We start from the raw sequence: 288,358 nt of genomic DNA, 5'->3' as shown, positions 1-288,358 counted from the left end.
AATTAAAGATGATGATGGAGCAGAGATGGAAACCTTTGGCACGGAAAGGTCTGCAGGGGGCAGCAGTTGCTCGCTGCAAGGATTCCTTTCCTTTGTGGGATTCAAGAGGGGGGCTTTAGGTCAGCAATTGACCCCATTCAGCCTGGGAAAGGGAGAGAGGGGGAGAAAAAGGGGTTGCCTTAGGAAGCAGCTGCTGAATCAGGCTTGGGCAGACTTGGGCCCTCCAGGTGTTTTGGACTTCAACTCCCACAATTCCTAACAGCCGGTAGGAATTGGGGGGGGGGGGGTGTCATCTCAATTTCTAAGCCGAAGAACCTGCATTGTCCGTAGGTCATGTGGCCAGCATAACTGCATGGAGTATTGTTACCTTCCCGCAGAAGCTGTACCTACTGATCTACTCACATATGCATATTTTCAAAATGCTAAGTTGGCAGAAGCTGGGGCTAGCAGCGGGAGCTCACCCCACTCCCCAGATTTGAACCACTCCCCAGATTTGGAGACCGTGACAGGGTTTGTATATCTGGGTGCAAAGATGAGTGCAGACGCAGACTGCAGCCAGGACACCAGAAGACACTGCCAGAAGGGACAGAGAGTTTCATCTATGCTGATGATCATGCCATTACCACTCAAGCAGGGAGCTTTGAGATGGTTGAACAGAAGCTCTCCAAAGCTCTAGGTGCCCTCACTGCCTATTATAGGGGAAACCAGTTGATCCCTAATCCATCTAAAACACACACGTGTGCCTTTCACTTTAAGAACAGACAAGCATCCCGAGCTCTGAGGATCATTACCTGGGAAGGAACCCCACTGGAGCATTGCAGCGCACCCACATACCTGGGAGTCACTCTGTACCGTGCTCTGACCTACAAGAAGCCCTGCCTGAATATCAAGCAAAAAGTGGGTGCTAGAAACAATATCATACGAAAGCTGACTGGCACAACCTGGGGATCACAACCAGACACAGTGAAGACATCTGCCCTTGCGCTGTGCTACTCTGCTGCTGAGTATGCATGCCCAGTGTGGAACACATCTCAACATGCTAAAACAGTGGATGTGGCTCTTAATGAGACATGCCGCATTATCACGGGGTGTCTGCGCCCTACACCACTGGAGAACTTACACTGTCTAGCAGGTATCGCACCACCTGACATCCGCCGGGAAGTAGCAGCCAATAGTGAAAGGACCAAGGCAGAGACATCTCCAGCTCATCCCCTGGTTGGGTATCAGCCAGCACGTCAACAACTTAAATCAAGAAATAGTTTTCTTAGATCTGCAGAGACACTCGCTGGAACACCCCAGCAAGCGAGAGTCCAAAAGTGGCAGGCTCAAACCCAGAACATCAACCAATGGCTGATACCAAATGAGAGACTCCCCCCTGGGCACAAAGAGGACTGGGAGACTTAGAAGGCGCTGAACAGACTGCGCTCTGGCACCACGAGATGCAGAGCCAACCTCAAGAAATGGGGCCACAAAGTGGAATCCTTGACGTGCGAGTGCGGAGAAGAGCAAACCACTGACCACCTGCTGCAATTCAACCTGAGCTCTGCCACATGCACCAGGGAGGACCTTCTTGTGGCAACACCAGAGGCACTCCAAGTGGCCAAATATGCAAGATACTCCACTTTGGCAGGAAAAACGAAATGCAAAGATACAGAATGGGGGACGATGCCTGGTTCGAGAGCAGTACGTGTGAAAAAGATCTTGGAGTCCTCGTGGACAACAAGTTAAACATGAGCCAGGAATGTGATGTGGCGGCAAAAAAAGCCAATGGGATTTTGGCCTGCATCAAGAGGAGCCTAGTGTCTAGATCTAGGGAAGTCATGCTACCCCTCTATTCTGCTTTGGTTAGACCACATCTGGAATATTGTGTCCAATTCTGGGCACCACAATTCAAGAGAGATATTGACAAGCTGGAATGTGTCCAGAGGAGGGCGACTAAAATGATCAAGGGTCTGGAGAACAAGCCCTATGAGGAGCGGCTTAGGGAACTGGGCATGTTTAGCCTGAAGAAGAGAAGGCTGAGAGGAGATATGATAGCCATGTATAAATATGTGAGAGGAAGCCACAGGGAGGAGGAGGAGGGAGCAAGCTTGTTTTCTGCTTCCCTGGAGACGAGGACGCAAGGGAACAATGGCTTCAAACTACAAGAGAGGAGATTCCATCTGAACATGAGGAAGAACTTCCTGACTGTGAGAGCCGTTCAGCAGTGGAACTCTCTGCCCCGGAGTGTGGTGGAGGCTCCTTCTTTGGAAGCTTTTAAGCAGAGGCTGGATGGCCATCTGTCAGGGGTGATTTGAATGCAATATTCCTGCTTCTTGGCAGAATGGGGTTGGACTGGATGGCCCAGGAGGTCTCTTCCAACTCTTTGATTCTATGATTCTATGACATTTAATCAGCTACCAAGTTTGCAAAATTTGTGGTTTTTTTGATCTGTTTGTTTGTTTTGTTCTGTTAGAAATGTAATACAATGTTCTGGTTGCGGATGACACGATAAATAAATAAATAGAAGACACTTCCTTCTTGGGAGGAGTGCAACGACCAATCTTGATAAGATAGTGAAGAGTAGAGACATCACACTGGCAACGAAGGTCTGCATAGTTCAAACATCACAAAGTTTGCACAAAGCCAGAGTGAGCCTTAGTTTTCCAGACCCTCCTCTGGGCACGTCCCAGCTTCTCCTTCTCGAATGGTGGGTCTCCGAAGCGGAACAAATGCCCAGCGTGGCAGGAAAGAACATTAGGCCGGTAATGACCCGAGTGTGGCTGTGTTGTTAGTCCAGGAGCGATGGGAGAGATAGAGCAGGTCGTGCCGCTTTCTGGGATGGAGGGAATGGCTTTGGAGCCTTGGCCAATCTCGCTTGCATCTCGGCCTCTCCGAGGGGTTTCGCCCCTTTCCCCCGTGGGGCACAGATCCGTCCGGGATAAAGAGGAAAGCCCGCCGTTGGCCAAAATTAGCCCTTAATGAGCAAGGCCTGATGTGGCGTGCACTCCGTCCCGATGGCTCTGTGGCAGGACTACATGCCCACTGGGGCATCCCCAATGACCTTGCGGCAGACGCGGCTTGAAGGTGCCAACGTCCTCTAAAGGGACCGATTAATTCCTTTATGAACCTCATTGGGGAGCATTAGGGTTCTGCAAATAAGGCTCCTCCTGCTTGGCAAAGGTGAGGTTTTGGTATAGTTTGGTGGACAGTGACCCCTCCCCAAAAAAGTGTGCTAGTGTGCATGGTCTCCTCTTCAGATCCCCAACTGCATACTTTTGGCATTGCATCTAAACTCTGTTTACACTAGGTTCTTGTGGGTTTTTTCGGGCTATAGAGCCATGTTCTAGAGGCATTTCTCCTGACGTTTCGCCTGCATCTATGGCAAGCATCCTCAGAGGTAATGAGGTCTGTTGGAACTAGGAAAAACATCCACAGCTAGCCCCAGCAAACAAAAGTCCTTTGTCTCACCCTGGTCATTCCACAGATATATAAACCTAGTTTTTCCTAGTTCCAATAGACCTCACTACCTCTGAGGATGCTTGCCATAGATGCAGGCGAAATGTCAGGAGAAATGCCTCTAGAACATGGCTCTATAGCCCGAAAAAACCCACAAGAACCTAGTGATTCCAGCCATGAAAGCCTTCGACAATACATTGAACATCTCTGTTTACACTATTTGGGCCACGACAAAACATCCATGTTCAGCCCAGTTGTGTAAGTGGAATCAAAGAATCCTAGAATCAAAGAGTTGGAAGAGACCTCCTGGGCCATCATCCAGTCCAACCCCATTCTGCCAAGAAGCAGGAATATTGCATTCAAATCAACCCTGACAGATGGCCATTCAGACTCTGTTTAAAAGCTTCCAAAGAAGGAGCCTCCACCACACTTCCTCCGGGGCAGAGAGTTCCACTGCTGAACGGCTCTCACAGTCAGGAAGGTCTTCCGCATGTTCAGATGGAATATCCTCTCTTGTAGTTTGAAGCCATTGTTCCCTTGCGTCCTAGTCTCCATGGAAGCAGAAAACAAGCTTGCTCCCTCCTCCCTGTGGCTTCCTCTCACATATGTATACATGGCTATCATATCTCCTCTCAGCCTTCTCTTCTTCAGGCTAAACATGCCCAGCTCCTTAAGCTGCTCCTCATAGGGCTTGTCCTCCAGACCCTTGATCATTTGAGTTGCCCTCCTCTGGACACATTCCAGCTTGTCAATATCTCTCTTCAATTGTGGTGCCCAGAATTGGACACAATATTCCAGATGTGGTCTAACCAAAGCGGAATAGAGCATGGGGAGCATGACTTCCCTAGATCTAGACACTAGGCTCCTCTTGATGCAGGCCAAAATCCCATTGGCTTTTTTTGCCATCACATCACATTGTTGGCTCATGTTTAACTTCCTCCCCATGAGGACTCCAAGATCTTTTTCACACGTACTGCTCTCAAGCCAGGCATCCCCCATTATATATCTTTGGATTTCGTTTTTCCTGCCAAAGTGGAGTATCTTGCATTTGTCACTGTTAAACTTCATTTTGTTAGTTTTGGCCCATCTTTCTAATCTATCAAGATTGTTTTGGAGTTGCACAAAGGGAGGCCTTGCACATCACATGGAGTGCTCCTCGGCTCCCATCTATCCTGCCATATCAAATCAAGATTACCTGCTTTGAACTGGATTATATTAGTCTACATCAGCATTTATCAACCTGGGGGTCGAGACCCCGGGGAGGGGGGTGGTTACAATGAAGTCGAACATGACCCCCCCCCCCCATAAAAGATAGTAACTTATAGTTTTGCTAAGAACAAGGACACCAGACTGGATAATAAGGGTTAAGCCTTGGTCAATTCAAATCTCCTTCCACTGAAACTTCAGCCAAAATTCCCTCATTGTTTCTGTATCTCAGCACTGGAAAAATCCAGATCTTGGCAGGCTTGCCAGACATCAACGTTTATTGCAGTCATTCAAAGACAATAGAAATGGCTGGCTTGCAGCCCCCCCCCCCCCCCCAAGGACTCGCTGGTCTCTTGGACATTTCATATCTCCATAATCCACTCAAGAATGCATTGTTTCCCTCTCGTCCCGCCTCCCTCTCTCCTGATTCGTCAGGATGCCAAGGTGGCAGAAGCCCAGTGATTGGCCCAGGTGCTCAGGAGGTGGACAAGCCTCCTCCCAGCTCTAGGGCGCCAGCCAATCACTGTCGAGCCGGCAGAGGGGCAGGGAGTGGGAAATTCAAACCTGACAACTCTGTTTCTGTATTTAAAAAAGGCTTTCATTTGTGTACATGTTATGCTCAGCTTGGCAAAATATTGCTGCTTTGCATCCTTTTCAGCTGAATCGCAATAAAATCATCTCGGTGGTGCTTCCTTCAACTTTGGTGAGATTTCTTTTGGGAACTTAGGAAAATCTTTGAAATTGTGGCTTCTCTTTGCTCACCATTGTAGCGAGCCCTCTTTGGTGGGTCCTTTAAAATTCCTCCTCCATTTCAATGAGGGGGTTTCAGAGGGGTCACCAAAGGCCACCAGAAAACATATATTTCTGATGGTCTTAGGAACTCTTTGAGCAGAGAAAGCTGAAGATCTCTGAGTTCTAGAGTTCAGCAACTACAACTCCCATATGACAAAATCAACCCCCCCCCCCAACCTCACCAGTATTCAAATTTGGGGGTATCGGGTATTTGTGACAAATTTGGTCCAGTGAATGAAAATCCATCCTGCATATCAAATCTATAAATCCCAGCAACTACAACTCCCAACAGATAGCCATCAATCCTCTGCTAGAAAAGGAGACTCTCCCAGACTCCTTTCCACCTTGAAGGTTTCCATATTGCAAGTTCATAGAGTATTACCCATCCCTCCCAATTTGGTCCCATCTGCAAATGTGATCAGCATGCCTTCCGTTCCGTCATCCAGGTCATTGATAAAGATGGTGAATAGTTTGGGTTCTTGCCTTTCCTATTTCAGCGTTTCTCAACCTGGGGTTCAGGACCCCTGGGTCAAGAGAGGGTATCTGAGAGGTCACCAAAGACCTTCAGAAAACACAGTATTTTCTGGTGGTCATGAGGGTACTGTGTAGGATTCTATCATTGATGGGGTTCAGAATCCTCTCTGATTGCAGGTGAACTATAAATCCCAGCAACCACAACTTCCAAATGTCAAGGTCTATTTTCCCCAAACTCCTCCAGTGTTCACATATGGGCATATTGAGTATTCATGCCAAGTTTGGTCCAGATCCATCCTTGTTTGAGTCCACAGTGCTCTCTGGATGTCGGTGAACGACAACTCTCAAATTCAAGGTCAATGCCCACCAAGCCCTTCCTGTATTTTCTGTTGGTCATGGGAGTTCTGTGTGCCAAGTTTGGTTCAATTCTATCCTTGGTGGCGTTCAGAATGCTCTTCGGTTGTAGGTGAACTATAAATCCCAGCAACCACAACTCCCAAATGTCAAAGTCTATTTTCCCCAAACTCCACCAGTGTTCACATTTGGGTATATTGAGTATTCGTGCCAAGTTTGGTCCAGATCCATCCTTGTTTGAGTCCACAGTGCTCTCTGGATGTCGGTGAACGACAACTCCCAAATTCAAGGTCAATGCCCACCAAGCCCTTCCTGTATTTTCTGTTGGTCATGGGAGTTCTGTGTGCCAAGTTTGGTTCAATTCTATCCTTGGTGGCGTTCAGAATGCTCTTCGGTTGTAGGTGAACTATAAATCCCAGCAACTCCAACCCCCAAATGTCAAAGTCTGTCTTCCCCAAACTCTGTGTGCCAAATTTGGTTCAATTCCATCCTTGGTGGAGTTCAGAATGCTCTTCGGTTGTAGGTGAACTATAAATCCCAACAACCACAACTCCCAAATGTCAAGGTCTATTTTCCCCAAACTCCACCAGTGTTCACATTTGGGCATACTGAGTATTCTTATAGAGTTTGGTCCAGATCTATCCTTGGTCCACAGTTCTCTCTGGATGTAGGTGAACTATAACTCCCAAACTCAAGGTCAATGCCCACCAAACTCTTCCTGTATTTTCTGTTGGTCATGGGAGTTCTGTGTGCCAAGTTTGGTTCAATTCCATCATTGGTGGAGTTCAGAATGCTCTTTGGTTGTAGGTGAACTATAAATCCCAGCAACCACAACTCCCAAATGTCAAGGTCTATTTCCCCCAAACTCCACCAGTGTTCACATTTGGGTATATTGAGTATTCGTGCCAAGTTTGGTCCAGACCCATCCTTGTTTGAGTCCACAGTGCTCTCTGGATGTCGGTGAACTACAACTCCAAAACTCAAGGTCAAAGCCCACCAAACCCTTCCAGTATTTTCTGTTAGTCGTGTGTGCCAAGTCTGGTTCAATTCCATCATTGGTGGAGTTCAGAATGCTCTTTGATTTTGGTGAACTATAAATCCCAGCAACTACAACTCCCAAATGTCAAAGTCTATTTTCCCCAAACTCTGTGTGCCAAGTTTGGTTCAATTCCATCCTTGGTGGAGTTCAGAATGCTCTTCGGTTGTAGGTGAACTATAAATCCCAACAACCACAACTCCCAAATGTCAAGGTCTATTTTCCCCAAACTCCACCAGTGTTCACATTTGGGCATATTGAGTATTCTTATAGAGTTTGGTCCAGATCTATCCTTGGTCCACAGTTCTCTCTGGATGTAGGTGAACTATAACTCCCAAACTCAAGGTCAATGCCCACCAAACTCTTCCTGTATTTTCTGTTGGTCATGGGAGTTCTGTGTGCCAAGTTTGGTTCAATTCCATCATTGGTGGAGTTCAGAATGCTCTTTGGTTGTAGGTGAACTATAAATCCCAGCAACCACAACTCCCAAATGTCAAGGTCTATTTCCCCCAAACTCCACCAGTGTTCACATTTGGGTATATTGAGTATTCGTGCCAAGTTTGGTCCAGACCCATCCTTGTTTGAGTCCACAGTGCTCTCTGGATGTCGGTGAACTACAACTCCAAAACTCAAGGTCAAAGCCCACCAAACCCTTCCAGTATTTTCTGTTAGTCGTGTGTGCCAAGTCTGGTTCAATTCCATCATTGGTGGAGTTCAGAATGCTCTTTGATTTTGGTGAACTATAAATCCCAGCAACTACAACTCCCAAATGTCAAAGTCTATTTTCCCCAAACTCTGTGTGCCAAGTTTGGTTCAATTCCATCCTTGGTGGAGTTCAGAATGCTCTTCGGTTGTAGGTGAACTATAAATCCCAACAACCACAACTCCCAAATGTCAAGGTCTATTTTCCCCAAACTCCACCAGTGTTCACATTTGGGCATATTGAGTATTCTTATAGAGTTTGGTCCAGATCTATCCTTGGTCCACAGTTCTCTCTGGATGTAGGTGAACTATAACTCCCAAACTCAAGGTCAATGCCCACCAAACCCTTCCTGTATTTTCTGTTGGTCATGGGAGTTCTGTGTGCCAAGTTTGGTTCAATTCCATCATTGGTGGAGTTCAGAATGCTCTTTGGTTGTAGGTGAACTATAAATCCCAGCAACTCCAACTCCCAAATGTCAAAGTCTACTTTCCCCAAACTTTGTGTGCCAAGTTTGGTTCAATTCCATCATTGGTGGGGTTCAGAATCCTCTTTGATTGCAAGTGAACTATAAATCCCAGCAATTACAACTCCCAAATGTCAAAGTCTATTTTCCCCAAACTCCTCCAGTGTTCACATTTGGGCATTTGAGTATTCATGCCAAGTTTGGTCCAGATCCATCCTTGTTTGAGTCCACAGTGCTCTCTGGATGTTGGTGAACTACAACTCCAAAATTCAAGGTAAAGGCCCACCAAACCCTTCCAGTAATTTCTGTTGCTCGTGCGAGTTCCGTGTTTCAAGTTTGGTTCAGTTCCATCATTGGTGGAGTCCAGAATGCTCTTTGGTTGTGGGTGAACTATAAATCCCAGCAACCACAACTCCCAAATGTCAAGGTCTATTTTCCTCAAACACCACCACTGTTCTGTGTGCCAGGTTTGGTTCAATTCCATCATTGGTGGAGTCCAGAATGCTCTTTGATTGTAGGTGAACTATAAATCCCAGCAACTATAACTCCCAAATATTTATTTATTTATTTATTTATTATTTCTCACATTTCTAGCCTGTCCTTCTCAACCCCTGAAAGGGGGGGGGGGGCTCAGGATGGCTATTAGGAATTGTGGGAGTTGGAGTCCAAAACACCTGGAGGGCCGAAGTTTGCTCATGCCTGCGTTACACAATCTGTTGTGAAGCCATATGCATTGCAACTTTGCATAAGGCAATTAGCATGTAGCTACCTATGGGCACCTTCTCCCCACACAGTTCAGGTGCCAGTGGCCATTGAAAGCCAGTTAAATCCATTTAAGGAGCATTGACCACAATGTATGTAAAACCATTATAGTTGGCGTGTGCCCCCTCCCCATTCAGCACTGAGCCTTGTCCGCCCAAGACCCCTTGGGATGGGGTCTCTGCACCCCAAGGGTAACAATGCTGCCCCTTTTCCTTGGGAAGGATGGGAGCTTCTCCTGCAAATAATTCCCTCTCCTCCGCACCCTTCCCCGCAAGCCCCTTCCTGGCCCCTTTGAGTGACAGGTCAAGCACCTCCTGCTGCGATAATCAGCAGCCCCCTCCCCACAATTGCCCAGAGGGGCAGAGGCCCACTCTCCCACAGACAATTGGGGCAGCGGGAGGGAGGGGGGCCTTCACCTCTATTAACCTAGCCCTGGCTCACTAATTGGTTGGTGTAATTGAAACAAGGGGAAGAGAGTTGGGGGGGGGGGAGAGGGAGGGGTGCAAGGACCCCCTCCCCAAAGTGGAAGGGAGGAAGACCAAGGGAAGGAGACACCACGCCTGCCTCCAGGACCAGGAGGGTCAATTGCAAGGGAGGATGTGCCAGGGGGCACATTCCTTATTTGCTCACTTGAAGGTTGCATTTGCATGCTGCCTTTCCTCCAGAGTGGGACCCAAAGCAGCTTCCAAAACGATTGGCTTGTTTTCCACTGTCCTGGAGACGGGACCTCAATGGAGGTCAATGGACCTCAATGGAGCTATGGGTTCAAATTCCACCTGAACGTTAGGAAGAACTTCCTGACCATAAGGAGAGCTGTTCAGCAGTGGAACTCTCTGCCTCAGAGTCCAGTGTTGGCTCCTTCCTTAAGGGCTTTTGAACAGAGGCTGGGTGGGCATCTGTTGGGGTGTTTTGATTGTGCTTTCTCTGCATGGCAGTGGCTTCGACTAGATGTGGTCTCTTCCAACTCTATGATTCTATTGAAAATGTAAAACAACAAAAACATTAAAAGCAACCGATTAAAACATAATATAATTGCTCCTTGCAGGCATTTGACATTTCTGTCACCTTTCCCAGGACCTCTTCCTGCTTGACCATCTCCTAACATTGCAATGTCCAGAACGGACACAGGGTTACGATTCTAGGTGAAGCCTGACCAAAGCAGATTCCTTCTCTCCTTTCCTATTTACATAAACCAAAGTCCTCTTCCATCAGTCACCAGCCAATCCCTCTCCAATGCCAGAAATACAGCTTAGTGGTGTTACATTGGAAAATATTGACCATTTCCGCTCCCTTGGCAGCCACCTCTCCACCAAAGTCAACATCGACACTGAAATACAACACCACCTGAGCTCTGCGAGTGCAGCATTCTTCCGAATAAAGCAGAGAGTGTTTGAGGACCGGGGCATCCGTTGTAGCAGACCTCTTGCCCCGTTTGGGCTTTCAGCCAAGGGCTTGGCTGCTGTTATGCGAGCGCGGCAGAATCAAGAGACGGACAACGTAGTTCATCCAAGAAAGCAGTTTACTGGTTCATGCAGCTGCAGAGGTCACCTCCAACGCAACGAGGCGCTTTGAGGAAGCGACCCCCCCTAGTGGGTCAAATGCCCTTTTATACAATCGAAAGCAGTGAAAGTTTCACTTCTCAAGAATCATATGCTTTCGGGGAAATCACATGATTCTCCTGTAGAGGCTGCACTCGGCACCCAACAACCTCTGCACACGGGGCCCCTTTACCTTCCTTATTTGGTAACTCATCCGTCTTACTCTTATTTCCATAATCATAAGCCTGCCTTACCGTAGGGAGACCAAGGTGCTTGTCTATAAAGCTATTGTCCTCCCAACCCTGCTATACCCTGCAAAACATAGACTGTCTACAGACATCAACATTAAGACAGAAATATAACACCGCCTGAGCTCTGCGAGTGCAGCATTGTTCCGAATGAAGCAGAGAGTGTTTGAGGACCGGGACATCCATACGGAGACCAAGGAGCTTGTTTATAAAGGTATTGTCCTCTCAACCCTCCTATACGCCTGCGAAACGTGGACTGTCTACAAACATCAACATTAAGACAGAAATACAACACCACCTGAGCTCTGCGAGTGCAGCATTTTTCCGAATGGAGCACAGACTGAGGACCGGGACATCCGTAGGGAGACCAAAGAGCTTGTTTATAAAGGTATTGCCCTCCCAACCCTGCTATACATCTGCGAAAGGTGGACTGTTTACAGACATCACATGCTACTCTTGGAACGATTCCATCAGCACTGCCTCTGGAAAATCTGGAAAATCTCTTGGGAAGACAGGCGGACAAATGTCAGTGTGCTGGAAGAAGAAGCAAAGACCAGCACCATTGAAGCGATGGTCCTCCGCCATCAGATCCGCTGGACTGAAGGCCACATCGTCTGAATGCCTGACCACCGTCTCCCAAAGCAGTTGCTCTACTCCGAACTCAAATGCTGGCATGCGCCTCAAATATTTTTTGGAAAGTGAGGAAGTGAAAAGTATTGTATCTGTCTTTGCATGCATAGATCTATCTGTCTGTCTATAGAGAGAGAGCTGCTACATATAGGACACAAGTGCAACACGAAATTGAGTTCTGTTTTATGATTTACAGCATATCTGGAAGGTAAGAAAAGGAGAAGAAAGGCAGAAGAAGGATGAAAAGCAATAAAGAAAGAAAGAAAAAGGAAGGAGAAAAAAGGAAGGAATAATATGGAAGGAAGGAAAGAAGAGAAAGGAAGGAAGGAAAGAGAGACACAGAATAAAGAAGGATGGAGGAAAGGAGGAAGGAAAGGAAAGCTTGAGAAAGGAAAGAAGGAAGAGAGGAAGGAAGCAAGGCCAAACCTCCAGCAGAGGGAACCCTTGGCCTTCCCTCCTGAAGACTGCTGCCTTTGCCTTTGCAAGCAGAGACTTGAGAGATGAGGAAAAAGATTGGTTTCTTTTCTAGCCAAGGAGAGAGGTGGTTCTTTCCAACTTGTCTTGTCAACCAAGTTACAGAACAAGCTGTATCTCCGGCAAGACATAACCATCCAAACAAAAATTAGAATACTGGGTTGTTGTAGGTTTTTTTCGGTCTATATGGCCATGTTCTAGAGGCATTTTCTCCTGACATTTCGCCTGCATCTATGGCAAGCATCCTCAGAGGTAGTGAGGTCTGTTGGAACTAAGAAAAAGGGTTTATATATCTGTGGAATGACCAGGGTGGGACAAAGGACTCTTGTCTGTTGGAGCTAGGTGTGAATGTTTCAACTGACCACCTTAGAATCATAGAATCAAAGAGTTGGAAGAGACCTCATGGGCCATCCAGTCCAACCCCATTCTGCTTCAAAGCTTCCAAAGAAGGAGCCTCCACCACACTCCGGGGCAGAGAGTTCCACTGCTGAACGGCTCTCACAGTCAGGAAGTTCTTCCTCATGTTCAGATGGAATCTCCTCTCTTGTAGTTTGAAGCCATTGTTCCCTTGCGTCCTAGTCTCCAAGGAAGCAGAAAACAAGCTTGCTCCCTCCTCCCTGTGGCTTCCTCTCACATATTTATACATGGCTGTCATATCTCCTCTCAGCCTTCTCTTCTTCAGGCTAAACGTGCCCAGTTCTCTAAGCCGCTCCTCACAGGGCTTGTTCTCCAGACCCTTGATCACCTTGATTAGTATTTGATTGCCTGGCAGTGCCTGGAGCAATCTTTTGTTGAAAGGCGATTAGATGTCCCTGATTGATTCCTCTCTGTTGTTTTGCTGTTGTAATTTTACCCCACCAGTATTCAGTGGCACACTGCCATGTAGGCAGTGTGCCAAGTTTGGTGCAGATCCATTATGGGCTGGGTTCAGAATGCTCTTTGATTGTAGGTGAACTATAAATCCCAGCAACTCCAACTCCCAAATGTCAAGGTCTATTTTCCCCAAAAATAGCCCCCGGTGGCGCAGTGGGTTAAAGCACTGAGCTGCTGAGCTTGTTGATCGAAAGGTCGCAGGTTCGATTCCGGGGAGCGGCATGAGCTTCCGCTGTCAGCCCTAGCTTCTGCCAACCTAGCAGTTCGAAAACATGCAAATGTGAGTAGATCAATAGGTACCGCTCCGGCGGGAAGGTAACGGCGCTCCATGCAGTCATGCCGGCCACATGACCTTGGAGGTGTCTACGGACAACGCTGGCTCTTCGGCTTAGAAATGGAGATGAGCACCACACCCCAGAGTCAGACATGACTGGACTTAATGTCAGGGGACTACCTTTACCTTTACCTATTTTCCCCAAACACCACCAGTGTTCACATTTGGGCATATTTGGTATTCGTGCCAAGTTTGGTTCACATCCATCATTGTTTGAGCCCTTAGTGCTCTCTGGGTGTAGGTGAACTACAACTCCAAGAGTCAAGGTCAATACCCACCAAATTCTTCTGGTATTTTCTGTTGGTTATGGGAGTTCTGTGTGCTAAGTTTGGCCCAATTCCATCATTGGTGGAGTTCAGAATGCTCTTTGATTGTAGGTGAACTATAAATCCCAACAACTGCAACTCCCAAATGACAAAAAATCAATGTTTTTGAGTGATGGTCACTCCTTGGCTCAGTAGGTATCTTGTGGCCAATCTTGGTGGCAATTCGTCCAGTGTTTTTTGAGTTATGTTAATCTCACAAACAAACATTATATTTTTATTTATATAGATGTTAATATTTTTAATAGTTTTTAAATGATTGTTATACTTTTTAATTGTTATGACTGTTGAGGCATCGAATTTTTGCCATGTGTAAACCGCTCCGAGTCACCTTTCGGGCTGAGAAAGGTGGTATATATATATATATATATATATAGTAAATAAATTAATAATAATAATAGTAATAATAATAAATATTAGTGGTGTAGTGTCCAATTTTTTTGTCAGTTTGTCCAGTGGGTTTTGGGTCAATCCCACAAACGAACATTACATTTTTATTTATATAGATAGTGATCCTACGTTGGTGGTGTACCAAGGAATGCATCACTACTTCTCACCTTCCGACCTTGCAGATACCCAGTTGCCAGCAAAACAACGGCAGCAGACACGAGACGGCAAGCGCTTTGGTTCCAGAGCAAGGTCTCCCTGGGAAGGACAAAGAGGAGCGATGGTGACATTTGGAAGCAGCTGCACACGTCTCTTGTTCTATTGGAATCCAAGCACTGATGTGGAGGAGGAGGATAGTGCGCCATCTGATCCGGGTGGCAGGTGCTCCTCTGTGGCATCGTCCATGTGGAGGAGGAGGAAGAGAATGACTGTGAAGGAGAGGATGCAGCTGCTGGGATAATGGCCCCATCCATGCCTTGTGGGTGGGATTAGGCAGGAGGGCTTTACTTAGGCCAGGAGCTCTCTGCTGGAATGCCACATGGAGGGGAAGTCATTTCAGGACCAGGACATTGGATCCCTCCCAGCAGAGCTCACAGACAAAGGGAGTAAACCTTTCTCCCAAGCCTGACAGAAACATTCTCATGAGAATCTGCCCTTTGCACCGAAGCCTCTCAAGGCATTCAAAGGCAGCAAGATAAAACAGTGTCCAAACGTAGCAATCAAAAGCAATGTCCAAAAAGCATGAAAATATAATCCAAGACAATGATTATCCAGACAGGGATCAACCAAGAAGCAAGAGCAGACCAGATGCTGCTAGTCACCTTGAAAGGCTAGAAAAATCCATGAAGACGAGACCACTTGAACAGGAATTCCATGAGGCTTGTGCTTGGTTTCCAAACGATGCCTGATCTGACAAGATTCTCTAAAGGCCAACCTTAAATCCCAAAAACTGGTTTTGTTTTCCTCCAGTCTTTGACCTTAACTGACGAATTCTTTTGGATCTACGTAAACATTGGGCCTCTTGTCGATTCTGGCTAATCTCCAGCCACCGACTCTGCTTATCTGACTCCTCATTAACTTTACCAGGTGTCGGACTGTTTCCCAAACTAAAATCTGGAGAGCTCACAAGCTGAGACCAGACCAGACGCTGCTAGTCACCTTGAAAGGCTAGAAAAATCCACGAAGACGAGACCACTTGAACAGGAATTCCATGAGGCTAGCACTTGGTTTCCAAACGATGCCTGATCTGACAAGATTCTCTAAAGGCCAACCTTAAATCCCAAAAACTGGTTTTGTTGTTCTCCAGTCTTTGACCTTAACTGAAGAATTCTTTTGGATCTACGTAAACATTGGGCCTCTTGTCGATTCTGGCTAATCTCCAGCCACCGACTCTGCTTATCTGACTCCTCATTAACTTTACCAGGTGTCGGACTGTTTCCCAAACTAAAATCTGGAGAGCTCACAAGCTGAGACCAGACCAGACGCTGCTAGTCACCTTGAAAGGCTAGAAAAATCCACGAAGACGAGACCACTTGAACAGGAATTCCATGAGGCTAGCACTTGGTTTCCAAACGATGCCTGATCTGACAAGATTCTCTAAAGGCCAACTTAAATCCCAAAAAACTGGTTTTGTTTTCCTCCAGTCTTTGCCCTTAACTGACGAATTCTTTTGGATCTACATAAACATTGGGCCTCTTGTCGATTCTGGCTAATCTCCAGCCACCGACTCTGCTTATCTGACTCCTCATTAACTTTACCAGGTGTCGGACTGTTTCCCAAACTAAAATCTGGAGAGCTCACAAGCTGAGACCAGACCAGACGCTGCTAGTCACCTTGAAAGGCTAGAAAAATCCACGAAGACGAGACCACTTGAACAGGAATTCCATGAGGCTAGCACTTGGTTTCCAAACGATGCCTGATCTGACAAGATTCTCTAAAGGCCAACTTAAATCCCAAAAAACTGGTTTTGTTTTCCTCCAGTCTTTGCCCTTAACTGACGAATTCTTTTGGATCTACATAAACATTGGGCCTCTTGTCGATTCTGGCTAATCTCCAGCCACCGACTCTGCTTATCTGACTCCTCATTAACTTTACCAGGTGTCGGACTGTTTCCCAAACTAAAATCTGGAGAGCTCACAAGCTGAGACCAGACCAGACGCTGCTAGTCACCTTGAAAGGCTGGAAAAATCCACGCAGACGAGACCACTTGAACAGGAATTCCATGAGGCTAGCACTTGGTTTCCAAACGATGCCTGATCTGACAAGATTCTCTAAAGGCCAACTTAAATCCCAAAAAACTGGTTTTGTTTTCCTCCAGTCTTTGCCCTTAACTGACGAATTCTTTTGGATCTACATAAACATTGGGCCTCTTGTCGATTCTGGCTAATCTCCAGCCACCGACTCTGCTTATCTGACTCCTCATTAACTTTACCAGGTGTCGGACTGTTTCCCAAACTAAAATCTGGAGAGCTCACAAGCTGAGACCAGACCAGACGCTGCTAGTCACCTTGAAAGGCTAGAAAAATCCACGAAGACGAGACCACTTGAACAGGAATTCCATGAGGCTAGCACTTGGTTTCCAAACGATGCCTGATCTGACAAGATTCTCTAAAGGCCAACTTAAATCCCAAAAAACTGGTTTTGTTTTCCTCCAGTCTTTGCCCTTAACTGACGAATTCTTTTGGATCTACATAAACATTGGGCCTCTTGTCGATTCTGGCTAATCTCCAGCCACCGACTCTGCTTATCTGACTCCTCATTAACTTTACCAGGTGTCGGACTGTTTCCCAAACTAAAATCTGGAGAGCTCACAAGCTGAGACCAGACCAGACGCTGCTAGTCACCTTGAAAGGCTAGAAAAATCCACGAAGACGAGACCACTTGAACAGGAATTCCATGAGGCTAGCACTTGGTTTCCAAACGATGCCTGATCTGACAAGATTCTCTAAAGGCCAACTTAAATCCCAAAAAACTGGTTTTGTTTTCCTCCAGTCTTTGCCCTTAACTGACGAATTCTTTTGGATCTACGTAAACATTGGGCCTCTTGTCGATTCTGGCTAATCTCCAGCCACCGACTCTGCTTATCTGACTCCTCATTAACTTTACCAGGTGTCGGACTGTTTTCCAAGCTAGAATCTGGAGAGCTCACAAGCTGAGACCAGACCAGACGCTGCTAGTAACCTTGAAAGGCTAGAAAAATCCATGAAGACGAGACCACTTGAACAGGAATTCCATGAGGCTTATACTTGGTTTCCAAACGATGCCTGATCTGACAAGATTCTCTAAAGGCCAACCTTAAATCCCAAAAACTGGTTTTGTTGTTCTCCAGTCTTTGACCTTAACTGAAGAATTCTTTTGGATCTACGTAAACATTGGGCCTCTTGTCGATTCTGGCTAATCTCCAGCCACCGACTCTGCTTATCTGACTCCTCATTAACTTTACCAGGTGTCGGACTGTTTCCCAAACTAAAATCTGGAGAGCTCACAAGCTGAGACCAGACCAGACGCTGCTAGTCACCTTGAAAGGCTAGAAAAATCCACGAAGACGAGACCACTTGAACAGGAATTCCATGAGGCTAGCACTTGGTTTCCAAACGATGCCTGATCTGACAAGATTCTCTAAAGGCCAACTTAAATCCCAAAAAACTGGTTTTGTTTTCCTCCAGTCTTTGCCCTTAACTGACGAATTCTTTTGGATCTACATAAACATTGGGCCTCTTGTCGATTCTGGCTAATCTCCAGCCACCGACTCTGCTTATCTGACTCCTCATTAACTTTACCAGGTGTCGGACTGTTTCCCAAACTAAAATCTGGAGAGCTCACAAGCTGAGACCAGACCAGACGCTGCTAGTCACCTTGAAAGGCTAGAAAAATCCACGAAGACGAGACCACTTGAACAGGAATTCCATGAGGCTAGCACTTGGTTTCCAAACGATGCCTGATCTGACAAGATTCTCTAAAGGCCAACTTAAATCCCAAAAAACTGGTTTTGTTTTCCTCCAGTCTTTGCCCTTAACTGACGAATTCTTTTGGATCTACATAAACATTGGGCCTCTTGTCGATTCTGGCTAATCTCCAGCCACCGACTCTGCTTATCTGACTCCTCATTAACTTTACCAGGTGTCGGACTGTTTCCCAAACTAAAATCTGGAGAGCTCACAAGCTGAGACCAGACCAGACGCTGCTAGTCACCTTGAAAGGCTGGAAAAATCCACGCAGACGAGACCACTTGAACAGGAATTCCATGAGGCTAGCACTTGGTTTCCAAACGATGCCTGATCTGACAAGATTCTCTAAAGGCCAACTTAAATCCCAAAAAACTGGTTTTGTTTTCCTCCAGTCTTTGCCCTTAACTGACGAATTCTTTTGGATCTACATAAACATTGGGCCTCTTGTCGATTCTGGCTAATCTCCAGCCACCGACTCTGCTTATCTGACTCCTCATTAACTTTACCAGGTGTCGGACTGTTTCCCAAACTAAAATCTGGAGAGCTCACAAGCTGAGACCAGACCAGACGCTGCTAGTCACCTTGAAAGGCTAGAAAAATCCACGAAGACGAGACCACTTGAACAGGAATTCCATGAGGCTAGCACTTGGTTTCCAAACGATGCCTGATCTGACAAGATTCTCTAAAGGCCAACTTAAATCCCAAAAAACTGGTTTTGTTTTCCTCCAGTCTTTGCCCTTAACTGACGAATTCTTTTGGATCTACATAAACATTGGGCCTCTTGTCGATTCTGGCTAATCTCCAGCCACCGACTCTGCTTATCTGACTCCTCATTAACTTTACCAGGTGTCGGACTGTTTCCCAAACTAAAATCTGGAGAGCTCACAAGCTGAGACCAGACCAGACGCTGCTAGTCACCTTGAAAGGCTAGAAAAATCCACGAAGACGAGACCACTTGAACAGGAATTCCATGAGGCTAACACTTGGTTTCCAAACGATGCCTGATCTGACAAGATTCTCTAAAGGCCAACTTAAATCCCAAAAAACTGGTTTTGTTTTCCTCCAGTCTTTGCCCTTAACTGACGAATTCTTTTGGATCTACATAAACATTGGGCCTCTTGTCGATTCTGGCTAATCTCCAGCCACCGACTCTGCTTATCTGACTCCTCATTAACTTTACCAGGTGTCGGACTGTTTCCCAAACTAAAATCTGGAGAGCTCACAAGCTGAGACCAGACCAGACGCTGCTAGTCACCTTGAAAGGCTAGAAAAATCCACGAAGACGAGACCACTTGAACAGGAATTCCATGAGGCTAGCACTTGGTTTCCAAACGATGCCTGATCTGACAAGATTCTCTAAAGGCCAACTTAAATCCCAAAAAACTGGTTTTGTTTTCCTCCAGTCTTTGCCCTTAACTGACGAATTCTTTTGGATCTACATAAACATTGGGCCTCTTGTCGATTCTGGCTAATCTCCAGCCACCGACTCTGCTTATCTGACTCCTCATTAACTTTACCAGGTGTCGGACTGTTTCCCAAACTAAAATCTGGAGAGCTCACAAGCTGAGACCAGACCAGACGCTGCTAGTCACCTTGAAAGGCTAGAAAAATCCACGAAGACGAGACCACTTGAACAGGAATTCCATGAGGCTAGCACTTGGTTTCCAAACGATGCCTGATCTGACAAGATTCTCTAAAGGCCAACTTAAATCCCAAAAAACTGGTTTTGTTTTCCTCCAGTCTTTGCCCTTAACTGACGAATTCTTTTGGATCTACATAAACATTGGGCCTCTTGTCGATTCTGGCTAATCTCCAGCCACCGACTCTGCTTATCTGACTCCTCATTAACTTTACCAGGTGTCGGACTGTTTCCCAAACTAAAATCTGGAGAGCTCACAAGCTGAGACCAGACCAGACGCTGCTAGTCACCTTGAAAGGCTAGAAAAATCCACGCAGACGAGACCACTTGAACAGGAATTCCATGAGGCTAGCACTTGGTTTCCAAACGATGCCTGATCTGACAAGATTCTCTAAAGGCCAACTTAAATCCCAAAAAACTGGTTTTGTTTTCCTCCAGTCTTTGCCCTTAACTGACGAATTCTTTTGGATCTACATAAACATTGGGCCTCTTGTCGATTCTGGCTAATCTCCAGCCACCGACTCTGCTTATCTGACTCCTCATTAACTTTACCAGGTGTCGGACTGTTTCCCAAACTAAAATCTGGAGAGCTCACAAGCTGAGACCAGACCAGACGCTGCTAGTCACCTTGAAAGGCTAGAAAAATCCACGAAGACGAGACCACTTGAACAGGAATTCCATGAGGCTAGCACTTGGTTTCCAAACGATGCCTGATCTGACAAGATTCTCTAAAGGCCAACTTAAATCCCAAAAAACTGGTTTTGTTTTCCTCCAGTCTTTGCCCTTAACTGACGAATTCTTTTGGATCTACATAAACATTGGGCCTCTTGTCGATTCTGGCTAATCTCCAGCCACCGACTCTGCTTATCTGACTCCTCATTAACTTTACCAGGTGTCGGACTGTTTCCCAAACTAAAATCTGGAGAGCTCACAAGCTGAGACCAGACCAGACGCTGCTAGTCACCTTGAAAGGCTAGAAAAATCCACGAAGACGAGACCACTTGAACAGGAATTCCATGAGGCTAGCACTTGGTTTCCAAACGATGCCTGATCTGACAAGATTCTCTAAAGGCCAACTTAAATCCCAAAAAACTGGTTTTGTTTTCCTCCAGTCTTTGCCCTTAACTGACGAATTCTTTTGGATCTACATAAACATTGGGCCTCTTGTCGATTCTGGCTAATCTCCAGCCACCGACTCTGCTTATCTGACTCCTCATTAACTTTACCAGGTGTCGGACTGTTTCCCAAACTAAAATCTGGAGAGCTCACAAGCTGAGACCAGACCAGACGCTGCTAGTCACCTTGAAAGGCTAGAAAAATCCACGAAGACGAGACCACTTGAACAGGAATTCCATGAGGCTAGCACTTGGTTTCCAAACGATGCCTGATCTGACAAGATTCTCTAAAGGCCAACTTAAATCCCAAAAAACTGGTTTTGTTTTCCTCCAGTCTTTGCCCTTAACTGACGAATTCTTTTGGATCTACATAAACATTGGGCCTCTTGTCGATTCTGGCTAATCTCCAGCCACCGACTCTGCTTATCTGACTCCTCATTAACTTTACCAGGTGTCGGACTGTTTCCCAAACTAAAATCTGGAGAGCTCACAAGCTGAGACCAGACCAGACACTGCTAGTCACCTTGAAAGGCTAGAAAAATCCACGAAGACGAGACCACTTGAACAGGAATTCCATGAGGCTAGCACTTGGTTTCCAAACGATGCCTGATCTGACAAGATTCTCTAAAGGCCAACTTAAATCCCAAAAAACTGGTTTTGTTTTCCTACAGTCTTTGCCCTTAACTGATGAATTCTTTTGGATCTACATAAACATTGGGCCTCTTGTCGATTCTGGCTAATCTCCAGCCACCGACTCTGCTTATCTGACTCCTCATTAACTTTACCAGGTGTCGGACTGTTTCCCAAACTAAAATCTGGAGAGCTCACAAGCTGAGACCAGACCAGACGCTGCTAGTCACCTTGAAAGGCTAGAAAAATCCACGAAGACGAGACCACTTGAACAGGAATTCCATGAGGCTAGCACTTGGTTTCCAAACGATGCCTGATCTGACAAGATTCTCTAAAGGCCAACTTAAATCCCAAAAAACTGGTTTTGTTTTCCTCCAGTCTTTGCCCTTAACTGACGAATTCTTTTGGATCTACATAAACATTGGGCCTCTTGTCGATTCTGGCTAATCTCCAGCCACCGACTCTGCTTATCTGACTCCTCATTAACTTTACCAGGTGTCGGACTGTTTCCCAAACTAAAATCTGGAGAGCTCACAAGCTGAGACCAGACCAGACGCTGCTAGTCACCTTGAAAGGCTAGAAAAATCCACGAAGACGAGACCACTTGAACAGGAATTCCATGAGGCTAGCACTTGGTTTCCAAACGATGCCTGATCTGACAAGATTCTCTAAAGGCCAACTTAAATCCCAAAAAACTGGTTTTGTTTTCCTCCAGTCTTTGCCCTTAACTGACGAATTCTTTTGGATCTACATAAACATTGGGCCTCTTGTCGATTCTGGCTAATCTCCAGCCACCGACTCTGCTTATCTGACTCCTCATTAACTTTACCAGGTGTCGGACTGTTTCCCAAACTAAAATCTGGAGAGCTCACAAGCTGAGACCAGACCAGACGCTGCTAGTCACCTTGAAAGGCTAGAAAAATCCACGAAGACGAGACCACTTGAACAGGAATTCCATGAGGCTAGCACTTGGTTTCCAAATGATGCCTGATCTGACAAGATTCTCTAAAGGCCAACTTAAATCCCAAAAAACTGGTTTTGTTTTCCTCCAGTCTTTGACCTTAACTGACAAATTCTTTTGGATCTACGTAGACATTGGGCCTCTTGTCGACTCTGGCTAATCTCCAGCCACCGACTCTGCTTATCTGACTCCTCATTAACTTTACCAGGTGTCAGACTGTTTTCCAAGCTAGAATCTGGAGAGCTCCCAGGCAGAGGGAGTAACCCTTCTTCCCAAGGCCTGACAGAAACATTCTCATGAGAATCTGTCTGAAGCCTCTCTATCAGTGTCTGCATGAAACTCATTGACCAAAGTGTCTCCATCTTGCACCTCAGAGTCAGGCCCAGCATTATCACGTGGTGTGAGTGCCCTACACCACTGGAGAAATTACACTGCTTAACCGGTATTGCACCACCTGACATCCGCCGGGAAGTAGCAGCCAATAGTGAAAGGACCAAGGCAGAGACATCTCCAGCTCATCCCTTGTTTGGGTATCAGCCAGCACGCCAATGACTTAAATCAAGAAATAGTTTTCTAAGATCTACAGCGACACTCGCTGGAACACCTCAGCAAGTGAGAGTCCAAAAGTGGCAGGCTCAAACCCAGAGCCTCAATCAATGGCTGTTACCCAGGGGCAGCTCAACCCATTACACAAAGTAAGCATTTGCAGTATAGTTGATTTTGCCCAGGGGTGCTCTTGAGGCGCTCTTGGGGAAAAATAGACCTTGACATATGCGAGTTGTAGTTACTGGAATGTATAGTTCACCTACAATCAAAGAGCATTCTGAACTCCACCAATGATGGAATTGAACCAAATATGGCACACAGAACTCCCACGACTAACAGAAAATATATATCAGTGATTGGTGGGGTGGGGTGGGGGGCAAAATACTGTTTGCTTACCATTGAAAATTACCTAGGGCCACCTCTGCTGTTACCCAATGAGAGACTCCCCCCTGGGCACACAGAGGACTGGGCGACTTGGAAGGCGCTGAACAGGTTGCGCTCTGGCACCACGAGATGCAGAGCCAACCTTAAGAAATGGAGCCACAAAGGGGAGTCCACGACATGCGAGTGTGGAGAAGAGCAAACCACTGACCACCTGCTGCAATGCAACCTGAGCTCTGCCACATGCACAATGGAGAATCTTCTTGCGGCAACACCAGAAGCACTCCAAGTGGCTAGATACTGGTCAAAGGACATTTAATCAACTACCAAGCTTCCAAACTCTGTGTCTTTTGTATGTTTGTTTGTTTGTTCTGTCAAAAATGTAATACAACTGTTCGGTTGCCTGACACGATAAATAAATAAATAAATAAATAAATAAATAAATAAAGCCCCAGCATCCCCCACATCAGAATCAACAGGAGACTGATTCCCCTCCTCATTACCCACATCAGACACAGAAACATCAGGAGACTGAAACACAATCACAGGTTCAAGCACAGGCTCAGCAAAAACATACTGGAGTGGGCCTGAACAGGAAATAGCCCCTCTGACTATAATCACACCACACGTTGAGTGAAGGAACAATCCTTTTTATTAAACCTTAACAAAAAAGCCAGTAGAAATAAATGCTAGATCTGATTTCAAAAAGCAATAAGGCATTCAAAGGCAGCAAGATAAAACAGTGTCCAAACGTAGCAATCAAAAGCAATGTCCAAAAAGCATGAGAATATAACACAAGGCAATGATTAACCCGACAGGAATCAACCAAGAAGCAAGAACAGACCAGACACTGCTAGTCACCTTGAAAGGCTAGAAAAATGCATGAAGACGAGACCACTTGAACAGGAATTCCATGAGGCTTATACTTGGTTTCCAAACGATGCCTGATCTGACAAGATTCTCTAAAGGCCAACCTTAAATCCCAAAAACTGGTTTTGTTTTCCTCCAGTCTTTGACCTTAAATGACGAATTCTTTCGGATCTACGTAAACATTGGGACTCTTCTCGATTCTGGCTAATCTCCAGCCACCGACTGCTTATCTGACTCCTCATTAACTTTACCAGGTGTCAGACTGTTTTCCAAACTAGAATCTGGAGAGCTCACAAGCGGAGGGAGTAAACCTTTCTCCCAAGGCCTGACAGGAACATTCTCATGAGAATCTGCCCTTTGCACCGAAGCCTCTCTGTGTGTGTCTGCATGAAATTCATTGACCAAAGTGTCTCCATCTTGCACCTCAGAGTCAGTCCCAGCATCCCCCACGTCAGAAGCAACAGGAGACCGATTTCCCTCCTCATTACCCACATCAGACACAGAAACATCAGGAGACTGAAACACAATCACAGGGTCAAGCACAGGCTGAGTCCCAACAGGCCCCCTCTTAAGGCCTTCTAGGCCTGCCGTGGAGGTCCTTAAGCAGAGGCTTAGAAGAATCATCCGTCGGGAGGAATTCAATTGTGTCTTCTTGCCTGGCAGAAAGGGGTTGGGTTGGATGATCCTTGGAGATCCCAGAACTAATATCCAGGCCAAATATGTGAGGGGAAGCTTGGACAACAAAGAGGACCAGAGATATTTAATTCCTCCTTCCTCCAAACATGTGGCTTTGCCTTTGACCAGAAACAATGAGGGAGCAACACTTAGAATCATAGAATTCTAGAGTTTGAAGAGACCTGGTGGGCCATAATCCAGTCCAACCCCATTCTGCCAAGAAGCAGGAAAACTGCATTCAAAGCACCCCTTTGAAGCACCCAGGGAGCACGACTTCCCTAGATGTAAATATGAGACTCCTCTTGATGCAGGCCAAAATCCCATTGGCTTTTTGAGCTGCTGCATGACATTCCTGGCTTATGTCCCCCTTCCTAACCATGAGGACTCCAAGATCTTTTCCGCACGTCCTGTTCTCTAGCCAGGCATCATTGTCCCCCTTTCTGTATCTTTGCATTTCCTTTTTCCTGCCAAAGTGGAGTCTCTTGCATTTGTCCCCGTTGAACTTCATTTTGTTAGTTTTGGCCCATCATCTCTCTCATCTGTCAAGATCGTTTTGAATCCTGCTCCTGTCCTCTGGACTATTGGCTATCCCTCCCAATTTGATGTCGTCTGCAAACTTGATGATCCTGCCTTCTCACCCTTCATCCAAGTCATTAATAAAGATCCTGAGCAGGACCGGGCCCGGGACAGAACCCTGCTGATAGCACTCCACTCGTCACTTCTTTCCAGGATGAAGAAGAAGCCGTGTGGAGAATCACTCTCTGCTTAAACAATTCCAGATCCACCCAACCGTCATTTTGCCTCACCCACATTGGACCAGTTTTCTTGCCAGGAGGTCATGAGGGACCCTGTTGAAGGAAGGAAGGCCTTCCTGAAATCCAGATACTCTCCATTCATCTACCCAGCTTGTAACTCTATCGAAAAAAAAGAGATCAGATGAGTCTGGCATGACTTGTTTTTGATAAATCCATGTTGACTATTAGCGATGACCGCATTTGTTTCTAAGTGTTTGCAGACCACTTCCTTGACAATCTTTTCCAGAATCTTGCCCGGTATCGACGTGAGGCTGACCGGACGGTAGTTGTTTGGGTCATCCTTGTTTCCCTTCTTGAAGATTGGGACCTCATTGGCCCTCCTCCAATCTGCTGGAACTTCTCCCGTTCTCCAAGAACTCTCAAAGATGGTTGCCAATGGTTCCGAAATGACTTTGCTCGTTCCTTCCATACTCTTGGGTGTCGTTGATCTGGCCCTGAAAGGGGACTTGAACTCATTGAGAGCGGCCAGGGATTCCTGGACGACTTGTTTCCCAATTTGGAGTTGGATGTCCTCTAATCCCTCACCCACTCCATCTTGCTGAGGTTGAAGATGACTTTCTTTTTGTGAGAAAACCGAGGCAAAGAAGACATTAAGTACTTCTGACTTTTCCATACCCTCTGTCAGCATTGCCCCATCTTCTCCTCGAAGAGGCTCTATCGCCTCCTTGTTCTTCCTTTTTTCTACCTACATAAGCAAAGAAGCCCTTTGTATTGTTTTTAATGCTCTCAGCAAGCCTGAGCTCCTTTTGGGTATTAGTCTTGCGAATTGTGGGAGCTAAAGTCCAAAACACCTGGAGGACCCAAGTTTGCTAATTTCTGCTACAAAGTCTAGATGTGCAATCTAAGGTAAAGGTAAAGTATTCCCCTGACATTAAGTCCAGTTGTGTCCGACTCTGGGGTATGGTGCTCATCTCCATTTCTAAGCCGAAGAACCAGCATTGTCCGTAGACACCTCCAAGGTCATGCCGCCAGCATGACTGCATGGAGCGCCGGTACCTTCCCGCCGGAGTGGTACCTATTGATGTGCATCTACACATGTTAAATTTAATGTAGTTTGACTCCACTTTTAACTGCTGTGGCTGAATACTATGGAATCTTGGGAGTTGTACATAGTTTGGCGAGTCTCTAGCATCCTTTGGCAGAGAACGCTCAAGACCTTGGAAAACTACATATCCCATTATTCTATCGCATTGATCCATGGCGACTGAAGTCAGGTCAAACCACATCCATTCTGCAGTGTAGATGCACCCTGAGGAGGGACAGGCCTTTCTTCCATGCTAGCTAAACAAATCCAAAGAGGAAGCTGAAGCTGAGCAAATCCTATCAGGGTGGGGAAGTGGTCCCCAAGAAGGCCCAGTCTCAAATGTTTCAACTCACTGCTTCCCATAAAAACATAGAGCAAGGAGGGACCCCCAGAGGTCATCTAGACCACCCCCATTCTGCCAATGCAGGGAGTCCATTGATAAAGTATCCAACGTAAACATTAGGAGGAACTCCCTAGTGGTAAGGCAATCCCATGGAGGTTTTTAAGCAGAGGTTGGATGGCCATCTATGGGGAGGGCTTAGATTGTGCCTTCTGGGTGGTCCTTGGGGGTTTCTTCCAACTCTAGGACGATACGATTATGTGAAATGGGTTGTTTTGCAGGGAGACCAATATTTTCCATGCCAGGGATGGGTGGGTGTTCATCCATCCCTGGACATGCCCCACGTCCATGCCCAAGCTGAGGCCCCACAGCCGACACCATGGCAGCCTTAAGAAACGAAGGAAGGAAGGAAACAAAGCCCTGAAAGTAGGGCAGCCCCTCCTCACCCCCCACCCCCACCCCCAGCCTCATGCCTTTGATGCGCCTTCCATTGCCGCAGTTTCATGTTTTGCTCGGGAGGCTCAAAGCCTGTCAAATCCGACACTCTCTCTGCAGAATCCAAGTGACAATTTGGAGCACAAGGCGAGGGAGGGAGGGGGGCGTGAAAATGGGGTGCATAATAAACCATTGAAACCACTTTAAGTGTGCAACTCTGAGCCCCTAATGATGCTGAGCTGCAAGTGGGAGCATTCCTCAACTCTGGCTTTGCTGTCTGACTGAAGCCCCTTCTACACTATTTATTTGTCGTGTCAGAGCAACCTGTCAATTATATAACATTTCTAACAGAACAAAGCAAACACACAGAAAAATACACAACTTGTGAGTTTGGTAGTTGGTTAAATGTCCTTTGACCAGTCTCTGTCCCCTTGGAGTGCCTCTGGTGTTGCCGCAAGAAGGTCCTCCATTGTGCATGTGGCAGGGCTCAGGTTGCATTGCAGCAGGTGGTCAGTGGTTTGCTCTTCTCCACACTCGAATGTCGTGGACTCCACTTTGTGGCCCCGTTTCATAAGGTTGGCTCTGCATCTCGTGGTGCCAGAGCGCAGTCTGTTCAGCGCCTTCCAAGTTGCCCCATCTTCTGTGTGCCCAGGGGGGAGTCTCTCATTTGGTCTCAGCCATTGGTTGAGGTTCTGTGTTTGAGCCTGCCACTTTTGGACTCTCTCTTGCTGAGGTGTTCCAGTGAGTGTCTCTGTAGATCTTAGAAAACTATTTCTAGATGTAAGTTGTTGACGTGCTGGCTGATACCCAAACAGGGGATGAGCTGGAGATGTCTCTGCCTTGGTCCTTTCACCATTGGCTGCTACTTCCCGGCGGATGTCAGGTGGTGCATCTACATGAAGCTGCTGGGGGAGATCATCGGGAGTTTCAGGGTACGGTGTCATCTGTACGCGGATGATGTCCAACTCTGTCACTCCTTTCCACCTGCTACTAAGGAGGCTGTCCAGGTCCTGAACCAGTGCTTGGCTGCTGTGACGGTCTGGATAAGGGCGAACAAATCGAAATTGAATCCAGACAAGACAGAGGTCCTCCTGGTCAGTCGAAAGGCCGAACAGGGCATAGGGTTACAGCCTGTGTTGGATGGGGTCGCACTCCCCCTGAAGACGCAGGTTCGCAGCTTGGGTGTGACCCTGGACTCATTGCTGAGCCTGGAACCCCAGGTTTCGGCGGTGACCAGGGGAGCATTTGCACAGCTAAAGCTTGTGCGCCAACTGCGCCCGTACCTTGGGAAGTCTGACTTGGCCACGGTAGTCCACGCTCTGGTTACATCCCGTTTAGACTACTGCAACGCTCTCTACGTGGGGTTGCCTTTGAAGACGGCTCGGAAGCTCCAACTAGTCCAGGGCTCAGCAGCCATGATTCTAACAGGAGCGGAGCGCAGGGAGCATACAACCCCCCTGATGCACCAACTCCACTGGCTACCGATTTGCTACCGGGCTGAATTCAAGGTGCTGGCATTGGCCTATAAAGCCCTAAACGGTTCCGGCCCAAGCTACCTATCTGACCGCATCTCTGCCTATGAACCCACCAGGAGTTTGAGATCTTCCGGGGAGACCCTGCTCTCAATCCCGCCTGCTTCTCAAGCACGGCTGGCGGGGACGAGAGATAGGGCCTTCTCGGTGGTGGCTCCTCGGCTGTGGAACGCCCTTCCCACGGACATTAGACTAGCTCCATCACTAATGGTATTCCACAAAAAAGTGAAAACCTGGTTGTTTGAGCAGGCGTTCGAATAGTCAGTTCAATGAGTGTAATGAACATAGGAATGGAACAATGGATGATGGATCTGGATCATATTTTTAGTGATGAGACGCTAGCGAATGGCTATTGGTGCTAATTGTATATTGTTGTTAATTGTATACTTTTCTATAATATGTTATGATGTTAACTGTTTTTTATACCGTGTTATGGTAGCATTGAATTTTTGCTGTTCTTGTTGTTAACCGCTGTGAGTCGCCTAAGGGCTGAGAACAGCGGTATGCAAATAAAGTAAATAAGTAAATAAATAAATAATTATGAGATGTTCTGGTCTGTATTGGTGGCCCAATACTTTTATGTATGTATATGTATGTATTTTATATTTTAACTTTATATTTGTAATTGGAATATTGTAGTTTTAAATATGCTGTAAACCGCAATGAGTCGCCGTATAGGCTGAGATATTAGCGGTATATAAGCGTACCAAATAAAATAAATAAATAAAATAAATACCAGCTTAGCAGTGTAATTTCTCCAGTGGTGCAGACACCCCGTGATAATGTGGCATGTGTCATTAAGAGTCACATCCATTGTGTTAGCATGGTGAGATGTGGGCATGCATACTCACCAACAGAGTAGCAAGCACAAAGGCAGATGTCTACACTGTGTCTGGTTGTGATCCCCAGGTTGTGCCAGTCAGCTTTCGTATGATATTATTTCTAGCATTCACTTTTTACTTGAAAGTCAAGCAATGCTTCTTTTAAGCCAGAGCACAGTCCAGAGTGACTCCCTGGTATTTGGGTGCGCTGCAATGCTCCAGTGGGATTCCTTCCCAGGTAGTCCATGGAGCTCAAGACGCTTGCCTGCTCTTAAGTTGAACAGTACATGTCTGTGTTTTAGATGGATTAGGAATCAGCTGGTTTTCCCTGTAACAGGTAGAAAGAGCTCCTAAAGCTTTGGAGAGCTTCTGCTCAACCATTTCAAAGCTCCTTGTTTGGGAGGTGATGACACCATCGTCAGCATAGATTAACCTGATTATTGTATTTGAATGGGATTCTATGAGGCCCCTTCTATGCTGCAATATACACTGTAGTATAGAACCCAGGTGCTTTGGACTACAACTTCCACAATTTCTAACAGCCGCAAGGCTGTTAGGAATTGTGGGAGTTAGAGTCCAAAAGATCTGAAGGCTCCAAATTTGGCCATGCCTGATCTACATAGAATCATAGAACCAAAGAGTTGGAAGAGACCTCATGGGCCATCCAGTCCAACCCCATTCTGCCAAGAAGCAGGAATATTGCATTCAAATCACCCCTGACAGATGGACATCCAGCCTCTGCTTAAAAGCTTCCAAAGAAGGAGCCTCCACCACACTCCCTCTGGGGCAGAGAGTTCCACTGCTGAACGGCTCTCACAGTCAGGAAGTTCTTCCTAATGTTCAGATGGAATCTCCTCTCTTGTAGTTTGAAGCCATTGTTCCCTTGCGTCCTAGTCTCCAGGGAAGCAGAAAACAAGCTTGCTCCCTCCTCCTCCCTGTGGCTTCCTCTCACATATTTATACATGGCTATCATGTCTCCTCTCAGCCTTCTCTTCTTCAGGCTAAACATGCCCAGTTCCCTAAGCCGTTCCTCATAGGGCTTGTTCTCCAGACCCTTGATCATTTTAGTCGCCCTCCTCTGGACACATTCCAGCTTGTCAATATCTCTCTTGAATTGTGGAGCCCAGAATTGGACACAATATTCCAGATGTGGTCTAACCAAAGCAGAATAGAGCATGGGGAGCATTACTTCCTTAGATCTAGACACTATGCTCCTCTTGATGCAGGCCAAAACCCCATTGGCTTTTTTTGCCGCTACATCACATTGTAGGCTCATGTTTAACTTGTTGTCCACGAGGACTCAGAGATCTTTTTCACACGTACTGCTCTCGAGCCAGGCGTCCCCCATTCTGTATCTTTGCATTTCGTTTTTCCTGCCAAAGTGGAGTATCTTGCATTTGTCACTGTTGAACTTCATTGTGTTAGTTTTGGCCCTTCATCTCTCTAACCTGTCAAGATCGTTTTGAGTCCTGCTCCTGTCCTCTGGAGTCTTGGCTCTCCCTCCCAATTTGGTGTCGTCTGCAAACTTGATGATCATGCCTTCTAGCCCTTCATCTAAGTCATTAATAAAGATGTTGAACAGCATCCTTTTTCAGAGCAGGTGGAAGGCCTTGTCAAACTCCACTCCCATGTTTCCGTAGCATTGAGCCAAGGCAGTTCAGGTGGTATCAAACCGCATCCATTTTGCAGTGCAGACACACCCCGAGATGCCCTGGTTACAACACTGTGGAAGAACCGCTTCCCACGCCTAGTTTCCCTCCTTGCACGTGCTCTGATTTCCAGCGCACACTCTTGCACCTTTTGTATCCTCCGGCGCACTAAATCGGTCCTCGTCGCTGTGCAAAGGGGACGGGGCAGCACAGGATGTGTGGGCAGGAGCGCACCAAGTACATCCCGTTCCACTCGCTCCCATTAAGGTGTATCATTACGCAAGACGACAGAAGGAGAGTCTGACTTTGAAGAGCACAAAAGGAGCACGGAACGTTATCTCGTCAGTGGTGCTCAAACATTGGTCCTCCAAAGCTTTTGGTTGTTTTTTTCAGGTTAGGGACTTTACTTACTTAGGCAATCCTTCGCTGTCTGAGGATGATGGTCCTCCAAGGTCAAAACGATCTTGACAGATTAGACCAGTGTTTCTCAACCTTCCTAATGCCGCGACCCCTTAATACAGTTCCTCATGTTGTGGTGACCCCCAACCATAACCCTAACATTATGAATTGCCATGTAAATAATGATCTGCAGGATGTATTTTGATTCACTGGAGCAAATTTTGCCCAAATTTGAATACTGGTGGGGTTGGCGGGGGGGATTGATTTTGCCATTTGGGAGTTGTAGTTTCTGGGATTTATAGTTAACCTGTAAACAAGGAGCATTCTGAACCCCACCAACAATGGAATTGAACCAAAGTTGTCATACACAACTCCCGTGAGCAACAGAAAATATTGGAAGGGTTTGGTGGGCATTGACCTTGAGTTTGGGAGTTGAAGTTCGCCTACATCCAGAGAGCACTCTAGAATCCAGGAATTATTGTTCTGGACCGAACTTGGCACGGATACTCCATATGCCCAAATGTGAACACTCGTGGGGTTTAGGGAAAATAGACCTTGAGATTTGGGAGTTGTACTTGCTGGGATTTATAGTTCACCTACAATCAAGGAGCGTTCTGAACCACAACAATGATAGAATTGTGCCAAACTTCCCACACGAGACCCCCATGGCCAAAAGAAAATACTGTGTTTTCTGATGGTCTTTGGCGACCCCTCTGACACCCCTTCGCGACCCCTCTAGGGGTCCCGGCCCCCAGGTTGAGAAACACTGGATTAGACAGATAAAGGGCCAAAACTAACAAAATGAAGTTCAACGGGGACAAATGCAAGATACTCCACTTTGGCAGGAAAAACGAAATGCAAAGAGACAGAATGGGGGACGATGCCTGGCTCGAGAGCAGTACATGTGAAAAGGATCTTGGAGTCCTCGTGGACAGGAAGGTGAACATGAGCCAGGAATGTGATGTGGCGGCAAAAAAAGCCAATGGGATTTTGGCCTGCATCAAGAGGAGCCTAGTGTCTAGATCTAGGGAAGTCATGCTCCCCATGCTCTATTCTGCCTTGGTTAGACCACTTTACCTGGAATATTGTGTCCAATTCTGGGCACCACAATTCAAGAGAGATTTTGACAAGCTGGAATGTGTCCAAAGGAGAGTGACTAAAATGATAAAAGGTCTGGAGAATAATGAGGAGCGGCTTAAGGAGCTGGGCATGTTTAGCCTGAAGAAGAGAAGGATGAGAGGAGATATGATGAGAGCCATGTATAAATATGTGAGAGGAAGCCACAGGGAGGAGGAGGGAGCAAGCTTGTTTTCTGCTTCCCTGGAGACTAGGACGCGGAACAATGGCTTCAAACTACAAGAGAGGAGATTCCATCTGAACATGAGGAAGAACTTCCTGACTGTGAGAGCCGTTCAGCAGTGGAACTCTCTGCCCCGGAGTGTGGTGGAGGCTCCTTCTTTGGAAGCTTTTAAACAGAGGCTGGATGGCCATCTGTCAGGGGTGATTTGAATGCAATATTCCTGCTTCTTGGCACAATGGGGTTGGACTGGATGATGGCCCAGGAGGTCTCTTCCAACTCCTTGATTCTATGATTCTTGAGCTGCATGTTCTCCCACAGTGAGGGCATTGGTTTTCAGGTGGAAGGTGGTCCCGGTCAGGGTTGGCTTGACGTGCCTTCCTCTTGGCACATTTCTCTCGTTCACCCTCCATTCGTGCCACTTCAAAATCTACAGCACTGGTGGTCACAACTGACCTCCAGCTGGAGCGCTCAAGGGCCAGGGCTTCCCAATTCTCAGTGTCTATGCCACAGTTTTCAAGGTTGGCTTTGAGCCCATCTTTCAATCTCTTTTCCTGTCCTCCAACATTCCATTTTCCGTTCTTGAGTTCAGAGTAGAGCAACTGCTTTGGGAGATGGTGATCAGGCGTTCGGACAATGTGGCCGGTCCAGCGGAGTTGATGGGGGAGGACCATCGCTTCAATGCTGGTGGTCTTTGCTTCTTCCAGCACACTGACGTTTGTCCGCTTGTCTTCCCAGTAGATTTGCAGGATTTTCCGGAGGCAGCGCTGATGGAATTGTCTACATAAGGACCCCCAAACGCAGAAGCATTGCCCAAACACGAATCAAGGAACATGAAAGGCACTGCAGACTCCTTCAACCAGAGAAGTCAGCCATAGCAGAGCACCTGAGGAACCAACCTGGACACAGCGTATTATTTGAGGTCCCAGAAATGCTGGACCACTCTCACAACCACCATGTCAGGCGACACAGAGAAGCCACCGAAATCCACAAGAAACATGTGGACAATTTCAATAGAAAGGAGGAAACCATGAATATGAACAAAATCTGGCTACCAGTATTAAAAAACTCTACAATCATAAAAGTAAATAAAGAACAACACTCAAAAACAGGGGAATTCTAGACAAGAAACAACCAGGATCAGACAACACCTCCCAAAAAAGGATTTCCCCAGGCAGTAGCCAGCTAGGCTTGGAAGCTGCAAGGCCAAAAAATGGGTTGTAGGTTTTTTCGGGCTATATGTCCATGGTCTAGAGGCATTCTCTCCTGACGTTTCGCCTGCATCTATGGCAAGCATCCTCAGAGGTAGTGAGGTCTGTTGGAACTACCTCTGAGGATGCTTGCCATAGATGCAGGCGAAACGTCAGGAGAGAATGCCTCTAGAACATGGCCATATAGCCCGAAAAAACCTACAACAACCCAGTGATCCCGGCTGTGAAAGCCTTCGACAATACAAGGCTAAAAATGCTAATCAAGGTGGCCAGTTGAAACATTCACACCTACCCCAAACAGACAAGAGTTTTTTCTCCCACCCCGGACATAATTCCACAGATATATATAAACCCCACTTGCTTAGTTTCCAACAGACCCCACGGCCTCTGAGGATGCTTGCCATAGATATGGGCAAAATGTCAGGAGAGAATGCTTCTGGAACATGGCCAGACAGCCCGGAAAACTCACAACAACCCAAAAGTGTGGGAATTGTGCAAGTTGGAGTCCAAAGCACATTCCATATATATATATATAGAGAGAGAGAGAGACATATATATATAATGTCTAGTGCAATGGGGGTAAGTTTGGATGACCTTTGAGGACCCCTTCCAACTTTAGGATTATCTGACAAGTCTCTGGATTTTTTTTAAAAAAATGGGCTAACTGGCTCTCTGTTGGGAGGGCTTTGATGGTGCCTTCTTTCCTTCCTGCCTGCCTGGCATAAGGGGTTGGAGTGGATGCCCTTTGGGGGACCCCTTCCAATTGTATAGACTTTTCTGAGGCCAAAAGGTGGCAGAGAGACCTCCTCCATTGCCTCTTTCTTAACAGGATGCTTGGCCATCAGTCAGGAGAAGTTGGATCGTGCCCCAAAGTATGATACAATGATTGGATGGCCTTTGGGGAACCCCCTTCTAACTTTAGGATTGATTAGGAGTGTGGTGGATTAGGAGTTTCTGGATTTTTTTTTAAAAAAAAACAAGCTTTGATAGTGCCTTCCTTCCTTCCTTCTTTCTTTCTTTCCTTTCTTTCGCTTCTCTACCTTCCTTATCTTTCTTTCTTTCTTTCCTTCCTTCCATTCATCCTTCCGCCCTCCATGCTTGGCAGAAAGGGGTGGACTAGGTGCCCTTTGGGGGACCCATTCCAACTCTTATAAGCTTATTTGGAGTAGGAAATTGGCAAAGGGACCCCCTCTATTGCCTCTTTCTTAATAGGACACTTATTAACCTGCCCAGGTGGCCATCAATCAAGAGGGGTCGGATTGTGCACCCACATTTGATACAATGGGGGTCAGATTAGATGATCTTTGAGGATACCCCTCCAACTTTAGTGGAGCTTGGTGGAATCCCTAGATTACAAAAAAAGGGCGAGGCTTTGATGGTACCTTCCTTCCTTCGATCTTTCCCTCTTTCCTTCTCTTTCTGTCTTTACTTCTTTATTTTCTTCCCCCTCTCTCTTTCCTTCCTTTTCTTTCCTCTCTCTTTCCTTCCTTCTTTTCTTCCCTCTCTTTCCTTCCTTCTCTTTCCCTATTTTCTTCCCTCTCTTTCCTTCTCCCTTCTCTTCCCCTCCTTCCTTCTCTCTTTCCTTTCTTCATTCTCTTCTTCCCTCTTTCCTTCCTTCTTTCTCTCTCTCAATCCTTTTTATTTCCTCCTCTCTCTTTCTTTCTTTCCTCTCTTCCGCCCTCCCTGCTTAGCAGAAAGGGGCTGTACTAGATGCCCTTTGGGGGACTCCTTCCCGACTCTTCGAGGTTGCTCTTTGTCCAGATGATGGCCAAGGGAGCCCCTTCTTTTCCCTCTCTCTTAATAGGACACTTATTATTACAGGTATTTAAAACAGGTGCTTGGCTTTGATTGTGCCTTCCTTCCATCTGTCTCTTTCCTTCATTCTTTCCTTCCTTCTCTTTTTTCCTTCCTTCTCACTTTTCTTCCTTTCTTTCCTCCCCTCTTTCCCTTTCCTTCCTTCTTTCCTCCCCCTTTTCCTTCTCTCTTTCCTTCCTTCCTTCTCTTTCCTTCCTCCCGTTTCCTTTCCTCCTCTTTCCTTCTTTCTTCTCCTTTTTTCATCTCTTTCCTTCCTCCCCTCTTTCCTTCTCTCTTTCTTTCCTCCCTTCTCTCTCTTTCCTTTTTCTCTTTCCTTCTCTTTCCTCCCTTTTCCTTCTCTTTCTTCCTTCCTTCTCTCTTTCCTTTCTTTCCTCCCCCTTTCCTTCTTTCTCTTTCTTTTCTTTCCCCCTTTTTTTTTTCTCTCTTTCCTTGCTTTCTTTCCTCCCCTCTTTCTTTCCTCCCTTTTATTTCTTCCCTTCTCTCCCTTTCCTTTTTTCTCTTTCCTTCCCTTTCCTCCCTCCTCTTTCCTTCCTTCCTTTCCTCCCTTTTCCTTGTCTCTTTCTACCTTGCATTCCTTCTCTCTCTTTCTTCCTTTCCTCCCCTTTTTCCTTCTCTCTTTCTTCCTTTCCTTCCTTCTCTCTTTCCTTTCTTTCTTTTCTCCCCTTTTCCTTGTCTTTTCTTCCTTTCCTTTCTTCCTTCTCTCTTTCCTTTCTTTCTCTCCTCTCCTTTTCCTTCTCTCTTTCTTCCTTTCCTTCTTTCTCTAACTTTCCTTCCTTTCTTTCCTCCCCTCTTTCCTTTTTTCTCTTTCCTTCTCTCTCTCTCTTTCTTTCTTTCCTCCCCTTTTCCTTTTTCCTTCCTTCCTTCCCTTTGCTTTTTTCCTTTCCTCCTCTCTTTCTCCCCTATCTTCTTCCTTCCGTAATGCACAAAAAGGGGCTAGACTAGATGCCCTTTGGTGGACCCTTTCCCATCTCTCCTAGGCTCCTCTTTCTTCAGCTGGCGGCAAAGGGAGCCCCTTCTTCTCCCTCTTATTATACTATTATTATTGGGGGGGGGGGGCTTCCTGTCCTTCCTCTTCCACCTTTCCCCCTCCCTCCCTCCCTCCCTTTCTTTCCTTCTTTCTCTTTCCTTTCTTTCCTCCCCCTTTGCCTTCTCTCTTTCTTCCTTTTCTTCCTTCCTTCCCTCACTTTCCTTCCTTTCTTTCTTTCCTCCCTTCTTTCCTTCTCTCTCTCTCCTTCCTTCCTTCCCCTTATTCCTCCTCTTTCCTTCCTTCCTTCCCTCACTTTCCTTCCTTTCTTTCTTTCCTCCCTTCTTTCCTTCTCTCTCTCTCCTTCCTTCCTTCCCCTTATTCCTCCCCTTTCCTTCCTTCCTTCCCTCACTTTCCTTCCTTCCTTTCTTTCCTCCCTTCTTTCCTTCTCTCTCTCTCCTTCCTTCCTTCCCCTTATTCCTTCCCTTTCCTTCCTTCCTTCCCTCACTTTCCTCCCTTCTCTTTCCTTCCCTCATTTTCCTTCCTTCCTTTCTTTCCTCTCTCCTTTCCTCCCTAATGCACAAAAAGGGCCCAGACTAAATGCCCTTTGGGGGACCCCTTTCCCATCTCTCCTCCTCTCCTCTTTCTCCAGGTGGCGGCAAAGGGAGCCCCTTCTTCTCCCTCTTACTATAATTATTATTATTGGGGGGGGGGGGTTCCTGTCCTCCTCCTTCTTCCTCCTTTCCCCCTCCCTTTCTTTCTCTTTCCTTTCTTTCTTTCCTCCCACTTTTCCTTCTCTCTTTCCTCCTTTCCTTCCTTCTCTAACTTTCCTTCCTTTCCTCCCTTTTCCTTCTCTCTCTCTTTCTTCTCTTTCTTTCTTTCCTCCCCATTTTCCTTCTCTCTTTCTTCCTTTCCTTCCCTTCCTTCTCGCTCTTTCCTTTTCCTTACCTCCCCCTTTCCTTCTCTCTTTCCTTTTCCTTTCCTCCTCTTTTTCCTTCTTTCTTCCTTTCCTTCCTTCTCTAACTTTCCTTCCTTTCCTCCCCTCTTTCCTTCTTTCTCTTTCTTTCCACTCCCCTTTCCTTCTTCCTTCCTTCACTTTCCTTCCTTCCCTTCTTTCCTTTCCTCCTCTCTTCTTCCTTCCCTAATGCACAGAAAAGGGTCCGACTAGATGCCCTTTGGGGGACCCCTTTCCCATCTCTCCTACTCTCCTCTTTCACCAGGTGGCGGCAAAGAGAGCCCCTTTCTTCTCCCTCTTATTACAATTAGTATTATTGGGGGGGGGGGGTCCCTTCCTCTCCTACTTCCTCTCCTTCCTCCTTTCCCCCTCCCTCCCTTTCAAGGCGGTTCCCCTTTATTTCGGGTCTGTCGCGGGGCGTCTGCGCGTTGCAGCTGCGGCGGGGCGAGGAGGAGCCTCCGCCTGGAAGAAGGGAAGGAAGGAAGGAAGGAGGAGAAAGAGGAGAAAGAGGAGGAAAAGGAGCCGCCCCTCCAAGCGGCGCAGGAGAGCTTGGGCTCCCCTTCCCTCCCATTTGCCGCATTATGAACCTGGGGCGGCGTGCCGAGGCGGGGGATGATGGGCTGTGTAGTCGGGGCCTCCTCCCCGCTAATTCTCCTTGGCTTCCAAGCCACGTGCAGGTGGGGGCCTTGGGGGCGAGGGGCCTGCGGGGCAAAGGCGGCTTGCCAGCCGGGGACGCCTTCGCTTTGCTCCAGCTGGGCAGGCAGAAGGTCCGCACCGCCGTCTCCACCGACCGCAGCGGCTGCCCGAGATGGGACGCCCCGCCCTGGGCTTTGGAGCTGCCGTCCGCGCCGGGCACGCAGTCCGAACTGCAGCCTCAGAATCAAAGCCAAAGCCAAGAAGAGCAAGGCAACGACGCCCTCTTGCTGCGGGTGACGGTACTGCAGCGCGCCCTGGTCGGGATGGACCGCTTCCTCGGCGCCGCCGCCCTGCCGCTAGGGGGCCTCCTCCGCACCGCGGGAAGGGAGCCGCACACACAGTGAGTCTAGGCATCTACTCTTAGGCAGGCTGCGGCCTACTCAGGACTGACTTCCTATTGCTTTGGACTCCAACTCCCACCATTCCTCACAGCCTCGGGGGGGGGGAGGAAGGGTCCTGAGGCTGTGAGGAATGCTGGGAGTTGGAGTCCAAAGCAAGAGGAAGGCCCAAGCCTCCATTAGAAGGCTTTCCCCCACTGCATATCCCAGTATCCACATCTCTATGGGGAAGAGAGGCTTCCTGAATCATTGTAGTGGGTTTTCCCCAGTGCATGGCCCAGTATCCACACCTCTATGGGGAAGAGAGGCTTCCTGAGTCATTGCAGAGTGTGTCTGGTTGCCTATGACTGCATGTCCCAGTATCCACAACTCTATGGGGAAGAGAGGCTTCCTGAGTCATTGCAGAGTGTACCTGGTTGCATAGAAGGATTCTCATGACTGCATGTGCCAGTATCCACAGCTGTATGGGGTAGAGAGGCTTCCTGAGTCATTGCAGAGTGTACCTGGCTGTATAGAAGTATTATCATGACTGCATGTCCCAGTATCCATGCAGTCATGGAAACCTGAGTCATTGCAAAGTGTACCTGCTTGCATATAAGGGTTCCTCCCACTGTATGTCTCAGTATCCACATCTCTATGGGGAAGAGAGGCCTCCTGAGTAATTGCAGAGTGTACCTAGCTGTATAGAAGTATTATCTGGGGAAGAGAGGCTTCCTGAGTCATTGCAGTGTGTACCTGGTTGCTTATGACTGCATGTCCCAGTATCCACATCTCTATGGGGAAGAGAGACTTCCTGAGTCATTGCAGAGTGTACCTAGCTGTATAGAAGTATTATCTGGGGAAGAGAGGCTTCCTGAGTCATTGCAGTGTGTACCTGGTTGCTTATGACTGCATGTCCCAGTATCCATGCAGTCATGGAAACCTCAGCCATTGCAGAGTGTACCTGGTTGCATAGAAGGATTACCATGACTGCATATCTCAGTATCCACACCTGTATGGGAAGAGAGTGCTCTTGAGTCATTGCAAAGGATACCTTGGCTGTATGGAAGGGTTTCCAGGACTGCATGTCCCAGTATCCATGCAGTCATGGAAACCTGAGCCATTGCAGAGTGTACCTGCTTGCATATAAGCGCTCCTCCCACTGTATGTCCCAGTATCCACATCCCTATGGGGAAGAGAGGCCTCCTGAGTCATTGCAGAGTGTACCTGGTTGCTTATGACTGCATGTCTCAGTATCCTCATCTCTATGGAGAAGAGAGGCCTCCTGAGTCATTGCAGAGTGTACCTAGGCGTATAGAAGGGTTTCCAAGGAAGGGTCCTGAGGCTGTGAGGAATGGTGGGAGTTGGAGTCCAAAGCAATAGGGAGGCCCGAGCCTGCATTAAAAGGCTTCCCCCCACTGCATGTCCCAGTATCCACATCCCTATGGGGAAGAGAGGCCTCCTGAGTCATTTGCACAGTGTACCTAGCTGTATAGAAGTATTATCTGGGGAAGAGAGGCTTCTTGAGTCATTGCAGAGTGCACCAGTGAGTTTCCCCCACTGCATGGCCCAGTATCCACATGATAAGAGCTTCCCCCACTGTATGGCCCAGTATCCACATTCCTATGGGGAAGAGAGGCTTCCTGAGTGCACCAGTGGGTTTTCCCCAGTGCATGGCCCAGTATCCACAGCTGTATGGGGAAGAGAGTGCCCTTGAGTCATTGCAAAGAATGCCTTGGCTGTATGGAAGGGTTTCCAGGACTGCTTGTCCCAGTATCCATGTCTCTATGGGGAAGAGAAGCTTCCTGAGTCATTGCAGAGTCACTGGGACAGTCATTGCATGTCCCAGTATCCATGCATTCATGGAAACCTGAGCCATTGCAGAGTGTACCTGGCTGTATAGAAGGATTCCCATGACTGCATATCTCAGTATCCACAGCTGTATGGGGAAGACAGGCCTCCTGAGTCATTGCAGAGTGTACCTAGCTGTATGGATGGGTTTCCATGACTGCATGTCCCAGTATCCATGCAGTCATGGAAACCAGAGCCATTGCAGAGTGTACCTGGTTGCATAGAAGGGTTCCTCCCACTCTATGTCCCAGTATTCACATATCTATGGGGAAGAGAGGCTTCCTGAGTCATTGCAGAGTGTACCTAGCTGTATAGAAGGATTCCTATGACAGTATGTGCCAGTATCCACAGCTGTATGGGGAAAAGAGGCTTCCTGAGTCATTGCAGTGTGTACTTGGTTGCTTATGACTGCATGTCCCAGTGTCCACAACTCTATGGGGAAGAGAGGCCTCCTGAGTCATTGCAGTGTGTAACTGGTTGCTTATGACTGCATGTCCCAGTATCCACGTCTCTATGGGGAAGAGAGTGCTCTTAAGTCATTGCAGAGCAGCCCCAGGAAACATAGACTGCATATCCCATCAAAAAATAGGCCTTCCCAGTCATTGCAAAGCGCCCCTGCTGCGTAGAAGGGTTTCCCCCACTGCATGTCCCAGTATCCACATTTCTATGGTGAAGAGAAGGATTCCCATGACTGCATGTCCCAGTATCCATGCAGTAATGGAAACCTGAGCTATTGCAGAGTGTACCTGGTTGCATAGAAGGGTTTTCCCCACTGTATGTCTCAGTATCCACAGCTGTATGGGGAAGAGATGCTTCCTGAGTCATTGCAGTGTGTACCTGGTTGCTTATGACTGCATGTCCCAGTATCCACCTCTCTATGGGGAAGACAGGCCTCCTGAGTCATTGCAGAATGTACCTGGTTGCATAGAAGGGTTTCCATGACTGCATATCTCAGTATCCACAGCTGTATGGGGAAGAGAGGCTTCCTGAGTCATTGCAGTGTGTACCTGGTTGCCTATGACTGCATGTCCCAGTATCCACAACTCTATGGGAAGAGAGGCCTCCTGAGTCATTGCAGAGTGTACCTAGCTGTATAGAAGTATTATCATGACTGCATGTCCCAGTATCCACCTCTCCAGGGGAAAGAGAGGCTTCCTGAGTCATTGCAGTGTGTACCTGGTTGTCTATGACTGCATGTCCCAGTATCTACAACTCTATGGGGAAGAGAGGCTTCCTGAGTCATTGCAGAGTGCACCTGGCTGTATAGAAGGATTCCCATGACTGCATGACCCATTATCCAGATCTCTATGGGGAAGAGGGGCCTCCTGAGTCATTGCAGAGTGTACCTGGCTGTATAGAAGGGTTTCCCCCACTGCATGTCTCAGTATCCACATCTCTATGGGGAAGAGGGGCCTCCTGAGTCATTGCAGAGTGCACCTGGCTGTATAGAAGGATTCCCATGACTGCATGTCCCAGTATCCACATCACTATGGGGAATAGAAGCCTCCCGAGTCATTGAAAAGAATGCCTTGGCTGCATAGAAGGGTTTCCCCTTCTGCATGTCCCAATATCCATGTCTCTATGGGGAAGAGAGTTGTCTTGAGTCATTGCAGAGCAGCCCCTGGCAACATAGACTGCATATCCCATCAGAAAATAGGCCTTCCCAGTCATTGCAAAGCACCCCTGCTGCGTAGAAGGGTTTCCCCCACTGCATGTCCCAGGATCCACAACTGTATGGGGAAGAAAGGCCTCCTGAATCATTGCAGAGTGTACCTGGTTGCATAGAGGGTTTCCTCCACTTCATGTCCCAGTATCCACATCTCTATGGGGGAAGGGAGGCTTCCTGAGTCATTGCAGAGTGCACCAGGGAGTTTCCCCCACTGCATGTCCCAGTATCCACGTCTCTATGGGGAAGAGAGGCCTCCTGAGTTATTGCAGAGTACGCCTGGTTGCATAAAAGGGTTCCTTCCACTGTATGTCCCAGTATCCACGTCTCTATGGGGAACAGAGGCCTCCTGAGTCATTGCAAAGCATGCCTTGGCTGCATGGAAGAGTTTACATGACTCCATGTCCCAGTATCCACACAAAAAATGAGAAAGAGAGCGCTCTTGAGTCATTGCAGAGCAGCCCCTGGCAATATAGACTGCATATCCTATCAGACACATCGTCCAGAAGAAAATAGGCCTCCTGAGTAATTGCAAAGCACCCCTGGCTGTATAGAAGGGTTTCCCCCACTGCATGTCCCAGTACCTACATCTCTATGGGGAAGAGAGGTTTCCAGAGTCATTGCAGAGTGCACCTAGCTGTATAGAAGGATTCTCATGACTGCATGTCCCAGTATTTACATCTCTATGGGGAAGAGATGCTTCCTGAGTCATTGCAGAGTGTACCTGGTTGTATAGAAGGGTTCCTCCTACTGCATGTCCCAGTATCCACCCCTGTAATGAGGAAGAGAGTGCTCTTGAGTCGTGCTGGGGAAAGGCTGGAAAGAAGGAGGGCAGATTTGGGGGGGGGGGGGGTCAGAGAGTAACCCCCCCCCCCGCCTAATTTGGTAGGATAGTCAATTGAGATTGTATGAAGATCCCAATCCTGAAAGCAGAGCCTCAAAGGGAGAACTGCAGAGTCATCCCCCTCTCTCCCCTGGCCAAAGTGGGGCGGAGGCAAGGTGAGGGGGGGGGGGGGGGCACTGCAGCATTTGCTGAGAGCAGACCTTTATTTCTTTTTTTTTGAGGTGGGGGGCTGCAAATAGCCTTTGGGTCAATGCCTGCGAGAAGGGGTCTCTTTGCTGCAAAAGAGGTCTTATTGCCCCAAAGCCTTATTGTTTGGAATTTGGAATATATTGTGCGTGTGTGTGTGTGTGTATGTTTTGATATATTGGGGGGGGGGGGCTCTGACTTGGCTGTAGTGCCCCTCAATGTAATCCGATCCAGAGCTGTTTTTGGGAAATGGGCTCTCTCTCATTTGAACCCAGAGGACTAATTTGGGGTTCCAAATGGGGAAAAGTCAATAGTAGGCCTGATTTTTTGGGGGATGAGGTGGGGTATCAACTCCCTTTCCCCCTCCTCTTTGGCAGTCCAGCCTCCTGCCATGCAAGAAAGTAGGATCAAAGCTCCCCCAACAGATGGCCAGATTGTTATTGGTAATCCTTGGACATGATTACCAATGCACCATTTGGGTCAGGATTTCCTTCTGTAAAGGGCTGGACTCCCAAAATGTGTGTGTGTGTGTGTGTGTTTTGCCCAGACTTCCTTTTCCTTCTCAGCAAGAGTTTTATTCTGGAACTTATTTATTTATTTACTAGCTGTACCTGCCACGCGTTGCTGTGGCCAACCTTCCCTCCCTCTTTCTCTCCTTCTTTCCTTCTTGCTCTCCTTCCTTCTTTCCCTCCCTACCTCCTTTTCTTCCCTTTTTTCTTTCCCTCTCTCCTTCCTTCCTTCCTTCCTTACTTCCTTCCTTCTCTACCTCTTTCCTTCCTTCCCCTCCTTCCTTCCTTCCCTCCCTCCCAACCTTCCCTTTTTTCTTTCCTTCTCTCCTTCCTTCCTTCCTTCCTTCCTTCCTTCCTTCCTTCCTTCCTTCTCTATCTCTTTCCTTCCCTCCCTCCCTCCCTCCCTCCCTCCCTCCCTCCCTCCTTCCTTCTCTACCTCTTTCCTTCCTTCCCTTTTTTCTTTCCTTCTATCTTTCCTTCCTTCCTTCCTTCCTTCCTTTTCTACCTCTTCCCTTCCTTCCTTCCACTCCTTCCTTCCTTCCTTCCTTCCTTCCTTCCTTCCTTCCTTCCTTCTCTGCCTCTTTCCTTCCTTCCCTTCCTTCCTTCCTTCCTTACTTCCTTCCTTCTCTACCTCTTTCCTTCCTTCCCCTCCTTCCTTCCTTCCCTCCCTCCCAACCTTCCCTTTTTCTTTCCTTCTCTCCTTCCTTCCTTCCTTCCTTCCTTCCTTCCTTCCTTCCTTCTCTATCTCTTTCCCTCCCTCCCTCCCTCCTTCCTTCTCTACCTCTTTCCTTCCTTCCCTTTTTTCTTTCCTTCTATCTTTCTTTCCTTCCTTCCTTCCTTTTCTACCTCTTCCCTTCCTTCCTTCCACTCCTTCCTTCCTTCCTTCCTTCCTTCCTGCCTGCCTGCCTGCCTGCCTGCCTGCCTTTCCTTTTTTCTTCCCTTCTATCCTTCCTTCCTTCCTCTGCTTCCTTCCTTCCTTCCCTTTTTTCTTTCCTTCTATCCTTCCTTCCTTTCTTCTCCACCTCTCTCCTTCCTTCCTTTTCCTTTCTCTCCTTTCTTCCTTCTCTACCTATTCCTGGACTGTAACTCCCAGCAGTCCTCCTGATTGATCTGTCTACCTATTATCGATCTAACCTATAAATCTTATCTATCTGGAGGATTGCTGGGAGTTGCAGTCCAGAAATAGGAAATAGGAAATATGTACGGATTGGGATGCTCTCAAAGGATTCCAAGGAGAAGGAAGCTCGCAGCTTGGAAGCAGTGCATTTGGAACATCATCCTCCCCTAAAAGGCCTGGTCTATGGGGATGGTAGGAGCTGTTGTTTTCACATATACGCCATATTGTCATTTAGGTTTTTTGGGTTTTTAAGTCCTTTGCGCTATTTTTTTGTAGTGGTTTATGAGTGATGGTCGTTCATCGGCCTGTAAGGAGTGTAGTATCTAAATTTCATGTCAATTCATCCAGTGGTTTTTCAGTTATGTTAATTCCACAAACAAACATTGCATGTTTATTTATATAGACTTAGTTTGAAACATGTATATTCCGCCCTTCTCACCCCGAAGGGGACTCAGGGCAGAGCACAACATACATATGGCAAGCATTCCATGCCGGGACATAAAATAACTATAAATATACACAAACATTAAAATCAGTTATATCTACTTTAATATCAGCTGTTTGCAATTAAGGGTATGCCGAAGTGCTCGGCTTGCTAACCAACGGGAAGTTCGAGGTCAACGTAATGCTTTCATGCTGGGAAAGCATATTTAACGATCTGCCTAAAGTCAACCCTTTGTCAGTGCAACTTTGCTTACACCCTGTTAACTTCTCTGGAATTGCCTGGGGAAATCTTTTGGCATTGGGACTTTGGTCTTGATCTTGGTTTCTGGGGACTTTGTCATGCTGCCATGGATTCTGATTTGACCAATGCTTGTGGATTATACTTCATGTTATTTGCCTCTGGACCTTGGAAACTTTGCCTTTGCATTTAAGATTCTGTTTTGGCTATTGAACTTTTGCAACCTTATTTCCATGTTTATGATGTTGCTTTTTCTTCAATAAACTACACAATCTACAGCCTTGGAGTGTGGTGTTGTTCTGAGCAAGGTGAATCTATCCTGAGTTGCGACAGCCTCCACCCAATCCTTTTAGTTTTCTAGGGAAACGTGTGCACCAGCTACGCCCATGCCTTGGGAAGTTTGACTTGGCCACGGCGGTCCACGCTCTGGTTACATCCCGAATAGACTACTGCAATGCACTCTACCTGGGGTTGCCTCTGAAGACTGCCCGGAAGCTTCAGTTAGTCCAACGATTGGCAGCCAGTTTGCTTACGGGAGCGGGGTACAGGGAGCGTGCAACTCCCTTGTCACAATATCTCCACTGGCTGCCAATCAGCTTCCGAGCGCAATTCAAAGTGCTGGTTCTAACCTACAAAACCCTACACGGTTCCGGCACAGTTTACCTGTCTGACCGCATCTCCTCCTATAAACCATCAAGGACATTAAGATCTTCCGGAGAGGCCCTGCTCTCACTCTCACCACCTTTGCAATCGCGCTTGGTGGGGACGAGGGATAGGGCCTTTTCTGTGGTGCCCCCCCCCCCCCGGCTATGGAACTCCCTACCTGGAGAGGTTAGGTCTGCCCCCTCCCTCTTGTCCTTCAGGAGGCTAGTGAAATCCTGGTTGTGGAATGAAGCATTCCCTGAATAATGGCTGAGATTGGTTACAGACCAAAGTGAGTGACCACATATGCGGACTGAGTTGAACGTGATTTTACCTTGGTGATTTGGTATATATGTATTTTATCTATATGTATTTTAATCTTGTATTGTTATACTAGCTGTCCCCTGCCACGCGTTCCTGTGGCCCACATGGGGGTTCTGTGTGGGAGGTTTGGCCCAATTCTATCGTTGGTGGGGTTCAGAATGCTCTGTTATTGTAGGTGAACTACAAATCCCAGCTACTACAACTCCCAAATGTCAAGATTCTATTTTCCCCAAACTCCACCAGTGTTCACATTTGGGCAAATTGAGTATTCGTATAGAGTTTGGTCCAGATCCATCATTGTTTGAGACCACAGTGATTTCTGGATGTAGGTGAACTACAACTCCCAAACCAAAGGACACTGCCCACCAAACCCTTCCAGCATTTTCTGTTAGTCAGGAGAGAACTGTGTGCCAAGTTTAGTTCAATTCCTTCGTTGGTGGGGTTCAGAATGCTCTTTGGTTGTAGGTGAACTATAAATCCCAGCAACTACAACTCCCAAATGACAAAATCAATTTTTTGGGGTGAAGGACATCCTGGCTCTGGAATCAGCCATTCACAGATTGATGGATGACTAAGAGTTAATGGACAATAGCAATTGGATTGAGTTGGATGATGTTTTTAACTTGACGAATTGATTTTTATATGTATTTTAGAACTTATTTATTGTGTATGTTGTTTTATGATATTTATTGTATAGCACTGATTTTTTGCTGTTAGCCAAAAGTCCCTCCACGGAGGTAGAGAAGAACGAGATACAAAAGTTTTAAATAAACAAATAAATAGGGAGAAACTGGGATGCTTTTGCTATGGTTAGTTCAATGTTAGGGTGTTTTCTCTCTGAAGCCCCATCTACACTGACCATTTAACGCAGTTTCAAACCAGCTTCAATCTGCAGTAGCCAAGCAAAACAAATCCTACAAAAAGGACACAAAAGAAATCCCTTAAAGTGTATCACATAGTTTGTGTTATCCCTATCCAGGCCTCAAACTAGTTTTAGGATTTCCTGTGGAATGACCTGCACGGTGCAACTACTTTCTTACTTTCAGTACCAGTTCGAAACTGCATTGACTAGTCAGTGTAGATGGACTTTGAATGAGGGACCTCCAATAAGTCAGTACAGGCCTTTCAAAGTCATAGTGGTTATGTTGCAACTCAGGGTAGTTTTCACCTTGCTCCAGACACCACCACACCAGAGATGTAGGTTTTGTAGTTTATTGAGAAAAAGGCAAAATCAAAACAGAGCATATGAAATGCATAAAATCCATAAGCAGGTCAAAGGCTTAAATGCAAAGACATTTAATGCAACGATCCAAAGGCAAGAAACATGAAGCATAATCCTTTAGCAATGGTCAAACAAGAATCCATAGAACACAGTTGAAAACAAGGCCCAAATCCCAGACTCAGGAAGCCAGAAGCGTGCTGCTAAAAGCCAAAGTTAATCCACAGAAGTTTGCATGAGAAGAACTACATTGGACTGACAGCCCCTGCTTGTCAGCTACAAGGCTAAATACCCTTTGCAGACATGAACACATTGCGTTGACCCTTGGCCTCCTTGGCTTCTCGCTTGCTGGCCAAGCGAGTGCTTCTCCGGAGCCTTAATTGCAGACGATCTTGCCTGCTCATTAATTCATTATCTTCAAGGCTATGTAACCCCTTATCTTGGTCCAGCTGGACCGGATCACTGTGGAAAGGCAAAGACGTCTCCACCTGGCCGTGTGGGAATTCACTCTCGTTATCAGTCTCACTAACATTCTTTTCCCCTGGGAACTGACTGACTGTTTCCCCTTCAGGAGCCCCACCGTCAGGCCTGACTGAAGCATGTACAGAAATCTGTAACCCATCATCCTCATCCTGTAGGAATTCTGGCTCACAGAGCTCAGCTTCAGACTCAGAGTCAAGCTGAGCCACAACAAGTTAAATGGATGGAGACTCCTTTGCTTTTTCCCCCTTCTGCTGTCCTGTTTTTGTCTTATTGTGTGTCCAAGGGTGCAACTGCATTGTCAAACGTATGCAGTTTGGCTCCACTTTATCTGCCATGCCTCAATAGTATGAGACCCTGGGAGTTGTAGCTTGACAAGGTCTTTAGTCTTTTCTGCCAAAGAGAGTTGGTGCCTTACCAAACTACAGCTTCCAAGGTCCCATAACATTGAGGCAGCCACTGTATTTCTCTTTTGCATTGGCTTTGCGGGCAGATGTGGCGGTTGCAATGTGCGGGCGACCGATGGAAAGAGGAAGCGCAACTCTTTCCTGACTTTCGAAAAAGTTTTTTCCGGAGCTGGTGGATCTTTCGGGCAGCAACTGTCAACTGCGGGGAAATGAGGAAACTCTTGTTTTTCGTTGAACTCGGGTTCTGTTTTCTTTGGAAGCCGCCTCATACTTCCCTCATGCATCCTGTGTGAATATATTTTGCAAATAGGTGCTTTGTTTTTACCGTTTGTCCATGAAAAGCCTCAGGGAGGTGGGGCACAACAGGCGTTCTGTGTCGGTTATTTATCATATCAGAAGCGAACTGTGGGTACCGTTGTAATGGCCATAGGTTTTGAAAATGCTGTGTGTTACTGTTATTGTTTATTTTTTGTTTATGTGATTTATATCAATTTTTTTTGTATTTGCTTTTGTTTATTGATGTACAAGATCAAAACGATCTTGACAGATTAGAGAGATGAATGGCCAAAACTAACAAAATGAAGTTCAACAGTGACAAATGCAAGAGACTCCACTTTGGCAGAAAAAATGAAATGCAAAGAGACAGAATGGGGGACAATGCCTGGCTCGAGAGCAGTACGTGTGAAAAAGATCTTGGAGTCCTCATGGACAACAAGTTAAACATGAGCCAGGAATGTGATGTGGCGGCAAAAAAAGCCAATGGGATTTTGGCCTGCATCCAGAGGAGCCTAGTGTCTAGATCCAGGGAAGACATGCTCCCCATGCTCTATTCTGCTTTGGTTAGACCACTTTACCTGGAATATTGTGTCCAATTCTGGGCACCACAATTCAAGAGAGATATTGACAAGCTGGAAAGTGTCCAGAGGAGGGCGACTAAAATGATCAAGGGTCTGGAGAACAAGCCCTATGAGGAGCGGCTTGGGGAGCTGGGCATGTTTAGCCTGAAGAAGAGAAGGCTGAGAGGAGACATGATAGCCATGTATAAATATGTGAGAGGAAGCCACAAGGAGGAGGAGGAGGGAGCAAGCTTGTTTTCTGCTTCCTTGGAGACTAGGACGCAAGGGAACAATGGCTTCAAACTACAAGAGAGGAGATTCCATCTGAACATGAGGAAGAACTTCCTGACTGTAAGAGCCGTTCAGCAGTGGAACTCTCTGCCCCGGAGTGTGGTGGAGGCTCCTTCTTTGGAAGCTTTTAAGCAGAGGCTGGATGGCCATCTGTCAGGGGTGATTTGAATGCAATATTCCTGCTTCTTGGCAGAATGGGGTTGGACTGGATGGCCCAGGAGGTCTCTTCCAACTCTAGGATTCTATGATTCTATGATGATGATGATGATGATGATGATGATGATGATGATGATGATAATATCTTCTGCCCCATGCAACCTCACTTCTTAGGGCAGTGGTTCTCAACCTTCTTAATGCCATGACCCCAAAATCCAGTCCCTCATGTGGTGGTGACCCTCAACCATAACATTGTTTTTGTTGCTACTTCATAACACTCATTTTACTATTGTTATAAATCATAATGTAAATATCAGATATGCAAGATGCATTTTCATTCACTGGGCACAAATACCCAATGCAGCCACATGTAAATGCTAGTGGGGTTGGGGGAGGATTGATTTTGTAATTTGGGAGTTGTAGTTGCTGGGATTTATAGTTGACCTATAACCAAAGAGCATTCTGAACTCCACCAGCGATGGATTTGAACCTAATTTGCCACACAGAACTCCCATGACTAACGGAAAACATTGGAAGGGTTTGGTGGATATTGACCTTGAGTTTGGGAGTTGTAGTTCACCTACATCCTGAGAGCACTGTGGACTCACGCAATGGTGGATCTGGACCAAACTTGGCACAAATACTCAATATGCGCAAATGTGAACACTGGTGGAGCCTGGGGAAAATAGACCTTGACTTTTGGGAGTTGTAGTTGCTGGGATTTATAGTTCATTACAATCAAAGAGCATTCTGAACTCCACCAGCGATGGATTTGAACCTAATTTGCCACACAGAACTCCCATGACCAATGGAAAACATTGGAAGGGTTTGGTGGGTATTGACCTTGAGTTTGGGAGTTGTAGTTCACCTATATCCAGAGAGCACTGTGGACTCACGCAATGGTGGATCTGGACCAAACTTGGCACAATACTCAATATGCGCAAATGTGAACGCTAGTGGAGCCTGGGGAAAATAGACCTTGACTTTTGGGAGTTGTAGTTGCTGGGATTTATAGTTCATTACAATCAAAGAACATTTTGAACTCCACCAGTGATAGAATTGGCTCAAACTTTGCACATGGAATCCCCATGACCATCAGAAAATACTGGGTTTTCTGATTGTTTTTGGTGACCCCTCTGACACCCCTTTGTGACCCCCTCAGGGGTCCCGACCCCCAGGTTGAGAAACACTGTGTTAGGGGCTTGCAAAGTGCCCCTCTCTCCAAACACCTGTCTTGTTTTCGTCTCTGTTTCCCTCCTCTCCATAAGTCAAGGTGTTTTTTTCTTCCTACTTTTATGAAGAGGCCACTTCCCAATTTGTATTTCAAAAGTAACACAATCTTGCAAACAACAACCCCAAGGATTCCACAGCATTAAGCCATGGTCTTTAAAGCAGGGTGCAACTGTGTTCTTTCCACCAGGTACGATGCACCCTGTGTCACTGTAAATACAGGTTGAGAGTGCTTTATGTGACACACTTAGGACCACATGACTTTTGAATGTCTTGGGATTTCACACCCTGGGTTTTGGCCTCCTCCTCCTCTGTTGTTGTTGTGCCAGCGGCTGCTGCCGCCTCTGCGCCTTCTTGACTCGGAGGGCCCCTTGGCCTTGCGGCGTCAGCTGTTTCCTTGGCAGGACTTGCGCAAAGGGAGAGGCAGCCCCACGTGCTCCAAATCTGCTGACCAGCAGCCAGCCTGGCCGCACCAGGTGGGAGCCTGCTTGCAAGCCTTGAGCTGTGCATGGCTGTGATTACTCAAAGTCAACGTAGATTCCTCAAAAACAAGTTATATCTTTTTTCAATAGAGGTACAAGCTTGGTAGATGCAGGCAATGCTGTGGATGGAGCAGATCTTGACTCCAGGAAGGCCTACGAAAGAGTCTCCCATGATGTTTGCAAGCCAGCTAGTCAAATGTGGGCTGGACAATGCTACTATTAGATGGATTTGCAATTGGTTAAGTGACCCTCTTCAGACATCAGAAGAGCGGCAAGACCAACAACAAGCCACGAGTGTAAAGACAAAGGTCCACCCAAAGGAAAAGTGTTCTTGCGAGATATCAAGGGAACCACTGACCGCATAGGAAAGCTGATGAGGAAACACAACATACCAACTATCTCCAGGCCCACCAAGAAAATCCAACCAATGCTCTGTTCAGCAAAGGACAAGAGGGATCCTCTCACTTCTGCAGGAGTCTACCATTGTGTACCATGCAGCTGTGGACAAGAAGTCTCCAGAGGGACCACCAAACGCAGCAGCCTTGCCCACACACGCATCAAGGAACATGAAAGGCCCTGCAAACTACTTCAGTCAGAGAAGTCAGCCATAGCAGAGCACCTGATGAACCAACCTGGACACAGCAGATTATTTGAGAACACAGAAATGCTGGACCACTCTCATAACCACCATGTCAGACTACATAGAGAAGCCACTGAAATCCACAAGCATGTGGACAATTTCAACAGAAAGGAGGAAACCATGAAAATGAACAACATCTGGCTTCCTGTATTAAACAACTCAAAAATTACAACAGCACAACAACAGAGAGGAAACAATCAGGGACATCTAATCACCTCTCAACAAAAGATTGCCCCAGGCACTGCTAGGCCATCAAATGCTAATCAAGGTGGTCAGTTGAAACATTCACACTTAGCTCTAGCAGACAAGAGTCCTTTGTCCCACCCTGGTCACTCCACAGATATATAAACCCTTGCTCCTAGTTCCAACAGACCTCACTACCTCTGAGGATGCTTGCCATAGATGCAGGTGAAACGTCAGGAGAGAATGCCTCTAGACCATGGCCATAGAGCCCGAAAAAACCTACAACAACCCCGCCAAACAAATTGTTGAATCCAGACCAGACGGAGGTCCTCCTGGTCAGTCGTAAGGCCGAAGAGGGTATAGGGTTACAGCCTGTGCTGGACGGGGTTACACTCCCTTTGAAGGCACAGGTTTGCAGTTTGGGAGTCTTCCTGGACTCATCGCTGAGCCTGGAACCTCAGGTCTTGGCAGTGGCCAGGGGAGCTTTTGCATAATTCAAACTCGTGCGTCAGTTGTGCTCATACTTTGAGAAGTCAGACTTGACCAGAGTGGTCCACATTCTCATCACATCCAGGATAGACTACTGCAACGCACTCTACGTGGTGCTGCCTTTGAAGACTGTTCAGAAGCTTTAAATAGTCCAATGAGAGCAGCCAGGTTAATAACTGAGGCGGCAGACAAGGAGCATACAACTCTTACGTTGTGACAGCTCCACTGGCTGCCTGTTCGTTACCGGGCACAATTCAAAGTGCTGGCTTTGGCCTATAAAGCCCTAAACGGCCCCAGCCCAGATTACCTGTCCAAACACATTTCCCTTTACGAACCACCACGAAGACTAAGATCTTCTGAAGAGGCCCTACTCTCGGTCTTGCCACCATCACAGGCGCATTTGGCATGGAGAGACAGGGCCTTCTTGGTGATTGCCCCCTGGCCATGGAACACCCTTCTTAGTAATGAAGGTTTTAGACTGAGGGCTTGCTGATCAAGTTTGCACATGAGACCAAATGAGGAGGGAGAGCTAATACTCCAGAAGACAGGAGCAGAATTCAAGATTTATTTATCGTGTCAGGAGTGAACCAAAACAGTTGTATTGCATTAGAAAACAGAAAAACTACCAGAGAAAACACAAAGTTTGCAGACTTGGTATTCTTTTAAATGTCTTTTGACCAGTATCTGGCCGTTTGGAGTGCCTCAAGGAGGTCCTCCCTTGTGCATGTGGTGGGACTCAGGTTGCATTGCAGCAGGTGGTCTGTGGTTTGCTCTTCTCCGCACTCGCATGTTGTCGATTCCACTTGTGGCCCCGTTTCTGAAGGTTGGCTCTGCATCTCGTGGGGCCAGAGCACAGTCTGTTAAGCGCCTTCCAAGTTGCCCAGTTTTCTGTGTGCCCAGGAGGGAGCCTCTCATTTGGTATTAGCCATGGATTGGGATTCTGGGTTTTAGCCTGCCACTTTTGGACTCTCGCTTGCTGAGGTGTTTCTCAAGTGTCTCTGTTGATCTTAGAAAACTATTTCTTGATTTAAGTCATTGACGTGCTGGTTGATACCCAAATGGGGTGGGCTGGAGATGTCACTGCCTTGGACCTTTCACTATTGGTTGCTACTTCCCAGCAGATGTCAGACAGTGTAATTTCTCCAGTGGTGTAGGTTGCAGACACCCCGTGATAATGCGGCATGTCTCATTAAGAGCCACATCCACTGTTTTAGCGTGGTGAGATGTGTTCCACACTGGGCATGTGTACTCAGCAGCAGAGTAGCATAGCGCAAGGGTCTTTTTCTGAATGCGCACAGACTACATTGTCATTGGCATATTAGAGTTCTATAACAGACATTGTGACCTTGGTTTTGGCTTTCAGCCTGCTGAGGTTAAATAGCTTGCCATCTGTCGGATAGATGATTTCCACTCCCATCAACAAGATGATGTAGCATAGCCATGAAGATGGAAAATAAGGCTGGGGCAACAACACATCCTTGTTTGACACCTGATTCTACCTTAAATGTGAGCCATTGCTGTCCAAGACTGTTGCCATCATGTCATCATGGAGGAGCCACAGGAAGAGCGCAGTGCAGTGGTTTGAGCATTGGACTACTTGGTTTCGGGCTGGGTGCTCGCTGTTCAGAGTTGCCATTAATTGTGCTGAGTTCCCTTGGCTTATTTGTCTGCCATGGAAAAGTGTTTGCAACACAAAGTCCTTTCCAAAATGACACCGGATCTAGGAGAACTTCTCCAGAGGTCTGGAGGTGACAATGTGAGGGGATGCAGCTGGGCATTGGCAGGTGGTTCTCCTGCATAACGCATCAGCCTCCTCCTGCGGACCCCCACCTTCTGGTGCACAGTATTCCTCCCATTGCATTGTTTTGGTCCCATATTTGACTCTTCTTCCAGGAGAGGACCTCCTTGGCTCTGTGTTATCAAAAGCCATTGTTCCAAACATTGCGCATTTGTGCAAACATGGTGCTGTTGGCTTGAGATAAGGATTGCCTTTTCTTGGCTTGGCTGCCCTGCAGCCTCGGGTTTCTTCTCGGGAGCATGAACACTCTCTGCTTGTTGGCAGGCGGATGGGTTTAAGCTCAGTGCATACAATGAGTTCTGTTGCCTTATTTATTTATTTATTTCGGTTGCTTATACCCTGCCCTTCTCACCCGGGGGTGGGGGGGGGTGGGGACTCAAGGCGGTTTATACAAGCAAGGCACAATTCGATGCCCGCATTACATGACAGCAAAGAACACAACATCAGTTAACGACAACAATTTAGCAATGACAACAATTAACAGAAACAGTAATTATTATCGTCGAAGGCTTTCATGGCTGGAATCACGAGGTTCTTGTAGAGGCATTTCTCCTGACATTTCGCCTGCATCTATGGCAAGCATCCTCAGAGGTAGTGAGGTCTGTTGGAATTAGGACAATGGGTTTATATATCTGTGGAATGGCTGGGGTGGGGCAAGGAGCTCTTCCCTGCTGCAGCTAGGTGTGAATGTTTCAACTGATCACCTTCATTAGCATTTGAAGGCCTGCCTGAGCCTGGGAAAATCTCTTGCTGGGAGGTGTTAATCTGTGCCTGGTTGTTTCCTCTCTGCTGTTTTGCTGTTGTAATTTTAGAGTTTTTTTAATACTGGTAGCCAGATTTTGTTCATTTTCATGGTCTCTTCCTTTCTGTTGAAATTGTCCACATGCTTGTGGATGTCAATGGCTTCTCTGTGTAGTCTGACATGGTGGTTGTTGGTGTGGTCCAGCATTTCTGTGTTCTCCAATAATATGCTGTGTCCAGGCTGGTTCATCAGGTGCTCTGCTATGGCTGACTTCTCTGGTTGAAGGAGTCTGCAGTGCCTTTCATGTTCCTTGATGCGTGTCTGGGCAATGCTGCTGCGTTTGGTGGTCCCTCTGTAGACTTGTCCACAGCTGCATGGGACACGATAGACTCCTGCAGAGGTGAGAGGATCCCTCTTGTCCTTTGCTGAACGGAGCATTGGTTGGATTTTCTTGGTGGGTCTGGAGATAGTTTGTATGTTGTGTTTCCTCCTCAGCTTCCCTCTGCGGTCAGTGGTTCCCTTGATGTATGGCAGGAACACTTTTCCTCTGGGTGGATCTTCATCTTGACTCTCGTGGCTTGTTCTCGGCTGTCTTGCAGCTCTTCTGATGTCTGAGGTGGAGTCTCCATCGGCCTGGAGAGCCCAGTTGAGGTGGTTCAGTCCATCTTGGAGGAGAAGGTGGGCTTCGCAGATTCTTTTTGCACGGTCTGCCAAGGCTTTGATGGTGCTTCTTTTTTGACTTGGGTGATGGTTGGAGTTTTTATGTAGATATCTATCTGTGTGTGTGGGTTTTCTGTAGACGGTGTGACCCAATAATTAATATCGGCAAAAACAACCATAAAACCAGTAAAAGCAAATAAAAACAATAAAAGCAATACAAACCTCATTGCTGGTCAGCGTTTCACAGTCTCATAGTTTAAGTTCCACTTTCCACTTTCCGCACATTGTCGGTCCTATCCATCTGGTTTCCATATCTAATTGTCAGGGTGCCCAAAGGTCCCATAGCCATGTCTTTACCTTCCGCCCTGATTTCCCCCGGGAGTGAGTTCCACAGGTGAGGGGCCACCACTGAGAAGGCCCTGCTCCTCGTCCCCACCAGCCTCACTTGTGACAGTGGTGGGGTCGAGAGCAGGGCCTCCCCAGATGATATCAAATTCCGGGATGGGACGTAGAGGGTGATATGTTCGGACAGATACGCTGGACCCGAACCGTAAAGGGTTTTGTAGGTCAAAACCAGCAACTTGAATTGTGCTTGTAACTGAATCGGCAGCCAGTGGAGCCTTACAGCAGTGGTTCTCAACCTTTCTAATGCCGTGACCCCTAAATACAGTTCCTCATGTTGTGGTGACCCCCAACCATATTTTTGTTGCTGCGTCATAATTGCTACTGTTATGAATTGTAATGCAAATAGCTGATATGCAGGATGTATTTTCATTGTTAAAAATTGAACATAATCAAAGTATAGTGATTAATGATAAAAACAATATGTTTGGGGGAGTATGGACAAAGGATGAAGGGATTTGAAGTACCTTCAACCGATTCAGCTCTGACTTCCACAGCCCAATGAGACCCCCATAAATTACAGGCCTGGACCAAACTTGGCACACAGAACACCTGGAATTCTGGGAGTTGAAGTCCAAAACACCTGGAGGGCCCAAGTTTAATGAAAAGCCTCCTATTTTGGAATCCTCGAACCTAGTATCCTCATTCCACCTGGAATTGCATCCTCTTCCCTTCCTCCCAAGGTCACTGCTTTAACTTTTTGCAGACTGGATTGTAACCGATCCCCTTTCTCCGTCCGCAGCAGAAAAAGAAACGCTGAGAGTCGTGGGAAGTGAATGTTTACTTTGAAGCGAGAAGCCTGGGATTATTCTGAATTAACCAATTTAGAATGGCCCCAAAGTTTCCAAAAGCACAACATGGGTTCATAGCTCTAAAAGGGAAGATGAGCGGACATCATGTGCTTCTAGGTTCTTGTGGGTTTCTAGGTTTCTTGTGGGTTTGTTCTGCCTGGCAAAAAACCCACAAGAACCTAGTGATTCCAGCCATGAAAGCCTTCGACAATCATGTGCTTCGTTTTGTAAATTACGTTTGTTTCCTGATCAAGCACGGTGTTCATTTTCCTCTGAAGCGAGGCTTTATAAATAAATAGTTAGGGGTGCAGTGCAAAACTTTTTACACTTCTGCCTTTGATGAGTTCCTTTAGTACGACTTGGATAGAGGAGGGTCTTCTTTAGAGGCTATTTATTTATTTGTCGTGTCAGGACAACCACTCAAATTATATTACATTTCTAACAGAACAAAACAAACAAACAAACAAACAGACAAAATACAAAATTTGTGAGTTTGGCCGTTGATTAAATGTCCCTGGACCAGTATCTGGCCCCTTGGAGTGCTTCTGGTGTTGCTGCAAGAAGGTCCTCCATGGTGCATGTGGCAGGGCTCAGGTTGCATTGCAGCAGGTGGTCAGTGGTTTGCTCCTCTCTGCACTCACATGTCGAGGATTCCACTTGGTGGCCCCATTTTTGAAGGTTGGCTTTGCATCTCGTGGTGCCAGAGTGCAGTCTGTTCAGCGCCTTCCAAGTCACCCAGTCCTCTGTGTGTCCAGGAGCGAGTCTCTCATTAGTATCACCCACGGATTGAGGTTCTGGGTTTGAGCCTGCCACTTTTGGACTCTCGCTTGCTGAGGTGTTCCTGCAAGTGTCTCTATAGATCTTAGAAAACTATTTATTGATTTAAATCATTGACGTGCTGGCTGATACCCAAGCAAGGGATGATCTGGAGATGTCTCTACCTTGGTCCTTTCACTATTGGCTGCTACTTCCCGGCGGATGTCAGATGGTGCAATACCGGCTAAGCAGTGTAATTTCTCCAGTGGTGTAGGGCGCAGACACCCCGTGATAATACGGCATGTCTCATTAAGAGCCACATCCACTGTTTTAGTGTGGTGAGATGTGTTCCACACTGGGCATGCATACTCAGCAGCAGAGTAGCACAGCGCAAAGGCAGATGTCTTCACTGTATCTGGTTGTGATCCCCAGGTTGTGCTTTCGTATGATATTGTTTCTAGCACCCACTTTTTGTGTGATATTCAGGCAGTGCTTCTTGTAGGTAAGAGCACGATCCAGAATGACTCCCAGGTATTTGGGTGCACTGCAGTGCTCCATTGGGATTCCTTCCCAGGTGATCCTCAGAGCTCGGGATGCTTGTCTGTTCTTGAGATGAAAGGCACATGTCTGTGTTATAGATGGGTTGGGGATCAGCTGGTTTTCCCTGTAATAGGCAGGAAGAGCACCTAGAGCTTTGGGGAGCTTCTGTTCAACCATCTCAAAGCTCCCTGCTTGAGCAGTAATGGCACGCTCATCAGCATAGATGAAGCTCTCTGTCCCTTCTGGCAGTGGCTGGTCATTTGTGTAGATGTTGAACATTGATTGAGCAAGCACGCTCCCCTGAGGCAGGCCGTTCTTCTGTTTCCGCCATCTGCTTCTCTGGCCCTGGAACTCAACAAAGAAGCTCCTGTTTTGTAGCAGGTTTCCTATGAGGCGGGTGAGGTGGTCGTCCTTTGGGATATTATACATTTTTCTCAGGAGGAGGCGGTGGTTCACAGTGTCATAGGCTGCTGACAGGTCTTTAGAGGCTGAGAGAGTATGACTTGCCATTGGCTTGAGTGGGGTTTTGAACCCTCGATGCACAAAAGAGTTTTCAGTTTGCAACTCAGAAAAAAAATATGACTTGACTTTCAATGCTGTCCTTTATGGTGAAATCACAAAGTTGGAAGGGGGAACTTTAAGATCGTCTGGGACTTTAAGATCATCCGGGGAGGCCCTGCTCTCGATCCCGCCTGCGTCACGAACACGTTTGGTGGGAACGAGAGACAGGGTCTTCTCAGTGATGGCCCCTCGGCTATGGAACACCCTTCCTTGGGACTTTAGATCAGCCCCCTCCCTCTTAACGTTTTGGAAAAGAGTTAAGACATGGTTGTTTGAGCAAGCGTTTGAAAATGCAAGGTAAAAGACATAGGAATTGATAGGCCAGGTGCTATCAATATACTACATGCCTTCGATGTTGATTGAGATTATTGTCATGGTTGGTCCTGAAAAGGACCGTTGGTTGTTTTGGTTGCTTGCTAGTATGCTGGTCGCTTCTGTGGCGAGAGAATCAGCCGTCTACGAAGACGTTGCCCAGGGGACTCCTGGATGTCTTGCAATCCTGCGAGGAAGCTTCCAGAGAAGCATCCCGAACTCTGAAGATCACCTGGGAAGGAATCCCACTGGAGCATTGCAGCACACCCACATACCTGGGAGTCACTCTGGACCGTGCTCTGACCTATAAGAAGCACTGCCTGAACATCAACCAAAAAGTGGGTGCTAGAAACAATATCATACGAAAGCTGACTGGCACAACCTGGGGATCACAACCAGATACAGTGAAGACATCTGCCCTTGCGCTGTGCTACTCTGCTGCTGAGTATGCATGCCCAGTGTGGAACACATCTCACCACGCTAAAACAGTGGATGTGGCTCTTAATGAGACATGCTGCATTATCACGGGGTGTCTGCGCCCTACACCACTGGAGAAATTATACTGCCTATGCCGGTATTGCACCACCTGACATCCGCCGGGAAGTGGCAGCCAGTAGTGAAAGGACCAAGGCAGGGACATCTCCAGCCCATCATCTGTTTGGACATCAGGAAGCACGCCAATGCCTTAAATCAAGAAACTGCTTTCTAAGATCTACAGAGATACTTGCAGGAACACCTCAGCAAGCGGGAGTCCAAAAGTGGCAGGCTCAAACCCAGAACCTCAACCCATGGCTGATACCAAATGAGAGACTCCCCCCTGGGCACACAGAAGACGGGGCGACTTGGAAGGCGCTGAACTGACTGCGCTCTGGCACCACGAGATGCGGAGCCAACCTCAAGAAATGGGGCCACAAAGTGGAGTCCACGACATGCGAGTGCGGAGAAGAGCAAACCACTGACCACCTGCTGCAATGCAACCTGAGCCCTGCTACATGCACCAGGGAGGACCTTCTTGCGGCAACACCAGAGGCACTCCAAGTGGCCAGATACTGGTCAAAGGACATTTAATCAACTACCAAACTCACAAATGTTGTATTTTGTCTGTTTGTTTGCTTTGTTCTGTTAGAAATGTAATATAATTGACTGGTTGATCTGACACAACAAACAAATAAATAAATAAATATACGAAATGTTCATCAAACAGTATTTTATTCTCGCTATGATTAGAAAACCTTTGCCATTTTTATTGAACAGTGTCTTTCCTGAGTCTTCCTGGACTTTTCTGCTTCCTTGGAGACTAGGACACAAGGGAACAATGGCTTCAAACTACAAGAGAGGAGATTCCATCTGAACATTAGGAAAAACTTCCTGACTGTGAGAGCCGTTCAGCAGTGGAACTCTCAGCCCCGGAGTGTGGTGGAGGCTCCTTCTTTGGAAGCTTTTAAGCAGAGGCTGGATGGCCATCTGTCAGGGGTGCTTTGAATGCAATATTCCTGCTTCTTGGCAGAATGGGGTTGGACTGGATGGCCCATGAGGTCTCTTCCAACTCTTTGATTCTATGATTCTATGATTCTATGATTCTATGGACTGTATACTTTCTGGACAGCTTTCTTTGGCCTGTTTGCAGAGCAACGCTGTGAGAGGAGGCGTTGGTCCTGGCCCAGCTAGCTGCACTGACTGGTCCCTTGACGCTCTTGTCCTGCGGCCAGATCTCTTGCTGCAGCTAAGGCATGCACATTTGTCTTGCGGCCAGGATTGTGCATGTGCTCCGTTTTGCATGCTCAGCGTTTTGCAAGCGCCGGAGGGGACGTGATGAATGCATGCGGCCTGCCTTGGCTCTGCAGAGCGCACGATGCAGGGGGTTGCATCATCTTCCCCGGAAGATGGAGAGCGAGAAAAGGGTGGATTTCTGAATGGCAATGACGTGACCTGCTCCGTGTTGCGCTTTTGCAGTTGCAATCCCTGCTGCTGTGGTTGCTAACATTTTATTGGAGCATTAGAAGGGGAATTGGAAGGAGAGGAGCAAAGCACTGGGGATTATAGATGATAGAAATGCAAGGAAGTCAGGTCTGCACAAGAGGCAAATGCACCTGCCTTATATTGGCAGTCTTTCCAGTATTTTATACAAAGAGTATGTGGCTCATATGGGAACGACTCTGTGCACATCAACGTAATAAAAGCATACCATTTCCCCACAGATTTTTTTGCATGGGTAAATTTTATTATTGTTCTTGGTTTCACAGGCTCTACATCAAGCATGGGCAATCTTGGGCCTTGCAGGTGTTTTGGACTCCAAATCCCACATTTCCTAAGAGCCTACCAGCAGCACTGCTGGTCACAGCTGACCTCCAGCTGGAGCGCTCAAGGGCCAGGGCTTCCCAGTTCTCAGTGTCTATGCCAGAGTTTTTGAGGTTGGCTTTGAGCCCATCTTTAAGTCTTTTTTCCTGTCCTCCAACATTCCGTTTTCCATTCTTAAGTTCAGAGTAGAGTAACTGCTTTGGGAGACGGTGGTCGGGCATCCGGACAATGTGGCCGGTCCAGCGGAGTTGATTTTATTTATTTTATTTATTGTGTCATCCGCAACAAGAACATTGTATTACATTTCTAACAGAACAAAACAAACAGATAAAAACAAAAACAAAGAAAAACACACATTTTGCAAACTTGGTAGCTGATTAAATGTCCTTTGACCAGTATGTGGCCACTTGGAGTGCCTCTGGTGTTGCCGCAAGACGGTCCTCCCTTGTGCATGTGGCAGGGCTCAGGTTGCATTGCAGCAGGTGGTCAGTGGTTTGCTCTTCTCCACACTCGCATGTCGAGGATTCCACTTTGTAGCCCCATTTCTGAAGGTTGGCTCTGCATCTCGTGGTGCCAGAGCGCAGTCTGTTCAGCGCCTTCCAAGTCGCCCAGTCTTCTGTGTGCCCAGGAGGGAGTCTCTCATTGGGTATCAGCCATGGATTGAGGTGCTGGGTTTGAGCCTGCCACTTTTGAGCTCTTGCTTGCTGAGGTGTTCCAGCGTGTGTCTCTGTAGATCTAAGAAAACTATTTCTTGATTTATGTCGTTGGCATGCTGGCTGATGCCCAAACAAGGGATGAGCTGGAGATGTCTCTGCCTTGGTCCTTTCACTATTGGCTGCTACTTCCCGGCGGATGTCATGTGGTGCAATACCGGCTAAGCAGTGTAATTTCTCCAGTGGTGTAGGGCGCAGACACCCCGTGATAATGTGGCATGTCTCATTAAGAGCCACATCCACTGTTTTAGTGTGGTGAGATGTGTTCCACACTGGGCATGCGTACTCAGCAGCAGAGTAGCACAGCGCAAGGGCAGATGTCTTCACTGTATCTGGTTGTGATCCCCAGGTTGTGCCAGTCAGCTTTCGTATGATATTGTTTTTAGCACCCACTTTTTGCTTGATGTTCAGGCAGTGCTTCTTGTAGGTCAGAGCACGGTCCAGAGGGGAGTTGATGGCGGAGGACCATTGCTTCGATGCTGGTGGTCTTCGATTCTCCCACCATGCTGACATTTGTCCGCCTGTCTTCCCAAGAGATTTGCAGGATTTTTCAGAGGCAACGCTGATGGAACCGTTCCAGGAGTTGCATGTGACGTCTGTAGACAGTCCACGTTTCGCAGGCGTATAGCAGGGTTGGGAAGACAATAGCTTTATAGACAAGCACCTTAGTATCCCTACGGTATCCCTCAAACACTTTCTGCTTCATTCAGAAAAATGCTGCACTTGCAGAGCTCAGGCAGTGTTGTATTTTGGTGTCGATGTTGACTTTGGTGGAGAGGTGGCTGCCAAGGGAGCGGAAATGGTCAACGTTTTCTAATGTTACACCATTAAGCTGTATCGCTGGATTGGAAAGGGGTTGGCTGGTGACTGCTGGAAGAGCACTTTGGTTTTCTCAATGTTCAGTGACAGGCCGAGCTTCTCGTATGCTTCTGCAAAGGTGTTTAGAGTGGCTTGTAGATCTTATTCTGAATGCGCACAGACGACCTTGTCATCAGCATACTGGATTTCTATAACAGATGTTGTTGTAACCTTGGTTTTGGCTTTCAGTCTGCTGAGGTTAAACAGCTTGCCATCTATCCGATAGTTGATTTCCAATCCGATGGGAAGCTTCCCATCAACAAGGTGAAGTATCCTAGCGATGAAGATGGAGAATAAAGTTGAGGCAATAACACATCCATGTTTGACACCTGATTCCACCTTAAATGGGTCACTTCGGGAGCCATTGCTGTCCAAGACTGTTGCCATCATGTCATCATGGAGGAGCCTCAGGATGTTCACAAATTTGTTTGGGCACCCAATTTTTTGGAGGATGGTTCAGAGAGCACTGCAATTCACTGTGTTGAATGCCTTTGCAAGGTCAAAATCAACCTCTGTACATCTCACAGAAGTGCTTAGATTGTCTTTGTGCATTGCAAAATAGGATCAGGCTGGATGATCTTTTGAGTTCCCTTTCAACTCTAGTGGAATATAGATTGCATGAGAGTTCACTGGAGCCTCCTTCCTTCTCTGGAGATTTTTATACAGGCTATCTGTCAGGAGTGCTTTCATGGTGTCTTCCTGCCTAGCAAAATAGGGTTACTGGGTTGTTGTAGGTTTTTTCAGGCTATATGGCCATGTTCTAGAGGCATTCTCTCCTGACGTTTCGCCTGCATCTATGGCAAGCATCCTCAGAGGTAGTGAGGTCTGTTGGAAATAGGAAAATGGGTTTATATATCTGTGGAATGACCAGGGTGGGGCAAAGGACTCTTGTCTGCTGGAGCTAGGTGTGAATATGTATTGTCGAAGGCTTTCATGGCTGGAATCACTAGGTTCTTGTGGGTTTTTTGGGCTATATGACCATGTTCTAGAAGCATTTCTCCTGACGTTTTGCCTGCATCTATGGCAAGCATCCTCAGAGGTCAACCTCTGAGGATGCTTGCAATAGATGCAGGTGAAACGTCAGGAGAAATGCCTCTAGAACATGGCCATATAGCCCGAAAAAACCCACAAGAACCTAGGTGTGAATGTTTCAACTGATCACCTTGATTAGCATTCCACAGATATATAAACCCTTTTTCCTAGTTCCAACAGACCTCACTACCTCTGAGGATGCTTGCCATAGATGCAGGTGAAACGTCAGGAGAAATGCCTCTAGAACATGGCCATATAGCCCGAAAAAACCCACAAGAACCTAGGTGTGAATGTTTCAACTGATCACCTTGATTAGCATTCCAGAGATATATAAACCCCTTTTCCTAGTTCCAACAGACCTCACTATCTCTGAGGATGCTTGCCATAGATGCAGGCGAAACGTCAGGAGAAATGCCTCTAGAACATGGCCATATAGCCCAAAAAACCCACAAGAACCTAGTGATTCCAGCCATGAAAGCCTTCGACAATACATATTCACACCTAGCTCCAGCAGACAAGAGTCCTTTGTCCCACCCTGGTCATTCCACAGATATATAAACCTATTTTCCTAGTTCCAACAGACCTCACTACCTCAGAGGATGCTTGCCATAGATGCAGGCGAAACGTCAGGAGAGAATGCCTCTAGACCATGGCCGTATAGCCTGAAAAAACCTACAACAACCCAGTGATTCTGGCCATGAAAGCCTTCGACAATACATTGAAATAGGGTTAGACCAGGCATGGGTAAATTTCAGCCCTCTAGGTGTTTTGGACTTCAACTCCCACAATTCCTGGCCTCATTCCCCTTCCTTTTTCCCTCTCAACCACTTAAGTGGAAAAGGAAAACGAAGGGACAAAAATATGCCTGCTTCCTCTCCATTGCACTTGTGCCACTGCAAAGCCCATGAGGCTGGCTGCTGTGTTGTGGCAGTTTTGTTTTGTCCAGGATCTGCTTTCCCAGCTCGTCTTTCTTGCAGTCTTCAGTCCCTGAGCTCCAAAGCCCGGCCATGTGAACTCCATGCCCGGGAGACCCACAAAGGCTTGGCTGTTCAGGGCTTAAGCCGGTGGGGGATGGACAACTGACCGCCCTGGCTCCGGTGGGAAGCGATTCTGGAGGCATGTGGGTCATGGGTGGGGGGTAAAAGAGGGCAGGGACTCCCACGGGGGAGGATTTGGCAAGGGATCCTGCCGCTGGGACGGGACGTCTCGCCTTGCGATGCCACGTGGGCCGTTAGAATCATAGAATCAAAGAGTTGGAAGAGACCTCATGGGCCATCCAGTCCAACCCCATTCTGCCAAGAAGCAGGAATATTGCATTCAAATCACCCCTGACAAATGGCCATCCAGCCTCTGCTTAAAAGCTTCCAAAGAAGGAGCCTCTACCACACTCCGGGGCAGAGAGTTCCACTGCTGAACGGCTCTCACAGTCAGGAAGTTCTTCCTCATGTTCAGGTGGAATCTCCTCTCTTGTAGTTTGAAGCCATTGTTCCCTTGCGTCCTAGTCTCCAAGGAAGCAGAAAACAAGCTTGCTCCCTCCTCCTCCCTGTGGCTTCCTCTCACATATTTATACATGGCTATCATATCTCCTCTCAGCCTTCTCTTCTTCAGGCTAAACATGCCCAGCTCCTTAAGCCACTCCTCATAGGGCTTGTTTTCCAGACCCTTGATCATTTTAGTCACCCTCCTCTGGACACATTCCAGCTTGTCAATATCTCTCTTGAATTGTGGTGCCCAGAATTGGACACAATATTCCAGATGTGGTCTAACCAAAGCAGAATAGAGCATGGGGCGCATGACTTCCCTAGATCTAGGCACTATGCTCCTATTGATGCAGGCCAAAATCCCATTGGCTTTTTTTGCCGCCACATCACATTGTTGGCTCATGTTTAACTTGTTGTCCACAAGGACTCCAAGATCTTTTTCACACGTACGGCTCTCGAGCCAGGCATTGTCCCCCATTCTGTATCTTTGCATTTCATTTTTTCTGCCAAAGTGGAGTATCTTGCATTTGTCACTGTTGAACTTCATTTTGTTAGTTTTGGCCCGTTGTGTGGCATCGTGCCACACCAGGACTTTCTTATTCCTCTGGCACTGGTCTTTGATCTGGCAATTTGGTTTGTAAACATGTTGTATTTCTACGCACTTGCGATTAGAGGTGCGGGCACGGTGTTTGTGTCCAAGAGGGTCCCTTTGGGAAAGGTTTGACCTGATCTTTGTCATTTTAGAGTAGTGGTTCCCAACCTGTTTTTGACCAGGGACCACTTGGACCAGGGACCACTCTCCAACATTAGTACCAAAAGGATTACGAAGGAGTTGATTTGGTTTGGTTATTTGGTGTGCTGATTCAGAAAACTCCATTGGATAGACCACATCAGCTCTGGTTTCTGATACAGAACATATGCCACCCAGTAGTCGCCATCTGCTCACCCACATAAAACCGTATTTAATAAGCCTCAGCACGAGGGTTTTGCAAGACTAGTTGCTCTCATTGCAACGTGTAGTAACAGTGAGGCCGCGGACCATATTTTAGTTCTTGTGGACCACTGGTGGTCCTCGGAACCACTGTCTTAGAGAGTGTTGTGCGATGCAGGATGTGAATGGAGGAGATCATAGAATCATAGAATCTTAGAGTTGGAAGAGACTACATGGGCCATCTAGTCCAACCTCCTGTCAGGCAGGAAAAGCACAATCAAAGCCTCCTTGACAGATGGCCATCCAGCCTCTGTTTCAAAGCCTCCAAAGAAGGAGCTTCCATCACGCACAGAGGCAGAGAGTTCCACTGCTGAACATCAATCATCCAGACATTTTTCTTTTCCACAATCGTGATGTCTGCTGTATTGTGTTCCAAAACTTTGTCAGTTTGCATTCGAAAGTCCCACGGTATTTTTGCGTGCTCATTTTCCACGACCTTTGCGGGTTTATGATCCCACCAATTCTTGACTCCTGTCAGGTGGTCCTTGTGACGTAAGTTCCAGTGAATCATTTGGGCCACAGAGTTGTGCTTTTGTTTGTAGTCCGTCTGTGCGATTTTCTTGCAACAGCTGAGGAGATGGTCCACGGTTTCATCCGCTTCCTTGCACAGTCTGCATTTTGGGTCTTCCGTTGATTTTTTGATCCTGGCCTTAATTGCATTGGTTCTGATGGCTTGCTCCTGGGCTGCAAGAACCAGGCCTTCTTCTGTCTCCTTCTTCAGGGTTCTATTTGTGGGCCATCACCAGGTCTTCTCCTTGTCAACTTTTCCTTCAATCTTCTCAAGGAACTGCCCATGTAAGGCTTTATTGTGCCAGCTGTCAGCTCTGGTTTGGAGTGCAGCTTTCTTGTACTGATTCTTTGTCTGCTGTGCTTTGAGAGGTTTCCAGTTATTGACTTCAATTAAAGCAGGTTCTTGGCTTTCCTTGACATATTCTGCCAGGGCATTGTGTTTTCCTTCTTTGACTGCTTGTTTGACTTGTAAAAGTCCTCTGCCATCAGACTTTATAGGCAGATAGATGATGATGATGATGATGATGATGAGTAGTGTCCAATCCTGGACACAGGATTGTTATTCCAGGTGAAGAGGTCTGGCCAAAGCAAAAGAGAGTGGGACTGACTTCTCTCCATCTAGAGATGCAAGCTAGAATCGCCTTGGCAGCGGTGCAGGAGTGGCCGTAATGATTTCAAAAACTTGCTCAGAGGATGTTGTCTTTCTTTTGCTTGGCCTGATGGAGGCTCGTATTGCGAGACTCTTTCATTCCTTCTCTCCTTCCTTCCTTCCTTCCTTCCTTCCTTCCTTCCTTCCTTCCTTCCTTCCTTCCCTCCCTCTTTCACTTTTTTATTTCCTTCTTCCTTCCTTCTCTACCTTTCCTTCTTTCCCTCTTTCTCTCCCTCCTTCTTTCCTTCCTTCCTTCTCTACCTTTCTTTCTTTCCTTCTCTCCTTCTTTCCTTCTTTCTCTCCCTCCTTCTCTCCTTCCTTCCTTCTCTACTTTTCTTTCCTTTTCTCCTTCTTTCTCTCCCCCCTTCTCTACTTCCTTCCTTCTCTACCTTTCTTTCTTTCCTTCTCTCCTTCTTTCCTTCTTTCTCTCCCTCCTTCTCCTTCCTTCCTTCTCTACCTTTCTTTCTTTCCTTCTCTCCTTCTTTCCCTCTTTCTCTCCCTCCTTCTCTCCTTCCTTCCTTCTCTACCTTTCTTTCTTTCTCTCCTTCTTTCCCTCTTTCTCTCCCTCCTTCTCCCCTTCCTCCCTTCTCTACCTTTCTTTCCTTCTCTCCTTCTTTCCCTCTTTTTCTCCCCGCTTCTCTCCTTCCTTCCTTCTCTACCTTTCTTTCCTTCTCTCCTTCTTTCTCTCCCACCTTCTCTCCTTCCTTCCTTCTCTAACTTTCTTTCGTTCCTTCTCTCCTTCTTTCCCTGTTTCTCTCCCTCCTTCTCCCCTTCCTTCCTTCCTTCCTTCCTTCCTTCCTTCCTTCCTTCCTTCCTTCCTTCCCCCTGTGTATGTGTTTTGTGTGTGCATATATGTGTGTATATATTTTTGTATATATTTGTGTGCATGTGTATATATCTATTCTGCCTTGGTTAGACCACACCTGGAATATTGTGTCCAATTCTGGGCACCACAATCCAAGAGAGATATTGACAAGCTGGAATGTGTCCAGAGGAGGGCGACTCAAATGATCAAGGGTCTGGAGAACAAGCCCTATGAGGAGCGGCTTAAGGAGCTGGGCATGTTCAGCCTGAAGAAGAGAAGGCTGAGAGGGGATATGATAGCCATGTATAAATATGTGAGAGGAAGCCACAGGGAGGAGGGAGCAAGCTTGTTTTCTGCTTCCCTGGAGACTAGGACGCGAAACAATGGCTTCAAACTACAAGAGAGGAGATTCCACCTGAACATGAGGAAGAACTTCCTGACTGTGAGAGCCGTTCAGCAGTGGAACTCTCTGCCCCGGAGTGTGGTGGAGGCTCCTTCTTTGGAAGCTTTGAAACAGAGGCTGGATGGCCATCTGTCAGGGGTGCTTTGAATGCAATATTCCTGCTTCTTGGCAGAATGGGGTTGGACTGGATGATGGCCCAGGAGGTCTCTTCCAACTCTTTGATTCTAGGATTCTATGATTCTATGATTCTATGTGTGTTTGTGTACATATGTGGTTTTGTGCATGCGTTGTAGTGTATTTTTTTGTTTTTTGTTTTTTTAAGTCCCTTCTGCTGTGTTTTTCAGTATTTTTATGAGTGGTGGGCACTTGTTGGCCTGAGAGGTGTGTTGTGTCCAAATTTGGTGTCAATTCATCCAGTGGTTTTTGAGTAATGTTAATCCCACAAATGAACATTACATTTTTATTTATATAGACTAGCCGTACCCTGCCACACTTTGCTGTGGCCCAGTCTGTGTATATCTGTGTGTGTGTGTGTATATATGCGTACTGTTTGTGTGTGTGTGTGTGTATATATATATACGTATAGGCGACTGGCTCCCTTCCTATCTAGGAACGACCTGGCTATGGTGATCCAGGCGACGGTCATCTCGAGGCTTGACTACTGTAACGCCCTCTACATTGGCCTTCCTTTGTCAGTGATCCGGAAACTGAAGCTGGTGCAAAATGTGGTGGCTTGTCTTCTCGCCTGGGTGCCGGCGAGGTGTCATATCACCCCAATTCTGCAACAGCTGCACTGGCTTCCAATTGAGTACCGGATCACTATCAAGGTGCTGGTACTAACCTTTAAGGCCTTATATGGTCTGGGGCCGGCGTACCTGAGGGCCCGCTTATCCCCCTACCAACCCCAGAGATTACTTCGGTCTGAAGACCAAAATTTGCTTGAAGTCCCCAACATCCGGACTTACCATCTCTCCTCTCCTAGGCAGAGAGCCTTCTCGATCGTGGCCCCTTATTTATGGAATGCCTTGCCAGTTGAAACCCGAACCATCCGAGAGCTACTTGCTTTTTGGAAAGCCTGTAAAACCTTTCTTTTCCGACAAGCTTTCGATGGGTGAATAACTTGGGACTATGTCTGTTCTAGTTTTTATTGTACTATTTTAAAGTTGGTTGTATTGTTTTAATCTGCTGTAAACCGCTCCGAGCCAAATTGGGAGTGGTGGTATACAAGTCATATATATATATGTGTGTGTGTGTGTGTGTGTGTGTGTGTGTGTATGTATGTTTGTGTGTATGTGTGTGTTTGTATATTTGTGGTTTTGCGCATGCGTTGTAATGTATTTTTTAAAGTCTCTTCTGCTGTATTTTTCAGTGTTTTTATGAGCGATGGTCACTCATTGGCCTGATCGGTGTCTTGTGTCCAAATTTGGTGTCAATATGTCCAGTGGTTTTTGAGTAATGTTAATCCCACAAACGAACATTACATCTATATATACACACAGACACATTATAATTGTAGTCTCAATTGGCTTCTGATACAATATATAAATATATAAATATAATATATTTATATAAATATATAAATTCTGAGAGTGCCTTGGACTGCGAGAAGATCCAACCAGTCCATCCTCCAGGAAAGAAAGCCCGGCTGCTCACTGGAGGGAAGGAGATGAGAGCCAAAGTGGAAGTCCTTTGGCCACATCATGAGGAGACAGCAAAGCCTAGAGAAGGGAATGATGCTGGGGAAAGTGGAAGGAAAAAGGAAGAGGGGCTGACCAAGTGCAAGGTGGATGGATGGCATCCTTGAAGGGACTGGACTGACCTTGAAGGAGCTGGGGGTGGTGACGGCCGACAGGGAGCTCTGGCGTGGGCTGGTCCGTGAGGTCACGAAGAGTCGGAGACGACTGAACGAATGAACAACAACAACAACACAATATATAAATAAAGCGGCATTATTGCAAAGCTTCCACACATGCATGTAATGTATGTGCATGGATTTCCCCCTTGCTTGTTCTGTCAGAATGGATCCGGTGCTGTGTGAGGTCATGGTGTGTTTGTGTCTATCTGCTGGTGGGTGACCGGTCGGTGCTCTTTCTTCTGCTGGACATCTGCTTTGTCCCTCCTCTGCCTCCGGTTCCGTCAGAGGCGCTTCCCACTGAGTTTCCACTGAGTTGGCAGATTGCACAAACAGCTGCTGAATCAGAGCGGCTGCAAAACAAGGGAGGAGGCGACGACGACGGTTGCAGGCGTCCGGTGCAGACCTTTTGCAGAAACCCCATTGGTTGCCCTTATTCCGAGGGACTTTGGCCCCTTTGGGAAGCAGCATGGATTGGGGGGCAAGGGGAGGCAATGGGAAGGAAGAGGGATCAGGACAGGCATGGGCCAATTTTGGCCCTCCCTCCAGGTGTTTTGGACTCCAACTCCCACAATTCCTAACAGCCGGTAGGCTGTTAGGAATTGTGGGAGTTGGAGTCCAAAACACCTGGAGGGAGGGCCAAAGTTGGCCCATGTCTTAGTCAGATTGCAGCACATCTTTGGCTCTGTTGACTTTGGCTCAATGTTAGAAGCTTATTTTTAGCAGGTGACTTAATGGGTAGAATTACACCCATTTGTTCCAGTGTCAATATGCTGTTGAGGATGAGACAACTTGTGTTTGGAGGCGCATTCCAAGTGGCCGATCCACTTGCGCTCGAGATTAGTGCAGCATCAATCTCAGTTGTCAGAGTTACTCAACCTTCGTGCTGAATGCAGGCGCACACAATGCCTGTGTGCCATTGGTCAGTGTGCGTGGCTGGCATCCATGGTGCAGTTTTTGCAATGCAGAATGCACAGGGGCAACGTGCATTTGCACATTACTTTGTGTGCTGTTTCATGTGGAGTGGTGCAATGAGGTAGTTGGATCACCAGGTCCTCACCTAGGACTGTTGTCTTTGCATTCCCTTGCTGGGCAATTTGCTCACTTCTTTGGTTTGGAGACCCTTACGTCTGTTAGTAAATCGTCATCTGAAGCTTTGAGGAATTTGGAGCTGAAGGAAAATATCAGGGGGAGCTGAATTGTCGAAGGCTTTCATGGCCGGAATCACTGGGTTGTTGTAGGGGTTTTTTCGGGCTATATGGCCATGTTCTAGAGGCATTCTCTCCCGACGTTTCGCCTGCATCTATGGCAAGCATCCTCACTGCCTCTGAGGATGCTTGCCATAGATGCAGGTGAAACGTCAGGAGAGAATGCCTCTAGAACATGGCCATATACAACAACTTTTCTTATGTTTGCATGATAGAACCAATCAGGAAATGACATTGATAACAGACTCCTCAGGTCTGCCACACTTTGAGCATTATTAGACTGAGTCTTTTATAGGAATATTCTGCTGATGTCATCCCAAAGTTGTAAATTAATGATAGACGTCGTCTATCCTGGCCCCATCTCAGTTTCCCAGCCAGATGTTGACTCTGCTTGATGGGTGTTGACAAACACAAGGCTTGTGTTGACTTTCTTCTTAACATTGTAAACATTTCTGGGTTGTTGTAAGTTTTTCTTGGGCTATATAGCCATGTTCTAGAGGCATTCTTTCCTGACGTTTCGCTTGCATCTATGGCAAGCATCCTCAGATTGTCCCACCCTGGTCATTCCACAGATATATAAACCCTTTTTCCTAGTTCCAACAGGCCTCACTACCTCTGAGGATGCTTGCCATAGATGCAGGCGAAATGTCAGGAGAGGCAACCATCCTCAGAGGTAGTGAGGTCTGTTGGAACTAGGAAAATGGGTTTCTATATCTGTGGAATGACCAGGGTGGGACAAAGGACTCTTGTTTGCTGGAGCCAGGTGTGAATGTTTCAACTGACCACCTTGATTAGCATTTGATGACCTGGCAGTTGTTTGGCGTGGCTTGCTGGTGCCTGGGGCAATCTTTTGTTTTCAATACTGGCTACCAGTATTTTAAAAAAACTCTAAAATTACAACAGCAAAACAACAGAGAGGAAACAATCAGGGACATCTAATCACCTCTCAACAAAAGATTGCCCCAGGCACTAACAGTGGTCAATGGGGGGGGGGGGTTCTTGTGGACTTTGAAGGGGAAGTTTGTGACTTGTGGAGGAATGATATGGGGAGGGGCAAAACTCCAATTTTGCAGGTCTTGGGCAAAGAGGTGTCACCACTTCATTGTTGGTGTTGTGGCTCAGCAAGCGGCAGAGGATTTTTCTGACATCTCTGAGGATGAGGGGTTTGATGGGCTTCAAAATGACCATTCTGTCAGTGCTAGGAAGGAATTGCAGGCGATTGAGGATGATTTTTTGCATTCCTGTGATAGTTCAAGTGAGACTAGTTATTTTGGGAAATGGCTGTTGATTGAAGGAGAGTTTTCCTGAGAAGCCAGATTAGGTTTGAGAACGGAGGGAGTGAAAAGTAGACTAATTAGACCAGGGGTCCTCAAACTAAGGCCTGGGGGCCAGATACGGTCCTCCGAGGACATTTACACGGCCCTCGCTCAGGGTCAACCTAAGACTGAAACAATTTGAAAGCACACAACAACAACAACAACAGTAACAATCCTATCTTATCAGCCAAAAGCAGGCCCACACTTCCTATTTAAATACTAATAAGTTGATATTTGTTAAAATTGTTCTTCATTTTAATTATTGTATTGTTTAAAGTGTTTTTGCACTACAAATAAGATATGTGCAATGTGCATAGGAATTCGTTCATGTTTTTTTTTTTTCAAATTATAATCTGGCCCTCCAACAGTTTGAGGGACTGTGACCTGGCCCTCTGTTTAAAAAGTTTAAGGACCCCTGAATTAGACGTTCTGAGAGAATCCATGAGAAGACCTTGAAGTCCAGGTGCGTTCGGCACGATCTCATGGCTACTTGGTGGGGTGTAAATTAAGTGGTGTTGGCTTTATGCCTTTCAGAGGAGACAACATTGCCATAAGGATGGCTTTCCTGTTTGGCTCTCAAATTCATGATTCAAGTTTCCTGTTCTGGTTCGTGCATTTGTTCCCTGAAGAGTTTGCCTTGGGAAAAGTTCCTGTTTTCTTGCTTATGGATTTATGTTTGCATGATTGCTGCAGATTTCGGCTCTTTGGACTTCATGCACTTTGTCATTTTTGGATTACTGCTATTTTGTATTCTTACTCTACTGCCCTTTTGGGAAATACCCTTTTCCCCTTTGTTCATGTTTTCTTTAATGAACTTTTGTAGATAGTACTACTGGACTCTGATGTGATGCTGGGTGACAAGGTGTTTCAGCGCTAGAGTGCAACAGTTGGAAGCTTGCAGCCAACCCTTCCCATTTGTGGGTTTCATTTTTGTGGATCTGATTATTAATGGGCCTGATTAATATATTTGCTCTGGGAATCCCTGTATTTTGCAGCACAGTGCTGTGATCAGCTTGAACCATAGACTTGCACTGGAGGGCTGAGAGATTGCTCAAGAGAATACTTTCTGGCATCTTGTGTATTTATCCTCCAGTGGAGGGACGTCTGTAGTAGTAGGAAATGAATGACCGGTATTCATAACGATGATGGGTTGATATTAGCCATTATAATACTTGTGAAAATTGGATTTTTTTGTTCTGTTTCCCCCCTGTTTAATTGTGCTGCCCTTACTTTCCTTCTCTTCTTCCTTCCTTCTCTCTTTCCTTCCTTCCCCCCTTTTCTTTCTCTTCTGCTCTTTTCTTCCTTCTCTCTTTCTTTCTTTTCTTTCCTCCCTCTTTCTCTACATCTTCCCCCATTTCTTCGCTCCCTCTTTCCTTCCTTCTTTCCCTTTTTTCTTTCCTTCTCTCCTTCCATCCTTCTCTAACTTTCCTTCCTTCCCACTTTTTCTTTCCCTCCCTATTTCTCTCCTTTCTTCCTTCTCTACCTCTTTCCTTCCTTCCCTCTCTCTTTGCTTCCATGCTTCCTTCCCCCTTTCCTTCTTTCTTTCCCTCCCTCCCTCACTCTTTCTTTCTTTCTTTCTTTCTCCCCTTCCCTCCCTCTTTCTCCCCTTCCTTCCTTCTTTACCTCCTTCCTTCCTCCTTCCTTCCTTCCTTCCTTCTCTCTGCTTCCATGCTTCCTCCTCCCTTTCCTTCTTTCTTTCCCTCCCTCCCTCCCTTTTTCTTTTCTTTTCTTTTCTTTTCTTTTCTTTTCTTTTCTTTCTTTCTTTCTTTCTTTCTTTCTTTCTTTCTTTCTTTCTCCCCTTCCCTCCCTCTTTCTCCCCTTCCTTCCTTCTCTACTTCCTTCCTTCCTTCCTTCCTTCTTTCCCTCCTTCCTTCTCTCTGCTTCCATGATTCCTCCTCCCTTTCCTTCTTTTTCTTTCCCTCTCTCTTTCTTTTCTTTTCTTTCTTTCTCCCCTTCCCTCCCTCTTTCTCCCCTTCCTTCCTTCTCTACCTCCTTCCTCCTTCCTTCCTTCCTTCCTTCCTTCCTTCCTTCCTTCCTTCCTTCTCTCTACTTCCATGCTTCCTCCTCCCTTTCCTTCTTTCTTTCCCCCCTCCCTTTTTTCTTTTCTTTTCTTTTTCTTTCTTTCTTTCTTTCTTTCTTTCTTTCTTTCTTTCTTTCTTTCTTTCTCCCCTTCCCTCCCTCTTTCTCCCCTTCCTTCCTTCTCTACCTCCTTCCTTCCTTCCTTCCTTCCTTCCTTCCTTCCTTCTCTCTGCTTCCATGCTTCCTCCTCCCTTTCCTTCTTTCTTTCTTTCCTTCCCGCTCCCTTTCTTTTCTTTTCTTTTCTTTCCTTTCCTTTCTTTCTCTCCCCTTCCCTCCCTCTTTCTTCCTTTTTTCTGTATTAGCTTTTCATCATTTAGCTTTTGGGTGCTTTTTAAGTTCCTTCTGCTGTGTGTTTCAGTGTTTTTGTGAGTGAAGGACATACATTGGGTTGTTAGGTGTCTTGTGTCCAAATTTAGTGTCAATTCCCCCAGTGGTTTTTGAGTTCTGTTAATCCCACAAACGAACATTACATTTTTTATTTATATAGATGTTTACATTCATGCTTTTGCTGATAGCCGGCTGACCCTTCTGTGGTGTCTTCCAGGTGGTACAAGCTGCACTCGAAGCCCGGGAAGAAGGAGAAGGAGCGCGGGGAGATTGAGCTGAGCCTGCAGTTTGCGCGCCACAGCCTGACCGCCAGCATGTTCGACCTCTCGGCCAAGGAGAAGCCGCGCTCGCCCTTCGGGAAGCTGAAGGACAAGATGAAGGGCCGGCACAAGTACGACCTGGAGTCGGCCTCCGCTGTAGTGCCCAGCAGCTATGGGGCCCTGGAGGATGAGGTCCTGGGCCTGGAGGGGGGCCGCAAGGGGCCGCGGCTGCCCAAGGCGGGCTTCTTCTTCAAGAGCAAGCTGCGCCGGTCCTCCCTGACCCGCTCCAACACCTCGCTGGGCTCCGACAGCACCATCTCCTCCGCCGGGAGCCTGGCGGGCAGTGCCGGGAATGAGGCCTTTGCCCCGTCACCCGCCCGACACGGCAGCCTCTCCATTGACCGCTCCGGTGAGAAGGGCTTCCAATATGGGTGGGAAGACAAGACGGCCAGTATACTCAATGGGGGGCGAGAGGGAGCCAATGACAAAGGGGGGTCCCCTCTAGCAGCCCCTGTTTACTGCAGTAAACAGTAACCTTGAACCCAAGGATTTGGCCCCAAAGAGCCATGCAAATGACCAGTAAAGAATAAGGTGTTTGCTCTTTGTTATGCAGAACACCATATATGCAGTCATGTGAACAGTTGCATTGACTCACACAATATTTATTTATTTATTTAAAAGTTTTGTATCCTGGCCTTCTCACCTCTCTTGAGGGACTCAGACCGGTTTCCAACCATAATATCACATACAATCAATAAAACATCATAATACATATTACAGTAAGACATTAAAACAGCAATTACATTCAATAACTATAATGGTCAGTCATCACATTAAAATCGTTGCTCATCATCCTCCATCCATATCTCAGGGTGTTGACTCACTCGTCGAATGCCTGTCTCCATAACCAAGTCTTCACCTGTTTCCTAAATGTCAGGATAGACGGGGCAGTTCTGATCTCCAGTGGGAGAGAGTTCCAGAGTCGAGGGGCCACCACCAAGAAGACCCTGTCCCTCGTCCCCACCAGACGCGCTTGCGAGGCTGGTGGGACTGAGAGCAGGGCCCCTCCAGACGATCTTAGTGGTCTTGATGGTTCGTAGGGGAGAATACGTTCGGAGAGGTAAACTGGGCCGGAGTCATTTAGGGCTTTATAGGTCAACACCAGCACTTTGAATTGTGCTCGGAAGCTAATTGGCAGCCAGTGGAGCTGGTGTAACAGCGGAGTGGTGTGCTCCCTGTACCCAGTGCCCGTTAGTAGTCTGGCTGCCAAGCGTTGGACTAGCTGCAGCTTCCGGGCAGTCTTTGAGAGAGATTCAATTGGTTCTGAGGTGTCCATGTGAAGGACCCTCTCCCATCAAACCGCTGGGGGAGATCATCCGGAGTTTCGGACTGAGGTGTCATCTCTACGCAGATGATGTCCAGATCTGTCACTCCTTCCCACCTGTTACTAAGGAGGCTGTCCAGACCTTGAACTGGTGCTTGGCTGCTGTGTCGGACTGGATGAGAGCTCACAAATTGAAACTGAATCCAGACAAGACAGAGGTCCTCCTGATCAGTCGCAAGGCTACAGCCTGTGCTGGACATTGTTACTCTCCCCTGACTCATCACTGAGTCTGGACTCATCACTGAGCCTGGAAACCCAGATTTTGTCGGTGGCCAGGGGAGCATTTACACAATTAAAACTTGTGCACCAGCTGTGCCCGTACCTTAGGAAGTCAGACTTGTCCACAGTAGTCCACACTCTGGTTACATCCTGAATACACTACTGCAATGTGTTCTACATGGGGTTGCCTTTGAAGACAGTTCAGAAGCTTCAGGTGGTCCAATGGGTAGCAGCCAGATTTCTCACCAGAGTCGTAAGGCCGAACAGGGCATAGGGTCACAGCCTGTGTTGGACGGGGTTACACAGCTTGGGAGTGATCCTGGACTCATCACTGAGCCTGGAACCTCAGGTTTCAGCGGTGACCAGGGGAGCATTTGCACAGTTAAAACTTGTGCACCAGTTGCGCCCGTACCTTGGGAAGTCGGATCTGGCCACAGTGGTCCACGCTCTTGTTACATCCCGAATAGATTACTGCAATTCACTCTACGTGGGGCTGCCTTTGAAGACTGTTCGGAAACTTCAATTAGTCCAGCGGGAGGCAGCCAGATTACTCACCGGAGCGTCATACAGGGAACATACTACCCCCCTGTTGTGTCAGCTCCACTGGCTGCCAATCCAGTTCCGAGCACAATTCAAAGTGCTGGTTTTGACCTACAAAACCCTATACGGTCCCGGCCCAGCGTATCTGTCCGAACGCATCTCCCTCTATGTCCTGCCTCGGAGCTTAAGATCTTCTGGGGAGGCCCTGCTCTCGGCCCCACCTCTATCACAAGTGAGGTTGGTGGGGACAAGGAGCAGGGCCTTCTCGGTGGTAGCCCCTCGCCTGTGGAACTCACTCCCCGGGGAAATTAGGTCATCGACATCTCTCTGTTATAAGGAAATTAAAAACGTGGATCTGGGACCAGGTTTTTGGGTAACCTGGCAGATAGATAAAGGATAATGACGACCAGAAGTAATAGGATTTGACAATGTGGAATGAATTTACGGACTCTGAGTTGGCAAACGTTGAGCATAAGATTGGTTTTACTGATTGTGTTGTATAATTGATTGTTTTAATTTATTGTCGAAGGCTTTCATGGCCGGAATCACTGGTTGTTGTAGGTTTTTTCGGGCTTTATGGCCATGGTCTAGACTCTAGAGACATTCTCTCCTGACGTTTCACCTGCATCTATGGCATTTCACCTGCATCTATGGCAAGTGAGGTCTGTTGGAACTAGGAAAATGGGTTTATACATCTGTGGCATGACCAGGGTGAGACAAAGGACTCTTCTCTGCTAGAGCTAGGTGTGAATGTTTCAACTGACCACCTTGATTAGCATACAATGGCATGACTGCGCCTGGGGCAATCTTTTGTTGAGAGGTGATTAGATGTCCTTGTTTGTTTTCTCTCTGTTGTTGTGCTGTTGTAATTTTAGAGTTTTTAAACAGTGGGAGCCAGATTTTGTTCATTTTCATGGTTTCCTCCTTTCTGTTGAAATTGTCCACATGCTTCTTGTGGATTTCAATCGCGTCTCTGTGTAGTCTGGCATGGTGGTTGTGAGAGTGGTCCAGCATTTCTGAGTCCTCAAATAATATGCTGTGTCCAGGTTGGTTCCTCAGGTGCTCTGCTATGGCTGACTTCTCTGGTTGAAGGAGTCTGCCGTGCCTTTCATGTTCCTTGATTCGTGTCTGGGCAATGTGTGTTTGTGCACCTCTCAACAAAAGATTGCGCCTGGCGCAGTCAGGCCATTGTATGCTAATCAAGGTGGTCAGTTGAAACATTCACACCTAGCTCCAGCAGAAAGAGTCCTTTGTCTCACCCTGGACATCATTCCATAGATATATAAACCCTTTTTCCTAGTTCCAACAGACCTCACTACCTCTGAGTTTGCTTGCCAAAGTGCAGGCGAAACGTCAGGAGAGAATGCCTCTAGACCATGGCCATACAGCCCGAAAAAACCTACAACAACCCAGATTGTTTTAATTGTTTATAATTGCTGTTATAGATGTTTTTATCTTATTGTCTGTGTTGGCATCAAATTGTGCCTTTTGTAAGCCGCCCTGAGTCTCCCCTCGGGGGTTGAGAAGGGCGGGGTAGAAATGCGCAAAATAAATAAATAAAATCAACCCAGAAGCAGAAATTCAAACTGTCTTGGTACGCTCCCTACACAAAAAACGTAAACATGTAACTGTTGCCGAAACTCCCAGGCTCAGCTAGCCTCTCAGATGTGGCCCAACCAATCAGCGTTGTGCTTTGCATTTTTCAGTTAGCACACTCACCAACTTTTACATACTCCAACAAAGGATGACAAAGACAAGGACAAACAGACTTTGAGTCCCCCCAGGGGTGAGAAAGGTGGGCCACAATTCCAAGATGACAAAGAGAGGAAAGGAAAAAGGGCTTTGTCAGAAAATTACCAATACAGACCAAACTTGGCACACAGAGCCTGCAAGACCCTCTCGACATCCTACTGCAGTTTGGAGGAGGATGAACCATGGATGATGGGACTTGCAGTACCATCACTCACATTCTGAGACCGCTGCACTCCCTTCCTAAGACCATTACAACTGCCAACAATGATGGATCAGGACCACAATTTACACAGAGATCCCACATGACCAACTCTACATCCTGGTGCGGTTTGGAAGTATTTGGCAATGGATGATGAGACTTGCAGTCACTTCACTCACCTCCTGAGACCACTGAGACCCTCGCCAATGACTGATCAAGACCAAACTTGGCACACAGAGTCCCCATGACCCACTCTACATCCTGGTGCACTTTCGAGGACGACAGACCATGGATGATGGGACTTCAAGTACCTCCACTCCCTTCCCAAGACTGCTGCAACCCTCATCTAATGTCTGATCAAGACCAAACTTGGCACACAGAGCCCCCATGACCCACTCTACATCCCGATGCTGTTTGGAGGAGGACGGATGATGGGACTTCAAGTACCTTCACTCACTTCCTGAAACCATAGCGACACTTCTCCAAATACCAAGAAAGACCAAACTTGGCACAGAGAGCCCCCTTGGCCAACTCAACATTCTGGTGAGGTTTGGGGGAGAACAGACTATGGATGATGGGACTTGCAGTACCTAAACTCACTTTCTGAGACCACTGTGACCCTCATCCAATGATTGATCAAGAACAAAACTTGGCACACAGAGCCCCTACGACCCACTCTCCATTCCGGTGCAATTTGGAGGAGGATGGACCACAGATGATGGGATTCGCAGTACCTTCACTAACTTCCTAAGACCACTGCGAGCCATATAAATAAAGACCAACCGTGAGATACAATTCCTTTCTCAAATAACCCGGGCAGCGCCGGGTCCCCAAGCTAGTAAATAAATAAATAAATAAGAGAGCTTTTATCCTAGAGATGTAACTATATTGAACTCCAAGGTTTTGCATTGATGTGGCATTGGGACTGTTCAGTGGTGGTTGGGGTGTGGAGGGATGGGTGTGTTGTTATGTGGTGAGTGCTGGGAAAAGCATTTAATTTTGTTGTACAATGTGCTATAACAATTAAAACTTGTGCACCAGTTGCGCCCGTACCTTGGGAAGTCTGATCTGGCCACAGTGGTCCACGCTCTTGTTACATCCCAAATAGACTACTGCAACGCACTCTACGTGGGGTTGCCCTTGAAGACTGTTAGGAAACTTCAACTGTTCCAGCGAGCGGCAGCCAGATTACTCACTGGAGCATCATTCAGGGAGCACCCCCCCCCCCCCTGCTGTGTCAGCTCCACTGGCTGCCGGTTCAGTTCCAAGCACAATTCAAGGTGCTGGTTTTGACCTACAAAACCCTATACGGTTCCGGTCCAGTGTATCTGTCCGAACGTATCTCCCTCTACGTCCCACCCCGGAGTTTAAGATCATCTGGGGAGGGCCTGCTCTCGACCCCACCACTGTCACAAGTGAGGCTGGTGGGGACGAGGAGCAGGGCCTTCTCGGTGGTGGCCCTTCACTTGTGGAACTCACTCCCGGGGGAAATTAGGGCATCAACATCCCTCCTCTCCTTCAGGAGGAAAGTAAAGACGTGGTTGTGGGACCAGGCCTTCGGGCAATCTGACAACTAGATAAGGACAATCAGACGATTAGGACTGACAAAGTGGAACTGGTATTTGAGATGGTGAACGCTGACCGTCAATGAGGAGTAATTGGGTTTGTATTGGTTTTATTGGTTTTATTGTTGTAATGCAGGAACAGTTGTTTAATTGTTAATTGCTGCTATTTGTTTACTACTGTTATATGATGCCGGCATCAGATTGTGCCTTTGTAAGCCTCCCTGAGTCCCCCTCGGGGTGCGAAGGACGGGGTAGAAGTAACCGAAATAAATAAATAAACAATAAAGTTGTTCTACTCTCTTCTGTCTGCCTTTCCCTCCAGTGAGAGACTTCCTGCCTTCACCCAAGCTGACCCACAAGCGGGCCTTCAGTGACGAGGCCTCCCAGGTGGCTCTGCTGCCCGAATCCAAATCGGTCCAGAGCCTGAAGCCTTCCGGGAAGGAGCCCATCTCACGCTCCTCGCTCTGCATCAACGGAAGCCATATCTACTGCGAGGAGCCGCTTCCCAAGCCTTCCTTCCTCTCCTCGCCCCCGGCTCCGGCCGTCCCGCAGAAGCCGCCGGACGAGGGACCGCGTGGACCAGACCCAGAGCTTCCCGCCTGGTCCAGTGCCAGAGGGCAGAAGGGCCCCCCCAAGGACCCCCCCAGGTTCATCCCTTCGCCGCCCATCTTGGCCGCTCAGGAGGAGGACAAGCTCTCGGTGAAGACCATCGCCCTCAACAAGCAGAGGGGTCGAGCCAAGAAGGAGGAGGCGCTGCGGGCGGAGGGCAGGCCGGTCCAGATGGCGGCCCCCTTGGTCTTCTCCTCGGACGTGGTCAGAGTCCGGCCGCAGGAGAGGGCTCCGAAGACGGAGCAGGAAGAAGAAGAGGAGAAGAAGAAGGCCAGGACCGGGTTCTTCCGCCGACGCAGCAGCAGCAAAGACAGCGGGATGGGGCACGCGGGTGTCTCGGCGGAAAGCGCGGAGCTCCCGGCCTCTCCGGGTCCGGCCGGCGGTCAAGAGCGGGGCCGGAGCAGCAGCGCCAGCGGATGGTTTGGCCGGCAGGACCCCAAGGATAAGAGACCCAGGTGAGAGAAGGTGGAGGGGTGGAGAAGGGGGTCTCTGGCCTCTCAAACATTTCCCGTTGCATTCACAAGGAGACCGAGCATGCCACAGAGCAGTACACAGTCTCTCAATCAGGCATGAGGAAACGTTGGCCCTCCAGGTGTTTTGGACTTCAACTCCCACAATACCTGGAGACCAGGACGCAATGGAGCAATAGATTCACGCTGCAGGAAAATATATTCCACCTAAACACTAGGAAGAACTGTTCGGCAAGGGAATAATACGCTGCTGGTTGAGTATCTGGCAGAGCCTCCTTCCTTGCAAGTTTTTGGTTGGATGGCTGTCTGTTGGGAGGGCTTGGCTTGTGTTTCCCTGCAAGATGGATTGGATGTCCTTGGAAGTTTTCCTGCAAAGGTTGGATGGGCATCTGTTGGGAGGGCTCGGCTTGTGTTTCCCTGCAAGATGGATTGGATGTCCTTGGAAGTTTTCCTGCAAAGGTTGGATGGGCATCTGTCAGGAGGGCTCGGCTTGTGTCTCCCTGCATGACAAGGAAAGGGTGCATTGGATGGCCTTGAAAGTTTTCCTGCAAAGGTTGGATGGCCATCTGTCAGGAGGGTTCGGCTTCTGTTTCCCTGCAAGACAGAATGGGGTAGATTGGATGGCCTTGGAAGTTTTCCTGCAAAGGTTGGATGGCCATCTCTTGGGAGGGCTCGGCTTGTGTTTCCCTGCAAGACAGAAAGGGGTGGATTGGATGGCCTTGGAAGTTTTCCTGCAAAGGTTGGGTGACCATCTGTTGGGAGGGCTCGGCTTGTGTTTCCCCGCAAAACAGAAGGGGTGGATTGGATGGCCTTGAACGTTTCCCACAAAGGTTGGATGGCCATCTGTTGGGAGGGCTCGGCTTGTGTTTCCCTGCAAGACAGAATAGGGTGGATTGGATGGCCTTGGAAGTTTTCCTGCAAAGGTTGGATGGCCATCTGTCGGGAGGGCTCGGCGTCTGTTTCCCTGCAAGACAGAATGGGGTGGATTGGATGGCCTTGGAAGTTTTCCCACAAAGGTTGGATGGCCATCTGTTGGGAGGGCTCGGCTTGTGTTTCCCTGCAAGGTGGATTGGATGTCCTTGGAAGTTTTCCTGCAAAGGTTGGATGGCCATCTGTTGGGAGGGCTCGGCTTGTGTTTCCCTGCAAGACAGAATGGGGTGGATTGGATGGCCTTGGAAGTTTCCCACAAAGGTTGGATGGCCATCTGTTGGGAGGGCTCGGCTTCTGTTTCCCTGCAAGATGGATTGAATATCCTTGGAAGTTTTCCTGCGAAGGTTGGATGGCCATCTCTCAGGAGGGCTCGGCTTCTGTTTCCCTGCAAGACAGAATGGCGTGGATTGGATGGTCTTGAAAGTTTTCCTGCAAAGGTTGGGTGGCCATCTGTTGGGAGGGCTCGGCTTGTGTTTCCCTGCAAGACAGAATGGGGTGGATTGGATGGCCTTGAAAGTTTCCTACAAAGGTTGAATGGCCACCTGTGGGGAGGGTTTGTCTTGTGTCTCCCTGCATGACAAGGAAGAGGTGGATTGGATGTCCTTGGAAGTTTTCCTGCAAAGGTTGGATGGCCATCTGTCGGGAGGGCTCAGCTTGTGTTTCCTTGCCAGACAGAATGGGGTGGATTGGAAGGCCTTGAAAGTTTCCCACAATGGTTGGATGGCTATCTGTTGGGAGGGCTCGGCTTGTGTTTCCCTGCAAGACAGAAGGGGGTGGATTGGATGGCCTTGGATGTTTTCCTGCAAAGGTTGGATGGCCATCTGTTGGGAGGGCTTGGCTTGTGTTTCCCTGCAAGACAGAAAGGGGTGGATTGGATGGCCTTGGAAGTTTTCCTGCAAAGGTTGGATGGCCATCTGTCAGGAAGGTTCCGCTTCTGTTTCCCTGCAAGGCAGAAGGGGGTGGATTGAATGGCCTTGGAAGTTTTCCCACAAAGGTTGGATGGCCATCTGTGGGGAGGGTTTGTCTTGTGTCTCCCTGCATGACAAGGAAGGGATGGATTGGATGGCCTTGGAAGTTTCCCGCAAAGGTTAGGTGGCCATCTGTTGGGAGGGCTCAGCTTGTGTTTCCCTGCAAGGCAGAAGGGGGTGGATTGGATGTCCTTGGAAGTTTTCCCACAAAGGTTGGATGGCCATCTGTGGGGAGAGTTTGTCTTGTGTATCCCCGCATGACAAGAGTGGATTGGATGGCCTTGGTAGTTTCCTGCAAAGGTTGGATGGCCATCTGTTGAGAGGGCTCGGCTTGTGTTTCCCTGCAAGACAGAATGGGGTGGATTGGATGGCCTTGAAAGTTTCCCGCAAAGGTTAGATGGCCATCTGTGGGGAGGGTTTGGTTTGTGTATCCCCGCATGACAAGAGTGGATTTGATGGCCTTGGTAGTTTCCTGCAAAGGTTGGATGGCCATCTGTCAGGAGGGCTCGGCTTGTGTTTCCCTGCAAGGTAGAAGGGGATGGATTGGATGGCCTTGGAAGTTTTCCCACAAAGGTTGGATGGCCATCTGTGGGGAGAGTTTGTCTTGTGTATCCCCGCATGACAAGAGTGGATTGGATGGCCTTGGTAGTTTCCTGCAAAGGTTGGATGGCCATCTGTGAGGAGGGCTCAGCTTGTGTTTCCCTGCAAGATGGATTGGATGTCCTTGGAAGTTTTCCTGCAAAGCTTGGGTGGCCATCTGTTGGGAGGGCTCGGCTTGCGTTCCCCCGCAAGACAGAAGGGGTGGATTGGATGGCCTTGAAAGTTTCCCGCAAAGGTTAGATGGCCATCTGTGGGGAGGGTTTGGTTTGTGTCTCCCTGCACGACAGAAGGAGGGGGTGGATTGGATGGCCTTTGAGGAGTCTGATGGAATCCCCTTCTCTGGATGTTTCCAAGCAGAGGCTGGATGTTCATCTGTTGGGAGTGCTTTGATTGTGTGTTCCTTTGCGGCAGAAGGGGGTTGGACTGATAACCCTTGGGGTTTCTTTTAAACAGAGGCTGGATGGCCATCTGTCGGGGGTGATTTGAATGCAATATTCCTGCTTCTTGGCAGAATGGGGTTGGACTGGATGGCCCAGGAGGTCTCGTCCAACTCTTTGATTCTAGGATTCTGTAGTTCTGTGAACGAAGTCGATTTCCTCTGGGCATGTGCAGAATGTACTTCCTTTGCTTTCAATGGGGATCTCAGCTGAGCATCTCATGATTGCATGCGGAGGGAGCCCGGGCTGAGCTTGTTTTGGTCTGCTCCTGACCCGCAGCCTGTGCTTCTTGCCAAGGAATGCTCCTCCGGCCGGCACAGAAATACCTGACCTGGCAAATGGGCCAGGAAGGGAGGAAGGCATGTCCGGAATCCGCCTCCAGACCCGCCTGTCCTGGCTGGCGCTGCGCATGGAAGGAGGGAGGGAGAGGCCGGCCAGAAGGACAGCTCCAAATCCCTCTGGTCCAAGGGTTACACAAAGCAACAATGCAACTGTGTTGTCGGAGGCACTCATGGCCGGAATCACCGGGTTCCAGGGCCAGAGAAGCAGATGGCGGAAACAGAAGAACGGCCTGCCTCAGGGAAGCGTGCTTGCTCCATCCATGTTCAACATCTACGCAAATGGCCAGCCACTGCCAGAAGGGACAGAGAGTTTCATCTATGCTGATGATCGTGCCATCACCACTCAAGGAAATCAGCTACAGAACAGGAACTTCTTTGTTGAGTTGCAGGGCCAGAGAAGCAGATGGCGGAAACAGAAGAACGGCCTGCCTCAGGGGAGCGTGCTTGCTCCATCCATGTTCAACATCTACACAAATGACCAGCCACTGCCAGAAGGGACAGAGAGATTCATCTATGCTGATGATCGTGCCATCACCACTCAAGGAAATCAGCTACCGAACAGGAGCTTTTTTTGTTGAGTTCCAGGGCCAGAGAAGCAGATGGCGGAAACAGAAGAACGGCCTGCCTCAGGGGAGCGTGCTTGCTCCATCCATGTTCAACATCTACACAAATGGCCAGCCACTGCCAGAAGGGACAGAGAGCTTCATCTATGCTGATGATCGTGCCATCACCACTCAAGGAGATCAGCTACCGAACAGGAGCTTTTTTGTTGAGTTCCAGGGCCAGAGAAGCAGATGGCGGAAACAGAAGAACGGCCTGCCTCAGGGAAGCGTGCTTGCTCCATCCATGTTCAACATCTACACAAATGACCAGCCACTGCCAGAAGGGACACAGAGCTTCATCTATGCTGATGATCGTGCCATCACCACTCAAGGAAATCAGCTACTGAACAGGAGCTTTTTTGTTGAGTTCCAGGGCCAGAGAAGCAGATGGCGGAAACAGAAGAACGGCCTGCCTCAGGGGAGCGTGCTTGCTCCATCCATGTTCAACATCTACACAAATGGCCAGCCACTGCCAGAAGGGACAGAGAGCTTCATCTATGCTGATGATCGTGCCATCACCACCCAAGCAGGGAGCTTTGAGATGGTTGAACAGAAAGTCTAGGTTCCCTTACTGCCTATTACAGGGAAAACCAGCTGATCCCTAATCCATCTAAAACACAGACATGCGCCTTTCACCTTAAGAACAGACAAGCATCCCGAGCTCTGAGGATTATTACCTGGGAAGGAATCCCACTGGAGCATTGCAGCACAACCAAATACCTGGGAGTCACTCTGGGCCGTGCTCTGACCTACAAGAAGCACTGCCTGAACATCAAGCAAAACGTGGGCGCTAGAAACAATATCATACGAAAGCTGACTGGCACAACCTGGGGATCACAACCAGACACAGTGAAGGCATCTGCCCTTGCGCTGTGCTACTCCGCTGCTGAGTACGCATGCCCAGTGTGGAACACATCTCACCTCGCTAATACAGTAGATGTGCCTCTTAGTGAGACATGCCGCATTATCATGGGGTGTCTGCGCCCTACACCACTGTGGAAATTACACTGTTTGGCTAGTATTGCACCACCTGACATCTGCCGGGAAGCAGCAGCCAATAGTGAAAGGACCAAGGCAGAGACATCTCCAGCTCATCCCCTGTTTGGGTATCAGCCAGCACGCCAATGACTTAAATCAAGAAGTAGTTTTCTAAGATCTACAGAGACACTCGCTGGAACACCCCAGCAAGCGAGAGTCCAAAAGTGGCAGGCTCAAACCTAGACCCTCAACCAATGGCTGATACCAGATGAGAGACTCCCTCCTGGGCACACAGAAGACGGGGCGACTTGGAAGGCGCTGAACAGACTGCACTCTGGCACCACGAGATGCAGAGCCAGCCTCAAGAAATGGGGCCACAAAGTGGAGTCCACGGCATGCGAGTGTGGAGAGGAGCAAACCACTGACCACCTGCTGCAATGCACCCTGAGCCCTGCCACATGCACAAGGGAGGACCTTCTTGCGGCAACTCCAGAGGCACTCCAAGTGGACAGATACTGGTCAAAGGACATCTAATCCACTACCAAGCTTGTAAATTCTGTGTCTTTTGTATGTTTGTTTGTTTGTTCTGTCAAAAATGTAATACAACTGTTTGGTTGCCTGACACAATAAATAAATACTGGGTTTCATTGTGGGCGGAATGGTCACCTTCCTGCTGCATTTTCTCCTGGCGTTTCGCCTGCACCTGTGGCAAGCATCCTCAGAAGTTCTGTCGGCAGTGAAGCAAGTGGAGTGTATATATACTCGTGGAATGTCCAGCGTGGGAGAAAGAAACTGTGTCTGCTTGAAACAAGTGTGAATGTTGCAATTACCAAGCTTGAATTAGCACTGAGTCGTCTCGAAGCTGCAAAGTCAATCAGTGAGGGTATTTGCATAGAGGTAGTCATAGACAAATGGGAAGTGTCTGATGTGTGATCAAATACAAAAGCCAGCAGAGTGATCTTGTTTGCTGTGTACTAATCTTGATATGTATCAAACAACAACAACAATAACAAACTGCAAAGACTCTGGCACAAGCCAGTCAAGGTGGTCCCAGTGGTGATTGGCACACTAGGTTAGGGAATCCTGAAGTGCAGTGCCTGAAGACCATGGCCTGCACTTCAACACAATCGGCGCTGACAAAATCCCCACCTGCCAGCTGCAAAAGGCCACCTTACTGAGATCTGCACACATCATTTGCCGATACATCACACAGTCCTAGACACTTGGGAAGTGTCCAACGTGTGATCCACTACAACAGCCAGCAGAGTGTCTGCTGTGGACTCATCTTGTTGTGTTTCAAATAATAACAACAACAACAACAATAATCCTAATAATAATACAACAGCCAGCAGAGTGACCTTGTCTGCTGTGGACTCATCTTGTTGTGCTTCAAATAATAATAATAATAATAATAATAATAATAATAATCTTTTATTTATAGAATCATAGAATCATAGAATCCAAGAGTTGGAAGAGACCTCCTGGGCCATCCAGTCCAACTCCATTCTGCCAAGAAGCAGGAATATTGCATTCAAATCACCCCCGACAGATGGCCATCCAGCCTCTGTTTCAAAGCTTCCAAAGAAGGAGCCTCCACCACACTCCGGGGCAGAGAGTTCCACTGCTGAACGGCTCTCACAGTCAGGAAGTTCTTCCTCATGTTCAGATGGAATCTCCTCTCTTGTAGTTTGAAGCGTCCTAGTCTCCAGGGAAGCAGAAAACAAGCTTGCTCCCTCCTCCCTGTGACTTCCTCTCACATATGGCTATCATATCTCCTCTCAGCCTTCCCTTCTGAAGGCTAAACATGCCCAGTTCCCTAAGCCGCTCCTCATGGGGCTTGTTCTCCAGACCCTTGATCATTTGAGTCGCCCTCCTCTGGACACATCCCAGCTTGTCAATATTTCTCTTGAATTGTGGTGCCCAGAATTGGACACAATATTCCAGGTAACGTGGTCTAACCAAAGCAGAATAGAGCATGGGGAGCAGGACTTCCTTAGATCTAGACACTAGGCTCCTCTTGATGCAGGCCAAAATCCCATTGGCTTTTTTTGCCGCCACATCACATTGTTGGCTCATGTTTAACTTGTTGTCCGCGAGGACTCAGAGATCTTTTTATACCCCGCCACCATTTCCCAAAGAGCCTCTGTTTACATGAGTATGAGCTATGTCATAGTTTGATCTTGTTTATTTGTGGGCAAACGGATGCTTCAGCATTTGGTGCCCACTTCCCATTGAAGGAGGTGCCCGTGGAATGTTAAATCTGCAATGCATGAAGTGCTTTAGAACTCTCCCTCTCTCTGTGTGTTTTTGGCTTTTGCTTGGCTGCCCTCCAACCACCTTGGCTGCTTTCGCCTGTTTTTCTGTCGGATTCAGAGAGTCCCCTTCTCCCTCTAGTGTCAGGCTCCCGGAAAGCAGCTTCAAGAGAATTCCAGGGAACCGTGTAGATAGAAAAAGAGTCATGCTGGCTGGGTTGTTGTAGGTTTTTTCGGGCTATATGGCCATGTTCTAGAAGCATTTTCTCCTGACTTTTGCCTGCATCTACGGCAAGCATCCTCAGAGGTAGTGAGGTCTGTTGGAACTAGGAAAAGGGGTTTATATATCTGTGGAATGACCAGGGTGGGACAAAGGATCCTTGTCTGCTGGAGCTAGGTGTGAATGTTTTAACTGACCACCTTGATTAGCATTTGATGATCTGGCGGTGCCTGGAGCAAACTTTTATTGAGAGGTGATTAGATGTCCTTGTTTGTTTCCTCTCTGTTGTTGTGCTGTTCTAATTTTGGAGTTTTCTAATACTGGTAGCCAGATTTTGTTCATGCTGGCTTTACACGCCTTTCCTGTGCTTCTAGAATCAGTCTCCTAGATTTGGAAGGGGTCCCCCAAGGGCCACCTAGTCCAACCGTAGTTCTCCAGCTGGAGCATCCACAAAAGCATGGACCTGTCCAGCCTCATTATGAAGATGGGAAAGGAAAGCAATCCTGTCTCTGCTCCCACTACTAACGTTCAACCTCTGGATGCCAGGGGACACCTCATTTGCACACTTTCCTGGGGAAATGCAGACTGGATGAACATCTGTTGGGAGGTCTTGGATTGTGTCTTCAGAAAGGATTAGACTGCGTGGCTCTTGAGGTCTCTTTAAACTCTGATTCTTTTCTACTATTTTTGGCATTGTTGTCATAGCATGCCATGCGTGACTGTGCCTTGTGCACATGCAGATAGCTTTGAGAGGATGGGGCCTACTTCACTTCCAAGATGCTTCTCTCCTGGATGTGTGGGCACATGGTTTGAGTTGAGGAGAGCATCCCAAGATGGAATGGACGCCTCTGTTTCCTTGTTTTCTGGCCTCATCGGAGGCCTTAGCAAAACATATCTGCTTGGAGAACAGTCACAGGGAGAGAGAGGCATTATGTGCTGTTGTTGTTGTTCAAGCCGCCCTATGTTGTTCAAGCCGCCCTATGAGGAGCGGCTTGAGGAGCTGGGCATGTTTAGCTGAGAGGAGATATGATAGCCATGTATAAATATGTGAGAGGAAGCCACAGGGAGGAGGAGGGAGCAAGCTTGTTTTCTGCTTCCTTGGAGACTAGGACGCAATGGAACCATGGCTTCAAACTACAAGAAAGGAGATTCCACCTGAACATGGGAAAGAACTTCCTGACTGTGAGAGCCGTTCAGCAGTGGAACTCTCTGCCCCGGAGTGTGGTGGAGGCTCCTTCTTTCGAAGCTTTTAAGCAGAGGCTGGATGGCCATCTGTCAGGGGTGATTTGAATGCAATATTCCTGCTTCTTGGCAGAACGGGGTTGGACTGGATGGCCCAGGAGGTCTCTTCCAACTCTTTGATTCTATGATTCTATGATTTGTTCAGTCGTTTCCGACTCTTTGTGACTTCATGGACCGGCCCACGCCAGAGCTCCCTGTTGGTTGGCTCCTTCAAGGTCAATCCAGTCCCTTCAAGGATGCCATCCATCCATCTTGCCCTTGGTCGGCCCCTCTTCCTTTTTTCCTTCCATTTTCCCCAGCATCATTCTCTTCTCTAAGCTTTCCTGTCTTCTCATGGTGTGGACAAAGGACTTCATCTTGGCCTCTCATCTCCTCCCCTCCAATGAGCAGTTGGGCTTTCTTTCCTGAAGTATGGACTGGTTGGATCTTCTGGTGGTCCAAGGCACTCTCAGAACTTTCCTCCAGCACCACAGTTCAAAAGCATCTCTCTTCCTTCGCTCAGCCTTCCCGAAGGTCCAGCTCTCACCTCCGTAGGTGACTACAGGGAATACCATGGCTTGGACTAGGCAATGGATCTTAGTTGCCAGTCTGATGTCTCTACTCTTTACTATTGTATCAAGATTGGTCCTTGCTCTCCTCCCAAGAAGTAAGCGTCATCCCGTCATCTCCTGCTGCCTTGTTGTTAGCAATGCTTCTTAAGGCCCATTCCACCTCACTCCTCAGGATGTCTGGTTCTAATTCACTTCTGATTTCCTGGCCTCAGTCTGCGTCTGCACTCATCTTCACACCTAGAAATACAAACCCTGTCACAGCCTCCACGTTTTCTCCCTCTATTTCCCAGTTGTCAATCATTCTTGTTGCCATAATCTTGGTTTTTTTGATGTTTAGCTGCAACCCGGCTTTTGCGCTTTCTTCTTTCTCCTTGATGAGAAGGCTCCTCAGCTCCTCCTCGCTTTCGGCCATCAGAGTGGTGTCATCTGCATATCTGAGGTTGTGAATGTTTCTTCCAGCCATTTCCACCCCAGCTTTGCATTCCTCAAGCCCCGCACATCCTCGCATGATGTGTTCTGCATGCACGTTAAAAAGGTTGGGTGAGAGGATGCAGCCTTGCCGGACACCTTTCCCAATCTTGAACCCAGTCTGTTGTTCCGTGGTCAGTCCTTCCTGTTTCTACTTGGTCCTTGTACAGATTCCTCAGGAGAGAGACCGGGGGCTTGGTCTGCCCATCCCACCAAGAACTTGCCACAAGTTATTACGATCCACACAGTCAAAGGCTTTAGAGTAGTCAATGAAGCAGAAGTAGATGTTTTTCTGAAACTCCCTGCCTTTCTCCATTCTCCAGCATCCGGATATTGGCAATCTGGTCTCTGGTTCCTCTGCCTTTTCTAAACCCAGCTTGAACATCTGGCAACTCTCTCTCCATGTCTTGCTGGAGTCTTCTTCCTTGCAGGATCTTGAGCATTCCCTTCCTGGCATGAGGAGAAATAAGGGCCACTGTACGGAAGTTGGAGCAGTCTTTCGCATTTCCCTTTTTTGGTATGCGGATATAAGTTGATTTTTTCCAGTCTGATGGCCATTCTTGTGTTTTCCATATTTGCCGGCATATGGCATGCATCACCTTGACAGCATCATCTTTCAAGACTTTAAACAGTTCAGCTGGGATCCCGTCGTCTCCTGCTGCCTTGTTGTTAGCAATGCTTCTTAAGGCCCATTCAACCTCACTCCTCAGGATGTCTGGTTCTAATTCACTCACCACACCATCAAAACTATCCTCGATATTATTATCCTACCTATACAGATCTTCTGTATAGTCTCGCCACCTTCTCTTCGCTAGACAGAGCTTATGTGCGAGTTATATGCTTGGCCCATATTCCCAAGTTTAGTATTTAGAAGTTGTTGGTGGGTCTCCCAAATTTTGGTTCTCCCAGGCGCTTCAGCCAGTTTGGTGCTGAACTGGGGATTCTGGGAGGTGAAGTTTCCACGATATAAAAAAAAATACGAAAAATGTTCTGTTTTTGGGTTGTTGTAAGTTTTTTCGGCCATGTTCTAGAAGCATTCTCTCCTGACATTTCTCCTGCATCTATGGCAAGCATCCTCAGAGGTTGTGAGGTCTGTTGGAACTAGGAGAATTGGGTTTATGTATCTGTGGATATATTTTCCTAGTTCCAAAAGACCTCACAACCTCTGAGGATGCTTGCCATAGATGCTGGCGAAACGTCAGGAGGGAATGCTTCTAGAATATGGCCATATAGCCCGAAAAACCTACAACAACCCAGTGATTCCAGCCATGAAAGCCTTTGACAATACAGTGTTCTGTTCCTGGATTGAAAATGTTATTTCTTATTTAATTGTGCCTTCCTTCCTTTGAAAGTAGCTGTTCCACTCCAGAAACTTTGTTTATTGTGCCTCAAACTATGTTGAATTGGTTGAGACTCTTCTTATTGGAAAACTAGAGCAAAATGTGCTGCACGATGTTCCTCGCGCAAATAGCATATTTTTTACAGTTTAGTAAACTTTTCCCATGTTCAATGTGTTTATGGCAGGAATCATTGGGTTGCTGTGAGTCTTCCGGGCTGTCTGGCCCTGTTCCAGAAGCATTCTCCCCTGATGTTTTGCCTACATTTATGGCAGGCATCTTCAGAGGTTGTGAGGTCTCTTGGAAACTAGGAAAATGGGGTTTATATATCCGTGGAATGATGTCCAGGGTCGAAAGAAGAACTCTTGTTTGTTGGAGGCAGGTGTGAATGTTGAAATTGATCACCTTGATTACCATTGTTTGTCTATATCTTTTGTATGTCTTTGGCATTGAATGTTTGCCATATATGTGTACATTGAAATCCGCCCTGAGTTCGCTGCAGGGTGAGAAGGGCGGAATATAAATACTGTAAATAAATAAATAAATAAATAATAAATTGAATAGCCTTGCAGCTTCAAGGCTTGGGTGCTTCCTGTCTGGGGGAATCCTTTGTTGGGAGGTGATTAGTAATTGTTTGGGTGCTGATTAGCTGGCCCTGATTGTTTCTTGTCTGGAATTCCCCTGTTTTTGAGTGTTGTTCTTTGTTCACTGTCCTGATTTTAGAGGTTTTTTTTTAATATTGGTTGCCAGATTTTGTTCATTTTCATGGTTTCCTCCTTTCTGTTGAAGTTGTTCACATTCTTGTGGGTTTCTGTGGCTTCTCTGTGTAGTCTGACATGATGGTTGTAAGTGTGGTTCAGTATTTATGTGTTCCCAAATAATATGCTATGTCCAGGTTGGGTCATCAGGTGCTCTGCTATGGCTGACTTCTCTGGTGAGGCTAATCAAGATGCTCCATCGCAGCATCAAGGTGGCCAATTGCAACATTCACATCTCCCTCTAGCGATCAAGAGTTTTTTCTCCCACCCTGGACATTATTCCACAGATATCTATCTATCTATCTATCTATCTATCTATCTAAGAAGGTTGAGAAACACTGATCGAATGCATCTCTCTGTTCTGAGAGTCCCATAGTATCTCTGTCTAGTCTGAAAGTCCAATGGAATATGTACAGTCTGAGAGCCTGAAAGAATACAGTTCCTACTGAAGCTTAAAACATAATGTTTTGAAATGGAGTCTGAGTCCTGAACAAGCCCAGATCTGATCCCATGCTCTGCAGCCCCTCCTACAGTGTAGAGTTAAGGAAAACTGCAAACCTTTTTAGGAAGTAGCAACGAAAATAATTTATGGTTGGGGGGTCACCACAACAGGAGGAACTGTATTAAGGGGTTGCGACATTCGGGAGTTTGAGAAACACTGATCTAATGCATCTCTCTGTTCTGAGAGTCCAATAGCATCTCGGTCTAGTCTGAAAGTCCAATGGAATCTGTATAGTCTGAGAGTCTGAAAGAATACAGTTCCTACTGGAGTCTAAAGCAAAATGTTTTAAAATGGAGTCTGAGTTCTGAACAAGCCCAGATCTGATCACATCCTCTGCAGCATAGAGTTAAGGAAAACTGCAAACCTTTTTAGGAAGTAGCAACAAAAATAATTTTATGGTTGGATGAGGGGGATCACCAAAACATGAGGAACTGTATTAAGGGGTCGTGGCATTCAGGAGGTTGAGAAACACTGTTTTGTTTGATGACCACCACCACCCCACTCCACCCCGCTTAAGAGTTTTTTTCTGTTTTCATTGCTTCTTCAAAGCTTTGGACGTCTCACAAATGCATTGTGTTTACTTTTATTTTTTTATAATAAATAAATATATAATGTATTTTTATAATTATATAATTATTTTATATAAATATTTATATTTATAATAATTGTAGTCTAAGCATTCGGGAGGTTGAGAAACACTGTTCTATGTGATGACTCCCCTGCTCAGTTTTGCCTCAAGAGTTTTCTCTGTTTTCATTGCTTCTGCAAAGCTTTGGACGTTTCACAAACACGTTGTGTTTACTTTTATTGTTTTGCTCTTGCTCACTTCAACTTGCGTGTGAGTGTGTATGTTTGAGAGTCCAATAGCATCTCTGTCTAGTCTGAAAGTCCAATGGTATCTGTATAGTCTGAGAGTCTGAAAGAATACGGTTCCCACTGAAGTCTAAAGCATAATGTTTTGAAATGGAGTCTGAGTTCTGAACAAGCCCAGATCTGATCATATGGTCCCCAGCCCCTCCTACAGCAGGAAAGGAAGGAAGTTAAGGAAAACTGCAAACCCTTTTAGGAAGTAGCAATGAAAATAATTTTATGGTTGGGGGTCACCAAAACATGAGGAACTGTATGAAGAGGTTGTGGCGTTAAGAAGGTGGCAAAACACTGATCTAATGCATCTCTCTTTTCTGAGAGTCCAATAGCATCTCTGTCTAGTCTGAAAGTCCAATGGAATCTGTACAGTCTGAGAGTCTGAAAGAATACAGTTCCTACTGGAGTCTAAAGCATAATGTTTTAAAATGGAGTCTGAGTTCTGAACAAGCCCAGATCTGATCCCATGCTCTGCAGCCCCTCCTACAGCATAGAGTTAAGGAAAACTACAAACCTTTTTTAGGAAGCAGCAACGAAAATAATTTTATGATTGGGGGGTCACCACAACAGGAGGAACTGTATTAAGGGGTTGCGACATTCGGGAGTTTGAGAAACACTGATTGAATGCATCTCTCTGTTCTGAGAGTCCAATAGCATCTCTGTCTAGTCTGAAAGTCCAATGGAATCTGTATAGTCTGAGAGTCTGAAAGAATACAGTTCCTACTGAAGTCTAAAACAATGTTTTGAAATGGAGTCTGAGTCCTGAACAAGCCCAGATCTGATCACGTGGTCTGCAGCCCCTCCTACAGCATAGAGTTAAGGAAAACTGCAAACCTTTTTAGGAAGTAGCAACGAAAGCAATGGCAAGCATCCTCACCTCTGAGGTTGTTTGGTCTTTTGGAACTAGAAAAATATATCCACAGATACATAAACCCAATTTTCCTAGTTCCAACTGATCTCACTACCTCTGAGGATGCTTGCCATAGATGCAGGCAAAATGTCAGGAGAGAATGCCTCTAGAACATGGCCATATAGCCCGAAAAAACCCACAAGAACTGAGTGATTCCAGCCATGAAAGCCTTCGACAATACATTGAAAATGTTATGGTTGGGGGTCACCACAACATGAGGAACTGTATGAAGAGGTTGTGGCATTAAGAAGGTGGCGAAACACTGATCTAATGCATCTCTCTGTTCTGAGAGTCCCATAGCATCTCTGTCTAGTCTGAAAGTCTACACTGAAAGTCCAATGGAATCTGTACAGTCTGAGAGTCTGAAAGCATACAGTTCCCACTGAAGTCTAAAACATAATGTTTTAAAATGGAGTCTGAGTTCTGAACAAGCCCAGATCTGCCCCCGCTTAAGAGTTTTTTTCTGTTTTCATTGCTTCTGCAAAGCTTTGGACGTCTCACAAACGCATTGTGTTTACTTTTTATTGTTTTGCTCTTGCTCCCTTCCACTTGCGTGCGAGTGTGTATGTGTATGTTTTCCAGGTGGGTTTGTGCAGGGCTGGGTCTGTTCCATTCACTCAGGCATGCATTGCAAAAGAGAGGGGCAGCCTATGGGGATTTTGTCTTTTTCCACAGCCTGAGATGACCGGAGACCCTTGACCCCTTGACCCTTGCATCCCTTTTTGGGGCTTCAGTGGCTGCCTCCTTTCCTCTCTTTGCATTCGAAGCTTTTGTTGTTTTGCAGTAGCCCCAGAAGGCCATCCTTTGGGGTACATGCCCACCCTTTGCTCCCACCCCATTCGGGGTGGGAGCAAAGGGTGGGCATGCACCCCAAGGGATGGCCTTCTGGGGCGAGTGCAAAGCCCCCCATTTCTTTAAGGACCCCCTTCTTTTCCTGGCAGCCCAAATACTAAACTCTGCTCCCCTGCTCCCTTTCTCTCCAGCTCCCATCCCGGCCTGCTTGCTGCTGCCACAGAGCCTCCTCCCTGTCACCCCGAAGATTGTGGCCCCTCTCCTTTCGGACCAGACCCCCAAAGGCCCGCCTCCGCAGCCCCCTCCTCAGAGTGGGACGACAGCTTCTTCGATGCCTTCGCCACCAGCCGCTTGAAGCCGGACATCGCCGGCACAGAGAGTCCTATTGCGCCGCTTCGGGCGGACTCTCCAAACACCAATGCGTCCCAGGTCCACGAAAAGGGAGATCCATTTCCGAAAGCTCCCGACTTGCTGGACTTCGGACCTGAAGAGAGGCGGCCGGACACTGACCGGTCCGGAGATGCGACTCTGACCCGCGACTTGGAAGCGCCTCCAAAGTGGACCGTAGAAGAGGAGACGCGACGAGAGATTGGGGAGGGTCTTGCAGGCATCAGGGGAACAGAGTGGACGGAGACCCCCGAGGGGATATCAAGTGGAGACCCTTCCCAAGGTCTGGGGAGCGGCTTTGAGAGTCAGTGGGTCACTCCTGCTGCCTCTGGACGCCACTCCGCAATGGTCAGTCTTTCAAGGGATGGTGCAGAAGATGATGCCCCTTCGAAGGGTCCGGAGAACAGCTTTGAGAGCCACTGGGCCACTCCTGCTGCTCCTGACTTCCCTTCCTCAGCCACAATTCTTCCAGGTGTGGAATTACCTGTGGGAGTTAGTGAGCCTGCAGTGGAGTCCTTCTCTACTTTGGGGAGCATCCAAGCTCCTAATGTTGGGATGCAGGAGACAAATGATGTGGAAAGGGAAGAAGAAGAGGGGACTCCGATCCCCGAGACCCAAGCCACGGCTCATGTGGTCCTCAGTGCCGGAGATGATGTCGAGGAGGAGAGAGAGGATGGAGAGGAGCGCGAGTGCAGGTGGGCAGAGACCCCACCTCCAAAGCCCCCCAGAAGGTTCACCCCACTCAGCCTCCAAGAAGAAGCAGGGGAAGCCATGTGGGGACAGACGGAGAGAGGTGAGAACGAGGCTGCTCTGTGCGAAGAAGCCAAACCATTGAGACCCCCTTCGGATGAAGAGAGACCCCCGACGGAAACGATTCTCTTGTCACCGAAAGCAATAATTGGAGCAGGTGCCAACGTCCGAGCCATAGGGAGACTCCAACTGGCCCCAGAACCTTCAGGTGTTAGCGAGACCCCCCAGGACGTCGTCTTGGGGGGTGCCAAGGCCGAACAGTTCAGGACCTGCTTGTTGGCGCTCTCTGCGGACGAATCGAGGTTGTCGGAGGAGACGGAGGATGCCGGTTGCCTTGAAGAACGTGATGGAGAGTGGGCTAGATCGTCCACTGGGATGACCAAAGCCACTGAGTCCCCAGAGCTGGCTAGAGTGGGATCGTTGCCATCAACGGAGTTGCCCTACCCTAGAGAGACAAGCGGACAGCGATCCCGAACTCTGAGCGCTTCGGCGTTCTTCTGGTCCGCCTTGGAGGAGCAGCGCGTGCCTCCCTCGCAGGACCATCGTTCGCAAACACCGCCTGATGGGCAAGGCTTCCCCATTGAGGAGGAAACGAGAGAAGAGCCTTCCGCTGTCGGGCCGAACGAGTGGGGTCATGTTGGCGCCATACCCATCCCTGCAAACGGTTCCGCCAACAAGTCGGAGTTCTCCTCAATCTGGTCCGACGACCACGTGCTGGATTTCAAGCGGGCCAACTTCTGGCAGGTGGAAAGGGGGGAGCGCAGCCCCGAAGTTGGGACCCCCGGCAACCCCTTTTCACCCCGTCCTCCTCTGCCTTCCCCCCAGAACAACCCCTTTGTGGAACGGGCCCCCGACGTGCTCCCGGACCCCACTGCCATCCTCCCGCTCTCCCACCAAGGAGGGCCCCTGTTCTCCGCCGTGGCCCCTGAGGAGGGTCCGGCGTTGACTCCATCCCCCATGTCACCCAACCTCGAGCCCCTGGCCTTCTCCACGCCGTTCCTACAGGGCGGCCTTGACCCCGGCGTCCCTTCTTCCATTGGAGGTCCGACTGCCACTCAGATCCCTCTGGCCATTTCCCAACCCAGTACTGAGCCGTCAGCTCCTTCCGTCCTGCCCGGAGAGACGTGGAGAGAAGAAGAAGGAGACGACAAAATGGTGCCCCTCCAGCAAAAGTCCAGGTGAGCATCACAAAAGGTGTGTGTGTGTATTTCCATGTGTGTGTGTCATTGCACAAGGGAACTTTTGGGTCGGAATGAGCTGACCGTCCTGGATCTCGAGCTCTGCATGCTTATCTCCAGGCATTGCATGGCCTTCCCTCCATTGCTTCTGCTTTTTGCCTTCACTTTGGTTTCATTTTCCATCCATTATATGGCTGTGAATAAACTTGCTCTTCTCTCCCCAGAACCGCCAGTTGGATATCTATATGTTCCAGGCATGGGCCAACTTTGGCCCTCCCTCCAGGTGTTTTGGACTTCAACTCCCACCATTCCTAACAGCCGATAGGCTGTTAGGAATGGTGGGAGTTGAAGTCCAAAACACCTGGAAGGAGGGCCAAAGTTGCCCCATGCCTGGAATTCTTCCATTCTAAGACTCAGGACGGCTAACCCCATGGCGCCCACATCAAAACGTAAATATACAATTAACAGCAATGTAATAATAACAACAATATAAAACAGTATAAACAATATAAAAACAGACAACAAATAGTCAGTGGTCACCGATTTAAATCAGTCTCCAAAGGCCTGATCCCATAGCCAGGATTTTACTTGTTTCAGAAGGTCAAGAGAGATGCCGCACATCTAATTTCGCTTGGGAGGGCCACCACAGAAAAGGCCCCGTCCCTTGTCCCCGCCAGACGCGATTGTGACAATGGGGGGACAATGAGCAGAGTGCCCTCAGATGGTCTTAGGGCCCTAGGTGGAACGTAGTGGGAGATACGTTCGGACAAGTAAACTGGGCCAGTGTTGCAACTCAGTGTAAGCTTCACCTTGCTTCCAAACACCACCACACAAGAGCTGTAGTTTTACAGTTTATTGAGGAAAAAATCCAAGTCAACATAAAGAATAAGCATCGCAAAGTTCCAAAGATTTAGGTTAAATGCAGAATATAGTCTCAAAGATCTTCAGGTAAAAACAAGAGGTACCACCTTATAGGCAAAGTTCAAACCAGAGTCCAAGGTACAAGCAATGAAACAATTGCCCCAGGAATCACAATGCAAGAAATTCCAGGCGTGCTGCTTTCCAGGCTAAGGGTATTCCATGAAGCTTTCAGGCTAATAAGCTACGTTGAACTGACGCTTTCTCTTAGTTTGCAAGAAGCCTAAATACCTTTCTAACATGAAAACATTATGCTCTCACCAACATGAAAGCATTGCAATGACCTTTCCCCGAGCTGGCTTCTCGTCTGCCGGCCAGGCGAGAACTCCGCCTGACCCGCAAATCAAGACGGGCTTGCCACGTCAGGTCACTGTCAAGGCTTTCTGCACTTTCAGTATCAGTGTGGGAAGGAGGCAAATGCCTCCCCACCTGTTCGCTATCTCCTTTGTTAAAATTCTTTTCTTCTGAGAACCGCTGACTCTGCACTGTCTGTGTCCTCAGAGAAAGACCCAGAGATCTGAGGCACAGAAAAAGAGCCAGGAATCTGAATCCCATCATCCTCATCATCAGAGAACATCTCAGCCACAACAGCTAGAACTGTTCAGGGCTTTATAGGCCAAAGCCAGCACTTTGAATGCTGCTGGAACATAGCCACACAGCCCGAAAACCACACAGCAACCCAACTTGTGGGTGGTTTGAAGCATTTGACCGTAGAATCCTTCTGCTTACAGTCTAGTGGAGTCTCCTTCTCTTTAAGCAAAGGCTGTATGGCCATCTGTCGGGAGGGTTCATATATTGTATCTTCTGGACTAGATGGCCCTTGGGATCTCTTCCAACTCCAGGATTCTGTGCTTCGACGGTTGTGTCGTCAGAAGGGAGTTGTGTCCCAGAACGGCTTCCACCCCTCCAGAGGAACCGTGGACATGATCTTCACTGCACGACAGCTCCAAGGAAAATGCAGGGAACAAAACCAACCTCTGTACATGGCATTCATCGACCTTGCAAAGGCATTCGACACAGTGAACCGCAGCGCTCTCTGGACCATCCTCCACAAAATTGGGTGCCCAAACAAATTTGTGAACATTCTCCTCCATGATGACATGATGGCAACAGTCTTGGATAGCAATGGCTCCCAAAGTGACCCATTTAAGGTGGAATCGGATGTCAAACAGGAATGATGTGTTATTGCCCCAACTCTATTCTCCATCTTCATCGCTATGATACTTCACCTTGTTGATGGGAAGCTTCCCACCAGAGTGGAAATCATCTATTTATTTTATCTATTTAACCTCAGCAGACTGAAAGCCAAAAGCAAGGTCACAACAACATCTGTTATAGAACTCCAGTATGCTGATGACAACGTCGTCTGTGCGCATTTAGAAGAAGATCTACAAGCCACTCTCAACACCTTCGCAGAAGCATACGAGAAGCTCGGCCTGTCAATGAACATCGAGAAAACCAAAGTGCTCTTCCATCAGTCACCAGCCAATCCCTTTCCAATGCCAGAGATACAGCTTAATGATGTAACATTAGAAAATGTGGACCATTTCCGCTCCCTTGGCTCCCTCCACAAAAGTCAACATTGACACCAAAATACAACACCGCCTGAGCTCTGCGAGTGCAGCATTTTTCTGAATGAAGCAGAGAGTGTTTGAGGACTGGGACATCCATAGGGAGACCAAGGTGCTTGTTTATAAAGCTATTGCCCTCCCAACCCTGCTCTATGCCTGAGAGACGTGGACTGTCTACAGACGTCACACGCAACTCCTGGAACGATTCCATCAGCGCGGCCTCCGGAAAATCCTGCAAATCTCTTGGGAAGACAAGCGGACAAACGTCAGCGTGCTGGAAGAAGCAAAGACCACCAGCATTGAAGCGATGCTCCTCCGCCATCAACTCCGATGGACCGGCCACGTCATCCGGATGCCCAACCACCATCTCCCAAAGCAGTTGCTCTACTCCGAACTCAAGAACGGAAAATGGAACGTTGGTGGACAGGAAAAGAGATTGAAATATGGGCTCAAAGCCAACCTTCAAAACTCTGGCATAGACACTGAGAACTGGGAAGCCCTGGCCCTTGAGCGTTCCAGCTAGAGGTCAGCTGTGACCAGCAGTGCTGCAGAATTTGAAGAGGCGCGAATGGAGGGTGAAAGGGAGAAACGTGCCAAGAGGAAGGCGCGTCAAGCCAACCCCAACTGGGACCACCTTCCGTCTGGAAACCGATGCCCTCACTTCGGGAGAAGATGCAGGTCAAGAAGAGTGCTCCACAGCCACCTACAGACCCACCCCCAGGACACTGACGTTGGAGGACCATCATCCTCGGATTACGAGGGATCGCCTAAGTAAGAAAGGTCTAGATGGCCTTTGGGGTCCCTCTTGACCACATAGAAAGGTTGTGGCCCTTGCTGCCGCTTCTTCTTCTTGCTGGACATTCGTTAGACTGATACTCTCTGTCTGTCTGTCCAACTATCCCACGACAGACCCACTTTTCGTTCACAGTGTTTAATTGCCAGCAGATGGTGCCCTTGCTGCACAGAACTCCAAAACTTGCTGTTGTGACAATACCAACGCCTGCTGTTTTCTAGACATTCAGTTTGATTTAATGCTTAGACCAAGCCTGGGCCAACTTGGGCTGTCCAGGTGTTTTGGACTTCAATTCCCGGTAGGCTGTTAGGAATTGTGGGAATTGAAGTCCAAAACACCTGGACAGCCCAAGTTGGCCCATGCCTGGTCTATCATCTACTCTTCTTCCAAGGACTCTCCTTCAGTAGAGGTAAATATAAGAGGAAGAAGAAGAGGAAGAAGAAGAAGAGGAAGAAGAAGAAGAGGAAGAAGAGGAAGAGGAAGAAGAAGAGGAAGAAGAAGAAGAGGAAGAAGAGGAGGAGGAGGAGGAGGAGGAGGAGGAGGAGGAGGAGGAGGAAGAAGAGGAAGAAGAAGAAGAAGAAATAATGTAATTTAAATGGAATACTGTGTCCAATTCTGGGCACCACAGTTGGAGGGAGATGTTGACAAGCTGGAATATGTCCGGAGGAGGGCAACTAAAATAATCGAGAACAAGTCCTATGAGGAGCAGCTTAAAGAGCTGGGCATGTTTAGCCTTTAGAAGAGAAAGCTGAGAGTAGACATGATAAAAGCCATTTATAAATATGTGAGAGGAAGTCACAGGGAGGAGCCCTGTGCCCTGGAGACTAGGACGCATTGGAACAATGGCTTCAAACTACAAGAGAGGAGATTCCATCTGAACATGAGGAAGAACTTCCTGACTGTGAGAGCCGTTCAGCAGTGGAACTCTCTGCCCCGGAGTGTGGTGGAGGCTCCTTCTTTGGAGGCTTTGAAACAGAGGCTGGATGGCCATCTGTCAGGGGTGATTTGTATGTATGTATTTTATCTTTTACAATTTAGCTGTAAATCGCCTGGAGCATTCTCGGATGGAGGGCAATTAATAAATAATTAAATGATGATGATGATGAATGCAATTTTCCCACTTCTTGGCAGAATGGGGTTGGACTGGATGGCCCACTAGGTCTCTTCCAACTCTAGGATTCTAATAATAATAATAATAATAATAATAATAATACTAATAATAATAACAACAACAACTGCTACTACTACTACTTAAGAACAAACCTACACAATCTATCTTGTTCGTAACGTGGGGATCTGCCTGAATGTAGTTAATTTTAATTAATTTCTCCAAAGGTAACTTATATCCAACCAATTGAAAATCCATCCAAATTGTGTCCATCTTGTTTATTGACCTCTGAGTGTCTGCTCAAAGTCACAAAAGCAAATAATGAAGAGTGGTCCCTCAGTCATCTCCAAATCCTGGAGCGGCTCTTATCTTTTATTGCAATTTACACTATTTACAGGAGCAGAATAAAATACGTCCGTTCTCTTAGCTGTACCTCGCTGGAAGCTGAAACCACATGGTAATCTGATTTCTGTGGAATGTAAACACGTTACCGGAACGCTCCCAACGTTACGCTCTAGGAATCAAGCACAGCTCTATGCATTGCTGCACCACACTGTTTAAAGTATTAAAATATTTAATTACCGTATATACTCGAGTATAAGCCGACCCGAATATAAGCTGAGGCACCTAATTTTACTACAAAAAACTGGGGAAATGGATTGACTCGAATATAAGCCAAGGGTGGGAAATGCAAAATAAAAATAGATGCCAATAAGTTGCCCAAGGGCTGAGAAAAGCGGTATATAAATTAAGTAAATAAATAAATAAAATTATATTAATTGAGGCATCAGTAGGTTAAATGTTTTTGAATATTTACATAAAACTGTAATTCAAGATAACACTGTCCAACTTTGATTAAACCATTATTCTAACCTTCTTCAATGTAAATAGGCTTACGTGTCCTCCAATAATAATAAAGTAAAATAATAATACTACTAATAATAGAGTAAAATAATGGAATGTAATAATAACAGTAATAATAGAGTAAAATAATAATAATAATAATAATAATAATAGAGTAAAATAATGGAATGTAATAATAACAGTAATAATAGAGTAAAATAATAATAATAATAATAATAATAATAATAGAGTAAAATAATGGAATGTAATAATAACAGTAATAATAGAGTAAAATAATAATAATAATAGAGTTAAAAAAAGGATTGTAATAATAACAGTAATAAACGGGATTGTGGCACAGCTGGCTGAGTGTCAGCTGCATTAAGATCACTCTGACCAAAAGGTCATGAGTTCGAAGCCAGCCCGGGTTGGATTGGATTTCCAACCAATTGTGTGTAGCCTGTTGTTGACCTTTGCAACCCGAAAGACAGTTGCATCTGTCAAGTAGGAAAATTAGGTACCACCTTAAATTGTGGGGAGGCTAAATTAACTGATTTATGAGGCCATAAAGAAGACTCCAGCAAAGCATTCCAGCGGGGAAGCATGCGGGGAATGCGGAAGTGCTTCATCAGCGTCGCAGATGGACGAGGAAAGCAACAGCTCCCCTGGTGGCCAGAAAAAGTTAAATAGCCTCTGTCTATGTCTGTAGATGTTTGTATGTCAAAAATTGGCATTGAATGTTTGCCATATATGTGTACACTGTACTCCGCCCTGAGTCCCCTGTGGGGTGAGGAAAAAGGCGGAATATAAAAGCTGCAAATAAATAAATAAATAATAGAGTGAAATAATAAATGTAATAATAACAATACAGTAAAATAATAAATGTAACAATAACAGTAATAAATAGAGTAAAATAATAAATGTGATAATAACAACAATAATAAAATAAGAAATGTAATAATAATAACAACAAAGTAAAATAAGACTCGTGTGCCAGCTGCGACCGTACCTCACAAAGGTGGATTTGGCCTTGGTCACCTCTAGATTGGACTACTGTAATGTGCTCCACGTGGGGCTGCCCTTGAAAACAGCTTGGAAATTCCAACTGGTTCAACGGGCGGCGGCCAGGATGTTAACTGGGGCTCCTTACAGAGAGAGGTCAACCCTCCTGTTTAAGGAGCTCCACTGGCTGCTGTTTACCTACCGAACCCAATTTAAGGTGCAGGTGCTTACCTACAAAGCCCTGAACTGTTTGGGACCAGCCTACCTGCGTGACCGCATCTCCGTTTATGAACCCACGCGCTCCCTTTGTTCATCCGGAGAAGCCCTGCTCGCGATCCCACCTGCGTCACAGGCGCGTTTGGTGAGGACAAGGGACAGGGCCTTCTCTGTGGTTGCCCCCTGACTTTGGAACACCCTCCACAAAGACATTAGACTAGAACCCACGTTGGCAGTCTTTAGGAAGAATTTGAAGACCTGGCTATTCCGATGTACCTTCCCAGAATAGGATAACCCCCAGCCCTACGTCCCAGAAGCACCTTATTAAATAGAGTTAAGGTTCTTGTGGGTTTTTTCGGGCTATATGGCCATGTTCTAGAGGCATTTCTCCTGACGTTTCGCCTGCATCTATGGCAAGCATCCTCAGAGGTAGTGAGGTCTGTTGGAAGTAGGAAAAATGGGTTTATATATCTGTGGAATGGCTGGGGTGGGGCAAAGGACTCTGGTCTGCTGCAGTTAGGTGTGAATGTTTAGCTGATCACCTTCATTAGCATTTGAAGGCCTGCCTGAGCCTGGGAAAATCTGTTGCTGGGAGGTGTTAATCTGTGCCTGGTTTTTTCCTCTCTGTTGTTTAGCTGTTATAATTTTAGAGTTTTTTAATACTGGTTTTTTAATACTCCAACCAGAGAAGTCAGCCATAGCAGAGCACCTGATGAACCAGCCTGGACACAGCATATTATTTGAGAACACAGAAATGCTGGACCACACCAACAACCACCATGTCAGGCTACACAGAGAAGCCGTTGAAATCCACAAGCATGTGGACAATTTCAACAGAAAGGAAGAGACCATGAAAATGAACAAAATCTGGCTACCAGTATTAAAAAACTCTAAAATTACAACAACAAAACAGCAGAGAGGAAACAACCAGGCACAGATTAACACCTCCCAGCAAGAGATTTTCCCAGGCTCAGGCAGGCCTTCAAATGCTAATGAAGGTTATCAGCTAAACATTCACACCTAGTTCCAGCAGAGAAGAGCTCTTTGCCCCACCCCAGCCATTCCACAGATATATAAACCCATTGTCCTAATTCCAACAGACCTCACAACCTCTGAGGATGCCTGCCATAGATGCAGGCGAAATGTCAGGAGAAATGCCTCTAGAACATGGCCATATAGCCCGAAAAAACCCACAAGAACCTAGTGATTCCAGCCATGAAAGCCTTCGACAATACAGAGTTAAGACTCTCTGCACATTGCACTTGGTCAGAAATCCAACATACCACCGCTCACACCCAGCACTTTTTAACCTGTACCCATCATTGGCCTGGCCCTGGTTTTATTGCGTAATAGTGTAATGTTTTTGCTATTGCTTATGTTTTTAATTTGCTTTGTATTGTATTGTTATTGTCTGTTGTTGTTGTGTTGAGGCCTTGGCCTTTGTAAGCCGCATGGAGTCCTTCGGGAGATGCTAGCGGGGTACAAATAAAGTTTAATAATAATAATAATAATAATAATAATAATAATAATAAATAAATAAAATAATGAGTAACATTGACTCGAGTATAAGCCGGGGGAGACTTTTTCAGCCTAAAAAAAGGACTGGAAAACTAGGCTTATACTCGAGTATATACAGTACATTTAAACCACCATATTCTAACCCATCTCACCTCCAATCTGTCACCTGGAATCCCTTTTGGGAAAAAGGAGGGAGATAAATCTCATGAATAATTAAATTGACCTTCCAATGAGAAGGCAGGCGCACCTGATACTGGACAGCCATCTGTCGGGAAGGCTTTGGTTGTGCCTTCCTGCCTGGCAGAGAGAAGGGGTTGGACTAGATGTCTTTCGGGAGACCCTTCCAGTTGTCTCATTCAGTGCGGCCTTTTCCTTCTTTGCAGCCCTCACCCAGTGAAGCCCATCAGCAGTACCTCTGGAGCAGTGGTCAGCAAGGAGGAGAAGCTGCAGCCAGCGGTCAAGGGGAACCCTGTCCGGAGCAGCAGCGCTGACCGGGAGAAGCTCCATCCCAGCAGCTCAAAGGAGGCCGTGCTTCCAGTCTTGCAGCTGGGAAAAACAGAAGCCGAAAAGGTAAGGAAGGAGAAGAAGGGTGGGAAAAGTGGGGTGAAGGCTGTGATTCCAGAAGGGACTCCCAGGGGCCATCTAGTCCACCCCTTCCCAAGGCAGGAATAGACAGCTAAGGTCCCATCCACACAGCTGTATAAAACCCACATTGAACTCGATTATAGGGCAGTGTGGACACCGTGGAGACTGCCTAGGAGTTTAATGGCGTCTCTTTCCTTCTTTGGAGGCTTTTAAACAGATGGCCATCCGTTGGGGGTGCTTTGATTGTGCATTTTAGCCCTGGCAGAAAGGAGTTGGACTGGATGGCCTTTGGGTGCACCTCCCAACTCTATAGAGAAATACAGACTGCCTAGGAATTTAATGGAATCTCTTGAGTGGCCATCTGTCGGGGGTGCTTTGATTGTGCTTTTCCTGCATGAATGCAGAAGGGGGTCAGACTAGATGGCCTTTGGGTGTACCTCCCAACTCTATAGAGAAATATAGACTGCCTAAGAGTTTAATGGAATCTCATGGAAGGCCATCTGTCGGGGGTGCTTTGATTGTGCCATTCCTGCATGAATGCAGAAGGGGGTCAGACTAGATGGCCTTTGGTTGCCCCTCCCCGCTCTATAGAGAAATATAGACTGCCTAGGAGTTTAATGGAGTCTCCTTCCTTTTTTGGAGGCTTTTAATGAGAGGCCAGATGGCCATCTGTTGGGAGTGCTTTGATGGTACTTTTCCTGCATGAATGCAGAAAGGGGTCAGACTAGATGGCTTTTGGAGGTCTCTTCCAACTCTATAGAGAAATATAGACTGCCTAAGTCTCCTTCCTTCTTTGGAGGCTTTTAATGAGAGGCCAGATGGCCATCTGTTGAGAGTGTTTTGATTGTGCTTTTCCTGCATGAATGCAGAAGGGGGTCAGACTAGATGGGTGCCCCTTCCAACTCTATAGAGAAAAATAGACTTCTTAGGAGTTAAATGGAGTCCTCTTCCTTCTTTGGAGGCCTTTAATCAGTGTTCAGATGGCCATCTGTCGGGAGTGTTTTGATTGTGCCTTTCCTTCATGAATGCAGAAGAGGGTCAGACTAGATAGACTTGTAGTTTAATGAAATCTCTTGGACGGCCATCTGTTGGGGGTACTTTGATTGTGCCTTTCCTGCATGAATGCAGAAGGGGGTCAGAGTTGATGGTCTTTGGGTGCACCTCCCAACTCTATAGAGAAATATAGACTTCCTAGGAGTTAAATGGAGTCTCCTTCCTTCTTTTGAGGCTTTTAAGCAGAAACAAGATAGCCATCTGTCGGAGGTGCTTTGATTGTGGTCAGATGGCCACCTGTTGGTAATGCTTTGATTGTGCCTTTTCTGCATGACTGCAGCATGGGGTCAGACTAGATGGCCTTTGGGTTCCCCTTCCAACTCTATAGATAAATATAGACTGTCTAGGAGTTTAATGGCGTCTCCTCCCTTCTTTGGAGGCTTTTAATGAGAGGCCAGATGGCCATCTGTTGGGAGTGCTTTGATGGTGCTTTTCCTGCATGAATGCAGAAGGGGGTCAGACTAGATGGCCTTTGGGTGACCCTCTCAACACTATAGAGAAATATAAACTGCCTGAGAGTTTAATGGAATCTCTTGGATGGCCATCCGTCGGGGGTGCTTTGATAGTGCTTTTCCTGCATGAATGCAGCAGGGGGTCAGACTAGATAGCCTTTGGGTGCACCTCCCAACTCTATAGAGAAATATAGGCTGCCTAAGAGTTTAATGGAGTCTCCTTCCTTCTTTGGAGGCTTTTAATGAGAGGCCAGATGTCCATCTGCTGGGGGTGCTTTTCCTGCATGAATGCAAAAGGGGGTCAGACTAGATGGCCTTTGGGTGTCCCTTCCAATTCTATAGAGAAATATAATCTTCCTAGGAGTTAAATGGAGTCTCCTTCCTTCTTTGGAGGCTTTTAATGAGAGACCAGATGTCCATCTGCCGGGGGTGCTTTGATGGTGCCTTTCCTTCATGAATGCAGAAGAGGGTCAGACTAGATAGCCTTTGGGTGTCCATTCCAACTCTATAGAGAAATATAGATTGCCTAGGAGTTTAATGGAATCTCTTGGATGGCCTTCTTTGGAGGCTTTTATTGGGAGGCCAGATGTCCATCTGCCAGGGATGCTTTGATGGTGCCTTTCCTTCATGAATGCAGAAGAGAGTCAGACTAGATGGCCTTTGGGTATCCCTCCCAACTCTATAAAGAAATATAGATTGCCTAAGAATTCAATGAAATCTCTTGGCTGGCCATTTGTCGGGGGTGCTTTGATCGTGCCATTCCTGCATGAATACAGAAGGGGGTCAGACTAGATAAGCCTTTGGGTGCCCCTCCCAACTCTAAAGAGAAATATAGACTGCATAGGAGTTAAATGGAGTCTTCTTCCTTCTTTGGAGGCCTTTAATCAGTGTTCAGATGGCCATCTGTCAGGATTGTTTTGATTGTGCCTTTCCTGCATGAATGGTCAGACTAGATAGCCTTTGGGTGTCCCTTCTAACTCTATAGAGAAATATAAACTGTCTAAGAGTTGGGAGGTGCACCCAAAGGCCATATAGCCATCAAGAGTTGGATGGCCATCTGTTGGGGGTGCTTTGATTGTGCTTTTCTTGCATGAATGCAGAACGGGGTCAGACTAGATGGCCTTTGGAGGTCTCTTCCAACTCTATAGAGAAAAACAGACTTCTTAGGAGTTAAATGGAGTTTCCTTCCTTCTTTGGAGGCTTTTAATGAGAGGCCAGATGGCCATCTGTTGGGAGTGCTTTGATTGTGCAGAAGGGGGTCAGACTAGATGGCCTTTGGAGGTCTCTTCCAACTCTACGATGCCATGCGCCTACCTTTCTCCCTCTCTGTTCTGCCTCCCAGGACCCCTCCTCGGACCCCGCGGCCCAGTACTACCACCTGACGCACGAGGAGCTGGTGCATCTGCTGCGCAAGCGGGAGGCCGAGCTGCGCAAGGAGAAGGCGCACGTCCGGGAGCTGGAGAACTACATCGACCGGCTGCTGGTGCGCATCATGGAGCAGTCCCCCACTTTGCTCCAGATCTCCCTCAGAGACCCCGCCAAGTAGCCGCCGCGCCCCCACCCTCTGACCAGACCCCCGCCTCCCCTTTGACCCTTCTCTCCCCACCACTCCTCGCTTGGACACTCTGCTGGACACTCTCCTCCGTGCAAGAGGGACGGAGCATTGGCTGCGTTGGGCCAACGTCGCACTGCACGCGGCCGGAGTCCGGTAGTCCACCTTTGAGGTCAAGCCAAGCCTCTTCCCTTGCGGTCACTTCCTCCATCCCCTTCCCCTTAGTCCAGGCATGGGCACACTTTGGCCTTCCCTCCAGGTGTTTTGGACTGCAACTCCCACAATTCCTAACAGCCGGTAGGCTGTTAGGAATTGTGGGAGTTGTAGTCCAAAACACCTGGAGGGAAGACCAAAGTGTGCCCATGCCTGCCTTATCCCAATGGTCAGTATTATGTTTGTATTCCAGCTGGTCAAGGACCTTTCCTTATCTTTCTGGCCCTTCATCTGAATCCTCCTTGGGACTCCGAAGCCCATCGTCCACTCTATTTTTCCCTCTCGTTAGATTGGAAGCAATGGAAGGACATTTCTTCCTGCTTCCCGGAGGGAGGATGTAGAGTCCAAGGAGGGCAGTGAAGTCAGTTGTATGGTCAGTTGTCCAACACCTAGTTAGTATGGTCAGTTGTCTGCAAAGGGTCACTTTCTGCAACCCATAGTAGGTGCGGAGTTGCAATTCCCATCAATTCATAGAATGGTCAGTTATCCAACACTAACTGCAAAGGGTCACTTTCTTCAACCCATAGGAGGTGCTGAGATGCATATCCCATTGACTCATAGTATGGTCAGTTGTCCAATACCCACTGCAAAGGGTCACTTTCTGCAACCCATAGGAAGTATGGAGTTGCATTTCCCATCAATTCATAGAATGGTCAGTTGTCCAACACCAACTGCAAAGGGTCACTTTCTGCAACCCATAGGAGGTGCTGAGTTGTAATGCCCATCGATTCATAGTTAGTATGGTCAGTTGTCCAACATCAACTGCAAAGGGTCACTTTCTGCAGTCCATATAGGAAGTGTTGAGTTGCAATTCCCATTGACTCATAGTATGGTCAGTTGTCCAACACCAACTGCAAAGGGTCACTTTCTGCAGCCCATAGGAAGTGTTGAGTTGCAATTCCCATCGATTCATAGTATGGTCAGTTGTCCAACACCAACTGCAAAGGGTCACTATCTGCATCCCGTAGGAAGTGCTGAGTTGCAATTCCCATCGATTCATAGTATGGTCAGTTGTCCAACACCAACTGCAAAGGGTCACTTTCCGCAACCCGTAGGAAGTGCTGAGTTGCAATTCCCATCGACTCATAGTATGGTCAGTTGTCCAACACCAACTGCAAAGGGTCACTATCTGCAACCCGTAGGAAGTGCTGAGTTGCATTTCCCTTTGACTCATAGTATGGTCAGTTGTCCATACTATGAGTCAATTGCATACTATGAGTCAATTGCAATTTCAATCGACTCATAGCTAGTATGGTCAGTTGTCCAACACCAACTGCAAAGGGTGACTTTCTGCAGTCCATAGGAGGTGCTGTGTTGCAATTCCCATCGATTCATAGTTAGTATGGTCAGTTGTCCAACACTAACTGCAAAGGGTCACTTTCTGCAGTCCACAGGAAGTGATGAGTTGCAATTCCCATTGACTCATAGTATGGTCTGTTGTCCAACACCAACTGCAAAGGGTCACTTTCTGCAGTCCATATAGGAAGTGTTGAGTTGCAATTCCCATTGACTCATAGTATGGTCAGTTGTCCAACACCAACTGCAAAGGGTCACTTTCTGCAGCCCATAGGAAGTGTTGAGTTGCAATTCCCATCGATTCATAGTATGGTCAGTTGTCCAACACCAACTGCAAAGGGTCACTATCTGCATCCCGTAGGAAGTGCTGAGTTGCAATTCCCATCGATTCATAGTATGGTCAGTTGTCCAACACCAACTGCAAAGGGTCACTTTCCGCAACCCGTAGGAAGTGCTGAGTTGCAATTCCCATCGACTCATAGTATGGTCAGTTGTCCAACACCAACTGCAAAGGGTCACTATCTGCAACCCGTAGGAAGTGCTGAGTTGCATTTCCCTTTGACTCATAGTATGGTCAGTTGTCCATACTATGAGTCAATTGCATACTATGAGTCAATTGCAATTTCAATCGACTCATAGCTAGTATGGTCAGTTGTCCAACACCAACTGCAAAGGGTGACTTTCTGCAGTCCATAGGAGGTGCTGTGTTGCAATTCCCATCGATTCATAGTTAGTATGGTCAGTTGTCCAACACTAACTGCAAAGGGTCACTTTCTGCAGTCCACAGGAAGTGATGAGTTGCAATTCCCATTGACTCATAGTATGGTCTGTTGTCCAACACCAACTGCAAAGGGTCACTTTCTGCAGTCCATATAGGAAGTGTTGAGTTGCAATTCCCATTGACTCATAGTATGGTCAGTTGTCCAACACCAACTGCAAAGGGTCACTTTCTGCAGCCCATAGGAAGTGTTGAGTTGCAATTCCCATCGATTCCATAGTATGGTCAGTTGTCCAACACCAACCGCAAAGGGTCACTTTTTGCAACCCATAGATGGAAAAGGGAAGAAGAAGAGTAGTTTTTGGCATGTGTAGGGGGTGGGTGGGTTGTTCTTCAGCCCTTTATGGGGGCAAAATCCACTGTGAGCGAGGAATTTGGCCGTTGTGTTGGCTTTGGATTCTCAGTTGGCTTTTTCTAGAATTTATAACAGGCCTGGGCCAACTTGGGCCCTCCAGGTGTTTTGGACTCCAACTCCCACAATTCCTAACAGCCTACCGGCTGTTAGGAATTGTGGGAGTTGGAGTCCAAAACACCTGGAGGGCCCAAGTTGGCCCAGGCCTGCACGAGTGTTTCCTTACCGATTGCCCTTCTTGTTCAGAGCCCAGTTGCATTGGTTGTTTACTACCTTGGGTTGTTTGTTTACTTCCGCCAAAGTCTTCCTCCTCCCCCCCCCCCCCACCTCCCTGTTGCCCTTGTTATGGGGTTTCAATTTGGGGAAGAGGTGCTCACTTGTATTACGAGTCTGATTGGAAGGTGGTTCATTAAAAAAAAGAAGAAGCTTGTTCTGTTTTAAGCACTTTAAATAAAAAAAAATATGGTTGAGTTTCTTGCTTACGAGATGTCGGCGTGCTTTTTGTACGCGTCGAAAGGTTAGCATCCTCAAATGAGAAGGTCAGTTTATTTATTTACGTATTAGATTTATCTCCTTCCTTTCTCCCAAACTAAATTCAAGGTGGAGGGTTGCCGAGACGGACACAGAAAGCCCAAAGTGGCTTTTCAATTACTTGGAGAGAAGTTACGTTTTAAGAAGTTAATTGAAATCTATATATATAAAAAGAGAAAGGGCGTTCAACAAGACAGCAAAATGCGAAAAAAACCTGACGAAAACTCACCAAATTTGCCGTGCACATACCTCAACCCACAAGGTATGCACAACACTCATCAAAATTCCAAACAACATTTCAACAAACTCACAATTACAAAAACCAACTGAGCATGCGCAGTGCCCAGGGGAGGAAGTACACACGCGATGCACTCTGGGAACTGTAGTTCTAGAACGCGGCCTACCCACTGACGCTGAAGCCCCGAAAGAAAGAAGAAAGGGAGAGAAGGAGGATGGGAAAGAACGGAGAAAGGAAGGAAAGGAAGGAAGGAAGGAAGGAAGGAAGGAAGGAAGGGAGTGAGGGAGGGAAGATGTATGAAGGAAAGAAGGAGAAGTTGAGAAGGTATATGAAAGAAGAAAGGTAGGAAAGAAAGAATACAGAGAGAGAAGGAAGATGGGAAAGAAGGGAGGAAGGAAGGAAGGAGGAAAGGAAAGAAAAAAAAGAAGAAAGGGAAGGGGAAGGGAAGGTATCAAAAGGAAGGAAGGGAGGGAGGGAGGGAGGGAAGATGTATGAAGGAAGGAAGGAGAAGTTGAGAAGGTATATGAAAGAAGAAAGGTAGGAAAGAAAGAATACAGAGAGAGAAGGAAGATGGGAAAGAAAGGAGGAAGGAAGGAAGGAAGGAAGGAGGAAAGGAAAGAAAAAAAGAAGAAAGGGAAGGGGAAGGGAAGGTGTCAAAAGGAAGGAAAGGAAGGAAGGAAGGAAGGAAGGAAGGAAGGGGAATTTGGGAAGGGGAAGAGAGGGAAGAAGAGAAAGGGGGGGAAGAAAAGAAAGAAAAGGAAGTCTGGAAGTCAAGAACGAAGGAAGGAAGGAAAGAGATAGAGAGGGAAGAAAGGAGAAAAAGAGGAAGGAAAAAAGGGAGGAGGAAGGAAAGAGGAAGAGAAGGAAGGAGGAGAGAAGGAAAGAAAAAAGGGAAGGGAGGAAAGACGGAGCAAAGGAAGAAGAGAAAGAAGGAGAGAAAGAGGGAGGGAAGGAAATAAAGAGAAGGAAGGATGGGAGCAAAAAGCTAAGGAAGGAAGTAAACAGGTAGAGAAGGAAGAAAAGAAAGAAGAAAAGGAAATGAAGGAAGGAGTGAAAGAAGGAGAGAAAGAGGGAGAGAAGGTTGGCCACAGCAATGCATGGCGGGTAAAGCTAGTTAACAATAAACAGGCAGTTTTCCCAAGTAATGGACAAGATAGATTCTATGTTCATGGCCAAAGTTGCTGGGTTGCTGTGAGTTTTCCGGAATATGTGGCCATGTGCCTGAAGCATTCTCTCCTGACGTTTTGCCTACATCTATGGCAGGTATCCTCAGAGAAGCCATTAAAATCCATAAGAAGCAGGTGGGCAATTTCAACAATATCCGTGGAATAACGTCCAGGGTGGGAGAAAGAATTCTTGTCTGTGAATGTTGCAATTGCTAGCTTGATTAACTGCATCACACTTTTGCGTTGATAAGACTCCTGAATCCCTTTCGCATGGACTCTTGCCAAGCCAGGTGTGTCACCATCCAATCCCTCTCCAATACCAGAAATACAGCTTAATGGCGTAACATTAGAAAATGTTGACCATTTCCACTCCCTTGGCAGCCACCTCTCCACCAAAGTCAACATTGACACCGAAATACAACACCGCCTGAGCTCTGCGAGTGCAACATTTTTTCCGAGTGAAGCAAAGAGTGTTTGAGGACCGGGATCTCCATAGGGAGACCAAGGGGCTTGTTTATAAAGCTATTCCCCTCCCAACCCTGCTATATCAGAGTGAGACCCTCCGGTCTGGCACAGTGGACTTGAGGTTTCCAAAACACACAGACTCAATTACCACACTGCAGTCTTCTTTAGTTTCAAAAACAACAAACTTTACTGACAGCATTTTCTACAAACGACTACATCTTGCAGATGAAAAATGGCGACTGAACAAGTACAGCATAAAACACACAAACAAAGAAAATCCGCCCTCCTGTCTTATCAATCTCCTAGCTGGTACTCTCCCTATTCTTCTCAGGGCAAAGGAAAAGTCTTATCTAACTTTTGCCAAGGTCTTTACTCTCTGGCCTATAAAAATAATAATCTACTACACGAATGAACAAAAATGAACATGACTGAAACCATCTTGAATTACATTATTAACACATTGAAAAACATACATATAATATTTGCAATTATCCTGACATGCTATACACCTGTGAGACGTGGACAGTCTACAGACATCAACATTAAGACAGAAATACAACACCGCCTGAGCTCTGCGAGTGCAGCATTTTTCCAAATGAAGCAGAGAGTGTTTGAGGACCGGGACATCTGTAGGGATACCAAGGGGCTTGTTTATAAAGCTACTATCCTCCCAACCCTGCTATATGCCTGCAAAATGTGGACTGTCTACAGACGTCAACACTGATACTGAAATACAACACCGCCTGAGCTCTGCGAGTGCAGCATTCTTCCGAATGAAGCAGAGAGTGTTTGAGGACATCTGTAGGGAGACCAAGGTGCTTGTTTATAAAGCCATTCCCCTCCCAACCCTGCTATATACCTGTGAGATGTGGACTGTCTACAGACGTCAACATTGACTCTGAAATACAACACTGCCTGAGCTCTGCGAGTGCAGCATTCTTCCAAATGAAGCAGAGAGTGTTTGAGGACCGGGACATTCATAGGGACACCAAGGTGCTTGTTTATAAAGCTATTCCCCTCCCAATCCTGCTCTACGCCTGCGCGACGTGGACTGTCTACAGACGTCACATGCAACTCCTGGAACGATTCCATCAGCGCTGCCTCTAAAAAATCCTGCAAATCTCTTGGGAAGACAAGCGGACAAACGTCAGCATGCTGGAAGAAGCAAGGACCACTAGCATTGAAGCGATGGTCCTCCGCCATCAACTCCACTGGACCAGCCACGTTGTCCAGATGCCTGACCACCGCCTCCCAAAGCAGTTCCTCTACTCTGAACTCAAGAACGGAAAACGGAATGTTGGTGGACAGGAAAAGAGATTGAAAGATGGGCTGAAAGCTAACCTTAAACACTCTGGCATATTTATTTATTTGTGACATTTATATGCCACCTTTCTCACTTTAAAGGGGACTCAGGGCGGCTTACGAGATATATATATACACACACACATCCACACACACACAATACATTATACCATGAGCACAGTACAATATCGGCGTTATACATCACTATATTGTACTATACAATTATATTTTAATACTAGCCATCCCCTGCCACACGTTGCTGTGGCCAGTCTGTGTATATGTGTTTTGTGTGTGTGTATATGTTTGTGTATATATGTGTGTTTGTGGTTTTGCGCATGTGTTGTAATGCATTTTTTGTTTGTTCTTCTGCTGTGTTTTATGAGTGATGGTCACTCGTTGGCCTGAGAGGTGTCCAAATTTGGTGTCAATTCGTCCTGTGGTTTTTGAGTTATGTTAATCCCACAAGCGAACATTACATTTTTATTTATATAGATTATTAGTAATATTGCATATAATATAAATAATAATAATAAATTATTATTATTATTCTGTGTTACATAATAACATTATAAATATTATATTATATTATAATTTAGCATAGCACAGGAGACAAGGTGGAACTGTCTCCTAGCCTCCCCTGTCTTCACTCTGGCTCAGAGTGGTGGTTGGCAGACACTGAGAACTGGGAAGCCCTTGAGTGCTCCAGCTGGAGGTCAGCTGTGACCACCAGTGCTGCAGAATTTGAAGAGGCACAAATGGAGGGCGAAAGAGAGAAATGTGCCAAGAGGAAGGCGCGTCAAGCCAACCCCAACTGAGACCGCCTTCCGTCTGGAAGCCAATGCCCTCACTGCGGGAGAAGATGTGGGTCAAGAGTAGGGTTCCACAGTCACCTACGGACTGACCACCAGGACACTGATCTTGGAAGGCAATCTTAGTCAACAAGGGATCGCCTAAGTAAGTAAGTACATAAACACCTCTCTCTCTTTGAAAAAGGAGCTTGCAATTGGTCTCAGGAGTGGCTCAAATGTTGCCATGAAGCACGCGCCTCAAAGGGTCAAGAATAGGGCTCCACAGTCACCTATGGTCACCTACGGACCCACCACCAGGACACTGCACTTGGAGGACCATCATCCTCAGACTACGAAGGATCGCCTAAGTAAGTAACTACGTAAGTTTGAAAAACCTCCAACTTTGAGGCTGAGTTCTTTGGAGAGAGAAGGCATTGTGGGATGAGATGCGTTGGGGCGAGGGTCCCTTGTTGCACCTGTGAAAACAGAGGAAGGGGCTCAGGACCTGCCATTCCCCAGACAAAGGGGGCATTTGCTGACCCACCTGTGGGCCTGCTTGTGTTGCAAACAGTGAGCAGACGTGTCAAGCCAAGAGCCCTCCAGCTGCACACCTTGGGGAGGGGTCCCATTCCAAGGACATTACCTGAATTTAGGATATTGTTTGGCTTCTGTTTTAAGTCTGGGCCCGGCGGCAGGTGAGGAACGGGCCTCTTTTCCTCTGTGTATCCTTTCATCCTCCTGGATTATACCTGCTGCCTGACCTTCACACCTGCTCAAAGGTGGGGCACCTCACCTGTACTGGCAGGAAAGCAGGCCGGAAGGGCCGTCCGTTCCCTTTCTTCCTGGGGATTTGTTTCCTTTTGGGATTGCACTTCAAGGGCAGGTCGCTTTGCAGCAAAGTTCGGGAGATTGCAGGTACTGTCGGACCCTTTTCGTGCAAGAAGTAATCCCACCACCTGGCCTCTTCATAGAATCAAAGAGTTGGAAGAGACCTCCTGGGCCATCCAGTCCAACCCCATTCTGTCAAAGCAGGAATATTGCATTCAAATCACCCCTGACAGATGGCCATCCGGCCTCTGTTTGAAAGCTTCCAAAGAAGGAGCCCCCACCACACTCCAGGACAGAGAGTTCCACTGCTGAACAGGTCTCACAGTCAGGAAGTTCTTAGAATCATAGAATCAATGAGTTGGAAGAGACCTCCTGGGCCATCCGGTCCAACCCCATTCTGCCAAGAAGCAGGAATATTGCATTCAAATCACCCCTGACAGATGGCCGTCCAGCCTCTGTTTAAAAGCTTCCAAAGAAGGAGCCCCCACCACACTCCAGGACAGAGAGTTCCACTGCTGAACAGGTCTCACAGTCAGGAAGTTCTTAGAATCATAGAATCAAAGAGTTGGAAGAGACCTCCTGGGCCATCCGGTCCAACCCCATTCTGCCAAGAAGCAGGAATATTGCATTCAAATCACCCCTGACAGATGGCCATCTAGCCTCTGTTTAAAAGCTTCCAAAGAAGGAGCCTCCACCACACTCCCTCCGGGGCAGAGAGTTCCACTGCTGAACGGCTCTCACAGTCAGGAAGTTCTTCCTCATGCTCAGATGGAATCTCCTTTCTTGTAGTTTGAAGCCATTCTTCCATTGCTTCCTCGTCTCCGAGGAAGCAGAAAACAAGCTTGCTCCCTCCTCCTCCCTGTGGCTTCCTCTCACATATTTATACATGGCTATCATATCTCCTCTCAGCCTTCTCTTCTTCAGGCTAAACATGCCCAGTTCCCTAAGCCGCTCCTCATAGGGCTTGTTCTCCAGACCCTTGATCATTTGAGTCGCCCTCCTCTGGACACATTCCAGCTTGTCAATATCTCTCTTGAATTGTGGTGCCCAGAGTTGGACACAATCTTCCAGGTGTGGTCTCACCAAGGTGGAATAGAGCATGGGGAGCATGACTTCCCTAGATCTAGACACTATGCTCCTATTGATGCAGGCCAAAATCCCATTGGGTTTTTTTTGCTGCCACATCACATTCCTGGCTCATGTTTAACTTGTTGTCCACGAGGACTCCAAGATCTTTTTCACACGTACTGCTCTCGAGCCAGGCATTGTCCCCCATTCTGTATCTTTGCATTTCATTTTTTCTGCCAAAGTGGAGTATCTTGCATTTGTCCCTGTTGAACTTCATTGTGTTAGTTTTGGCCCATTTCTCTCATCTGTCAAGATCCCTTTGAGTCCTGCTCCTGTCCTCTGGAGTCTTGGCTCTCCCTCCCAATTTGGTGTCGTCTGCAAACTTGATGATCCTGCCTTCTAGCCCTTCATCTAAGTCATTAATAAAGATGTTGAACAGGACCGGGCCCAGGACGGAACCCTGCTGATGGCACTCCACTCGTCACTTCTTTCCAGGATGAAGAGGAAGCATTGGGGAGAATCACTATATATATAATATTTAATAAATACCAGACAACAAATATATATAATACCTTTGTGTGTATATATATATAAAATACCTTTATATATATATATATATATATATATATATATATATATATAATATTTAATAAATACCAGACAACAATATATATATATATATATATATATATATATATATATAATATATATATACCTTTGTGTGTGTGTGTGTGTATATATATATATAATATTTAATAAATACCTGACTCTCTCTCTCTCTCTCTCTATATATATATATATATAAAATATCTTTGTGTATGTATATATATATAATACCTGGAACCCCCAGTGGCGCAGTGGGTTAAAGCACTGAGCTTCTGAGCTTGTTGATCGAAAGGTCGCAGGTTCCATTCCGGGGAGCGGCGTGAGCTTCCGCTGTCAGCCCTAGCTTCTGCCAACCTAGCAGTTTGAAAACATGCAAATGTGAGTAGATCAATAGGTACCGCTCTGGCAGGAAGGTAACGGCACTCCATGCAGTCATGCCCGTGGCCACATGACCTTGGAGGTGTCTACGGACAACGCTGGCTCTTCGGCTTAGAAATGGAGATGAGCACCACACCCCAGAGTCAGACATGACTGGACTTAATGTCAGGGGACTACCTTTAGCTTTACCTATATATAATACCTATATATATATATATATATATATATATATATATATATAATTTAATAAATACCAGACATATATATATATATAATACCTTTGTGTGTGTATATATATATATATATATATATAATATTTAATAAATACCAGACAACATATATATATATATATATAATACCTTTGTGTATGTATATATATATAATACCTATATATATATTTAATAAATACCAGGCAATATATATATATATATATATATATATATATGATACCTTTATATATATATATATATATATATATATAAATATATATAAATATATATAAATTTAATAAATACCAGACAAATATATATCTAATACCTTTGTGTATATATATATATATATTATATATATATATATAATATTTAATAAATACCAGACAACAAATATGTTGTTGTTGTTGTTGTTGTTCATTCGTTCAGTCGTCTCCGACTCTTCGTGACCTCATGGACCAGCCCACGCCAGAGCTCCCTGTCGGCCATCACCACCCCCAGCTCCTTCAAGGTCAGTCCCGTCCCTTCAAGGATGCCATCCATCCATCTTGCCCTTGGTCGGCCCCTCTTCCTTTTGCCTTCCACTTTCCCCAGCATAATTGTCTTCTCCAGGCTTTGCTGTCTCCTCATGATGTGGCATTCAAAGGACTTCCACTTTGTCTCTAGTATCTTTCCCTCCAGTGAGCAGTCGGGCTTTCTTTCCTGGAGGATGGACTGGTTGGATCTTCTCGCAGTCCAAGGCACTCTCAGCACTTTCCTCCAACACCACAGCTCAAAAGCATCGATCTTCCTTCGCTCAGCCTTCCCGAAGGTCCAGCTCTCACATCCGAAGGTGACTACAGGGAAGACCATGGCTTGGACTAGGCAATGGATCTTGGTTGCCAGTCTGATGTCTCTACTCTTTACTATTTTGTCGAGACTGGGCATTGCTCTCCTCCCAAGAAGGAAGCGTCTTCTGATTTCCTGGCCACAGTCTGCATCTGCAGTCATCTTTGCGCCTAGAAATACAAAGTCTGTCACGGCCTCCACGGTTTCTCCCTCTATTTCCCAGTTGTCAATCATTCTTGTTGCCATAATCTTGGTTTTTTTGACGTTTAGCTGCAACCCGGCTTTTGCGCTTTCTTCTTTCACCTTGATTGGAAGGCTCCTCAGCTCCTCCTCGCTTTCGGCCATCAGAGTGGTGTCATCTGCATATCTGAGGTTATTAATCTTTCTTCCAGCCATTTTCACCCCAGCTTTGCATTCATCAAGCCCCGCACATCCTCGCATGATGTGTTCTGCATACAAGTTAAAGAGGTTGGGTGAGAGGATGCAGCCTTGCCGTACGCCTTTCCCAATCTGGAACCCGTCTCCTGTTCCGTGGTCAGTTCTGACTGTGGCTCCTTGGTCCTTGTACAGATTCCTCAGGAGAGAGGGAAGGGGGCTTGAGATGCCCATCCCACCAAGAACTTGACACCATTTATGATGATCCACACAGTCAAAGGCTTTAGAAGAGTCAATGAAGCAGAAGTAGATGTTTTTCTGAAACTCCCTGCCTTTCTCCATTATCCAGCATCCGGATATTGGCAATCTGGTCTCTCGTTCCTCTGCCTTTTCTAAACCCGGCTTGAACATCTGGCAACTCTCGCTCCATGTATTGCTGGAGTCTTCCTTGCAGGATCTTGAGCATTACCTTCCTGGCATGATGAGAAATAAGGGCCACTGTACGGAAGTTTGACAACAAATATATATATATATATATAATACCTTTGTGTGTGTGTGTATATATATATATATATATAATACCTTTATATATATATATAAATAATACCTTTGTGTATATATATAATACCTTTATATATATATATATATATATATATATATAATTATTATTTAATAAATACCAGACAAATATATATATAATACCTTTGTGTGTATATATATATATATATATATACACACACACACACATATATATATATATATATATAATATTTAGTAAATACCAGACAACGAATATGTATATATGTAATACCTTTGTGTGTGTGAATACCTTTATATATATATAATACCTTTGTGTGTGTATATATATATATATATATAATATTTAATAAAAACCAGACAACATATATATATATTATTTAATAAGTACCAGAGAATATATATATATATATATATATAATACCTTTATGTGTGTGTATATATATATATAATATTTAATAAGTACCAGAGAACAAATATATATATATACTTTGTGTTTGTATATATATATATACATAATAAATACCATATTATATATATATTTAATAAATACAACACATATGACAGACACACACACATATCTATCTACCTACCTACCTACCTATCTATCTATCTATCTATCTATCTATCTATCTATCTATCTATCTATCTATCTATCTATCTATCTATCTATCTATCTATCTATCTATCTATCTATCTATCTATTTATCTATCTATCTATAGAACTACATTTCCCAGCTTCCCTCCGCCCCGCCCATAGATCTCTATGGGAGCGTGCCTTGGCCTGGAGACTACACTTCCCGTCGTGCCCCTCTCCCGGCTTCCGCCTCCCTCCCCGCAGGAGGAGAAAGACTACACCTCCCGGCGTGCCCCGCGGGGTCTGCGGTGGGGCCGGGCCAATGGGAGGCGGCGTCGGGGGCGGGGCGAGGGGCGAGTGGGCGTGGCCGGGATCCGGAGCGGAGAGCGAGCGACTGGCGGCGGGGATGGCGGAGGGCGCCGAGGAGGAGGGCCCGCCCTTCCAGCTGGGCCGGCCGCGCTTCGAGCAGGTGAGCCAGTACGAGGGAAGCGGGCAGGCCGCGCCGGGGACGGAGTCGCCTCCTCAGGGAGACCGCGTCGTTTGTCTCGGGAGGCCCCGCCTCCCCGGCGCCATCTCGGCCCCTCATTGGCCACGCAGGGTGTCACTCTCCCGTTTGAATTCCCGCCCTTGGGAAAGCGCTTCTGTGATTGGCTCCCGCTTCCTTGGACTCCTCCCTGGGGGCGGCGCTTCTGTTTTACTGTCACGAGTTCGAGCCCCGCTTCGGGCAGAAAGCGTGACTGTGGAACTCCCTGCCACTGCATTGGGACGACATTGTAAAAAAAGGAACAAATAATTAAATAATTATTAACCGGCAGGACTATCTTTAAACAGAAACATTAATTAATGTTTAAACAGAAACAATTAATTAAACAGAAACATTAATGCATATCTTTTGTCCAATCTGTATTATTATTATTATTATTATTATTATTATTATTATAGTATTTATTTATATCCTTCTTTATCTCTCCTGAAAGTCACTTAACACGAAAGCATCATTGGGTGGCTGTAAGTTTTCCGGGCTGCCTGGCCATGTTCCAAAAGTATTCTCTCCTGACATTTCGCCCACATCAGAGGTTGTGAGGTCTGTTGCAAACTAAGAAAATGGGGTTTGTATTGTCAAAGGCATTCGTGGCCAGAATCCACTGGGTTGCTGTGAGTTTTCCAGGCTGTCTGGCCATGTTCCAGAAGCATTCTCTCCTGACATTTCTCCCACATCTATGGCAGGCATCCTCAGAGGTTGGGAGGTCTGTTGCAAACTAGGAAAATGGGGTTTGCATTGTCAAAGGCTTTCGTGGCCAGAATCGCTGGGTTGCTGTGAGTTTCCCAGGCTGCCTGGCCATGTTCCAGAAGCATTCTCTCCTGACATATCTCCCACATCTATGGCAGGCATCCTCAGAGGTTGTGAGGTCTGTTGCAAACTAGGAAAATTGGGTTTGTATTGTCAAAGGCTTTCGTGGCCAGAATCACTGGGTTGCTGTGAGTTTCCCAGGCTGCCTGGCCATGTTCCGGAAGCATTCTCTCCTGACATTTCTCCCACATCTATGGCAGACACCCTAAGAAGTTGTGAGGTCTGTTGCAAACTATGAAAATGGGGTTTGTATTGTCAAAGGCTTTCGTGGCCAGAATCACTGGGCTGCTGTGAGTTTCCCAGGCTGCCTGGCCATGTTCCGGAAGCATTCTCTCCTGACACTTCGCCCACATCTATGGCAGGCACCTTCAGAGGTTGTGAGGTCTGTTGCAAAGTAGGAAAATAGGGCTTGTATTGTCAAAGGCTTTCGTGGCCAGAATCGCTGGTTTGCTGAGTTTCCCAGGCTGTCTGGTCACATTCCAGAAGCATTCTCTCCTGATATTTCACCCACATCTATGGCAGGCATCCTCAGAGGTTGTGAGGTCTGTTGCAAACTAGGAAAATGGGGTTTGTATTGTCAAAGGCTTTTGTGGCCAGAATCACTGGGTTGCTGTGACTTTCCCAGGCTGCCTGGCCATGTTCCAGAAGCATTCTCTCCTGACATTTCTCCCACATCTATGGCAGACATCCTCAGAGGTTGTGAGGTCTGTTGCAAACTAGGAAAATGGGGTTTGTGTTGAGAAAGGCTTTCGTGGCCAGAATCGCTGGTTTGCTGTGAGTTTCCCAGGCTGCCTGGCCATGTTCCAGAAGCACTCTCTCCTGACATTTCGCCCACATCAGAGGTTGTGAGGTCTGTTGCAAACTAGGAAAATGGGGTTTGGATTGTCAAAAGCTTTCGTGGCCAGAATCACTGGGTTGCTGTGAGTTTCCCAGGCTGTCTGGCCATGTTCCAGAAGCATTCTCTCCTGACATTTCTCCCACATCTATGGCAGGCATCCTCAGAAGTTGTGACCTCTGTTGGAAACTAGGAAAATGGGTTTATATATCTGTGGAATGATGTCCAGGGTGGGAATGTTGGCAGTTGACCACCTTGATTGAATGGCCTAACAGTTTCAAGGTCTGGCTTTTTACTGCCTGGGGGATCATTTGTTGAAGGATGGTTAGCTGTCCCTGATAGTTTCTTGTCTGGAGCTCCCCTGTTTTTGAAAGTTGTCCTTTATTTAAAGTTAGGATTTTAGAGTTTTTAAATACATTACAAAACTCCAAAAAAGTATTAAAAACTATTTAAAAACTCTAAAATCATAACAGGAAATAAAGATAGGGACGCTCCAGACAAGAAACAATCACCTCTCAACAAAGGATTCCCCCAGGCAGTAAGAAGCCAGACCTTGAAACTGCTAGGCCATTCAATGCTAATCAAGGCGATCCATTTCAACATTTACACCTCCCTCCAACAGGCAAGAGTTCTTTCTCCCAGCGTAGACATAATTCCACAAATATATAAACCCAAATTTACTTGTTTCCGACAGACTTCACAACCTGTGAGGATGCCTGCCATAGATGCAGGCGAAATGTCAGGAGAGAATGCTGCTGGAACATCGCCAGACAGCCCGGAAAACTTACAGAAACCCAGTGATTCTGGCCATGAAAGCTTTCAACAACACCTAAAAGCATTAGCATGCAATTTAAAATATACCATTATATTATTATTATTACTAGCCGTCCCTTGCCACGCGTTGCTGTGGCTTACATGGGGGTTCTGTGTGGGAGGTTTGGCCCAATTCCATTATTGGTGGGGTCCAGAATGCTCTGTGATTGTAGGTGAACTATAAATCCCAGCAACTACAACTCCCAAATGTCAACATTCTATTTTCCCCGAACTCCAGCAGTGTTCACATTTGGGCATATTGAGTATTCGTGAAGAGTTTGGTCCAGGTCCGTCATTGTTTGAGTCCACAGTGATCTCTGGATGCAGGTGAACTACAACTCCAAAACCAAAGGACACTGCCCACCAAACCCTTCCAGTGATTTCTGTCGGTCATGGGAGAACGGTGTGCCAAGTTTGGTTCAATTCCATCGTTGGTGGAGTTCAGAATGCTCATCGATTGTAGGCAAACTATAAATCCCAGCAACTACAACTCCCCAATGACAAAATCAATTTTTTTGAGTGAAGGACATACATTGGGTTGTTAGGTGTCTTGTGTCCAAATTTGGTGTCAATTCGTCCAGTGGTTTTTGAGTTCTGTTAATCCCACAAACGAACATTACATTTTTATTTATATAGATGATGATGATGATGATGATGATGATTATTATTATTATTATCAGGACAGTAAATAAAGAGCAACACTCAAAAAGCAGGGGAATTCCTGACAAGAATCAACCAGGGCCAGCTAACATCCTCCCAAGAAAGGATTGCCCCCCAGTCAGGAAGCAGCCAGGCTTTGTAGCTGCAAGGCCATTCAATGCTAATCAAGCTAATCATAATGGCTGGCATGAGTGCATGGAGCATTGTTACCTTCCCATCAAACCCATCTAGTCTTTTCTGTTGGTCATGAGAGTCCTGTGTGCCAAGTTTGGTTCAATTTCATCATTGGTCGAGTTCAGAATGCTCTTTGATTGTAGGCGAACTATAAATCCCAAGAACTTCAACTCCCAAATGACAAAAACATAAATTTTTGAGTGAAGGATATACATCGGGTTGTTAGGTGTATGCTGTCCAAATTTGGTGTCAATTCGCCCACTGGTTTTTGAGTCCTGTTAATCCCACAAACGAACATTACATTTTTATTTATATAGATTATTATTATTATTATTATTATTATTATTATTATTATGACAATTTATTTTTAATCATCCAACGCCATTATGTCCCACTCCTAAAACGTTCTAGCTCTATACATTCTGCAAAGGGCTTCCAATTATTTTGAAAACATTGTATTGTTTTACAACAGCAAAACAACAGAGGGGAAACAAACAGGCACATAAAATCACTCTCAACAAAAGATTCCCCCCGGGCACTTCCAAGCCATTGAATGCAAATCAAGGTGATCAGCTGAAACATTCACATCTAGCCCCAGCAGACAAAAGTCCTTTATCCCACCCTGGTCATTCCACAGATATATAAACCCGTTTTTCCTACTTCCAACAGACCTCACAACCTCTGAGGATGCTTGCCATAGATGCAGGCGAAACATCAGGAGAGAATGCCTCTAGAACATGGCCATATAGCCCGAAAAACCTACAACAACCCAGTGATTCCGGCCATGAAAGCCTTCGACAATACATTGTATTGTTTTATTTGTAAGGAGACAAGTTGTTTATCCAATTTTGCTGACTTTAGCAGTTTGGTCAACCATTTGTTTACAAATGGAATAATATTTCCTTTTCTGGGTCCGTCATAAAGTATTTGGGCCAGGTTCCGTCTTTGGAAGCAGCAGAAACTCAGAATTGCACTGTGTGTATGCATTCGATTTGGATAGATAGGAAGAGACCTCAAGGGCCATCCGGTCCAACCCCCTTCTTTCTGCCAGGCAAGAAGACACTATCAAAACTCCCCCGACAGATGACCTTTCAGCCTCTGCTTAGAGACCACCACCAAGACTAGGAATTCTCTCAATCTGGACACCTATTGATGCAGCCTAGAATCGCATGGGCTTTTTGAGCTGCCGCATCACACGGTTGTCTCACGTTGCTTGGCACATATCTAGACATGCGCAAAGCCCTTGTTTTGATCCGTCTCCTTTCGCTTTGCTGCCGCAGTCTCTGAAATCCAGGTTACTTGGCCTCTTGGGGAAGAGGAGACCTACTTACTCAGCTGCTACTGAAGTTTACGCTTACGAAATGGAAGCATCCATGTTCGGTTCAGCAAATGCATTTTGGTGCAACAGAACTATGCAAGGTTGCCCTACAATTCCCAACTTGCAAGGCTGGAGAGAGCCGGGCAAGGACAACAAAATGCAAGGCGCTTTCCAAATTAGTACTATTTATTTATCGTGTCAGAACAACCAGTCAAATTATATTACATTTCTAACAGAACAAAGCAAACAAGCAGATTACAAAATGTGTGAGTATGAGAGTTGATTAAATGTCCTTTGACCAGTATCTGGCCCCTTGGAGTGCCTCTGGTGTTGCCGCAAGAAGGTCCTCCCTTGTGCATCATGTGGCAGGGCTCAGGGTGCATTGCAGCAGGTGGTCAGTGGTTTGCTCCTCTCCACACTCGCATGTCATGGATTCCACTTTGTGGCCCCATTTCTGAAGGTTGGCTCTGCATCTCGTGGTGCCAGAGCGCAGTCTGTTCAGTGCCTTCCAAGTCGCCCAGTCCTCTGTGTGCCCAGGAGGGAGTCTCTCGTTTGGCATCAGCCATTGGTTGAGGTGCTGGGTTTGAGCCTGCCACTTTTGGACTCTCGCTTGCTGAGGTGTTCCAGCGAGTGTCTCTGTAGATCTTAGAAAACTATTTCTAGATTTAAGTCGTTGACGTGCTGGCTGATACCCAAACAGGGGATGAGCTGGAGATGTCTCTGCCTTGGTCCTTTCACTATTGGCTGCTACTTCCCGGTGGATGTCAGGTGGTGCAATACCGGCTAAGCAGTGTAATTTCTCCAGTGGTGTAGGGCGCAGGCACCCCGTGATAATGTGGCATGTCTCATTAAGAGCCACATCTACTGGTTTGGGGTGGTGAGATGTGTTCCACACTGGGCATGCATACTCAGCGGCAGAGTAGCATAGCGCAAGGGCAGATGTCTTCACTGTGTCTGGTTGTGATCCCCAGGTTGTGCCAGTCAGCTTTCGTATGATCTTGTTTCTAGCACCCACTTTTTGCTTGATGTTCAGGCAGTGCTTCTTGTAGGTCAGAGCACGGTCCAGAGTGACTCCCAGGTATTTGGGTGCGCTGCAATGCTCCAGTGGGATTCCTTCCCAGGTGATCTTCAGAGCTTGGGATGCTTGTCTGTTCTTGAGATGAAAGGCACATGTCTGTGTTTTGGATGGGTTGGGGATCAGCTGGTTTTCCCTGTCATAGGCAGTAAGAGCACCTAGAGCTTCGGAAAGCTTCTGTTCTACCATCTCAAAGCTCCCTGCTTGAGCGGTAATGGCACGATCATCAGCATAGATGAAACTCTCCGTCCCTTCTGGCAGTGGCTGGTCATTTGTGTAGATGTACTGAAATTAGTACTGAAAAGATCTAACTTTATGAAGGCCAAGTATTGTCAGGCTGGAGGAGTGACAGATTTCCTCTCTTCGGAAGGTGTATTTCCTCCTGAGAAGGTGAAGGACTGACCTTTGGAAAGAGAAAAAACAGTGCGCTCAGTGTGCAGTAAGACTAACTCTGGGAATGCATTGCAAAACTCCAGGATGCCATTGTGTGCATATGAACTCCTCGAATCTGGTTCCTGTGCTCCGAAGTCTCTTTCATTCATTTTACAAACAAACTAGTCCAATGCTATGCTACTCGTAGGTGGATCTGTCATTGGTTCCTCATAGGGCTTGTTCTCCCGACCCATGATCCTTTGAGTTGCCCTCTTCCTCTGGACACCACTGCGACCACCTTGACTGGCTTGTGCCAGAGCCTTTGCAGTTTGATCTTTAAATCCTCGTATCGTGTCAGCTTTTCCAGTTGTTTCTCTGCAATCCTGCTGTCACCTGAGATCGACATCGACGATGCATACTTTGTTTGTTAACACAATTGTGGGATCAGGAGTGTTGTGCTCCAGAACTCTGACTGAATTCAGAAGTCTCAGAGGAGTTTGGCGTGTTCATTCTTGCTTTTTCCAGCTTGTGATCCCACCAGTTCTTTGTCGCAGGCAGATGGTGTTTGTGGCACAAGTTCCAATGAATCACCTGAGCAAGGGTGTTGTGTCTCTGCTTGGAGTCTGTCTGCGTGAACGTGATCTTCTTGCAGCAGCTGAGGATGGGATCTATTGTTTCATCTGCTTCCTTGCAGAGTCTGCATTTGGGATCTGTTGTTGACTTTTCAATTCTGGCTTTGATTATTATTAGTAGTAGTATTTATTATTTATTTATTTTGGTCATTTCTACCCCACCTTTCTCACCCCCTAAGGGGGACTCAAGGCGGCTTACATCCGGCACAATTCGATGCCCACAATCAAAATAAAATGCAATAGCAATAACACAATAGATTAAAAACAGACAATTAATACAGTACAATATAACACAATACAATATCAACTGAAACCGCTCTATAGCCCGCGTTCATCGTGTTCTAAAATCCATCCGTAGTAGTAGTAGTTGTAGTAGAATTAGCTGGAAGGAATCATAGAATCAAAGAGTTGGAAGAGACCTCCTGGGCCATCCAGTCCAACCCCATTCTGCCAAGAAGCAGGAATATTGCATTCAAATCACCCCTGAGAGATGGCCATCCAGTCTCTGTTTAAAACCTTCCAAAGAGGGAGCCTCCATCACACTCAGGGGCAGAGAGTTCCACTGCTGAATGGCTCTCACAGCCAGGAAGTTCTTCCTCATGTTCAGATGGAATCTCCTCTCTTGAAGTTTGAAGCCATTGTTCCGCATCCTAGTCTCCAGGGAAGCAGAAAACAAGCTTGCTCCCTCCTCCTCCCTGTGGCTTCCTCTCACATATTTATACATGGCTATCATATCTCCTCTCAGCCTTCTCTTCTTCAGGCTAAACATGCCCAGCTCCTTAAGCCGCTCCTCATAGGGCTTGTTCTCCAGACCCTTGATCATTTTAGTCGCCCTCCTCTGGACACATTGCAGCTTGTCAATATCTCTCTTGAATTGTGGTGCCCAGAATTGGACACCATATTCCAGATGTGGTCTAACCAAAGCAGAATAGAGGGGTAGCATTACTTCCTTAGATCTAGACACACTGCTCCTCTTGATGCAGGCCAAAATCCCACTGGCTTTCTTTGCCACCACATCACATTCCTGGCTCATGTTTAACTTGTTGTCCACGAGGACTCCAAGATCTTTTTCACACGTACTGCTCTCGAGCCAGGCATCCCCCATTCTGTATCTTTGCATTTCATTTTTTCTGCCAAAGTGGAGTATCTTGCATTTATCACTGTTGAACTTCATTTTGTTAGTTTTGGCCCATGACTTCCCTAGATCTAGACACTATGCTCCTCTTGATGCAGGCCAAAATCCGATTGGCTTTGTTTGCCACCCACCACATCACAGAGGAAGAGGGCGACTAGAAGAATCAAAGGTTTGGAGACTACAAGTAATCCCTCTGTTGAGTGGTCCAAAGAGCTGGATCTGTCTATCCTGCAGAAGAGGAGGTTGAGAGAGGGAGACATGTGAGGAGCCGTGTATAAGGATGCCATAAGGAAGAGGGAATAAGGTTTCCTTTCAGCTGTGCTGGAGACTAGGACTCAATGGAGCCATGGGTTCAAATGACAGGAAAGAAAGGAGATTTCACTTGAATATTAGGAAGGAATTCCTGACTGTACAAGCCTGACCATATGAGCTGTTCAACAGTGGAACTCTCTGCTTTGTAGTCTGGTAGAAGCTTCTTCCATGGAAGTTTTTAAACAGAGGCTGGATGTGTCGTAGCGCAGCCAGCTGAGGAAGATGATGAGGGCTTTGGTGTAGTTGAGCCAGCTGAAGGTCATGATGCGTCTGCTGGTACGGCTGTACCAGGAGCTCCAACTTTATTTTCTTTCTGTTATCTGTTTGCAGTCATGGGGCAGGCCTCCTGTCCATCATAATTAGGCTTTGGTTCCGCCCCTTGTTCAGGGCTCTGGGAGGGAAAGGAGCCATTTTTTGGGCAGTCTCACACAAAGAAGCTAGACTATAGGACGTAGACCAGCTCGTCCTGTAGAAAAGCTTCTTTTCTGAAGAGCATCCAGGGAAAAGGAACATCCGGGGAAACAGAAACAGAAATTCCAGGGAAAAGGTCCCAAGGCTCTGGCTGAGAGCTCTCAGCCTCACAGCAGAGGGAAAACAGCCCTGAAGTTTCAAAGAATTCTCTGAGGGAGGACAGCACTACAGATCCACGGAACTCCAGCTGAAATATTTTCAAGCCTCGGCTGGTAGGTCTAGTCAATACCCAGTCGCATTTGGAATCGGTAGTAGGTCCCACACCGATGAGGCATAGATCGTAAACATCCTGGGAGAGGTTGTTGTTGTTCATTCGTTCAGTCGTCTCCGACTCTTCGTGACCTCCTGGACCAGCCCATGCCAGAGCTCCCTGTCGGCTGTCACCACCCCCAGCTCCTTCAAGGTCAGTCCAGTCACTTCAAGGATGCCATCCATCCATCTTGCCCTTGGTCAGCCCCTCTTCCTTGGGAGAGGTTAGATAGGGTTTTTCCTACAGAGAAAGTACAGTTAATTAAAGTCAGGTACCAGTCCATTGAGGACTAGACGAAGAAAGCCTTGAAGTGTTGTTTGAACCATTGAAGATTTGTTGTTTGTTCCATAATAAAGACTTTGTTGTATCATTAAAGACTCTAAAGACCACCACTTCAGAAAAATCCCTGAGAACCTCTCTTTGAGGCGCCCCTGGCTTCCCGCTGGGCTTAAAGTATAGAAAAGTACAGGTGCAAGCCAGGCCATGGGAAAGGGAGGCCGGGAGAGACTCCTCAAGGCCAACGGATTAATTAGGGAAAGAATAGCCCTCAGTTCTCAGATCAAGCAACGTAGCAAATAGAGCAAGAAGCTCCTGCCTTGTTCTTAGCTTCAAGCCAAATTTCCTAGTCAAGTTTTGCTACGAGTCTTGGGGATTTTACCATGGACTCAAGCTCATGTTTTGTTCTTTGTTTCTTGGACTATTCAAGCTGATGTTTTATTCCTCGTCTCTTGGGTTAATCAAGCTCATGATTGCTCCATGCTCCTTTGATTATTTATTTATCTATATAAATAAAAATGTAATGTTCGTTTGTGGGATTAACAGAACTCAAAAACCACTGGACACCTAACAACCCAATGTATGTCCTTCACTCAAAGAACTGATTTTGTCACTTGGGAGTTGTAGTTGCTGGGATTTATTGTTCACCTACAATCAAAAAGCATTCCGAACCCCACCAACGATGGAACTGAACCAAACTTGGCACACAGTTCTCCCATGACCAACAGAAAATACTGCAAGGATTTTGTGGGCAGTGTCCTTTGGTTTTGGAGTTGTAGTTCACCTACATCCAGAGATCACTGTGGACTCAAACAGTGATGGATCTGGACCAAACTCTACACGAAGACTCAATATGCCCAAATGTGAACACTGGTGGAGTTTGGGGAAAATAGAAATTTGACATTTGGGAGTTGTAGTTGCTGGGATTTATAGTTCACGTACAATCAAAGAACATTCTGAACTCCACCAAAATGGAATTATACCAAGCTTGGCACACATAACTCCCATGACCAACAAAAAATACTGGAAGGGTTTGGTGGGCAGTGTCCTTTCGTTTTGGAGTTGTAGTTCTCCTACATCCAGAGATCACTGTGGATTCAAACAATGATGGATCTGGACCAAACTCTACATGAAGACTCAATATGCCCAAATGTGAACACTGGTGGAGTTTGGGGAAAATAGAATCTTGACATTTGGGAGTTGTAGTTGCTGGGATTTGTAGTTCACCTACAATCACAGAGCATTCTGAACCCCACCAACGATGGGATTGAACCAAACTTGGCACACAGTTCTCCCATGACCAACAGAAAACACTGGAAGGGTTTGGTGGGCAGTGTCCTTTGGTTTTGGATTTGCAGTATTCCTGCTTCTTGGCAGAATGGGGTTGGACTGGATGGCCCATGAGGTCTCTTCCAACTCTTTGATTCTATGATTCTATGATGGTGCTTTTCCTGCATGGAAGAAGGGGGTTGGACTAGATGGCCCACGTGGTCTCTTCCCATTCTATGATTCTTTGCTTCTGAAAACAGCAAGGGCAAGAGAGAATCATAGAAGTTGGAAGAGACCTCCTGGGCCATCCAGTCCAGCCCCATTCTGCCAAGAAGCAGGAACATTGCATTCAAATCACCCCTGACAGATGGCCATCCAGCCTCTGCTTAAAAGCTTCCAAAGAAGGAGCCTCCACCACACTCCGGGGCAGAGAGTTCCACTGCTGAACGGCTCTCACAGTCAGGAAGTTCTTCCTCATGTTCAGATGGAATCTCCTCTGTTGTAGTTTGAAGCCATTGCTCCATTGCGTCCTAGTCTGCAAGGAAGCAGAAAACAAGCTTGCTCCCTCCTCCTCCCCGTGACTTTCTCTCACATATTTATACATGGCCCTCATCATATCTCCTCTCAGCCTTCTCTTCTTCAGGCTAAACATGCCCAGCACTTTAAGCCGCTCCTCATAGGGCTTGTTCTCCAGACCCTTGATCATTTGAGTCGCCCTCCTCTGGACACATTCCAGCTTGTCAATATCTCTCTTGAATTGTGGTGCCCAGAATTGGACACAATATTCCAGGTGTGGTCTAACCAAAGCGGAATAGAGCATGGGGAGCATTAGCAGCTTAGACCGTGGGTCAATCCTTGGCTTCTTCCAGACTGAAGCCATGGGGTGGATGTCTCCTTGCTCCGTTCTGCAGGAAGAAGTGGGGCTGCTGGGTGTTTGAGTCCATGCTTTTTGTGCCTCCTCGCGAATGGGGCCTCCCCAAGGTGTCCTTTCCGTGGGGGGCAATGGGGCCGCGCTGGAGTCCCGCCAAAGGTCAGGGGTGAGCTCCAGGTTTGGATCAATTGCTTCTCTTTCTCTGTATGTGTTTTGTTATAGGATTTCATGGCTTAGTGGGATCAATGCCTGGCCATCGCTGAACGGAAGGGAGTCAATTCCAATCAGGACCAGGGCAGCCTTGTTGACACTCTGGGCCTCCCGCTGTGTCAATATAATCAGGGCATAATAACGATTACGAAACGTCCTTCTGTATGGGATACGCCATGCCAAGCAGCCTCCTACCTCCTTCTGCATTGCAAGAAGAGCATTGTTTACACTTTCTGAGTACACCCGTGAGCAGGCGGAGGAGACATCCCGCTTTGCTCTTTTTTCCATTGACAACCAGAGACTTTTCTCTTCCACCAAGGATGGTCTTTGTATTGTCGAAGGCTTTCATGGCCGGAATCACTGGGTTGTTGTAGGTTTTTTCGGGCTGTATGGCCATGGTCTAGAGGCATTCTCTCCTGACGTTTCGCCTGCATCTATGGCAAGCATCCTCAGAGGTAGTGAGGATGGTATTCTTTGGGAGCATTGAACAGCGTGCCTTTCTTCCCACTGGCTTTTAATGGGTTGAGATTCTGGGTTGTGGTAGGTTCTCCAGGCTATATGGCCATGTTCTAGAAGCATTCTCTCCTGACGTTTCGCCTGCATCTATGGCAAGCATCCTCAGAGGTAGTGAGGATGGTCTTCTTTGGGAGCATTGAACAGCGTGCCTTTCTTCCCACTGGCTTTTAATGGGTTGAGATTCTGGGTTGTGGTAGGTTCTCCAGGCTATATGGCCATGTTCTAGAAGCATTCTCTCCTGACGTTTCGCCTGCATCTATGGCAAGCATCCTCAGAGGTAGTGAGGATGGTCTTCTTTGGGAGCATTGAACAGCGTGCCTTTCTTCCCACTGGGCACTGGCTTTTAATGGGTTGAGATTCTGGGTTGTGGTAGGTTCTCCAGGCTATATGGCCATGTTCTAGAAGCATTCTCTCCTGACGTTTCGCCTGCATCTATGGCAAGCATCCTCAGAGGGAGTGAGGATGGTCTTCTTTGGGAGCATTGAACAGCGTGCCTTTCTTCCCACTGGCTTTTAATGGGTTGAGATTCTGGGTTGTGGTAGGTTCTCCAGGCTATATGGCCATGTTCTAGAAGCATTCTCTCCTGACGTTTCGCCTGCATCTATGGCAAGCATCCTCAGAGGTAGTGAGGATGGTCTTCTTTGGGAGCATTGAACAGCGTGCCTTTCTTCCCACTGGGCACTGGCTTTTAATGGGTTGAGATTCTGGGTTGTGGTAGGTTCTCCAGGCTATATGGCCATGGTCTAGAGGCATTCTCTCCTGACGTTTCGCCTGCATCTATGGCAAGCATCCTCAGAGGGAGTGAGGATGGTCTTCTTTGGGAGCATTGAACAGCGTGCCTTTCTTCCCACTGGCTTTTAATGGGTTGAGATTCTGGGTTGTGGTAGGTTCTCCAGGCTATATGGCCATGTTCTAGAAGCATTCTCTCCTGATGTTTCGCCTGCATCTATGGCAAGCATCCTCAGAGGTAGTGAGGATGGTCTTCTTTGGGAGCATTGAACAGCGTGCCTTTCTTCCCACTGGGCACTGGCTTTTAATGGGTTGAGATTCTGGGTTGTGGTAGGTTCTCCAGGCTATATGGCCATGTTCTAGAAGCATTCTCTCCTGACGTTTCGCCTGCATCTATGGCAAGCATCCTCAGAGGGAGTGAGGATGGTCTTCTTTGGGAGCATTGAACAGCGTGCCTTTCTTCCCACTGGCTTTTAATGGGTTGAGATTCTGGGTTGTGGTAGGTTCTCCAGGCTATATGGCCATGTTCTAGAAGCATTCTCTCCTGACGTTTCGCCTGCATCTATGGCAAGCATCCTCAGAGGTAGTGAGGATGGTCTTCTTTGGGAGCATTGAACAGCGTGCCTTTCTTCCCACTGGGCACTGGCTTTTAATGGGTTGAGATTCTGGGTTGTGGTAGGTTCTCCAGGCTATATGGCCATGTTCTAGAAGCATTCTCTCCTGACGTTTCGCCTGCATCTATGGCAAGCATCCTCAGAGGGAGTGAGGATGGTCTTCTTTGGGAGCATTGAACAGCGTGCCTTTCTTCCCACTGGCTTTTAATGGGTTGAGATTCTGGGTTGTGGTAGGTTCTCCAGGCTATATGGCCATGTTCTAGAAGCATTCTCTCCTGACGTTTCGCCTGCATCTATGGCAAGCATCCTCAGAGGGAGTGAGGATGGTCTTCTTTGGGAGCATTGAACAGCGTGCCTTTCTTCCCACTGGCTTTTAATGGGTTGAGATTCTGGGTTGTGGTAGGTTCTCCAGGCTATATGGCCATGTTCTAGAAGCATTCTCTCCTGACGTTTCGCCTGCATCTATGGCAAGCATCCTCAGAGGTAGTGAGGATGGTCTTCTTTGGGAGCATTGAACAGCGTGCCTTTCTTCCCACTGGGCACTGGCTTTTAATGGGTTGAGATTCTGGGTTGTGGTAGGTTCTCCAGGCTATATGGCCATGGTCTAGAGGCATTCTCTCCTGACGTTTCGCCTGCATCTATGGCAAGCATCCTCAGAGGGAGTGAGGATGGTCTTCTTTGGGAGCATTGAACAGCGTGCCTTTCTTCCCACTGGCTTTTAATGGGTTGAGATTCTGGGTTGTGGTAGGTTCTCCAGGCTATATGGCCATGTTCTAGAAGCATTCTCTCCTGATGTTTCGCCTGCATCTATGGCAAGCATCCTCAGAGGTAGTGAGGATGGTCTTCTTTGGGAGCATTGAACAGCGTGCCTTTCTTCCCACTGGCTTTTAATGGGTTGAGATTCTGGGTTGTGGTAGGTTCTCCAGGCTATATGGCCATGGTCTAGAGGCATTCTCTCCTGACGTTTCGCCTGCATCTATGGCAAGCATCCTCAGAGGGAGTGAGGATGGTCTTCTTTGGGAGCATTGAACAGCGTGCCTTTCTTCCCACTGGCCTTTAATGGGTTGATATTCTGGGTTGTGGTAGGTTCCTCAGGCTATATGGCCATGTTCTAGAAGCATTCTCTCCTGACGTTTCGCCTGCATCTATGGCAGGCATCTTCATAAACTCAATAAACTCAGGGTTGTTGTAGGTTTTTTCGGGCTATATGGCCATGTTCTAGAGGCATTCTCTCCTGACGTTCCGCCTGCATCTATGGCAGGCATCCTCAGAGGTTGTGAGGTCTGTTGGAAATGAGGAAAATTGAGTTTATTTAATGTATTGTCGAAGGCTTCCATGGCCAGAATCACTGGGTTGTTGTAGGCTTTTTCGGACTATATGGCCATATTCTAGAGGCATTCTCTCCTGACGTTTCGCCTGCATCTATGGCAAGTATCTTCAGCGGTAGTGAGGTCTAATAGAAACGAGGATAATTGAGTTTATTGACTGTATTGTCGAAGGCTTTCATGGCTGGAATCACTGGATTGTTGTTGGTTTTTTCGGGCTATAGGGCCATGTTCTAGAGGCATTCTCCCCTGACGTTTCACCTGCATCTATGGCAAGCATCCTCAGAGGTAGTGAGGTCTGTGTCCCACCCTGGTCATTCCACAGATATATAAACCCATTTTCCTAGTTCCAACAGACCTCACTACCTCTGAGGATGCCTGCCACAGATGCAGGCGAAATGTCGGGAGAGAATGCCTCTAGAACAGTGGTTCTCAACCTTCCTAATGCCACGACCCCTTAATGCAGTTCCTCATGTTGTGGTGACCCCCAACCACAACATTATTTTTGTTGCGACTTCATAACTATAATTTTGCTAATGTTATGAGTCATAATGTAAATATCTGATATGTAGGATGTATTTTCATTCACTGGACCAAATTTGGCACAAATACTCAATACGCCCAAATTTGAATACTGGTGGGGTTGTGGGGATTGATTTTGCCATTTGGGAGTTGTAGTTGCTGGGATTTATGGTTCATTTAAATTAAAAGAGCATTCTGAACTCCACCAATGATGCAATTGAATCAGACTTAGCAGCGATGAAGCGAAGGAAGAGGGAACTAGAGAGTGTGTGGCGTTTGGATCCGAGCGAGCCAAATCGAGCACGGTTTGTGTCCTTCTTAAGGGTATATGCCGCGGCAATAAAGTCCGCAAAGAAATCTTTCTTTGCGGCCACTATTGCGTCTGCGAAGAACCGTCCGGCTGAACTGTTTCGAGTTGTACTGTGTTGTTGATACTGGTTGTTAACCGCTCTGAGTTGCCTGATGGCTGAGAAGAGCGGTATACAAGTGAAGTAAATAAATAATAAATAATAAAATGTCCAACAGAAAATACTGGAAGGGTTTGGTGGGCATTGACCTTGAGTTTGGGAGCTCTAGTTCACCTACATCCAGAGAGCACTGTGAACACAAACAATGATGTATCTGGACCAAACTTGGCATGAATACTCAATATGCCCAAATATGAACACTGGTGGAGTTTGGGGGAAATAGACCTTGACATTTGAGAGTGGCAGTTGCTGGAATGTATAGTTCACCTGCAATCAAAGAGCATTCTGAAGCCCACCAATGATAGAATTGGGCCAAACTTCCCACACAGAACCCCCATGACCAACAGAATATACTGTGTTTTCTGATGGTATTTGGTGACCCCTCTGACACCCCCTCGTGACCCCCCCCCGAGGGGTCCAGACCCCCAGGTTGAGAAACACTGTTCTAGAACATTGCCATATAGCCCGAAAAAACCTACAACAACCCAGTGATTCAGCCATGAAAGCCTTCGACAATACATTCAATAAACTCAATTTTCCTAGTTTCCAACAGACCTCACAACCTCTGAGGATGCCTGGCATAGATGCAGGCGGAACGTCAGGAGAGAATGCTTCTAGAACATGGCCAGACAACCCAAAAAACCTACAACAACCCAGAGATTCTGTGATGCACTCCAGAACAGGAAATGGCCCCTCTGACTATAAACACACCACACGTTGAGTGAAGGAACAATCCTGTTTATTAAAGCTTAGCAACAAAAAAAAGGCCAGTAAAAATAAATGCTTGTAAAGATTGACAAGATTCCAAAAAGCAATAAGGCATTTAAAGGTAGGAAGAGGACACAGTGTCCAAATGTAGCATTCAAAAGCAATTCAAACAAAAATTGTATTACATAGTGTGGTGGTGGTGGTGGTGGTGGTGGTGATGATGATATTGGACCTTAACTTCTGTAGATTTGATTATTAGCATGTTTGCAGTCAGAAATTCAATGGGATTTTTAGGACCGGGCTGTGGCATAGCTAGTTAGTATCCAGCTGCATTAAATCACTACTGACCGAGAGGTCATCAATTCGAAGCCAACCCGGTTTGTAGTGAGCTCCCGACCATTAATAGTCTAGCTTGTTGCTGACCTATGCAGCCCAAAAGACAGTTGCATCTGTCAAGTAGGAAATTTAGGTACCACTTTATGCAGGGAGGCTAATTTAACTAATTTACAATGCCATAAAACCTTCTAGCAGCGTGCACAAAAATGAGGAAGTACTCCATCAAAGGACCCGGTGTCACAATTGGACGGTGAAGCTGCAGCTGCCCCTGTGGTGGGAATTGAGCATATACTCGTGAAGCTGGAAAAAGTTGGAATTGTTGGGGTTCAGCCTGCGTGTGAACCTGAACCTGATTCTCTGATTCCTGAACCTGATTCTCTGATTGTCTTTCCTGATGCTACTGAAAATGTATTTCTCCTTGAGGGTAATGAAAATGATTCTGAGGTCAGTGGCTTGGAAAGTGAAACTACACATTCTGATGAGAATGTTGCAGAGCCAAGCGGTGATAACTCTCCAGAGGAGATAGCACCTGACTTCCTTAATGAGGATAGAAAAGGACAGATTTGGAAAAACAGGAGTGAATCTCAGAGTCTGCGAAAGTCAAGTAGATTAAGGGAGAAGGAAACACAGGCTTCAAAGCCTGGAGGTGTGTCACGAAACAGTTGCAGAGCCAAGTAGTGATAGCTCTTCAGAGGAGTTAACACTTGGCTTCCTTAATTAGGATAGAAAAGGACAGATTTGGAAAAACAGGAGTGAATCGCAGAGTCTGCGAAGGTCAAGCAGATTAAGGGAAAAGGAAGCACAGACTTCAAAGCCTGGAGGCGTGTCATGAAACAGTTGCAGAGCCAAGTGGTGATAGCTCTTCAGAGGAGTTAACACCTGGCTTCCTTAATGAGGATAGGAAAGGACAGATTTGGAAAAACAGGAGTGAATCGCAGAGTCTGCGAAGGTCAAGCAGATTAAGGGAGAAGGAAACACAGGCTTCAAAGCCTGGAGGCGTGTCACGAAACAGTTGCAGAGCCAAGTGGTGATAGCTCTTCAGAGGAGTTAACACCTGGCTTCCTTAATGAGGATAGGAAAGGACAGATTTGGAAAAACAGGAGTGAATCGCAGTGTCTGCGAAGGTCAAGCAGATTAAGGGAGAAGGAAACACAGGCTTCAAAGCCTGGAGGCGTGTCATGAAACAGTTGCAGAGCCAAGTGGTGATAGCTCTTCAGAGGAGTTAACACCTGGCTTCCTTAATGAGGATAGGAAAGGACAGATTTGGAAAAACAGGAGTGAATCGCAGAGTCTGCGAAGGTCAAGCAGATTAAAGGAAGGTGAGGCACAGGCTTCAAAGCCTGGAGGCGTGTCACGAAACAGTTTCTTCAGTTTTAAGTGCCTCTCGCCAGGTTGTCTCGTTAGATCAGGCATCGTTTAGACTGAGACATTACCTTGGCAGAGTTCCCTGTTTCTTGTGGCCTACATCCCAAGAGGCTTCTAGTGCTCCAAGTACAGTTAGTAATTTGCTAACAGGTTCCAGGTTTTTACAGTGTTGCTTTTGGAATTTTGACCTAGTTCATGGATATTCCTGACTGCTGAATTTTACTGTGGCTTTTTGACTTTGCATTTTCCTCTATTTTATAACCATTTTTCAACAATAAAAAGGGATTGTTTTTTCCCACAGTCAAGTGTGGTGGATTGTTATCTTATGGCAGCGTTTCTCAACCTGGGGGTCGGGACCCCTGAGGGGGTCATGGGGGGGTGTCAAAGGGGTCACCAAAGAGCATCAGATAACATAGTATTTTCTGTTGGTCATTGGGATTCTGTGTGGGAAGTTTGATCCAATTCTCTTGTTGGTTGAGTTCAGAATGCTCTTTGATTGTTGGTGAACTATAAATCCCAACAACTACAACTCCCAAATGTCAAGGTCTATTTCCCCAGACTCCACCGGTGTTCACATTTGGGCATATTGAGTATTCGTGCCAAGTTTGGTTCAGATCCATCGTTGCGTGAATCCACAGCACTCCTCTGTATATAGGTGAACTACAACTCCCAAACTCAAGGTCAATGCCCACCAAACCCTTCCAGTGTTTTCTGTTGGTATTGGGAGCTTTGTGTGCCAAGTTCGGTTCAAATCCATCTCTGGTGGAGTTCAGAATGCTCCTTGATTATAGGTGAACTATAAATCCCAGCAACAACAACTCCCAAATTACAAAATCAATCCTCCCCCAACCCCACTAGCATTCACATTTGGGCATATTGGGTATTTCATAGAATCATAGAATCATAGAATCAAAGAGTTGGAAGAGACCTCATGGGCCATCCAGTCCAGCCCCATTCTGCCAAGAAGCAGGAATATTGCATTCAAATCACCCCTGACAGATGGCCATCCAGCCTCTGTTTAAAAGCTTCCAAAGAAGGAGCCTCCACCACACTCCCTCCGGGGCAGAGAGTTCCACTGCTGAACGGCTCTCACAGTCAGGAAGTTCTTCCCAATGTTCAGATGGAATCTCCTCTCTTGTAGTTTGTGTTCAATATGGTTCAGTGAATGAAAATACATCCTGCATATCGGATATTTACATTACGATTTATAACAGTAGTAAAATGACAGCTACCAAGTAGCAACGAAAACAATAGTATGGTTGGGGGTCACCACAACATAAGGAACTGTATTAAGGGGTCACGGCATTAGCAAGGTTGAGAACCACTGTCTTATGGTCTCGTTTCTTGCTCTGGGTTGCGACAGGAATGTTAATTTCCACCTGAACATGAGGAAGAGCTTCCTGGCTGTTCAGCAGTGGAACTCTCTGCCTCAGGGTGTGGTGGAAGCTCCTTCCTTGGAGGCTTCTCAGCAGAGGCTGGATGGCCATCTCTCGGGGGTGCTTTCATGGTGCTTCCCCTGCACTGCATAGAATCATAGAATCATAGAATCAAAGAGTTGGAAGAGACCTCATGGGCCATCCAGTCCAACCCCATTCTGCCAAGAAGCAGGAATATTGCATTCCAAGCACCCCTGACAAATGGCCATCCAGCCTCTGCTTAAAAGCTTCCAAAGAAGGAGCCTCCACCACACTCCGGGGCAGAGAGTTCCACTGCTGAACGGCTCTCACAGTCAGGAAGTTCTTCCTCATGTTCAGATGGAATCTCCTCTCTTGTAGTTTGAAGCCATTGTTCCATTGCATCCTAGTCTCCATGGAAGCAGAAAGGAAGCTTGCTCCCTCCTCCTCCCTGTGGCTTCCTCTCACATATTTATACATGGCTATCATATCTCCTCTCAGCCTTCTCTTCTTCAGGCTAAACATGCCCAGCAGAAGGGGGTTGGACTAGATAGCCCATGTGGTATCTTCTAACTCTATTGTTCTATGATGCTACGTGTCCGGCTGCATGCGTGGCTGATGGGTTTGGGCCTTTTTCTCCTTGAATGTTTGCCATTTTTCGTTTTCGTTTCGTTTTCGTTCTGGGGAGAGAGGGCGAGTTAAAAATAAAGCTTATTTATTATTTGCTCCACAGACATCATTTTACGGGCGATTACGGCACTTCCTGGACATCATTGACCCGCGCACCCTCTTCGTCACAAAGGTGAGGCACCTGCAGGAGGAACACCTCCTCCTCTTCTTATCTTCTTCTTAGGCGATCCCTCGTTGGACGAGTAAGATGGTCTTCCTTGATTACTATTTTTGTGGGTTTGTAGGTGGCTGTGGAGCCCTACTCTTGATCTGCATCTTCTCCCACAGTGAGGGCATTGGTTTCCAGGTGGAAGGCGGTCCCAGTTGGGGACCTTCTGGCACGTTTCTCTCTTTCACCCTCCACTTGTGCCTCTTCAAATTCTGCAGCACTGCTGGTCACAGCTGACCTCCAGCTGGAGCGCTCAAGGACCAGGGCTTCCCAGTTCTTAGTGTCAATGCCAGAGATTTTAAGGTTGGCTTTGAGCCCATCTTTCAATCTCTTTTCCTGCCCACCAACATTCCGTTTTCCGTTCTTGAGTTCAGAGTAGAGCAACTGCTTTGGGAGACGGTGGTCAGGCATCCGGACAACGTGGCCGGTCCAGTGGAGTGGATGGCGGAGGACCATCGCTTCAATGCTGGTGGTCTTTGCTTCTTCCAGCACGCTGACGTTTGTCCGCTTGTCTTCCCAAGAGATTTGCAGGATTTTCCGGAGGCAGCGCTGATGGAATCGTTCCAGGAGTTGCATGTGACGTCTGTAGACAGTCCACGTTTCGCAGGCATAGAGCAGGGTTGGGAGGACAATAGCTTTATAGACAAGCACCTTGGTATCCCTACGGATGTCCCAGTCCTCAAACACTCTCTGCTTCATTTGGAAAAATGCTGCGCTCGCAGAGCTCAGGTGGTGTTGTATTTCAGTGTCAATGTTGACATCTGTAGACAGTCCACGTCTCACAGGCATAAAGCAGGGTTTGGAGGACAATAGCTTTATAGACAAGCACCTTGGTATCCCTATGGATGTCCCGGTCCTCAGACACTCTCTGCTTCATTTGGAAAAATGCTGCGCTCGCAGAGCTCAGGTGGTGTTGTATTTCAGTGTCAATGTTGACATCTGTAGACAGTCCACGTCTCACAGGCATAAAGCAGGGTTGGGAGGACAATAGCTTTATAGACAAGCCCCTTGGTCTCCCTACGGATGTCCTGGTCCTCAAACACTCTCTGCTTCATTTGGAAAAATGCTGTGCTCGCAGAGCTCAGGTGGTGTTGTATTTCAGTGTCAATGTTGACATCTGTAGACAGTCCACGTCTCACAGGCATAAAGCAGGGTTTGGAGGACAATAGCTTTATAGACAAGCCCCTTGGTCTCCCTACGGATGTCCCGGTCCTCAAACACTCTCTGCTTCATTCGGGAAAATGCTGCACTCGCAGAGCTCAGGCGGTGTTGTATTTCGGTGTCAATGTTGACTTTGGTGGAGAGGTGACTGCCAAGGGAGCGGAAATGGTCAACATTTTCTTATACCTTCTTGGAAACCTGGGTTTGTTTTCAATAAAATTGTAGGATCCTAGAATCGGAAGAGTCTCCAAGGGCCATCCAGTCCAACCCCTTCTTTCTGTCATGCAGGAAGACACAATCCGATCCCTCCCAACAGATGGCCATCCAACCTCTGATTGAAAAACCCTCAGAGAAAGCTGGATGGCCACCTGTGGGGAGGGTTTGGATTGTGTCTCCCTGTAGCAGAATGGGACTGGACTGGATGGCCCTTGGGGTCTCTTCTGAGTCTATAATTCGGTGATCCCAAGGATAAAAACATCCCAAAGGATTAAAAAAAAACAATCTACAAACAGTTTGGAGATAGGTAAACATCAATTTCTCCACCGAATGCCATGCAGAACAGCCATGGCTTTGGAAAGTAACTTCTCTGAAGGAATTTCAAGTGGGCAATCGCTTTAAAGCTTTGCAAAGAAATTTAATTTAATTCCTAGTCGTGGCTGCTCCGTTTATACAATTGTTTTGCATGTATTTATTTATCGTGTCAGGAGCAAGCAGACAGTTGTGTTACATTTTTAACAAAACAAACAAACAGACAAAACACAAAGTTTGCAAGCTTGGTAGTTGATGAAATGTCCTTTGACTAGTAGCTGACCACTTGGAGTGCCTCTGGTGTTGCTGCAAGAAGGTCCTCCCTTGTGCATGCAGGTTGCATTGCTGCAGGTGGTCAGTGGTTTGCTCTTCTCCCCACTCGCATGTCGTGGATTCCACTTTGTGGCCCCATTTCTTGAGGTTGGCTCTGCATCTCGTGGTGCCCGAGCGCAGTCTGTTCAGCGCCTTCCAAGTCGCCCCGTCTTCTGTGTGCCCAGGGGGGAGTCTCTCTTTTGGTATCAGCCATGGGTTGAGGTTCTGGGTTTGAGCCTGCCACTTTTGGACTCTCGCTTGCTGGTGTGTTCAAGCGAGTGTCTCTGTAGATCTTAGAAAACTATTTTTTTATTTAAGTCCTTGACATGCTGGCTGATACCCAAACAGGGGTTGCACTGGAGATGTCTCTGCCTTGGTCCTTTCACTATTGGCTGCTACTTCCCGGCGGATGTCAGGTGGTGCAGTACCGGCTAAGCAGTGTAATTTCTCCCGTGGTGTAGGGCACAGACACCCTGTGATAATGCGACATGTCTCATTAAGAGCCCCATCCACTGTTTTAGCGTGGTGAGATGTGTTCCACACTGGGCATGTGTACTCAGCAGCAGAGTAGCACAGCGCAAGGGCAGATGTCTTCACTGTGTCTGGTTGTGATCCCCAGGTTGTGCCAGTAAGCTTTCGTATGATATTGTTTCTAGCACCTACTTTTTGCTTGATGTTCAGCAGTGCTTCTTGTAGGTCAGAGTACGGTCCAGAGTGACTCCCAGGTATTTGGGTGCGCTGCAATGTTCCAGTGGGATTCCTTCCCAGGTAATGATCCTCAGAGCTCGGGATGCTTCTCTGTTCTTGAGATGAAAAGCACATGTCTGTGTTTTAGATGGGTTGGGGATCAGCTGGTTTTCCCTGTAGTAGGCAGTAAGAGCACCTAGAGCTTCGGAGAGCTTCTGTTCTACCATCTCAAAGCTCCCTGCTTGAGTGGTGATGGCATGATCGTCAGCATAGATGGAGCTCTCTGTCCCTTCTGGCAGTGGCTGGTTACTTGTGTAGATGTTGAACATTGATTGAGCAAGCATGGTTCCCTGAAGCAGGCCGTTCTTCTGTTTCCGCCATCTGCTTCTCTGGCCCTGGAACTCAACAAAAAAAGCTCCTGTTCGGTAGCTGATTTCCTTGAGTGGTGATGGCACGATCATCAGCATAGATGAAACTCTCTGTCCCTTCTGGCAGTGGCTGGTCATGTGTGTAGATGTTGAACATGGATGGAGCAAGCACGCTCCCCTGAGGCAGGCCGTTCTTCTGTTTCCGCCATCTGCTTCTCTGGCCCTGGAACTCAACAAAAAAGCTCCTGTTTTGTAGCAGGTTTCCTATGAGGCGGGTGAGGTGGTCGTCCTTTGGGATATTAGACAGTTTTGCATGTGAAAAATATTGTATATGAATTTGATTTGGTTTTGGGGGGAAATCTTCCCAACATCCTTTGTGTGTCCAGGGATGCACCTGCAGGTGTTTGCCCAGGTTCGGACTCTGCAACAGGGTTTTATTTTCCCCCTGTATGTCATTCTCACCTGTTTTCTGGCTCTTGGTGCAACTTACTTTGCATAAACCCTGCCAAATCTGCCCTTTGGTCTTGGAAGAGATGACAGTGAAAGCGTTCTTTGCTGTTCCTTTCTGCGATGGACCGGCCTCCCACGTTGTCTCCGGACGCTTTTGTGGGAAGGCTTGAGAGCCCACTCAAGAGGCTGGACCGCTGCCCGTTTGGCTGCGTTCGCAATGGATGGCCTTAATTTGAGTTCACGGAGACGGTGGAAGGGTCCCGGGGAGCCGCTTTGGCCGCCCGCCCGCCTGCAAGGACTGCAGCAAATGAAGCTGCTGCTCGCAAGCCATAAAACCAGAGATGATGACACGGTTGATCAAACACAAGCTCTGGTCGGATCGGAAATCAATTTCCGAGAGCGTGAGCTGCCAGAAGGAGCCATTAGAAAGACAGAGGAGAGCATGGCCTGGCCAGAGAGCCCTGGAAACTGTCCAAAAAGGTGGATTAGTTCACAGAAGATCACTTCTCCTCCTTTTCCTTCTCTTTTTATCTCTTTTCCTTTCCCCTCCTTCTCTTCCTCCTCCTTCTTTTCCTTCTCCATCTTCTCCTTCCCCTCCTTCTCCTCTTTCTCCCTCTTCCCCTTCTTCTTGTCTTCTTCCTCCTTCTCCTCCATCTTCTCCTCCTTGTCCCCCTTTTCCTTTTATTTTTCTCTTCATTCTGCTTTTCCTTCTTCCCTTTCCCCTCCTTTTCTTTCTCCTTCTCCTCCTTCCCCTTCTTCTTGTCCTCCCCTTCTCCTCCTTTTCCTTCTCTTTTTATCTCTTTCCCCTCCTTCTCCTCCTTCTCCTTTTCCTTTTCCTTCTCCATCTTCTCCTTCCCCTCCTTCTCCTCTTTCTCCCTCTTTCCCTTCTTCTTGTCTTCTTCCTCCTTCTCCTCCATCTTCTCCTCCTTGTCCTACTTTTCCTTCTATTTTTTCTCTTCATTCTGCTTTTCCTTCTTCCCCTTCTCCTCCTTTTCTTTTTCCTTCTCCTCCTTCCCCTTCTTCCCCTTCTTCTTGTCCTCCCCTTCTCCTCCTACTCTCTTTCTTTCTTTATCTTCTCCTTCTTCTTGTCTTCCTCCTCCTTTTCCCTCTCATTATTCTCCTTCTTCCCCCCCTCCTCCTCCTACTTCTCCTTTTTTCTTCTCCTCCTTCCTCCTTCCTTCACTTTGTTTTTGTCTTTTTCCTTCTCTTTCTTCTTCTCCTCCATCTTCTCATTCTCCTCCTTGTCTTCCTCCTTCTCCTTCCCCCTCCTCCTCCTCCTTTTCCTTCGCCATCTTCTCCTTCCATTCCACCTTCCCCTTCTTCTTGTCCTCCACCACCACCTCCTCCTCCTCCTCCTTCTTGTCCTCCTCCTCCTTTTCTTCTTCCTCTTTCTTCTTCTTGTATTCTTCCTTCTTTTCCTTTTTGTTCTCCTTCCCCTCCTTCCCTTCTTTCTCCCTCTTCCCCTTCTTCTTGTCCTCTTCCTCCTCCTTTTTCAATCTTCTCCTCCTCGTCCTCCTTTTCCTTCTATTTTTCTTTTCATTCTGCTTTTCCTTCTTCCCCTTATCCTCTTTTTCTTTTTCCTTCTCCTCCTTCCCCTTCTTCCCCTTCTTCTTGTCCTCCCCTTCTCCTCCTCCTATTCTCTTTCCTTCTCGACCTTCTCCTTCTTATTGTCTTCCTCCTCCTCCTTTTCCCTCTTATTATTCTCCTTCTTCTTTTTCCTTCTTCCTCTTCTCCTCCTTTTCCTTTTTCTTCTCCAACTTCTCCTTCTTGTCCTTGTTGTCTTCCTTCTCCTTTCCCTTCTCCCCTTTCTCCTCCTTTTCCTTTTCCATCTTCTCCTTTCCCCCTTCCCTTCCTTCCCTTTGTTCTTGTCCTTTTCCTTCTCTTTCTTCTCCTCCTCCTTCTTGTCCTCCTCCTCCTCCTCCTTCTTGTATCCCTCCTTTTCCTTCTCCATCTTCTTCTCATTCTCCTCCTTATCTTCCTCCTTCCCCTTCCCCCTTCCCCTCCTCCTCCTCCTTTTCCTTTGCCATCTTCTCCTTCTGGTCCTTCTTCCTCTTCTTCTTGTCCTCCTCCTCCTCCTCTTCCTCTTTCTTCTCGTCCTCCTCCTCCTTCTCTTCTTCCTCTTTTTTCTTCTTGTATTCTTTTGCCTTTTGCCTTTTCATTTCCCTTCTCCATCTTCTCCTTCCCCTTCTTCTCGTCTTCCTCCTTCTCTTCTTCCTCTTTCTTCTTCTTGTATTCTTCCTCCTTTCCCTTTTCCTACTCCATCTTCTCCTTCTGCTTCTTCTTGTCCCCCTCCTTCTTTTTGTTCTCCATCTTCTCCTTCTTCATCTCCTCCTCCTGGTGCTTTGGACTCCAACTCCTACAATTTCTAACAACCTACCGGCTCTTAGGAATTGTGGGCGTTGAAGTCCAAAACACCTGGAGGGAGGGCCAAAGTTGACCCATGCCTGATTTATACCCTGCATTTCTCTCATAAACGAGATCCAAAAGTGGCTCACAATCCTAAAAACAATACAATTTAAAACCTTTTAGCGTTAAATTAGAATTAAACATAGAATTGTTCAAAACCTCTACAGTGGAGTCTCGCTTATCCAACATAAATGGGCCCGCAGAATGTTGGATAAACAAAAATGTTGGATAATAAGGAGGGATTAAAGAAAAGCCTGTTTAAATGTCAAATTGCATGATGATTTTACAAATTAAGCACCAAAACAATCACGTTTCACAACAAATCGACAGAAAAAGCAGTTCAATACATGGTAAGGTTATGTCGTAGTTATTGTATTTACTAATTTAGCACCAAAACATCGCAATATATTGAAACAGCTGTGGATGCGGGCAGGTGGCAGACTGCGTTGGATAATACAGAATGTTGGATGAGCTAAGGTTGGATAAGCAAGACTCTACTTCAGTTGGAATCACCTAAAAAGCCCTTTGAATAGCAGTAATACTTGGCATTTCCCTTTTTCCAAGGAAAATCTTGTCCTGGCCACTGTGGTGAATCGAGTGTTTGTTTATTTATCTTAATGCAATTTGATATATATCTTGCCTTTCTCCTGACATGAGACCTTTCATAGAATCCTAGAATCAAAGAGTTGGAAGAGACCTCCTGGGCCATCCAGTCCAACCCCATTCTGCCAAGAAGCAGGAATATTGTATTCAAAGCACCCCTGGCAGATGGCCATCCAGCCTCTGTTTAAAAGCCTCCAAAGGAGGAGCCTCCACCCCACTCCGGGGCAGAGAGTTCCACTGCTGAACAGCTCTCACAGTCAGGAAGTTCATCCTAGAGTTGGAAGAAACCTCCTGGACCATCCAGTCCAACCCCATTCTGCCAAGAAGCAGGAATATTGCATTCAAATCACCCTGACAGATGGCCATCCAGCCTCTGTTTCAAAGCCTCCAAAGGAGGAGCCTCCACCCCACTCCGGGGCAGAGAGTTCCACTGCTGAACGGCTCTAACAGTCAGGAAGTTCATCCTAGAGTTGGAAGAAACCTCCTGGACCATCCAGTCCAACCCCATTCTGCCAAGAAGCAGGAAAATCACATTCAAATCACCCCTGACAGATGGCCATCCAGCCTCTGTTTAAAAGCTTCCAAAGAAGGAGCCTCCACCACACTCCGGGGCAGAGAGTTCCACTGCTGAACGGCTCTCACAGTCAGGAAGTTCTTCCTCATGTTCAGATGGAATCTCCTCTCTTGTAGTTTGAAGCCATTGTTCCTCGTCCTAGTCTCCAGGGAAGCAGAAAGCAAGCTTGCTCCCTCCTCCTCCCTGTGGCTTCCTCTCACATATTTATACATGGCTCTCATTATGTCTCCTCTCAGCCTTCTCTTCTTCAGGCTAAACATGCCCAGCTCCTTAAGCCGCTCCTCATAGGGCTTGTTCTCCAGACCCTTGATCATTTTAGTCGCCCTCCTCTGGACACATTCTCTCCTCAATTGTGGTGCCCAGAATTGGACACAATATTCCCGGTGTGGTCTAACCAAAGCGGAATAGAGCATGGGGAGCAGGACTTCCCTAGATCTGGACACTAGGCTCCTCTTGATGCAGGCCAAAATCCCATTGGCTTTTTTTGCCGCCACATCACATTCCTGGCGCATGTTTAACTTGTTGTCCACAAGGACTCCAAGGTCTTTTTCACATGTCCTGGCCTCATCGTCCCCCATTCTGTGTCTTTGCATTTCGTTTTTTCTGCCTAAGTGGAGTCACTTGCATTTGTCCCCGTTGAACTTCATTTCCAAAGCAGCTTCCAACACAGAATGAAATAAAGTACAATTAACGCAAACACATGGCAAGAGAAGAGATTCCTCAAATATGATTCGGAACATCTTGAGGTCAAGGCCTACAAAAGCATAAGCTAAAAATAAAAATAATGGTACTGGTCAGTGCAAAGCCCATTTCCAAGCATTTAGTGAATTGAGGAAAATGCCTGTTTGTGTTCTCCTTCTCTCCCAAACTGCTTCAAGGGCCTGCCACCGCACTTGGCTCATGCTCTTGCCTCTCCAAGGCGATGCTCTGGCATTAATTAAGGTCGGCTCTAAGTATGGCATTCCGTCTTAATTGCCCCTCGCAGCACATAAACTGCCAAGACTTCAGCCCAAGGAGGGCAAAGGAAGGCAGAGCTGGCTTCTGGGTTGAGAGGGAAGATTCTGCAAAGACCAAGGAATGCAACCTCCATCATCCACAGCCAGGATAAGCATCCCGAGCTCTGAGGATGACCTGGGAAGGAATCCCACTGGAGCATTGCAGCGCACCCAAATCCCTGGGAGGAGTCACCCTGGACCGTGCTCTGACCTACAAGAAGCACTGCCTGAACATCAAGCAAAAAGTGGGCGCTAGAAACAATATCATACGAAAGCTGACTGGCACAACCTGGGGATCACAACCAGACACAGTGAAGACATCTGCCCTTGCGCTGTGCTACTCTGCTGCTGAGTACGCATGCCCAGTGTGGAACACATCTCACCACACTAAAACAGTGGATGTGGCTCTTAATGAGACATGCCGTATTATCACGGGGTGTCTGCGACCTATACCACTGGAGAAATTATACTGCTTAGCCGGTATCGCACCACCTGACATCCGCCAGGAAGTAGCAGCCAATAGTGAAAGGACCAAGGCAGTGACATCTCCAGCTCATCCCCTATTTGGGTATCAGCCAGCTCGTCAATGACTTAAATCAAGAAATAGTTTTCTAAGAACTACAGGGACACTCACTGGAACACCTCAGCAAGCGAGAGTCCAAAAGTGGCAGGCTCAAACCCAGAACCTCAACCAATGGCTGATACCCAATGAGAGACTCCCCCCTGGGCACACAGAAGACTTGGAAGGCGCTGAACAGACTGTGCTCTGGCACCACGGGATGCAGAGCCAATCTTAAGAAATGGGGTTACAAAGTGGAATCCACGACAGGCAAGTGTGGAGAAGAGCCAACCACTGACCACCTGCTGCAATGCACCTTGAGCCCTGGCACATGGACAATGGAGGACCTTCTTGCAGCAACACCAGAGGCACTCCACGGGGCCAGAGACTGGTCAAAGGACATTTAATCCACTACCAAGCCTGCAAACTTTGTGTTTTGTCTGTTTGTTTGTTTTGTTCTGTTAGAAATGTAATACAATTGACTGATTGCTCTGACACGACAAATAAATAAATCCACAGCCAGGGAAAGGGAGGATGCGAGATCAGGATCGTTTCTTTGGCGCTTTCTCGGCCATGTTCCTTATCGATCGAGCAGGAGCAACTTGGGCCCTCCCTCCAGGTGTTTTGGACTTCAACTCCCACAATTCTTTATAGCAAAGCAGTTTATTGGGGATTAATACAGCAATAGCCAAAAAGGTAAAAAGCATTCAAACAAGTCATAAGGAAATGTCCACAAAACAGTCAGTTGAGCAAGGTAAAATAAGACAGTCCATTATAAGTCAGGAACCAGAAGGGTTATTTTTATTTATTTATCGTGTCAGTATCAACCAGACAAGTGTATTACATTTTAAACAAATTTTTAACAAACAGACAAAATACAAGATTTGCAAGTTTGATAGTTGATTAAATGTCCTTTGACCAGTATCTGGCCACTTGGAGTGCTTCTGGTGTTGCTGCAAGAAGGTCCTCCCTTGTGCATGTGGCAGGGCTCAGGTTGCATTGCAGCAGGTGGTCAGTGGTTGGCAATTCTCCACATTCGCATGTCGTGGACTCCACTTTGTGGCCCCATTTCTGAAGGTTGGCTCTGCATTTCGTGGTGCCAGAGCGCAGTCTGTTCAACGCCTTCCAAGTCGCCCAGTCTTCTGAGTGCCCAGGGGGGAGTCTCTCATTGGGTATCAGCCATTGGTTGAGGTTCTGGGTTTGAGCCTGCCACTTTTGGACTCTTACTTGCTGGGGTATTCGAGAGAGTGTCTCTGTAGATCTTGGGAAACTATTTCTAGATTTAAGTCGTTGACGTGCTGGCTGATACCCAAACAGGGGATGAGCTGGAGATGTCTCTGCCTTGATCCTTTCACTATTGGCTGCTACTTCCCGGCAGATGTCAGGTGGTGCAATACCGGCTAAGCAGTGTAATTTCTCCAGTGGTGGAGGGCGCAGACACCCCGTGATAATGCAGCATGTCTCATTAAGAGCCACATCCACTGTTTGAGCATGGTGAGATGTGTTCCACACTGGGCATGCGTACTCAGCAGCAGAGTAGCACAGCGCAAGGGCAGATGTCTTCACTGTGTCTGGTTGTGATCCCCAGGTTGTGCCAGTCAGCTTTCGTATGATATTGTTTCTAGCATCCACCTTTTGCTTGATGTCCAGGCAGTGCTTCTTGTAGGTCAGAGCATGGTCCAGAGTGACTCCCAGGTACTTGGGTGCGCTGCAATGCTCCTGTGGGATTCCTTTCCAGGTAATAATCCTCAGAGCTCAGGATGCTTGACTGTTCTTGAGGTGAAAAGCACATGTCTGTGTTTTAGATGGATTAGGGATCCGCTGGTTTTCCCTGTAATAGGCGATAAGGGCACCTAGAGCTTCGGAGAGCTTCTGTTCTACCATCTCTAAGCTGCCGAGAGGGCTTGGATAGGTCTTTCCCTGCTTTGCTGAAGAGGGTTGGACTGGATGTCCCCTTGGGGTCTTTTCCAACTCTAGGATTCTACGATAAGTTCTTCCCAATGTTTGGGTGGAATCTCTCTTCCTGCAATGTGTCCACATTGGTCCACGTCTTTCTCCCGGGAGCACCTGCTGATCCAAACCTCCCACTCTGCAGATGCATTTTCAGAGCAACACCTCCCTTCCTTTTTCTGTAGCTGCAAAAAACTTTGAACTTTCCTTCGGGGCTGATCCAGTTTGCCTTTCCTCGCTGTGGGCGGAGGCTGTGTCTTACAGCCTGGCAGGTGTGAGACGAGGGCTGTATTTAAAATTAGGCTTGTAATCGCTGGTAAAGAAGCTGAAGACACCATGCAACACATTTCCTTGTTCCTGGGTTATAAATGCCACTTCCTAATTGGTTCTAGCATGAAAACATGCGGAAAGTTTATTAAACTGCCAAAACTTTGCGGGAGGGACATCATCCTGCGAGAGCACATTCGGCTCTACTTTTCCAATGAATATCTATCATCATAGAGTCTGAACCAATTCAACATAGTTTCAGCCACAAAAAACGAAGTTTCTGTAGTAAAACAACTACTTTCAAAGTAAGGATTACACAATTAAACAGGAAATAACACCTTCCAATCAGGAACAGATTTTTTCCCCAAATTTTGTCACATAGTGAGATCAGCAGATCTTTATTGAGAAGCTAATTTAATCCATGTGATATTTCCTTAGATTTATTGTCGAAGGCTTTCATGGCCGGAATCACTGGGTTGTTGTAGGTTTTTTCGGGCTCTTTCAGTCTCTCCTGGGCAACGTCCTTGCAGACGGCCAATTCTCTCACAACAGGAGCAACTTGCAGTTTCTCAGGTCGCTCCTGACACACAAAAAAAGTCTCTCCATAGGTACACTACCTCTCTCCTTCCCATGGAGCGGAGCATAGCGGGTGGAACAGACTCCTCAGGTCTGCCACACTTTGAGCATTATTAGACTGAGTCTTTTATAGGAATATTCTGCTGATGTCGTCCCAAAGTTGTAAATTAATGATAGACGTCGTTTATGATTAAAAAAGGGAATCTTCTCCTTCCAGCAGAAAGAAGATGGAATAAGGCAGACATAATGGGAAGCTGTGTCGTGTCTGGAGTATTTCAGTGCCGTCGTATTTAATGGTTTTATTGGCTCACGGAATTATAGATTCACACACATGTACATGCATTCATCCTCATGCACCCAAATATTGCCATATCCTTTTCTCCCTACTTGGAGAAGCACCTGTTAGGCCAGACCCTGCTTTCCTGCAGCCTGTCAATGCATAGTTCCAAAACTTCATAACTTCAAAACGCCAAAATGCATCCTTTCACTAAGCACAATGCCAAGGATCAGACCTGTGTTTTCCCTACAGCAGAACCTGACTCCCTGCACAAAAATCCAAGACTCCAAAAGCGCACTTCTTCCTCTTCCTTTGAGAAAGAAGCCTCAAAGTGACCAGACTGCTCCCTTGCAAATCTGCCACTATCCACAGGTACACCACCTCTCTCCTTCCCATGGAGCAGAGCATAGCGGGTGGAACAGACTCCTCAGGTCTGCCACACTTTGAGCATTATTAGACTGAGTCTTTTATAGGAATATTCTGCTGATGTCATCCCAAAGTTGTAAATTAATGATAGACGTCTTCCATCCTGGCTCAGTTTCCTAGCCAGATGTTGACTCTTCTTGGTGGGTGCTGACAAACACAAGGCTTGTGTTGACTTCCTTCTTAACACTGTAAACATTTCTGGGTTGTTGTAGTTTTTTCGAGCTATATGGCCATGGTCTAGAGGCATTTTCTCCTGACGTTTCGCCTGCATCTATGGCAAGCATCCTCAGAGGTAGTGAGGTCTGTTGGAAACTAGGAGAAAGGGTTTATATATCTGTGGAATGACCAAGGTGGGACAAAGGACTCTTGTCTGTTGGAGCTAGGTGTGAATGTTTCAACTTACCATCTTGATCGGGCTTGTTCTCCAGACCCTTGATCATTTTAGTCGCCCTCCTCTGGACACATTCCAGTTTGTCAACATCTCTCTTGAATTGTGGTGCCCAGAATTGGACACAATATTCCAGGTGTGGTCTAACTAAAGCGGAATAGAGCATGGGTAGCATGACTTCCTTAGATCTAGACACTAGGCTCCTCTTGATGCAGGCCAAAATCCCATTGGCCTTTTTTGCCGCCACATCACATTGTTGGCTCATGTTTAACTTGTTGTCCACGAGGACTCCAAGATCTTTTCCACACGTACTGCTCTTGAGCCCGGCATCGTCCCCCATTCTGTATCTTTGCATTTCGTTTTTCCTGCCAAAGTGGAGTATCTTGCATTTGTCCCCGTTGAACTTCAATTTGTTAGTTTTGGCCCTTCATCTCTCTAATCTGTCAAGATCGTTTTGAATCCTGCTCCTGTCCTCTGGACTATTGGCTCTCCCTCCCAATTTGGTGTCGTCTGCAAACTGGATGATCTTGCCTTCTAGCCCTTCATCTAAGTCAGTGCTTCTCAACCTGGGGTCCCCAGATGTTTCTGGCCTACAACTCCCAGAAATCCCAGCCAGTTTACCAGCTGTTAGGATTTCTGGGAGATGAAGGCCAAAAACATCTGGGGACCCCAGGTTGAGAATCACTGATCTAAGTCATTGATGAAGATCCTGAGAAGGACCGGGCTCAGGACAGAACCCTCCTGATGGCACTCCACTCGTCACTTCTTTCCAGGATGAAGAGGAAGCTTTGGGGAGAATCACCCTCTGGGTTCGTCCATTTAACCAATTCCAGATCCACCTCACCGTAGTTCTGCCTCGTCCACATTGGACTAGTTTCCTTGCCAGAAGGTCATGGGGGACCTTGTCAAAGAAGGCCTTCCTGAAATCCAGGTACGCTACATCCACGGCATTCCCTGCATCTACCAGCTTGTATTCTGCTTTGGTTAGATCACATCTGGAGTATTGTGTCCAATTCTGGGCACCACAATTCAAGAGAGATATTTTATTCTGCTCCTGTAAATAGTGTCAATTGCAAGAAAAGATAAGAGCCGCTCCAGGATTTGGAGATGACTGAGGGAGCATGCTTCATATAAAGATCTTGGAGTCCTCGTGGACAACAAGTTAAACATGAGCCAGGAATGTGATGTGGCGGCAAAAAAAGCCAATGGGATTTTGGCCTGCATCAATAGGAGCATAGTGTCTAGATCCAGGGAAGTCCTGCTCCCCATGCTCTATTCTGCTTTGGTTAGCCCACATCTGGAATATTGTGTCCAATTCTTGGCACCACAATTCAAGAGAGATATTGACAAGCTGGAATGTGTCCAGAGGAGGGGCGACTAAAATGATCAAGGGTCTGGAGAACAAGCCCTATGAGGAGCGGCTTGGGGAACTGGGCATGTTTAGCCTGAAGAAGAGAAGGCTGAGAGGAGATATGATAGCCATGTATAAATATGTGAGAGGAAGCCACAGGGAGGAGGGAGCAAGCTTGTTTTCTGCTTCCTTGGAGACTAGGACGCAATGGAACAATGGCTTCAAACTACAAGAGAGGAGATTCCATCTGAACATGAGGAAGAACTTCCTGACTGTGAGAGCCGTTCAGCAGTGGAACTCTCTGCCCCGGAGTGTGGTGGAGGCTCCTTCTTTGGAAGCTTTTAAGCAGAGGCTGGATGGCCATCTGTCAGGGGTGATTTGAATGCAATATTCCTGCTTCTTGGCAGAATGGGGTTGGACTGGATGGCCCAGGAGGTCTCTTCCAACTCTTTGATTCTATGATTCTATGATTCTATGATTCTTATCGAAAAAAGAGATCAGATTAGTCTATTACACGATACCCGCAAACGTTTTAAAGCCGAGGCCGATCTTTCTCCCCATTTTTGTTTGCGGTATTTTTCCCTGCCCAACTTTGAAGATGGGCTCCAGCCAAGGTTGTTATAGTAACTCCCCGAGATGTATTCAATACGGTTTTGAGTTGGGGAGGGAAATCCATCCAGAACCATTCATTGATTTTTTTCTTTCCACGTTTTTCATTCTGGGGAGCACATTATGTCCCGCGCCCTTCTCTCTCTCTCTCTCTCTCTCTCTCTCTCTCTCTCTCTCTCTCGCAAGGAAGCGCTTATTGTTTGCAATTCCAATGTCTATCCACCCCCCCCCCCTCCCCAAAGTTGCAATTCTAAAATAGCAAGCACAAATCGTTCCCAAAACACTAAGCAGGCCCTTTTTGCCTGGTTTGCTTTTGTGATGTGAAATTGGGTCATTTTCCCAAACTCCTTAGTAACCATTCACTTCTTTGGCAGGCGCTCTATGGCCGAGAGTGGCTTTGTTGTCAACCGCTTGGTTCCATTTAGAATAATCATAAAGAGTTGGAAGGGACACCCAGGGACCATCCAGCCCAACCCCATCCTTCCAGGCAGGCACTTACAGGAGAGTCTCGCTTATCCAACCTTCGCTCATCCAACGTTGTGTATTATCCAATGCAGTCTTCCTCCCGACCAGATCCACAGCAGTTTCAATACAATGTTTGGGTGCTAAATTCATAAGAGTTGGGAGGGACACCCAGGGGCCATCCAGTCCAACCCCATCCTTCCAGGCAGGCACTTACAGGAGAGTCTCGCTTATCCAACCTTCGCTCATCCAACGTCGTGTATTATCCAATGCAGTCCTCCCGACCAGATCCACAGCAGTTTCAATACAATGTTTGGGTGCTAAATTCATAAGAGTTGGGAGGGACACCCAGGGGCCATCCAGTCCAACCCCATCCTTCCAGGCAGGCACTTACAGGAGAGTCTCGCTTATCCAACCTTCGCTCATCCAACGTCGTGTATTATCCAATGCAGTCCTCCTCCCGACCAGATCCACAGCAGTTTCAATACAATGTTTGGGTGCTAAATTCATAAGAGTTGGGAGGGACACCCAGGGGCCATCCAGTCCAACCCCATCCTTCCAGGCAGGCACTTACAGGAGAGTCTCGCTTATCCAACCTTCGCTCATCCAACGTCGTGTATTATCCAATGCAGTCCTCCCGACCAGATCCACAGCAGTTTCAATACAATGTTTGGGTGCTAAATTCATAAGAGTTGGGAGGGACACCCAGGGGCCATCCAGTCCAACCCCATCCTTCCAGGCAGGCACTTACAGGAGAGTCTCGCTTATCCAACCTTCGCTCATCCAACGTCGTGTATTATCCAATGCAGTCCTCCTCCCGACCAGATCCACAGCAGTTTCAATACAATGTTTGGGTGCTAAATTCATAAGAGTTGGGAGGGACACCCAGGGGCCATCCAGTCCAACCCCATCCTTCCAGGCAGGCACTTACAGGAGAGTCTCGCTTATCCAACCTTCGCTCATCCAACGTCGTGTATTATCCAATGCAGTCCTCCCGACCAGATCCACAGCAGTTTCAATACAATGTTTGGGTGCTAAATTCATAAGAGTTGGGAGGGACACCCAGGGGCCATCCAGTCCAACCCCATCCTTCCAGGCAGGCACTTACAGGAGAGTCTCGCTTATCCAACCTTCGCTCATCCAACGTCGTGTATTATCCAATGCAGTCCTCCTCCCGACCAGATCCACAGCAGTTTCAATACAATGTTTGGGTGCTAAATTCATAAGAGTTGGGAGGGACACCCAGGGACCATCCAGTCCAACCCCATCCTTCCAGGCAGGCACTTACAGGAGAGTCTCGCTTATCCAACCTTCGCTCATCCAACGTCGTGTATTATCCAATGCAGTCTTCCTCCCGACCAGATCCACAGCAGTTTCAATACAATGTTTGGGTGCTAAATTCATAAGAGTTGGGAGGGACACCCAGGGGCCATCCAGTCCAACCCCATCCTTCCAGGCAGGCACTTACAGGAGAGTCTCACTTATCCAACCTTCGCTCATCCAACGTTGTGTATTATCCAATGCAGTCTTCCTCCCGACCAGATCCACAGCAGTTTCAATACAATGTTTGGGTGCTAAATTCATAAGAGTTGGGAGGGACACCCAGGGGCCATCCAGTCCAACCCCATCCTTCAAGGCAGGCACTTACAGCAGAGTCTCGCTTATCCAACCTTCACTCATCCAACGTTCTGTATTATCCAATGCAGTCTGCCTCCCGTCCGGATCCACAGCTGTTTCACTACATTGCAATGTTTTGGTGCTAAATTCGTAAATACTGCAATTACTACATAACGTTACCATATATTGAACTGCTTTTCCTGTTGATTTGTTGTAAAACATGATGTTTTGATGTTTTTGAGATGGGGGCCATCAGGAGCCCAGGTGTGCCTCAGCTGGGAAAAGTCAAATACTTTTGTGGCATGATTTTCAGCAATAAATTGGTTACCTTCTGCTGTAAACATATGAAAATAGGGCACAAAGCCTTGATTAAATGATACACACCAAATTGGCCAAGGCTTAACCCTTATTATCCAGTCTGGTGTCCTTGCCCTTAGCAAACTATAAGTTACTATCTCTAATGGGGGGGGGGGGTTATGTTCGACTTCATTCATATGAGTTCTGTATGGGAAGTATGCCCCAATTATGTCATTATTGGGATTCAGAATGCTCTTTGATTGTAGGTGAACTATAAATCCCAGTAACTACAACTCCCAAATGTCAAGGTCTCTTTATCCCAAACTCCATCTGTGTTCATATTTGGGCATATTGAGCATTCGTGTAGAGTTTGGTCCAGATCCATCATTGTTTGAGTCCTCTCTGGATGTAGGTGAACTACAATTCCAACAATCAAGGTCAATGCCCACCAAACCCTTTTTGTGTTTTCTGTTGGTCATGGGAGTTCTGTGTGCCACGTTTGGTTCAATTTCATTGTTGGTGGAGTTCAGAATGCTCTTTGATTGTAGGTAAACTATAAATTCCAGCAACTACAACTCCCAAATGACAAAATCAATTTTGTTGAGTGATGGTCACTCCTTGGGTTAGTAGGTGTCTTGTGGCCAAATTTGGTGTCAATTTATCCCGCAGTTTTTGAGTTATGTTATAACTCTATAAGTTGATTTTTTACAGTTCGATGGCCATTCTTGTGTTGTCCATATTTGCTGGCATATGGCATGCATCACCTTGACAGCATCATCTTTCAAGATTGTAAACAGTTCAGCTGGGATCCTGTCGTCTCCTGCTGCCTTGTTGTTAGCAATACTTCTTAAGGTCCATTCAACCTCACGCCTCAGGATGTCTGGTTCTAATTCACTCAGTAGAATAGATAATGCAAAATATGGCAAAGTACATAAAGTCAGGAGATCCTTCAGCACCATGAAGGAAAGATCCTTCAGCACCAGTCTCCCTGCAAAAATTGAAATCCATGCTTGAATTTCCTTGCAGGAATCTGTCCCAAAAATCGAAGCCAGTGCAACCATATGCATTTAAAACTCTCATCTTAAGTGTTTACAGGAGGCATGGGCAAACGACCGGCTGTTAGGAATTACAGGAACCTGTCCTAGATTTGTATCCCGGAAAATATCCCAGTCTTGGGACAGCTTTAATAGGTCAGAGAAATAGACCCAACTGTTTTCTTGATACCTGAAGTAAATTGAATTGGGTTTGTTCGTTTTTTATTGCACGTGCCACTTTTCTTTTTCTGTGTTCAGAGCCGTCTTCAAGAAGCGGTCCAGTTGCTGGAGGACTATAAGCACGGGACTTTGGCCCCCGGAGTCACCAACAAAGAGGTACGTCGCTGGTTTGTTTATTCTTGCTGAGACAAGGAGATAGTTTATTGCCCTTGAGATGCACTGGCCGTATTTGCAAAAGGAGGAGCCATTTCTACCTAGAGCTAAAAGGCAAAGCATGTCTTCGGGCGTATGTTTATCATAAATACTTTTTGAACCTTAAAATGTCCTTTCATCCATTTTTAGTGGGACAGAGTACAATTAGGCACTTTCATAGAAAGAAGTAAACACACAGACCCAGTACTCACTTACTTACTTTACTTAGGCGATCCCTCGTATCTCAAGGATGATGGTCTCCCAGATATCAATAGGAGCCTAGTGTCCAGATCTAAGGAAGTAGTGCTCCCCATGCTCTATTCTGCTTTGGTTAGACCACACCTGGAATACTGTGTCCAATTCTGTGCACCACAATTCAAGAGAGATGTTGACAAGCTGGAATGTGTCCAGAGGAGGGCGACTAAAATGATCAAGGGTCTGGAGAATAAGCCCTATGAGGAGCGGCTTAAGGAGCTGGGCATGTTTAGCCTGAAGAAGAGAAGGCTGAGAGGAGACATGATGAGGGCCATGTATAAATATGTGAGAGGAAGCCACAGGGAGGAAGGAGGAAGCTTGTTTTCTGCTTCCCTGGAGACTAGGACGCAATGGAACAATGGCTTCAAACTACAAGAGAGGAGATTCCATCTGAACATGAGGAAGAACTTCCTGACTGTGAGAGCCGTTCAGCAGTGGAACTCTCTGCCCCGGAGTGTGGTGGAGGCTCCTTCTTTGGAAGCTTTTAAACAGGGGCTGGATGGCCATCTGTCAGGAGTGATTTGAATGCAATATTCCTGCTTCTTGGCAGAATGGGGTTGGACTGGATGGCCCAGGAGGTCTCTTCCAACTCTAGGATTCTAGGATTCTATGTGGAGTCTTGGCAGTGGGTACATAGGTGGCTGTGGAGTCCTATTCTTGATCCGCATCTTCTCCTGCAGTGAGGACATCGGTTTCCAGACAGAAGGTGGTCCCGGTCAGGGTTGGCTTGACACGCTTTCCTCTTGCCAACCATCCATGCTTCTTCAAATTCTGCAGCACTGCTGGTCACAGCTGACCTCCAGGTAGAATACTCAATGGCCAGGGCTTCCCAGTTCTCAGCGACAATGCCACAGTTTTAAAGGTTGGCTTTGAGCCCATCTTTAAATCTCTTTTCCTGTCCACCAATATTCCGTTTTCATTCTTGAGTTCGGAGTAGAGCAACTGCTTTGGGAGACGGTGATCGGGCATCTGGACAACGTTGCCACTCCAGCGGAGTTGATGGCAGAGGACCATCGCTTCAATGCTGGTGGTCTTTGCTTCTTCCAGCATGCTGACGTTTGTCCGCCTGTCTTCCCAAGAGATTTGCAGGATTTTCCGGAGGCAGCACTGATGGAATCGTTCCAGGGGTTTCATGTGACGTCTGTGGAGGAGCATCGCTTCAATGGTGGTGGTCTTATGGATTACAATGTACATATACATGGCAAACATTCAATGCCATAGACACACAACATATATAGACACTTAGACAGACATACAGGGGCTATTTAACATTCCAGCTTTTTCATGAGGGTATTCTGGCTACCAGGGGAGCTGTCGCTTCACCGTCTGTTTGTGACACTGATGAAGTACTTCCTCATTCTTTGCATGCTTGCTGGAGATTTTTATGGCATCTTAAATTAGCTTCCCCGTATAAACGGTACCTAAATTTACATGAGGATATGATTCTGTTTGGTAACAAATGTTTTTGTATTGTTTAGTTAATGGCTTATGTATTTATGTATTTTAATGGTTTGATGGTTTGTTTAATGGTTATTGTATTAATTGTTCATGTAACGGCATCGAATTGCTGCCTATGTAAGCCGTCCTGAGTCCCCCTTTCGGGGTAGAGAAGAGACGGGATATAAATACCATAAATAAATAAATAAATAAATTTCCTACTTGACAGATGCAACTGTCTTTTGGGCTGCAAAGGTCGACCTCAAGCTACACAAATTGGTCTCACTCCGACCCAGGCTGGCTTAGAACTCATGAGCTTTTGATCAGTAGTGATCTTAAGCAGCTGACTCCCAGCCACCTGCAACACAGTCCTGGTGCTTCTTTGCTTCTTCCAGGACGCTGACATTTGTCCGGCTGTCTTCCCAAGAGATTTGCAGGAGATTTCAGAAGCAGCACTGATGGAATCATTCCAGGAGTTGCGTATGATGCCTGTAGACAGTCCACATTTCACAGGCATATAGCAGGGTTGGGAGGGCAATGGCTTTATAAGCACCCCAGTACTAGTTCCATAATAGCTATAGTGGTTATACAGAAAAAGGGAAAATAATAATAATAATAATAATAATAATAATAATATAAAAACTTTATTTATACCCTGCCACCATCTCTCCAAGGGACTCGGAGGGGCTTACATGAGGCCAAGCCCAACAACACATCACAACAGAAAAGCAATAACAATACAAAGCAATACAAAATAATATAAATAACATATAACAATAACACACAGGATTTAAAAGCTTATGGCTAGGCCAGATGTAATGATTTTAAAAAAAATTAAAAACACTGGGTATGACAAGATAGGATATATCTCGTAAGAGGGTTTTTAAAAAGTGAGGGTCTTAAAAAATGAGGGGTACAGTCCAACGCAACCCAATGGTTAAAGTGCATTTGTAAGGACATTTTGCTGGGAGTTATTCCTTTATTCCGGGAAGGCACACTGGAATAGCCACGTTTTCAGGCTCCTTTTAAAGTCTTCAAAGGCAACCCCACATAGAGCACATTGCAGTAGTCTATATGGGATGTAACCAGAGTGTGGACCACTGTAGCCAAGTCAGACTTCCCAGGGTACAGGTGCAGCTGGCACACAAGCTTTAACTGTGCAAATGCTCCCTTGGTCACCACCGAAACTTGGGGTCCCAAGCTCAGTGATGAATCCAGGATCACTCCCAAGCTGCGAACCTGCGTCTTCAGGGGGAGTGTAACCCCATCCAGCGCAAAATACAACACCGCCTGAGCTCTGCGTTTGCAGCATCTTTCCAAATGAAGCAGAGAGCGTTTGAGGACCGGGACATCTGTAGCGAGACCAAGGGGCTAGTTGATAAAGTTTTTGTCCTCCCATCCCTTCTCTACGCCTGCGAGACGTGGACAGTCTACAGACGTCACATGCAACTTCTGGAACAATTCCATCAGTACTGCCTCCGGAAAATCCTGCAAATCTCTTGGGAAGACAAGCAGACAGATGTCAGCGTGCTGGAAGAAGCAAAGACCACCAGCATTGAAGCGATGGTCCTCCGCCATCAACTCCACTGAACCAGCCACATTGTCAGGATACCTGACCACCGTCTCCCAAAGCAGTTGCTCTATTCCGAACTCAAGAACGGAAAATAAAATGTTGGTGGACAGGAAAAGAGATTTAAAGATAGGCTCAAAGCCAACCTTAAAAACTCTGGCATAGACACTGAGAACTGGGAAGCCCTGGCCCTTGAGGTCAGCTGTGACCAGCAGTGCTGTAGAATTTGAAGAGACACAAATGGAGGGAGAAAGAGAGAAACGTGCCAAGAGGATGGTGCGTCAAGCCAACCCTGACCGGGACTGCCTTCCACCTGGAAACCAATGCCCTCACTGCGGGAGAACATGCAGGTCAAGAATAGGGCTCCACAGTCACTTACGGACCCACCGCCAGGACACCGAACTTGGAGGACCATCATCCTTGGACTACGAGGGATCGCCTAAGTAAGTAAGTAAATAACCCCATCCATCACAGGCTGCAACCCTATGCCATGTTCGGCCTTTCGACTGACCAGGAGGACCTCTGTCTTGTCTGAGAGAGACTCACAAGACTGTGTCATTGGTTTTGGCTGCTGCACGCATGATGTGTGTCCCCCGTGCCTGACCCAGTGTTTCTCAACCTTCCTAATGCCGTGACCCCTTAATGCAGTTCCTCATGTGGTGGTGACCCCCAACCATAATATTGCTTTCATTGCTACTTCATAACAGTCATTTTACTACTGTTATAAATCACAACGTAAATATCTGATATACAGGATGTATTTTCATTCACTGGACCAAACTGGGCACAAATACCCAATACATCCAAATGTGAATGCTAGTGGGGTTGGGGGAGGATTGATTCTGGAATTTGGGAGTTGTAGTTGCTGGGATTTATAGTTCACTTATAATCAAAGAGCTTTCTGAACTCCCCCAGCGATGGATTTGAACCAAACTTGGCTCCCATGACCAATGGAAAACACTGGAAGAGTTTGATGGGCATTGACCTTGAGTTTGGGAGTTGTAGTTCACCTGTCTCCAGAGAGCATAGAATCATAGAATCATAGAATCAAAGAGTTGGAAGAGACCTCATGGGCCATCCAGTCCAACCCCCTGCCAAGAAGCAGGAATATTGCATTCAAATCACCCCCGACAGATGGCCATCCAGCCTCTGCTTAAAAGCTTCCAAAGAAGGAGCCTCCACCACACTCCGGGGCAGAGAGTTCCACTGCTGAACGGCTCTCACAGTCAGGAAGTTCTTCCTAATGTTCAGATGGAATCTCCTCTCTTGTAGTTTGAAGCCATTGTTCCGCGTCCTAGTCTCCAAGGTAGCAGAATACAAGCTTGCTCCCTCCTCCTCCCTGTGGCTTCCTCTCACATATTTATACATGGCTATCATATCTCCTCTCATCCTTCCCTTCTTCAGGCTAAACATGCCCAGCTCCTTAAGCCGCTCCTCATAGGGCTTGTTCTCCAGACCCTTGATCATTTTAGTCGCCCTCCTCTGGACACATTCCAGCTTGTCAATATCTCTCTTGAATTGTGGTGCCCAGAATTGGACACAATATTCCAGATGTGGTTTAACCAAAGCAGAATAGAGCATGGGGAGCATCACTTCCCTAGATCTAGACACTATGCTCCTCTTGATGCAGGCCAAAATCCCATTGGCCTTTTTTGGCACTGTGGACTCATGCAATGGTGGATCTGGACCAAACTTGGCATGAATACTCAATATGCCCAAATGTGAACACTGCTGGAGTCTGGGGAAAATAGATCTTGACATTTGGGAGTAGTAGTTGCTGGGATTTATAGTTCACCGACAATCAAAGATCATTCTGAACTCCACCAGTGATAGAATTGGGTCAAACGTCCCACATGGAATCCCCATGACCATCAGAAAATACTGTGTTTTCTGATGGTCTTTGGCGACCCCTCTGACACCCCCTCGCGATCCCCTCAGGGGTCCCGACCCCCAGGTTAAGGGGAGAAAGAGGAAGAAAGGGTTCTCACCCTTGCCCGCTGCCTCACTGCTTCAAATGGCTCCGTTTTGCTCCTTGCTGACGTGCGAAACTGTCCGGTGCCCTAATTGGGGTCGCGTTTATCCCTGGGCTCCCTTTCAATCAGTTTAGCAGCAGGAAGGAATGGCGCAGGCACGGCAGGGGTGGACACATCTTCCCCACGTCTGACGGCATCCCTTTGGGAAGAATAATGGCTTCTGCTTTTCTTGACACCGTTGATGAAGAGTGAAGGGGTCTATTTGCAGTAAACTGGACTTCCCTTCCTCCCTGTCTCTCGCTTAAGCATCACTCGGTCCCTCGCAAAACAGCAAGGGTCTCAGTGCCATGCGCACACCTATGGAAAGTGGAAACCTTATGCTGAAACGGGAGTGTTGCATGTCAGTCTGTTCAGCCTGTGATTGTGTCTGATGTTCATGTTAATGCTGATGTTCATGATGGGAATGGGGATGATGTTCCTGATGGTGGATTTGGGGAGGGGAGTTTACTTGGGCCTGAGTTAAGCTCAGACGAGAGGAAGATTCCCAAGGCCACATTCTTGAGAGGGGCCTTTCACAGCCTTTCTCAGAACAACTGTCTAAAGATAATTTCTCAGATGCCGAAAATAATGAGAGATCAGAGAGAGCTGATAATGAGAGCTAAGACAGAAAACAAAGTTTCTGTAAATTGAGTCTTTGCAGACGATCTCTATTTACAGAAAGATCTCAATTTACAGACAGTCCATTCGCTTACAGCAAAAGAAAGATAACAAAGCGTTATCTGGTAGCAAGGTCAAGAGAAATGCTTTCCTGGCAGTTTTGGACCATGGAAATCTATATATATATAAATGTTAATGTCGTCATGAGTGGTTCAAAAACGGTAAAACTACAGGACCAAATATCACCACATTTGGCCTTCTAATGCCTCATACCCCAAGGTATTACCAACAATTATCAAAATTCAAATAAATACCAAAACAAACTCACTAATTTTAAAAAAAGGAGAGGACAACACAGAGCATGCGCACAGGGGTGGGGAGGCTGCACGCGCGCAGGAGAGCTCCTCCATCGTCTCTCACTAATGCTTCCTTTTCATCTTGGAAAGAAGTGACAAGTGGAGTGCCTCAGGGTTCCATCCTGGACCCGGTCCTGTTCAACATCTTTATTAATGACTTAGATGAAGGGTTAGAAGGCAGGATCATCAAGTTTGCAGACAGGATCAAATTGGGAGGGGGAGCCAACGCTCCAGAGGACAGGAGCAGGACTCAAAACGATCTTGACAGATTAGAGAGATGAAGGGCCAAAACTAACAAAATGAAGTTCAACAGGGACAAATGCAAGATACTCCACTTTGGCAGGAAAAACAAAATGCAAAGATACAGAATGGGGGACAATGCCTGGCTCGAGAGCAGGACGTGTGAAAAAGATCTTGGAGTCCTCGTGGACAACAAGGTAAACATGAGCCAGGAATGTGATGTGGCGGCAAAAAAAGCCAATGGGATTTTGGCCTGCATCAAGAGGAGCCTAGTGTCTAGATCTAAGGAAGTCATGCTCCCCATGCTCTATTCCGCTTTGGTTAGACCACACCTGGAATATTGTGTCCCATTCTGGGCACCACAATTCAAGAGAGATATTGACAATCTGGAATGTGTCCAGAGGAGAGCGACTAAAATGATAAAAGGTCTGGAGAACAAGCCCTATGAGGAGCGGCTAAAGGAGCTGGGCATGTTTAGCCTGAAGAAGAGAAGGCTGAGAGGGGATATGATAGCCATGTATAAATATGTGAGAGGAAGCCACAGGGAGGAGGGAGCAAGCTTGTTTTCTGCTTTCCTGGAGACTAGGACGCAATGGAGCAATGGCTTCAAACTACAAGAGAGGAGATTCCATCTGAACATGAGGAAGAACTTCCTGACTGTGAGAACCGTTCAGCAGTGGAACTCTCTGCCCCGGAGTGTGGTGGAGGCTCCTTCTTTGGAAGCTTTTAAGCAGTGGCTGGATGGCCATTTGTCAGGGGTGATTTGAATGCAATAGTCCTGATTCTTGGCAGAATGGGGTTGGACTGGATGGCCCATGAGGTCTCTTCCAAATCTTCGATTCTATGATTCTATGCTGAACGGCTCTCACAGTCAGGAAGTTCTTCCTCATGTTCAGATGGAATCTCCTCTCTTGTAGTTTGAAGCCATTGCTCCATTGCAGTGGAACTCTCTGCCCCGGAGTGTGGTGGAGGCTCCTTCTTTGGAAGCGTTTAAACAGAGGCTGGATGGCCATCTGTCAGGGGTGATTTGAATGCAATATTCCTGCTTCTTGGCAGAATGGGGTTGGACTGGATGACCCATGAGGTCTCTTCCAACTCTTTGATTCTATGATTCTATGATCTTCTGGGGATTCCCTGCTCTCAACCCCACCTCTATCACAAGTGAGATTGGTGGCAACAAGAAGCAGGGCCTTCTCGGTGGTGGCCCCTCACCTGTGGAATTCACTCCCCGGGGAAATTAGGTCACCGACATCCCTCCTCTCCTTCAGAAGGAAATTAAAAACATGGTTGTGGGACCAGGCTTTCGGGCAATCTGGCAGTTCGACAAGGACAATGATGACTAGACAATATGGGATGAATTTATGGACTCTGAGATGGTGAACGCTGAGTATTGACTGGTTTTATTGATTTTTATTGATTTTGTTGTATAAAGTGACTGTTTAACTGTTATAATTGTTGTATACATGTTTTATCCTTTGTTTATGTTTATGCTGGCATCGAATTGTGCCTTTTGTAAGCCGCCCTGAGTCCCCCCTCGGGGGTTGAGAAGGGCGGGGTAGAAATGTGCGAAATAAATAAATAAATAATGTTCCTGATGGTGGCTTTGGGGATGAGAGTTTGCTTGGGCCTGAGTTAAGCTCAGACGAGAGGTTCCCAAGGCCACATTCTTGAGAGGGGCCCTTCACAGCCTTTCTCAGAACAACTGACATAGAATCATAGAATTGGAAGAGACCTCATGGGCCATCCAGTCCAACCCCATTCTGCCAAGAAGCAGGAATATTGCATTCAAATGACCCCTGACAGATGGCCATCCAGCCTCCAAAGAAGGAGCCTCCACCACACTCCGGGGCAGAGAGTTCCACTGCTGAACAGCTCTCACAGTCAGGAAGTTCTTCCTAATGCTCAGATGGAATCTCCTTTCTTGTACTAACTGTCTAAAGATAATTTCTCAGATGCCAAAAATAATGAGAGAGCTGATAATGAGAGCTTAGACAGAAAACAAAGTTTCTGTAAATAGAGATCGTCTGCAAAGACTCAGACAGTCCATTCGCTTATAGCAAAAGAAATATAACAAGGCATTATCCGGTAGCAAGGTCAAAAGAAACGCTTTCTTGGCAGTTTTTGACCCTGGAAAAGCCTTATATTTATGCATAGGAAAGTGTTGCCTTATTCGGGTCAAAGTTGGAAATTGACCATGGACTTGTTATCAAGCGCTCTTAGTTTCATGTACCAAGTTCTTGCCAAGCTCCCATTTCTTTTATGAGATGTGATTCTGTGGTGAAGTGTAAATTTTAAATCTACAGTTATGTATAGTTATATATAAGTGTTTAGAGAGGTAAGTATTTAGAGTAGCATAACTGGAGGGAATGGTAGCCAGGTCAGCTCACTTTGAGCTGGGTTGCTATGGAAATAGGGGCGGAGCCAACTACCACTTGGCAGGGCAACCATTTTAAAATGGTCAGTCTGCAGTCAGCGAACTACAGGGAGGCTGTTTCTGTGGTGTGTTGAGAACCAGTAAGGCAGTCTGTAGTCTTCAAACTACAGGAGTGGCTGGTTCAGTAGTAGTGAGAACCAGGAAGGTAATCTGTAGTTTTAAAACTACAGGGTAAGTCTGATTCTATTGTAGTGAGAATCAGGAAGGTTTGGCTTTTAGCCTAGGTTGTTTAGATAAGTCGAGTTGACTTATATATATTATAGTTTGTGTATGAGTAGAAGGGGTGAGAGAATCTTTATTGCAACAGAAATATCACAAAGAAAGAATAAGCTTGTATCTGAAGTAATCTATTAAGGAAAGAAACACAGTTTGAAGAAAAATAAGTTTGAAACCTGTTTAGTAGAAGGAAGAGTCCTTTCCAGAGTTGTTTTAAAGAATGTTATAAATGTAACCTCTGAAGATATGTGCCTCTAAGAGTCAAGAAACATTGAAACCATCAAGCTTCTTCTACATTTCAATAAACTTGTTACAGTTTCTTATAAAGCCTGGTCTCTGTTACAAATCCTTTCCAAGTTAAGTCACGCTACGTCTAAAAAAAGACCAATTCAATATTACTAGCTACTAGCTACGCTATCAATTTAATAAACTCTTACAAAGTGGTGGCATCTTTACAAAACCGTTACAAATTGGTGAAACCTTCACAAACTGGTGGCACCTTCATTACAAATTGGTGGCTTCCTTACAAATTGGTGGCCATCTTTACAGATTCTACTCCAGAAACTTGGTTTTTGTGCCACAAACTTCTGTATATACTCGAGTATAAGCCTAGTTTTTCCAGTCCTTTTCTAAGGCTGAAAAAGTCCCCCTCGGCTTATATTCAAGTCAAAATTATTTATTATTATTTTTATTACATTTATTATTTCACTTGATTATTATTATTATTATTATTATTATTATTATTATTATTATTGGTAGTAGTAGTAGTACATTTATTATTCTATTATTACATTTCCATTATATATATATATATATATATATATATATATATATATATATATACTATTCTCTGATGTTTAGAAATTTCTTAAATGCAAATGAAGTGAACAACTTAAAATGCACAAACGCCGTGCAAAAGATATGCACAACACACACATACATGTTAAAGTCAACGAATTGGGAGTGTGGTGGTGGTGGTGGGAGAGTGGAGATGAACACATTAGATAAAATGTGCAAATCGATGTGCATATTAGATAAAAATGTGTAAAAAGATGTGCACAAATTTGCACAAATTCTCACCAATGGCTCATGACCTGATTCTCAACAAAGGCAGAGGAAGAAGGAGCCAGTTGGGTGTGCTCTGAAATTCTATGGTAACACACAGATTTGTTGTTGTTGTTGTTACACTTTGTAACACAATTTTTGTTCCTGTTTTATCAATGCCATTTCCTAATTGGTTCTATCATAAAAACATGGGAAAAGTTTATTAAACTGCACAAACTTTGTCTTTGAGGGAAGGAGGGAGGGACGTCATCCTGCAATAGCACACTTTGCTCTAGTTTTCCAGTGAATATCTCAACAACTACGCCATGAATGACTTTTCAATGACTTTGAAGCATAGGTTCTTTTTATTGCCATTTCCAGTGTGAGAGGATAGATCAGATTACAGAAAAACATTAGGCAACGAATGACATTGGACATACAGACATACAGATTCTATGCAACTACATTGGATTCACAATTACATTGGTTAACAAGCAAACAAAGGGGAATTACATTTTCACTCAACATTCACACACATGTACACGCATTCATCACCATGCATCCAAAATATTACCATATCTAGAGATATATAAACCCATTTTCCTAATTCCAACAGACCTCACTACCTCTGAGGATGCTTGCCATAGATGCAGGTGAAACGTCAGGAGAAAATGCCTCTAGAACATGGCCATATAGCCCGAAAAAACCCACAAGAACCTAGTGATTCCAGCCATGAAAGCCTTTGACAATACATATTACCATATCCTTTTCTCCCTCCTTGGAGAAACACCTCTTAGGCCAGATCATGCTTTCCTGCAGCCTGCCAATGCATAGTTCCATAACTTCCATAACGCCAAAACTTCAAAATGCTGAAATGCCAAAACTTCTTTCCCTAAGAACAATGCCAAGGACCTGATCCCTGTTTTCCACACAGCAGAACCTGACTCCTTGCACAAAATCCAAGACTCCAAAAGCACACTTCTTCCTCTTCCCTTGAGTAAGAAGCCCCAAAGTGTCCAGAATCATGCTTTCCCATAGCATATCTGACACTCTCCAAATACACCATCTCTCTCCTTCCCGTGGAGCAGAGCATAGCGGGTGGAACAGACTCCTCAGGTCTGCCACACTTTGAGCATTATTAGACTGAGTCTTTTATAGGAAAATTCTACTGATGTCGTCCCAAAGTTGTAAATGAATGATAGACATCTTCAGTTCTGGCTCTATCTCAGTTTCCTGGCCAGATGTTGATCTTCTTGATTGGTGTTGACAAACACAAGGCTTGTGTTGACTTCCTTCTTAACATAAGGAAGGTTGCAAACATTTCCTTTGTCACTGTCCCAGTTCTTATCAAGTTTGCAGATGACACCAAATGGGGAGGGATAGCCAATACTCCAGAGGACAGGAGCAGAATTCAAAACGATCTTGACAGATTAGAAAGATGAAGCGCCAAAACTAACAAAATGAGGTTCAACAGTGACAAATGCAAGATACTCCACTTAGTCAGAAAAAACAAAATGCAAAGATATAGAATGGGGGACAGTGAGGCCTGGCTCGATAGCAGTATGTGTGAAAAAGATCTTGGAATCCTCGTGGACAACAAGTTAAACATGAGCCAGGAATGTGATGTGGCGGCAAAAAAAGCCAATGGGATTTTGGCCTGCATCAAGAGGAGCCTCGTGTCTAGATCTAGGGAAGTCATGCTCCCCATGCTCTATTCCGCTTTGGTTACACCAGTTTACCTGGAATATTGTGTCCAATTCTGGGCACCACAATTCAAGAGAGATATTGACAAGCTGGAATGTGTCCAGAGGAGGGCGACTAAAAGGATCAAGGGTCTGGAGAACAAGCCCTATGAGGAGCGGCTTAAGGAGCTGGGCCTGAAGAAGAGAAGGCTGAGAGGAGATATGATGATAGCCATGTATAAATATGTGAAAGGAAGCCACAGGGAGGAGGGAGCAACCTTGTTTTTTGCTTCCCTGAAGACTAGGACGCAATGTAGGTTTTTTCAGGCTATATGGCCATGTTCTAGAGGTATGTTCTAGATGCAGGCGAAACGTCAGCAGAAAATGCCTCTAGAACATGGCCATATAGCCCGAAAAAACCTACAACAACCCACTGTGTTGGGTATTTGTGCCCAATTTGGTCCAGAGAATGAAAATACATCCTGCATATCAGATATTTACATGACGATTCATAACAGGAGCAAAATGACAGTGATGAAGTAGCAACGAAAATAATAGGAGGAACTGTATTAAGGAAGATTGAGAAACACTGGCCTACAGGCTGTTAGGAATTGTGGGAGTTGTAGTCCAAAACACCTGGAGGGCACGAGTTTGCAAATGCTTGATCTAGAGACTCACTTGGCTGATTGTTATCTTTCACCAGAAATAACATTGATGTCTTTTGTTTTTCTAGCTTTGGAAAGCACAGAAAATAAAACAGGTAATCCACTTTGAGCTTTTCCTTTATGTTGCTGTTGATACTTTGTTTTGCCATACGAATCCCAGGCATTGTTTTTCTGTTTGCTGGCCTTGCAGAAAGGGTGCACGACGACGGAGTGCATGCCTTTGAGCCTTTACCCTATTTACTCCAATCTAACACTCACCTTTCTGGGCTAAATGACCTTGTTGTTGCAACCCAGACCAGGAAACAAGACCATAAGATTAAATCCCCCACACTTGACTGTGGGAAAAACAATCCTTTTTTATTGATGAAAAATGGTTACAAAATAGAGGAAAATGCAAAGTCAAAAAGCCACAGTAAAACTCAGCAGTCAGGAATATCTCTGAACTAGATCAAAATTCCAAAAGCAACACTAGAAAGACCTGGAACCTGTTAGTATCTCACTAACCGTACTTGGAAACTAGAAGCCTCTGGAAATGCAGGCCATGGGAAACGAGAACTCTGCCAAGGTAATGCCTCAGTCTAAACAATGCTTGATCTAATGAGACAGCCAGGGGGGGAGACACTTAAAACTAAAGAAACTGTTTCAGGACACGCCTCCAGGCTTGGAAGCCTCCTTTTCCTTTAATCTACTTGATCTTCGCAGACTCTGTGTTTCACTCCTGTTTTCCCAAATCTGCCCTTTTCTATCCTCATTTAATAAGGCAGGTGTTAACTCCTCTGGAGAGTTATCACTGCTTGATTCTGAAACATTCTCATCAGGATGTGTAGTTTCACTTTCCCAGCCACTGACCTCAGAATCAACAGTTTCCAAACCATCACGGAAAAATACACGTTCAGTAGCCTGTTCAGTTGCATCAGGAAATACAATCAAAGAATCAGGTTCAGGGTCACACGGAGGCTGAGGGCCAGGTTCACATGGAAGCTGAACCCCAACACTTGTCAAAATTAGGATGCGCATTAGAGTCTCATTGTACGGTCATCCAACTTTAAGCCTGGTAGCTTTGTATTGCCCTGTGTTCTTTCTGTCTTCTCCCCCATGTTGTGACTCAGCTGGAACCACAGACTGATAGTGTTGTGATTCAAGTGGGGTCTCAGAGTGACTCTGACGAGGATGATGGGATTCAGCTTCACAATCAGGTTCAAAATGTTCCTGTTGTAGACAATGAGGAGCAGGGTGTGCAAGTTCAGTTTCCCACAGCAAGGAATGTTTGTGATACTGAAACTAGCTAAGGAGGACAGTTCTCAGCCTGATAGTAAACAGGAAGGCAACCAGCCTGACACTAACGAGCAACCTGACCTTGATGAAACGGGAGTCTTAGATTGGCCGGACCGTTTGGAATTCAGAGTTCGAAGGAGTGTGAGAATAGCCAACAAGAAGGAGGCCAGAGGCCAAAGAAATTCTTTCATGTGTTGCAAAGGGTATTAAGCAGTGTGTTTGGAAACAAACCTTTGCCAGAGCAACTTCTCGCTCAACCAAGCAGCTTGTGCTTGTTTGCCTGGATTATCGTGTAGCTCTTGTGTCCATGGTCTTGGGACTTTGTCATGTTCTCATGAGAGACTGTTGGTGACTCTTGGAATCCTGCTTTATAGTACTATGTCTTATTGATCTTTTGGAACATTACTTGCTTTTGTGAACTTTTATCTTTTATTTTTCAATACACTACAAAGACTTCAGTCTGTGTGCAGTTTGGGTGATTTCAGCAAGGTGAATCTACTCTGAGGTGCGACACTTTATAAATTCCATAAAGGGTTTCCGTTCGTCTTGAATTTTGTGTGTGTTTCTTTGTTGTAAAGCCAAAGTTGATTTAAGGCCACTTTGCAAGAGGCAAAAAGCCTGTGAGGGTGGGACTTCCATTCCCTTTGGTCCAAAAAGGTTGGTTTCCTCATCTAGCAAAGGCTATGCCTTCCATGTTCCTCTCCCATATGGTTCACTCCTTCCTTCTTCTCTTGTAGGCCATCATCCACCCGGACACAAACGAGACGATTTTCATGCCTTTCCGAATGTCAGGTAAGACCCAAGCCCTCATCGGCCTCCATCCCCAGGTGCAGAGTTGGGAAGGGATCCCTTGTTTCTGCACAAGGAGGGATCCATTGGAACCCCTGGATCAGTTGCAGGGTTCAAGTCAGAACGGATCCCAGTGGTTTTTATCTACCAAGTGTTGTGCAAATTGTTACCTGCAATTTTCCAGGTGGTCTCCATCCTCCTCTTTTGGGCCAGAACGTAGCCTGCTCCGTTGCCGCTAGCAAATGGAACTCGTGGTGGGACGGGAAATAGCCAGAGGGATAGAACTTGATCCCAATGAAACTTCATTCCAAAGATTATTTGGGGGAAAAGTGGGTCCTTTTGGGGTCTTCCTTCCCCTCTCCATCCGAGTTGTGGCTTACTAGGCTATTTGAGTCAACATTTATTTATTATTTATGTATTATTTGAACTTACATTACAAGAATGGCTAAAATCTAACAAAATTTAAAAGCAATTTAAAACAATTTAAAAACAGCAATATCAAACATTAAAAGCCTGTCGAAACAGGTATGTCTGACATGCCCTGCGGAAAGCTGGTAAGTCCCGCAAGGCACGGACTTCAGGTGGCTGGCAGAGTATTCCAGAGCGATGGTGCCACTGCTGTGAAGGCTCTGCACCTGGTTGCTGTTAGACCCAAGGTCTTGACACTGGGAATTTCCAACACATCTTGGACCTCAGAACGGAGGGATCTTTGGGGTTTGGAGGGGGTGAGGCGGTCCCTCAGATACATCGGCCCCAGACCATGCAAGGCCTTCAAGGTGAGCACCATCCCTTTGAAAGGGATCCGGTGCTCAATGGGTAACCAATGCAGCTGCCGTAAGATTGGGGTGATGTGGCATGTCATCGGAATTCCCGCAAGAAACCGAGCAGCTGCATTTTGTACCAACTTGAGCGTCCAGATCACCAACAGAAGAAGGCCAATGTAGAGGGCATTACAGTAGTCCAGTCTTGAGATGACCATGGCCTGGATGACTGTAGCTAGGTCGTCCCTGGACAGGGAGGGGGCCAGCCGTCTAGCCTGCCGCAGGTGAAAGAAGGCGGTTCTGCTCACGGCAGAGAGAGACCTGGGCCTCCATCGTCAGCAGAGGGTCCAAAAGGACTCCCAGACTCTTGGCCAATGATGACGGGCGTAGCGCCTCACCATCCAGGGTAGGCAGCTGGATGTCCCCACTGCCCGGTCGACCCAGCCATAGGATCTCCGTCTTTGCTGGATTCACCCTCAACCTGCTGGCACGCAGCCATCCAGTCATGGCCTCGAGGAACTCATGGAAACATGAGCCAACAGTGGGATGCTGCAGCTATAAAAGCCAATAGAATTCTCCATTCTTTGGACACCCATTCTGGTTGTTTTACACTTCTATTTTTCCTCCTTGCTGGCACTGTTTGCAATTCTGCCTTCAATATCTCATTTTTAAGAATCTCCCATACATCAAAAGCGAGGAGGAGCTGAGGAGCCTTCTCACCAAGGAGAAAGGAGAAAAAGAAAAAGCTGGGTTGCATTTAAACATCCAAAAAACCAAGATTATGGCAATAAGAATGATTGAAAACTGGCAAAGAGGGGGAGAAAACGTGGAGGCAGGGACAGGGTTTGTATTCCTAGGTGCAACGATGACTGCAGCCAGGAAATCAGAAGACATTTCCTTCTTGGGAGGAGAGCAAGGACCAATCTCGATAAAATAGTGAAGAGTAGAGACATCACACTGGCAACAAAGATCTGCATAGTAAAAGCCTAGTTAAAGCAATGGTCTTCCCCGTAGTCACCTACGGATTGAGAGCTGGACCGTAAGGAAGGCTGAGTGAAGGAAGAGAGACACTTTGGAACTGTGGTGTTGGAGGAAAGTTCTGAGAGTGCCTGGGACAGCAAGAAGATCCAACCAGTCCATACTTCAGGAAATAAAGCCTGACTGCTCATTGGAGGGAAGGATAGTAGAGGCAAAGAGGAAGTCCTTTGGCCACATCATGAGGAGACAGCAAAGCCTGGAGAAGACAATTATGCTGGGGAAAATGGGAGGAAAAAGGAAGAGGGGCCGACCAAGGGCAAGATGGGTGTATGGTCTCCTTGAAGGGACTGGCTTGACTCTGAAGGAGACCTTGGGGGTGGCCACGGTCCAGAAGGTCACCAAGAATTGGAAGTGACTGAACGAATAAACAACAACAACAATCCATACATCATTAACTCCCGTCTCTTTTAGTATTCCTGTCCATGGAATCACGCTCAGTGTTTCCTTAGATTTCCTGGCCAGCTCTCCTAAAGTCTATAATGCATATTTGACTTCTCTTAGTCTCACCCTTCATTTGTATCACAAACTCCAGGAGCACATGGTCACTCCCACCTAAGGATTCCACCACTTCCACTCCATTGACCAGGTCCTCTATATTGGTTAGGATCAGATCCAGAATATTGGATCCCCTTGTTGCCTCTTCTACCAAGAGTCTATACCATAGATCAAGAGTCTATACCATAGTCCAAAGCCAGTCCAAAGATTCAAGGTTCCAGGGTTCCAAGAGTACAGGAGACAGGTCAGGATCCTGAAAATCCACAAACCTGGGGGGGGGGGGGGACCAGCAGCATCCACCACCAAAATAAGTCAAATACTTTTCTCCCAAGGATCAATTCTACGGCTAGCTCCTTGTATCCATTAACTCCCAGCTGCAACCTATCTCTTGCATGCCTCCACCCTTAATTGCTTTCATGCATGAACTCTTACTTACAGATTACACAACCCTTTAGAACTAAGACTCACATTAACCCTTCCATCACCAAGTGCTAGGCCTACCACCACCAACCACTGCAGAACATGATACATGACAGCAAGTGAGGAATTTGTTGGACTTTGCACTTTTGGCAAAGTTCGTTTCCCAGCAAATATCAGAGTAGATGAGATCCCCCATTGCTACTGTGTCTCTTCTTTCTCCATGTTTGGCCATCTAGTCAAGGAAGGCTTCATCCAGTTCTTCCGTTTGGCTTGGAGGTCTGCAGTAGACCCCCACAGCTACATCCTTTCCAGTCCTTGTTCCCTCAGTTCTTACTCAGGTTGTCTCAACCTGGTTTCCAGGATCAAATTGTTTCACCTCTTCATAGGGGTAAATATTTTTGACATATAATGCTACTCCACCCCCTCTCCTGTTTGTTTATCTGAAATAGGTTATACCCCTCCATTGCCACATGCCAGTTATAGGGTCCCACCACGTTTCAGTTATGCCTATAACAATTGCTTTGTTGTGGTAAGAGTTCCAGTTCACCTTGTTTATTTTGTTATGGTAAGAGTTCCAATTCATCTTGCTTATTTTGTTGTGGTAAGAGTTCCAGTTCACCTTGTTTATTTTGTTATGGTAAGAGTTCCAGTTCATCTTGTTTATTTTGTTGTGGTAAGAGTTCCAGTTCATCTTGTTTATTTTGTTGTGGTAAGAGTTCCAGTTCATCTTGATTATTTTGTCGTGTTAAGAGTTCCAGTTCATCTTGTTTATTTTGTCGTGGTAAGAGTTCCAGTTCATCTTGTTTATTTTGTCGTGGTAAGAGTTCCAGTTCATCTTGTTTATTTTGTTTTATGATTCTATGACAACCCTGCAGATGCAATGAGACTGATTTGTAGCGGTCTTTCTGTATTAACGTGTGTGTTTCTCTCTCTCTTCTCCTCCCAGGTTACATTCCCTTTGGAACTCCTATTGTAAGTATTCTAACTTCTCATCCCAACTCTTGCAATGTTTGTTGTTGGAGCTCAGGCACATCCTGCACAAGTTTATAGTCCTTATCAAGGAAAATAGATGAGTTAGCTGGCAGGGAAAGCCCTTTCCCCATTGACCTTTGTGTCTGCCTGTCTCTCGGTTCTCTCCTGTTCTGTTAGACCAATATTCTCATTTTTATTCTTTCTAGCCATGTGTCAAGCCTGTAAGCCAGGCATGGGCCAACTTGGGCCTTCCCTCCAGGTGTTTTGGGCTTCAACTCCCATCTCAATTCCTACCAGCTGTTAGGAATTGTGAAAGTTGAAGTCCAAAACACCTGGAGGGAACGCCCAAGTGGAAGGCGGTCCCGGTCAGGGTTGGCTTGACGCGCCTTTCTCTTGGCACGTTTCTCCCTTTCACCCTCCATTTAAGCTTCTTCAAATTCTGCAGCACTGCTAGTCACAACTGACCTCCAGCTGGAGCGCTCAAGGGCCAGGGCTTCCCAGTTCTCAGTGTCTATGCCAGAGTATTTGAGGTTGGTTTTGAGCCCATCTTTAAATCTCTTTTCCTGCCCACCAACATTCAGTTTTCAATTCTTGAGTTCGGAGTAGAGCAACTGCTTTGGGAGACGGTGGTCAGGCATCTGGACAACGTGGCCGGTCCAGCGGAGTTGATGGCGGAGGACCATTGCTTCAATGCTGGTGGTCTTTGCTTCTTCCAGCATGCTGACATTTGTCTGGCTGTTTTCCCAAGAGATTTGCAGGATTTTCCGGAGGCAGCGCTGATGGAATCGTTCCAGGAGTTGCATGTGACGTCTGTAGACAGTCCACGTCTCGCAGGCATAGAGCAGGGTTGGGAGGACAATAGCTTTATAAACTAGCACCTTGGTATCCCTATGGATGTCCCGGTCCTCAATCACTCTCTGCTTCATTTGGAAAAATGCAGCGCTCGCAGAGCTCAGGTGGTGTTGTATTTCAGTGTCAATGTTGACGTCTGTAGACAGTCCACATTTGGCAGGCATATAGCAGGGTTGGGAGGACAATGGTTTTATAAACAAGCACCTTAGTATCTCTACGGATGTCGCAATCCTCAAACACTCTTTGCTTCATTCAGAGAAATGCTGCACTCGCAGAGCTCAGGTGGTGTTGTATTTCAGTGTCAGTGTTGACGTCTGTAGACAGTCCATGTCTCGCAGGCGTATAGCAGGGTTGGGAGGACAGTAGCTTTATAAACAAGCACGTTGGTGTCCCTATGGATGTCCCGGTCCTCAAACACTCTCTGCTTCGTTCAGAAAAATGCTGCACTCGCAGAGCTCAGGTGGTGTTGTATTTCAGTGTCAGTGTTGACGTCTGTAGACAGTCCATGTCTCGCAGGCGTATAGCAGGGTTGGGAGGACAGTAGCTTTATAAACAAGCACGTTGGTGTCCCTATGGATGTCCCAGTCCTCAAACACCCTCTGCTTCATTCAGAGAAATGCTGCACTTGCAGAGCTCAGGCGGTGTTGTATTTCAGTGTCAATGTTGACGTCTGTAGACAGTCCATGTCTCACAGGCGTATAGCAGGGTTGGGAGGACAGTAGCTTTATAAACAAGCACGTTGGTGTCCCTATGGATGTCACGGTCCTCAAACACTCTTTGCTTCATTCAGAGAAATGCTGCACTCGTAGAGCTCAGGTGGTGTTGTATTTCAGTGTCAATGTTGACGTCTGTAGACAGTCCACGTCTCGCAGGCGTATAGCAGGGCTGGGAGGACAATAGCTTTATCAACAAGCACCTTAGTATCCCTACGGATGCCCCGGTCCTCAAACACTCTCTGCTTCATTCAGAGAAATGCTGCACTCGCAGAGCTCAGGTGGTGTATTTTGGTGTCGATGTTGACTTTTGTGGAGAGGTGGCTGCCAAGGTAGCGGAAATGTTCAACATTTTCTAATGTTACACCATTAAGCTGTATTTCTGGCATTGGAGAGGTTTTTGCTGGTGACACACCTGGCTTGACAAGTGTCCATGCGAAAGGGATTCAGGAGTCTTAGCAACACAAAAGTGTGATGCAGTTAAGTTAGCGAATTGCAACATTCACAGACGAGAATTCTTTCTCCCACCCTGGACATTATTCCACAGATATTGCTGAAATTTCCCACCTGCTTCTTGTGGATTTCAATGGCTTCTCTGAGGATGCCTGCCATAGATGCAGGCAAAACGTCAGGAGAGAATGCTTCTGGCACATGGCCACACATTCTGGAAAACTCACAGCAACCCAGCAACTCTGGCCGTGAAAACCTTCGGCAATACATAGAACCTATTTTGTCCATCACTTGAGAAAACTGCCTGTTTATAGTTAATTTTAATTAACTTCTTAAAATGTAACTTCTCTCCAAGTAATTGAAAAGCCACTTTGGGCTTTCTGTGTCTGTCTCGGCAACCCTCCACCTTGAATTTAGTTTGGGAGAAAGGAAGGAGATAAAGCTAATACGTAATTAAATAAATTGACCTAGTCATTCAAGGATGCTAACCTTTCGACGCGTACAAAAAGCACGCCGACATCTCGTAAGCAAGAAACTCAACCATATTTTTTTTTATTTAAAGTGCTTAAAACAGAACAAGCTTCTTCTTTTTTTGAATGAACCACCTTCCAATCAGACTCGTAATACAAGTGAGCACCTCTTCCCCAGAAATGAAACCCCATAAGAAGGGTAACAGGGAGGTAAGGGAAGGGGGAGAAGGAGGAAGAATTTGGCAGAAGTAAACAAACAACCCAAGGTAGTAAACAACCAATGCAACTGGGCTCTGAACAAGAAGGGCAATCGGCAAGGAAACACTCATGCAGGCGTGGGCCAACTTGGGTCCTCCAGGTGTTCTGGACTCCAACTCCCACAAAACTCCCGGTAGGCTGTTAGAAATTGTGGGAGTTGGAGTCCAGAACACCTGGAGGGCCCAAGTTGGCCCAGGCCTGTTATAAATTCTAGAAAAAGCCAACTGAGAAGTGTCTACGGACAACACCAGCTCCTTGGCTTAGAAATGGAGACGAGCACCAACTCCAGAGTCGGATACGACTAGACTTAATGTCAAGGGGACACCTTTACCTTTACTATAAAAATTTTGAAATTAAAAACCAAATTGAAGCATCTTGGAATGGCATTGGCCTTTTGAGCTGCCGCATGATGTACCTGGCTCATGTTCAGCTTGTGGTCTCCTAAGACTCCTGGATCTCTTTCCCGTGGACCGTAAATAAACAACAACAGAGAGGAAACAAACAAGGACATCTAATCACCTCTCAACAAAAGTTTGCTCCAGGCACTGTCAGGCCATTATATGCTAATTAAGGTGGTCAGTTGAAACATTCACACCTAGCTCCAGTGGACAAGAGTCCTTTGCCCCACCCTGGTCATTCCACAGATATATCAACCCATTTTCCTAGTTCCAACAGACCTCACAACCTCTGAGGATGCTTGCCACAGATGCAGGTGAAACGTCAGGAGAGAATGGTAGAGGTACTGCCAGGCCATCAAATGCTAATCAAGGTGGTCAGTTGAAACATTCACACCCAGCTCCAGCAGACAAGAGTCCTTTGTCCCACCCTGGTCATTCCACAGATATATAAAGACCCTTTTTCCTAGTTCCAACAGACCTCACTACCTCTGAGGATGCTTGCCATAGATGCAGGCGAAACGTCAGGAGAGAATGCTAGAGGCACTGCCAGGCCATCAAATGCTAATCAAGGTGGTCAGTTGAAACATTCACACCCAGCTCCAGCAGACAAGAGTCCTTTGTCCCACCCTGGTCTTTCCACAGATATATAAACCCATTTTCCTAGTTCCAACAGACCTCACTACCTCTGAGGATGCTTGCCATAGATGCAGGCGAAACATCAGGAGAGAATGCTAGAGGCACTGCCAGGCCATCAAATGCTAATCAAGGTGGTCAGTTGAAACATTCACACCCAGCTCCAGCAGACAAGAGTCCTTTGTCCCACCCTGGTCTTTCCACAGATATATAAACCCCTTTTCCTAGTTCCAACAGACCTCACTACCTCTGAGGATGCTTGCCATAGATGCAGGCGAAACGTCAGGAGAGAATGCCTCTCGAACATGGCCATATAGCCCGAGAAAACCTACAACAACCCAACGCACAGACCATTCAAATGTATTGAAAGCACGCTTGGGCTTCTCCCTTCCCTCTTTCTTTTCCTTCCTTCTTTCCTTCCTTCCTTCCTTCTTTCCTTCCTTCCTTCCTTCTTTCCTTCCTTCTTGATTTCTGCGCATGGCTCTGCTGCGCATCCCTTCTGGGCCGCTTTGCTTGAGACATATGGACTTCCCAGTAATTATATCTCTGAGCGCGGCAATGGCATGGTTCCCAGCGTAAAGAGGGGGAAAGGTGTCCTTATTTATGTTTAACATTTGGGTGGTAATCTGTAATTAACTTTGCAAAAAAAGTTAAACACAAATTTGAGTTAGCGATCAGGTTGACACCCAAATCGGCCCGCATCCAGACCTGTCAGAGGAGCTGAGAGCTGTCATCGGAGCTCAGCGTGCGGAGAGAAGGAGAGAAGGAGAAGAAGACTCTTGTCATCGGCGCTTTTGGGGAGGGGGAGGCCTCCCTTTCTTCCTCCCCCTCCCCAAAAGGCTGCTGCTGCCTTTTAAATTTAACATTTATGCCAATTGATCTGTGAAGCGGAGTGACATAATTGGCAGCCGGCGCTCGCTCGCAGCCTGGGCACACGGGGAGGAGGATGGGCCCTCGCTCGTCCTCTTCTTCCTCTCCTTCGCTCCCACCATTTGGTGTGCCTTCTTTCTCGCCTTCCTCCATCACTTTCCTTCTCCTTTTTTGCTTCCTTTTTCTCCTTTTCTCCACTTTCTTTTCTCATATCATTATCTCCCTTTTCCTTCCTCCTCTTCTCTCCTTCCTCCTCTTCTCTCCATCTTTAGTCGTTGTCTTCCTCTGTCATCTTCCTTCTTCTTTTTCCTCTGCTTTTCTTCCTCTTTTCCTCCTCCTTTTTTCTCCTCCTTTTCCTCTTATGTCATCATCTTTCTTTTCTTTCCATCTTCTCTCCCTCCATTGTCGTCTTCTTCGTCCATCACTTTCCATCTCCTATTTCTCCTCCTTCTTTTCCTCATCTTGTATCATTATCTCCCTTTTCCTTCTATCTCCCTTTTCCTTCCTCCTCTCCGTCCATTGTCCTCTTCTTCCTCTCTCGTCTTCCATCTCCCTTTCCCTTTCCTCTGTTCTTCTTCCTCTCTTCCTCCTTTTCCTCTTCTTAGGTCATCATCTTTCTTTTCCTTCCATCTTCTTTTCTCTTCCTTCTTTTCCTCATCTTGTATCATTATCTCCCTTTTCCTTCTATCTCCCTTTTCCTTCCTCCTCTCCGTCCATTGTCCTCTTCTTCCTCTCTCGTCTTCCATCTCCCTTTCCCTTTCCTCTGTTCTTCTTCCTCTCTTCCTCCTTTTCCTCTTCTTAGGTCATCATCTTTCTTTTCCTTCCATCTTCTTTTCTCTTCCTTCTTTTCCTCATCTTGTATCATTATCTCCCTTTTCCTTCCTCCTCTTCTCTCCCTCCATTGTCCCCTTCCTCCTCTCTCGTCTTCCATCTCCCTTTTCTCTTTCCTCCGCTCTTCTTCCTCTCTTCCTTTTCCTTTTCCTCCTTCTTTTCCACTTCTTATGTCATCATCTTTCTTTTCCTTCCTCCTCTTCTCTCCCTCCTTTGCCGTCATCTTCCTTCTCCTTTTTCTCTTTCCTCTGCTTTTCTTCCTACCTTCCTCCTTCTTTTCCTCTTCTTATGTGCCTTCTTTCTCCCCTTCTTCCATCATTTTCCTTTTCCTTTTTCTCCTTTTCTCCTCCTTTTCCTCTTCTTATGTGCCTTCTTTCTCGCCTTCTTCCATCATTTTCCTTTTCCTTTTTCTCTTACTTTTTCTCCTTTTCTCATCTTTCTTTTCCTCTTCTTATGTGTCTTCTTTCTCGCCTTCCTCCATCACTTTCCTTCTCCTTTTTCGCTTCCTTTTTCTCCTTTTCTCCACCTTCTTTTCTCGTCTTGTATCGTTATCTCCCTTTTCCTTCCTCCTCTTCTCTCCTTCCTCCTCTTCTCTCCATCTTTAGTCATTCTCTTCCTCTGTCATCTTCCTTCTTCTTTTTCCTCTGCTTTTCTTCCTCTCTTCCTCCTCCTTTTTTCTCCTCCTTTTCCTCTTATGCCATCATCTTTCTTCTCCTTCCATCTTCTTCTCTCCCTCCATTGTTGTCTTCTTCGTCCATCACTTTCCATCTCCTTTTTCTCCTCCTTCTTTTCCTCAACTTGTATCATGATCTCCCTTTTCCTTCCTCCTCTTTTCTCCCTCCTTTGTCGTCTTCTTCCTCTGTCATCTTCCATCTCCCTTTTCTCTTCTCTTCCTCTTCTCTTCCTCCTCCTTTTTTCTCCTCCTTTTCCTCTTCTTATGTCATCATCTTTCTTTTCCTTCCTCCTCTTCTCACCGTCCTTAGTTGTCGTCTTCCTCTGTCATCTTCTCCTTTTTCTCTTTCCTCCACTCTTCTTCCTCTCTTCCTCCACTTCTCTCCCTCCTTTGCTGTCATCTTCCATCTCCTTTTTCTCTTCCTTTTTCTCCTTTTTCTCCTCCTTCTTTTCCTCATCTTGTATCATTATCTCCCTTTTCTCCTTCCTCCTCTTCTCTCCCTCCTTTGCCGTCATCTTCCTCTGTCATCTTCCTTCTCCTTTTTCTCTATTCCTCTGCTCTTCTTCCTCTCTTCCTCTTTTTTCTCCTCCTTTTCCTCTTCTTATGTCATCATCTTTCTTTTCCTTCCTCTTCTTCTCTCCATCCTTAGTTGTTGTCTGCCTCGGTCCACCATTTTCCTTCTCCTTTTTCTCCTCCTTCTTTTCCTCTTATGTCATCATCTTTCTTTTCCTTCCTCCTCTTCTCTCCGTCCATTGTCCTGTTCTTCCTCTCTCGTCTTCCATCTCCCTTTTCTCTTTCATCTGCTTTTCTTCCTCTCTTCCTTCTCCTTTTTTCTTCTTTTCTCCTCTTCCTCTTCTTATATCATTATCTCCCTTTTCTTCCTCCTCTTTTCTCCTTCCTTTGTCCTTCCTCTTTCATCTTCTCCTTTTTTCCTTTGCTCTGCTCTGTTCCTCCTTTTCCTTCTTCTGTCATCAACTTTCTTCTGCTTTTCAGCCTCTTCCTCCTCTACCATTTCCCTCCCCCTCCACTTTCTCTCTTTCCTCCTTTCTTTTTCTTCCTTGTTATCTCATCATCATCATCATGTTTATTTATAGTCAGTTTTTTCTCTCCACGAGGAGACTCAGAAGTGGCTTTTTGTTCTTCTAGCAGTATCTTCCTTCCTCTTCTGAGCTTCTTCCTCCTCTATCATAATCTTTTACTCTTTCTTCCTCTCCCTTTCCTTTTCCCTCTCCTCCTTTTATCTCTTCTTCTATCATTTTCTCCTCCTCAGCCTCTATCATCTTCCTTCTGCTCTCTCCCTTCTTTTCTCATCCTCATCCTTCCTTCTCTTCCTCCTCCATCATCTTTCTCTTTTGTCTATCTTTCCTCCTCTTCCTTTCTTCTTCATCCTCTCCTCCATTTTCTTCTTCTTTCTCCTCTCATCTTCCTTCTTCCCCTCCTTCTTCATTATTTCCTCCTCTTTCTTTCTTCTTCCACGTCTCCTCCTTTTTCTTTTTTCTCTTTTGCTATCATTATCTTCCTTCTTCCCCTCCTTTTCCATTCTTTCCTTTTCTTCCTTTCATCTTCCTCCTCTCTTTTTCTTCTTCTTCCTCCTTCCCCTCCTTCTTCATTATTTACTCTGCTTCCTTTCTTCCTCCCTGTAATCTTTCCCTCCCCCTTTTCTCTCTTTCCTCCTCTTCCTTTTTTCTTCCTCGTCGCCTCCTTTTTCTTCTTCTTTCTCCTCTTCTTCTATCATTATTTTCCTTCTTCCCCTCCTTTTTTGTTCTTTCCTCTCTTTCTTCTTCCTCCTCTCCTCCATTTTCTTCTTTCTCCTCCTCTTCTATCATTATCTTCCTTCTTCCCCTCCTTTTTGTTCTTTCCTTCTCTTCCTTTCTTCTTCCTCCTCTCCTCTGTTTTCTTCTTCTTTCTCCTCTTCTTCTATCATTATTTTCCTTCTTCCCCTCCTTTTTCGTTCTCTCCTCCTCATCCTTTCTTCTTCCACATCTCCTCCTTTTTCTTCTTTCTCTTTTGCTATCATTATCTCCCTTCTTCCCCTCCTTTTTCGTTCTTTCCTCCTATTCCTCCCTTCCTTCCCCCTTTTTCTCCCTTTCCTCCTCTTCCTTTCTTCTTCCTCCTCTCTTCTGTTTTCTTTTTCTTTCTTTTCTTCTTCTATTGTTATCTCCCTTCTTCCCCTCCTTTTTCGTTCTTTCCACCTCTTCCTCCCTTCCTTCCCCCTTTTTCTTTCTTTTCTCCTCTTCCTTTCTTCTTCCTCCTCTCTTCTGCTTTCTTTTTCTTTCTTTTCTTCTTCTATCGTTATCTCCCTTCTTCCCCTCCTTTTTCATTCTTTCCTCCTCTTCCTTCCTTCCTTCCTTCCTTTCTTCCCTCTTTTTCTCTCTTTCCTCCTCTTCTTCTTCCTCCTCCTCTCTTCTGCTTTCTTTTTCTTTCTTTTCTTCTTCTATCGTTATCTCCCTTCTTCCCCTCCTTTTTCATTCTTTCCTCCTCTTCCTCCCTCCCTTCCTCCTTTTCTCTCTTTCCTCCTCTTCCTTTCTTCTTCCTCCTCTCCTCCATTTAGTTCTTCTTTCTCTTCTTCTTCTATCATTATCTCCCTTCTTCCCCTCCTTTTTCGTTCTTCCCTCCCCTTCCTTCCTTCCTTCCTTCCTTCCTTCCTTCCTTCCTTCCTTCCCCCTTTTTCTCCCTTTCCTCCTCTTCCTTCCTTCTTCCTCCTCTCCTTCGTTTTCTTCTTCTTTCTCTTCTTCTTCTATCATTGTCTCCCTTCTTCCCCTCCTTTTTCGTTCTTCCCTCCTCTTCCTCCCTTCCTTCCTTCCCCCTTTTTCTCTCTTTCCTCCTCTTCCTTTCTTCTTCCTCCTCTCTTCCATTTTCTTCTTCTTCCTCCTCTCTTCCGTTTTCTTCTTCTTTCTCCTCTTCTTCTATCATTATCTCCCTTCTTCCCCTCCTTTTTCGTTCTTCCCTCCTCTTCCTTTCTTCCTTCCCCCTTTTTCTCTCTTTCCTCCTCCATTCATTTCTATCCCATCTGTTCTCCAAAACTGGGACTCAAGATGGCTGATCATTAAAAAAGGAGAAACCAATGACACTTGCAAGTACTTACAAAAGGCTGAAGTAAACCAGCACATTAGAACTTATTTGATTCTTATGGAATTCAAGTCAGAGGATCCCATTCCGCGCAACAAATCCCCCGGTTCCCCCTTCCCGTCAGTTCGTAAACGCCTGCCTTTCTCGGGCCAGGAGACGTTGACTTGCCAATGGCAGTCGGCAGGGATGCCTGGTTTTAATGACTTGAAAACCAATTAGAGTGTTGCAAAACTGATTTAACTTGTCAGATTGTTTTAAATATGTTTCTGGTCTATTTAAATTATTCCTACTGCTCGAGATTGTTTCAATCTGTTGAAATGGAAGCGGTCCTACCCCGTGCTGGGCTCCGTGGGTCGCGGGTGGGATATAAATACTTGGAGAGGCGGACACACAGATGGAGGAGATGGAGTCCAACGAGAAGAATGTCCAGCGAGAAGGAGGAGAAGCAGCAGCAAGGGACACACCTTTCACATGTGGTCAAGAGAGACCCCCAAAGGCCATCTAGACCGGTGGTTCTCAACCTGGGGGTCACGACCCCCATGGGGGTCGCCTGGCCATTTCAGAGGGGTCGTGAGACCGCCTCCGTTGGCCCCTCTCCAAGGGCGCGGGCCAGGCGAGGGCTCTTTTGCGCAAGTCCTGGCCTCGCGCAAAGCCTGCCTTGCCTGCCTCGCGTTCTTGCCATCGGCGAGGGTGTGGGGCAGGCAAGGGGTTCCTGTGCAGGACCTGGCCTTGCGCAAAGCCTACTTCGCCTGCCTCATGTTGAAGAAGAAACAAATGCGGTCATTGCTAATAGTCAACATGGATTTATCAAAAACAAGTCATGCCAGACTAATCTGATCTCTTTTTTCGATGGAGTTACAAGTTGGGTAGATGCGGGGAATGATGCCGTGAGTGGAGCGTACCTGGATTTCAGGAAGGCCTTCTTTGACAAGGTCCCCCATGACCTTCTGGCAAGGAAACTAGTCCAATGTGGGCTAGGCAAAACTACGGTGAGGTGGATCTGGAATGGGTTAAATGGACAAACCCAGAGGGTGCTCACTAATGCTTCCTCTTCATCTTGGAAAGAAGTGACGAGTGGAGTGCCAGAAGCAGGGTTCCGTCCTGGGCCCGGTCCTGTTCAGGATCTTCATTCATGACTCTTAGATGAAGGGCTAGAAGGCAGGATCATCACATTTGCAGACGACACCAAATTGGGAGGGAGAGCCAAGACTCCAGAGGACAGGAGCAGGATTCAAAACGATCTTGACAGATGAGAGAGATGATGGGCCAAAACTAACACAATGAAGTTCAATAGTGACAAATGCAAGATACTCCACTTTGGCAGGAAAAACGAAATGCAAAGATACAGAATGGGGGACGCCTGGCTCGAGAGCAGTACGTGTGAAAAAGATCTTGGAGTCCTCGTGGACAACAAGTTCAACATGAGCCAACAATGTGATGTGGCGGCAAAAAAAGCCAATGGGATTTTGGCCTGCATCAAGAGGAGCCTAGTGTCTAGATCTAAGGAAGTAATGCTACCCCTCTATTCTGCTTTGGTTAGACCACATCTGGAATATTGTGTCCAGTTCTGGGCACCACAATTCAAGAGAGATATTGACAAGCTGGAATGTGTCCAGAGGAGGGCGACTAAAATGATCAAGGGTCTGGAGAACAAGCCCTATGAGGAGTGGCTTAAGGAGCTGGGCATGTTTAGCCTGAAGAAGAGAAGGCTGAGAGGAGATATGATAGCCATGTATAAATATGTGAGAGGAAGCCACAGAGAGGAGGAGGGAGCAAGCTTGTTTTCTGCTTCCCTGGAGACTAGGACGTGGAACAATGGCTTCAAACTACAAGAGAGGAGATTCCATCTGAACATGAGGAAGAACTTCCTGACTGTGAGAGCCGTTCAGCAGTGGAACTCTCTGCGCCGGAGTGTGGTGGAGGCTCCTTCTTTGGAAGCTTTTAAGCAGAGGCTGGATGGCCATCTGTCAGGGGTGATTTGAATGCAATATTCCTGCTTCTTGGCAGGGGGTTGGACTGGATGATGGCCCAGGAGGTCTCTTCCAACTCTTTGATTCTATGATTCTATGATTCTAAGAAGCCAACCTGGACCCTATGACCCTTGCCAATTATCGTCCTGTCTCTAATCTTCCATTCTTAGTTAAGGTGATAGAGAGAGCTGTATTGGGACAATTGCAGCAATTTTTGGATGACACAGCCAGCCTGGACCCTTTCCAGTCAGGTTTCCGCCCGGGTCATGGGACGGAGAAGGTCCAGGTTGCCATTATGGATGAACTCCGTCGTCAGTCTGATAGCGGCGGATCGGCGCTTCTGGTACTTCTCAATCTTACCGCAGCGTTCGACACCATTGACTACGATTTAATGATCCACCGTCTCACCATGTCCGGAGTTCGCGGTCAGGCCCTCAATTGATTCAATTCATTTCTCCGAAATCGGAGTCAGTGCGTGGAATATATGGACCAAGTCTCCGAAAGTTTCCCTTCCGGTGCGGGGTCCCCCAAGGTGCAATTCTCTCCCCTCTTCTTTTCAACATCTACTCCTTGCCAGTTTGGCTCGGAGATTCGGCCTGGACTGCTCTCAATATGCGGACGACACCCAACTCCTGTTGCGCTTGGAGCCTGGAGTAACGTCAATACCTGGCAATTTCACCTTCTGCCTGGAGGCTTTGTCGAACTGGCTACGTCCTAGCAGACTAAAGGTGAATCCGGCGAAGACTGAGATCCTGTGGCATGGCCGCCCGATAGGTCCGACCCATCCGTTACCTACTTTTGATGGCGCTTCTCTATCTCCATCGTCTACTGTTAAGAACTTGGGTGTCGTTTTGGATTCGCAGTTGACGATGGAGGCTCAGGTCGCTGCTGCCAGCAAACAGGCATTTTTCCATCTATGACAAGCGAGGCAATTGGCACCCTACCTATCTGACGAGGTTCTGGCAACAGTCATCCATGCCACGGTCACATCTAGGCTGGACTATTGCAACACCCTGTATGTTGGCCTTCCTATTTCTACGACCCGAAAGCTCCGTATTGTCCAGAATGCTGCAGCCAGGTTACTCACAAAAAAACCCATGAAATGCCATAGAACACCAGTGCTGCGGCACCTACACTGAGCTCCCCATTGAGTATCGTGGTTTGTATAAGATGCTGGTCCTGACCTTTGAAACTTTATATGGCCAGGGATGTCCATTGTATCTTAGAGACCGTTTCTCCTTCTCCCATAATCGGAGGTCGCCACGACCATCCCAACGCGATTTGCTCTATATGCTGGGTCCAAGGGAAGTGCACTTGGAGAGCACCAGATGCAGGGCCTTCTCTGTTTCTGCCCCTGCCTTGTGGAATTCCTTATGGCCTCCCTATTTGAGAGCTATGTGCGACTTAAGGCATTTTACCCTAGCACTTCCACTCTGATGGCCGAAAGCGAGGAGGAGCTGAGGAGCCTTCTAATCAAGGTGAAAGAAGAAAGCGCAAAAGCCGGGTTGCAGCTAAACGTCAAAAAAAAAACCAAGATGATGGCAACAAGAATGATTGACAACTGGGAAATAGAGGGAGAAAACGTGGAGGCCGTGACAGGGTTTGTATTTCTAGGTGCAAAGATGAGTGCAGACGCAGACTGTGGCCAGGAAATCAGGAGACGCTTCCTTCTTGGGAGGAGAGCAATGTCCAGTCTCGATAAGATAGTCAAGAGTAGAGACATCAGACTGGCAACCAAGATCCATTGCCTAGTCCAAGCCATGGTCTTCCCTGTAGTCACCTACGGATGTGAGAGCTGGACCTGAGGGAAGGCTGAGCGAAGGAAGAGAGATGCTTTTGAGCTGTGGTGCTGGAGGAAAGTTCTGAGAGTGCCTTGGACTGCGAGAAGATCCAACCAGTCCATCCTCCAGGAAAGAAAGCCCGGCTGCTCATTGGAGGGAAGAATAGTAGAGGCAAAGATGAAGTTCTTTGGCCACATCATAGGATCATAGAATCCTAGAATCCTAGAGTTGGAAGAGACCTCATGGGCCATCCAGTCCAACCCCATTCTACCAAGAAGCAGGAATATTGCATTCAAATCACCCCTGACAGATGGCCATCCAGCCTCTGTTTAAAAGCTTCCAAAGAAGGAGCCTCCACCACACTCCGGGGGCAGAGAGTTCCACTGCTGAACGGCGCTCACAGTCAGGAAGTTCTTCCTAATGTTCAGATGGAATCTCCTCTCTTGTAGTTTGAAGCCATTCCTCCATTGCGTCCTAGTCTCTAAGGAAGCAGAAAACAAGCTTGCTCCCTCCTCCTCCCTGTGGCTTCCTCTCACATATTTATCCATAGCTATCATATCTCCTCTCAGCCTTCTCTTCTTCAGGCTAAACATGCCCAGTTCCCTAAGCCGCTCCTCATAGGGCTTGTTCTCCAGACCCTTGATCCTTTGAGTCGCCCTCCTCTGGACACATTCCAGCTTGTCAATATCATGAGGAGACAGGAAAGCCTAGAGAAGGGAATGATGCTGGGGAAGGTGGAAGGCAAAAGGAAGAGGGGCCGACCAAGGGCAAGATGGATAGATGGCATCCTTGAAGGGACTGGACTGACCTTGAAGGAGCTGGGGGTGGTGACGGCCGACAGGGAGCTCTGGCGTGGGCTGGTCCGTGAGTTCACAAAGAGTCGGAGACGACTGAACGTCTAGCACTTAAGACCTGGCTTTTTACTAGAGCATTTGACCCATGTTAATTTTAATATTTGTACGTATGTGTTTTATCCTGTATAATTTCTGCAATGTAAATCGCCTGGAGCATCTCGGATGGAGGGCGATTAATAAGTAATTAAAGATGATGATGAGGATGATGATGATGATCATCGTCGAACTTAAGGCACTACTTTGACTTTTGACCCCCGAGACCACCACCAACCAACTTTCCCAGGTCTTGCAGACTTCCTTGATGGAGCCCATCCACCTCAGTTTCCTATCTTCCTAGAGCTCCACGGTATGCGATAGACTCCTACAGTGGTGAGAAGATCCCTCTTATCCTCTACGACAGCGTTTCTCAACCTGGAGGTCGGGACCCCTGGGGGGGGGGGGGGGTGAGGCGGTGCCAAAGGGGTTGCCAAAGACCATCAGAAAACACAATATTTTCTGTTGGTCATGGAGGTTCTGTGTGGGAAGTTTGGCCCAATTCTGTTGTTGGTGGGGTTGAGAATGCTCTTTGATTGGAGGTGAACTATAAATCCCAGCATCCACAACCCCCAAATGTCAAGTATATTTTCCACAGACCCCACCTGTGTTCACATTTGGGCATATTGAGTATTCATGCAAAATTTGGTCCATATCCATCATTGTTTGAGTTTGAGCTCTCTGGATTTAGGTGAGCTACAACTCCCAAACTCAAGGTCAATGCCCAGCAAACCCATCCAATATTTTCTGTTGGTTGTGGCAGTTCTTTGTGCCAAGTGCAGTCCGATTCCATCATTGGTGGAGTTCAGAATGCTCTTTGATTGTAGGTGAACTATAAATCATAGCAACTACAACTCCCAAAACTCTAGGTGAATGCCCATCAAACCCTTCCAATATTTTCTGTTGGTTATGGCAGTTCTTTGTGCCAAGTGCAGTCCAATTCCATCATTGGTGGAGTTCAGAATGCTCTTTGATTGTAGGTGAACTATAAATCCCAGCAACTACTACTCCCAAATCTCAAGGTCAATGCCTACCAGAATCTTCCAGTATTTTCTGTTGGTCATGGGCGTTCTGGGTGCCAAGTTTGGTTCAATTCCATTGCTGGTGGGGCTCAGAATGCTCTTTGATTGGAGGTGAACTATAAATCTCAGCAACCACAACTCCCAAATGCCAAGTATATTTTCCCCAGACCCCACCTGTGTTCACATTTGGACATATTGAGTATTCATGCCAAATTTGGTCCAGATCCACCATGGTTTGAGACTACAGTGCTCTCTGGATGTGGGTGAACTACAACTCCCAATCTCAAGGTCAATGCCCAGCAAACCCTTCCAATATTTTCTGTTGGTTGTGGCAGTTCTTTGTGCCAAGTGCGGTCCGATTCCATCATTGGTGGAGTTCAGAATGCTCTTTGATTGTAGGTGAACTATAAATCGTAGCAACTACAACTCCCAAAACTCTAGGTGAATGCCCAAAACCCTTCCAGCATTTTCTGTTGGTTGTCAGAGTTCTGTGTGCCAAGTTTGGTTCAATTTAATTCTTGGTGGGGTTCAGAATGCTCTTTGATTGTGAATGAACTATAAATCCCAGCAACTACAACTCCCAAAACTCAAGGTCAATGTCCACCAAACCCTTCCAGCATTTTCTGTTGGTTGTCAGAGTTCTGTGTGCCAAGTTTGGTTCAATTTAATTCTTGGTGGGGTTCAGAATGCTCTTTGATTGTGAGTGAACTATAAATCCCAGCAACTACTACTCCCAAAACTCAAGCTCAGTGCCTACCAGACTCTTCCAGTATTTTCTGTTGGTTGTTGGAGTTCTGTGTGCCAAGTTTGGTTCAATCCCATTGTTGGTAGAGTTCAGAATGCTCTTTGATTGTAGGTGAGCTATAAATCCCAGCAACTACAACTCCCAAATGACAAAATCAGTTTCCCCCCAACCCCACCAGTATTCAGATTTGGGCGTATCGGGTATTTGTTTAGTTCTCCGAACTAAACGTAACCCAGCTCCATCAGCCACCTTCCAGGCTTTGGACCATTGTGTTTACCCTTCTCTGGACACCTTTCATCTTGACCATCTCCTTGAATGGCTTTGACCAGAACTGGACACAGTCTTATCCCAGGTGGAGAGGTCTGACCAAAGCAGCAGAGACTTGGAATAGGACTTCACTCGATCTGGACACAATGCTCCTATTGAGGCAACCTAGAATCGCATTGGCCTTTTTAGCTGCTGCATCACACTGTTGACACTGACATCCGGCCTCTGTTGGAACCGGTCTTGGGCCAAAATGTGATATCCGGCTCCTCTCCGGCTTGAGTAAACGCACGTGGCTCCGCCGAGCAGCCATTTCTGGAGATTTGGATTTCTTCCCCCGGTTTGTTTCCCTCTTGCGATTCCTCCGCATCCGGCCTCCTGCCGGGAAGGAGAAAGGGAGATGTATGTTCCTTGGCAGGCTCCTGCCCATATGGAGCGCATGCAGGGAATGCGCCTCTTCCAGGCAGCACCACCACCACCACCGCTCACCGCCTCCTCCCCACCTCTCTCTGCAACACAATGGAGGCACCGCTTTTGGACGCCTGCCCACCCTCGGTACCCACAGACCCTTCATTTGGCACACTGTCCATTGGTTTGTCTTGGTGGCTTCCTAGGCCTTCTTGGGTTCCCCAAGCCAGGGCACCAAAGTGGCTTCCAATTCATCATAATCGGCGTCATCATCAATGGATTTTTTAAAACAGAACTGGAAGTCCATCTGTCGAGAGTGTTCCTTTCTTCCCTCCCTTCTTCCTTCCTTCCTTCCTTCCTTCCTTCCTTCCTTCCTTCCTCCTTCCTTCCTTCCTTCCTTCCTCCCTTCCTCCTTCCCTCCCTCCTTCCTTCCTTCCTTCCTTCCTTCCTTCCTTCCTTCCTTCTGCCCGTCCGTCTTCCCTTCCCTCCCTCCCTCCCTCCCTCCCTCCCTCCTTCCTTCCTTCCTTCCTTCCTTCCTTCCTTCTGCCCGTCCGTCTTCCCTTCCCTCCCTCCCTCCCTCCTTCCTTCCGCCCGCCCGCCCGCCCGCCCGTCTTCCCTTCCCTCCCTCCCTCCCTCCTTCCTTCCTTCCTTCCTTCCTTCCTTCCTTCCTTCCTTTTGCCCGTCCGTCTTCCCTTCCCTCCCTCCCTCCCTCCCTCCCTCCCTCCTTCCTTCCTTCCTTCCTTCCTTCCTTCCTTCTGCCCGTCCGTCTTCCCTTCCCTCCCTCCCTCCCTCCCTCCTTCCTTCCGCCCGCCGCCGCCCGCCCGCCCGTCTTCCCTTCCCTCCCTCCCTCCCTCCCTCCCTCCCTCCCTCCCTCCGTCCTTCCTTCCTTCCTTCCTTCCTTCCTTCCTTCCTTCCTTCCTTCCTTCTGCCCGTCCGTCTTCCCTTCCCTCCCTCCCTCCCTCCCTCCCTCCTTCCTTCCTTCCTTCCTTCCTTCCTTCTGCCCGTCCGTCTTCCCTTCCCTCCCTCCCTCCCTCCCTCCTTCCGCCCGCCCGCCCGCCCGCCCGTCTTCCCTTCCCTCCCTCCCTCCCTCCCTCCCTCCCTCCCTCCCTCCCTCCCTCCCTTCTTCCTCCCTCCTTCCTTCCTTCCTTCCTTCCTTCCTTCCTTCCTTCCTTCCTTCCTTCTTTTGTTCCCTTCCTCCCTCCTTCCTTCCTTCCTTCCTTCCTTCCTTCCTTCCGTCTTTCCCTCCCTTCCTCCCTCCCTCCCTTCCTTCCTTCCTTCCTTCCTTCCTTCCTTCCTTCCTTCCTTCCGTCTTTCCTTCCCTTCCTTCCCTCCCTCCCTCCCTCCTTCCTCCCTCCCTCCCTCCCTCCCACCTCCCTCCCTCCCTCCCTCCCTCCCTCCCTCCCTCCCTTCCTTCCTTCCTTCCTTCCTTCTTCTCTTCCTTCCTTCTTCTTTCTTTCCTTTCCTTCCTCCCCTCCCTTCTTCATTCCTCCTCCTTTCTTGTCTTCCTTCCTTCCTTCCTCCTGCTTTCCTGCTTGCATTCCCTCCCTTCTTTTCTTTCTTGACTTCCTTCTTTTCCTTCTTTCTTCCTTGGCTTCCTTCTGCCTGCTTGCTTGCCTTCCCTCCTTCCTTCTTTCTTCCTTTCTTGTCTTCCTTCTTCCTCCCTCCCTCCCTTCCCTCCCTCCTCCCTTCCTTCCTTCCCTTCTTCCCTTCTTCCTTCCTTCCTTCTTCTCTTCCTTCCTTCTTCTTTCTTTCCTTTCCTTCCTCCCCTCCCTTCTTCATTCCTCCCTCCTTTCTTGTCTTCCTTCCTTCCTTCCTTCCTCCTGCTTTCCTGCTTGCATTCCCTCCCTTCTTTTCTTTCTTGTCTTCCTTCTTTCCCTTCTTCCTTCCTTGTCTTCCTTCTTTCTGCCTGCCTGCTTGCCTTCCCTCCTTTCTTCTTTCTTCCTTTCTTGTCTTCCTTTCTTCCTCCCTCCCTCCCTTCCCTCCCTCCTCCCTTCCTTCCTTCCCTTCTTCCCTTCTTCCTTCCTTCCTTCTTCTCTTCCTTCCTTCTTCTTTCTTTCCTTTCCTTCCTCCCCTCCCTTCTTCATTCCTCCCTCCTTTCTTGTCTTCCTTCCTTCCTTCCTCCTGCTTTCCTGCTTGCATTCCCCTCCTTCTTTTCTTTCTTGTCTTCCTTCTTTCCCTTCTTCCTTCCTTGTCTTCCTTCTTTCTGCCTGCCTGCTTGCCTTCCCTCCTTTCTTCTTTCTTCCTTTCTTGTCTTCCTTTCTTCCTCCCTCCCTCCCTTCCCTCCTCCTCCCTTCCTTCCTTCCCTTCTTCCCTTCTTCCTTCCTTCCTTCTTCTCTTCCTTCCTTCTTCTTTCTTTCCTTTCCTTCCTCCCCTCCCTTCTTCATTCCTCCCTCCTTTCTTGTCTTCCTTCCTTCCTTCCTCCTGCTTTCCTGCTTGCATTCCCTCCCTTCTTTTCTTTCTTGTCTTCCTTCTTTCCCTTCTTCCTTCCTTGTCTTCCTTCTTTCTGCCTGCCTGCTTGCCTTCCCTCCTTTCTTCTTTCTTCCTTTCTTGTCTTCCTTTCTTCCTCCCTCCCTCCCTTCCCTCCCTCCTCCCTTCCTTCCTTCCCTTCTTCCCTTCTTTCTTCCTTCCTTCTTCTCTTCCTTCCTTCTTCTTTCTTTCCTTTCCTTTCTCCCCTCCCTTCTTCATTCCTCCCTCCTTTCTTGTCTTCCTTCCTTCCTTCCTCCTGCTTTCCTGCTTGCATTCCCTCCCTTCTTTTCTTTCTTGTCTTCCTTCTTTCCCTTCTTCCTTCCTTGGCTTCCTTCTGCCTGCTTGCTTGCCTTCCCTCCTTCCTTCTTTCTTCCTTTCTTGTCTTCCTTCTTCCTTCCTCCCTTCCTTCCCTCCCTCCTCCCTTCTTCCTTCCTTTCTTCCCTCCTTCCCTTCTTTCTCCCTCCCTCCCTCCCTTTCTTCCTTCCTTCATTCCTTAATAATAATAATAATAATAATAATAATTATTATTATTTATTTATACCCCGCCACCATCTCCCCAAGGGGACTCTGGGCGGCTTACATGAGGCCATGCCCATCAATACACACAATATAACACAGAAACACAACAGAAAATAAATAAAATAACCTAAAATAAAAAACCAATGTATATAAGCGACACAACAATATAAAGTCAAAACATTACGACGTTAAAATGCTCACTTTCCTCTCTCCCCTCCTTCCTTTCTTCCATCTATCAATCCATCTATCCCTTTTTCCTTCCCTTCTTCCCTCCCTTCCTCCTTCCCTTCCTTCCTTCCTTCCTTCCTTCCTTCCCTTCTTCCTTCCCTTCTTCTCTTCTTCAACCCTCCCTTCTTCCTTCCTTTCCTCCCTTCTTTCCTTCCTTCCTTTCCTCCCTCCCTCTCTCTTCCTTCTTTCATTCATTTCCTCTCTCCCTTCCATCCCTCCCTCTTTTCCTTCTTCCTTCCCTCCTTCCTTCCTTCCTTCCTTCCTTCCCTTCTTCCTTCCCTTCTTCTCTTCTTCAACCCTCCCTCCTTCCTTCCTTTCCTCCCTTTTTTTCCTTCCTTCCTTTCCTCCCTCCCTCTCTCTTCCTTCTTTCATTCCTTTCCTCTCTCCCTTCCATCCCTCCATCCTTTCCTTCTTCCTTCCCTCCTTCCTTCCTTCCTTCCTTCCTTCCTCCTTCCCTGTGTCTTCTTACATCTCCCCTTTTTTCTCCTGCAGGTTGTCGGTCTCCTCTTGCCAAACCAGACTCTGGCCTCCACCGTCTTCTGGCAGGTGAGTCTCTGTGCCCACCTTCTCCCTGGAAGTCTTTCCTGGGCAAGCTCCCCAAAAGTGTTAGAACATGCGGACTTCTTCCTTTTTGAAAGACCAGCCCTTGTGAGTCTTTTCTTTCCTCTTTTGTCCTCAGTGGTTGAATCAGAGCCACAACGCCTGTGTCAACTATGCAAACCGAAATGCGACCAAGGTGAGATGTTCACTCCCTCGTATGTTTCAATATGCGTATTTTATAGAATGGTCATAATGCTTCAATGTTTTAGCTATGTTGTAACTTTCCACAAGCCACAAGGAGAGGCAGGTAAGAAACAACAACAACAAGAACTACAACAATATTATACAGGCAGTCCCCAACCAATGCACACATACAATACAGTAAGCAATTATATACATGACAAGTCCACTAGTGGAGACTTGAGAAGGTTGCTATTTGCAACAAAAGGGGCAAAAACACTTTTTTAAAAAGAGTAGAACCATAGAATCAAAGAGTTGGAAGAGACCTCCTGGGCCATCCAGTCCAACCCCATTCTGCCAAGAAGCAGGAATATTGCATTCAAATCACCCCTGACAGATGGCCACCCAGCCTCTGTTTAAAACCTTCCAAAGAAGGAGCCTCCACCACACTCCAGGGCAGAGAGTTCCACTGCTGAACGGCTCTCACAGTCAGGAAGTTCTTCCTAATGTTCAGATGGAATCTCCTCTCTTGTAGTTTGAAGCCATTGCTCCATTGCGTCCTAATCTCCAAGGAAGCAGAAAGGAAGCCTCCTCCCTCCTCCCTATGACTTCCTCTCATATACATGGACCTCATCATGTCTCCTCTCAGCCTTCTCTTCTTCAGGCTAAACATGCCCAGCTCCTTAAGCCACTCCTCATAGGGCTTGTTCTCCAGACCCTTGATCATTTTAGCCACGCTCCTCTGGACACATTCCAGCTTGTCAATATCTCTCTTGAATTGTGGTGCCCAGAATTGGACACAATATTCCAGGTAAAGTGGTCTAACCAAAGCGGAATAGAGCATGGGGAGCAGGACTTCCCTAGATCTAGACACTATGCTCCTATTGATGCAGGCCAAAATCCCATTGGCTTTTTTTGCCACCACATCACATTCCTGGCTCATGTTTAACTTCCTCCCCACGAGGACTCCAAGATCTTTTTCACACGTACTACTCTCGAGCCAGGCCTCATTGTCCCCCATTCTGTCTCTTTGCATTTTGAGTAGATAAACAACAGAAAGGTCTCTAACCTTGGTGGAAGAGTCCCTCATGCTGACTCTGAGGTCTTGGTGTGAGTCATCTTGGGGCAGCGAGAACCCTCAGGGGCAGAATGGGGGATATGCTTCTTCTCCAGTGAAGAAATTGTCTCGATTAGGAGCAGAAGCACCTGGGGTTCATATGTGTGTGTTGGTGCTGATTTGGGGGGCATTCCTGAGCTAACCCCTGTTTTCTTTCGTTTTCCTGCAGCCTTCTCCAACGTCCAAGTTCATCCAGGGCTACTTGGGAGCTGTCATAAGTGCCGTCTCGATAGCAGTGGGTAACTTCTTCATTTCCTTCCCTGTTGTGTTCTTGGCTCATAAGGGTCCAGGGGAGCCTTGCAATGAATGGTGCAGCCCCTTCTCCAGCCTCCCCTTCCTCTTATCATGATTCCTCCAGCTTCCCTTTTGGCCCTGCCGTCCCACTTGACTCCATGCCTTATGGTCACCCAACTGGTCAACAGGTGTGCACCTGACCCCTGAGGTATCAGTGCACCAAACAGTATATTTATCATATCAGGAGCGGACCAAAAAGTTGTATTGTATTTCTTTAAAAACCATGAAGTTTGCCAACTTGGCATTCTATTAAATGTCCTTTGACCAGTAGCTGGCCACTTGGAGTGCCTCTAGTGTCGCTGTGATAATATATAAAATAATCTATATAAATAAAAATGTAATGTTCGTTTGTGGGATTAACATAACTCAAAAATCACTGAACAAATTGACACCAAATTTGGACACAAGACACCTCTCAGGCCAATGAGTGACCATCACTCATAAAAAAAATGAAAAACACAGCAGAAGAGACTTTAAAAGCCAAAAAACAAAAAGTACATAACAATGCATGCACAAAACCACATATATACACAAACACACAAATACGCACACATATATATACTCACACAAAACACGTATACACAGACTGGGCCACAGCAACACGTAGCAGGGGACGGCTAGTATAATAATATAATATATTGTTATAACATTTATTATTTTGCCCTATTTATTATGATTATTAAATTTATTATTTTTCTCTATTTATTATTGCATTTATTATTGTGCACTAATATTATTGCATTTATTATTTTACTCTATTTATTATTGTTATTATTACATTTATTATTTTACACTATTATTGCATTTATTATTTTACACTATTATTATTGCATTTATTATTTTTACTCTATTTATTATTGCTATTATTACATTTATTATTTTACACTATTTATTGTTATTATTACATTTATTATTTTACTCTATTGTTATTATTATTACATTTATTGTCGAAGGCTTTCATGGCCAGAATCACTGTGTTGTTGTAGGTTTTTTTTGGGCTATATGGCCATGTTCTAGAGGCATTCTCTCCTGACGTTTCGCCTGCATCTATGGCAAGCATCCTCACAACCTCTGAGGATGCTTGCCATAGATGCAGGTGAAACGTCAGGAGAGAATGCCTCTAGACCTTGGCCATATAGCCGAAAAAACCTACAACAACCCATTACATTTATTATTTTTCTCTATTTATTATTGTATTTATTATTTTGCACTACTACTATTATTACATTTATTATTTTACTCTATTTATTATTGTTATTATTACATTTATTATTTTTTCTCTATTATTGTATTTATTATTTTACACTATTATTATTACATTTATTATTTTACACTATTATTGTTATTATTACATTTATTATTTTACACTGTTTATTATCATTGTTTTTATTGCATTTATTATTTTACTCCCTTTATTGTTATTATTGGAAAGATACATAAGCACATTTATGTTGAAGAAGCTTAGAATAATGTTTTAGTCTGAGTTGGACCGTCTTATCTTAAATTACAGTTTTATGTAAATATTCAAAAACTCTTAACCTCCTGATAATAATAATAATAATAATAATAATAATAATAATAATAAAACTTTATTTGTACCCCGCTACCATCTCCCTAAGGGACTTGGTGCAGCTTACATGAGGCCGAGCCCACAATACAACAACAAAAACAATAGCAATAGTAATACAAACAATAAATAAACTCATAAACAAAAATAGCAATAAACATTAATAACACAGTGACGTTGTAATACCTCAATTAATGTGATTTCATTGGTATCTATTTTGATTTTGAAATTTACCATAGCTGCTGCATTTCCCACCCTCGGCTAATACTTGAGTCAATACATTTTCCTGTTTTTTTCTGGCTTATATTCTGGTTGGCTTATACTCAGATATATACGGTAAAAAAATTATCCATTTTGACAAGTTCTCTTATTTTCTTGTGATGGGATCAATGAGGCATTCCATCTTAGGGTCCATCGCCTTGAGTGACACCAAAGCGCCTCAGGCAAGGGGCTTTGTTCTTTGAATGACCACTAGGAATTGGGGAGGGGGCTGACCTCCTGACCCCCCAAAAAAGCCCTTGCTGGTGCTAAGTGGCCTTTGCAGGCGGTCAGCGTGGCTACTGCATGTGGCCGGCAAAACAATTATCAAGGATGGAGAGACGCTGCAGGGACACCGTCACCGGAACGGATTGTGAAAAAATGGTCTTGCCATGGAGTGTCAGGAGAAGAAGAAGATGAGGAGGAGGAGGAGGAAGATGAGGAAATAGGGGTATATTTAGCTATAAGACCACCACAAAAGAGGTTAACACAGGCTTGGGCAAACTTGGGTCTTATTTATTTATTTATTTGGTAGTTTTGTATACCGGTCTTCTCACCTCCATTCGAGGGACTCGGGCCGGTTTCCAACATCAATATTACAGACCATCATTAAAACATCATATTCTAAATCACACTAAAACATTAAAACATTGAAACAATTAAAATGGCAAAAATACAATCATATGATTACAGTGGTTAGTCGTCACCAAAGTCATTATTCGTCAAAGTCATCCATCCATATCACAGGATCATGGCTCATTCGTTGAATGCCAATCCCCAAAGCCAAGTTTTCACCTGTTTCCTGAACGTTAAGATCGAAGGGGCAGTTCTGCAGTGGAAGGGAGTTCCAGAGTCAAGGGGCCACCATCGAGAAGGCCCCGTCTCTCGTCCCCGCCTGCCGCGCCTGTGAGGCCGGTGGGATCGAGAGCAGGGCCCCTCCAGACGATCTTAGCAATCTTGATGGCTCATAGAGGAGGATACGTTCGGACAGGTAAATTGGGCCGGAGTCGTTTAGGGCTTTATAGGTTAAGACCAGCACTTTGAATTGTGCTCGGAAGCTAATCGGCAGCTAATCGGAGCTGGTGTAACAGCGGAGTGGTGTGCTCCCTGTACTCAGCACCTGTTAGTAATCTGGCTGCCGAGTGTTGGACTTGTTGCAGCTTCTGGGCAGTCTTCAGAGGCAACCCCACGTAGAGAGCGTTACAGTAATCTAAATGGGATGTAACCAGAGCGTGGACCACCGTGGCCAAGTCAGACTTCCCAAGGTACGGGCGCAGCTGGCGCACAAGTTTTAATTGTGCAAAAGCTCCCCTGACCACCGCCGAAACCTGGGGTTCCAGGCTCAGCGATGAGTCCAGGATCACTCCCAGGCTGCAAACCTGTGTCTTCAGGGGGAGTGTGACCCCGTCTAACACAGGCTGTAACCCTATGCCCTGTTCGGCCTTGCGACTGACCAGGAGGACCTCTGTCTTGTCAGGATTAAGTTTCAATCTGTTGTCCCTCTTAGACTCCAGCTCCGACAATTCCTAACAGCCCCAGGCCCTTTCCTTAAGTGGCTGAAAGGTAAGGGCTTGAGGCTATTAGGAATGGTGGGAGTTGAAGTCCAAAACACCTGGAGGGAAGGCCAAAGTTGGCCCATGCCTGATCTAGACACTCTACTCCTCTTGATGCAGCCTAGGATTGCATTGGCTTTCTTAGCTGCCGCATCCAAGAATGCATGTTTGTCACTCACTGCTTTGAGTCTTCCGAGGCAGACGTAAAGCTCTCTTGGATATTGTTTGCATCAAGCTGCGGTTGAGCCTTGCCCAGGGTGTTTTCTCTGCCTTTGCGCTCCCTATGGTGACCCTCTTCCCAAGCAGATCACACGACGGTCTGATAATAATTAGGTTTCCAAAGGTGAGATCCCTAGGGAAGACGAGAGGCGGTGTGTCTGAGAAAACAGGTCACTCGTTTGATCAATTCGTTCGTGCAAAATAGATTTTTGCTGGCTTTCAAGTGGCAGATATTTGGGCAGGAGCATTAATATTTAGGCAGGAATCGTACTATTTTGGCAGGAATCTTAATATTTGTGCAGGAATCGTAATATTTGGGCAGGAATCATAATATTTGTGCACAAATCGTAATATTTGGGCAGGAATCGTAATATTTGTGCACAAATCTTAATATTTGTGCAGAAATGTTAATATTCGGGCAGAAATCGTAATATTCGGGCAGAAATCATAATACTCGGGCAGAAATCGTAATATTTGGGCAGAAATGCTAATATTCGGGCAGGAATATTTATATTTGGGCAGGAACATTAATATTTGGGCAGGAATCTTAATATTTGGGCAGAAATGGTAATATTTGGGCAGGAATCTTAATATTTGGGCAGGAATCTTAATATTTGTGCAGAAATGGTAATATTTGGGCAGGAATCTTAATATTTGGGCAGAAATGGTAATATTTGGGCAGGAATCTTAATATTTGGGCAGAAATCGTAATATTTGGGCAGGAATGGTAATATTTGGGCAGGAATATTAATATTTGTGCAGAAATCGTAATATTTGTGCAGAAATTGTAATATTTGGGCAGGAATATTAATATTTGGGCAGGAACATTAAAATTTAGGCAGGAACCTTAATATTTGTGCAGAAATCGTAATATTTGGGCAGGAATCGTATTTGGGCAGGAACATTAATATTTAGGAAAAATCATAATATTTGTGCAGAAATGGTAATATTTGGGCAGAAATGGTAATATTTGGGTGGAAATCATAATATTTGGGCAAGAATCGTAATATTTGGGCAGGAATATTAATATTTGGGCAGAAATCATAATATTTGGGCAGGAACATTAATATTTAGGCAGGAATCTTAATATTTGGGCAGGAACATTAATATTTAGGCAGGTATTGTAATATTTGGGCAGTAACCTTTATATCTGGGCAGGAATCTTGATATTTGTGCAGAAATGTTAATATTTGGGCAGGAATCGTAATATTTGGACAGAAACGTCAATATTTGGCTAGGAATCATAATATTTGGGCAGAAATCATAATATTGGGCTGAAAACCATAATATTTGGGCAGGAAACTTAATGTTTAGGCAGTAACATTAACATTCCTCTTGTTGATATGGAGGATATATTGAACTTGCAACACTTTAGTATCATAAGTAATGTGTGTTTGGAGAACAGAAACCAAGAATTGAATGTAACATAATAAAATGTTATATAATGTTTTTCGCCTTGCCCTCTATATCGTTTTCCTTCCCATCATTGATTTCCTAGGAATTTGTTAAGATTTAATTTACTAACACTATCACGAGCACTCTTTCCTCTCCCTTTTCCCTATCATATCCTCTGGAAAAAAATGTATTTGGAAATAATTAATAAAAATGGAATCATCATCATCATCATCATCATCATCCTTCCTTCCCTGCAGGTGGGCCTTAATGTGCTGATCCAGAGAGCAAACCATTTCACTCCGGCCACTCGTCTCCTGATCCAGAGATTTGTGCCATTTCCTGCAGTAGGTAGGCTATGTTTTCTCCCCTGATTGAATTACCAAAAACATATATGTTTGCAATATGATCCCTCACTCCTCTTCCTTTTCTTAACCCCCCTTGGATATAGAATCATAGAATCATAGAATCAAAGAGTTGGAAGAGACCTCCTGGGCCATCCAGTCCAACCCCATTCTGCCAAGAAGCAGGAATATTGCATTCAAATCACCCCTGACAGATAGCCATCCAGCCTCTGTTTAAAAGCTTCCAAAGAAGGAGCCTCCACCACACTCCGGGGCAGAGAGTTCCACTGCTGAACGGCTCTCACAGTCAGGAAGTTCTTCCTCATGTTCAGATGGAATCTCCTTTCTTGTAGTTTGAAGCCATTGTTCCGAGTCCTAGTCTCCAGAGAAGCAGAAAACAAGCTTGCTCCCTCCTCCTCCCTGTGGCTTCCTCTCACATATTTATACATGGCTATCATATCTCCTCTCAGCCTTCTCTTCTTCAGGCTAAACATGCCCAGCTCCTTAAGCCGCTCCTCATAGGGCTTGTTCTCCAGACCCTTGATCATTTTAGTCGCCCTCCTCTGGACACATTCCAGCTTGTCAATCTCTCTCTTGAATTGTGGTGCTCAGAATTGGACACAATATTCCAGATGTGGTCTAACCAAAGCAGAATAGAGGGGTAGCATGACTTCCTTAGATCTAGACACTATGCTCCTATTGATGCAGGCCAAAATCCCATTGGCTTTTTTTGCCGCCACATCACATTGTTGGCTCATCACATTGTTGGCATTACCAAAAACATATGTTTGCAATATGATCCCTCACTCCTCTTCCTTTTCTTAACCCTCCTTGGATAAGGGGCATGTCCCTCTCCATATTATAGCCAAAGCCTTTGTTCTGAAAGGGATTTGCTGGGAGATTGATGATTGATTGCAGCAGTTCTTCTTTGAGAATTGCCATGTATATTGAGTATTTGGAATGGGTGGGGAATTGTTTTGGTTTCCGTTGAGGTTGGCAGGTTTGAGTTACAATGTTAGTGGGTTCTGCCGCCTTAACTTCAAGATATTTATTATTTATTTATTTATTTTGGTTGCTTCTACCCCGCCCTTCTCGCCCCGGAGGGGATTCAGGGCGGCTTACAAAAGCAAGGCACAATTCGATGCCCGCATCACATAACAGCAATAAGACAAAATAACATCAGTTAACAGAAACAGCTTTGAAAGGCAGCAGATCACAGGAGCTGTTTTCATAGACCTGTCAGTGGCTTATGAGACTGTGAACCACCGCTGCCTCCTCCTGAGAAAGATGTATAATCTCACAAAGGACGACCACCTCACCCGCCTCATAGGAAACCTGCTACAAAACAGGAGCTTTTTTGTTGAGTTCAGGGCCAGAGAAGCAGATGGCAGAAACAGAAGAACGGCCTGCCTCAGGGGACCGTGCTTGCCCCATCCATGTTCAACATCTACACAAATGACCAGCCACTGCCAGAAGGGACAGAGAGCTTCATCTATGCTGATGATTGTGCCATCACCACTCAAGGAGATCAGCTACCGAACAGGAGCTTTTTTGTTGACTTCCAGGGTCAGAGAAGCAGATGGCAGAAAGCGTGCTCACTCCATCCATGTTCAACATCTACACAAATGACCAGCCACTGCCAGAAGGGACAGAGAGTTTCATCTATGCTGATGATTGTGCCATCACCACTCAAGGAGATCAGCTACTGAACAGGAGCTTTTTTGTTGACTTCCAGGGCCAGAGAAGCAGATGGCAGAAAGCGTGCTCACTCCATCCATGTTCAACATCTACACAAATGACCAGCCACTGCCAGAAGGGACAGAGAGCTTCATCTATGCTGATGATCGTGCCATCACCACTCAAGGAAATCAGCTACCGAACAGGAGCTTTTTTTGTTGAGTTCCAGGGCCAGAGAAGCCGATGGCGGAAACAGAAGAACGGCCTGCCTCAGGAGAGCGTGCTTGCTCCATCCATGTTCAACATCTACACAAATGACCAGCCACTGCCAGAAGGGACAGAGAGCTTCATCTATGCTGATGATCGTGCCATCACCACTCAAGGAAATCAGCTACCGAACAGGAGCTTTTTTTGTTGAGTTCCAGGGCCAGAGAAGCAGTTGGCGGAAACAGAAGAACGGCCTGCCTCAGGGGAGCGTGCTTGCTCCATCCATGTTCAACATCTACACAAATGGTCATCCACTGCCAGAAGGGACAGAGAGTTTCATCTATGCTGATGATCGTGCCATCACCGCTCAAGCAGGGAGCTTTGAGATGGTAGAACAGAAGCTCTCCGAAGCTCTAGGTGCTCTTACTGCCTATTACAGGGAAAACCAACTGATCCCTAATCCATATAAAACACAGACACGCGCCTTTCACCTTAAGAACAGACAAGCATCCCGAGCTCTGAGGATGATTACCTGGGAAGGAATCCCACTGGAACATTGCAGCACACCCAAATACCTGGGAGTCACTTTGGACCGTGCTCTTACCTACAAGAAGCATTGCCTGAACATCAAGCAAAAAGTGGGCGCTAGAAACAACATCATACAAAAGCTGACTGGCACAACCTGGGGATCACAACCAGACACAGTGAAGACATCTGCCCTTGCGCTGTGCTACTCTGCTGCTGAGTATGCATGCCCAGTGTGGAACACATCTCACCACGCTAAAACAGTGGATGTGGCTCTTAATGAGACATGCCGCATTATCACAGGGTGCCTGCGCCCTACACCACTGGAGAAATTACACTGCTTAGCCGGTATTGCACCACCTGACATCCGCTGGGAAGTAGCAGCCAATAGTGACAGGACCAAGGCAGAGACATCTCCAGCTCATCCCCTGTTTGGGTATCAGCCAGCACGTCAACGACTTAAATCAAGACATAGTTTTCTTAGATCTACAGAGACACTCGCTGGAACACCCCAGCAAGTGAGAGTCCAAAAGTGGCAGGCTCAAACCCAGCACTTCAATTCATGGGTGATACCAGATGAGAGATTCCCCCTGGGCACACAGAAGACTGGGCGACTTGGAAGGCACTGAACAGACTGCGCTCTGGCACCACGAGATGCAGAGCCAACCTCAAGAAATGGGGCTACAAAGTTGAATCCACGACATGCGAGTGTGGAGAAGAGCAAACCACTGACGACCTGTAGCAATGCAACCTGAGCCCTGCCACATGCACAAGGGAGGACCTTCTTGCGGCAACACCAGAGGCACTCCAAGGGGTCAGATACTGGTCAAAGGACATTTAACCAACTACCAAATTTGCAAAATCTGTGTGCTTTTTTTCTTTTTCTTTTTAATCTGTGTGTTTGTTTTGCTCTGTTAGAATTGTAACACAATGGTATGGTTGCTGATGACACGATAAATAAATAAACAGAAACAGGAATTCTAGCAATAACATCAATTAACAGAACAATAATTATTGTAAGGCAAAAACAACCATAAAACCAATAAAACCAATACAAACCATTCTTCTCATTGACGGTCAGCGTTTTCGCAATCTCATAGTTCAAATTCCAATTCCACAATTGTCAGTTCCTTTCAGTCCTATCCATCTGGTTGTCCTTATCTAATTGTCAAGTTGCCCGAAGGCCTGGTCCCACAACCACGTCTTTACTTTCCTCCTGAAGGAGAGGAGGGATGTTGATGTCCTAATTTCCCCCGGAAGTGAGTTCCACAGGTGAGGGGCCACCACCGAGAAGGCCCTGCTCCTCGTCCCCACCAGCCTCACTTGTGATAGCGATGGGGTCGAGAGCAGGGCCTTCCCAGATGATCTCAGATTCCGGGGTGGGACGTAGAGGGAGATACGTTCGGACAGATACACTGGACCGGAACCATACAGGGTTTTGTAGGTCAAAACCAGCACCTTGAATTGTGCTCTTAACTGAACCGGCAGCCAGTGGAGCTGACACAACAGGGGGGTGTATGTCGCTCCGGTGAGCAATCTGGCTGCCGCTCACTGGACCAGTTGAAGTTTCCGAACAGTCTTCAAGGGCAACCCCACGTAGAGTGCGTTGCAGTAGTCTATTCGGGATGTAACAAGAGCGTGGACTACTGTGGCCAGATCAGATACTCTTATTGGTGCAATAAACTGCTGGCATTTTTACTCAGCTGTGTGGTTTTTGAGTCAGAGGGCTTCTTCCCAGCCTGAAGTGCAACACTTGGGGTCTCTGGACACAAGCTGGAATGTGTCCAGAGGAGGGCGACTCAAATGATCAAGGGTCTGGAGAACAAGCCCTATGAGGAGCGGCTTAGGGAACTGGGCATGTTTAGCTTGAAGAAGAGAAGGCTGAGAGGAGATATGATAGCAGATTAGAGAGATGGGCCAAAACTAACAAAATGAAGTTCAACAGAGACAAATGCAAGGTACTCCACTTTGGCAGAAAAAATGAAATGCAAAGATACAGAATGGGGGACAATGCCTGGCTCGAGAGCAGTACGTGTGAAAAAGATCTTGGAGTCCTCGTGGACAACAAGTTAAACATGAGCCAACAATGTGATGTGGCAGCAAAAAAAGCCAATGGGATTTTGGTCTGCATCAAGAGGAGCCTAGTGTCTAGATCTAAGGAAGTCATGCTCCCCATGCTCTATTCCGCTTTGGTTAGACCACACCTGGAATATTGTGTCCAATTCTGGGCACGACATTTCAAGAGAGATATTGACAAGCTGGAATGTGTCCAGAGGAGGGCGACTCAAATGATCAAGGGTCTGGAGAGCAAGCCCTATGAGGAGCGGCTTGGGGAACTGGGCATGTTTAGCCTGAAGAAGAGAAGGCTGAGAGGAGACATGATAGCCATGTATACATATGTGAGAGGAAGCCACAGGGAGGAGGAGGGAGCAAGCTTGTTTTCTGCTTCCTTGGAGACTAGGACGGAATGGAGCAATGGCTTCAAACTACAAGAGAGGAGATTCCACCTGAACATGAGGAAGAACTTCCTGACTGTGAGAGCCGTTCAGCAGTGGAACTCTCTGCCTGGAGTGTGGTGGAGGCTCCATCTTTGGAAGCTTTGAAACAGAGACTGGATGGCCATCTGTCAGGGGTGATTTGAATGCAATATTCCTGCTTCTTGGCAGAATGGGGTTGGACTGGATGGCCTATGAGGTCTCTTCCAACTCTTTGATTCTATGATTCTATGATTCTTTCAATACTAGGAGTTCCTTGGTCCCTGTTCCAATCTTTAGTGGGAGCTGTAGGTTAGGGTTCAAAGACCCATCAACCAGCAAGAAGAAATGCCCAGGACCCCTTTGACCAACTTTTGCATGAATGGGTGTTGTGTTGCTCATTTGTGGTGGGCTTTGGCAATGTGTTTTGAGGTGGGGGGGGGGGGAGGCTATGCTTCTGATCCTGTTCCTTGTGCTCCCTTCCTTCTCTTTTGGCCCCACAGCCAGTGCCAATATCTGCAATGTGGTCCTGATGAGACACACGGAGCTGGAGGAAGGGATCAACGTCATGGACGGAGACGGAAACGTTGTCGGATCCTCCAGAATCGCTGCCAGACATGTATGTTGTTGATGTTTCATTATTATTATTATTATTGTCGAAGGCTTTCACGGCTGGAATCACTAGGTTCTTGTGGGTTTTTTCGGGCTATATGGCCATGTTCTAGAGGCATTTTCTCCTGACGTTTCGCCTGCATCTATGGCAAGCATCCTCAGAGGTAGTGAGGTCTGTTGGAATTAGGACAAAGGGTTTATATATCTGTGGAATGGCTGGGGTGGGGCAAGGAGCTCTTCCCTGCTGCACTTAGATGTGAATGTTTAGCTGATCACCTTCATTAGCATTTGAAGGCTTGCCTGAGCCTGGGAAAATCTCTTGCTGGGAGGTGTTAATCTGTGCCTGGTTGTTTCCTCTCTGTTGTTTTGCTGTTGTAATTTTAGAATATTTTAATGCTGGAAGCCAGATTTTGTTCATTTTCATGGTCTCTTCCTTTCTGGACCACACCAACAACCACCATGTCAGACTACAAGCATGTGGACAATTCCAACAGAAAGGAAGAGACCATGAAAATGAACAAAATCTGGCTACCAGTATTAAAAAACTCTAAAATTACAACAGCAAAACAGCAGAGAGGAAACAACCAGGCACAGATTAACACCTCCCAGCAAGAGATTTTCCCAGGCTCAGGCAAACCTTCAAATGCTAATGAAGGTGATCAGCTAAACATTCACACCTAAGTGCAGCAGGGAAGAGCTCCTTGCCCCACCCCAGCCATTCCACAGATATATAAACCCCTTTTTCCTCGTTCCAACAGACCTCTACCTCTGAGGATGCTTGCCATAGATGCAGGCGAAACGTCAGGAGAAATGCCTCTAGAACATGGCCATATAGCCCAAAAAAACCCACAAGAACCTAATTATTATTATTATTATTATTATTATTATTATTATTATTAGAAACACCACAAGATGACTCCACAGCAGACACTATTATTATTGTACTGTCGAAGGCTTTTCATGGCCGGAATCACTGGGTTGTTGTAGGTTTTTTCAGGCTATATGGCCATGGTCTAGAGAGGCATTCTCTCCTGACGTTTTGCCTGCATTTATGGCAAGCATCCTCAGAGGTAGTGAGGTCTGTTGGAAGTAGGAGAAAGGGTTTATATATCTGTGGAATGACCAGGGTGGGACAAAGGACTCTTGTCTGCTGGAGCTAGGTGTGAATGTGTTGTTGTAGGTTTTTTCGGGCTGTGTGGCCATGGTCTAGAGAGGCATTCTCTCCTGACGTTTCGCCTGCATCTATGGCAAGCATCCTCAGAGGTAGTGAGGTCTGTTGGAAATAGGAAAAAGGGTTTATATATCCGTGGAATGACCAGGGTGGGACAAAGGACTCTTGTCTGCTGGAGCTCGGTGTGAATGTGTTGTTGTAGGTTTTTTCGGGCTGTGTGGCCATGTTCTAGAGGCATTATCTCCTGACGTTTCGCCTGCATCTATGGCAAGCATCCTTAGAGGTAGTTAGGTCTGTTGGAAATAGGAAAATGGGTTTATATATCTGTGGAATGACCAGGGTGGGACAAAGGACTCTTGTCTGCTGGAGCTAGGTGTGAATGTTTCAACTGACCACCTTGACTAGCATTGGATGGCCTGGCAGTGCCTACAGCAAACTTGTGTTGAGAAGTGATTAGATGCCCCTGATTGTTTCCTCTCTGCTCTTTTGCTGTTCTAATTTTAGATTTTTTTTTAACACTGGTAGCCAGATTTTGTTCATTTTCATGGTCTCTTCCTTTCTGTTGAGATTGTCCACATGCTTCTTGTGGATTTCAATGGCTTCTCTGTGTAGCCTGACATGGTGGTTGTGAGAGTGGTCCAGCATTTCTGTGTTCTCAGATAATATGCTGTGTTCAGGTTGGTTCATCAGGTGCTCTGCTATGGCTGACTTCTCTGGTTGAAGTAGTCTTTAGTGCCTTTCATGTTCCCTGATTCGTGAAGAAAATCTGGCTACCAGTATTAAAAAACTCAAAAATTACAACAGCACAACAACAGAGAGGAAACAAACAAGGACATCTAATCACCTCTCAGCAAAAGTTTCCTCTAGGCACTGTCAGGCCATTATATGCTAATCAAGGTGGTCAGTTGAAACATTCACACCTAGCTCCAGCAGACAAGAGTCCTTTGTCCCACCCTGGTCATTCCACAGATATATAAACCAATTTTCTGTTCCAACAGACCTCACGACCTCTGAGGATGCTTGCCATAGAGGCAGGTGAAACGTCAGGAGAGAATGTCTCTAGATCATGGCCATACAACCCGAAAAAACCTACAACAACCTAGTCACACCTAGCTCCCGCAGACAAGAGTCTTTTGTCCCACCCTGGTCATTCCACAGATATATAAACCCATTTTCCTAGTTCCAACAGACCTCACTACATCTGAGGATGGTTGCCATAGATGCAGGTGAAACGTCATGAGAGAATGCCTCTAGAACATGGCCTGAAAAAACCTACAACAACCCATTATTATTATTATTATTATTATTATTATTATTATTATTATTTTCTCTGGGGTCTGTTGTGACCCCACCGTACTTTGGTCCTGAGCAGGAAAGGCCTGCAGTGACCATTTGTGGGGTTTCTCTAAAACCGTTTTACTGAAAGCAATAACTTAAAACACTTATCACCTCATCACATTGAGAGGAGAAAGCATGGGGGACCGTCCCTAAGGAGCCCCCAGTGGCACAATGGGTTAAACCCCTGCGCTGGCAGGACTGAAAGTTGCAGGTTTGAATTCGGGTAGAGCGTGGATAAGCTCCCTCTGTCAGCTCCAGCTCCCCATGCAGGGACATGAGAGAAGCCTCCCACAAGGATGGTAAAACATCAAAAAAACACCTGGGCAGCGTCCCCTGGGCAATGTCCTTGCAGACGGCCAATTCTCCCACACCAGAAGTGACTTGCAGTTTCTCAAGTTGCTCTTGACATGAAAAAAACCCCAAATATATCATCACCAGTCCCATTTCGTATTCTCTTTCCCCATCACACTCACTCATGGAGAGCTGGCAATACATTCCTCTTACATTCATCACAAGGTCGGTATTCCTTTTTTGTGTTTAATCAGGAGAAACAACAATATCCAAAAACCAAGTGATCTCTTGCCCTGACCAAAGCTCCTTGCATTAAAGGAGCGACAAGATTAAAATAATGCTTTCCATAGAATATTATAGTTCTGCACTGAACCCCATAGGAGCTAAAAGAATGTAGCCTTGCCCTGCCTCTCAAACAAAGCAAACACTCACAGCAGCTAATCTTAAACACTCACTCAGATTCCTAGTGCATGCTAAGACAAGGCTTACCTGAAGCAGAAGGAAACAAGATGTCTTCTTGCTTCCTCAACTTCTGTGGGAGCACAACTGCCACTTGAGCCCAGGCCCTGGCTTATATAGGTTAAACCGAAAGGTTGTAGGTTCGACCTGTTGACCGAAAGGTTGCAGGTTCGAATCTGGGGAGCAGTGTGAGCTTCCGCTTTCAGCCCCAGCTTCTGCTAACCTAGCAGTTTGAAAACATGCAGATGTGAGTAGATCAATAGGTATCGCTCCAGCAGGAAGGTAACAGCGCTCCATGCAGTCATGCCGGCCACATGACCTTGGAGGTGTCTACAGACAACGCCAGCTCTTCAGCTTTAGAAATGGAGATGAGCACCACACCCCAGAGTCGGACACGACTGGACTTCATGTTAGGAGAAAACCTTTACCTTTACCTTATTGAACCCCATAGGATACAAGAGACTGCTGAAGGTTGGACAATGAAACAGGTCGGGAAACTGTGATGGTTCCCATCCCACCTGTTTTTCAGTTGTAAACTTGGGAGTAAAGTGTGGTAAGAGGCAAGAGCTCTGAACTGGATGGTTGGCCGGTGTTCAGAGTCCCCTCCTTTCAGGACACTTTTGCCTCTTTTCAACCCCGGAGGGCTGTGCATGACGGCCACAAGAAAAAAAAAGCCAATGGGATTTTGGCCTGCATCAAGAGGAGCCTAGTGTCTAGATCCAGGGAAGTCCTGCTCCCCATGCTCTATTCTGCTTTGGTTAGACCACACCTGGAATATTGTGTCCAATTCTGGGCACCACAATTCAAGAGAGATGTTGACTCTAAGGTGGAATGTGTCCAGAGGAGGGCGACTAAAATGATCAAGGGTCTGGAGAACAAGCCCTATGAGGAGCAGCTTAAGGAGCTGGGCATGTTTAGCCTGAAGAAGAGAAGGCTGAGAGGAGATAGGATAGCCAGGTATAAATATGTGAGAGGAAGCCACAGGGAGGAGGAGGGAGCAAGCTTGTTTTCTGCTTCCTTGGAGACTAGGACGCAATGGAACAATGGCTTCAAACTACAAGAGAGGAGATTCCACCTGAACATGAGGAAGAACTTCCTGACTGTGAGAGCCGTTCAGCAGTGGAACTCTCTGCCCCGGAGTGTGGTGGAGGCTCCTTCTTTGGAAGCTTTTAAACAGAGGCTGACTGGCCATCTGTCAGGGGTGATTTGAATGCAATATTCCTGCTTCTTGGCAGAATGGGGTTGGACTGGATGGCCCAGGAGGTCTCTTCCAACTCTAGGATTCTAGGATTCTATGAGAGGCTGGCTGGCCATCTGTCAGGGGTGATTTGAATGCAATATTCCTGCTTCTTGGCAGAATGGGTTTGGACTGGATGATGGCCCAGGAGGTCTCTTCCAACTCTTGGATTCTATGATTCTAAGTAGTTCAACTCATGTGATGAGCTCCGTGCTTCTCCATGCTTGAAAAGAGCCGGAAGTGTCCTACGACGGGGAAATGTCGCCATGTGATAAGGTGGTTAGTCTCTTCAGTGTCCAGCTACAAAACATAGAGATACTATTCCACAGCTGATCAGGAAGTCCTTCCTAATTAAGCAGCTGAGGGGGGAAAGGAAAGGGCTTGAGGCTGTTAGGAATTGTGGAAGTTGGAGTCCAAAACATCTGGAGGGCCAAAGTTTATACATGCCTGCACTAGACTCCTATCTTAGAATCACATTGGCCTTTTGAGCTGCCACATCACACTATATAAATAATAATAATAATAATAATAATAATAATAATAAAAAATCACACTCAAGACTCATCCTCATTTTGTGATCCACTAAGGCCCCTTCTACACTGCCAAATACAGTGTTCCCTTACTTATAGCGTTCCAGGACCACCCACAATAAGTGAAAATCCGTGAAGTAGGAATGCTTATGGTATATGTAAGGAGGAGGAGGAGGAGGAAGAGGAAGGTAAAGAGGGCGAGGGGCTGAGCCTATGCAGAAATCCATCCATCCATCCGCCCCTCCTTCCTCTTCCAGTGTTCCCTCGCTACTTGTATAAAGTACTGTATTTTAAATTCTTTTTTAAAAAACACACGAAACAGCGAGTCTGCAAAAAGCGAACCGCAAAGTAGCGAAGGAACACTGTAATCCGGATTATTAAAGCAGATAATCTACATTATCTGCTTTGAACTGGATTATAAGATGCCCCACCTACACTGCCATAGAAAATCCAGATTATCTGTTTTGAACTGGATTGTATGGCAGTGTAGACTCACATAACCCAGCTCTGCTTTGATAATCTGAATTGTATGGCAGTATGAATCCAGCCTGAGTCTACACTGCCATATAATCCAGTTCAAATCAGATAACCTGGATTTTATATGGCAGTGTAGCATGTTCCTAAGACTCCCGCATCTTTTTCCCACCCTATATCTGTGCATTTCAGCTATACTGCCAAATACTGTGTATTTGAAACCTATTGAAACCTCATCTGTAACTTTGAGGTTGTTTTCCCTACACAGAAGTCAATACCTCCCCCCAAAATGCAAAAAGAGCAGCCCCCCTCCCTTGCAGTGCTGCATATTATTATTATTATTATTATTATTAATAATAATAATAATAATAACTCTTTAATTATACCCCACTACCATCTCCCCAAGGGACTCGGTGCGGCTTACATGAGGCCGAGCCCAAATACAACAATACAAGCAATAACAACAACAATACAAGCAATTTAAACAACAAAACAATAAAACAATAACATAAGCATTATCAATAGGACAACACACTTGGTGATTGCTGGAGCGCCCCCTGGTGGGCATGCGCCGCCACAGCCACATGCGCCGCCACAGCCGCAGGGTTTGCAATGGCAAAGGGCACCCACCCATTGCGATTGACCGCAGACACAGAAATGCATTTTGCCAAATGGGGAGTTGGAGGACATATTGGTCACCCGGGGAAGCTTACTCAATGCTATTGGTCAGTTGCAGTCCGAAGTCATTGGTCAGACCTCACCTGGCATACCACTGTCACCAATGTCCGGTAACCAAAATGTATTGTCGAAGGCTTTCATGGCCGGAATCACTGGGTTGTTGTAGGTTTTTTCGGGCTCTATGGCCATGTTTATTTATTTATTTATTTGCAGTATTTATATTCCGCCCTTCTCACTGTGCAGGGGACTCAGGGTGGATCACAACGCACATATACATGGCAAACATTCAGTGCCATAAACACACAACATATATAGACAGATTCTATGATTCTATGACACCCAGAGGCTATTTAACTTTCCAGCTTCGTGAGTGTATGTTCAAATTCCGGCCACCGGGGGAGCTGTCGCTTCACCATCCACTTGTGACACCGATGGAGTACTTCCTCATTCTTTTGCACGCTGCTGGAGATTTTTATGGCGTCGTAAATTAGTTAAATTGGCCTCCCCGCATAAGCTGTACCCAAATTTCCTACTTGACAGATACAACTGTCTTTTAGACTTTTTTTTTTGTCGTGTCAGGAGCAACTTGAGAAACTGCAAGTCACTTCTGGTGTGAGAGAATTGGCCGTCTTCAAGGACGTTGCCCAGGGAACGCCCGGATGATTTGATGTTTTTATCATCCTTGTGGGAGGCTTCTCTCATGTCCCCGCATGAGGAGCTGGAGCTGATAGAGGGAGCTCATCCGCCTCTCCCCGGATTTGAACCTGCAACCTGTCGGTCTTCAGTCCTGCCACTGTGCCACCGCAGTCTTTTAGGCTGCAAAGGTCGACAGCAAGCTAGACAAATGGTTGGGAGCTTCCTCCGACCTGGGCTGGCTTCGAACTCATGACATTTTGGTCAGTAGTGATTTTAGTGCAGCTGATGCCCAACCAGCTGCGCCACAACCCGGTCCTATGTTCTAGAAGCATTCTCTCCTGACATTTCGGTCAGTAGTGATTTTAATGCAGCTGACTAGCTGCGCCACAACCCGGTCCTATGTTCTAGAAGCATTCTGTCCTGACGTTTTGCCTGCATCTGTGGCAAGCACCCTTAGAGGATTCTTCACAACCTCTGAGGATGCTTGCCACAGATGCAGGTGAAGCATCAGGAGAGAATGCTTCTAGAACATGGCCATACAGCCCGAAAAACCTACAACAACACAGTAACCAAAAGGGCCAATGGTCTGGAAAATATTCATCCTTCTGAGGAGCCGGGGAGGTTTAGTTTGGAGGAAAGGCTGAGAGAAAGGGGCACCACGGACATGTTGAAATGATGGAAAAAGCTGATTTTCTGTTGCTCTAGAGCAGTGGTTCTCAACCTTCCTAATGCCGTGACCCCTTAATCCAGTCCCTCATGTTGTGGTGACCCCCAACCATAATATTGTTTTCATTGCTACTTCATAAAAGTCATTTTACTACAGTTATAAATCATAATGTAAATATCTGATATGCAGGAGACATTTTCATTCACTGGACCAAACTGGGCACACATACCCAATACACCCAAATGTGAATGCTAGTGGGGTTGGGGGAGGATTGATTTTGCAATTTGGGAGTTGTAGTTGCTGGGATTTATCGTTCACTTATAATCAAAGAGCATTCTGAACTCCACCAGCGATGGATTTGAACCAAACTTGGCTCCCATGACCAGTGGAAAACACTGGAAGGGTTTGATGGGCATTGACCTTGAGTTTGGGAGTTGTAGTTCACCTATCTCCAGAGAGTGCTGTGGACTCATGCAATGGTGGATCTGGACCAAACTTGGCACGAATACTCAATATGCCCAAATGTGAACACTGGTGGAGTCCGGGGAAAATAGATCTTGACATTTGGGAGTTGTAGTTGCTGGGATTGATAGTTCATTACAATCAAAGAACATTCTGAACTCCACCAACGATAGAATTGGCTCAAACTTCCCACATGGAATCCACATGACCATCAGAAAATACTGTGTTTTCTTATGGTCTTTGGTGACCCCTCTGACACCCCCTCATGACCCCCTCAGGGGTCCCGACCCCCAGGTTGAGAAACACTCCTCTAGTGACTGGGACCCAAAGAAGCAATGGATTCCAATGGTAGGAAAAGGGATTCCACCTCAACATGAGGAAGGGCTTCCTATTTAGCTGTGGAATAATATGCAGATGCCTGGAAGCCTAGCGGGGTCTCCTTCTCTGGGGGTTGATCAGCACAGGCTGAAGGGCCATCTGTCAGGAGGGTTTTGATGGTGCCTTCCTTACTGGCGGAAAGAAGAGGGTTGGACTGGATGGCCTTTGAGGGACCCTTCCCATGCTATACTTCTATGATTCCATGACTGTTGCCTCTTGTTTCCCTTCCTCTCTCTCTCCCAGGCGCTCTTAGAGACGGCCCTCACCCGGGTGGTCCTGCCGATGCCTATACTGGTTCTACCTCCCATCATCATGTCTCTGCTAGAAAAGTAAGTCTGTGGGGTGGAAGCAGTGGGATTCGGGGAGGAAAGGAACGGGGAAATCCTTCTGCTCCATAGAGACGTGGGGGTGGAGGAGGAGGAAGAGTAGGAAGGCCTTTGGCAAGGTCACCCATGACCTTCTTGCAAGCAAACTAGTCCAATGTTGGCTAGACTGCAGCACAGCTGGCTAGGAGTCAGCTGCATTAAGATTGCTACTGACCAAAAGTCAGAGTGAGCTTCCGACCAATTTGTGTAGCTTGCTGCCGACCTTTGCAGCCCGAAAGACAGTTGCATCTGTCAAGTAGGAAATTTAGGTACCGCTTATGTGGGGAGGCTAATTTACAAGGCCATAAAAAATCTCCAGCAAGTATGCAAAGAATGAGGAAGTACTTCATCAATGTCACAAATGGACGGTAAAGCGACAGCTCCCCTGGTGGCCAGAATGCTCTCGTGAAAAAGCTGGAATGTTAAATAGCCTCTGTGTGTCTTAATGGCATTGAATTTTTGCCAAGTATATGTGCATTGTAATCCGCCCTGAGTCCCCTGCGGGGTGAGAAGGGCCAAATATAAATACTATCAATAACTAAATAATAGATACGGCTCCTGCCAGGTGGATCTGGAATTAGTTAAGCGACCGAACCCAAAGGGTGCTTCTCCCCAATGGTTCCTCTTCGTCATCCTGGAAGGAAGTGACAATTTGGGTGCCATAAAGAGGGTTCTGTCCTGGGACCAGTTCTGGTCAACGTCTTCATTAATGACTTGGATGAAGGCTCAGAGGGCAGGCTGATCAAGTTTGCAGATGGGACTACACTTAGGATCTTGGAGTCCTCGTGGACAACAAGTTAAACATGAGCCAACAATATGATGTGGCAGCAAAAAAAGCCAATGGGATTTTGGACATCATCAAGAGGAGCCTAGTGTCTAGATCTATGGAAGTCCTGCTCCCCGTGCTCTATTCCACCTTGGTTAGACCACTTTACCTGGAATATTGTGTCCAATTCTGGGCACCACAATTCAAGAGAGATATTGACAAGCTGGAATGTGTCCAGAGGAGGGAGACTCAAATGATCAAGGGTCTGGAGAACAAGCCCTATGAGGAGCGGCTTAGGGAACTGGGCATGTTTAGCCTGAAGAAGAGAAGGCTGAGAGGAGATATGATAGCCATGTATAAATATGTGAGAGGAAGCCACAGGGAGGAGGAGGGAGCAAGCTTGTTTAGCCTTGGCAGACCGTGCAAAAAGAATCTGCGAAGCCCACCTCCTCCAAGATGAACTGAACCACCTCAACTGGGCTCTCCAGGCCAATGGAGACTCCACCTCAGACATCAGAAGAGCTGCAAGACCAAGAACAAGCCACGAGAGTCAAGATGAAGATCCACCCAGAGGAAAAGTGTTCCTGCCATACATCAAGGGAACCACTGATCACATAGGGAAGCTGATGAGGAAACACAACATACAAACAATCTACAAACCCACCAAGAAAATCCAACAAATGCTACCTTCAGCAAAGGACAAGAGGGATCCTCTCACCTCTGCAGGAGTCTACCGTGTACCATGCAGCTGTGGACAAGAAGTCTCCAGAGGGAGCACCAAACGCATAATTGCCCAAACAAGAATCCAGGAACATGAAAGGCACTGCAGACTCCTTCAACCAGAGAAGTCAGCCATAGCAGAGCACCTGATGAACCAGCCTGGACACAGCATATTATTTGAGAACACAGAAATGCTGGACCACTCTCACAACCACCATGTCAGACTACACAGAGAAGCCATTGAAATCCACAAGCATGTGGACAATTTCAACAGAAAGGAAGAGACCATGAAAATGAACAAAATCTGGCTACCAGTATTAAAAAACTCTAAAATTATAACAGCTAAACAACAGAGAGGAAGAAACCAGGCACAGATTAACACCTCCCAGCAACAGATTTTCCCAGGCTCAGGCAGGCCTTCAAATGCTAATGAAGGTGATCAGCTAAACATTCACACCTAACTGCAGCAGGGAAGAGCTCCTTGCCCCACCCCAGCCATTCCACAGATATATAAACCCATTTTTCCTACTTCCAACAGACCTCACACCTCTGAGGATGCTTGCCATAGATGCAGGCGAAACGTCAGGAGAAATGCCTCTAGAACATGGCTCTATAACCCGAAAAAACCCACAAGAACCTAGTTATTCCAGCCATGAAAGCCTTCGACAATACACAGCTTGTTTACTGCTTCCTTGGAGACTAGGACGCGGAACAATGGCTTCAAACTACAAGAGAGGAGATTCCATCTGAACATTAGGAAGAACTTCCTGACTGTGAGAGCTGTTCAGCAGTGGAACTCTCTGCCCCGGAGTGTGGTGGAGGCTCCTTCTTTGGAAGCTTTTAAGCAGAGGCTGGATAGCCATCTGTCAGGGGTGATTTGAATGCAATATTCCTCCTTCTTGGCAGAATGGGGTTGGACTGGATGGCCCAGGAGGTCTCTTCCAACTCTTGGATTCTAGGATTCTATGAGTTGCCCTCCACCCTGTCTTCATCACTCTCAGCTGGTTTAGCCTCTACAGCTGAACGCCAACGCCCATCCTTTCAACTCTTTTGTCAAGACTTAGATCACCCCATGCATCCATGGTATCATCAGCTTGCCAATCCCCACCAGAAAACCCCTCCAAGGTGTCACTGGATGTGGGCTGTGTGCACACATTCCTGATCTCCTGACCTTGTGTCCAGTCCAGTGGTTCCTCCTCATCCTCACTACTCCCAGACCCATTACTTCCAGCAAAGCCCATGAAATCCTCTTCCTCAGTGGGAGCAGTATGTATGTCCCGGATCCTCTTTCTTTGATGCTCCTCGTCTGACTCTTGCTCCCGAGTAGACCTCTTTCTGACCTGTATTTCTGTGTTTATATGTGTATATATATATTGTGTATATTTGTGTGCTTGTATATATGTGTGTGTGTGTATGTGTATATATATGTGTGTGTAGGTGTATATGTATTTGTGTGTAAAAAAGGTAAAGGTTGTCCCCTGACATTAAGTCCAGTCATGTCTGACTCTGGGGGGTGGTGCTCATCTCCATTTCTAAGCCGAAGAGCCAGCGTTGTCCGTAGACACCTCCAAGGTCATGTGGCCGGCATGACTGCATGGAGTGCCGTTACCTTCCCGCCGGAGCAGTACCTATTGATCTACTCACATTTGCATGTTTTCGAACTGCTAGGTTGGCAGAAGCTAGGGCTGACAGCGGAAGCTCACGCCGCTCCCCGGAATCGAACCTGCAACCTTTCGACATGACTGCATGGAGCACCATTATTTGTGTGTATATTTGTGTGTGCTTGCATATAATGTCTCTGTGTGTCTGTATGCATGTCTGCATGTGTATATGTATATGAATGTGTGTGTATATGTATATATGGATTATTTGGGGGGGGGGGGGGTGGTATTGTCGTCCAGCATGGAACTCTCTGCCTCAGGATCCTGTGGAAGCTCCTTCCTGGGAGGCTTTTCAACAGAGGTTGGGTGACCATCTGTCAGGGGTACTTTGATTGTGCCTTTCCTGCCTGGCAAGAGATTGGACTAGATGGCCTTTGGGGTCCCTTCCAACTCTATCATTCCATGATTCCAGGTGAAGACTATTTCAGGGACTCCCCCCATTATTTGTGTGTATATTTGTGTGTGCTTGCATATAATGTCTCTGTGTGTCTGTATGTATGTCTGCATGTGTATATGTATATGAATGTATGTGTATATGGTTTATTTGGGGGGGGGGGGTGGTATTGTCGTCCAGCATGGAACTCTCTGCCTCAGGATCCTGTGGAAGCTCCTTCCTTGGAGGCTTTTCAACAGAGGTTGGATGACCATCTGTCAGGGGTGCTTTGATTGTGCTTTTCCTGACTGGTAAGAGATTGGACTAAATGGCCTTTGGGGTCCCTTCCAACTCTATCATTCCATGATTCCAGGTGAAGACTATTTCAGGGACTCCCCCCATTATTTGTGTGTATATTTGTGTGTGCTTGCATATAATGTCTGTGTGTGTCTGTATGTATGTCTGCATGTGTATATGTATATGAATGTATGTGTATATGTATATATGGGTTATTTTGGGGGGGGGGTGGTATTGTCGTTCAGCATGGGACTCTCTGCCTCAGGATCCTGTGGAAGCTCCTTCCTTGGAGGCTTTTCAACAGAGGTTGGATGACCATCTGTCAGGGGTGCTTTGATTGTGCTGTGCCTGCCTGGCAAGAGATTGGACTAGATGGCCTTTGGGGTCCCTTCCAACTCTATTATTCCATGATTCCAGGTGAAGACTATTTCAGGGACTCCCCCCATTATTTGTGTGTATATTTGTGTGTGCTTGCATATAATGTCTGTGTGTGTCTGTATGCATGTCTACATGTGTACTTGTATATGAATGTGTGTGTATATGTATATATGGTTTATTTGGGGGGGGGGGGTATTGTCGTCCAGCATGGAACTCTCTGCCTCAGGATCCTGTGGAAGCTCCTTCCTTGGAGGCTTTTCAACAGAGGTTGGATGACCATCTTTCAGGGGTGCTTTGATTGTGCTTTTCCTGCCTGGTAAGAGATTGGACTAGATGGCCTTTGGGGTCCCTTCCAACTCTATCATTCCATGATTCCAGGTGAAGACTATTTCAGGGACTCCCCCCATTATTTGTGTGTATATTTGTGTGTGCTTGCATATAATGTCTCTGTGTGTCTGTATGCATGTCTACACGTGTATATGTATATGAATGTGTGTGTATATGTATATATGGTTTATTGGGGTGGGGGTGGTATTGTCGTCCAGCATGGAACTCTCTGCCTCAGGATCCTGTGGAAGCTCCTTCCTTGGAGGCTTTTCAACAGAGGTTGGATGACCATCTGTCAGAGGTGCTTTGATTGTGCTTTTCCTGCCTGGAAAGAGATTGGACTAGATGGCCTTTGGGGTCCCTTCCAACTCTATCATTCCATGATTCCAGGTGAAGACTATTTCAGGGACTCCCCCCATTATTTGTGTGTATATTTGTGTGTGCTTGCATATAATGTCTGTGTGTGTCTGTATGTATGTCTGCATGCGTATATGTATATGAATGTATGTGTATATGTGTATATGGTTTATTTTGGGGGGGGGGGGGTATTGTCGTCCAGCATGGAACTCTCTGCCTCAGGATCCTGTGGAAGCTCCTTCCTTGGAGGCTTTTCAACAGAGGTTGGATGACCATCTGTCAGGGGTGCTTTGATTGTGCTTTGCCTGCCTGGCAAGAGATTGGACTAGATGTCTCTGTGTATCTGTATGCATGTCTACATGTGTACTTGTATATGAATGTGTGTGTATATGTATATATGGTTTATTTGGGGGGGGGGGGGGAGGTGGTATTGTCGTCCAGCATGGAACTCTCTGCCTCAAAATCCTGTGGAAGCTCCTTCCTTGGAGGCTTTTAAGCAGAGGTTGGATGACCATCTGTCATGGGTGCTTTGATTGTGCTTTTCCTGGCTGGCAAGAGATTGGACTAGATGGCCTTTGGGGTCCCTTCCAACTCTATCATTCCATGATTCCAAATGAAGACTATTTCAGGGACTCCCCCCATTATTTCATAGAATCATAGAATCATAGAATCCTAGAGTTGGAAGGGACCTCGGGGGCCATCCAGTCCAACCCCATTCTGCCAAGAAGCAGGAATATTGCATTCAAATCACCCCTGAGAGATGGCCATCCAGCCTCTGCTTAAAAGCTTCCAAAGAAGGAGCCTCCACCACACTCCGGGGCAGAGAGTTCCACTGCTGAACGGCTCTCACAGTCAGGAAGTTCTTCCTCATGTTCAGATGGAATCTCCTTTCTTGTAGTTTGAAGCCATTGTTCCGCGTCCTAGTCTCCAAGGAAGCAGAAAACAAGCTTGCTCCCTCCTCCTCCCTGTGGCTTCCTCTCACATATTGATACATGGCTATCATATCTCCTCTCAGCCTTCTCTTATTCAGGCTAAACATGCCCAGTTCCCCAAGCCGCTCCTCATAGGGCTTGTTCTCCAGACCCTTGATCATTTTAGTCGCCCTCCTCTGGACACATGCCTCAGAGTCCTGTGGAAGCTCCTTCCTTGGAGGCTTTTCAACAGAGGTTGGATGACCATCTGTCAGGGGTGCTTTGATTGTGCTTTGCCTGCCTGGTAAGAGATTGGACTAGATGGCCTTTGGGGTCCCTTCCAACTGTATCATTCCATGATTCCAGGTGAAGACTCTTTCAGAGACTCTCCCCGTCCCATTTGCCCCCGTTGTGGTCCATTCCGGCCAAAGAGTGACCCCTCTGGCCGCTGTCTGGCCCGCCGTTGGCCCCTCGGGCTCGGGATAGAGGCATCGGTGCCAGTCCGATGTCTTCAATGTCTGACTCTGGGGTGTGTTGCTCATCTCCATTTCTAAGTCGAAGAGCCGGCGTTGTCCATAGACACCTCCACGGTCATGTGGCCGACATGACTGCACGGAGCACCGTTATTTGTGTGTATATATGTGTATATTTGTGTGTGCTTGCATATAATGTCTGTGTGTGTCTGTATGCATGTCTGCATGCGTATATGTATATGAATGTATGTGTATATGTATATATGGGTTATTTTTTGGGGGGGGGGTATTGTCGTCCAGCATGGAACTCTCTGCCTCAGAGTCCTGTGGAAGCTCCTTCCTTGGAGGCTTTTCAACAGAGGTTGGATGACCATCTGTCAGAGGTGCTTTGATTGTGCTTTGCCTGCCTGGTAAGAGATTGGACTAGATGTCTCTGTGTATCTGTATGCATGGGGGGGGGGGGGGGGAGGTGGTATTGTCGCCCAGCATGGAACTCTCTGCCTCAGGATCCTGTGGAAGCTCCTTCCTTGGAGGCTTTTCAACAGAGGTTGGATGACCAACTGTCAGGGGTGCTTTGATTGTGCTTTGCCTGCCTGGTAAGAGATTGGACTAGATGGCCTTTGAGGTCCCTTCCAACTCTATCATTCCATGATTCCAAATGAAGACTATTTCAGGGACTCTCCCCGTCCCATTTGCCCCCGTTGTGGTCCATTCCGGCCAAAGAGTGACCCCTCTGGCCGCTGTCTGGCCCGCCGTTGGCCCCTCGGGCTCGGGATAGAGGCATCGGTGCCAGTCCCGTGCAATGTAAACACGACCCCCCCCCCCTCGCCCCTCTCCGAATCTGTCAGCTGGGGCGCCGTGCGGTTAACTCCTGTCATATTTAGCCGAGCATCTCACACCTTCTCCGAGGCAAATGGCGTGCTGGAGCACGACACCCGATCACTCTTTTGGAGTTCCGAGAGCAACTTCCATATGGAAGGCTTTGCAGAACCTCCCGAAAGTGCCGGCGGCAGCTGCCACATTATGCAAAAACCCAACCACTAATCAACAACATGCTGAAAGTTGAATGAAGGTGTATTTACAAGATCCCTGACACGCCGCGTCTGCAGAGCAGATGCACCGTCTACATAACTTTTTATTTGCATGTCATTTGGGAGGAAGAGCCCCAGCCGGAGCCTTTCCTCCTCTGCATTCTCCAAAAAGGAACCCCCTTTTCCCGGCTGGGTTCTAGGATCTCCCACCCATCGGGGAACCCTTTTCTCTCTCTCTTGTTTGGAGAGTGCCGTGAGAAGCACTCTCCAAACAATGACCTTCTGGCAAGGAAACTAGTCCAATGTGGGCGAGGCAAAACTACGGTGAGGTGGATCTGGAATTGGTTAAATGGACGAACCCAGAGGGTGCTTCTCCCCAAGGCTTCCTCTTCATCTTGGAAAGAAGTGACGAGTGGAGTGCTGCAGGGTTCCGTCCTGATCAGGATCTTGATTAATGACTGAGATGAAGGGTTAGAAGGCAGGAGCATCCAGTTTGCAGACAACACCAAATTGGGAGGGATAGCCAAGACTCCAGAGGACAGGAGCAGGATTCAAAATGATCTTGACAGATGAGAGAGATGAATGGCCAAAACTAACACAATGAAGTTCAACAGTGACAAATGCAAGATCCTCCCTGTCTCTCGCTTAAACATCACTCGGTCCCTCGCAAAACAGCAGGTTCTCGGTGCCATGCGCACACCTATGGAAAGTGGAAACCTGATGCTGAAATGGGAGTGTTGCATGTCAGCCTGTTCAGCCTGTGATTGTGTCTGATGTTCATGTTAATGCTGATGTTCATGATGGGAATGGGGACGATGTTTATCTGTCCGAACGCATCTCCCTCTACGTTCCACCTCGGAGTCTGAGATCAAAATTAACAAAATGAAGTTCAGCAGTGACAAATGCAAGATACTCCACTTTGGCAGGAAAGAAGTGACAAGTGGAGTGCCGTAGGGTTCCATCCTGGGCCCAGTCCTGTTCAACATCTTTATTAATGACTTAGATGAAGGGCTAGAAGGCATGATCATCAAGTTTGCAGATGACACCAAACTGGGAGGGAGAGCCAAGACTCCAGAGGACAGGAGCAGGATTCAAAGGGATCTTGACAGATTAGAGAGATGGGCCAAAGCTAACAAAATGAAGTTCAACAGTGACAAATGCAAGATACTCCACTTTGGCAGGAAAAACGAAATGCAAAGATACAGAATGGGGGACAATGCCTGGCTTGAGAGCAGTACGTGTGAAAAGGATCTTGGAGTCCTTGTGGACAACAAGTTAAACATGAGCCAGGAATGTGATGTGGCAGGCAAAAAAAGCCAATGGGATTTTGTCCTGCATCAATAGGAGCATAGTGTCTAGATCTAGGGAAGTCATGCTCCCCATGCTCTATTCCGCTTTGGTTGGACCACTTTACCTGGAATATTGTGTCCAATTCTGGGCACCACAATTCAAGAGAGATATTGACTCTAAGCTGGAATGTGTCCAGAGGAGGGCGACTAAAATGATCAAGGGTCTGGAGAACAAGCCCTATGAGGAGCGGCTTAAGGAGCTGGGCATGTTTAGCCTGAAGAAGAGAAGGCTGAGGGGAGACATGATAGCCATGTATAAATCTGTGAGAGGAAGCCACAGGGAGGAGGAAGGAGCACGCTTCCTTTCTGCTTCCCTGGAGACTAGGACGCAATGGAGGAATGGCTTCAAACTACAAGAGAGGAGATTCCACCTGAACACGAGGAAGAACTTCCTGACTGTGAGAGCCGTTCAGAAGTGGAACTCTCTGCCCCGGAGTGTGGTGGAGGCTCCTTCTTTGGAAGCTTTTAAACAGAGGCTGGATGGCCATCTGTCAGGGGTGATTTGAATGCAATATTCCTGCTTCTTGGCAGAATGGGGTTGGACTGGATGGCCCAGGAGGTCTCTTCCACGGGGCTGCTCTTCCAATGGCGGCAACACGGGCGTCTTCCTTCTCCGATGCAACACAATGCTCTGAATTCAGAAAAGGAGGGATTGCAATATGTTCAGTGTCTTCAAACCTTTGAAACCAGACATGGGAAAAACTTTGGCCCTCCAGGTGTTTTGGACTTCAACGTTAGGATGTCATTAAACATTGAGAAAACCAAAGTGCTCTTCTAGAAGTCACCAAGCAATCCTTCTGCAATGCCAGAGATACAGCTTAATGGCGTAACTTTAGAAAATGTGGACCATTTCCCTCCCTCGGCAGCCACCTCTCCACCAAAGTCAACATTGACACTGAAATTCAACACCGCCTGTGCAGCAAAGCGCAAGGGCAGGTGTCTTCACTGTGTCTGGTTGTGATCCCCAGGTTGTGCTGCAATCACCAGCCATCCTCTCCAATGCCACAAATACAGCTTAATGGTGTAACATTAGAAAATGTTGACCCTTTCCGCTCCCTTGGCAGCCACCTCTCCACCAAAGTCAACATCGACACCGAAATACAACACCGCCTGAGCTCTGTGAGGGCAGCAGTTTTCTGAATGAAGTAGAGAGTGTTCGAGGACAGGGACATCCGTAGGGAGACCAAGGGGCTTGTTTATAAAGCTATTGCCTTCCTAACCCTGCTGTACGCCTGCAAGACGTGGACTGTCTACAGATATCAAGACTGAAATACAACACCGTCTGAGCTCTGCGAGTGCAGCATTTTTCTGAATGAAGCAGAGTGTTTGAGGACCAGGACATCCATAGGGAGACCAAGGGGCTTGTTTATAAAGCTATTGTCCTCCCAACCCTGCTATATGCCTGTGAGACGTGGACTGTCTACAGACATCAAAACTGAAATACAATACCGCCTGAGCTCTGCGAGTGCAGCATTTTTCCAAATGAAGCAGAGAGTGTTTGAGGACCAGGACATCCGTAAGGAGACCAAGGGGCTTGTTTATAAAGCTATTGTCCTCCCAACCCTGCTATATGCCTGTGAGAAGTGGACTGTCTACAGACATCAAAACTGAAATACAATACCGCCTGAGCTCTGCGAGTGCAGCATTTTTCCGAATGAAGCAGAGAGTGTTTGAGGACCAGGACATCCGTAAGGAGACCAAGGGGCTTGTTTATAAAGCTATTGTCCTCCCAACCCTGCTATATGCCTGCAAGACGTGGACTGTCTACAGACATCAAGACTGAAATACAACACTGCCTGAGCTCTGCGAGTGCAGCATTTTTCCGAATGAAGCAGAGAGTGTTTGAGGACCAGGACATCCGTAAGGAGACCAAGGGGCTTGTTTATAAAGCTATTGTCCTCCCAACCTTGCTATACGCCTGTGAGACGTGGACTGTCTACAGATGTCTACAGATGAGTTGAAGTCCAAAACACCTGGCGGAAGGCCGAAGCTTGCCCTTGTCTGGGCTAGGCACCAATCTTGCACAAAAGGCACATAAAAGGAAGCCCTTACTGTGCACCAGGGCTCTGTGGTTTGTGTCATTACTATTGTGGCTTCAGACTTGTTCCAGGGTTTCCATGTAATCCTCTGAGCTCAATACCAGTTTAAAACTGCATTAAAGGATCAGTGTAGCTGCTCTGCCCTAAGACACAGCAAAGCCAAGGATGCAAATTGCAGGGAAAGAGATTCGGAAGAACTTCGTGCCTGTGTTGCTTTCTTTCCATTTAGCATCTCCTTCCTTCCTTCTTTCCTCCCCTCCCCTCATTCTGATTAATGAATTCATTGTTGTTTCCCGACTCTTCTCCAGAGTCGTAGCTGTGTTAGTCTGTTGTAACGAAACCATGTACGAGGGAAGGCACCCAATAAATTGACTGAAGCGGCAAACTTATTGAAATTCTCCAACTGATTCCATTACTGTCGTCACTTTCATTTTGCAATTTACCTTTTACCAAACTTATTATTATTGACTAGCTGTACCTGCCACGCGTTGCTGTGGCCAACCTTCCCTCCCTCTTTCTCTTCTTCTTTCTTTCTCTCCTTCCTTCCCTCCCTCTTTCCTTCCTTCCCTCTTTTTCTTTCCCTTCTACTTTCCCTTTTCTTTCTTTCTTCCTTCTCTACCTGTTTCTTTCCTCGCTTCCTTTGCTCTTTGGTTCCATCCTTCCTTCTTCTTTCCTTCCTTCCTTCCCTCCCTCTTTCTTTCTTTCTTTCTTTCTTTCTTTCTTTCTTTCTCTCCTTACTACCCTGCCTCTTTCCTTCCTTCCCTTTTTTTCTTTCCCTTTTGCTTTCCCTTCTTCTTTCTTCCTTCTCTACCTGTTTCTTTCCTCGCTTCCTTTGCTCTTTGGTTCCATCATTCCTTCTCTTTACTTCCTTCCTTCCCTCCCTCTTTCTTTCTTTCTTTCTTTCTTTCTTTCTCTCCTTCCTTCCTTCCTTCCTTCCTTCCTTCCTTCCTTCCTCCCTTCCTTCCTTCCTTCCTTCCTTCCTCCTTCCCTCCCTCTTTCCTTCCTTCCCTCTTTTTCTTTCCCTTCCTCTTTCCCTTCCTCTTTCCCTTCTTCTTCTTTCTCTACCTATTTCTTTCCTCGCTTCTTTTGCTCTTTAGTTCCATCCTTCCTTCCCTCTTTCCTTCCTTCCCTCTTTTTCTTTCCCTTCTGCTTTCCCTTCTTTCTTCCTTCTCTACCTGTTTCTTTCTTCGCTTCTTTGCTCTTTGGTTCCATCCTTCCTTCTCTTTCCTTCCTTCCTTCCCTCCCTCTTTCCTTCCCTCTTTTTCTTTCCCTTCTCCTTTCTCTTTTTCTTTCCCTTCTTCTTTCTTCCTTCTCTACCTGTTTCTTTCCTCCCTTCCTTTGCTCTTTGGTTCCATCCTTCCTTCTCTCTTTCCTTCCCCCCCTCTTTCCTCCTTTCCTTCCTTCCTTCCTTCCCTCCCTCTTTCCTTCCTTCCCTCTTTTTCTTTCCCTTCTTTCTCTTTTTCTTTCCCTTCTACTTTCCCTTCTGTCTTCCTTCTCTACCTGTTTCTTATCTTGCTTCCTTTGCTCTTTGGTTCCATCCTTCTTTCTCTCTTTACTTCCTTCCTTCCCTCCCTCTTTCTCTCTTTCCTTCCTTCTTTCACTTCCTTCTTTCCTTCTCTCCTTCCTTCTCTACCTTTCTTTCTTTCCTTCCTTCTCTCCTTTCCTCCTTCTTTCCCTCCTTCTCTCCCTCCTTCTCTCCTTCCGTGTCCTAGTCTCCAAGGAAGCAGAAAACAAGCTTGCTCCCTCCTCCTCCCTGTGGCTTCCTCTCACGTATTTATACATGGCTATCATATCTCCTCTCAGCCTTCTCTTCTTCAGGCTAAACATGCCCAGTTCCCTAAGCCGCTCCTCATAGGGCTTGTTCTCCAGACCCTTGATCATTTGAGTTGCCCTCCTCTGGACACATTCCAGCTTGTCAATATCTCTCTTGGATTGTGGTGCCCAGAATTGGACACAAATGCCGGCTGAGATCTTTTGGCACGGCATCCAGTGCGCCAATGACCACTGGGACCACCTGTGCTGGTTTATGCGAGAGCCTTTGCCGTTTGATTTTGAGGTCTTGATAGCGGCTGAGTTTTTCCTGTTGTTTTTCCTCAATGCGATTGTCACCTGGAATGGCAACATCAATAATCCAGACTTTTTTTTCTTTTCTACAATCATGATGTCAGGTGTATTGTGTTCCAAAGCTTTGTCAGTCTGGATTTGGAAGTCCAACAGTATTTTTGCATGTTCATTTTCCACTCCCTTTGCAGTTTTATTATTCCTTTACCAATTCTTTGCTGCTGGCAGGTGGTCCTTGTGACATAAGTTCCAGTGATTCATTTGGGCCACAGAGATGTGCCTCTGTATGTAGTCCGTCTGTGCGATTTTCTTGCAACAGCTGAAGAGATGGTCCATGCACAGCTTCCTTGCACAGTCTGCATTTTGGGTCATTGGCTGATTTTTCAGTCCTGGCCTTAATGGCATTGGTTCTGATGGCTTGCTCCTGGCCTTCAAGAATCAATCCTTCTTCTGTCTCCTTCTTCAGGGTTCCATTCATGAGCCATAACCAGGTCTTCCTCCTCCTCCCCCTCCCCCTCCTCCTCCTCCTCTTTTTCTTCTTCTTCTTCTTCTTCTTCTTCTCCTCCTCCTCCTCCTTCAATGGTCCCTCTTCATCCTTTTTTTTTCTTGTCAAGAGCGACTTGAGAAACTGCAGGTTGCTTCTGGTGTGAGAGAATTTCTTCATCCTGGAAAGAAATGACTATTGGGGTGCCATAAGGAAGGTCTCAGTTCTGGTCAACATCTTCATTAATGACTTGGATGAAGGTTTAGAGGACCTGCTGGTCAAGTGTCTGGATGGGACCAAATGAAGAAGGAGAGCTAATACTCCAGAGGACAGGGTCAGGATTCAAAGGACCTCAACAGATTAGAGAGCTGATAGGTCAGTGGTTCTCAACCTTCCTAATGCCGTGACCCCTTAGTACAGGTCCTCATGTTGTGGTGACCCCCAACCATAACTTTATTTTCATTGCTACTTCATAACTGTAATTTTGCTCCTATTATGAATCGTAATGTAAATCATAGAACCCTAGAATCAAAGAGTTGGAAGAGACCACCTGGGCCATCCAGTCCAACCCCATTCTGCCCAGAAGCAGGAATATTGCATTCCAAGCACCCATGGCCATCCAGCCTCTGTTTTAAAGCTTCCAAAGAAGGAGCCTCCACCACACTCCAGGGCAGAGAGTTCCACTGCTGAACGTCTCTCATAGTCAGGAAGTTGTTTCTCATGTTGAGATGAAATATCTGATATGCAGGATGTATTTTCAGTCATTGGAGCAAATTTGGTACGCCCAAATTTGAATACTAGTGGGGTTGAGGGTGATTGATTTTGTCATTTGTCATTTGGTAATGCTGGACTTGCTGGGATTTATAGTTCACCTAAAATCAAAGAGCCTTCTGAACTCCACCAATGATGGAATTGAATCAAACTTGGCACACAGAATTCCCATGACCAAGAGAAAATACTGAGAAGGTCTGGTGGACATTGACCTTGAGCTTTTGGGAGTTGTAGTTCACCTACATCCAGAGAACACCATGGATTCAAGCAATGATGGATCTGGATCAAACTTGGCACAAATACTCAATATGCCCAAATGTGAACACTGGTAGAGTTTGGAGAAAATAGACCTTGCCATTTGGGAGTTGTAGTTGTTGGGATTTATAGTTCACCCACAATGAAATAGCATTCTGAACCCCATCAACGATAGAATTGGACCAAACTTTCCACACAGAACCCCCATGACCAACAGAAAATACTATGTTTTCTGATGGTCTTTGGCGACCCCTCTGACACCCCCTCGCGACCCCCATGGGGGTCCCGACCCCTAGGTTGAGAAACACTGTGATAGGTCAAAACTAGGAAAATAGACCCAAATAGTCCAAAACTAAAAAAATTAATTTCATCAGGGACAAATGCAAGACACTATGGTTTCCTCCTTTCTGTTTGAATTGTTGAGTGGAAAGGGTCTGGGGCTGTTAGGAATTGTGGGAGTTGAAGTCCAAAATACCTGGAGGAAGGGTCCAAGGTTGCCCATGCCTGGACCTATTGTTTACGTTGAAAGATGGGTGAGTGGGAGCTTCTTTAGGAATATGCCGGGTCCTCCAATGCAACTCTAAGCTATGCTGGGTGAAAAGAAAGCTAATTTAGTGCGGTTGCAGGTCCCTGTTGTCCTTCCAGGAACATGCTATCCATCATGGAGACATGCTGGAAGCTGGCAGGATGCGAATGTGTCTAGCAAGCGGTAGGCTTGCTGTTGCCTTCTGCCTCTCCCTTCTCGCTGACCTCCCTGTTTACGCTCCCAGCCTCCCACCGCTCTGTTTGTGCACGAGTCTGTACTTTCCAGTCGAGGATGACACTTCCATGAAGGAGGCAGAACCGTGGATGCCGATGCCGTAATATATATATTTTTAGCCCGCAAGGTCTCGCAAGAGTCCTTGTTAGTTTTGTATAACTTGCAACTGCGTTCAAGGGGTTGTTTGCATGCCACCGCCAGGCTCTTCCCCCACCCTTCCAGCAGCGTTTACGTCTTTCCATGGAGACGTAGGAGGAAAGAGACCTTGCAATTTGGTGGTGAAGGAACCCAAAGGGTCCCTGATTACTTAGGCCATCCCTCATTGTCCGAGTAGGATTGTCTTCCAAGATCAGTGTCCTGGCGGCGCGTCCGTTGGTGATGTGGAGCCCTATTCTTGATCTGCATCTTCAAGAGCATTGGTTTCCAGACGGAAGGAGGTCCCAGTCGGGGTTGGCTTGACGCGCCTTCCTCTTGGCACATTTCTCTCTTTCACCCTCCATTCGTGCCTCTTCAAATTCTGCAGCACTGCTGGTCACAGCTGATCTCCAGCTGGAGCGCTCAAGGGCCAGGGTTTCCCAGTTCTCAGTGTCTATGCCAGAGTTTTTAAGGTTGGCTTTGAGCCCATCTTTAAATCTCTTTTCCTGCCCACCAATATTCAATTTTCCATTCTTGAGTTCGGAGTAGAGCAACTGCTTTGGGAGACGGTGATCGGGCATCTGGACAACGTGGCCGGTCCAACAGAGTTGATTGCGGAGGAGCTGGTGGTCACATGCAACTCCTGGAACAATTCCATCAGCGCTGCTTCCGGAAAATCCTGCAAATTTCTTGGGAAGACAAGCAGGGAAATGTCAGCGTGCTGGAAGAAGCAAAGACCACCAGCATTGAAGCGATGGTCCTCCGTCATCAGCTCCACTGGACCGGCCACGTTGTCCGGATGCCCGACCACCGTCTCCCAAAGCAGTTGCTCTACTCCAAACTCAAGAACGGAAAACAAAATGTTGGAGGACAGGAAAAGAGATTGAAAGATGAGCTCAAAGCCAACCTTCAAAACTCTGGCATAGACACTGAGAAGTTAGCCCTGGCCCTTGAGCGCTCTAACTGGACGTCAGCTGTGACCAGCAGTGCTGTAAGATTCAAAGAGGTACGAATGGAGCTCTAAAGAGAGAAACATGCAAAGAGGAAGGCGCATCAAGCCAACTCCGAATGGGACCGCTTTCCACCTGGAAACCAATGTCCTCACTGTGGGAGAAGATGCAGATCAAGAATAGGGCTCCACAGTCACCTACGGAACCACGGCCAGGACACCAATCTTGGAAGACAATCCTACTCAGCCAACGAGGGATTGCCTAAGTAAGTTATCTGTCTTGCAATGGAAGCTCCTTCCTTGGAAGTGTTTAAACCAGGCATGGGCAAACTTCGTCCCTCCATGTGTTTTGGACTACAACTCCCACAATTGTGGGAGTTATAGTCCAAAACACATGGAGGGACGAAGTTTGCCCATGCCTGGTTTAAACAGAAGTTGGATGGCCATCTGCTGGTGGTGCTTTGATTGTGCTTTTCCTGCAAGGCAGAAAGAAGGGGGTTGGACTAGATGGCCCATGTCATCTCTTCCAACTCTATCGCTTTATGATTCTTCCGTAACGACCCTTTTTTGCATTTTTGATTCCGCAAAAGCATCTTTCGCAGACTCTTTCTTGATTTGGTGGCTTACCATCCACTCCTGTTATGGTGAAGTCAATACGGACTTTAGGAGGGTCTCCCCAGTAAGGGAGACCCCTAGGACCGCACCAAAGAGTGCCCATGACCTTGGCGAGCCGTCAGAGAAGCTTGATTCCAGCAATTTTATTGATATTAATAATTGAAATGACACTCTTGCCAAGGCGAAGAAGTGGCACCGAGGTTTATTGTGCGATTCAGCTGAAGCGGTGATCATTCGCATGCAAGCATAAAGAAATACATTTGGTACAGCGATTTATATAGAGTTTTCAAAGTTGCAGAGTTCAAACTTCCCGCCCCAGCCTCCCTGCCGCCCTCCATTGCGATTGGACAATGGGTGAACAGCTGGGAGGTGGCCCTCCCGCACCCGGTGCCTCCGGACCAATCAGGAAGCTCCAGCGGTCCGCAGGGTCCAATGGGGAGGCTTCTGCCATCTAGTGGCGATAGCAAATCAGAAAAGAGGGAAGCGGGATGAAAGGACACAAAGGAATCTATGAATGAATGTGAAAAAAATAATGCCATGTGGCCGGCGAGACAAAGGGGAAATCTCAAGCCAGCCTGATCTATTGTGTTTTGAGTGGAATGGATCAACATGTGTAGACTGGGGTGATTGTTTCTTGGTGGAGATAGCTGAGTTAATCAGAGCGAAGGCAAAAGGTTTTTCGAAGACCTTCTGTCCTTTAGGAGGAAATATGATTAAGATTTTTGCCAAAGGGGCAAGCTGAGGGCTGGACAATTCTTCTGAGGGCCACCAGCTGCCCAGGCTATTGTTCATGCAAAAGGAAGTTGTGGATAAAAAAATTCCTGGAATGTTTGGGGCTTTGTAGTCCCTTTTGGTGGAGTTTCTTCGTGTATATAGGGGAAACAAAGGTCAGAAGAAAAGGGGAAAGGCTTCTGCCACACAAAGAAATCAGAAAACACATTTCATATATCTGAAGTTCATAAAAGGCAAGATTTCATAAGGTTTGTCCATGTGGGGGGAAAGAGCGTCCATAGGGGATGGCTAAAACGCAAGGTCCTAGCAGGAGTTCTTGAGTGGCCCAAATGGACCTGGTGTCTCTGGAAACAAGCTTTGCTCCCCGTCCTTGGAGAACTACAGCTCCCGAGAGAGGCAGAGACCCCAAGGTCTAGGTATTCCCGAAGTTTCATGGGATTGTTGTTAAGACCTTGGCAAATTGACCAAGACTTAACCCCTATTGTGCAGTCTGGTACCTTTGTCCTTTACAGAACTATAAGTCACCATCCCTTGTTTGGGGGGGGGGGCATGCTCGATTTCAACGGCGGGGGTTTGTTTTTAATTTCTTTCTCCATTTATCTTTATGCAAAACGGGGATTAATTATCTCCAGCGGACTCACAAAACGAATTGTTTGTGGCTTGTTGGCCCTTGTTGCCGTGGTGGTGTCCTTTCCACTTCAGGGGATGGAGCCGAGCGTGCCAGCCCAGGCAGGGGCGCATTGGAACCCCACAAGTGTGGGGGCATGATGCAAATAAATGCCACATCATCCTGGGGGTGTGTGTGTGTGCATGGTCCCTGTGGCTTTGCGGCTCCGTGTTTGCATCAGCCGCAGGTTCTTTTTTTGGCTCCTTGCAACTTGGAGAAGAAGAGGAGAAGGGGGGGGTGGGGTGGGCGGCCCAGGCGGCTAATTGTGAGTCATTTAGGCTGAACTTTGCAAATGCTAGATATCCGAGCCCCAATTAAGACATTACACTTCAAGTGTTAATTAAGGCCCTTTTCTTCTCCGTCTTTTTCTTCTAATCGGTTCCGTAGCTCCTCTTAATTAGGAGGCCATCAATGCCATTGTCGTCCAAACTGGCCCGAGTTTAGAAACACCCAACGCGGAAGTTGCACCTGGGAGGCTAAATTGGGCGCTGATCATCTGTCGGGCCGCAATTAACAGAAGGAGGCCAAGGGGACTCCATAGCGAAGCCCCTCCCCAGCATTTGGACAGGTCTCTCCGCCCCACATCCATAGGGTCAAAGAATCAAAGAATCAAAGAGTTGGAAGAGACCTCATGGGCCATCCAGTCCAACCCCCTGCCAAGAAGCAGGAATATTGCATTCAAATCACCCCTGACAGATGGCCATCCAGCCTCTGCTTAAAAACTTCCAAAGAAGGAGCCTCCACCACACTCCGGGGCAGAGAGTTCCACTGCTGAACGGCTCTCACAGTCAGGAAGTTCTTCCTAATGTTCAGATGGAATCTCCTCTCTTGTAGTTTGAAGCCATTGTTCCGCGTCCTAGTCTCCAAGGAAGCAGAAAACAAGCTTGCTCCCTCCTCCTCCCTGTGGCTTCCTCTCACATATTTATACATGGCTATCATATCTCCTCTCAGCCTTCTGTTCTTCAGGCTAAACATGCCCAGCTCCTTAAGCCGCTCCTCATAGGGCTTGTTCTCCAGACCCTTGATCATTTTAGTCGCCCTCCTCTGGACACATTCCAGCTTGTCAATATCTCTCTTGAATTGTGGTGCCCAGAATTGGACACAATATTCCAGATGTGGTCTAACCAAAGCAGAATAGAGCATGGGGAGCATTACTTCCTTAGATCTAGACACTATGCTCCTCTTGATGCAGGCCAAAATCCCATTGGCTTTTTTTGCCGCCACATCACATTGTTGGCTCATGTTTAACTTGTTGTCCACGAGAACTCCAAGATCGTTTTCACACGTACTGCTCTCGAGCGAGGCGTCCCCCATTCTGTATCTTTGCATTTCATTTTTTCTGCCTAAGTGGAGTATCTTGCATTTGTCACTGTTGAACTTCATTTTGTTAGTTTTGGCCCATCTCTCTAATCTGTCAAGATCGTTTTGAATTCTGCTCCTGTCCTCTGGACTATTGGCTAGGTAGGAGTCTCTGAGTGGCACACTGGCGGGATTTTATTTATTTATTTGTCGTGTCAGGACAACCAGTCAATTATATTACATTTCTAACAGAACAAAGCAAACAAACAGACAAAATACAAAATTTGTGAGTTTGGTAGTGGATTAAATGTTCTTTGACCAGTATCTGGCCACTTGGAGTGTCTCTGGTGTTGCCGCAAGAAGGTCCTCCCTTGTGCATCATGTGGCTGGGCTCAGGTTGCATTGCAGCAGGTGGTCAGTGGTTTGCTCCTCTCCACACTCGCATGTCGAGGATTCCTCTTTGTGGTCCCATTTCTGGAGGTTGGTTCTGCATCTCGTGGTGCCAGAGCGCAGTCTGTTCAGCGCCTTCCAAGTCGCCCAGTCTTCTGTGTGCTCAGGGGGGAGTCTCTCATTTGGTATCAGCCATTGGTTGAGGTTCTGGGTTTGAGCCTGCCACTTTTGGACTCTCGCTTGCTGAGGTGTTCCAGCGAGTGTCTCTGTAGATCTTAAAAAACTAGTTTTGGAAGTACTTTAGAACCATTTAGAACCATGGATTGCCCAGGCCTAGTAGCCAACAGCCTCATTCACTGGTCCAATGGGCTTATGCTATGGGCGCATGCCCCACTCTATGAACTTCAAAATAAGGTTGCATTACTGGCAGGAAAAGCCTTAAGCTTAAAGCAGCAGCTATTTTTCATCCTCCCTTTTTCCTTTGACTCCACCTAACACTGGAATTCTATGTGTGTGCATGTGTGTGTGTATGTGTGTGTATTTGTTGTTCATTCGTTCAGTCGTCTCCGACTCTTCGTGACCTCATGGACCAGCCCACGCCACAGCTCCCTGTCGGCCGTCACCACCCCCAGCTCCTTCAAGGTCGGTCCAGTCCCTTCAAGGATGCCATCCATCCATCTTGCCCTTGGTCGGCCCCTCTTCCTTTTGCCTTCCACTTTCCCCAGCATCATTCCCTTCTCTAGGCTTTGCTGTCTCCTCCTGATGTGGCATTCAAAGGACTTCAGCTTTGTCTCTAGTCTCCTTCCCTCCAATGAGCAGCCGGGCTTTCTTTCCTGGAGGATGGACTGGTTGGATCTTCTCGCAGTCCAAGGCACTCTCAGAACTCTCCTCCAGCACCACAGCTCAAAAGCCTCTCTCTTCCTTGGCTCAGCCTTCCCTAAGGTCCAGCTCTCACCTCCGTAGGTGACTACAGGGAAGACCATGGCTTGGACTAGGCAATGGATCTTGGTTGCCAATCTGATGTCTCTACTCTTGACTATTTTATCGAGATTGGACATTGCTCTCCTCCCAAGAAGGAAGCGTCTCCTGACTTCCTGGCCACACTCTGCATCTGCAGTAATCTTTGCACCTAGAAATACAAACCCTGTCACGGCCTCCACGTTTTCTCCCTCTATTTCCCAGTTGTCAATCATTCTTGTTGCCATAATCTTGGTTTTTTTGACATTTAACTGCAACCCGGCTTTTGCGCTTTCTTCTTTCACCTTGATTAGAAGGCTCCTCAGCTCCTCCTCGCTTTCGGCCATCAGAGTGGTGTCATCTGCATATCTGAGGTTGTTAATGATTGAATGAGAGAAGACTGAGAGGAGATATGATAGCCATGTATAAATATGTGAGAGGAAGCCACAGGGGGGAGGAGGGAGCAAGCTTGTTTTCTGCTTCCCTGGAGACTAGGACGCGGAACAATGGCTTCAAACTACAAGAGAGGAGATTCCATCTGAACATTAGGAAGAACTTCCTGACTGTGAGAGCCGTTCAGCAGTGGAACTCTCTGCCCCGGAGTGTGGTGGAGGCTCCTTCTTTGGAAGCTTTTAAGCAGAGGCTGGATGGCCATCTGTCAGGGGTGATTTGAATGCAATATTCCTGCTTCTTGGCAGAATGGGGTTGGACTGGATGGCCCATGAGGTCTCTTCCAACTCTTTGATTCTATGATTCTATGAACCTACTGTACCTGAACCTGTTTGTTTCAGTTTCCTGATGTTTCTGATGTTGAATGCCTTGTTGCTTTTTGGAATCTTACCTATTGTTACAAGCATTTATTTCTACTGCCTTTTTTGCTACGCTTTAATAAAAAGGATTATTCCTTCACTCAACATGTGGTGTGTTTTAGTCAGAGGGGCTATTTCCTGTTCTGGAGTGCAACAGTACCTAAAATTCCTACTTGACAGATGCAACTGTCTTTTGGGCTGCAAAAGTTGACAGCAAGCTAGACAAATGGTTGGGAGCTTACTCCGACCCGGGCTGGCTTCGAACTCATGACCTTCCAGTCAGTAGTGATTTTAATGCAGCCGATTCCCAACCAGCTGCACCACAACCCAATCCAGCCTGAATGGCATTGACATGTCTTATATGAATCTACGCTGACTATATAATGCATTTGTTGAAGCTGTTTGCAATTTATAATGTAGATTTCAAAGTATGTATGTATGTATGTTTAAAATGCAGTAGCTATGTGCAGAGTGTAATGTATTCCTGTGTGGAAAGAGTTAACTGAACCATGGAGGGAATGGCATTCCTAGAGAGGTCATAAATCAAGTGTATAGAACAAATGGACGCTGCGTCGTGCGTCACTCTGGAATGCAAGAGGTGTGGACTAGTACTGATAACAGTTAGTGAGTTCGCAATGTTACCATCGGACAGTAAAGAAGTAAGTTTACAATGTGCTGAGTGTTATTTTATTTATTTATTGTGTCAGGCAGCCGAACAGTTGTGTTACATTTTTGACAGAACAAACAAACAAACATACAAAAGACACAGGGTTTGCAAGCTTAGTCGTTTATTAAATGTCCTTTGACCAGTCTCTGGCCACTTGGAGTGCCTCTGGTGTTGCTGCAAGGAGGTCCTCCCTTGTGCATGTAGCAGGGCTCAGGTTGCATTGCAGCAGGTGGTCTGAAGTTTGCTCTTCTCCGCACTCGCATGTCATGGATTCCACTTTGTGGCCCCATTTCTGAAGGTTGGCTTTGCATCTTGTGGTGCCAGACTGCAGTCTGTTCAGCGCCTTCCAATTCGCCCCGTTTTCTGTGTGCCCAGGGGGGAATCTCTCATTTGGTATCAGCCATTGATTCAGGCTCTGGGTTTGAGCCTGCCACTTTTGGACTCTCGCTTGCTGAGGTGTTCCAGCAAGTGTCATTTGTATTGCAGTGTAGATGGGGGTGTGTATTGGGCTCACAGAAAGAGGCAGGTAAGAAATAAAATGGTTACTGTTATGATGATGATTTGTCTTGCAGGACGTCCTTGCTGCGTTCCCGGCCTCGGCTGGGCCTGCCCGTCCAGAGCCTCGTGTGCCTTGCTGCCTTCGGACTGGCCCTCCCGCTGGCCATCAGCCTCTTCCCGCAAATGTCCGAGGTGAGTGGCCTCAACGCTCCTTCTCTCTCCTCTAATTTGTGAGAAAGAGACTCTGGAGCAGTCATGGGCCAAGTTTGGCCCTCCTCCAGGTGTTTTGGACTTCAACTCCCACAATTCCTAACAGCCGGTAGGCTGTTAGGAATTGTGGGAGTTGAAGTCCAAAACACCTGGAGGAGGGCCAAACTTGGCCCATGACTGCTCCAGAGTCTATCATACATTACAATAGTTTTAAATATCTATTCATATTGTATATTCTTCTCCCCTGTTGTGTCTCCCTTGGGAGCATCTTATGCTGATTTTATTTATTTTTTGCCATATTTTTATATTCATGTAGGAAGATTTGTCTCTAGAGCAGAGTCGAGTGCAGTGTAGCCAGTGCTATATATGAGCTTATGGCAGGAAGCAGGAGAGAACAGATGCAAAGGTAAAAAAGTAAACTTACTTTTACTACTGCAGGTAATACATGTTATATAAAAGGATAGATAAAGTGACCTAACTTTGGTAGAAGAGTTCCTGTTGCTGGCTCTCATGTCTTTAGGCCGTATAAAATCCAGAGGATCTGTTTTGAACTGGATTATAGAATCATAGACTCAAAGAGTTGGAAGAGACCTCCTGGGCCATCATCCAGTCCAACCCCATTCTGCCAAGAAGCAGGAATATTGCATTCAAATCACCCCTGACAGATGGCCATCCAGCCTCTCATAGAATCCTAGAATCCTAGAGTTGGAAGAGACCTCCTGGGCCATCATCCAGTCCAATCCCATTCTGCCAAGAAGCAGGAATATTGCATTCAAATCACCCCTGACAGATGGCTATCCAGCCTCTGCTTAAAAGCTTCCAAAGAAGGAGCCTCCACCACACTCCCTCCGGGGCAGAGAGTTCCACTGCTGAACGGCTCTCACAGTCAGGAAGTTCTTCCTCATATTCATAGAATCATAGAATCAAGGAGTTGGAAGAGACTTCCTGGGCCATCATCCAGTCCAACCCCATTCTGCCAAGAAGCAGGAATATTGCATTCAAATCGCCCCTGACAGATGGCCACCCAGCCTCTGCTTAAAAGCTTCCAAAGAAGGAGCCTCCACCACACTCTGGGGCAGAGAGTTCCACTACTGAACGGCTTTCACAGTCAGGAAGTTCTTCCTCATGTTCAGATGGAATCTCCTCTCTTGTAGTTTGAAGCCATTGTTCCATTGCGTCCTAGTCTCCAGGGAAGCAGAAAACAAGCTTGCTCCCTTCTCCTCCCTGTGGCTTCCTCTCTCAAACTTATACATGGCCCTAATCATGACTCCTCTAGCCTTCTCTTCTTCAGGCTAAACATGCCCAGCTCCTTAAGCCGCTCCTCATAGGGCTTGTTCTCCAGACCCTTGATCATTTTAGTCGCCCTCCTCTGGACACATTCCAGCTTGTCAATATCTCTCTTGAATTGTGGTGCCCAGAATTGGACACAATATTCCAGATGTGGTCTAACCAAAGCGGAATAGAGCATGGGGAGCATGACTTCCCTGGATCTAGACGCAAGGCTCCTCTTGATGCAGGCCAAAATCCCATTGGCTTTTTTGCCACCACATCACATTCCTGGCTCATGTTTAACTTGTTGTCCACGAGGACTCCAAGATCTTTTTCACACGTACTGCTCTCGAGCCATTCATTGTCCCCCATTCTGTCTCTTTGCATTTCGTTTTTTCTGCCAAAGTGGAGTATCTTGCATTTGTCACTGTTGAACTTCATTTTGTTAGTTTTGGCCAATCATCTCTCTAATGTGTCAAGATAGTTTTGAATTCTGCTCCTGTCCTCTGGAGTCTTGGCTCTCCCTCCCAATTTGGTGTCGTCTGCAAACTTGATGATCCTGCCTTCTAACCCTTCATCTAAGTCATTAATCAAGATGTTGAACAGGACCGGGCCCAGGATGGAACCCTGCTGATGGCACTCCACTCGTCACTTCTTTCCAAGATGAAGAGGAAGCATTAGTGAGCACTCTCTGTGTTCGTCCACGTAACCAATTCCAGATCCACCTCACCGTAGTTTTGCCTCGCCCACATTGGACTAGTTTCCTTGCCAGAAGGTCATGGGGGACCTTGTCAAAGAAGGCCTTCCTGAAATCCAGGTACGCTACATCCACGGCATTCCCCGCATCTACCCAGCTTGTAACTCTATCGAAAAAAGAGATCAGATGAGTCTGGCATGACTTGTTTTTGATAAATCCATGTTGACTATTAGCAATGACTGCATTTGTTTCTAAGTGTTTGCAGACCGCTTCCTTCATCTTCAGTCTACTAGCACATAGACAGTTCGACAGAACTTCCAGATATAAGGTGAAGTTGTCTGGTATTGACGTTGTTCCAGGCTCCAAGCGCAGGAGTTGGGTATTGTTCGAATATTGGTAGCAGTCCAGGCCGAAACTCCGAGCCAAACTAACAAGGGGTCTAACGTAGATGTTGAAGAGAAGAGGGGAGAGAATTGCACCTTGGGGGACCCCACATAGAAGCGGGGATCTATCAGACACTTGATTCATGTACTCCACACACTGACTCCGGTTTCAGAGAAATGAGTTGAACCAATTAAGGTCCTGACCGCAAACTCCGGACATGGCAAGATGATGAATCATTAGATCATAGTCAACGGTTGGGTATCAGCCAGCACGTCAACGACTTAAATCTAGACATAGTTTTCTAAGATCTACAGAGACACTCAGCAAGCAAGAGTCCAAAAGTGGCAGGCTCAAACCCAGCATCTCAACCAATGGCTGATACCAAATGAGAGACTCCTTCCTGGGCACACAGAAGACTGGGCGACTTGGAAGGCACTGAACAGACTGCGGTCGGGCACCACGAGATGCAGAGCCAACCTTCAGAAATGGGGCCACAAAGTGGAATCCTTGACATGTGAGTGTGGAGAAGAGCAAACCACTGACCACCTGCTGCAATGCAACCTGAGCCCCGTCACATGCACAATGGAGGACCTTCTTGCAGCAACACCGGAAGCACTGCAAGTGGCCAGATACTGGTCAAAGGACATTTAACCAACTACCAAACCACAAGTTTTGTACTTTTCTGTTTGTTTGCTTTTTTCTGTTAGAAATGTAATATAACGGACTGGTTGCTCTGACACGACAAATAAAAATAGTCAACGGTGTCAAACTTTGCGGTAAGGTCAAGAAGTACCAGTAGCGCCGATCCACCACTATCATACTGGCGACGAAGTTCATCTGTAATGGCAACCAGGACCTTCTCCGTCTCATGGCCAGGGCGGAAACATTCCCTGCTGTGGGAAACTGAACTTGCACACCCTGTTCCTCATTGTCTACAACAGGATCATTTTGAACCTGATTGTGAACTTGAATCCTATCATCCTTGTCAAAGTCACTCTGAGACCCCATCTGAGTCACAACACTATCAGTCTGTGGTTCCAGCTGAGTCACAACAATGTGTTGTGTGTGTGTATATATGTATGTTTGTGAATATATAGGAAAAAGTTGTCCCCTGGCATTAAGTCCAGTTGTGTCCAACGCTGGGGGTTGGACCTTATATCAATTTCTAAGCCAAAGAGACGGAATTGTGGGAGTTGCAGTCCAAAACACATGGAGGACCCAAGTTTGCCCATGTCTGTTCTACAGCATAAATTCACCCCAAGCTTTTTGAAAATGGTGGTGTGCATTAGATGCAATGAGACTCTAGTCAGTGCAGTAGTTCAGTGTTTTGGGAAATCTGTTTGCAAAGAAATCTGGTGCTGGAATGCAACCGTACATATTCATAGAATCATAGAATCATAGAATCATAGAATCAAAGAGTTGGAAGAGACCTCCTGGGCCATCCAGTCCAACCCCATTCTGCCAAGAAGCAGGAATATTGCATTCAAATCACCCCTGACAGATGGCCGTCCAGCCTCTGCTTAAAAGCTTCCAAAGAAGGAGCCTCCACCACACTCCGGGGCAGAGAGTTCCACTGCTGAACGGCTCTCACAGTCAGGAAGTTCTTCCTCATGTTCAGATGGAATCTCCTCTCTTGTAGTTTGAAGCCATTGTTCCATTGCGTCCTAGTCTCCAAGGAAGCAGAAAACAAGCTTGCTCCCTCCTCCTCCCTGTGGCTTCCTCTCACAAACTTATACATTGCCCTAATCATGACTCCTCTCAGCCTTCTCTTCTTCAGGCTAAACATGCCCAGCTCCTTAAGCCGCTCCTCATAGGGCTTGTTCTCCAGACCCTTGATCATTTTAGTCGCCCTCCTCTGGACACATTCCACCTTGTCAATATCTCTCTTGAATTGTGGTGCCCAGAATTGGATACAATATTCCAGATGTGGTCTAACCAAAGCAGAATAGAGGGGTAGCATGACTTCCTTAGATCTAGACACTATGCTCCTATTGATGCAGGCCAAAATCCCATTGGCTTTTTTTGCCACCACATCACATTGTTGGCTCATGTGTAACTTGTTGTCCACGAGGACTCCAAGATCTTTTTCACACGTACTGCTCTCAAGCCAGGCCTCATCGTCCCCCATTTTGTATCTTTGCATTTCGTTTTTCCTGCCAAAGTGGAGTATCTTGCATTTGTCCCTGTTGAACTTCATTGTGTTAGTTTTGGCCATTCATCTCTCTAATCTGTCAAAGATCCCTTTTACTCCTGCTCCTGTCCTCTGGAGTCTTGGCTCTCCCTCCCAATTTGGTCCCGTCTGCTAGCTTGATGATCCTGCCTTCTTACCCTTCATCTAAGTCATTAACAAAGATGTTGAACAGGACCGAGCCCAGGACGGAACCCTGCTTGTGGCACTCCACTCATCACTTTTTTCCAGAATGAAGAGGAAGCCTTGGTGAGCACCCTCTGGGTTCGTCCATTTAACCAATTACAGATCCACCTCCCCGGTGCTTTTCTCAATTTCTAAGCCAAATAGCTGGAATTATGGGAGTTGCAGTCCAAAACACCTGGAGGGCCCAAGTTTGCCCATGCCTGTTCTACAGCATAGATTCACCCCAAGCTTTTTGAAAATGGCGGTGTGCATTAGATGCAATGAGACTCGAGTCAATATGGTAGTTTAGTTCTTTGGGAAATCTGTTTGCAAAGAAATCTGGTGCTGGAATGCAACCGTACATATTCAGAGAGGTTGCCCCTCGAAGTCAGAAGTCAGGCATCGCTCCTAGTAGCATGGCATCCAAAGCAAGAGATTGAGAAGGATATGAACTCCCCATGGATGTGGGCCTGGATTCACACGAAGGGGCCCCTAGCTTTGCAGGAAGCCCCCATCCTTCCTTCCTTCCTTCCTTTGTCTGCAGGGGATGAAAGGGTGAGCAACAGCTGGGTGCTTGGGCGGAGGAGGAGGAGGATTTTGTGCCGGACTTGCCGCTTTGATCAGGCCTCTCATGGAAAAACAAAACAAAACCATTATTTGGGGTGAGAGGGGTGGGGCGGGGGTTCCTCTACCCCGTCCTAATTAGTAGCGCCACCGTTTTTTCTTAATTGATCAAAGGGGTTTCCCCGGTGAATGTGTGCAAAGCACTTTGAAGACTTTGTAAATGCTAATGGCGATGATGATGATGATTATTCCCCCCAGTTGTTTCCATGGGGGTGTTTTGTGTAGTCTGCATTTCTTTGCAGAAGGACATGGGGAGTTTGGCAACCTGCTCCCTGATCTGCAGGAATGTGCAGACCAAGCCGTAGCCAAGTAGGAATCTGCACCCAGGACTGGATGGCCATCTGTCAGGAATGCTTTGATTGTCATGGCCGAAATCACTGGGTTGTTGTAGGTTTTTTCGGGCTATATGGCCATGGTCGAGGCATTCTCTCCTGACGTTTTGCCTGCATCTATGGCAAGCATCCTCAGAGGATGCTTTGATTGTCTGCTACCGCATGACAGTAAAAGGCTGGAATGGATGGCCTTTGGGGTCTCATCAGACTCTAGGAGTTTGTGATTTAGAGCCTGGATAGCCATCTGTCAGGAGGGCTTGGATTGTGTCCTCCTGCCTAGCGGAATGGGGTTGGACTGGATGGCCTTTGGGGTTCCCTTCCGACTCTAGGATTCTAGAGTCCTAGGACGGAATTCCAACCCTGTTGCCAAACTGGCTCCTTCAAATCTATTGCTGTTGTTGTTGTTGTTGTTGGACTGGATGGCCTTTGGGGTTCCCTTCCGACTCTAGGATTCTATGTCTCCCAGAGTCCTAGGACAGAATTCCAACCCTATTGCCAAACTGGCTCCTTCAAATCTATTGTTGTTGTTGTTGTTGTTGTTGTTGTTGTTATTCTACTTGCACAAAAGTACACTATGTCACAGCAAACGAGATCTCTATGCTGGATTTCGCATCACAAAATCACAAGTCGAACCCTTCCCAAGCGTCTAGGGCTGTGTGATGTATTTTCGAGTGATGTGCGCAGATCCAAGTCAGGTGGTTTTTTGCAGTTGAGAGATCGTGATTTGGTCAATGTTTATTGTTTCCAAATGCCGGCTGAGATCTTTTGGCATGGCACCCAGTGTGCCAATGACCACTGGGACCACCTGGACTGGTTTATGCCATCAGAGCTTTTGCAGTTCGATTTTGAGGTCTTGATAGCGGTTGAGTTTTTCCTGTTGTTTTTCCTCAGTGCGGCTGTCACCTGGAATGGCGACATCAACCATCCAGACTTTTTTCTTTTCCACAATCGTCATGTCAGGTGTATTGTGTTCCAAAACTTTGTCAGTCTGGATTCAAAAGTCCCACCGTATTTTTGCCTATTCATTTTCCACTTCCTTTGCAGTTTTATTATCCCTTTACCAATTCTTGACTGCTGGCAGGTGGTCCTTGTGACATCAGTTCCAGTGAATCATCTGGGCCACAGAGTTGTGCCTCTGTTTGTAGCCCATCTGTGTGATTTTCTTGCAACGGCTGAGGAGATGATCCATGGTTTCATCCGCTTCCTTGCACAGTCTGCATTTTGGGTCATCCGCTGATTTTTCAATCCTGGCCTTAATGGCATTTGTTCTGATGGCTTGCTCCTGGGCTGCAAAAATAATAATAATAATTGTTGTTGTTGTTATCATCATTCTGCTGGCTGTTGTGTTGGATCACACGTTCGACACTTCCCAAGTGTCTAGGACTGTGCGATGTATCGGCAAATAATGTGTGCAGATCCCAGTAAGGTGGCCTTCTGCAGCTGGCAGGTGGTAATTTTGTCAACGCTGATTGTTTTTAAGTGCAGGCCAAGGTCTTTAGGCCCTGCACCCAGTGTGCCGATCACCACTGGGACCATCTTTACTGGCTTGTGCCAGAGTCTTTGCAGTTCGATCTTTAAATCCTCATCTCATGTCAGCTTTTCCAGTTGTTTCTCTCCAATCCTGCTCTCGCCTGGGATTGCAACATCAATGATCCATACTTGGTTTTTTAACACGATTCTGAGGCCAGGAATATTGCGCTCCAAAACTCTGTCAGTCTGAATTCGGAAGTCCCAGAGTAGTTTGACGCATTCATTCTCTGTAACTTTTTCTGGCTTGTGATCCCACCAGTTCTTTGTCGCAGGCAGATGGTCTTTGTGGCACAAGTTCCAATGAATCATCTGAGCAACGGTGTTGTGCCTCTCCTTGGAGTCTGTCTGCACGATCTTCTTGCAGCAGCTCAGGATGGGAAAGAGAGCCTTCTTTGGCCAGTTTCCCTTCTGCTCTGCATTGTGTTATTACGGTATTCCTCTGCATTGTGTTGTTACGGTATTGTCTTTTCCACGTGAAACAGATGATTATTATTATTATTATTTGAAACACAACAAGATGAGTCCACAGCAAACAAGATCACTCTGCTGGCTGTTCACACGTTGGACACTTCCCAAGTGTTGAGGACTATGTGATGAGCTGTTGATGGTAAGACCATCTTGATGGTAATAAGAGCTGTTCAACAGAGGAATATGTTTCCTCGAAGTGTGATGGAGTCTTCTTCTCTGGATGCTCTTAAAGAGAAGCTAGAAGATGACTATGGGAGATATTGAAGCATAGAATCCTAGAGTTGGAAGGGAACCCCAAAGGCCATCCATTTCAACCTCCTGTTGGAGCTCAGCCTGTGATTGTGTTTAAGGATCAGGATGTTTTGGATGTGGGGAGTGATGACAATGAGTTTCAAGATGGCAATGGTTTGGTCAATGATATTGAGAATGGCCAGGAGATCCCTATTCAAAGTGTAGTTTCTCATGAAAATGTCCCTGAAAGCTGTGGGGATGATGGTATGCTCCCTGAATTGCTATCAGAGAATCCCCATAATTTGGAACTTGAAAACAGCTCGGCACCTGGCCCAGCCGCAGAAATTAATGAGCAAATAGAAAGACGGGAGGAGATTAGTCAAAACAGAAGAGCCGAAAAGTGGTTTCGGCATTCTGCCAGGCTCAGAGTGAGAAAGATAAGAGACTTGAAGCTAAAGCGAAATCAATTTCTGAGTGCTTGGGGCATACCTTAAGAATGAGATAAAAGTCCCAAGTACAGTATATGTAGTCAGATGAAGCATCATTTGGAATCAAGTCAAGTTCTCACCCTTGTTTCTTGGAAGCTTTGCTTGGAAAGATTCATTCTTAAGTGCCTTTGTTTCATGGTTCTGATTCTTGGATTCTATGATTTTATATTCATGTCTTTTATATTCATGCCTGGAGAACAAGCCCTATGAGGAGGGGCTTAAGGAGCTGGGCATGTTTAGCCTGAAGAAGAGAAGGCTGAGAGGAGATGTAATAGCCATGTATAAATATGTGAGAGGAAGCCACAGGGAGGAGGAGGGAGCAAGCTTCCTTTCTGCTTCCCTGGAGACTAGGACGCAATGGAACAATGGCTTCAAACTACAAGAGAGGAGATTCCATCTGAACACGAGGAAGAACTTCCTGACCGTGAGAGCCGTTCAGCTGTGGAACTCTCTGCCCTGGAGTGTGGTGGAGGCGCCTTCTTTGGAAGCTTTTAAACAGAGGCTGGCTGGCCATCTGTCAGGGGTGATTTGAATGCAATATTCTTGCTTCTTGGCAGAATGGGGTTGGACTGGATGGCCCATGAGGTCTCTTCCAACTCGTTGATTCTATGATTCATGTTTCCTGGTTTCTTGGATTTTATTAGAGAAGTTTTTGCCTTTTTTTCATGGAGTTTGATGGACTATTTCCCTGGACTGCTTTGTTCCGGCTTATCTTCCTACCTAATTGGATTTACCTATTTCTTTAAAGTGCTTTTTTACTTTACTGCTTTGTTCCGGCCTATCTTCCTACCTAATTGGATTTACCTATTTTTTTAGGGTGCTTTTTTACTTTACTGCTTTGTTCCGGCTTATCTTCCTACCTAATTGGATTTACCTATTTCTTTAAAGTGCTTTTTTACTTTACTGCTTTGTTCCGGCTTATCTTCCTACCTAATTGGATTTACCTATTTCTTTAAAGTGCTTTTTTACTTTACTGCTTTGTTCCGGCCTATCTTCCTACCTAATTGGATTTACCTATTTCTTTAGGGTGCTTTTTTACTTTACTGCTTTGTTCCGGCTTATCTTCCTACTTAATTTGAGTTACCTATTTCTTTTAAGTGCTTTTTTACTTTACTGGTTTTTAATTATCTTCAATAAAGGGATTGTTTTCCTACTGAATGGCGTGGTGTTTAAAGTCAGAGGGCTTTTCCTGGTCTGGAGTGCAACAGTCCCTTCTGTGACAATATTGTTGGGCTAGACCAGGCATGGGCAAACTTCGGTCCGAAGTTTACCCAAGCCTGGTCTAGATGACCTTTGGAGCTCCTTTCTATTCTTTATTATTTATTTTATTTAGAATCCTAGAATCAAAGAGTTGGAAGAGACCTCATGGGCCATGATCCAGTCCAACCCCATTCTGCCAAGAAGCAGGAATATTGCATTCAAATCACCCCTGACAGATGGCCACCCAGCCTCTGTTTAAAAGCTTCCAAAGAAGCAGCCTCCACCACACTCTGGGGCAGAGAGTTCCACTGCTGAACGGCTTTAGAAGTTTAGAAGTTTTCTATACCGGCCTTCTCACCTCAACGAGGGACTCATTACATATTAAAATAGTACAATACAGTACAATAGAACATCATCATCACAATTACCTAAGCCAAATCGTCAATCCAGTCATGATCATAGTCATACTCGTAGTCACAGTTCATCATAATTCATCACAGGGAGGAGGTTCTAGGTTCAGTCCTCGAATGCCACAATCCAGAGCCAGGTCTTTAGTGATTTCCTGAACCTCAGGAGGGAGGGAGCAGATCTGATCTCTAGTGGGAGGGAGTTCCAAAGCCGGGGAGCCACCACCGAGAAGGCCCTGTCCCTCGTCCCCACCAACCGTGATTGCGAGGGTGATTGCGATTGAGGGTGATTGAGATTGTGATTGCGAGGGTGGTGGGACCGAGAGCAGCCCCCCCCCCCCCCCGGAAGATCTTAATAGCCTTGATGGTTCATAGGGGAGAATCCGTTCGGACAGCGGATAATGATAGCATAATGATTCAATGCAACTCTCCTTGAGGATGCAATGCACGCTCCTTTGTTGGGCCTTTCAGTACGTAAAGAATGTGCCACCATCCAAAGGTCTTTTAGAAGGGAATTCCTTCACTGTCGGCGGGCTGGACTAGGTGACCTTTGGGATCCCTTCCAAGTTTGCAGTCTTTGCCATTTGGATGGGAGTCAAGGCATTTCTGTGGATGGATTTGCGGATGGATCTCCAACTCCGTCGCCCTTCTGGATCACTGGAGGGCCAGTACGTAAAGAATGTGCCACCATCCAAAGGTCTTTTAGAAGGGAATTCCTTCACTGTCGGCGGGCTGGACTAGGTGACCTTTGGGATCCCTTCCAAGTTTGCGGCCTTTGCCGTTTGGATGGGAGTCAAGGCATTTCTGCGGATGGATTTGCGGATGGGTCTCCAACTCCGTCGCCCTTCTGGATCACTGGAGGGCCAGTACGTAAAGAATGTGCCACCATCCAAAGGTCTTTTAGAAGGGAATTCCTTCACTGTCGGCGGGCTGGACTAGGTGACCTTTGGGATCCCTTCCAAGTTTGCGGCCTTTGCCGTTTGGATGGGAGTCAAGGCATTTCTGCGGATGGATTTGCGGATGGGTTTCCAACTCCGTCGCCCTTCTGGATCACTGGAGGGCCAGTACGTAAAGAATGTGCCACCATCCAAAGGTCTTTTAGAAGGGAATTCCTTCACTGTCGGCGGGCTGGACTAGGTGACCTTTGGGATCCCTTCCAAGTTTGCGGCCTTTGCCGTTTGGATGGGAGTCAAGGCATTTCTGCGGACGGATTTGCGGATGGATCTCCAACTCCGTCGCCCTTCTGGATCACTGGAGGGCCAGTACGTAAAGAATGTGCCACCATCCAAAGGTCTTTTAGAAGGGAATTCCTTCACTGTCGGCGGGCTGGACTAGGTGACCTTTGGGATCCCTTCCAAGTTTGCGGCCTTTGCCGTTTGGATGGGAGTCAAGGCATTTCTGCGGATGGATTTGCGGATGGGTCTCCAACTCCGTCGCCCTTCTGGATCACTGGAGGGCCAGTACGTAAAGAATGTGCCACCATCCAAAGGTCTTTTAGAAGGGAATTCCTTCGCTGTCGGCGGGCTGGACTAGGTGACCTTTGGGATCCCTTCCAAGTTTGCGGTCTTTGCCATTTGGATGGGAGTCAAGGCATTTCTGCGGACGGATTTGCGGACGGTTCTCCAACTCCGTCGCCCTTCTGGATCACTGGAGGGCCAGTACGTAAAGAATGTGCCACCATCCAAAGGTCTTTTAGAAGGGAATTCCTTCACTGTCGGCGGGCTGGACTAGGTGACCTTTGGGATCCCTTCCAAGTTTGCGGCCTTTGCCGTTTGGATGGGAGTCAAGGCATTTCTGCGGATGGGTTTGCGGATGGGTCTCCAACTCCGTCGCCCTTCTGGATCACTGGAGGGCCAGGGAATATATATATATATATATATATATATATATATATATATATATATATCTTCCTCTCTTTCTTCCTCTGCCTCTCTTTCTCCTTCCCCCCATCTGTTTGATCTGCCACCATCTTGCTGGCAGGCGCCATTAGGCAAAAGCAAAAGGTTAATGAGCCAATGCGTGGCGGTGCTGAGACGATGACAGTGAACCAGCAGTGACTAATTAGATGCAGTTTAACAGGAGGAGCCACTGACATCTCCTCTCTGCCAACTGTCAATAATAATTAGTGGATCTGGCGAGGAGGAAATGCGGACGGATGGATGGACGGGCGCAGTTAAAAGGCGGACAAGAAGGCGAGGACCCCAATGGACCCCAATGGGAAGCGATGGGGGGTCACCTGGGTCGTGGAGGGCAATGTCAGATCCAGAGCAGGGTTTCACAGCCTCCCCAGCCCTAGCCTTTCCACGTTTTGTAGGATCATATATTCCGAGAGGGCTCTCCAGTTGGAAGGGACCCCCAAAGGTCATCTAGTCCAACCCCTGCTGCCAGCTGATGAAGATCAATCCAGTCTCTATTTCAAAACCAGAGAAGGAGACTCCACCATTCATTTTTATAGAATCATAGAGTAGGGAGGGATATCCAGTACAGTTGGAAGGGACCCCCAAAGGTCATCTAGTCCAACCCCTCCTGCCAGCCGATGAAGAGCAATCCAGCCTCTATTTAAAAACCAGAGAAGGAGACTCCACCATTCATTTTTATAGAATCATAGAGTAGGGAGAGATCTCCAGTACAGTTGGAAGGGACCCCCAAAGGTCATCTAGTCCAACCCCTCCTGCCAGCTGAGGAAGATCAATCCAGTCTCTATTTAAAAACCAGAGAAGGAGACTCCACCATTCATTTTTATAGAATCATAGAGTAAGGAGAGATCTCCAGTACAGTTGGAAGGGACCCCCAAAGGTCATCTAGTCCAACCCCTCCTGCCAGCTGAGGAAGATCAATCCAGCCTCTATTTAAAAACCAGAGAAGGAGACTCCACCATTCATTTTTATAGAATCATAGAGTAGGGAGGGATATCCAGTACAGTTGGAAGGGACCCCCAAAGGTCATCTAGTCCAACCCCTCCTGCCAGCTGATGAAGAGCAATCCAGCCTCTATTTAAAAACCAGAGAAGGAGACTCCACCATTCATTTTTATAGAATCATAGAGTAGGGAGGGATCTCTAGTACAGTTGGAAGGGACCCCCAAAGGTCATCTAGTCCAACCCCTCCTGCCAGCTGATGGAGATCAATCCAGCCTCTATTTAAAAACCAGAGAAGGAGACTCCACCATTCATTTTTATAGAATCATAGAGTAGTGAGGGATATCCAGTACAGTTGGAAGGGACCCCCAAAGGTCATCTAGTCCAACCCCTCCTGCCAGCTGATGAAGAGCAATCCAGCCTCTATTTAAAAACCAGAGAAGGAGACTCCACCATTCATTTTTATAGAATCATAGAGTAAGGAGAGATCTCTAGTACAGTTGAAAGGGACCCCCAAAGGTCATCTAGTCCAACCCCTCCTGCCAGCTGATGGAGATCAATCCAGTCTCTATTTAAAAACCAGAGAAGGAGACTCCACCATTCATTTTTATAGAATCATAGAGTAGGGAGGGATATCCAGTACAGTTGGAAGGGACCCCCAAAGGTCATCTAGTCCAACCCCTCCTGCCAGCTGATGAAGATCAATCCAGTCTCTATTTCAAAACCAGAGAAGGAGACTCCACCATTCATTTTTATAGAAACATAGAGTAGGGAGAGATCTCCAGTACAGTTGGAAGGGACCCCCAAAGGTCATCTAGTCCAACCCCTCCTGCCAGCTGATGAAGATCAATCCAGTCTCTATTTAAAAACCAGAGAAGGAGACTCCACCATTCATTTTTATAGAATCATAGAGTAGGGAGAGATCTCCAGTACAGTTGGAAGGGACCCCCAAAGGTCATCTAGTCCAACCCCTCCTGCATGCTGATGAAGATCAGTCCAGTCTCTATTTAAAAACCAGAGAAGGAGACTCCACCATTCATTTTTATAGAATCATAGAGTAGGGAGAGATCTCCAGTACAGTTGGAAGGGACCCCCAAAGGTCATCTAGTCCAACCCCTCCTGCATGCTGATGAAGAGCAATCCAGCCTTAATTTAAAAACCAGAGAAGGAGACTCCATCACAATTCATTCCATCTCAGATGTCTCCAACTTGAAACATTCATAGAATAAATAGAATCTTAGAGTTGGAAGAGACCCCTAAAGGTCATCCATTCCAACCCTTTCTGCCTTTTGATGGACTGCCGTCCAGCCTCTGTTTAGAAAATGGAGAAGGAGATTCCAACATTCATTTTTATTGAATTATAGAGTTGGGAAAGACCTCTAGGGCTCTCCAGTAGAAGGGACCCCCAAAGGTCATCTAGTCCAACCCCTCCTGCTTTCTGATGGACAACCATCTAGCCTCTGTTGAAAAACCAGGAAAGGAGATTCCACCATTCATTTTTATAGAATCATAGAGTAGGGAGAGATCTCCAGTACAGTTGGAAGGGACCCCCAAAGATCATCTAGTCCAACCCCTCCTGTCTACTGATGAAGAGCAATCCAGCCTCTATTTAAAAACCAGAGAAGGAGACTCTATCATAATTCATTCCATCTCCAATGTCTCCATCTTGAAACATTCATAGAATAAATAGAATCCTAGAGTTGGATGGGACCCCCAAAGGTCATCCATTCCAACCTTTCCTGCCTTCTGATGGACTGCCGTCCAGCCTCTCTTTAGGAAATGGAGAAGGAGACTCCAACATTCATTTTTATAGAATTATAGAGTTGTGAGAGACCTCCAGGGAGTTGGAAGGGACCCCTAAAGGTCATCCAGTCCAACCCCTCCTGCTTTCTCATGGACAGCCATCTAACCTCTGTTGAAAAACCAGAAAAGGAGATTCCACCATTCATTTTTGTGGAATCATAGTTGGAAAAGACATCCAGGTCCTCCAGTAGAGTTGGAAGGGACCCCCAAAGGTAATCTAGTCCAACCCCTCCTGCCTTCCGATGGAGAGCATTCCAGTCTCTATTTAAAAACTGGAGAAAGAGACTCCACCACCATTCATTCCATCTCCGATGTCTCCATCTTGAAACATTCATAGAATAAATAGAATCCTAGAGTTGGAAGGGACCCCCAAAGGTCATCCATTCCAATCCTTCCTGCCTTCTGATGGACTGCCATCCAGCCTCTGTTTAGAAAATGGAGAAGAAGACTCCAACATTCATTTGTATAGAATTATAGAGTTAGGAAAGACCTCTAGGGCCCTCCAGTAGAGTTGGAAGGGACCCCCAAAGATCATGTAGTCCAACACCTCCTGCTTTCTGATGGACAACCATCTAGCCTCTGTTGAAAAACTAGAAAAGGAGATTCCATTATACATTTTTGTGGAATCATAGTTGGAAAAGACAGCCAGGGTCCTCCAGTAGAGTTGGAAGGGACCCCCAAAGGTCATCTAGTCCAACCCCTCCTGTCTACTGATGAAGAGCAATCCAGCCCCTATTTTAAAACCAGGGAAAGAGACTCCACCACCATTCATTCCATCTCAAATGTCTCCATCTTGAAACATTCATGGAATAATAGAATCCTAGAGTTGGAAGGAGGCTCCATTGGACTCCATTAGGAACTGGTATGAAGTTCACCAGCAATGGTCCAATAAGGAGGTCAGAGCTCAGACTTTTGAGAGATTGACATCTCCATCCCACTCTTCCCCTATGGAGATAGTTGTGGGCCTTGTTTCTTTTTTCAGCCTTCCTTCTTTTCCTTTTTTTCCTTCCTTCCTTCCTTCCTCCCTCCCTCCCTCCCTTTCTTTCCTTCTTTCTTCCTTTCTTTCTCCCTCCGTCCCTCCCTCCCTCCCTCCCTTTTTCCTTCCTTCCTTTTCCCTTCCTTTTCCTTTTTCCTTCTTTCCTTCCTCCCTCCCTTTTCCCTTTTTCCTTTCTTTTTCCTTCTTTCCTTCCTTCTTCTTCCTTCCTTCTCTTCCTTCTTTCCTTCCTCCCTCCCTTTCTTTCTTTTTCTTTCTTTCTTTCCTTCCTTCCTTTTCTCCTTCCTTCCTTCCTTCCTTCCTTTCTTCCTTCTTCCTTCCTTCCTTCCTTCCTTTTTTCTTCCTTCCTTGCTTACTTCCTTTTTCTTCCTTCCTTCCTTTTTTCTTTCTTCCTTCTTTCCTTCCTTCCTTTTTTCTTCCTTCCTTCCTTCCATCCTTTTTTCTTCCTTCCTTCATTCCTTCCTTCCTTTTTCCTTCCTTCCTTCCTTCCTTCCTTCCTTCCTTCCTTCCTTTTTTCTTCCTTCTATCCTTCCTTCCTCCTTTCTTTCTTCCTTCCTCCCTCCCTCCCTTTCTTTCTTTCTTTCTTTCTTTCTTTCTTTCTTTCTTTCCTTCCTTCTTTCTTCCTCCCTCCCTCCCTCCCTCCCATTTTCCTTCCTTCCTTTTTTCTTCCTTCTTTCCTCCCTCCCATTCCTTCCTGCCCTTGCCCTTCACTCTTCTGCCTCTCTCGCAGCTCAGCTCCATAGGTGTGTGCATTGCCCCTTGGCCTTCCTGCCCTCCCTTATCCCTCTAGGTTCCTCTCTCTCTCCTCACCTGGCAACTTACAGCACACCTTGGCCCCAAAGGGAATGTTTTGCAGGAGCCTTGGATCCATTCCCTGCAGAGTTGGCTTTCTCTCTAGCAGAAACATGGTTTTCTTGGTCTCCATTTGGTGCTCCCAGAGCAGCAGCGTCTGGGAGTCTTTAGGGCCCCCAACATTGGAGCAGAGGCCAGAAGATCTTGGTGCCAAATGTATAACTATATAATATATATTATGCCTTCCTCCTGAAAGGTGACTTGCAATGGCTTCAGGCACAGCTTAAGAACAAAGCTAAGGGCTTGGTGATAACAAAGTCAAGGCAATTAAATAAGTTAGCAACCCACCTATGAAGATGTCATTAGCCACAGATGTAGGCAAAACATCAGGAGAGAATGCTGCTAGAACATGGCTAGACTGCCCAAAAAACTCACAGCACCCCAGTGATTGCAGCCATGAAAGTCCCCTCTGGCTATTTGGGGGTCATAATTTCCCCCTTTGGTACCACGATACGGGATCACAGCAAAGTATGCACGCAAAGTATGCACGCCATCCCTTTGCAGGCGCAGCTCCGTCCCCAGGTGTGCGGGCGGGGGCAGCGAGGGAGTCCTGGGAACATTCCTCCCCTCCGCTGGCCTGTCAGCCAACAACAGAAAATAAAAATAAACAACCTTTTTGTGCAGAGGCTTCAAAGCTCCTCTTAAAAGCCCCCCTGGAATGGTGTCAGGACAGCATACCCTGGACTGTTGCCCTCCTTTTGAGTGGAAAAAGGGGCCTGCAAAAAGCTCCACTCTAAGCATACGAGAAGCCCAGACTCTCACTGAACATCGAGAAAACCAAAGGCTCTTTGAGCAACAGGCACCAGCCAATCCCTCTCCAATGCCAGAAATACTGCTGAATGGTGTAACGTTAGAAAATGTGGACCATTTCAGCTCCCTTGGCAGCCACCTCTCCACAAAAGTCAACACTGACACTGAAATAGAACACCGCCTGAGCTCTGCGAGTGGAGCGTTCTTCTGAATGAAGCAGAGAGTGTCTGAGGATCGGGATATCCGTTGGGAGACAAAAGAGCTTGTCTTCCCAATCCTAGAAGCATAGAATCCTAGAATCAAAGAGTTGGAAGAGACCTCCTGGGCCACCCAGTCCAACCCCATTGTGCCAAGACACAGGAATATTGCATTCAAATCACCCCTGACAGATGGCCATCCAACCTCTGTTTCAAAGCTTCCAAAGAAGGAGCCTCCACCACACTCCGGGGCAGAGAGTTCCACAGCTGAACAGCTTTCGCAGTCAGGAAGTTCTTCCTCATGTTCAGGTGGAATCTCCTCTCTTGTAGTTTGAAGCCATTCCTCCATTGCGTCCTAGTCTCCAGGGCAGCAGAAAACAAGCATGCTCCCTCCTCCCTGTGGCTTCCTCTCACATATTTATCCATGGCTCTCATCATATCTCCTCTCAGCCTTCCCTTTTCAAGCTAAACATGCCCAGCTCCTTAAGCCGCTCCTCATAGGGCTTGTTCTCCAGACCCTTGATCATTTGAGTCGCCCTCCCCTGGACACATTCCAGCTTGTCAATATTTCTCTTGAATTGTGGTGCCCAGAATTGGACACAATATTCCATGTAAAGTGGTCTAACCAAAGCGGAATAGAGTATGGGGAGCATGACTTTCCTAGATCTAGACACTATGCTCCTATTGATGCAGGCCAAAATCCCATTGGCTTTTTTTTTGCCGCCACATGTTGGCTCATGTTTAACTAGTTGATAAAGCCATTGTCTTCCCAATCCTGTTCTATGCCTGCGAAACATGGACCGTCTACAGACATTACACTCAACTTCTGGAACGATTCCATCAGCGTTGCCTCCGAAGAATCCTGCAAATGTCTTGGGAAGGCAGGTGGACAAAGGTCAGCGTGCTGGATGAAGAAGCAAAGACCACCAGCATTGAAGCCATGATCCTGCGCCATCAACTGCGCTGGACTGAATGCCCCACTGTCCAGATGCCTAAAGATCACTGTCTTCCAAAGCAGTTACTCTACTGTCAACTCAAGAATGGAAAATGGAATGTTGGTGGACAGGAGAAGAGATTGAAAGGTCAAGAAAATGCAGACCAAGAATAGGTCTCTACAGCCACCTAGGACCCACCACCAAGACTTTACGCTTGGAAGGCAGTTGTGGTTAATGTGGTGGTGAATGCCTCCCTTCGGGAAGGCAACATTCCAGCAAGCTTAAAACAAGCTGTAATAAAACCGCTGTTGCAAAACCCATCACTGGACCCCACTCAATTCGTCAACTATCGGCCTGTTTCCAATCTCCCCTTTTTGGGCAAAATCCTGGAACGTGTGGTGGCCTCACAACTCCAGGTATTCTTGGAAGACATGGATTATCTGGATCAGGCACAGTCTGGCTTTAGACCGGGACATGGAACCGAGACAGCCTTGGTCGCCTTAGTGGATGATCTCTGCCGGGAGCTAGACGGGGGTGTGTGTCCTTGTTGGTTCTGCTGGACCTCTCAGCGGCCTTCGATACCATCAACCACGGTATCCTTCTGGGACGCCTCGCTGGAATGGGCCTGGGGGGGGGGGCACTGTTTTACAGTGGCTCCGGTCCTTTCTGGAGGGTCGCACCCAGAAGGTATTAGAATCATAGAATCATAGAATCAAAGAGCTGGAAGAGACCTCATGGGCCATCCAGTCCAACCCCCTGCCAGGAAGCAGGAATATTGCATTCAAATCACCCCTGACAGATGGCCATCCAGCCTCTGCTTAAAAGCTTCCAAAGAAGGAGCCTCCACCACTGAGTTCCACTGCTGAACGGCTCTCACAGTCAGGAAGTTCTTCCTCATGTTCAGATGGAATCTCTTCTCTTGTAGCTTGAAGCCATTGTTCCGCGTCCTAGTCTCCAAGGAAGCAGAAGTATTGTTGGGAGACACCTGTTCAACCCCACATCCTTTGTCTTGTGGGGTTCCTCAGGGTTCAATACTGTTCCCCATGTTGTTCAACATATACATGAAGCTGCTGGGGGAGATCATCCAGAGTTTTGGGGTGCGGTGTCATCTGTATGCTGATGATGTCCAACTCTGTCACTCCTTCCCACCCGCGACTAAGGAGGCTATCCAAGTCTGAACCGGTGCTTGGCCGCTGTGACGGTCTGGATGAGGGCGAACAAATTGAAATTGAATCCAGACAAGACAGAGGTCCTCCTGGTCAGTCGCAAGGCCAAACAGGGCGTAGGGTTACAGCCTGTGCTGGATGGGGTTACAGTCCCCCTGAAGACGCAGGTTTGCAGCTTGGGTGTGATCCTGTACTCATAGTTGAGCCTAGAACGTCAGGTCTCGGTGGTGACCAAGGGAGCATTTGCACAGTAAAAACTTGTGCGCCAGCTGCGCCCATACCTTGGGAAGTCTGACTTGGTCACGGTAGTGCACGCTCTAGTTACATCTCGTATAGACTACTGTAACTCTCTCTACGTGGGGTTGCCTTTGAAGACAGTCCGGAAGCATCAACTAGTCCAACGAACATTAGCCAGGTTGTTAACAGGAGTGGCGCTCAGGGAGCATCCAACCCCCTTGTTGCGCCAGCTCCACTGGCTGCCAGTTTGCTACCAGGCCCAATTCAAAGTGCTGGCTTTGACCTATAAAGCCCTAAATGGTTCTGGCCCAACTTACCTGTCTGAATGTATCTCCCCTTACGAACTGCTGAGGACTTTAAGATCATCTGGGGAGACCCTGCTCTCGGTCCCGCCTTCGTCACAAGCACGTCTGGCGGGGACGAGAGACAGGGCCTTCTCAGTGGTGGCCCCTCGGCTATGGAACGCCCTCCCTAGGGAGATCAGATCTGCTCCCTCCCTCCTGACATTTCGGAGGCAAGTTAAAACGTGGCTATTTGAGCAAGCGTTTACAAATACAGAGTAGCGAGTATAGGAAATCGAATGATCTGACAATGGAATTGGACAATGCCTGAGAATAATGAGACATTGATGATGTTGCTTTTATTGTTTTTGTGATATACTGTTTAATGTTTTTTATCTATTATGTTTTATGTATACTGATTTGTTGGAAACCGCCTTGAGTCGCCAATTGGCTGAGAAAAGCAGTACACAAATACAGTAAATAAACAAATAAATAAATCGTATTTGGCCTCGAGTGACAGCCTATGCTGGTGATAGAATCATAGAATCATAGAATCAAAGAGTTGGAAGAGACCTCCTGGGCCATCATCCAGTCCAACCCCATTCTGCCAAGAAGCAGGAATATTGCATTCAAAGCACCCCTGACAGATGGCCATCCAGCCTCTGCTTAAAAGCTTCCAAAGAAGGAGCCTCCACCACACTCCAGGGCAGAGAGTTCCACTGCTGAACAGCTCTCACAGTCAGGAAGTTCTTCCTCATGTTCAGGTGGAATCTCCTCTCTTGTAGTTTGAAGCCATTGTTCCATTGCGTCCTAGTCTCCAGGGAAGCAGAAAACAAGCTTGCTCCCTCCTCCTCCCTGTGGCTTCCTCTCACATATTTATACATGGCTATCATGTCTCCTCTCAGCCTTCTCTTCTTCAGGCTAAACATGCCCAGTTCCCTAAGCCGCTCCTCATAGGGCTTGTTCTCCAGACCCTTGATCATTTTAGCCGCCTTCCTCTGGACACATTCCAGCTTGTCAATATCTCTCTTGAATTGTGGTGCCCAGAATTGGACACAATATTCCAGGTGTGGTCTAACCAAAGCAGAATAGAGGGGTAGCATTACTTCCCTAGATCTAGACACTAGGCTCCTCTTGATGCAGGCCAAAATCCCATTGGCTTTTTTTGCCGCCACATTACATTCCTGGCTCATGTTGAACTTGTTGTCCACGAGGACTCCAAGATCTTTTTCACACGTACTGCTCTCGAGCCAGGCTTCGTCCCCCATTCTGTATCTTTGCATTTCATTTTTTCTGCCAAAGTGGAGTATCTTGCATTTGTCCCTGTTGAACTTCATTTTGTTAGTTTTGGCCCATCATCTCTCTAATCTGTCAAGATCGTTTTGAATCCTGCTCCTGTCCTCTGGACTATTGGCTCTCCCTCCCAATTTGGTGTCGTCTGCAAACTTGATGATCCTGCCTTCTAGCCCTTCATCTAAGTCATGAATAAAGATGTTGAACAGGACCGGGCCCAGGACGGAACCCTGCGGCACTCCACTTGTCACTTCTTTCCAGGATGAAGAGGAAGCATTAGTGAGCACTCTCTGTGTTCGTCCATTTAACCAATTACAGATCCACCTCACCGTAGTTTTGCCTAGCCCACATTGGACTAGTTTCCTTGCCAGAAGGTCATGGGGGATGAGTAAAGGCACCCTGCAAGGCATCTCCCTGGCCTTTGCTTAAAGCCTCCAAAGTAGGAATATTGAGCACTTCCCTTCTCTTTCTTCTCGGATAGTTTACTTCTGGTGTCTTAGTTTTAATGTTCGTTGCTCCAGTTAACTCCTCGGAGTTAAAAAGTGGATTGCAAAGTCCTTAAAACGCACAAATGAATGCGCTGCAGAAGAGACAGCTGTGCTGTGAGAATGGCAGTTGGGATAATGAGGATTCGCTGCATTTCATTACGGCACCTCCATCTTTCCCCCCACCTTCTCAGGAAAAGCGGGTTTGCCACCTTCCCTGGTGCTTTTGCTCCCGGCCGGCACCGGAAAAGGCTCGTGCCGCGCCTGGCATCCGGGCTTGGCTGGAAAGAGAAAGGGAAGGCCAGCGGTTTCCATGTTCCCGACACAAACAGACCTTTCCAGGCTCCATCTTGAGACGTCTGTCTGATTGAAACCTAGAGCTGGAAGGGGCACTCAGAGGGCACCCAGTCCAACCCCATTTTGCTCCGTGTAGGATTGCCAGACAAAGAAATATGTGGCACTTCATTTAGGGGCACCACAATTCAAGAGAGATATTGACAAGCTGGAATGTGTCCAGAGGGGGGCGACTAAAATGATCAAGGGTCTGGAGAACAAGCCCTATGAGGAGTGGCTTAAGGAGCTGAGCATGTTTAGCCTGAAGAAGAGAAGGATGAGAGGAGATATAATAGCCATGTATAAATATGTGAGAGGAATCCACAGGGAGGAGGAGGGAGCAAGCTTGTTTTCTGCTTCTCTGGAGACTAGGACGTGGAACAATGGCTTCAAACTACAAGAGAGGAGATTCCATCTGAACACGAGGAAGAACTTCCTGACGGTGAGAGCCGTTCAGCAGTGGAACTCTTTGCCCTGGAGTGTGGTGGAGGCTCCTTCCTTGGAGGCTTTTAAACAGAGGCTGGATGGCCATCTGTCAGGGGTGCTTTGAATGCAATTTTCCTGCTTCTTGGCAGAATGGGGTTGGACTGGATGGCCCATGAGGTCTCTTCCAACTCTTTGATTCTATGATTCAGGGAATAAAAACGAAATGCACAGTTACAGGATTGACGATACCTGTCTTGACAACCATCCACGTGAAAGAGACCTAGAAAGAGACCTAGAAACCAGTAGTAATTTCAGCAGTTGTTGGTTGTCATCTGATAGAATCTCCTCTTCTGGACAACCATTAAAGCAGTGTTTCTAAACCTGGGGGTTGGGACCCCTGGGAGGGGTCACAAGGGGGTTTCAGAGGGGTCACCAAAGACCATCAGAAAACACATATTTCTGGTGGTCTTAGGAACCCCTTTGGCAGAGAAAGCTGAAGATCTCTCCGCCTGTGCGTCTCTTCCTTTTTGGAAACAGACAGCAAATGCTCCCCTCCTGCTCTCTGGATGGAGGTGAACTACAACTCCAAAACTCAAGGTCAATGCCCACCAAACCCTTCCAGTATTTTCTGTTGGTCATGGAAGTTCTGTGTGCCAAGATTGGTTCAATTCCATCATTTGTTGCAACCCAGAGCAGGAAACTGGACCCTCAGACAACCATCCACCACACTTGACTTTAGGAAAACAATCCTTTTTTATTGATGAAAGATTAATACAAAATAGAGGAAAAATGCAAAGGTAAAAAGTCACAGTAAAAATCAGCAACAAGAAATGTTCATAAACAAGATCATAAAACCCACAGCAAAACTGCTGAATCCTGGAACCTGTTAGCAATCCACTAACCGTACTTGGAACAACTAGAAAACCTCCGAGGAACAAGGCCACTTGAATCAGGAGACCTGCAAAAGCTTGCACATGAATCTGGAATGATGCCTGGTCTGAAGCTGCATTCAGGCCAGGCATACTTAAGGCCGAGAAATCTATTGTGAGACATGCCTGACGTTTTTGTTTGCATTTCTCTCAATCTGGCTGACCTACGTAAACTTTGTGCTTCTCCCTGGTTCTGCCAAATCTGCCCCCGCCTATCCTCATTAGGCAGACCAGGTGCCAGTTCTGGAGAACTAAGGCTGGGAGGAAAATGGAGTGAAACTTTTCCGCTCGGCTCGGAATGCATGTTCTCATGGGAATTTTGACTTTCACTTTCCAAGGCTGTAGGATTTTCACTACTCAAACCATCATCATCTAAATTGGCCTCAGAATTCACATTGGCATCAGGGACTACAATCAAAAAATCAGGTTCAGGTTCACACACAGGCTGAACCCCAACATCGTTGGCAGAGTTCAGAATGCTCTTTGCTTGTAGATGAACTATAAATTCCAGCAACTACAGCTCCCAAATGACAAAATCAATTCCTTAGAACTGTCCACTTTTGTGTGACGACGTTGTTCTTATTCAAACTACAAGCCGTCCCTGAGTTGCAAACAACTCCTAGTTAAGAACAGGGCTGAGACCACAGGGAGAGGAATCTATCCTTCAAAAGGGACAGTCACTTCAGCCTGGCAGAAGGAGGTTGGACTGGATGACCCTTGGGGTCTCTTCCAACTCTAGGATTCTGTTGCACTCCAGACCAGGAAAATCCCTCTGACTTTAAACACCACACCGTTGAGTAGGAAAACAATCCTTTTATTGAAGATAATTAAAAAGCAAGTAAAGCAAGTAAAATGCACTTTAACGAAATAGGTAAATCCAATTAGGTAAGAAGATAAGCAGAAACAAAGTAGTCCAGGGAAAATAGTCCAGCAAAATCCATGAAAATACAGTCAAAACTTCTCTAATAAAATCCCAGAAACCAGGAAACATGAATCCAAGACATGAATATAAAGTCATAGAATCCAAGAATCAAAACCAGGAAACAAAAGGCACTTAAACATGAATCTTCCAAGCAAAGCTTCCATGAAACAAGGACAAGATCCTGACTTGATTCCAAACAGTGCTTCATCTGAATACATATCCTTTACTTGGGACTTTTATCTCCTCGTTAGCTATGTTCCAAGCGCTCAGAAATTGATTTTGCTTTGCCTTAGAATCTCTTATCTTTTTCTCTTGGAGGCTGGCAGAACGCCGAAACCGCTGTTCGGCTTTTCTGTTTTGACTAATCTTCTCCTGTCTATTTATTTGCTTATTGATTTCTGCGCCTGGTGCCGAGCTGTTTTCAAGCTCCAAATCATGGGAACTCTCCGGTAGCAATTCAAGGAGCACACCACCATCCCCACACCCTTCAGGGACATCCTCACGGGAAACTACACTTTGAACAGGGACATCTTGGTCATTCTCTGCATCAGTATTCTTGACCAAACCATTGCCATCTTGAAACTCATTGACATCGCTCCCTACATCCAAAGCATCCTGATCCTGAAACACAATCACAGGCTGACCTCTCAACAGATTCTATGATTCTGCTTCCATAGGGTGGCTGAAGCATATAGACAAACGAGGGCTTTGGACTCTTCCGCCACCCTGGTCATCCACTTCTGCCATGGTCCGCTCTTAAAATACACCAAGGACTAGGACTATAATAGCCTCTGTCATACTAATGCACCCTTCCTGCCCCAACTGCCTTGGAGAGTTCTATGTGGCCCAAGGCACACCCCCATGGGATGGTCCACCTGTGGGCTTCTTTCCCTTTAACACCTTGCACCTGCAAGGGCCCCTCCCTAGTTCTCAGCTGCGCAAAGCCTCTTGTCTCCGAAGCAAAAGGAAAGCGGAGATGCTGAAGGCGGTGAAGGGACATTGCTCGGCCTGCTGAGAGCATTCCCCTGCCTGGAAATGTCAAACATGGAAGGGAGATCAAAGCCCAGGCCGGAAGGGAAGAGGAATGTGGGTCTGGAGGAGAAGGAGGAGGAGGAGGAATGGGTACCCGAGGGAGCCAAAGGTAGAAGGGGAGGCATAGAAATGATGGAGTTCGAAGAGACCCCCAAGGGTCATTCAGTCCAACCCGTTCTTTCTGCCACGCAGGAAGACACCGTCAAAGCCCTCCTGACAGATGGCCATCCAGCCTCTGCTAAAAAACCTCCAGAGAAGGAAGGAGACTCCACGGGACTCCAGGTAGCAGTGGATTCCGCATTCATTCCACTGCCAGGCAGTTCTTAGAATCATAGAATCAAAGAGTTGGAAGAGATCTCCTGGGCCATCATCCAGTCCAGCCCCATTCTGATAAGAAGCAGGAATATTACATTCAAATCACCCCTGACAGATGGCCATCCAACCTTTGTTGAAAAGCTTCCAAAGAAGGAGCCTCCACCACACTCCAGGGCAGAGAGTTCCACTGCTGAACGACTCTCACAGTCAGGAAGTTCTTCCTCATGTTCAGATGGAATCTCCTCTCTTGTAGTTTGAAGCCATTGTTCCATTGCGTCCTAGTCTCCAAGGAAGCAGAAAACAAGCTTGCTCCCTCCTCTTCCCTGTGGTTTCCTCTCACATATTTATACATGGCTATCATATCTCCTCTCAGCCTTCTCTTCTTCAGGCTAAACATGCCCAGATCCTTAAGCCGCTCCTAACAGGACTTGTTCTCCAGACCCTTGATCATTTTAGTCGCCCTCCTCTGGAATATTGTGTCCAGTTCTGAGCACCACAATTCAAGAGAGATATTGACTCTAAGCTGGAATGTGTCCAGAGAAGGGCGACTAAAATGATCAAGGGTCTGGAGAACAAGCCCTATGAGGAGTGGCTTAAGGAGCTGGGCATGTTTAGCCTGAAGAAGAGAAGGCTGAGAGGAGATACGATAGCCATGTATAAATATGTGAGAGGAAGCCACAGGGAGGAGGAGGGAGCAAGCTTCCTTTCTGCTTCCCTGGAGACTGGGACGCAATGGAACAATGGCTTCAAACTACAAGAAAGGAGATTCCATCTGAACATGAGGAAGAACTTCCTGACTGTGAGAGCCGTTCAGCAGTGGAACTCTCTGCCCCGAAGTGTGGTGGAGGCTCCTTTTTTTTTGGAAGCTTTTAAGCAGAGGCTGGATGGCCATCTGTCAGGGGTGATTTGAATGCAATATTCCTGCTTCTTGGCAGAATGGGGTTGGACTGGATGATGGCCCACGAGGTCTCTTCCAACTCTTTGATTCTAGGATTCTATGACTGTGAGAGCCGTTCAGCAGTGGAACTCTCTGCCCCGGAGTGTGCTGGAAGCTCCTTCTTTGGAAGGTTTTAAACAGAGGCTGGATGGCTATCTGTCGGGGGTGATTTGAATGCAACATTCCTGCTTCTTGGCAGAATGGGGTTGGACTGGATGGCCCATGAGGTCTCTTCCAACTCTTTGATTCTATGATTCTATATCCTAAGCAGCCAGGAATGGATTTCTTTTCAGCCTTGAATCTGCTATCAGTCTCTCCTTCAATCTGGCAGAGCGCCTGAGAGCCTGGTTTGTTTTCCTTTGCTGACTGAAAACACTTCTCCTATCTACTGGCTCATTAATTTCTGCACCTGGCCCAGGTGCCAAGGCTCAGGCTCAAAGCCTTGGGAATTCTCCATCATCCCCAAACCCTTCAGGAAAGTCACTTTGAACAGCAATCCCATTGTCATTCTCTGCATCTAGAGCAACCTCATCATTTAGACACATGAACCTCATTGTCACTCCCAACATCCAGAGTACCCTGATCATTAGACGCAATCCCGGGCTGAACTCCAACAGCCGTCCAGCCAGGTGTCGTCCACTGGATTCCTGAGACAGGGCTATTATTCCAGGTGAGGTCTGACCAAAATAGAAGAGAGTGGACTAGGGTTTGCCTCTATCTGGACACTATGCTCCTCTGGATGCAGCCTAGGATTGCTTTGGCCTTTGGTCAGGACATCTGCCCTGACAAAGGGGCTCGAGGAGGGTCCACCCCGAAGCCCACTGAGAGGGATCTGGCTGGGCGATGGTCCTTGTGGTCACTCTGTCCGGAGGGAGTGGGCTGCTGCTGCTGCCCCCCCCCCCTTTGGAGCCCCTTTTCCCGACGCCCCGCTTGGTGTTTCAGTCAGAAACGAACCGGTGAAGTTGCTAATAATGTCTCTAAGAGAGAATATGCTACATCTGTTATGGATAGCAGTACAAAATTAGCTACTCACACCTCTGACACCCAAGATGTCTTCACTTAAAATACCCGCCGGCTTCCTTTACATAACTCGCCGATTATCTTTAAAAGAAATACAATTTTGCAATTCCTCTTCTTGCTTTCTTTCTTTCTTTCTTTCTGGGTTGCATCATTTTCTTTTTATGTTTATATATTTCTCCTTCATTAGTGAAGACTGAAGGGTGATTAGATCCCTTCAAACATTTTACAGAGGTTAAACGTTGATTAAGATTTAATTATTACTGTAAATAGCTTGGAATGACATATGGTGCAAAAACCTGACATATGTGCATTTGAATAAATGAAGTGCTATTTCCCGGGATGCAACGGGAAACTGTTTAACAGCTTCTCCAAAGGGTTATGTTACACCTCATGTTAAGACGGCGCGGATGTTACATCTTGTTGGGTTGCTGCAGCTGAAAGCAAAGAACACTCTCTCCCCGGCTCTTAAAAACATTGAATATTTTAAATACCTAAATTGTTTTGCACAATTTTTTGCTAATTTGCCTAACTAGGTTAAACATTTTTCAAAAGCAGCTAGGTTTCCCCGTGTAGGTTTCTCGCATTCGCGTGTCAGGTTTGGCACGGGAGCCAATGCAGAGGATTTCTAATATATAATATTAGAGTGAATGTGTGTGTGTGTGTGTGCGTATATATATATATATATATATATATATATATATATATATATGCACAGTATGTATGTATGAACGATCCTGCATTCATGCAAAAGAAAGAGTATTGCAAAACAAAAGGTTGTAAGTGTGATTTGTTTTTGGAGTGAAGTGCAGGAGGCGAATGCATTGATGACGATTTCTAATATATAATATTTGAGTGTGTGTGTGTGTGTGTGTACAATATGTATGCATGTGTGTGTGTGTGTGTGTGTGTATTTATATATATGGATGATCCTGCATTCATGCAAAAGAAATAGTATTGCAAAACAGAAGGTTGCAAGTGTGATTTGTTTTTGGAGTGAAGTGCATTGATGACGATTTCTAATATATAATATTTGAGTGTGTATGTGTGTGTACAATATGTATGCATGTGTGTGTGTGTGTATATGGATGATTCTGATATCATGCAAAATAAGTATTGCAATACAAAAGGTTGCAAGTGTGATTTGTTTTTGGAGTGAAGTGAAGGACGATTTCTAATATATAATATTTTAGTGAGTGTGTGTGTGTATACAATATGTGTGTCTGTGTATGAATGATCCTACATTCATGCAAAAGAAAGAGTATGGCAAAACAAAAGGTTGCAAGTGTGATTTGTTTTTGGAGTGAAGTGCATTGATGACAATTTCTAATATATAATATTTGAGTGTGTGTGTGTGTGTGTGTGTGTGTACAACATGTATGCATGTGTGTGTGTATATATGGATGATTCTGATATGCAAAAGAAAAAGTATTGCAATACAAAAGGTTGTAAATGTGATTTGTTTTTGGTTTGAAGTGCAGGACGATTTCTAATATATAATATTTTAATGAATGTGTGTGTGTGTACAATATGTATGCTTGTGTGTGTATATGTGTGTGTGTGTGTGTGTGTGTGTGTATGAGTGATCCTGAATTCATGCAAAAGAAAGAGTATTGCAAAACAAAAGGTTGCAAGTGTGATTTGTTTTTGGAGTGAAGTGCAGAACAATTTCTAATATATAATATTTTAGTGAATGTGTGTGTGTGTGTGTACAATATGTGTGTGTGTTTGTATGTATGAATGATCCTGCATTCGTGCAAAAGAAAGAGTATTGCAAAACAAAAGGTTGCAAGCGTGATTTGTTTTTGGAGTGAAGTCCAGGAGGCGAATGCATTGATGACGATTTCTAATATATAATATTTGAGTGAACGTCTGTGTGTGTACAATATGTATGCATGTGTGTGTGTGTATTTATATATATGGATGATCCTGCATTCATGCAAAAGAAAGAGTATTGCAATACAAAAGGTTGCAAGTATGATTTGTTTTTGGAGTGAAGTCCAGGAGGCGAATGCATTGATGACAATTTCTAATATATAATATTAGAGTGAATGTGTGTGTGTGTGTGTGTGTGTGTGTATGGATGATCCTGGATTCATGCAAAAGAAAGAGTATTGTAATACAAAGGTTGCAAGTGTGATTTGTTTTTGGAGTGAAGTACAGGAATCGAATGCATTGATGACAATTTCTAATATATATGATATTTTAGTGAATGTGTGCGCCTGTACAATATGTATGCATGTGTGTATATATGTATGTATGTTTGTGTATATGGATGATTCTGAATTCATGCAAAAGAAAGAGTATTGCAAAACAAAAGGTTGCAAGTGTGATTTGTTTTTGGAGTGAAGTCCAGGAGGCGAATGCATTGATGACGATTTCTAATATATAATATTAGAGTGAATGTATGTATGCATGTGTGTGTGTGTGTCTATATATATATATATATATATATATATATATATATGGATGATCCTGAATTCATGCAGAAGAAAGAGTATTGCAATACAAAAGGTTGCAAGTGTGATTTGTTTTTGGAGTGAAGTGCAGGACGATTTCTAATATATAATATTTTAGTGAATGTGTGTGTGCGTACAATATGTATGCATGTGTGTGTGTGTGTATATATGAATGATCCTGAATTCATGCAAAAGAAAGAATATTGCAAAACAAAAGGTTGCACGTGTGATTTGTTTTTGGAGTGAAGTCCAGGAGTCGAATGCATTGATGACAATTTCTAATATATAATATTAGAGTAAATGTGTGTGTATATATATATGCATAGTATGTATGTATGTATGTATGTATGTATGATCCTGCATTCATGCAAAAGAAAGAATATTGCAAAACAATAGGTTGCAAGTGTGATTTGCTTTTGGAGTGAAGTCCAGGAGGCGAATGCATTGATGACGATTTCTAATATATAATATTAGAGTGAATGTGTGTGTGTGTGTGTGTGTGTGTACAGTATGTGTGTGTGTGTATGGATGATCCTGCATTCATGCAAAAGAAAGAGTATTGCAATACAAAATGTTGCAAGTGTGATTTGTTTTTGGAGTGAAGTCCAGGAGGTGAATGCATTGATGACGATTTCTAATATATATGATATTTTAGTGAATGTGTGTGTCTGTACAATATGTATGCATGTGTGTATATACGGATGTATGTGTGTGTGTATGGATGATTCTGAATTCATGCAAAAGAAAGAGTATTGCAATACAAAAGGTTGCAAGTGTGATTTCTTTTTGGAGTGAAGTGCAGGACGATTTCTAATATATAACATTTTAGTGAGTGTGTGTATATACAATATGTGTGTCTGTGTATGAATGATCCTACATTCATGCAAAAGAAAGAGTATTGCAATACAAAAGGTTGCAAGCGTGATTTGTTTTTGGAGTGAAGTCCAGGAGGCGAATGCATTGATGACGATTTCTAATATATAATATTTGAGTGAACGACTGTGTGTGTACAATATGTATGCATGTGTGTGTGTGTGTGTATTTATATATATGGATGATCCTGCATTCATACAAAAGAAAGAGTATTGCAATACAAAAGGTTGCAAGTATGATTTGTTTTTGGAGTGAAGTGCAGGAGGCGAATGCATTGATGACAATTTCTAATATATAATATTTGAGTGAATGTCTGTGTGTATACAATATGTATGCATGTGTGTGTGTGCATATGTATGTATGTGTGTATATATATATAAATAAAAATGTAATGTTTGTTTGTGGGATTAACATAACTCAAAAACCACTGGACGAATTGACACCAAATTTGGACACAATACACCCATCAGGGCAACGAGTGACCATCTATCTATATAAATAAAAATGTAATGCTCGTTTGTGGGATTAACATAACTCAAAAACCACTGATGAATTGACACCAAATTTGGACACAATACGCCGATCAGGCCAACGAGTGACCATCTATCTCTATAAATAAAAATGTAATGTTCGTTTGTGGGATTGACATCACTCAAGAACCACTGGACGAATTGACACCAAATTTGGACACAATACACCCATCAGGGCAACGAGTGACCATTACTCATAAAAACACTGAAAAACTCAGTGGAAGAGACTTACAAAGCCAAAAAAAAATACCTTACAACGCATGCACAAAACCACATATATATACACAAACACACATATATACACACACATGTATGCACACACACACAAAACACACAGAAAGGGGGAAGGAAGGAAGGAGAGAAGAAGGAAAAGAAGGAGGGAAGGAGATAAAGAAGAAAAGAAAAAAGGTAGATAAGGAAGGAGAGAGAAAGAAGGAGAGAGAAAGAAGGAGAGAAGGAGGGAAAAAGAGGAGGAAAGAAAGAAAGGTAGAGAAGGAAGAAAGGAGAGAAGGACATAAAAAGTGAAAGGGGGAAGGAAGGAGAGAAGGAACAAAAGAAAGAAAGAGGTAGTTAAGGAAGGAAGGAAAGAGACAAGGAAGGATGGAACCAAAGAGCAAAGGAAACGAGAAAAGAAACAGGTAGAGAAGGAAAAAAGAAGGAGGGAAAGAAAAAGAGGGAAGGAAAGAGGGAGGGAAGGAGAGAAAGAAAGAAGGAGAGAAAGAGGGAGGGAAGGTTGGCCACAGCAACTCGTGGCGGGTACAGCTATCATATATATATATATATATGAATGATCCTAAATTCATGCAAAAGAAAGAGTATTGCAATACAAAAGGTTGCAAGTGTGATTTGTTTTTGGAGTGAAGTGCAGGACGATTTCTAATATATAATATTTTAGTGAAAGTGTGTGTGTGTGTACAATATGTATGCGTGTGTGTGTGTGTGTGTGTGTGTGTGTATATATATATATATATATATATATATGAGTGATCCTGAATTCATGCAAAAGAAAGAGTATTGCAAAACAAAAGGTTGCAAGTGTGACTTGTTTTTGGAGTGAAGTGCAGGACGATTTCTAATATATAATATTTTAGTGAAAGTGTGTGTGTGTGTGTGTGTGTGTGTGTATACAATATATGCAATATACAATACAGTATACAATATGTGTGTGTGTGTATGAATGATCCTACATTCATGCAAAAGAGAGTATTGCAATACAAAAGGTTGCAAGTGTGATTCGTTTTTGGAATGAAGTGCAGGACGATTTCTAATATATAATATTTTAGTGAAAGTGTGTGTGTGTGTATATATATACAATATACACAATATACAATACAGTATACCAAATGTGTGTGTGTGTATGAATGATCCTACATTCATACAAAAGAGAGAGTATTGCAATACAAAGGTTGCAAGTGTGATTCGTTTTTGGAGTGAAGTGCAGGAGGCGAATGCATTGAGTTTCCTCCAAATTGGCATGGGGGGGGGGGGGTCGAGGCATCTGGAACGGACTGGAATTAAATGGTGAGGATTTTGGCAAAGGGGGAACGAAGAAGGGGAGGCTGGCAGGGGATGTTAAAACCCAACATAGAGCTTTGTTTCCCATGCATCCCTTCAGCACATCCTTCCTTATTTATCTAAAGAAAGGGTGCGCATGGGAATGATGAATAGCTACACGCATCCACAAATGCACAACTGCACATTGCAACAATGATAGTGATGGAACCATATAATCCTTGAGTTGCAAGAGACTCTAAGCTGCCTCCCACTCCAACCCTAAGCAAAAATACACAATAGAAGCCCTCTCAACAGATGGCCATCCAGCCTCTGCTTTAAAAACCTCCAGACTCCAAGACAGTTTATCTCACTACCAAACAGCTCATTTTGTCAGGAAGTTCTTGCTTTCCCTGGATCTTGAATAGCTTTTCCTATAACTGGGCCCGGTTTTGTTCAATATCTTGATTAATGACTTAGATGAAGGGCGAGAAGGCAGGATCATCAAGTTTGCAGACGGGACCAAATGGGGAGGGAGAGCCAAGACTCCAGAGGACAGGAGCAGGATTCAAAGGGATCTTGACAGATTAGAGAGATGAAGGGCCAAAACTAACACAGTGAAGTTCAACAGGGACAAATGCAAGATACTCCACTTTGGCAGGAAAAACGAAATGCAAAGATACAGAATGGGGGACGATGAGGCCTGGCTCGAGAGCAGGACATGTGGAAAAGATCTTGGAGTCCTCGTGGACAGGAAGGTGAACATGAGCCAGGAATGTGATGTGACGACAAAAGAAGCCAATGGGATGTTGGCCTGCATCAAGAGGAGCCTAGTGTCTAGATCTAGGGAAGTCATGCTCCCCATCTTCTATTCCACTTTGGTTAGACCACACCTGGAATCACATTGTGTCCAATTCTGGGCACCACAATTGAAGAGAGACATTGACAAGCTGGAATGTGTCCAGAGGAGGGCGACTAAAATAATCAAGGGTCTGCAGAACAAGCCCTATGAGGAGTGGCTTAAGGAGCTGGGCATGTTTAGCCTGAAGAAGAGAAGGCTGAGAGGAGATATGATAGCCATGGATAAATACATGAGAGGAAGCCACAGGGAGGAGGAGGGAGCAAGCTTGTTTTCTGCTTCCTTGGAGACTAGGAAGCAGAACAATGGCTTCAAACTACAAGAGAGGAGATTCCACCTGAACATGAGGAAGAACTTCCTGACTGTGAGAGCCATTCAGCAGTGGAACTCTCTGCCCTGGAGTGTGGTGGAGGCTCCTTCTTTGGAGGCTTTTAAGCAGAGGCTGGATGGCCATCTGTCAGGGGTGATTTGAATGCAATATTCCTGCTTCTTGGCAGAATGGGGTTGGACTGGATGGCCCAGGAGGTCTCTTCCAACTCTTTGATTCTATGATAAAACAAGGTAGATGGCCATCTTGTCAGGAGGGCTTGGATTGTGTCGTCCTGCCTGGCAGAAGTGGTTGGACTGGATGTCCTTTGGTCTCTTTTCAAACTCTCTGATTCTGTAAATACATCCCTTAGTCCAGTGGTTCTCAACCTGTGGGTCCCCAGGTGTTTTGACCTACAACTCCCACAAATCCTAGCCAATTTACCAGCTGTTAGGATTTCTGGGAGTTGAAGACCAAAACATCTGGGGACTCACAGGTTGAGAACCACTGCCTTAGTCGGAGCCTCTTGCTATGGGAAAAGCCTTCATTTCAAGCCAAGATATGGAGCCTCCCGAGTCCCAAAGGCAAGGAAACCCTATCATGCAACCCTATCCTCAGGCTTCATGTGGGGCAAAGAGAACATGGGTCTCCAGTGGGTTTTTGGGAGGGATGCTCAGCCCTGGTTAGTATTTGGAGAACCCCATTTCAGAGGAAGGAGTGGGAATAATTCCTTCCGACTCTTCTCTGCCTAAGAAAATCCAGAGAAATCCATAAATCAACAAGCGACTCAAAAGTGTGCGTGTACACACATACGTGCACATATACAACGGGTCAAGATGTGTTTTGCTGCTCTTGGAGGGTGTGATGTTGCACAGATGGAGGGTGCTTTTCACCCGTATCATTGATTGTTTTTTCCCCTTGAACATATTGGATTAGCAGGTGACCTCTTCCTCTCCTTCCTCCTTTTCTCTCTGGCGGTTTTTCCTCTCCTCCTTCACGTTTACCTTCTTCCTTCTCCTCCTCTTCTTCTTGCTCTCTTTCTTCCAGCAATGAAAACCTTTTTTACACCAGGTTCCTCACTACTTCTGAGGATGCTTGCCATAGATGCAGGCGAAACGTCAGGAGAAATGCCTTTAGAACATGGCCCTATAGCCCGAAAAAACCCACAAGAACCTAGTGATTCCAGCCATGAAAGCCTTCGACAATACTTTTTTACACCATTTGGCTTTTGGAAACTGTCTGGGGAGAGGACTTCACGCTCTTCTTGGATTTTTTCTCTTGGACTTTTAGGATTGAATTCTGCAAAGATTGCCCTTTCCTTGCAAAGGCTTGCTTTGCCAACCTTTGGTGCTTCTCGTGACCTTGTATTCCCTCATTCCTTTTTCCTCTCCTCCGTCACTTTTACGTTCTTCTCTTCCTCTTCTTGTTCTCCTTCTTCCAGCAATGAAAACCTTCTTACGCTATTTGGCTTTTGGAAACTGTCTGGGGAGGGTGCTTCATCGTCTCTTTTGGGATTGTTTTTCTTGGACTTTTAGGATTGAATCCTGCAAAGAGTGCCTTTGCCTTGTGAATGCTTTGGTGCTTCCTCTGACCTTTTATTCCCTCATTCCTTTTCCCCCTCTCCTCCTTCACATTTACCTTCTTCCTTCTCTTCCTCTTTCTTCTTGTTCTCTTTCTTCCAGCAACAAATACCTTCTTATGCTATTCAGCTTTTGGAAACTATCTGGGGAGGGTACTTCGTGATCTCTTGGGATTGATTTTCTTCGACTTGAAGGATTGAATTCCCTCATCCCTTTTTCCTCTCCTTCATGTTTACCTTCTTCCTTCTCTTCCTCCTCCTATTCTCCTTCTTCCAGCAATGAAAACCTTCTTAACATCTTTTGGAAACTTAATCATCTGTTTTGGGATTGTTTCTTTTGGACTTTTTGTGCATTTTAATAGGACCGAATCCTGCAAAGAGTGCCTTTGCCTTGTGAATGCTTTGGTGCTTCCCCAGACCTTTTATTCCCTTATTACTCTCCTCCTTCACTTTTACCTTTTTTCTTCTCTTCCTCTTCTTGTTCTCCTTGTTCCAGCAATGAAAATCTTCTTATACAATTCAGCTTTCGGAAACTGTTTGTGGAGGGTGCTTAGTGGTCTCCTGGGATTGTTTCTCTTGGACTTTTGGGACTGAATTCTGCAAAGAGTGTAATTGCTTCGCAAAAGCTTGCTTTGCCAACCTTTGGTGCTTCCCCTGACCTTATCCCTTTTTCCTCCTCTCCATCACTTTTACCTTCTTCCTTCTCTTCCTCTTCTTGCTCTCCTTCTTCCAGCAATGAAAACTTTCTTAACACCATGCATCTTTTGGAAACTGTTTGGGGATGGTACTTAATCATCTCTTTTGGGATTATTTCTCTTGGACTTTTAGTGCATTTTAATGAATCCTGCAAAGAGTGTCTTTGCCTTGTGAATGCTTTGGTGCTTCCCCTGATCTTTTATTCCCTCATTCCTTTTTCCTCTCCTCCTTCACTTTTATCTTCTTTCTCTTCCTCTTCTTCTTGCTCTCTTTCTTCCAGCAATGAAAACCTTCTAACGCCATTCAGCTTTCGTAAACTGTTTGGGGATGGTGCTTAGTGGTCTCCTGGGATTGTTTCTCTTGGACTTTTGGGACTGAATTCTGCAAAGAGTGTCATTGCCTTGCAGATGCTTGCTTTGCCAACCTTTGGTGCTTCCCCTGACCTTGTATTCCCTCATTCTTTATTCCTTTCCTCCTTCACTTTTACCTTCTTTCTTCTCTTCCTCTTCTTGTACTCCTTCTTCCAGCAATGAAACATTCTTAACACCATTCATCTTCATTGCATCTGCCTGGGGAGGGTACTTAATCGTCTCTTTTGGGATTGTTTTTCTTGGACTTTTAGAGTATTTTAATAGGATCAAGTCCTGCAAAGAGTGCCATTGCCTTGTTAATGCTTTGCTTCTCCCCTTCATCCCTTATTCCTCTCCTCCTTCCCTTTTACCCTCTTCTTTCTGCTCTCCTTCTTCCAGAAATGAAAACCTTCTTACGCTATTCGACTTTCGGAAACTGTTTGGGGAGGGTGCTTAGTCGTCTCTTTTAGGATTGTTTCTCTTGGACTTTTAGCGTATGTTAATAGGATTGAATCCTGCAAAAAGTGCCATTGCCTTGTTTGGTGCTTCTCCTGACTTTGTATTCCCTTATTCCTCTCCTCCTTCACCTTCTTCCTTCTCTTCCTCTTCTTGTTCTCCTTCTTCAGCAACGGAAACCTTCTTACGGCATTTATCTTTTGGAAATAGTTTGGGGAGAGCACTTCATGGTCTCTTGGGATTGTTTCTCTTGGACTTTTAGGATTGAATTCTGCAAAGAGTGCCCTTGCCTTGCAAATGCTTGATTGCCAACCTTTGGTGCTTCCCCTGACCTTTTACTCCGTTCCCTATTCCTCTCCTCCTTCACTTTTACCTTCCTTCTCTTCCTCTTCTTGTTCTCCTTCTTCCAGCAATGAAAACCTTCTAACGCCATTCAACTTTTGGAAATAGTTTGGGGAGGGTGCTTTATGCTCTCTTGGGATAGGGTTGTTGTAGATTTTTAGGGCTATACGGCCATGTTCTAGAGGCATTCTCTCCTGACGTTTCGCCTGCATCTATGGCAAGCATCCTCAGAGGTAGTGAGGTCTCTTGGGATTGTTTTTCTCTTGGACTTTTAGTGTATTTTAATATTTTATTTATTTATTTATGTAGAATTTTTATATACCGGTCTTTTCACCTCCAGCGAGGGACTCAGGCCGGTTTGCAACAAAGGAATTCATACACAATAGTTTAAAAGCATCACATCCAATAATACACTAATATAAACACATTAAAGTACTATCATATAATTATATAAGGCCAAATCGTTAACATAAAATCACTATTCATCCCATCCGTCCGTGTGGTCAAGAGTTATTGACTCACTCATCAAATGCCAAATTCCAGAGCTAGGTTTTCACCAAGGTCAGGAGGGAAGGGGCAGTTCTAATCTCCAATGGGAGAGAGTTCCAGAGCCGAGGTACCACCACCGAGAAGGCCCTGTCCCTCGTCCCCACCAGACGCGATTGCGAGGGTGGTGGGACCGAGAGCAGGGCCCCTCCAGACGATCTTAACAACCTTGATGGTTCATAGGGGAGAATCCATTCGGACAGGTAAACTGGGCTGGAGTCGTTTAGGGATTTATAGGTCAATAGGATTGGATCATGCAAAAAGTGTGACTGCCTTGTCAATGCTTGCTTTGCCACCTTGGTCCCATCGAGAGGGGCCAACCCTTGGTGCTTCCCATGACCTTCTATTCTCTCATTCCCTTTCACTGCTTTTGCAGATCGAGACGCAGCGCCTGGAGCCGGAGATTGCGGGGGCCACCACCAGTAAGACCGTGGTCTACAACAAGGGATTATAGGCCGGCAACGGACACGGAAGAGAACACCATGGGAGGAGGAGGAGGAGAGGGACTTCCTGAGAAGGAAGAAAGGAAGGAGAAACATGAGATGAAGAAGAGGGGCAAAAGCATGTCGCATCTTCCCCGTGCACAAATTAACACGACCCGGGATCTCACCAGTTGAGAAGATTAAGAACTAAAATTTTACATTAGTGACAGTAGCATGAAGAAAAGAGAGAAGTGTGCTACGAGGAATCTCAAAGCAAGCATCGTAGATCCCTGCAAAACTTGGCGTTGGAGAAGCAGGCTCTCTTTCGCCCATCTCCTTCTCTTCCTCCTCCACAATTGCACAGCGCTTTCCTTCCCAATCATGCAGAAAACGATCTCCCAGCGCATAATAATATGAGAAGCATCCTGGGGGGCGTTCCAAGCATCGTTGTGGATTCGTCGATGTCCGTCTTGCACCTGCGTGGAATCAATCCCACACCTGCAGCACTTTGGCTTTTGAGTCTTCGCAAACGGCACAGTGAAGGTCGTACCTCTCTCGGTGCCCCAACATCTCGTCTTCCTCGTCCTTCTTTTCTCTTCCCACATACCCACACACACACACACACACATGGCCTTAACGTGCCACCAAATCTCTCCCATCTTCCCTTCCATGGGCGAGTTCACAATCTATAGTATAGTTTTGCAATTGGCACAAAACTGCAGGGCTGTTGTGGCATTGGGATTGCCTTTGCTAAGAGTGTATCTACGCCAGGCATGGGCCAACTTGGGCCCTCCCTCCAGGTGTTTTGGACTCCAACTCCCACAATTCCTAACAGCCTACCGGCTGTTAGGAATTGTGGGAGTTGGAGTCCAAAACACCTGGAGGGAGGGCCCAAGTTGGCCCATGCCTGGTCTACACTCCCTCAGCAAACTACAACATCCATAATCCTATGCATTAAGCCACAACACTCAAAGCAGTATCGAACTGCATTCATTGCACAGTGCAGATGCACCTCTAAGGAAGCGATGAGTAGTTTCCACCTTTAGTTGTGAGCGTAGTCTTTGCAGGGCTTCTCCCACCCTGGCCCCATCTACACTGCCATATAATGCAGTTTGAAACTGAATTATATAGTCAGTGAACGCTCCCTATGATGCCGTTGAACTAAATTATAGGAGTCTACACTGACCGTGTAATGCAGTTTCAAACCTCTCTGCGAGACTGGAATACCAGCACGTATTAATGAGACCTCAGAGCACAGAAGCAAGCTGCTTATCATGAACTGATTGCTGAATTGATAAATAAATAAATAGATCAATCGATTGATTGCTCGATCAATAGATTGATTGATTGATTGATCGATCGATCAATAGACCAATCGATTGATCAATCAATAGATTGATTGATTGATCAATAGGTTGATTGATTGATCAATCAATTGATTGATGGATCAATCAATCGATTGATCAATCAATAGATTGATTGATTGATTGATCAATAGATCAATTGATTGATCAATTGATTGATTGATTGATCAATAGATCAATTGATTGATCAATTGATTGATTGATCGATCGATTGATTGATCAATAGATCGATCGATCAATCGATTGACCGATCAATAGATCAATCGATTGATCAATCAATAGATCGATTGATGGATCAATCAATCTATTGATCGATCAATAGATCGATTGATTGATCGATCAATAGATCGATTGATTGATTGATCAATAGATTGATTGATTGATCAATAGATCAATCCATTGATCAATCAATAGATCGATCGATTGATTGATTGATCAATAGATTGATTGATCGATCAATAGATCAACTGATTGATCTGTGAGGGGAAGTGGCCTGAGCCCCACGTTTCCCCTTCTCAGAGTAACCCCACTAATGTTTACTCACACTACACCTGTGGAATAACTTAGAGCACTTAACTGGTTTCAACTAACGTAGATGAATGATTAATGCCCCCGTGGGACCAACTCATAGGAACCAATGGCACTGTTTGTCCCTTTGTGTCACCTTTTACACCTGGGGAGGCCGAAAATGGGGCCCCATCCAGATATGCACTTTGTGGGGTGTAGTGACAACACAATGGGAGGCTTTCTCAGGAGGTTGGACTCATTGTGGGTACCGAGCCTATTTCTGTACTACTGTTGTCCGCATCTGAATGACTTCCATTCTCCTGGTCCAACAAATGTGAATGGAAGCCGCCTACGAGTCTGATTGGAGATGGGTTGTTGTAGGTTTTTTGGGCTATATGGCCATGTTCTCAAAGCATTGTTGTTGTTCAGTCGTTTCCGACTCGTCCTGACCTCATGGACAAGCCCATGCCAGAGCTCCCTGTCAGCCGTCACCACACCCAGCTCCTTCAAGGTCAATCCAGAAGCATAGAATCATAGAATCAAAGAGTTGGAAGAGACCTCATGGACCATCCAGTCCAACCCCATTCTGCCAAGAAGCAGGACAATCGCTGTCAAATCACCCCCGACAGATGGCCATCCAGCCTCTGTTTAAAAGCTTCCAAAGAAGGAGCCTGAACCACACTCCGGGGCAGAGAGTTCCACTGCTGAATGGCTTTCAAACTCAGGAAGTTCTTTCTCGTGTTCAGGTGGAATCATAGAATCATAGAATCCTAGAGTTGGAAGAGACCTCATGGGCCATCCAGTCCAACCCCATTCTGCCAAGAAGCAGGAATATTGCATTCAAATCACCCCTGACAGATGGCCATCCAGCCTCTGTTTCAAAGCTTCCAAAGAAGGAGCCTTCACCACACCCCGGGGCAGAGAGTTCCACTGCTGAACGGCTCTCCCAGTCAGGAAGTTCTTCCTCATGTTAAGGTGGAATCTCCTTTCTTGTAGTTTGAAGCCATTGTTCCATTGCGTCCTAGTCTCCAAGGAAGCAGAAAACACGCTTGCTCCCTCCTCCCTGTGACTTCCCCTCACATATTGATCCATGGCCCTCATCATGTCTCCTCTCAACCTTCTCTTCTTCAGGCTAAGCATGCCCAGCTCTTTAAGCCGCTCCTCTTAGGGCTTGTTCTCCAGACCCTTGATCATGCAACGTGAGGCCAGTACTTGCAGGTGAAGAGAGCCATGGGTTGTTGTAGGTTTTTCAGGCTATTTGGCCATGTTCTACAAGCATTCTCTCCTGATGTTTCGCCTGCATCTACGGCAAGCATCCAGAAGAGAGCCATGTTCAATATGCACAGTCCCATCTGTCTTTGCAAAGGACATTTGGGAATCGTTTTGGATCAGGATGGAGGGTCATGGCAGGGACAGATAGTGCAAAGAGGAACCCTATTTGGGGAGAATGGAGTTGCAAACTGGGAGAGATTCATGCACCAAACTCATCCGGTTGATGGACTTGGTGTGTGTTGGACCAAAGCCCAAAGTATTGGCCAGTGGCATCCCAGGACGCAACGCATTCTTCCCCAGAATTGGTGATTCTTGACTTCGTCAGATTGGGAGCGGCAGACTTTTATAAGGTCTCCTGGGTGTTGTGCAGGTGCCTTCAGGCCACTTGAATGTGGGAGATGCTCTCTGGCAAGAAATACTGCCCAAGACAACTAATTTTGGAAGATAAGGAGGGTTAGCATGGCTGGCACTTGGAGGGGAAGAC

The 288,358-nt window shown here is 46.5% G+C and overlaps 2 protein-coding genes across 3 annotated transcripts; both read left to right on the top strand.

The window, feature by feature from the left end:
• Nucleotides 1-38,436: 38,436 nt before the first annotated feature.
• On the top strand, nucleotides 38,437-112,388 carry RAB11FIP5 (RAB11 family interacting protein 5). The gene is made up of 6 exons (XM_060779517.2): nucleotides 38,437-39,092; nucleotides 76,605-77,056; nucleotides 82,629-83,370; nucleotides 98,329-100,452; nucleotides 108,805-108,991; nucleotides 111,854-112,388. Exons 1-6 carry the CDS (start codon nucleotides 38,638-38,640, stop codon nucleotides 112,055-112,057), a joined length of 4,164 nt encoding a protein of 1,387 aa, XP_060635500.2. The 5' UTR covers nucleotides 38,437-38,637; the 3' UTR covers nucleotides 112,058-112,388.
• Nucleotides 112,389-124,951: 12,563 nt separating this feature from the next.
• SFXN5 (sideroflexin 5) lies at nucleotides 124,952-285,547 on the top strand. Of its 2 annotated transcripts, XM_067468441.1 has the most exons (15): nucleotides 124,952-125,067; nucleotides 145,332-145,400; nucleotides 163,592-163,669; nucleotides 176,303-176,329; nucleotides 178,247-178,301; nucleotides 181,959-181,984; nucleotides 201,984-202,037; nucleotides 202,171-202,227; nucleotides 203,498-203,563; nucleotides 208,872-208,962; nucleotides 214,342-214,457; nucleotides 223,015-223,100; nucleotides 245,942-246,059; nucleotides 246,394-246,483; nucleotides 284,686-284,768. In XM_067468441.1, exons 1-14 carry the CDS (start codon nucleotides 125,005-125,007, stop codon nucleotides 246,445-246,447), a joined length of 960 nt encoding a protein of 319 aa, XP_067324542.1. In that variant the 5' UTR covers nucleotides 124,952-125,004; the 3' UTR covers nucleotides 246,448-246,483; nucleotides 284,686-284,768. The 2 variants fall into 2 exon arrangements, with proteins under 2 accessions (XP_067324542.1, XP_067324541.1); XM_067468440.1 differs by lacking the exon at nucleotides 246,394-246,483 and having other exon boundaries at nucleotides 284,686-285,547.
• The last annotated feature ends 2,811 nt before the right edge of the window (nucleotides 285,548-288,358 follow it).

The sequence above is a fragment of the Anolis sagrei genome, chromosome 5, assembly GCF_037176765.1.
Source record: "Anolis sagrei isolate rAnoSag1 chromosome 5, rAnoSag1.mat, whole genome shotgun sequence".
Lineage (NCBI taxonomy): Eukaryota > Metazoa > Chordata > Lepidosauria > Squamata > Dactyloidae > Anolis > Anolis sagrei.
The sequence above is the reverse complement of the archived record's forward strand: the minus strand, read 5'-3'. Positions and strand labels throughout refer to the sequence as shown.

Excerpts from the sequence above, each read along its gene's own strand:
- RAB11FIP5 (XM_060779517.2), top strand. The coding sequence starts at position 38,638 with ATGAACCTGGGGCGGCGTGCCGAGGCGGGGGATGATGGGCTGTGTAGT. Across the intron at positions 77,057-82,628 it reads CCTCTCCATTGACCGCTCCG|TGAGAGACTTCCTGCCTTCA; the intron begins GTGAGAAGGGCT and ends CTTTCCCTCCAG. Across the intron at positions 100,453-108,804 it reads CCCCTCCAGCAAAAGTCCAG|CCCTCACCCAGTGAAGCCCA; the intron begins GTGAGCATCACA and ends CCTTCTTTGCAG.
- SFXN5 (XM_067468440.1), top strand. The coding sequence starts at position 125,005 with ATGGCGGAGGGCGCCGAGGAGGAGGGCCCGCCCTTCCAGCTGGGCCGG. Across the intron at positions 163,670-176,302 it reads CCGGAGTCACCAACAAAGAG|CTTTGGAAAGCACAGAAAAT; the intron begins GTACGTCGCTGG and ends TTGTTTTTCTAG. Across the intron at positions 202,038-202,170 it reads CCTCCACCGTCTTCTGGCAG|TGGTTGAATCAGAGCCACAA; the intron begins GTGAGTCTCTGT and ends TTTTGTCCTCAG.